We start from the raw sequence: 288358 nt of genomic DNA, 5'->3' as shown, positions 1-288358 counted from the left end.
TCGGATTAAGGAGTTCCTCAAAGTGCTCCTTCCACCGCCCAATTACCTCATCAGCTGAGGTCACCAGCGTCCCGTCCTAACTGTAAACAGCTTGGAAGCCGTTTCCCTCTCCTGAGGTGTCCAATGGTTTTCCAGAAGCACATGGTGCCGCCCGAAAGTCCTTCTCCACTTCTCTGAACTTCTTCCACACAGCAGAGGCTGCAGCCTTTCCGGCTCGTCGTAGTCTTCTGTGATAACATTTCCCGGAAAAAAGTAACTGTATTCTGAATACACCAATTTAAACTGTAACTATAACGGAATACAGTTACTCTTATTTCGTATTTTACATACGTAACGCCGTTAAAAGTAATCCGTTACAAGTAATCCGTTACAAGTAATTCGTTACTCCCCAACCCTGATGAGGTCTAAAAGTCGACTACATTGTAGCAGTCATATGCAATAACTGTTTTGTAACATGTGTTAGCAGATATGGAAATTTGATTCAAAGAATAAAATCATCAAAGCTGTGTTGACATCAGACTTAAGAACGGATCCCAAAAGGATGACAGAACTACTAATATGCAGACTTATAATCATGTTGTAAACCAAGCAAAAATTAAACAAGTCATGTTACCAAATATTATTGTTAATTTCAGAACATATGTTAACAGAAAAGAAGATGAATATAATGTGAAAATCCATCTTAAAATCTGCAACATCAAGGAAATCTTTTAATACCATCACAATTTATTTCAACTCTTCACTGAAAAACACTAATATATTAATTCACTCTGTTATTCATTGAATGATTAAAGACAGTCAAGAGCATTGGTAACCATCCCCAACAGTAAGCTGAATCCAAGCTCATTTCAAGCTTATGTTCTAAGAGGGTACTTTAAACACAGACATATGGGGATGGCTTTATATCATACTTAGTGATCCCAGTGGGAGGTCTAATCAATAAAGGACATGAGTCTTTGTTTTGCATGATATCCAAAAGTGAAGCTTTTTTCCTGGAAGAGTTGTCCCTGCTTTGATATGTGGGGAACAGCGCAAATTAGGCAACTGTAATAATGTCATATTTAATCATTTTGTTGAACAAAGACGAAACAATTTAAAAATATAAAGTATATTTTAAGTAATATGATAGAGGGAAAGACAGATGGTGATCTTTTGTTGTTTTGTCGGTTTTCTCAGAGATGCTCTCCACAGGACATGGTGTATGTTTGGTTTAGCTGGAGGTAGGGGTTGATTCAGAAAGGGAGATAAGCTCTGCTCTTCATAACTGGGCCATTTAGTCCCCTGTGACCCAGCCTCTCTGCCTTTGGCAAACACATCATTTTATTGTGACCCCAGCCGGCAGCCAAACAGTCAGCCTATAAGCCATCAGTAATGAAAAGCACTAATTCCAGCCTAGTGAACACAAACGGAGAGGCTCTATTCATATTCATGTGCTGTGCACTCTGTGTCAACCCATTCATCCATCCATTGCAGTCAGACCACCCTTGGCATATAGCATCCTCAATTTACTTTAAGCACAGCAGCCCCTCAAGGTTTGTCTCAACTAAAACAATTAAATGGCTACGACTGTAATGACAAAGGAGGATGAAATAATTACGGCTTTTTCTCTCTTGTGCAACAAAATAATTTCCTTTTTAAAATTATTTTGATGATAGCAATTTATGCTTCAGCGAATTGTACATACCAAACATGTCATTCACATAGAGTGAGTGAGAGTTTGATGATTTACTCTACACCTCATTCAACTGAGGCACTGTGTCCTATGTTTTTAGCTCAAAGCTGGAGATTAAAAAATGAGTCTACAATTCCCCTGTTTGCCCATCTCACACTTTTAAAGGTATTATGCACCCCCGGGAGACTTTGCATGTAATAAAGTGTGTATTCTCAGCCGGGTGCATTTGCGTAGGCTAGACATGCCAGCAGGGCTTCAAAGCCCACGTCTGGGTGATTCCAACAGCTGTTTCTATGAGCCTAGGGAGAGAGAGTGTCAAGTAGGATGCCTTCTGCTGTCACAAGCTCCTCAAGGTGTTTATTAAAAAAAATGTTAATGCCCATCAACATAACACACACGTCCGGATTTGGCCCTTTCAACAAGGATCTGGCAGTACCCAAATGTTTCCCCTTGTGGGATGGTCTAGAAGTGTTTACATTTTTTTCCCCGCCTACACAGCAGGAGGTGTTAGTGGGCAACATAGTTTACTGGAGGTCCCTGAGGCCACAAGGGATTTACTTTAGATGTCTTAGTAGCTTGGCGTCTCGGAAATATTGATTAGGCATTCTAAATTAAAGGGAGGGCAAATTGAATATTCACTTTGACATAAGAGGAGTGGTCGCACACATGCTGTCTACAAACACAGACTCCCTCTCTTCTTTCTCTATGTGTTTCTCCAGTGTCCAGTATATAATGTTTTAGTTATTTCAAAAACAATTATGTTTAATTCATGTTGTTGACCGTAAGAGTAAAAAAAACATCTATCCGGCTCCACTGGGTGAGAAGATGTCTGCGATGAAGGTGGAGGCCCCCATCATGTCCTGGATTGTGGCTTACCTGATGGGCAGACCACAGTATGTACGCCTACAAAACGTGTGTCTGACAGGTTTTTCAGCAACACTGGGGCCCCACAGGGGACTGTCCTCTCTCCCTCTCTCTTCACCCTCGTCACCTCAGACAACTATTGCACCTATTGTCCTGACACCTTCAGAAGTTTTCTGATGACTCTGCAATAGTTGACTGCATCGGAAAGGGGGATGAAAGTGAATATAGGACTGTTGTGGGCACCTTTGTCACTTGGAGTGAGCTGAATCATCTGCAGCTCAATGTGACTAAAACAAAGGAGCTTGTAGTTGATCTGAGGAGGGTGAAAACACCTGTAACCCCTGTCTCCATCCAGGGGTCCCTGTGGACACTGCAGAGGAGTATAAGTACCTGGGGGTGTACTTCAATAATAAGTTGAACTGGACTAGAAACGCAGAGGCTGTCTACAAAAAGGGCCAAAGTCAACTCTTCTTCCTGAGGAGGCTGAGGTCCTTTAACATCTGCCCGGCGATGCGGAGGATGTTTTATGCGTCCATTGAGGCCAGTGCGATCTTCTTCGCTGTTACATGCTGGGGCAGTGGGCTGAAGGACGCAGACACCGACAGACTGGACAAACTGATCAGGAGGGCCGGTGATGTCATGGGGGAGGAGCTGGACCCCTTGACGACCGTTGCAGAGAGGAGGATACTGTCCAGGCTCCGATTTATCCTGGACAATGTCTCCCACCCTCTCTACGACACACTGGCCCAGCAGAGGAGCACCTTCAGCAGAAGACTCCTCGCACCCAGATGCACCACAGAGCACCACAGGAAATCTTTCCTGCCTGTGGTCATTAAACTATACATTGCATCCATTGGAGAGTCTGTCACCTCCTCTCTGTAATACAGACTCAATAATATACAATCTGTTCTTTGCACATTTTAACGGTATTTTGTACATTATTACAGTACTTTTGATCTTTATATATTACTACTGTAAATTTGATATTTTTTATATAATATACATATATAGTTATATAGTTATTATGGCATGCCATTCAGGAAATTAATATATATTGAATGAACCTTGAATATATGGAATGAAACTCTGAATATATTGAATGAACCTTGACTGACGTCATCAAGGCACTGCCACCATCTTGTATTTTGACCCATGCAGATGTGGTCAGCGCGTGCTTTGGTTGCAGGTATGTTAAATAATAAAGAGGTCATAAACACACTTGCACGTGCTTGTGTAGGCCAAAATCCCGGACCCGAAACCTCTACAAACTTCAATTCTCCAGGCGAAGAAGTCCGGACACTTTATAATCAGGCAGAACTGCTGCAACAGAGCAGCTGCTCATAAGGCAAACTGTAGCATGGCTTCAAACTCGGCCCCGATGTACAATCTCAGCATATAAGACATATAAGACAGGGCTCAAGACAGAGGAGGGAAGAATGGTAAGCTTAGGTGATTTAATAAAGGGTCTCCTGGGGGCATCACAAGTAGCTTTACCCCGGGTGCAGGACCACCTAGCTGGCCGTCTGGGGAGCCTGCCCCGGAGCGACATCCTCGCTATCGCGACTGCTGCTGTGGAGCCGAGCTGGACCCGGCCTGGAGCTCCAGTCGGACCGTGGAAGTCTGTGACATTTCTCCACAGACAAACATGAACCGGGTGTATTATTATTGGTGGGCAGGGGGGAGTGAGAGACGTGGATCAGTTTCCTTTCGTGTGGGATCCGCTGTCGGAGGAGACCGCTCTGAGCCGCCTGTTCAGCGGGGCGGAGGAGCAGCATGACCGCGGGACTCTGGGGACAAGAGCCGTCTGGCACAAGTTTGCAAAGCCGTTACCATGGCATTATGAAGATATACTTTCAAAAAATTACAAAATAAGCCCAAGGTGAAAACGTGTGGTTTACGCAATTTTCAATAGAACTCTATTTTTCTGATACTGCTTATTGTTATTGGCCTATTATAATTATTGTTATTATTTATTTAAGGTATTGCAGCTGCTCTCCCTTGTCATACAACCATGAAGGATTGGGTGTGATGTGAATGAATAACATTCATTTCCTATAAATTCCGAACAATAAAAGTCCCCTGTTATTTTGTTATTGTAAACCCATTTATTGCGAGGCGGCAAAATCAAGAAATGTTGGGTTTCCATCAGCAGTAACTTAACCCGAGTCGTATTCAACTGAAAGAATATGAAACGGTTTAATTAAAGAATATATCTGAACGTACTAATAGAGAAAGTAAACTTCAGACCACAGAGTTTCATTAGAAGCTACAGTCGCTGTCACTCAGCTCGCCAGGAGCTGCTGCGCACAAACAGGCAGAGGCGCTCACGTCTTACATCTGGTGACGATTACCCGTTACCTTAGGGGAGGCTCACATGACCTGCTGCCAAGTTTAATGTTGTTTACTAACACTTACCCACATCATTCAAGTGCAGTGAAGCTTAGCTTGGAGTGAAGTTAGTTTAATGTTGGATATCCCATGGAGATTCACTCCTGTCCCAGCAACTTAAAACTAACTTCACCCCAGTTCTGAACCCTGTAACGTCCGTTTCGGATACCAGAGAGCAGCGCAGGAATTTAAGCGGCACCGAAAACTGCATTGTCATTTGGTCCGGTAGATACCGTTTGTTTAGGAACCGGTGCCATGTAGGCATTAGGTGTGTTTACACTATGGCAGACTACCCTGAATGAGGCGGGTCTATCTCGCCAAAACGCCCCTAATATGCATGTGGGTCGCTCAGGAGGCTGTTTGACCAACTATCGGAGAGCATGGCCTCTTTTCTCCCCTGAGATATACCCGTTTGCTGATTGGATGTAGCTCTCAGCGGGATGTGACGTGTGGTCGTACAGACGCCACCAGAACACAGCGAAGTAGAGTAGACACTTTTATCCAGTGGTGTAGAAGAACACAGCCCAGAAAATTATCTCTGAGTTCTCTCTCTCTCTCTCCAATTTACACACAAATGCGCACACACACATCCCGTACTGTCGCAGGGTGACAGCCTGTCTGTCAACAAACACTTTTACAGTATATTTAAGGTGGAGTGTTTTCTTTCATGTTACTTGTACATAAGTTTACGTGGTCAATCATACGGGCCATCTTAAATCAAACTGCAACTATTTTGTATTTCTCTGGAGGAAGAACTAGCAGCTGGCAGCTAGCAGCACCGGCGATTAAACCTATTTAAACCCATTCAGAGTGGTCAGTCACCTTTTTTTGTAATGGAAACACGGCAAGTGAAAGGCCATTTGAGAGGGCGTGGACTGAAACTTTCCTGGAGGCCACTCTACAGGGCTAATGGAAACATGCCTATTGTGTTTCAGTACCCAACCCTACTGAGATGTGCAATAACCAGAATCTATCCACTGCTCTTTATAAGGGAAAACACACATGCAGGGAAAAAGCAGCATTAGGCAGTTTAATCCAAAATTATACTGTTTGGTTAAATTAAATTTGAACACTGAAATTGTCTGTATTTTATCAAATTCACAAAAAAATAAATGCAACAATAATGAGGTTTTAATGTATGAGGTTTTCAATTTAATGTAAAACCTGCTGCTTGGCATCTGCAGATTAATTATGGTGCAAACATTAACAAGTGATTAATAGCTTTCCTAAAGCTCTCTTCCTTTTTGTTAAAATGTGCCTCTGATATGACAATAAATAAAACAAACACATTTACATACATATACTCTCATTCTAATGTCTCTGCACACGATTTTAGCTAGATTCAGAATTAAATATTATGCTGATGAACATGTGGCATAGCCACAAGCAAAGTCATATCATCTAAATTAAAGGGTAGGGTGACAAGGTACTTGACATGATGTTGTCCCTGTAGGCTCTGAAACAGCTTACCTGGGGGCAAGAAACCAGGCAGCCTGGCTAAACCAGTTGCCAACAAACCTAATTAAACTATTTCTCTTTGACTTGTATATTATTACAGTACAGAAATACTGCACCTATAGAGCCTTGTGGTGCCAATTCTTGATGCTTATGGAATCGTTTTGTGATAAGCTTTCACTATTCGCCAATGTCTCTATTCTTAAATCAAATTGATGTTGTCACTGCTATTAACAGAGAACAAATTATTAATACTTAATTTATTTTGAAATATCGTTATATTTACTGTTCAAAATTTGATAGAATATCAGCTGTGGCAATACCACTTGTTTTGACAAGTTTTTTTTAAATAACCAAGGCACAAACCTTTATTTTGTGAAAAAAGCAGTGAGCAAAATTAGAGAACACTTTTGGTTACCACCCAGTTATTGTTGCTAATATCACACCTGTTGACAATTAAATTATTGTTGGACACGTGGCGTGGTTAAAGTTTTAAATATTAAAATATCCCCATGCCCCATGCCCCAAGTCGCTCCCAATGTCCTACAGTCTCTCAAGTCTGACCTCCCACTCTCCAGGTGACGGGAGAGGCACTCTTCTTTACGATTCACTCACTGCTCCCCGGCACTCACTCCCCCCGCTGAAACGACCCACCAGCTCTCCAATGACCCACCAGCCGACGTACTGTACCAGTCACCTTCCCCTTCCGCCTGGCCCAGCAACTGGCCTCCTGCGTCTGCAGCTCCATGTTGACAAACTTGTTGAATGACTTCCTGTGGTCCACCAGGCTGGAGTCTCACCGGCCAGACGCAGGCCACTGTTCTTCAGGTGTGGGAAAGCCACTCTCTCTTTGTGTCCATGGTCTCATGGCTGAATGGCTGGCTCTGTTTCTGGGTGCTTCCTCTCCACAGCGAAGGTCCCCCAGCTATTTCCCGGCTGTCCGGCTGCTTGCTCGGGTCCCGGCATCCACCCTTGCTTCCTTACTGCTTTCCCGGTCATGGGTGCTCTGGGTGCTCTGGGTGCTCTTGGCGGTCCTGCGCTGTGTGCTCGGGTCTGCCTGGCCCACTCTGTCATTCACCAACAACAACTTCCTCACCGCTTTCATTGCTGTGGGCGCTGTGGAGGCCTGGTGGCTGTGTGCTAGTATCTGCCCGACCTGCTCTCTTCGCCGCCTGCTTGCCGTCTCCCTTTATCCTGAATTGCCTCTTGTACAGATACATGGCAGGATGAATGCAAATGTTTATGTGAACCTACTTCTGCAACATGCAACACCTTCACTGCAATTGTCTCCCCATAGAGAATCTCTGGAAAACTCTCAGTGACAAAGTAATAGCTAAGAAACCCTCTACAGTTACTGAACTGTGGACGAGACTGCAATAAGAATGGACCAAGATCAAACCAGAGCAGTGTGAGAAACTAGTGATGTCATTCAAAGCAAGGGGCTCTACACTATTAATTTTTTAATCCTATAGCCCTAAGAAAACATTGTTCAAATCAACTCTTCTGACACAGTGTTTACTATTCTCTCATTTTGGTTACTGTTTTCTTCGTGCCTTTGTTTTTTAAAAAACATGCTAGTACAGCAGTGGTATAGCCACAGCGGATATTCTATCAAAGTTTGAACGGTAAAAAGAAACAAAAGTATTGATATGTTGGTCTCTAATAAATAAATAAAACATGAATGAATGATATGAATAAAGATTATTCTAATTAACCTGATTGACTATCAATGACAAGAATGTATCCATAATGGCAAGGTGTTCTAGGGGTTAGTACAATATTACTGAGAAGAACAAAAAGCCCAACCACCCAACACACACAAGCTACAGATAGGCTCAGCACGGAAAATCTGCTGCTGTCACCTGCTTTAATAGTGTCATTACTGTGATGTGTAAATATGCAGCATTACCACTAATGAGAACAGAGAATAGGCTACCGGGTTGTCTGTCATGGTTGCCCTGATCAGCTCCATGCTGCATGGCATTTTCACAAAGGAGCAGACATTATGTCATGGGTAACATGGATGCTTCATTCAACACTGACTATCAGTGCAGAGTTGAGAGCTATATTCATCAGCCTGGCATTAATTAATGCCTGCATGATTGAATGCGAGAAGGGGCGCACGTGGGAGAGATAATGCACACCTACAGATACAGCACTGGCTCCACTCAAAGATATTATGATTAATTAATTCTTGTCTTCCGCTGTTGAAATTAAAATCCGATAGTATTTTTTTGTGTCAAATGCTTGATGAACAAACCAAGTATTATCTTAAAAGTAATTAGAAAGAAGCATGTTGCGGAAAGGCATCACATTTACATCAATTAGACAGCTCCAGGATGCAACTTCCTGCACAGTGAATTAGGGTTGCACAATTGATAAAAAGCATTTTACCGATTACTCTATCAATAAATCGAGTAATCCGGAAAGAAATAATTTTAGCTTGATTTAAGAGCAATAGCAAATATAGAAAAGACAAATTCAAAAGAAAAAGCAAGATAAAAAATCTCTGTTGCCTTTTTTTTTAAATTCTACATTTGTATTGCTTAAAATGCTCACAACACCATCTGCAATGGCCACTTCTTTACTTCCTACTTCCCTACCTGGCACCCTTGCTTGAACCACCATCTTTGAACTTTGCCTTCATTTTGATCTCAACTACACACCTGTGAAATTTTGGGACTGCATCTTGCACAGTTTCGATCTGCATGTGCTGCCCGGCAGCAGTGAGGCGGAGCCGGTTAATAGTCGCCCAAGTGTTATTACCTTATAATGTAATTTATGTTACCTTGTCTCATGTTGCTCCTTGGAGTCTGGATACTTTCTGCTGAGATGCTGAAGCAGTGATGTTGTGCTATTGTGGTAAGATGGTTGGTGTTGAAATGATCCAACGCTTTTGACACTTTTCTCTCGCCCGTCTCTTCTCTTCACCTTCCCCTTGTATTTTCTCTCTCTTCCTCCGCTTTGTAATCTGTGCCAACACGTCTTCTATACAACATGTGTGCACCATGGATTTGGTGTCCAGAGTCAACATCATAAGCTGTCCATTGTGCGAAAACAGTACAGCACAGTACACTGTATATTTACTAGGGCTTCATTGGCCGACCATAATCTCATTAGCCAATTGGTCTTAGGGAAGAAAAAAAACATTTGTAGCCGTGTCTTGTCAAAATTAATTAAAAATCTATGTGAATGGGGGCTGGCCTAAAAGGCTGGAGGACGACAGAGTATATATACAGTGTTTGTATATATATGCGTCGATTAGTCGACTAATCGCTATAAATGACGGGGGGGGGGGGCAGCCCTAATATTTACATTAATTTATTAATTAAACGAAATTTTGATGAAAATAATTTGCATCATTGATTATAAGAAATTAGTTCAGAATAGTTTCAGCCGTATAGTTGATAGACAAACGTATGTTGTCCCTGACTTGGGGCTCTTTGATTGTAACAGATTGGCAAGGAAGGGGGCTATTTGAAACTGGGTCTCTGGAACACCAGCTTTAAGGTTAGGGTTAAATGGGATTGCTCCCTTTGAATCATTTTGATGACCCACTGCAGCTGAGTCTGCAGGTTGTCCTGTTTGCTTTGAAGCGTATTATGTGCCTGAGATTGAGCAGGGCTTATCACACACGCGCACACATACACACACAGAGGCTGCATCTTAGACACAGGCTGGAAGGTGGGTGACAGTTTAGGCAACTCTTGAGAGGAAGGAGGTAATACTTTAACCAAATGAAATCACTGAGGGATGAAAGTTACTGGGAAAGTGTGACATTGTTTTTTATAGAAAAGACAAAAAAATAGACAAGAGTCAGTGACTAGGATTTCTTCAATCTATTACCTTTGCAGTATACAATTTGTAGCCTTCAATCTCCTTTTTCATCTGTCCTGAGCATCTATCTAAATTTCTCTAACAGTAATAACGCACAATTACGATTTCATTGCTCAAATACGATTTTTGTGTGGCTGTTCACATTACATCTTTAAATGTGGCCTGTCTACAGATTGCAGTGTGAACAAAGCCTAATGTACAAAATGAGCATTGTCTATTGTGTACTTACTTCTTCTTTTATGAAATCTATCTATCAGGACTGTAAAACAAATGTGTATGGATTATTCAAACATGAACATATAACTAAGGTTGTGCACGAGTAATAGTAATAGCTCAACAGTGTGGTTCTCGAAGTGAACAAGATCAAGGAATCGATGACTCATGCTTATCCCTAATACAAACAGCATGATTTTTTTCAGCCTAACACTGTTAAAACAGAGGAGCCATTATGGTAGCGACAGAATGCTCTATACTATGTGAAATATGTCCTTATAATACAGTTAAGAGTATAGTCCTAGCTGCCATGCAGTTGCCATAGTGTTTTACCACTTCTAGGCTTTTATATTGAAATTTGAAAAAAACAAACTAATATACGGTTACACTCAATACTTCAAATAATATTGTGATATAAATTTTAGGCCATACTGCTCTTTAGAATACACTGGATCTCTGATGCACATCAATGTCAAACATCCAAAATGTCTAGATAAATATTCAGACATTCAAGGTTCTTTCTATTGAATCTTGGAGCAGGTTTTGACCAGATTGGTTTTGTAGTAGAATAAAACAGAATAAAACAGACTGATGGCACCCTGGTACTTGACAGGAGACAGAAATTCATGAACTGAGGTTATCAAAAGTGCAGGTAAGAAGTTTTTATCAATAGCTTTTGAATTTTGTCCTTTTGGCTTCCACAATCGCGTTTTAAAAAAGGTTTCTCGCTTTACGTCATAAACAATTCAATCAATCCATCCATCAACTACCAATCACGGTTGTTTTTCAGAACAACATTCATTGATCAATTCTCCAGTTCATGTCTGAAAATTCTAAATAACTAGCTATTGTGTTAAACACAATCAAAGACAAGTAGATGTTAATAGCCCACCAGACACACGCACACACACCAGCACTGGTTTAGCTGTTTAGCACCACATGAGCTCCATCTGTACTCAAAGCCTTAATTGGGGACATGTGTCCTGTCCATTATTGCTCTATTAAAAGCTCTGCGCATGTCAATGGGTCTCACCCTGTTCCACTTGCAAATATGCATCTTGTATTCTGGCAGAGAGATAAACAAAATCAAACACAGTGGCTTCTTTGAATGTCAGTCTCCCTTTGATACTTGGCACTTCCATTTGAGGCATGATTGATCAGATTTTACACAAAGTGTAAGAAGACACTGTATAAAGAGGGTGATGTCCCTGACATTTGAAAGAGCTTCTTTTACTGCATTGGTGTAATAATTATTTATAAAGAAATTTTGTTAAGTTTGAATTCACTGCATGGTCTTCATTTATTATTTCTACTACCTGGACGTCAACAACTGCCACTGTTTTTTTTTAAACATTCAGTTTTAGCTTTTTCTCTTCTCCACCTGACCATGACCTTTGTGTTATGCTCAACAACTCATCTACCTACCTGCATTTACTTGTGGTTTCAAAAACACAGACAAAGGCATGCAGTCTGACACATACTGACACACTCGTACATACACAGACTCATAGGAATACCGACATGCAGCACCTTTATTTTCTCTCTCTGTTTCATCTCCCCCCGGGTTGTCCGTCTATTTTTGCCCTAGCCTGCTGCTACCTGAGCGGCGGCTGAAAGGTGGTAATGGAGAGCTGACTGAGGCCTGTCACTTCATGCTCTTTCACCCCGGGGACTGTGAGTGGGAAAGTAATGGCCAAGCCTGCCAGATGTAGCAGTCACTTTTAATCAAGTGCATGGCTGTCACTCCGCCTGTATTGATCCCTGTGAAGTCCCAAGGCAGCCTGCAATCGGACCGGTTTCTACACCACAACAACTTTCCACTCGCCTTTCTGGAGACTCCCCGTGTGGTGGCACCTTGGTCAAGTTAATCATAATCCAGCTCTGCCGTAAAAAACAGCAACCCCAGAAAACACGATCGGACAGGGTCATTGCCCTTGCCATTTACTGTGTGTGTCACTCACATACCATCTCCAAGTGTGTGTTGTGATTTCATGCAAGACATATATATTTGCATGAAAGTCATGGGTCTGTGCATCTTTGTGTCCATGGCTCTCACTACATTAGTGCATTCATGCATTGATTTGTGTATCTAAGGACAGCATGCCTATTAGTGTTACACGCGTAACACATCAGGGTGCTTGGGATAATCCTTCCGTCTTCATATTGTTGTGATTCAAGGTTTGTATAAAATCTCGCCAAGGTTAAGTAGCGACTGTGAAGCTACATTTGTCTTGTCTTCATCTCACTCAACAGGAATGCATGCTATTGTGAGACTGGGTGAAAGTCAGGATTTGGCACCTGACTCCCTTTTATTCCAGAGATCTGTTGCAAGGCTCTGGTTTTATTGTTCATTTGCTGAGGCCACAGGGGCTGACTATTACTGGGTCATAACTCGGCAGGATGATGAGGGATGAATTCTAATGTGGATCCATCACCAATAGGGATGGGAGGGAGGTGGCAGGAACGAGAGTTGGAGGACTCACGGGAAAGACGGGAATAAAGTATGTCACACGCACACATGCATTCACGCACTCACTCACACACACCTTTCTACTGAAAATGTAAGCTGTGTTTGTGCATGATAACCCCTCAAATTTATATTATGGTCACATTTTTTTCAGTTTTCTTTACGATATTGAATTGCCTCTAACTTATGTACTTTTACACAAGTAGGGCACAGACTACAGAGGCTGTTTTTTTTTTTTCTTTCCTGTGCAACACTGCTGTTTTTCACTCAAAAACTCCATTTGTGTGCAAGGATCATGGCTGGCTGGAAAAGAGGGAGAGTAGTTGCAGAATAATCTGCTCCACCACCCAGACACATGGTTGACTCCATGTGGTAAACCTCACTGACAGATGCTTAGAGTAAGAGTAAAAGGAAAGGTGTTAGGCAATGACATGTGAAATAGAGGGCAGACTGTCGAGCCCCCTGCATTGCAGATGTACTCCACTGCGCCATAGTGGACAACACTGAGCAAGGCAGCAATGTGAAGACACAGAGAATTTAGTAGAATTTTTTTTCTTGTGAATTTTAATTTGGAGTCATTTTATGTGAATGGATAATGTGCTAAAGATGTTAAATAACACGAAAAGACAAATAGGAATTTATAACTATGCTGCAGTCAAACAAATCGGACAACTAGTTGCTAAAAAACATATCTTATACCGCATGTATATTTTCTTTGCTGCTGCCAAAGAGGTTATCACAACAAAATGATGATTAATTTATGCCTGTCATAATATGTTACTACACCAGTTACTTATAGGAGCAGAATAATTTCAAGTAGTAGATCTGTGGTTCATTTTTTAGATTTAACTTTAATGATACCTGGGTTGTTGCAGCTGAGGAGAATAAGAAATATACTAATGCTAATAATAATACTACTACTAAAAGTAATAATAATAATAATAATAATAATAATAATAATAATAACAAAACAGAGAGTACTGGGGATAATTCAAGAAGTCACTACCAGCGTAACATGCTGATTATAATGCACTAAATTGATAAAATCATAGATTGTCTTCAGTGACAGGTGCACAGGGTGAAGTGGATGTTAAAGTGTGTGCTTGCTCTTTTTGTGGGATGAGAAATGCACCAAGGTACAATATGTCCAGCGTACAAATATGCATATGAAAATATTCTTTAAATTGCTGTCATTACATTTGAGATAGAGCTGACGGATAAGAGATCTTATTTTTTCCCCATCTATAAAGTTTCTATCCAATGGTTTCAGCCATCTGATTCTTTTTTTCCCCTTTTTCCTTTATCAGACCATCTTGTTATGGAAAGCACATCACAGGAAATTTCTATCGTCTGCACAGCTCCAGCATAATGCAAGCCATCAAGGGTGACTTGGGGAGAATGCCGGGGGAGTGGTGTCTGTCTTTGGAATTTGCAACCTAAGTATCAACCCTTGCTTTTTTACAACACAGAATGGTGCAGAATCCGTCTCAATCCCCTTCATTGTGGAACAAAGATTTTGCACTGCAGCTCACATTAAGTCAGGAGGGGGAAAAAAACGACAAAAAGATAGACTCCTCTAGTTCCTTCTGTCTTTTCTGCAGGAAACAGACCATTGGCTTTATTAAAACAGAGGCACTATACAGTACACCCTGGGTAAAATAGCTGTCAGATTTGTCACTTTCAAATGACATACCTATTAGAAGCTAATAAAACCCCTGAGCTAAGTTGAGCCAGCCGGCACATATCAAGGCTTCAATTCAGCACAAGGATGAGATGTTGAGGTGAATGAGAGAAGGATATTTCTTTTCCTTTTTGTTTGCCTGTTCAGCCCCTGTCAAGTTAGACAATGCAGTTCCCTGAGAGTCTAATCGATGCTGCAAATGTCAAAGACTAGTGGCTATGGTTGCATGAGGCCAAAAAATGACTCTCGGTGTGGTGTTGCTATCTGCTGGACAAAGGCTTTGACAGCTGATGCCAAATCCTGGAGTAAGAGCCAACATCTACAGAGGATTTATCTTATATTATCTTCTCATCCACTCGATGCCAATGATCCACCCTAATCTAAGAGGTGTTATTAATCAGGAAAATCTCACTGTGAGAAATGTATGTATGATAAGAGGCCAGTGTTTGCTAACAAGTAGTTAGCATGTTGTTTGGCAAGTAACATATTCACAGTTTTGGGGCTTGTAATTACTGCTCAGACACAATTATTTTCATTTCAGTGATTATTATGTTTGCTCTTTAAGCCCTCATCACATTGATTTGTCTATATGTGTTTGAACACACACACGCACGCACACACACACACACACACACACACACACACACACACACACACACACTCTCTCTCTCTCTTCAGGGAGCATCTACAGTGGAGATTGCAGTGTTGTGTCATTAAGACACCCCCCTCCCCAAGGGTAACATTAATGTACAGATACAGAGTAAAATACTCAGCCACATACCCACATACACACAGCTAGGCTACCTTAATTGGCCTTACTTGCAAGAGAGTTGTTTTTTTTAAATGCATTGTATATTGAAGACTAAAACTGAACTCCCAAGACTTAACTGATGTGACGTAGTTTCCAATATATCAAGGCAGATTTTATCACTGCAATAAAAGTAGATTAGTCACAGTTCTCTGTCTTTCCCAAAGCACATAAAATTCCAGCAGTCTTGAAATTATAATAGGGCTATATAAATTTTATCAATCAATACATTGATTAGCAATTATATAATGGCGGCAGACCTGGGCATAAAATGTTTAATGTGCAAAAGAATGAGGGCATGACTGAACTATACCATGCCTATGTCATGCAGTTTCTTTTTGAAATATCTAATTTACCGATTTCCCCCCATTTTTCCCAACTTACACTGCAGTGTCACTACAAAATCAGACAAGTTTCACAGAGAGAGTGTTAGACCCATCCTGCACCCCAATCTAGCTTTCCATTACCTTGCAATTGCCGGGAAAATCTGTCCTACAAACCTCTCGGGTCGTAATGCCGAATGAAAATAATTCCTTCTAAGCTGCATGCTTCACTGCAGCAAAAGTGTTAAAATTATATTAGCCAACAATAGGTTGTGGCTATGCTCCTATTTGTTTTCAGATAGATTTTACTCAAAACACGTAGTGGCTTTTATGTGAGTGTTTAATATCTTGCACACTTCTACATGGAGGTGCTGGGGATCTAACCAATCTTCCAAATATATATATTTAAAATCTTCCAGGACAACAGAAAGCGTGACCCCATTCTGTTGACACCTCAACCAGCCATAAGGACTCATCACTAATCACACATGCATAACAAAGATAAGAACCCACAAACACAGCCAGCATTTGTAGGTTGCACAAACAACTTCTTTCAATGCTGCTTTGGCCAAGTCAAGTGGATATAATTGATGATTTATAGTCCAAAATCACAATTTTTCCTCAGAGGTCATACAACACCGTGTATTTATAGGCCCTCTGTCTCTTAATTATAAAGAGTTTACTCATTGCTATACACTGCAGCAGCTCAAAGCAAAATACATAGTGAAAACAGTAAAGTAATATATAACACTAAACTCATTAAGTGACCATTATTATGTTCACAAAGACACATTGGGCTATTTTTGGGTTATCACCCACTGCTAAAACAGTTTCTTTGTTTTGCATTTGTTCAAAATGTCCAACTATTACCATTAATATCAGTGAACAGAACAATATGATTTCACTTATTACACAAGAATTATTATTTTGGTTTTTATATTTTCCTGTAAGAATTTGAATGTAAAATAGACTTCCAAGTAGCGTCCAACAACCTGCCTCAGGATCACCCAATACAAGGAAACAACATCCATTCTCTTCTATCTATCCCAGACTTTCGGTGCTGAGGAGAGAAACTACCAGCCTCTTGCTATCCATCTCTTCCTGTACTGGAGGGGTTCTAGGTGATAAATTCGACTCTTACCAAAGCCCATTGGAAAGACACAAAGCACATGTTGTCCCAGAACAAATGCTTCTAAATTGTATATTGTTCAGTTTTTAGTGCTGTGTTCAGTTTCTGATACCTGCTTCAATCACTTGAGAGTCGCATTATCATCTGTCATTGATTCCTCTAGACTTCAGGCTGCCTGATAACCTCATCACCCTGCTCGACTTTGCCCACCAACTGTAATCTATCCAAGATCTTAAATCATCCAACACCTCAAAGACCCCAGCGATCCCATTGCAACGTGTCGTCTTTACAGTGGGATGTATTGATCAAATCAACATGATGAACTTCAGAGGTGCTCATACAAGGATATAATTACACACACACAGAGGATAAAAATTAGAGAACAAATTATTAATACTGGTTATACTAAAGTTGTCCTAGCATGTTTTTTTTTTTTAAATAACCAAGGCACTTTAACAAAAACATTTATTTTGTGAAAAAAACAATGAGCAAATTTAGAGGGCACATGTCCACTTTACTGAATACTGAGTCTAATTGGATTAAATATTCATAAGAAGAATCACTGTCAACATCTGTATTGGTGTTAATCTGGCACTTGGTGACAATTTACCTAATTGTTGAAAACAACCTATTTATCTAGAAGCTCTCCTGGTTACTTTGCAAGATGCCAATCTGCTCGAAGGTGACTGAAACCCTGCGACAGCAGGTTGTCCAGATGAAGGCCAAAGGGATAACTCTTGCTGCCATTGGTTGGGCGTTCAAAGTCAGGGCAAGGATCTGTCTCGACACACAGTGTCTCGCAGTTTAAGACGTTTGGACTAAAAGCCCACTCTGCAGCGACCAAACCTCTCATCAGCAGAAAGAATAAAAAGGCTAGACTTGCCTTCTCTGAGGAGCAGTTTGTGTGGACAGAGGAGAACCGGTCCAGAGTGCACTTCAGTGATGAGAGTACCTTCAATTTATTTGGGTTGATGGGAAACATAATGTTCAGTGTAGGACTGGGGAAAGACTGAACCCAAAGTATGTAAAGAAGTCAGTTAAATTTGGCAGAGTAGATGTCATGGTTTGGGGGATGTTTTCTGCAGCAGGAGTTGGTTCTCTTGTACAGCTACATGGCAGGGTGAATGCAAGTTTATGTGAACCTCCTTCAACAACATGCAATACACTCACTGCCAATTTTCATTCCATTTCCAGCCCAGGGTCCAGATATAAACCTCATAGAGAATATCTGAAAAATCCTCAATGACAAAGTAATGGTTAAGAAAACCCTCTACAGTTACTGAACTGTGGAAGAGACTGCAAGACGAATGGACCAAGATCAAACCAGAGCAGTTTGAGAAACTAGTGATGTCTTTTGGGCACAGACGTGCTTAAGTCATTCAAAGCAAGGGCCTTCACACTTCCTTTATATTTTTTAATCCTATAGCCAGAAGAAAACATTGTTTAAACCTTCTCTACTGACACGTTGGCTACTGTTCTCACAGTTTTGGGGATTTTTTAAAGAAAAAGGTTTTTGTCGAAGTGCCTTGGTTATTTAAAAAAAACATGCTAGTACAGCAGTGGTAAAGCCACAGCGGATATTCGATCAAATTCTGAAAAGTAAAAAATATCAATATTTCGTAATAGCTCAGTATTAATAATTTGTTCTCTCATTTTGAGCTCCAGTGTGTGTGTGTGTGTGTCTGCGTTTATATATTATATATATATTATACACACACACACACACACCCACACACACACACACACAGGGCCTGAAGTTAACTTTTTTGGCCACTAGCCACTGGGGGATTTCAAAATCCACCTGCCACAGTTTTTTTGTACCAGCCAATTGTGCCTAAAATAAAAGGAGATCAACTCAAAAATGCATAAGAGAACTTGTACAGAATACACATTAAAGCGCTGTTGAGTTATGAACCAACTTAATCTCATTTATGACTAGACGTACATAATGACTTACAACTGTATCTGACCTGATGTGGCAGGCATTTAGAATAGTAAATAAAATAAATACAAACAGCCAATCATCTCACTGTCTGATTTATTTAGTTAACACCCAAATGTGATCCGTTAGTCACTGTTTCTTTGTCACTGTAATGTAAACATTACATTTATAACAACTGACTGAACAACATTTAGATAAACAACAACAATTACAATCATAATAATTAACAGAAACCAAACTACATTACACTGTAATATCAAGGTCAGACACGGATTAAAAAACTTAAATATACCATAGACTGAGGGCTCTTAGTCCTCAAAAGAGGAGGAGGAGCAGACACTCCCCTCTGCTTCCTCCACTTGCCATACATACCGCAATCCCGGCGTCGTACACAAGCCAGTCACTTTTTTTTAAATCGTCCTCCTCAACCTCTTTTTGTTATGTTGCAGCCAGCGGCCTCTTCACGCCAGCAATATGCCGCCACATTTTTAATTTTTTCTCCTTCTTCTGTTTTTTTATTTTGAAAGTCCAAGTAACCGACGGGGCTTGGCTAGCAACAATAGGCTACCTGATTGGTCAACAACACACAACACTCACACACTTGCTCAGTGTTGTGTTGTCTTATTGGCTACACGGCAAAGTGGCAGGTAGATTGACAGTTTCACCCGCCAATCACAAAAGTTACCCACGTTCGGTGTGTGGGCGGGTGCCAATGTCATGCCCTGCACGTACATATATAAACATAAGAAAACGTTGAGTTGCCATGAGTAAAAACAGTCACATCTCAATTTTAAAAGTTTGTTTTCTATTCATTTATACATCACATTTACTTTCATTGGCCAACTACATCTAACTAGGACTTTAAGCAGTAGCTAAAGCTTTAGTATGTGCAACCATCCAGAAGCTTTTACACAAGCGTGTCTAGCTGTGGATGCACTAAATGCACCCAGCATCTGCCTTATGTCTTGGTGAACAGACAATCTCCCTTATCCATACTGCATCCACATCCCAGGAGACCCCTTCCACCTGTGAGAGTCTCTCCCTCACTCTACCCCCCTCCCCCTCCCCTCCATGAATAATGTATCATCAGACTGTTGGCAGTGAGCTAATGAGTCAATTGCTTTGAGAGCCTGTAGAGACACCCATGCGCTGTGATGGTTATACCTAGCCGTCCCCTAGTTCTGGTTGTATGCACAACCAGATGTCCAAGGTGCGGGGTGATGAATTATGGGTCATCCCTCATCCCTCCCCTCTTCTGCAGTATCACCACATTAGGAGGCAAGAGCATGTGCTTTTGCCCAAGTGGTTATGTATATGTGTGAGTGTATTTCCGTTTTTGCTCAAGGATGGAGAACCATTCATACGCACATTCTACCGAGGCTGGGATCATTTAACTTTGATGCTTTCTCTCTGCAGAGGGGAGATTTCCCTTTGCAACCACAGCTTATGCTCTGTAGGCATTTGTACTGCAGTACGTCTGAGGAAAATACAGTTGTGCTGGTGATATAATAAGGACTGAAGTTCAATCTGTCTCAAAGCATGCAAAGGAGGGGGGATACATGTATGAAACATGCTTATGAAAGCAGATTTAAATGATTGTTTATGCATGCATGTGTGAACAAATGCTTGAGTGTGAATATTTGATCATCTTAATGTTGTGTTTTGGTGCAATGCATTTTTCTCTCATTGTTGAATATCTCTTCATTGTGCATACATTATTAGCAGTTTTTCACATCATGCTCATGTTTGAAAGCACATATTTGACCTTCTAATTATTGGGCCTGTGATACTTCCTGCTACACCGTGACTCATTCACACTTCAACCACAATTTGAAAAGCAATATCAACCATCTATGATCTCATGATGAGCATGCCAAGAAACAATGTGCAGTGCAAAGTACAGTGAGGGGATTTAAAGTGTGACCAAAGCTTCCCAAGGCAGCGCTATTGAAGTCACAAGCTCTAGTGACAATTACAGTCAATTCCCTCCACTCAGTCCACTCAGCCACTTTAACAGTCCCTCAGAGTAGAAAGAACTTCTTCCAATGTCACAGTGAAACACTGTGTAAAGAGCAAGATTTCATTAATAATCCTTTTAAAGTGAAATGTCTGCCTTTGCAGTTTTAGTGTGATCCTACTGACAGTCAGGGCAGACTGTCAGGCCAAGTTGTAATTGGGGTTCCTTGAGCCATCACATAATGCTGCAAGAAACTGTTTAACATGTTTAAATTTAGTCAAGTACTGTTGGCATTCTGTGGAGAGATTTTATAGCAATACAATACACGGTTCATTGGCCAGCTAGAGTGGGTTTCCATCAGGATTCAGTTTCTTTTTTCTCACTGTGTGCTTTTGTGATTTTTTTCCACAATTACTATAGCTGCATGTACAACCAGGAAGCAGAAGCAGCTGTAATATTAAAAGGCAAAGTGAGTCCATTATTTGCAGGTGTTTTTATTAATTGTAATATAAACATTTTTAAATTGTAAATTGTTCAGAAAGCACAAGCAATACACATAATTACATTGTAAAAACATCAGTGCATGACATTGACGTGGCTTTGAAATTAAGCAAAAACAGTATGTCTAATGGGAATACCACAATAACAATTAGTGGAGAATATTGCCTGTAAATATGCTTTGTGCCAAACTGTCTGGCTCCTGACAGATCTCTATTAGCTTAAGAAGTGCCAGGAAGATCTGCATTTATGAGCCCTAACAAATTTTAAATATTTCATGATTGACAAGGACAACACAATTATCATTACTACCAATATAATCAAGCATGGGACTTGGTTATCTGTGAGTTAAATAAAAGAGCGAATTTAACGTTAACGTTAATCTCCTCTATATCCTCTACAGTACAATTTGAAGGTATAGTTCTTCGTCAATAGAGATTTACCATCGCTCATGAATTCATTATGCATGCAACAGCCATTCAAAACTCTCAAAATCAACATGGCCTTTCTCTGTCTGTTTACCTAGATTTTTGTCAATGGGGTTCTTGATGCTCCACCTCCCTTCATCTGATCCAAATCAATGGTAGTTAATGTCATGTGATTCATGGCTGCACTGTAGAATTTTATCACAGAGGTACTTAATTACTTGGAACTTTCCATTTGTACTCAAACAACAAACAAGCAGAGGATTTGTCAGATGTCTCACATTTGTCAGTAAGTAATTAATTAACATTTATTTTCACTGCTGCGCCTCATAAAAACAATATCCTAATGCAGGTTTACAATTATTTTTTTACATAAACTGTGTTTGTTATCAGATATTAATAAGATGCTATTACTGGAAAATACAGGCTGGTAGAAAATTACAATTACAATCTACAATTTAAAATGTCCCTACCTTTGTCTTGTCATTGAATATCAAATTTCAAATTCTTAAGGAGTAAATCTCTTCATTTTCAGTAAGCCAGTTTGTATATAGTAGTGATAGACCGATACATCGGCCAGTCGACATTTGTATTTTTTAGGTGTATCGGCATCGGCCAATGCAGGCTACTGCGTTCCCCTATACTTTTTTCCCGGTATTATTTACAGACAGGCGTCCACAGGCAGCTCTGTGTTGCTGGAGATGCCTTTTTTAAGTTCAATAAATGTTTTTTGTTTTTTAATTGAGACTCATAACATTGGTAAACATCATTGTGTAATTTTATGATGTAAGTTGAGGGAGCAGAAGTAGTATCGGCTCCAAATGTCGGCTCAAGAAAATCAGCAGTCCGCATCGATCATCGGCTAAGGCTGATGGAAAAAAAAATCGGTATCTGCCCCAAAAAATCCATATCGTAGCATGCTTGTACCAAGATTTCATAACACTAGTGATTGGCTATTGTCACACATCGTAGAGTCATGCAGGAAAAAAACATTACGTTATGCACAGAGATGGGGCTCACCTCTGTGTGTGTGTTTGTTTGTTTATCTCATGTTGGCCACATTACTTCTACCATAGTCTCAACTCTGTCAGCGCTGTAACCACTAGTATTTCCAAGGTTGACAGCCTTTGGGCAGGGGTGAGTTCACACACACACACACACACACACAAAAAGTTGAAACAGCACCAGCGTCACAGCCGGTAAACATGTTTACAGTCTGGTTCACAACAACTGTACGGTGGATGAATTTTTATAGAACTCATCATTACTCAATATATTTAGGCTTAAAAGTAATGCACAATAAAATGCATGGCCGCTTTGAGTGGCTTGTGGCTAGGAGGCTGTAGGTTTCATTGAGCATGCCTCAGCTCCTTCAACGCTCCACCTCTTTGCCCATTTTTGTATTAGTTGAGAGTTATATCAGGCCCTGCCAATGTAGCCAGAGCAGCCAACTCTAAGCTTAATTTTAGCTCGTCAGAAACCTGTTGGTGACGTCACAGAGACTATGACCACCATGTTTGAGACCAATAAAACCTTCCATAGTGAACTGCAGGGCTATTTAATTAATTTGGAATTGGGGCCGGTTGACAAAAATGATCCAAAATTAGGGGCCGGGAAAAATACAAGCATCACATTAATGGATATTGTAAAACAATGCAGCGACATAGGAGTACATATATTGTCAATGTTAATAGTAGTCATAGGCCTCAAAGATCAACAAGCTTGTCAAAAAACAATCCTTGTTAAATTAGCATGCCTGTTAACAAGAGGTTTTCACTCATTATCGGACTAAAGGCTCTTGTCCTTTACTTGAGTATTTTATTTTCATGCTACTTTATACTTCTACTTCACTACAAATCAGTGGAAATATTCTACATTTTACTCCACTGCATTTATCTGATTACTTCAGTTACTAGTTACTTTACCAGGCTTACAAGTACATATGAAACATTAGTTTATTCATCAAAAACTGGACCGACAAAAATTACCGTAACATAAAGGCAGAGTAGGATGATTTTTCTGAAAATGCCTTATCAACTTATCCTCTTTACACACCGATATGGCTGCAGAGTAAACACAGGCTTCACAGTGACAGAAACAAAAACTTCTTTGTCCATTCTCTGGAGAACTGGCGGTTTTCTGTGACAACATTTCTTTTTTTCAGAGTAGAAAGAGACATTGCGTTGATGATTTAACAACAGATTTAACCAGACTGAAACGATTGAGAACAACAACAGAGCGAAGCTTAGCAAGCTGCTTCCAAGAGGATTCAGAAATCCACGAAGAAGAGCGTAGCGGGAGCATGCATAGAGTTGTAACCGCACGCCTACAGGGAGCGCATGGAGCAGGCGTCCCAGCGCGCCGGTATTGGACGCGCTGAGACGGTAGCGCTGAGATGGATACGAGAAAGGACAGCGGTCATGAATTACTTTTTCACACAAGCTTCACCTCAAAGGGCCAGTAAATATTCCCTTGCAGGCTCGAACCACCAATTGAATAGCCCTTGTGTACTGTAACCATCTCCTTCCTAAACTGTACCTGGTGGCTTTTATGAAGTCTATACAATGCTGTAAAAAGGCACCACAGCAATCCAAACTGATGCTTTCATGCATAAGCTTCTAAGGAAAATGACGGTGGTCTTGTTTGTGTGATATAGACTACAGTACTACATTGAATAATTACTTATTAAACCCTTAATACTAAATAATATCAAGCGATGATAGCACGATGACATTCAACTACCTGTTGCATTTACTTATTGGGAAAATTGCTTATGTGTGACGTAGCGGGACAGGTGTGTTCTAGGTAGTGTAAACAAACGTGTAGTGTGGTAATCGGTGTGAGTCTACGGTGGGAATGTGATGGTAACAAAGTCCATACTCCAGCAGAATGCTAGCAAAACAAAGAGTCTTTTATGCCTGTGAATGCACCGTAGAGTAATAAAGCCAGAGTTCATTGCTGGAACCACCGCCTTGCTGTTTAGTTCTTCGGCTCTGTAAACCCTGACCACTAGAAGCAAGTTACCTGCCACGAACTGTAAAGGTAACATGCCACTGTTGGGACGCATTGCACAATTCAAAGGCATATTTTTCGGAGGCATACTAGATTTAGATTTACATTAAAAAAAACAAAAAACATTTTAAATGCATTCTGCAGAGAAGAGAGACTGGCGTGGGTCACGGTTGGGAATGAAAGGGAGAAAACAGGACAGACTAACACGGCGAATGTCGCTCAAATATTATTCTTTTTTGAAAGACGTTTGTTAAGGCGGCAGGCGTGTGTTTCTTAGGCAGCTGCCTAGGCTGTAAAGTGCTGCAGGAAATCCTGATTGCGGTAACTATCATGATGCTACTGGGACCACAGTAATGGAATAAAAAGGCTATTTAAATGAGGGGCTCATAAATGTTAACAAGTAAAACTATCCTTCAGTCAGTAAATGTTTAATTCAAGTCTCTATTTCTTTGATGTGCCCACATGCGGTGGAAGCCTGCTGAATCATTAATCATTAAATATATATTGTAAATAAGTGCACATTTCATTGTCAATTCATTTGTTCTTTTCATCAGTCACAATTAATTGTTAGCATATTCCATGATTGTTGCAGTGTTTTGTATTGTCGCTACCCAACATTCAGGCCTGCACTTTGATGTGGCTTGCCACATTCCTTAAAAAAACAAAAAACAATATAGGCTTCTTGTCTGAGACCATTAAACCAACTGAAAAATATTTAAGTCCCCCTCTACTCAAAAAATGTGTTTTTCTTCCGTTTATGGCCTCTGAAATGTACTGTACTGACGTGTATCTGAGCAAAGTATGTCCGTAGACAGGTATTTTTGAAGGAGGAAAAGTCTGTGCACTTCTGAGATCTGAGATGCAAAAGTATCCAGGGCAAACTTTAGTTTGTATGTCACTTATCCATAAACCAATTGCTGTCTAATATGTGAAACATAATTCAACGGAGGAACAACTTCGACACAACACCAGTAAAAACTGAAACCTTCACCACAGAGCGGACTGTCAGTACAGAAAACACAATGCCATCAAAGCTGTCCGCCACTAACAGTTACAAGCTAACAAGCTAACAAACAGAAACATTTAAAAGATGCTAACTACACTTAGACTAGTTGCAGATTTTAGTGACAGCAGAATCCTGAGTTGTTACAAGCAGCCCAGGCTCTGTGTCAGTTCATCCACCTTCCACCTTCATATCTACATCATAATTATACATCAAACATGTTTTATGAAATTATGCAATGACAGATACATTATCAATGACTAGTCAAAACCAAACACATGAGACACAAACTGTGAAATGAACCCTTTCATGTACTTCACAAATCCAGTTTAACACCTGTTGTACTACACTCACATATGTTTTGGATTTAAATCTTTAAATCTGTTTTTCATTTTAGATGTTTCCCATGGTATTATACTCAAAGCCTGTCTTGTTTTCCACTTGTAACAAAATGTATGTGTAATTCTGTCGAAATATTCAAACAGACAAATCTTTAAAACAGTGCTTCCTTTGTACTGATGTGTCACTATATTATCCAGGACAAATTCAAAATATGTTGATCAAAGGAGAAATCTTTAAGATGTGTTTTAAGTAAACCATGACACACAGTAAATTATGTTTTGTAAGTTTATACATATGCTCAGAGCAACATTTAAATAAACTGTTTATTTATGAGTGAAAAGATGTTCACTTTTCCAACGGATCAAAATAATTTCCTTTCAGTTCTCAGCACCTGACTGTTTGATCAAGTTGTCAGTTGCCACAGCCATCATGCATAAATGATGACAGAGACGGTGGCTCTGTGGTTTCAGAGGCAACGTGTTGAAAAAGTTGGGTAATGTTTAAGTGACCCTGTTATAGCTTAATCATTTCTTTCTGGTTTTCCTTAAAAGAACAATGTAATTTAAATGGAAATAGATTGTACACATGATAGGTGTTTTTAAGAGAGATTGCAAAGCTGTGAAGACTAGAGACTACAGTTTTAGAGGAATATTGATAAAATGTTTATGACCAGTAAAACCAATGATCCATAAAATTGCCCTGAAAGACAAATTTGACATTTCTGCATGTTAAGCTGACCTGCTGACTAATATATTAAGCAGAAATTACTTTAAGTGCAAATATTAATTTAAGGTGCACCGTTTTAACACTGTGTTTTATCCAACAACTAACAGAATACAGTCATTTCCAGAAATCTTCCTAAGAAATTAGTCACATCAGGATTACATCTAACTTCATACTGTTTCCGACCAGTAAGAGGACAGTTGAGGAAGCTCCGACCCAGGAAAGCAGCAGGCCCGGATAAAGTGTGTCCCCGACTAATGAAGACCTGCACCTGGGAGAACCACTACAACGGATCTTCAACCTAAGCCTGCAGCTAGGGAGCGTTCCTACCCTCTGGAAGACATCCTGCATCGTTCCCAAGAAGCACAGGCCCAGCGAGCTGAATGACTTCCGACCGGTGGCACTCACTTCACACCTGATGAAGACGTTGGAGCGGCTCTTCTTCAGCCTCCTCAGACCCCAGGTGCAACACGCCCAGGACCGCCTGCAGTTTGTGTACCAGCCAGATGTTGGTGTGGAGGATTCCACCCTCTACATGCTGGATTCTCTTCTTGGACTTCTCCAGTGCCTTTAATACCATCCAGCCCCCTATACTTCAGGACAAATTGAACAGGATGGGAGTGGACCCCTATCTGCCTCACAGTACGTCAGGCTGAAGGGCACTACGTCTGACACTGTGGTCAGCAGCACTGGAGCCCCTCAGGGCACAGTGCTGTCCCCTCTTCTCTTCACCCTGTATATCCTGGACTTCTGTTAAAACTTGGAGCTGTGTCACATACAGAAGTACGCCGATGACACAGCCTTTGTGGGATGTATCAGGGGTGACAGAGAGGAGGCGTATCCAGTCTGGTGGGGGACTTTGCTCTCTGGTGCCACACTAACCACCTACAGCTCAACCTCCCAAGACGAAGGAGCTGGTCATTGATTTTGAGAGGTCCAGACCAAGACCGCGACCAGTCCTGCTAGAGGGAGCTGAGGTGGAGGCTGTGGACTAATACCTCAGGCTGTGGCTGGACAATAAACTGGACTGGACAACACACACAAGCCACCTGTACAGGAAGACACAAAGCAGGCTGTACTTCCTGAGGAGACTGCGGCCCTTCAACATGTGCAGCAAACTGCTGTGGATGTTTTAACAGTCTGTGGTCACCAGTGTCCTTTTCTACACAGTGGTGTGCTTGGGGGGCAGCATATCCAAGAAGGACACCACCAGACTGGATAAACTGATCAGGCGGGCGGGCTCTGTGGTCAGCATGAAACTGGACTTACTATTGACGGTGGCAGAGAGGAGGTAGTTGGACAAATTATTGACATTATGGACAATGCCAGCCACCCCCTGCACACCGTCATCAGCAACCAGAGCAGCATTTTATTTTACCTGTATTCTTATCTCTACTTCATACATATTTAATTAAGAGTTTATTGTTTACTGTTTATTGTTTTTTTTATACTTTCTGTATTTATTTAGCTAAGTGTTTATTGGTTATTTTATACTGTATGTTTTTATACCTGCCTTGTGTTTTTGTAAGCTGCTGGAAATTCAATATCCTTGCGGGAGTAATCCCAAAGGGATCAAAAATAGAAGTCTAAGTCTAAGTCCTCATCTCCAGACTCAGTCTCATACATGCAATTGTTATACTACCGCATATTCCTTTTCTTATTTGTTTGCTGTTTAATGCAGAAGAAAGAACTGGGGTTACACATTTAAACACGTGTCTGCTTTCTCATTGCTTCTACAGAGACACTAGAACTAAGTGCGAAAGTAGTCCTCTGTGAAATTTCTTTAGCAATTTCATATGAATGCATTTCCTATGTGCTACTCCGGGTTGCTGAGATAATACAGTTGCAATCTAGCCTATGTAAAAGCTTTTAGTAACTTGTTTCTTTCTAAATTGGGTAATGAGTAAGTTGCATTCACACATTGCTCTGTATGTCACAGAACGTTAAAATGGATTTGGTTTTTGCTTTAGGTAAAATATAACAACCTCCAACTGCATGCCTTGTTTGATTATGACGTGTATCTGTAATAAAAGATAGTTTTTTATACACAGTGACACGTCTTAGTTGTTATGACATTCCGTAAGAAAACCCTTAGTGAATACACAAATCTATTCTTAACTTTTACCCAGAAGAGGCTTTCATGCATTTTACTGACATCTGACCTTTACCCACCTGAGAGAGCTACACGTGCAGATTTATTCTATATCAATTGCAGTTTGTTAATAGTACCCATGAAATGCCAGACCAAACCACAGAGCAGTAATCCGGGTGTGAAAAAACAGAGCCTGAATTACTTCTTTAACTATTTGTGGTGTTAAGTTTTTTCTAGTTTTGGTTTGGAACATAAAGAATAGTTAGTTCCAGCCACAAAACTAGTTGTTATAGATAATCTTAAAGTAAGTTTGTTACTACTGATCCAGTCTACTACTGACTGTAACTCTCTCTGTAATTTGGTATTTAAATCACCAACATTTGTTTCTGCTAAATATATAGGGAAGATCCTTAGTAAAGACTGTGTGGAGGAGCATCCCAAGACAACTTCCTTGAGGCACTCAGTGTTCCACAAGCCTTACCTTTGAAAAACTTCCATTAAAGTAAAAGTCTGTCAGTTAAATAACTTTTCATCTATAATAATGCTGTTTGAGAAAAAAACATAAAATATACATTTTTTTAACAATAAGTCATGATCAATTATATCAAATGCTGCAGAGACATAAAGCATAACGACACCTATTTTCCTCTCCTCCATATCCCTCATCAACCATTTGAGTCAGGACAGTAGCTGTAGAGAATTTTTCTCTATATACATGCTGAAAAATTTGTAAAAATATAATTGCCTGATTTATTTTAATTGGCAAGAGGGAGCTCGCATCTTTTCAGTCCTTCCAAAATGGGTTGAACAGTTAAGTCTGATATTCCAAACTAAAAGATGAGCACAGAACAACACCTTTAATTTGAACTGAAAAAAGGTTTGTGTCCTACCTATTGATGCAATAGCACAGTTTAATAATTATTGAGATATAATGAATCGTGTTGATTTTGGCCAAGATAATCGAACATGAGATTTTAAATCAGTCAATGCCTAGTGCAGTAGCAGTGTGACCAGAAATTACAGCAAAACGTATCTCAGCATAGTTTTCCTCTCTCTCACATGACAAACATATACACACTGAGTTCTCCTTTTGTTTAACAGATTTTGCATTAAAAAATCATGTTCAAAAGACATTAAAAAACAATTTAGATGCTTGATTCTAGTGGGTGATTCAACTATGGCCCTGTTGGAAATGCTGCTTTGGATTCATGATTACTGGCTATGGAGTCCTCAAAGTGGTCAACTGCATGTTTGGCTGCATGTGGAGCAAATGTACCCAGCGTTGGTAGAGCCAATCATTTAAAGCCTTTGTCATCGTGGATGGTTTTATACTCCTCCACAAGTATCTGTTGGTCATTGCTGGCAGAGCTGTGTCCTGGTAACCTGCAGGTCCCTTGATGGAAGCAGCACACCCATCAGCACAGCCCAAGACATGGAGACATGGACACAAAACTGAGCATGGGTACAGTTTATGCCTGTACTGTACACCTCAGCAGTCTATGCCTCATCTGTACAGTCAATTTGCAGAGTCTCTGTTTGGATGGGGTGTGATCCGTGGACCAAACAGACTCAGACTGGCAAAACACAGTCTTTTCCTCCATATATGGAGCCAGGCCACACTGGGTGAAGCTGTTTTGATATCTCATCCTCACATTGTTGGTTAGCGAGGTCATATGCTGCCAACTCACTGGCCTGATTGGCACGGAAGGCAGACAGTCTTTTGGGGAGGAATGAGGAGTTCCTGCACATGCATACTTGGCTCATGAACAAGGTGTGGAGCTTACCCACATTCTTTGCTGAGGCTTTAACGAGAAGAAAGGCCATTTTGGCAGACGGCCCCTTTGACTAAGGCTTCCCATAGGGTTCAAAAGGGAGCATACAAAGCACTTCTAGCACTCAAAACTTGGCTTCAGTACAAATCCCTCAGAGGAACTTATAAGGCTTCTAACACCAAGTCCCTTTAGAAAACAGATAAGAAGTCTGTGAGACCTTACAGTTTGGTTTCACACTCTACCATGCGGGTCCTGATGGTGGCCACATGTACCTTCAAGGTAGAGGCTGATCTATTGCCGTCCAGCAGAGAGTGCAGAAACTGCAATATGATTATCAAACTCTCAGTAGCAGATCCAGCTATTTAGAGGCCAAAGGCACAGCCGTAGAGAGTCTGGGTCTAGATAAATGGCGGCCGCCTTTGTGTGAGTGCAGGTTTATCCTCATGGTGATGTACAACAGTTCTAGAGCAACAAGCATGCATAATATAAGAAATCATCCCTGGCCAGAAACACTGTCACTTTTTCAGTCACCCATTTATCTGGTTAGCAGGAAATACCATTTCTATAAACTAAGCTGTAAACTGCATCTCCACAATGTGTCACTCTTTTTTTCAAATTGTAAAGAGTAGCTGAGTGGTTGTTAATTATTCGTAGGGCATACATTTAATCTATGTCACCACTATTTTTACAATGCCTCTAGAAATGTATCTCTTATTTAGATTCCAGTGTTTCGAAGATAGCTCTGACTACAAGAATCACGGACTTGAGGCCCTTTACTCCAGCAGCAAACAAAAGCCAACAAATACAGACTGAACACACAAATTCAACTAGCTCTTCGAGATGTCATCAGATAATGTTCAAAGCAACAGTGGTTTCACAAAGAAGATAGAAAGTTCAGCATGAAGGGAGCTTGCAACCCCTGGAGGGTTTTATTGCATGTCGTCATCTCTGGTCTAACACGATCATTATAAACTCTTGACCCGAGTGAGGACAGTAGACAGATAGTCCCCAGTATGTATCATTACGTACTGACTCTGGTGGTCAAGAAGAAATAGCCCTCAAGTAAGAATGATATGGTCATAGCATGCATATGAATCGAATTCCAAGATCGACAGTTTCTGTAACAACCAACTTAGATTGTTTGTGTGTGTGTGTGTGTGTGTGTGTGTGTGTGTGTGCGTGTGTGTGTGTGTGTGTGTGTGTTAATCTTCATTAAATTGCCTGAAAATGACACCAAGCTACTAAAGTATAACCACACAGACCTCTACACACATTAGACTGCTGGGTTATAACGCTACTCAGAGTGAGACATTTCTCTGTTCCTGGCTGACATGGATAGCGCAGTGCTGCAGTGTTTCAGTGTTTACAATGTATAAATTAACCTAGCGGCTAGCGGCCTTCCCCTGCTCAAAAAAACACAATGAATTTCGGCTAGCATGTATAATTTTTAAGTTGAAACACAGCATCTAATATTGGTTGAGAGAGCATCGTTCCTGCATCTCCCTGCTGCACACCCAACCCCAGGGTGATGAGAGGAGATAAACATGATGACAGCAACTCTCTGAAAGACATGCCTTTCAGTTTAAACAAAGTCATTATTTTTTTAAGGATTATGTTATTCTACAGTTTTTGAAACTCAAATGAATACAACTAAAATTGAAAACTGAATACCCAACCCAAGTAACAAAAAGACCAACCGTCACATCCTACATGTACAAGTGCTGAACAACTACTGCTGGACTATATGTATCTGTCCCCTCTCCCTATGGGCTTCAGCTTTCCCTCAATCCAGAGGAAGGTAGAGACCTTGTGTAGTCATTTTTAAGGTATCAGCTGGAAAAAAAATCGTTGCGCCTAAAAGTGCTTTGGCACTCCTTGCTAGGCCCTTTTTAGAAGAGCGACAAGCATTTTCAGCTGGAATAAAAATGCTTTATTATTAGACACATGGCCTTATGAAAAAAACACCACATATCGAGTGACCAATCGACCAACCAACCAGAAGGCATTAGCCTCTGTTTGGACAAAGCCAAGCAATACAATGAAACGCTGACATGACAAAATTGTGTATCTTCTCATGGATTGTTTTGTTTTTTTCATTTTGTTACAAAACTGCTAAAATTTACAGGCTGGGCTGTATAGATCTGTGTTTATTTAAAAGTTCATTGTTTATTGATGGTCATTTGCCAATTCAGGTGTTGCAGAGGTCTAGCTCTTTTATGATGTCATTAAATGATTCATGCACTGCACAGGACACCCCCATTGGCAGGACAACATAATTTGTCTGTACTTTCATAAACCACAGGGGTGAGTTGTACCAAAATGACCACTCAAATGAGGTTGGGAACATTTGTCATTGTGGTTACAATAATAAACAGGTGGTTAAAAAAAAACATTGACTGTCAGTTGTTGATGGGAAACAAACAGCATTGCCCTGTGTTAAAAGTCCAATGTTTTGTGGATCCAGCCATCCATACCCACCTCAGCCCACTTTTCCACTCACACAAACTTTAATATCCCTGACTTCCTTCTTTGCTCAAACCTTAACTACTATTACTACTATTATGTCATGTTGGGGCAACACAGTTTCAACATGGGGGTTAGCTATGAGATGTTATGTCGATATACAGTATATTGTGAAAATATGCTGTGCTGTCTTCAGTTTTATATTTTTGTGATGCACAGTAGCAGGTGGAAATTATCTTTCCTGATGTCTAATGGGGCTGTCACAATCAGATTTTCACTACACAATTAATGTGGCCAAAAGTACAATAAAATAACGGTACCAGTCAAAATCATCTTTAACTTTGTTTATTGTATGTTTTTGGTACATGAATTAAATTCAAGATACAAGTGTAGGCAGATGGTACTAGGATGGCATGAATGTCAAGTTATCCATGTGACATCAGTTTTACGCACAAATTCCCAGTCACAAACACAGCCTCTGATTTGTCAACAGACAGACAACTCCTTTCAAAATGGATGGATGACTAAACACAAAAGACATTCATTGTTGGATTCATTAGTTTCATAAAGTCTCTTAAAACACTGCTGTCCAAGGCTGGATTACAAAGTTTCTGAAAGGAATAAGATCCACTAGAGCATTGGAAAGCTACAACAGTAAGAAAGCGGAGGAAATTTAAAGTAAGTCTGTACACCAGTGTTCTGGAAATGTGATAAAAATAGTAAATAGAGTACTTTGATGTCATATACAACATTGTTGGTAGTTCAAAGGCAAACACATAATCCAATGTGTTGGGCGTTAAAGGAAGGAGACAAAGTGACCAAGGAAATGATTTAATAGATGCTGGGTTATCTACAAGATATTATCACATGTGTATTATTAAAACAATATCAATATTAAATTTGTTATCCTTAATACCGTTATATTGCAACGCCCCTAATGGATGAGTTGTAGCTCTGCATATAATGTGTTACGTCTTAGTGAAGTAGGATTATTAAATTATTGCCTTCAAAATACATGTACATGAAAAAGCAATTACTCTAAGTAATAAATAGTTTTCATTAGTTATTGCCACCTCAGGTTGATTCAACAGGCCACCAGATTTTATGTTAAGGAGCAGAGCAGACAATATGTATTATACTTTACATGCCCTACCAACCAACATGTATAAAAAGCATTAAATGTGCATGCAAGCATATGCAGCATGCACAGATTGTAGTCGGAGAGGGGAGTGCTGTAATGCAATGGAATAATATACCATTAAATAGTAATGTTGAGTACTGTAATGGAAATGCTCGCAGGCAAAAGTGCCACAGTATAAAGGTTTGGGCAGACACTGAAGTAGTGTAGGAATGTGTAACAACCCTGAGAAATAATAAATCAAGTAGAATACACACAATCAGAAGAACACTTTCTATTCTCTTTTTAAAGAATTATTCTTGTTCTTTTCAAGCTCTGCCTTATTTTCCTAGTTTTCACCATTATGATTGCTTTCGTTTCAGTGTATAGCAGTTCTCAGCCACAGGAAGTGCTGCTTTCCAATACACACCCACAGGGCCAAAGCAAACTCTCAACAGATGAACCTAAAAAGCTATTAAAACAAACCCTTTAAACACCATAAGATTCACACAGCAGTGGTACAGACTGCTAGATACATATAGTTCGTATTTCCGGCACCGCCCTTTAACACAGGTTGCTCTTTTTTTCCTGTCATACACAGATAGTTCATATTTTTAATTTGTGATAGTTTTATCTATCCATCTATATATATATATATTCATTCTACTTCATCACAGCTACTTATTTGTTGTTGTTGTTGTTGTTAATAAGCTATCATTCTCTCGTCTTTCACACTGATTTGATGATTTGACCTAGTAGTACACTTATTTATTACAACTACAATATGGGTATTGTCATCAACATCTTGTCAAACAACTACAACTATCTGTAAAAAGATCTATTGTCACATGATCTAATTTCAGAGGAACATTATGTACACAACATGTAATATGAAATTCGGTGTGTGCTCATTTTATGTTACCATTACTGTAAAATGTGACTGCTTGCATTTCCTACCAGCAGAGGAAATTTTATAGATATCTTCCTCGCTATGAGGCTATTGGTGTTTCAAAGCAAACTGGAAAGTAATCACAACTTAGGTAACGACCATGATGATGGTTCTGTCATAATCATTTGCAGTGCTGTATGGCTAAATTATGTTAATTGGCTCACACTCATTTACAGATTTTGGTTTCAAATTTACAATACTATACTCTAAACCTCTTTAATGCATTCTTTTCACACAGCTAAAATTTAACAAATCTATTATGTTCCTGGTACGTTATTGTTTTCATATCACTTTTATTAAATGTGTCATTCAATAGTGAAAGGAATCCATAACATTACTTTGAACCACATGCTGATACAACCTCCCCTACACTGGAAGGCATCCAGTATGATTGACTCTTTGGCTGAGCCATGCTGGAGTGATGCTCTGATATGTGCGCCAGGATTTTATAACTAAACTATGACCAAAATATACCCTTTACTCTCCAAGTCATTTCGGGAGATAGTCTGAGTACGGTTCGCCGTCCGCTTAACCCGTGCATTGTAAACACAAAGTGCTCCAGATTCACTTGCCCTTGTATTTCAGCACTCTAGGCTTGCCTGAAAAACAAGTAGATAGAACCAGCCGCTTGTATCACCAGCAAGACTAGTGGAGGAGGAGTAGTTTGGTCCGAGGAAGGAACTATACACAGGGGTTTTACAATGTTCATATCCTGCAGAAGCAGAACATAATATCGCCAATGACAACGAATCATCTACCACTCATTCTGTTAGAATATTTGCTGGCCACTGGTTTACGAATGCTTGATGATAAGCAGCGATGAAACGATATTCATCACATTACTGGCGTGCCAAATAGCTACGTAGTTAACAAATAAAAGTTCACAATGACTGTCGCATGTGTTATAAATGTTAATTTTCTATACACTGTGAAACCACAACATGAGTGTTGTCACAGCAGCTCGTCTAGTTTACTGTAGCACAGATATCACCTTTATCATAAACATCGTTTGTGTTTTATCCTGCATATATTTGCTATAGTAAAAATATATGAATAAAAAAGTTATTAACTTATTTTTGGCCAAAAATAGTTACATAGAGAAGTTGTATAAAATTGCAAAGTACTGTTCACTTTCCCACATACATTGTGTTCATCTAACAAGGGAGAACATGTTTTACTGAGTCATGTACCATGAAGCTGCATAAGTTTAAAAACTACAGCAACTACTTGGGTAGAGGGGTCGTCATAAGATATTAGTTCTTGTGTCCAACTCCTCCACTTCTCTTAACATTTCTCTCCAGGGACTAAATCCTTTTGGCTTGGTCTAATTTATTACTGCACTAACTCTGCCCCAATACATCACTGAGATGAGTATTTTTTTTTAATTTTCCATGCATACCAAAAAGGGGACTGTGATGCAGTGTGGCAGAACCTTTTATGAAACCAGCAGAGGTGACATGTTCTTCCTGGAGCAGAGAGGGAGATTTCTCAAGTTGGCTGGAAGCATTCGCCACATTATAACTCTATAATGTATGCTAAGCTGTGTCTTTATGAAGGCGGTATTAATGGGTGGGGTCGGTGTAACTGCCTTAAACAAGGGATTACCCTGTCGCTGATGAGTCGGGGCCCTGTGATGGGATTATTTACATTGCTCTGGTGGCAGGGCGCAGGTGTCATTAGAAATACAAATCCCCTAATAAATTTCTGAAATGGGGGGAGTTTCTGAAGCAAGGGGCAGATTGCGGAGAGCGCTGCCTGGAACAATGCTTGTGTCATCTGCAGTCTCACAGAATTTGCAATGTTAATCTGGCTATATTGTGAAGTTCAGAGTTAAAAAGTTTTGCTTTACTTTGTCACAGGAGTGATTCTTGATTGGTTGAAAGAGTGAATTAACAACGTTCTAATCAGAGGAAATAATAACCTCGGCTTCAGACGCTGTTAGTGCTGAGGCACCTGAGTTACAAACACTTGCTGGGTAAATACAGTAATCCGATCAAAGGACCCCAAGTTCTTTTCCTGTTTGCCTAATTCCCTGTTTTTAGCCCTGCACTGGCTTAGCATCACCTCCCTTGGTAAATGCATATATTAACATCCCATTAATCCTCAACAGAGGGTTGATGATAACACATGGACACTTTACACATTGCACTCATCCTTTTCTCAAGATTGAAACATCATTGCATTGACTAATTATTTCCTGTCCATCCAGTAATTAGATATAATTGAGCAACCTTTATGGGATAAGCATATTTATTGGTTGCACTCATATTACAACAATTAATTAATCTGTTTGCACTGCTCTCAGCTGCTGGATTCATTACTCTGTTACTATCAATATCACTCTTGAAACAGAAAAAAAAGGGGATTTAATTTGTTTAATGTGCATTATCAAGAATGCACTGTGTTTATTAATAAGAAATACTCTATGACCAATATTTGATAACTAATATAGGTCTGAACTTAGAAAATGTTTGACACTTTTGCTGAATAAAATAATTTAGAGAAAAATCGATACATTTTCTATTGAACAACCACAGTATTAATCAACGAATCCTTTCGGTTCTTAAGACACAGCAATAAAGTTTCTGAACTGCTACTCCTATCATGACGCAACTTTATAAACAATGACTAATGGCTTAGTATCAGTAAAGACTATTAATAATATTAAGGCACTAAAGTACTAGTATAAAAAAATCATTATATTTAAAAAAGACCATTGCTGTAATGTAATCATTATACATTCTTAATACACCAATTTGTTGTTGTTTTCATTTGTACATATACAGTATTTAACAAGTTTTAATGTGAGCTACTTAAAGCCAGCACGGGATTTCACAGAGAAGGACATGATGGTGACTTTGGTGCTCCCCCCTTATGTTTAAAATGCAGCAGTTTCATGTTGACATTAAGTGCTCTTAGTTTGCTCTGAAGGAAATCATGGCTTATTAAACCCTGAGCAACTAAATGGCTATGGGAGAGAAAACGTTTATTCTAAAAAAGTATATGCAGGATTCAGAGAGAGAATCCAATTTTCCTTGTTGTCTTCCAGCTCGAGGTTATGCTGCATTTCTTCAATGATCTCAGACGGAAGGGGGCTCATAACTCAGAAAGGCACAGTGGGAAAATAAATACACTTTGCAGGGGTGAACAGTAGCTCATGTACTGGGGAAAATATAAGGTGGGAAATCAGGGTGTTTGGCAGGTAATTTAGCACTTTGTATACAGTGTCAAACTTCACTGTGAGAATAGCTCAGATGTCAGTGTTGTGAGGGTTTTCCCCTCTGTAGCTCAGGTGTTATTAACTTCAACTCTGCAGTTTTGGGACATTTTTGTCATTTGCAACAGTTGATTTAGATCAAGCCCTTGCTGATCAGAGCAACAAAATGTAGTCACTAGAGTACTGATGATCAGACTGTGCTGCAAATCCTGCAGACTCGGCTCAAAGATCATTCAGAATTTCAGATTCATGTTTCACAGTAAAGGTGTAATTTTTCCCTTTTTGTGGTTCATATCAACTTCATTATCCACAAAAACTTGAATTAATCAAAGGTCCACTAAGCGCTAATGCAAATGGGGAGTTTAATTAAGCTCTACCTTGATAAGTGGGACAACCTGCTACTTAATCAAAACTCACAGGGACTTATACGGCCCATGGAAATAATGGATGGTACAAGTTGACATGTATTGTTGAATTCTCCGTTAATATATTACGTTTCCTGGTTTACTGTGATTATATCTAGCTCCATAAGGCAATTAAAATACGATTTTATTTTTAAATCATTAAAAAGGTATTCTTTTAAAACCTGCAAAGCCATTTTATGGATTGTATAATTGTAGAGATAACACATCTCACATCATCAGTAATAATCACAAAGTATCTCTGCACAAATAAGCATTAAATCTAACCATTCCGAAATTAAAGGCAGTGAAATAATTTACGACCAAGAAATTTACCACCTCGCCATACTGTCAAATCAAGAGATGTTTTACTTCCCATATAACTGAAAAATGCCCAAATGTGTGAGCAGGGAATGCAGCAATAAAATGAAATACAACACATCATCTTCGAAGTGTCCACGTTGTTTCCACATTATAACCTACAGCTCATGAACACACCAAAGTCTGAAGAACGACTTTCCAACGTGGGAAACCAGACCATCAGAGGAGCATGTGAATGCCCCATTTCACACATGCGTAAAGACTCTTGGAGATAATTTCCAAATCTCTGTGGTCATCTATTCATCTATTACAGTAAGAGTAGCAAAGGAAAATCGTTTAGTGCAGTCAGATTATTGGAAGGATGGTTAAATAAAATCAAGTGTGCGAAAGATACACCACAACTGGAAAATCAGCCATGCAGCACTCAAAATCAACAAAGTCTATATTCAGCAGTCACAACAAACATGTTCTTCAGTTCAGCAGCAGCTGAAAAACGGTTTTTGTGGAAGTAAGTTGTAATTGTATTTTTCTAATCAGGCAGTCTTTCTCCAGCGTTCAGTTTTTCATCATTATCCTCAGCTTTTGATTTGCCTTCAGCCTCCATTCGTAATCTACAGTAAAATATTCTTGGAAGAATTCATGATATTGTGCGACATGTCTTAGCTCAACCCAGTCTTCTACAGTGCAATAGTATTTTGATTTTTTTCAATCAAGTAGTAGCTGTAATGTGTGTTTTCTTACTTTGGGTATAATGAGAAGACAATATGACAAGCAGTTTTGTCACAGAGCACTTATCATGCAGACTAGTTTTATTTTGTAGATTTATTGAAATCTAAGTTGCAGAAAAATAAACACTTGTTTGAGATAATAGTAAATAAAAAAATATTTACAGTAACTTCAGATTTCCCCAAGAAATGTTGTTAGGCGCGCACACGCACGCACGCACGCACGCACGCACGCACGCACGCACGCACGCACGCACGCACGCACGCACGCACGCACGCACGCACGCACGCACACACACACACACACACACACACACACACACACACACACACACACACACACACACACACACACACACACACACACACACACACACACACACACACACACACACACACACACACACACACACACACACACACACACACACACACACACACACACACACACACACACACACACACACACACACACACACACACACACACACACACACACACACACACACACACACACACGCACACAAACACAATAGAATAGTTGGATTCCCAGTCAAGGACATAAGGTCATAGATGACATCTGTGTGAATGGTTAAACATTCCTGCTGTGCCTTCCATTTGCAAAATGTTCAAAAGGCATTTTAATGTGTTTTCAAATCTCAAATTTTACGGTAATAGACCAGATGTTGTTACTGACAACAATAGACAGGTGTTTGTTTTGGAAGCGATCTGTATTTCTGACTACAGTTTGGTAGAAGCGCTCTTTCACTGAGATTAAGTATCAGCCTTTAGCTGATGTCTTGTTATAATTATATCTGCAGGCTATTTGTGTGTCTGTACATTTATCAGTCAGGGCAATGTCCATATGTTGGTTGTGAGGGATGTTCAACAAAAAATGAAAAGATATTGGCAAGGTGATACCTTTTCACCTTTTTGCAGCCCTATGTGAGGCCGTATACTATCATTCATTCATTCATTCATTCATCTTCAACCGCTTATCCCGGGGTCGGGGTCGCGGGGGGGAGCCGATCCCAGCTGACATCGGCCGTGAGGCGGGGTAAACCCTGGACAGGACTCCAGTTTATCGCAGGGCACACAGAGACGAACAGAGACAGACAACCATTCACACCTACGGGCAATTCTTAGAGTAATCAATTCACCTATGGTTAAAAAAAAAAAAGGCCCAGACAGTTTGTCTTGTTGATTATTTATTATGGAGTTTCAATATGACCATAAATAAAAATATTAAAATCATTTGTCTGTGTGCCACCAATTACTAGGGCTTCCCCCTTTTGGTTGACCAATCTGTAGTCGAGAAAGGTCATTGGTCAAACCAGATCTCACTGGTTGCATGGCTGAAAAAAAAAATACCCAATACATTTTTTGGGGAACTGCGTCTTGTCAAAATAAATCAAATTCTAGAAGGTTCGACCATGTGGAAATTTATTTTGAAAGGACCTTAGTTTGCTTTCTCTTGCTTTTGTTTGTAAGTGAGAGAAGCTGTAGCCTTGGCACTTTTCTTGAATTGTCTTACAAGACGCTAGGCAGCAGTAATGGCTCGACAGAGTGGATCTTCTTTCAGAGCACAACTGCAATTATTTTATTTTGTCTGCTTTCGGACCAGAGAAAAAGTTCTTAGTTTAGTTTAAGACAAATATGGCGAGGCAGTAAATGTGCATATGTTGGTCTGTTTATTTCATTTTTGCACTAATATCTTATATCTAAGTGATTAAGTTTGCTGTGTGTCAATTTATTTGTTTGTTTAAATTGTTCATTATAAATGAAAGTTTACAAGCTGTTTACAAGCTGCTTTTTTACCGTTTGTTATCGTGTTGTGTTACACGTTAAGCAAGATAAGTTTTGCTGTGTTAGTTTTGCTGGTATTTTAATACATTTTCCATCAGTCCCCAGCATGTAAGGCCTAAAAGAAATTGTTAAAAAAAAATAAATAAATATGCTGTTGGATACACTGAAATGTCAGAGAAGGATTTTCATTACAATGTGGCCATTACGGTTTCTCGAGACAATGGGAATGGAAAAATAATCAAATAAAAATATATATGGTATATTACCCTGAAGTAAACTTTGTATTTAGTGAGTATACTTTTTATATACATCCAATAAGCTAGCCTGGAAACCATACAAATCTGCCAAACCCATGTTCCATTTGTTCTGGCAGATAGGTCTGGCCCCTCTGGTCTACGGACTAATCACAACTGTTTATCTCATGTGGGGCAGGTTTAAGAGGATGACTAACAGCGTCACCGTCTAGTCTGCAGGTCTATTCAGTAGATTTTTTCAGCCTCACTAAACTCAGATCGCTGTAAACTATGACTTGGTATTCTGTTTTTGTATTACCTATTTTAGTGTACCATTTAGCTGTGATTTGAGAAAGTTTGTTACCTAGATATTTTTCCCCCACCCCTAGAGTACACACAATTTCCAGTCCACGTTTGTTTCTGGCCAGAATTTGGGCTGAGGCGGGCGGGGGAGCGAAAAATTTGCGCATGCTCGTCAAGAAACACATGCAGCCACTAAATACTGAACTAACGTTATGTGCACAAAACCACGTCCACCTGACCTTTCTCATTCATACAACTCTGTCACCCACAGCCCAAGGACCAAAACAGTTCCCTACAAAATATCACTCACTGTTTACATTATTATTTTTATTTCCACCCTTATTATTTGTGAGCAGCAAGTGTGCTAGGGCTGACGTAAAAACCCGGAGGTTAAGCATCGCACTGGTTCGCATAATCCAAAACTGATTATGTCAGAAAATAAGATCTGTGACTCCCATTTATGATATTCACACGTTTTGTTCAGTCAATCCTCACATACAGCAGGGCCACTGGAAGTAATTTTGAGCAGGGGCTGCTGTGAAAAAATTGTTTGTTTGTTTTTTTGGATAAAAAAAGTCTATAGGCCTATTTAAATATATTTTAAAGAATAAATAGATTGAGATTCACTACTTTACTGTAATATACACTTCAGTGCACACAGCCAGGGTCTGTAACACATAGATGTCATCAGTTCTCAGATGAATATACGCTATTAATTAAACTTGAACATGAACTTGAGTCACTTCACTATCTACGTTTATGTCACACACGACTCTATTAGCTCCAAAATCCTCACAAGGAATCACAAAGAAATAATATCTGACTAATTAAGCACGTTATTGAACAGTTCTCCACATCCATTACAAAGAACACACGCACAAAATAACACTTTGTCTCCATCTCCAACCTTTTAACACAAACTACAAGGAAATAATCTCTGACTATTTAAGCACGTCATTGGACAGTTCCCCACATCCATTACGCAAGGAAGAACACAGGATCAAAATAACACTCTCCATCTCCATCCCACAACCTTGCAAAAATACTAAAGTGTGACGTTAAACTGCATGAATAGATCCAGGACGAAAATGCGCAGCTTCACCATGCACTTACTTTAAGCTACAGTCAGGGCGCCATGGTTACAGGTGAACACATGACGAGGTCAATCTGCTTTGTCACTTTGTCAAATTGGCTTCAAACGGTGAAATTACAACTTTCCCGTCGGTCACATGATGCTATGGGGCCCAAAACTCGTTTTTCACCATTGACTTATACGTCAAAAGAGGCGCCTGTACATTTGTGGATGCGTTTTTTGAAACATCACAACCCCCGCCATGTTAAAAATCAGAATTTGATCCATTTGGTCATCATTGTGAAAGTCAAGAAGAGCGGCATAGTTAAATCACTGATTCTCATTCAAGTTAGCTGGGGCTCTAAACCAAAACTAGCCGACTCCGACGGGAGAAGTCTCTCCTGTGCCTGCTCTATGGGCTCAACAGTGTGAAAGTATAGTATGACAGAAGGAGTGTCAATCATCCGGGTCTTTTTAGAAGCAGTAGTTGAACGTTTTTGGCTTCATGCACCACTGACCAGCTTTCATAGTAATTAACGAGACTCCGCCTTGACCGCTGAATCCATTTCTCTTAAAACCTCCATGGAGGCAACTGGCTGACAGTCAAAAGGCCTCAGGTTTGGAGTGGAAAATTTAGGTGGCTTCATCTGTGCAGAGAGACAGCATATGTGCTAAGTAGACCTTTAAGTCTGAGATTACGCACTATGTAACTGTACAAGATGGCCATATTTAGAGAGGGAGGACAGGCACATTGCAAGTCATGAATTTTTCCATTCCCTCCTATTCACTCTCTTGATAGTGTATCTATGTCGGCAGTTGCCATGGAAACATAACTTTATTATCCAACTACCCTTTACAACCTTGTGGGAAATATCTTTGTCCACTTACAATCTAATTATGTTTGTATGAATATTAAGCTGGCTCTTGAATAACTACAAGGTGTCTGACAGTAATATCACAACTTCTCATAAAACTACAAATAAAAAACAGTGAGTAATGTGTATGTATGTGTGTGTGTGTGTGTGTGTGTGTGTGTGTATAATATATGGAAAGATGTGTGTGTTTTCATCTCCGAGTCCCTACCGTGTTTCATCTCCTATTCCCTTGGGATTTTATGACTTGGATTTTACACTATTGAACTTATTTTTGAAATTTGATCGAGATCATTTTTCTCCACACAGAAGAGACTGGTTGGAGGTGGTGGTGTTTTAGTTCTTCAGCTGCCTACATAAACACTGCAACCATTTCTCACCTGTAGCAACAAATAAGTGTGAATAAACAACAATGAGATAACAACACAAACTGTACTGCTGTGAATTTGTTATATCTTTCTCATAATCCAACTGTCTAACTCAATAGCTACACAGAGATTTATCTATCCAGTACCATGGCCACAAAGGACAAAACATACAGTAACAAGAATGCATTCCAATCCAAAAATGCTGCAAATAATCAAGAAACAAACAGCAGAAGTGTGCAAGGGGAAAACACACGATGAATTGGAGTGATGGACATATTAAATTCACCTACAACAGTGCAGCAGCAGAAATGTTTCCTGTTAAGGTGCATTGACAGCAGTGACAAGTAAGAAGACCAGGAGAGGGAGTCAGATGTACATGGGTGTCCCAAGAGGGCAGCTGAAGGTTTCTGACATTTGAAAATTCAACTTCTATAGCCTTGTTCTCTCTAGGCAGCAGTGCTCTCTGCACTGCTCAACTATTTTCCAATATTCTTAGCACAATGATGTGAATGTGATGATAACATTTCATTCCTACAGACCACAGAAGAATATTCTACGAGTGTACCATCTCAGAGTGTTGTGCAAGGGAATATTAGGAAGATCCCTGTGCTTCATTCATGGCAGGTGAGTGTTGAAGTCCAAATACTTTCATTGGAAATTGATGGCTCAGCGAGAGACAGGCTAGGTTTTGATCAAAGAGCAGCAACTGACATCTCAACATATGCTGGATGAATTATTAAAAGTACAAGTGACCCCTTGTGAAGAAATAAATTGCTGCTCCTCCTGCATCGGTATATGCAATATGTCAGCTCTGGAGGCAAAGTGGAGGTTATTTTTTATTAGCTTAAATCAGAATGGCAGCCCGTCACTCCGAGCGGATGTGCCACGGAAGGCTGAAGCTTGGCTCTACATCTGTAAAGATGTGCATCGCTCACTTACTGAGGGTAGGGAAGCGTCTCAGCAGAGATTGTTAGTGTTGGATAGATGATAAAACACATTTGTATTAGAGATGGAAAAACAGGTGATTAAGTGATGGTTAACTTGATAAAATGTGAACCAAATAACAAGGCTGATGAAAAAAACTATTTATTCTTAGGTGTGTTTTTAATAAAGACAACAAAATTAACTGCTATAAGCAGACGTGAATTGATGAAGCAAAAATAAAAACGGACTTGATTTGATAAACCTTCTTATTATTCATCACAACTCAAGACTATCAGCTTTTAATGATGAATCTCTCTTTTTGCACTTATAGTGAGCTTCAGTTCAGTATCACAAAAACATGCACGCTAGCAGTGGTCAAAAAAAGTTATGGGAAGCAATAACTGCAAGATAGGACTATAACACACTGCTGAGGGATTATAGGTATGGGCTATATATATTACATATTGGTCAGTGCAGGTGTTGAATGATAAATGCTGTGGAGAGTTACCAAAATGTCTCAAATTAACAGAACAAGCCAATTGTCTTGTTTATATACATTTAAAACACCTTTTTAATGATGTAAGAGCTTAACAATAGGGATGGATGTGAGTAATCAATTCCTCAATTACTCACCGGATTGAGGAAATTTGAGGGATTAACAAGGGAACTCAATCTTCAATTTTCTTCAGGAGCATATTTTACAGCTTTTTTCCCCACATTCGGTGCATATTTAACAGATTCAATAGGGTCAGAGCGTTGATGTGATGGGATGGTCAGACCCTTGCTTGCTGTTTGGACATGTAAGATCCGCTCTAAAAATAGATTTCCCTCTCTGAGGAATAAATAACAATAATTAAGTAATTAATGCGATTACTCGATTTTGGGGAAAACATTAACTAGCATGTGCCCATCCCTATTTAACAACTGTCTTTACCATTAACTTTCTGAGTTACACCCCTCAAACAGTCAGGGCACCAATAATAAATATATAACAAGTGCACTGAGCTGTGCGCTGGTTTAAACACCAGGATATATATTTAGAAAACTTGTTTATCACACCTGCCCATTAAATTTGTGTAGCCACTGTTCAGTCTTTTGTTGTCTTAAAACAATTACCATAAGATTAGCCTCATTTACACATTCTGCACGCTTTGAAATACTAAATAAATGCACCGTAACATTTGTACAGTAGCAGCCAAGCTGCGGTTTAAAAGAATACACATGCTGAGTTCTTGATTCCTGCTGAGGTGCATGCACCTAGCAGAAGTGTGCACAATAAAAGTGGAACCTAGCAAACATTTTCCCGTCCTAATTATTCAGGAGCAGTGGGCAGTCACAGCTCAACATCAGGGGACCAACTTCAGTTCTCAGGACAGTTTCTTGGCAGGAGTACTCCCGAATACTCAACTTGCACATCTTTTGGAGTAGGACACAGTTTTGATGGAGCACACAAAGTCCCCACACAAAAACTCAAGATCTTCTTGCTGTGAGATGACACTGAGACCCAGTGCCACCCCTACCAGGTCTATTTATTTGTTCCCTCGCCATGCGAGTGGGACTTCATGTGGAGTGACACTGAAGTAAAGTTCAATAAGGGGAGGGCTGGTTTGGAAGAGGGCCAGAGACAGAAACAGAGAAGACAGAAAGAGTTGGAAATTTCACAGTGATCCCTTAAACATCCAGCCCATCAGAGCTTTAATTCTGGGAACAAGGAAGTGTGTAAGGGCTATTCACACCTGAGAGTATGATCATACCTGAGAGTATGATCATACAATTATAGTAATTAGCCAGTGGGAAGGTCCGACAGAATACTTTGGCTGCGGCTGCTGTGGTAGGGTTGAGTATCTACTAGTATTTCTCTTGTAGAATTTTCTCAGCATTTGTGAGAAAATACTGATTGACAACCTTCTAGTTACACTCCACTTCAACTAAATGCTCCAGTATCTACTTAATACTGCAGGAAGTGAATACAGAAAAAGAGCTGTCTCTCCTGCTTTTTAAAGGATTGATTTTATCTGAGCACTAATGCAGGTCAAGGCTGATTACTAAGGTTGATCAAGACTAAAAATGGAAATGGCACCTTTGCCATTTCTCTGAGTTGCTCAGTAAATAAATGTCGGAAACCTGATGTTGAGCATTAATGCAGTGTGGCAACACTAGTAGGAGACCTCCAGCTCACAGAAGTGTACTAGACTATAATTTATGCTAAGTGAAAAAATTACCATATGTCTGCCATAAGAGCAATGGTGAATCCTTTGCTTGCTCACAGAGGGAATTGATTGGCCTTCTGTTGTTAATCAGCAGTTGTTTTAGAGGTTGTGTCAGATGGCACAGATCCTGGCTTCCTGCTGGATAAAATATGTGTGTGTGCATATAAAGATGGCTTCATAATCCAGACCAAGTGAACCTAGCAAGTAGATCAAAGCAGGCTCCCTGTCTCTAGCTGCTTTTGATAAAGAAGATACTGCTAAAAGATGCCTGACAATACTTCAGAGAGAGCTGCCAGGAGCACACCTGTCTCTGCGGAGTCAGGCAGACTCCTCTTAGGCTCAGACAGTAGGCTTACCGAGATATGGGTGTAAGTGGGTGCAATTTGTAGCCTTGACTGCCATTAGTCTAGAATGCATCTGAAGCCTCCATCACAAATGATCCGGCTCGACTCATCAAATCAGTTTCACAGGTTGTGAAACTGGTGTGAGAATTGTTCAGGTCTGTAGCTTTTCTCATGGCCTCTGTGGGAGGGAAGGCACTTCAACAAATAGACGTGCCATAAATTGCAAGGAAAAAAGGTCTGACAGATGAACAGATGGGTTCAGTATATTACTCTCTGCCTGTCCACCTTCAGCTGATGAAGTGAGGTGAGGAGCTAGAGAAGAGGTGGAGGGAAATGATCTGTGTCAATGCATTAGACCAAATTGCTCCTTCACCTGAACATACAAATGAGGCCCAATGGCTTGAGCAATGTCAGAGCAATTAGAAATCCTGTGTTTAGAGGTTAGATCTCTTTTTGCATCTGACCCCTCCTGAGTGCACAGCCCCAGCAGCAGAGGCACAGACACAAGGCAATCTTTAGTGTAATTGATATTAGCAGCTTTATTAAACCAAAGGACTGAAAACAAACAAATAACTTTGCACGGTCCAGAATACAAATATTTTTGGAGACAGAGATGCAAATAGCTCTCTGTTTCACAGAATGCTAATTATTTAGGGGTAAATAGCAGCTGTCTGTAATTTAATTGTATCATTACCTCACTTTCCAGCCTGTGCTAGCTTGCCTTTTCAGTAGAATAAAAAACTTTTATAATACAGCATGAAAGTAATGTTTTTGTGCATGTAGTTTATTTATTTTAGGTCAATTGAGGAATTCATATAAGCACTGGCTCTTAAGAAACCTGCTCATGCACAGTATCGAGACTTATGGTAAAGCCACTTTCCCCGTCACTAAGCATTTCTTAAAACAAATGACAATAAACCGGCATATATACTTATCCATAAAAGCAACAACACCTGTGGGGCAGTGAAAGAGAAAAAATGTTTAAGATACACCAAGGCCAAATAATGCTTTCATCCCCAATAGCAGTGGTAGTATTCAGATGGTCACCCTAAATAAAAGGAGCAATATCACAATGTAGAAATACTTAAGCATTCTTAAATACTCATGTAAAAGTACCTAAGTGTTAACCAAAATATGTACTTGACTTGTTATTAAGCAGAACAGATTCTATGATCATTATCACATTGCAGCATAATCAGAATAATAATGTTGTAGCTAGTCGAGATTGATTGGCTCAGTTTATCTCCACCCAATACATGCAGAAGTCTTACTTTCCAGGTAAAAGCCTTGCTGAATATGCACAACCTTTTTCACACCCAGCCTGCTTCACAACTATGTAATGACATACATCTAGATCTGGGAGATGCCACACACAAAGAACGCCTTCTGAAATCAGTCACTAAGCCATTTCACTATAGCACATGAAAGTTAACTGCCTTGCTTAAGGGCACCTTATCATTAGCTGGTTAGAAAGGCAGAGCACTACTTGCCAATTCTCCCCTTCAAGGTGCCAGGGGTGTTAGGGGTTTAATCCACTAACCTTCCAATCATGGACTTATTTCTATATGCTGTAGGCTACTACTGGCACCAAAAATCTTTGCAATTATTGGGACATGAGGATGTGTCTCACAGAATTTTGAGCAAAGAAAATATGCTTAATTTCTCTATTTTGTCGGATCATTCAATGAGTCTTTCAGGCGGTGAATTTAATCTGCCTTCACAGAGAACCGTTTTGCTGATAGCTTTTGACAAGGGGAATGTCTTATCTGTAACTGACGAAAAGGGTCATCATCAGTCTTAATGGATTGTAACAAACAGGATGCAGCTTTATTTTGCAACAGGTTAAAGATGTTTTACATGTTTGAAGTTACTAAACTACCTCTGGGGGATATTAGGGTGAAACAAACAGTGTGGAATACAGAATTTGCCTGTGGACTGAGACATAAATGATGAACAGTTATGTAAGCTTGCAAATGTTTGCTGTCATATTTGCCTTATGTGGTTTTCATAATACATATTTAGGGCATATTTGAGAGTGTTAGAAGGTGGTTTAATTAACCAAAATGATTAACCATTTAGGAGACAGAGGTCCTAAAGTGAACCCATATTGGATCATCGCCCCACCTAAAGACACGTATTTGCTTCAAAATGGATTAGCTGTTTAAAAAATAGGTGATTTTTTAATCCTTAAACTCTTTTTTATATATATTTTGGGTTACAGACTTTACATCTGCTGAAGTATTTATGTTGCCCGCTGACGATTGAGCAGCAGACTTCTGAGAACATGGTGGGTAGGTCAGTCTAACATGAATCCTTATGATCCTTAGGATTTTGTTTCACCTCATTTTTACTTCAGTTGTCTGTATCTTGTGTTGTATCATCACATGATTGAAAAACTAAAAATTTAAATTAAATCACATTATAAGGAATAAGGCTATGGCCAAAATGATAATCTTGATAATTTTAATAAAAACTGAGATCACGATTATTCATTGATTTTAGGAGCAAAATATTTATATTGCAAGTATATATATATATATTTATGAACAGCACTGCTTTCACCATACACCGCACTAAAAAGCACGTTTAAGAAGTGGCAAATACGCACTGCCTAACTCTGACTGTCATACAAACATGCTGAGAATATGAAGTTACTAAGTTAGCAATAACATTTTGAATGTAGTAGCGCAGTATGTGTACAGTTTATTGTAGTGTATTGTGAATAATTTATGAGTTTATGTTGCCCCCTACTGGTCAGTGTCGGGTTTATGTGTGTTTCCACTGGGACCCTGTTTAACGTGACACTAGTAAAGTACGGCAGTCTCATGGCACAAGTCGATCTCCGTCTGATTATTATATCCACCTCAAGATATTACATTTATGTCGGTGAATAAATGCTTCTCAACTCCACAAGAACCAACACACACATCCCTTTGTCTTTGCTGCTATCTAGAGATTAATGTAAAGGGAGTTAACTCCAAAGCTAACAACATCTTCAGCTCAGGCTCACTTCACCAACCTTTAAGATGGACTGGCTAGCCTCAATTTAGAGACAAGCCACTGTTTTTTTTGTTGTTGTTGTTGCTTAAAAAACATTCCTTTCTCAGTCCCTCAAGTAGTTAAGTTAAGGTGGACAGTGGGACCAGCCACTCACTCAAATTTGTACCCACAAGGGATTAGCTCCTTGCAGAGGCGCCGCTTGCAAGGATGCAAGGCAGACAACTGCTTGGGGCCCTGGAATAGTAGGGGGCCCGTGAGAGCTGACAAACTTTAAACTAAAGCAGCGACAAGGTGCAAAATTTGCAACGACAGTAGGAGACCTAACCTTGCTAAGGGGGAACCACCTGACTCCACACACTCCTGTTGAAAGTTTGTTTTTTGTTTTTTGTTTGTTTTTTTACTCCCATTGCAGGTGACGTGCATGATTCAGTTTTTTAAAAAACTATTATGGTGATGAATGCTGGTTCGAGGGGCCCCCGGAACATTTATGCCTAGGGCCCCAACAGACTGTAGCACCGCCTCTGGCTCTTGACATTTGATTTTTGTTTTGACTGTTTACTCTCAGTTGTGGGCTATATAACTCTTCTACTCTGTACTGCAAACGCAACATTGAGGAAAGTTTTTTTACAGGCTGCCACTGCAGGGTGCATGCAGCAGTATGACCGATTAATTTAGGAAGTGCTCGATTTGATAAGCAGCTGAGTTCTTTATCGGTGTAGCACGCATGTTTAATGTCAATATCACAGTTGATCATTATCATTTAATTGTAGGAAGCCAAAAATATTATCGAGTTTAATATGGAAATAATTGTGCAGTCCTAATAAGGAAACACAATTCAGCAAATGTGTAAGCAAAGTCATATGAAGGTGTCAAGATAGACTGTATGTTCTGCCTGTTGCTGCGTAGGAGTCCGCTTATGTGAGCACATCATGTTATAAAATGGAGGATGTAGCAAAAAATGTAGTTTCTGACAGAATGCTCCACATATTTCTCTATAAACTCAATTTGGCGAAGAATCCAACAGAGCCTATAGCTTGTGGTAAATAGCTCTACACATCATGTCACGAAAAATAAAGTGGAAAAAGCCATGATTTCAGTCACTTGAAAAAAGGAGCATGCAGTCTATTCTTAAAAAAATCTATTCAGTCATGTGAAACTGTGTGTGTGAGTGATGTAGGTAGTTAAGTGAAAATGAAACAGTGAGTGCAAATGTCAAGTGTAAACAAAGAATGGTAAATATATGAAGGTGTCCAGAACAACACTTTTTGCCTCAGCAGTTGGTTATGACTGATAAATAGCGAAGTGATAAGGGGAATCAAGAGCGGCGGTGCAGAATCCCACATACAGCATGCTTTGTGTTTTCCACTTATCAGCAAACATGTCAGTTCTCCTCAGAACTTATCAGAGCACCTTGACAGTGAATTAAAAGCTTGTTTATACAATATATCTTTCAATAGGGGAGACTACCATAGCATTTTATATTTTCTACACTTGTTGTCACTTTCACTATCAAGGTCAACAACTATGATAACATTCAGTATTAAGTAACAAGTCAGTGAAAGAAATCTGTGGGCTGCTATGTCGCTGAGTGTCTCGATGTTACAGCCAAAGTCCCTGTACTCACTACTGAATATTTAATTTGAATAATCTTCGCCTCTTGTATAATTATACCATAAGATCCTTCCTAACATTAAGTACACACGTGATCTACCCGTTGAGCCTTTGCAAGTTCTGAATTATTTCTTTCTCATTACCACGTCAGACTGATATAATCACATGCTCTTAATATTCAGTTTACTGCCGTATCTGCATGTCATTGGCTAATGTAATAAGAGTCCTTGGATTCACTTAGCTGAGAGGATAACTCAATTTTGTAGCTTAATATTGTCTCTGTGCCCACGCACAACCGGGTCTAAAAGATCCCTACTTTTACAACATTAAAAGCGCACACTTTCCTTAAGCACACGCATAATGAGCCCATTATTAAATTTCTTGGTTTTAATGGCTGAACCAGGCAATGACGTAGTATTTTCAAATTCAAATGTGGCATGCATAATGGTAATTGCTAAATTACATCCCGTATTTCCATCATTTAACACAAGATTCCCAGTGGCAAAGATCATTTATTGCCATTTTTGTGGCTTTGTTAAGTTAAAATATATTGTCTGATCTAATTGCATTGCATGTCAGTCAGCACTAATGAATAATGGTCTATGGATGCGAAAACTCCAATGTTGTTTATTCCATGGGTGACATTTACCTAAATGCCACATATCTGCACTGCTCCTTCTATTAGATGTGTGGTATGTAAATGTATTTTCTGTATCACTGAACAATTGTCTGAAAAATATCACTAAACAGGACAATTTCTGAATTGGGAGGTTTTTCACTTGCCATTGTGGAATTGACCATAAGTAGTCATTGTGTTTATACAGTAGCAGCCATGACAACCTTCATTAGTGTATGTAATACAACAATGTAAATGTCCAGTTTCCAAACTTTACTAGAACTCTCCTTGTTTAGCATTTATAAGAACATAATAAACATTTAATAAACAATTTCTAACACTGCCAATCCCGGAGTGTGAGTGAGTAACACTATGATGTAGTTGTAAGCAGTTTCAAGGACATTTTAAGTGTTTATCAATGTACATTGATTGTCGACAATTAGAACTTGTCGACATTAGTCTCCTATGAAGATGTTTGTTATTGTCACTCATTATCTATTGTCCATTTAACACTCAGGAGGCCTTATAGTTGTCAAAAAAATACATGAATAAATACTTATTTCCTTACCTTACGTGTTAAAAACAAAACTAAACTACTACTTTCCCTTTCAGATTGTTTTGTGAATATCTTTTAGAGAACTAAAGAGGAAAAACTATAAAGAGAAAGGAACAATAAGAGTATTTTCTTTTTTGCCCATTAATCCCATGACCCTTTATGAGTAACCACTGGACTAATTCATATTTTCTTTCATCGAATAAGAAATCATCATCAAAAGACACGGAAATTATGAAAACAGCTGTATGCTGTGCATTGTTTTAAAGATTGATCGCCTAACATAAACATGCAATGACATGTGTTGTCCTAAGACTTCATTGACTGAATTATTTTAATAAAATAAGTCATATTTGAGGCAATCACAGAAACACTCCAAAGGCTCAGCTGATGTGCTGTGCTTCACTACCCGACGGCCCAACACATTTTTATTTTGCCCCAACCCCCAGCCAACCGAATAATGCATGGTTAAATGAAGTAATCATTTTTACTGGAGACATCACTCACAGGAAGATAGCAGGTAGGTATATCACTTCCCACCATATGGTCATGGCTGTCAAGCGTGGGCCAATCAGAAAGCAACAATTTGCCACAGAGTTCCATGTTGTGATTAAATAGTTCCAAGGACAGCTCCGGCACACAGGGAGGCTCTTTGACCAGCCTGATACTCATCTCCGGCTACAGATTGGAAGTGGTGGTGGCACAGTTATGTGGCTCTCTCTGTCTGGATTTGTTATGTTATTCTTTCCCATTTCCCCCCACAGGCTCACTGTGCAATAGACTTATTTTGGTCTCATGAATATAGAAAAGTTCAACTTGACTCTAGACTCTGTTCAAATCATAAAAAGTACAAAAAGGAGCGAGGTATGAATACATTTCCAAGATGGAAAATCACAGAGAAGTGGGCTGTGAACAGTCGCTGAAAATTTAGGCTATTATACAAGCGCAAGATTGAGGTCTTTGATGTTATAATAGATCAAAGGTTATTACATGTCTTACAGTTTTTACTTGTTGTGTATAATTCTAGCTTTGCTGTATTGCATGCATGTTGTTATAACATGTAGTGTCACTATTGGAATAAGCTGCATCCTCTATTCTGTCAATGCAAGCATCTACACTAATTTTTTTTTCTTGTTTTCTTGTTGAAATACTAATAAAGTAGGTACAGAAGGGATACAGCCCCCCCCCCCCCTACCCAAACAATCCATAAAGCCAATTAAAATACATTCATATTGCAAGGTCAGAGTTTAGTTATTAAGGCAGTGATATTGGAAAAAAAGCTCTTTTGAAAAGAAATTGCATCTAGACATTTACCTTTGCAACTGCACATAATGTTTTGGATAAAGAATACGGTTTGGCATTTTCTATTAATATCTAATAACACCTATTCTGCATTATTTTGTATCTCATAGACACAGAATATGGCAGAATAGGGCTCTACAAATTGTAAAGCTCTCACTCCTGATTATATCCTTCACCCCAGGGCTGGGGTCATTAACCTCAGTCATTGGTACTTGTTCATCTATAGAGTAATTCTGGGTTAACTCCCATCATACATCTGTACTATGATTGCACAGATATAGGACTATAATGTAATGTCTAAGATCACAAGATGGGGTCTTGTTGTCTCTTCCCAAATAGGGATGTCGTGATTAACCGATTTTGCTATAGTGTCATGGTTCGGAACTGTGAGAATTGTGGAAGCTACGTTGTATGGTTTCTATGGTTTCCATGGTTTCCAGGTTCCTTCATTGTTTCCCTTTGAAAACAAATCGTGCGAGTCACGTTTTTGGATGTGTGGTGAAATCCTCTCTTGCAAGTAACGTAACAAGTGTGTGTGTGTGTGTGTGTGTGTGTGTGTGTGTGTGTGTGTGTGTGTGTGTGTGTGTGTGTGTGTGTGTTTGTGTGTGTGTGTGTGTGTGTGTGTGTTTGTGCGTGTGTGTGTGTGTGTGTGTGTGTGTGTGTGTGTGTGCGTGTGTGTGTGGGTGTGTTAGGGCCATGCCACTCACCTGAAGGATTGAGACGAGGAGCTGTAAAAATGTCAGACGAAAATAACATTTAGCCTTATATCTGCCAAAAAAAAGCGCCTTAAATCAGCAGGGTGGCAGCATTTTATATATCTACAATATGACCAGGGAGTTGTAAGAGATGGATATTCAGTTTGCAAAGTGTGCCATCAATAAGTGACTGCATAGGGTTCAACACTTCCAATATGTGACAACATCTTCATTGTCATCATTCACCCCTTTATGACAAAGTCAAGTAAAGTCTTGTAAAAGACACAATTGATCTTAAAATGTCTTATCTGGTTAAATTGGAGTTAATTAAAACAAAAAAGTAATAATGACAATTATTAGTTGAAGTCTTAGTAGCTTCTTAGCAAACACAATTTACTTTCAAGCAGATATACTTTATATGTATATTTGAAGATAGTACTGCAAAGCAATAACCTGTTGCCAGTACATCAGAATATATTTTATAATGAAAATATTTATTTAAAAGTATATCAAGAATACCAATGCATGTATCAAATTCATGACTTACACATTTTTGTCCACAGTATATGCTCGGCACACACCACAGCCTTCAAGGCCTGTATTAGAGACTAAACGATTGCCAGTTATTCATTATACAACACAGCATAAAAGCAAAATAAAGAAACTCTCACAAGCAACTAGCAAATGTGTTAGACAGGCTTATTGAAAACCATGGCAGGTCATGCCCCCAAGTCTTCATGAAACAGCTTCAGTGTCAAACAAAGTTCACAGTATATTATATTATCAACAACCACATATCAACGAGAAGCACACACAGCCACAGGGAGAGTTTCAACCAGAAAACAAACCAGCTAACTTAGCAAAGACACACAGGGGACTCACCTTATTTTTGAACTTTTATGAATACGGAGGTGAAGTGGTCAACGTTTGACCACAGCCGTTAACACCAAACTCGTTTGACCTCAACACCGAAATACGAACATATTGAAATGGTATAGAAACCAGTGAAAGGTGTTTTATTAAAATTGCCGTAATAAACTAGCCAATTTTGGATTATGAATTAATCCTGGCTTTCCTGAGAGAACACGCCGCTACATTTAAGGGCAAGAGGGTCCAGGCTTGTTGCCATAGAAACACACTTGGATACCTTCAGCGGTGTATTAATCAGCAGAAATCCTAGAAAGAGAGTAGAACGGACATCTAATTGTTTTTCCATTGCCATGTCATTAGTTCAAAGGAAGATGGCACACTGTATATTAACCTTATAAAAAATAAATAATTGGCCCACTACAACGGTCATGTCCATTATGCTCTCATTCCCTTTCTAAGGTTGAAATACTGTTACTGTTAAGGTTGGAAAAGCAAAACTACAAATGTGTTAGCATCAAGTACCAAAACATAAAAGTAGGCTACTCACCATGCAGAATGATCATTTTCACATAAAATATATATTATCATTGGATGTTAATTATTTATGCATCATTATGCGAGCAGTGAGGATGATAAAGCTAATTTAGACTAGGTGTATGTACTGCCGGCTAACTCAATCAATAATAATAATATGCCATGTTTATTATATTTTGTATCAATAATGCCTTTCGGAAAAGTAACGTGAGACTAAAGCTGTTAATGTAGTTGACTAAAACGTATTATATGTTATATATTTATTTGTTTCTTTATTGTATTAATTAGTGTATTTGTAAGGAGAGACAAGTATAGAGAAACACTGACAGTTTCAGACACGTATATAAAGTTAAAGCTAATTTCTAACACCAGTCCCTTGATGGGCATTAATAGTTCATATAGCCATTAAAATTACATGTCAGAATGTAACATCTTAAAGTCAGTACAAGTTAAAATCCAAAACAAGAGAAACCATCCATGGCATACAACAAACAGACGGCCAAACCTTTATAGCATTAACTTATGTACACAAATAATGAATAGTTGGTGTCATGATTACAGTTTCACTGAAATTCAGTGAGTAAACCTATAGTGAAAAAAAGAAATATTTGAGTACAAAGTCCTTTAAAACTGTACACACCAGTACAATCTTGTAATAAATATACATACTTATCACCACTGGAGGATGAAGACTCCCACCCACCAGAACCCCTACAGGGTTTAAAGTATTTGTCTCAGATTTATTATAAATAACAGATTTATTTCCTTGTTTCAGGTGCTAGTTTATGATTGGTTGTTATATGCAAATGTTTTCTTGCATTTTCCATTATTTTAAATTGATGCACTGTGTGTGTCAGTGTTATTTAAGTGGCATCAGCACAGCATAGTTGTGACACCGGTGAATGCTAGACAGCCAACAGATCTAGTTCCTGCCATCATTCTTTTTTACCACCCACAGTTGATAATCTTCTTTATGTATGCTTTCATGTTATAACATCTATAAAGTCCACACTGAAATGTCAGAGTCATGAAGCAGATCTACACTGTACGCTGGAGGAGGTTACTGCAGTCAGTCACCATAAAATTTCTTAAAATACCCCTCCGCCTGAATATAATATTAACAGTTTGGAGTAAATGTTTTCCTAACAATTTTAAGAAAAACATGTGTATTAAAACTTAGAGTTTTATAAGACTCCACTAGTGCCTTGAGAGACATCAAAAGTTTTCAAAACATCAGCTTGGATTTAATGACCTAGACGCCTGAGACTATTTAATGCTTGGATTGTGATTTTATGTTCAAGCTTTAACAATAAAGAAACTCTGAGTAGCATGCTGTACAAAGTGGCCTTATAGGTGCTTCATCTTGAAACTTCATTTGAAATTCTAAAAATGTAAAATACATCCCCATTTTCCAGCAGCTGGTGTCTTTATGTCAACATATAAACGATGTGAGGTCAGTCACAAGAATGATTTAGTGCAATGGTACGCACAGTAAATGATAATCACTGAGTTAGTGGCGGCTTCACAGTATAGGAGCACATAAAATATGACAGAATGAAAAACAGTGACTGGTAGTACCATTCTGTGAAATCCAGGGATGAGATAAGTGATGTGTACTAAACTGTACCCAAAATGTGCACATGTGTCACCCCTCCAAATCCATCTAGATGGATTCTGAAGATAAATGGGGAAACCGCATCTGACACTCGAATGATTAAAGCTTTTATTGGGCTACTCGGTGTGATTTTAACATCTAAAAAAGACCTTGCTTAATGTTTTAGACCAGATAAGTAGTATTAGCCTGACAGCTTAAGAGTTCAGACCCATGCATGCTATTGGAAATCAGTTTCAAGATGATAGGGGCCGAGAGGGAATATAGGGATACTGTATATCTTATCTATGAACCTCGGGTGTTTAATGGGCTGCCTATAGGATTATCGCTAGCCTCAGCAGATGTTCATTTCCAAAACATATGTCAAGGCTTAAGCCTGGTGTAAACACTACCACTGGACAGAGTTTATCAGTTTTGGAACAGGCTCCATATTTACAGCCCTAAGCAGTTAAGCTGAACATGTCAGTGTCTCCAATAACTGCCCCATCACTTTGACAGGGTGAGGGCACGTTTCATGAACACTAATGTCTGTATGTTTGGAAACAAACCTGGCTTATAATATGCATTTCAAATTAACTGATTCAAGACTATGAAAACAAATCTATATTGTTAGGATTTTCGCAGCCCAAATCATTTTTTGTTTGTGTACGTGCCTGTCTAGGTTGAGCTACCATACAGACTCACATCCAGTTGCACTCTAGTGAAAGGCTAAAAATGCCTCACACAACTGCCACCTGCATTTTAGTGATTGCTTAAGCTCAGTTTTCACATTTTTCACCACGAGAGCCACCTCAGTCTCATTAAAAAAACAAAAGCTGATGTGGCCTGTTCCTTGAAAACCCATTTGTGATTCCACAAATAGAATCCCCTTTCATAAAATACAGACTTGCTGCTTCCACCCAGAAAAGCTAAATGTTATGGGGGGAACCTTTAACAACCTTTCAGATAAATGGGCTGACTTTTCAAAGCAATGCTAGCATAGCTCCCAGCTAACCAAAAATATCTCCACGTTTTCTTAAGGGTCTATAAGATATACTAGTGTAGAAGCTGTAATGATATACTGAATGAAATTAAGAAAGTTTACAGCTAAACAGTTCATTAAAATATGTTTCTAAAAAAATACAATACAATAAGGCAAGGCAAGGCAAGGCAGCTTTATTTGTATAGCACTTTTCATACACAAGGCAGACTCAAAGTGCTTCACAGCACAACATGTCATGAATTCAAATGCATTACAGGAAGACAAAGAGAATAAAAACATAGACAATAATAAAAACAGTGCGGACGTTAAAAGTGCGAAGATTTAGCAGAAAGCTAAGGTGAACATAAAAGTTTTCAGTCTAGTTTTAAAAGTGGTCAGAGTGGGTGAAAGTCTCAAATCTTCAGGAAGTTTATTCCAGCTGTTTGTTGCATAATGACTGAAAGATGCTTTCCCTTGATTTGAGTTTACTCTGCGAACCACTAACAGATTGGCCTCAGAGGATCTTAGTGATCTAGAAGGCTTATGTAGTGGGAGCATATCAGTGATATACCTCGGCCCTAGACCATGAAGTGATTTATATGTGAGCAGGAGGATTTTGAAATCAATTCTCTGACGTACAGGAAGCCAGTGTAATGATTTAAGAATTGGTGTAATGTGCTCACATTTTTTGGTCTTTGTTAGAACTCTAGCAGCAGCGTTCTGAACAAGCTGTAGCTGCCTGACAGTTTTTTTGGGAAGACCTGCAAGGAGACCGTTACAGTAGTCTAGCCTACTGGTTATAAAGGCATGGACAAGTTTTTCTAAGTCTTGAGCTGACATGAGCCCTCTAAGTCTTGTTACATTTTTAAGGTGATAGTAGGCCGATTTTGTTACTGATTTGATGTGACTGTCGAAATGTAAATCAGAATCCATAATAACCCCAAGATTTCTGGCTTTATTTGAGGTTTTCAGGGACAGTGATTGAAGGTGTTGGATGACTTTAGACCTTTCTTTCTTAGCACCAAAAACAATTATCTCAGTTTTATCCTCATTTAGTTGAAGGAAAACATAATAACATAATAACATAATCTTGATTCTGCCTTGTTTCATGGTTTGATTGGAGATCAAGTGCAGTTATCGACACTGCGTCAAATACTCCTTTGCTTCTACAGGTTGTCTCATGCCAAGTTCCCAGGCTGTTCTCAGAAAGCATTCGTACATATAACAACGAATAAGTAATGCTCAGTAGTTTGTGTATATTCCACGTATTTATTGTGTGTTCCCTACAGTGAAAGCATGTGATGTAGTTTAAGACGAGGAGTCACCATGTAGTGTGGCAGGTCAGGGAGCAGGGCAGGGGAGCAGGGTTCAATCCTAACGGGTAGTGTTTATTCATACATACTAGTTTGTACAGATTTTTGTGCATACATTTTCATGAGAACACGTTGAAGTTACCAATAAGATTTTAACCCAGATTTCCACTAGCCGGCAGCTTTTAGATCTCCACCAACAAAAGCCCCAGATATGAGACAAATCAGGCTTACCACGGTACTCGCCAATGCTCGCTAGTGCATCGCAGACAAATTCCATCTAGCAGGTTAAATATCTGGAATCATTGGGGATACCGAGAGCTATAAGAGCTCAGGACACGGGCTGAGGGAAGACCATGCAGCGGGTGCCTGTAACAACGGGAACTTTACTGTATGTGCAGTCGCTGACCCCCACTAACATGGGGACCGTCGAAAAAGCAAGGCGAGTCAAGGCTTCTGGCCAGAGAAAAAGCCGTTTCTTCCAGCCGCGTTTGGGGTTCAGACACACACATCAGGGATTCCTCCTGGTGAGAGATCTTGTAGTTGGTGACTCCTTGTTGCCATCAGTGCTGGTAGTAAACCAACTTCAATTCCCCCGGAACAAGACAGCAAGTTGGGTAGCATGAACAGTACAGCAAACTGTCGAATTTAAAAGTCTTGTAGTGGGAATCTGGCATTATAGGTCGGGCACAGAGGAATCTTTCAGATGCCATGAGGAGCAGATAGGGTGGCAGGTGGAGACAAAGGTACATGATTTTTTCACAGATCGCCTGTCTCATGGTGCCGTCAAGATATAGTGACAATTTCAGCAAATATGAAGAAAATTCATAGAAAGTTTTGTTTCTTCAGTGGCACAAGGTTCATTGACTTTGCCAATGGTGTGAGACTAAGCAACAATTCGGACACAATTTGGGCAAACAAACAGGCTAACACTAAACAAACTAGTAACATGCGGTCTACAATTAATCTTAAAGCACTAGGTGGAGGAACTGATCAGCCTATTTTTCACCTTTGCCATTTGCTTTTTACTGTTGTTGATTTAGCTTTAGATTATTATTATATTATTAAGATACCAATATTATAACATTCACTCTGGGGACTGCAACAGCATTCTCTTATTTCATATGTTTTCATTCTGTATCTGTCAGACTTAGAACTCTATTTCATCCTATTTGTCTCTGTTTTTATGGCATTCTACCCCTGTTTTTCAGTCCAGATGATATGTGCCCAATATGAGGTGATATGTTCACTTTTTCATAAAATCAGAAATTTCTCAAAAGTCACAAAAAACGCCTCGTGGCAGCCATGACTATGGCCATACTTTCCGCCATAACCAGATTATATATTTTGCATATTACCTTCTGAGCCGAACATGATAACACAGAATAGGTGATTTATATCCCTATGTTTTGATGGTAAATAATTACGATTATATTTCATGCAACATCATATACTGTTCAGTTGCATAATTAAAGATGAATTCAGTGACATTTTGTGATGCATTTGTTGTATTAAAGGTGGGATACAAATAAGGTTTATCATTATTATTGTTATTGTTATTGTTATTATTGTCATCCATCCATCCATCATCTCCAACCACTTATCCCTGACGGAGTGGCGGGGGACTGGAGCTGATCCCTTCTGACATTGGGCGTAAGGCATTATTATTATTATTATTATTATTATATTGCATGGCTCTGACGTAACCGCTTCATCATAATAAGAAGGCCTACAGACACACATTATACATATACAATTATACATAAACATACATACATTGTGGCCATTAAAAGGCTACTGCTTCTATTAATGGTATTATTCCAATGCACATACTGTATATGAGTGCCTGCAGCAAAAGCCTAATATTTCATTGCAAAGTAAAAGTGCTATTTGACCAACTGAGAGACAAACTGATCTTACATTGTCTCCTGATGAGCACATCTTGTGCTGTGGGAAAACTTTCTTCTTTACACAAGTGTCTTCCAGCTCCACTTTGCATCATGATAATTTTTGTTGTTTGTTTTTTTGCCACTGAGGTAAGTAAGTAAGTAACTATGGTACTCAATGGACTGTCTAAGTCAACAAGGTGGGCTTCCGCTAAAGGAACAAAAAGCATGCAATAAATCAAGCTCATCTATAAATGCGGTGTTAGGGAGAGGTTAAAGGATCAGCATCAGTGAGCCACACAGTTTTACTTTGTGACATGTTCCTTCAAGGCCATTGTTTATTATGAGTCATTCATGGCTGCCAAAAATACTCACAAGCACCAACTTTGTAATTATTTGTGACTGAAATCTACTGTAAAAGAAAAGTGAATTCTATATTTGTGGGCAGTTTTTAAAGATTTGCATCTTCAGTAGGAATCAAAGGGCTGTGAGACACTGATGGCTGGAGGGGCCTACTGAAAGATGGACTATTGCATTGTTGCCAACATCATCCATTCATATTAATTGGATTATTGTTTCTGTTAAGACACATTACACTGAAAGGAAAAAGTTGATTATCCATGAGTAAATTTTAATTTAAAAAAAGTGAGTGAACTACATCTCCTTGATTATTTTCTTATATTTTCTTCAATCAACCTCAGTCTCAGTGTTGTCTACTGCTCAGCCATATAATTGTGTAGTCATTTTACATAGCCATAATATATCTGAAGTACTGCATTGTCCTGTTTGAAAAGTTAAATAATTTAAAAACTACCGATCATAAAGAAATCTATTTCCAAGTATGTCAAGGAACTAACAGCTTGGCTGCAGACTGATATTCTGATATTGTAGAGGGATTCAGGTGGCCATTGGTAAGTGAGTCAGGTCACTTTCAATTCAGAGATTCTAAGACGCAAGCTGAAGGACCTGCAGTTGTCAGGTAAAATGTACTGTAAAATGATCCATGTAGACATTGAGAAGATTCTTTTTAACTAATAAACAGCACAATTATCATGCAAGAGATTGTTTGTCCAATGCAGTGGACAACATCAGATCACTACTCCAACAAAAGCACAGTGGATATATTTCAGTCACTCACCTCCTTGATGGTGTTATTATTACAGCTTGATCTTGCAGTTTTTCCTGTTTCAGTCAGTCCGTCACTAGACTGTGTCCCTGTCAGATTCTCACACATAAGACAGTTATTTGTTATCACTTTTAAACTCATACACTTTTAAAGCTACTCATAGCACCACTGAGGCCTATAAGGATGCAGGTTTTCATTTCATTTCACTAATTAAAAATCCATATTGTGACAGAAGGTGTGCAGTCTTGGGCTTGACTGTTAATGAATATTGTTGGAGATTGGTTTCTACCTCACCAGCACATCTGTTTTATTTTCTATTACCTTTTATGTCTGACTTTTCATTTAAAATATATACAGCTAAAACAGATAGAGAGAGACTGGAAAAGCATATGGTAGAAGGAGGCAATCAGCTCAATACAGGTCAGGGTCTATCATACCAGACAGGACAACAGGTGCAGGTTTTGAAAAGATGCCCCTGAGACAGTCCAGCACATAACAGCGGGATGTAAGATGCAGGCAGGTACATACATGCAATGCCATCACCAAGTGGCTGGCATAGTGTACAGGAACATCTGTATCAAGTATGGGCTGGAAGTCCCAAGGTCGACGTGGGAGGCCCTTCAAAAAGTGGCTGAGAATGACAGAGCTAAGATCCTGTGGGACTTCAAGATCGTGACTGATAAAATGGTGATGGCTAACCAACCTGACATCCTGATGACCGACAAACAGCAGAAGAAGGCAGTCGTGATAGATGTAGCTTTTATAAGTCATAGTTGCATCAAAAAGAAGGAAAAAAAAGGACAGTGGCTCCAGCAAATTCTATGAACGACATCTAAAGTCTCTGTCCAGAAGAGCACAGTCCTAGTAACAGTTAAGATACTGTGCAGAACCGTCAGATTCCCAGGTCACCCAGGTGACCTGGAGGAAAAAGACTGCCCAGTATGAGGTGAGAGGTTAATTTATATATAACAACAAAAATATATACAACAGAGATAAGGTCAATATTGTTTAGAATGTGCAAATATTGAATATAGTGCAGATTAAATATAGGTATTTATACTATCAGATAAATACAATTAATACAATTAATACTTCCCCTGCACCCCAAGTGTGTCGAAACAATAAATGTTTATGTATGCAGATGATATACTGTTTTTCCTTAGTAATGGTTTTACCAGCAGTATTACAGCTAGTTAGCAACTTTGGCGAAATACCTTATAGAGCTAAGATAAATTGGAGTCAGTTTTTCAGGCCTTTTTTTGCTTTGTTTTTGGGAACCGATTTTTCTTTGTATTTGTGCATCAACATATCCACCCTTGTTTTTTTTCTTCCAATTATTAGTTTTTTTGGCCCAGAAGTTATTACAACCATCAAAGGTGAGACATATAAATCGTTGATCCTCTGCCCTCTTTATTAAATTCCTGTGATATGATTATTATTAAGAATCATAGTAGTGATGCCGCCTCTGTCTTTTTGACAGAACATGAGGCAGAGTCCTCTATACTGTATAGGCAAAGTACTTGTGAGGTGCATAATGACCTTCACTCCCTGGTTTGAATAGAAACAGGATTTAAATACCATTTCTGAATAGAGAAATCAGTACTAAGCCACTATGTTGATTGAGGCTGTCAAAAATACATACACGCAAATTTCTCTCACAGCCACACATTTTTTTGACGCATAGAGAAATGAGCCGCAGCCTGAATCCTGAACGAGAAAGCCAGCCCTCTCCCAGCTCCCTGTGTAATAACGCGCTGACGTAGATGGTGTTTATCTTCATTCAATTGCTTGAAAACAACATCAGTCTTCTCCAGTTAAAGCACACAGCCCTCTACACACACACACACACACACACACACACACATACACACACACACACACACACACACACACACACCTGATGGCTCGGTTATAACGTTACTCCTTGTCTCCATGTCTCCGACAGGCTAATTAGCTGCTAATTACTGGCAATTGCTCCGACCGCTGCGGTTAATTTCACCCTGCACACATATATTTTAAGCCTACATTGTTGAAACAGACCAGCTAACGTTGGTAGCAGAGCAACAAGTTAGTGACCGTCCTGCGTGAGGAGCAGTAAAAGGGTCCATAAATGACAGCAAAACACAGCGTGTCTCCAACTCAGCTGAATTGTAAACACTGTGTGGAACATGTGTTTTTCGGTTTAATTAATGGCATTTTTTAACAAATGTATGAAAAAACAACAACGAAAATCCGGATATTAAATATTCGGGTCCAGCCTTACTAAGTTATCTTACGTTCAGGTCAAAGTGCCCTATGTTATTCTGAAGAATATTTTTTTGGTTTGTTGCAATAATAGTAAAATAATATTTGCATGAAGCAAGCAAATTTGTACTTGTTCAAAAGAGTAATACAAAGTTGAAGATAAGATACATTTAGAAAAGATACAAAAATGAGCTATTAAATTTCCATTAATTGCAAGTTATTTACGTACAATCTGGCGATTCATCATTTTAATGTAACAAACTAGTTGGGCATGTGCCACACCCTAGTTATGGCCCAACTAAAACTTTTCATACGAAATACTATTGTTTATTCTGATCATACTAATTGTTTACTAAAAAGCCTGCCCTACCAATGCTGCTCCAATTGGTGAAGGGCAGAACCCACCTCCCCCTCCCTGCTTCTCCACTCTTAGGACCCTTCGACCCTTTTAGACGAACTCAAACTCATTGAGTGAGGGCTTTCTGAACCAGGTAGTAAACAAAATGATGTCATGGTCATTAAATGAAGAACCATGTAAGACTCATTTATGTTAGACCAACATAGACTGTCAAAAAGTGAAATTTATCTGTCAACTTATTGAGAAAAGACTTTTGGGACACGTCTGGAAACTGCTTTGGAGCAGAGACGTCTCCTTTCCTCTTTGATCTTCCCTCTTCAAGGCTGAGTTTGGTGAGATGACGTTGTTGGTACTTTAGTGAGCAAATCTGGTGATTATTGGCTATTTGATATTAAACTTTTTTTTTCAATAAAGGTATTATTAGAAATTACATTCCTATATCATAGCCTTAACCATGCCAAACCATTTTCTGTTACTCTCATGTGTGTCATTTTATGTTATAATCTATCATGTATATTATGTATACACATTTATACACATTTCTGTAGTAAACCAGCCAAAAGCCTAGCTGTTGTCTGTGAGCTTTCATTCTGTTTTGCAAAGTTTTGAGATCACTGTTTTACCAAAACAAACGTTTTCAGATTGAGATTGACAGAAATGAATTGATGTTATTAATTAATAAATTTGATTGATAAGAGAAACTTATAGAAAAGTATTCTTTTAATTCTTGCAGGTGACCAGGTTTCCATCAGGCTTAGTCTATATTACCTGTCTATATGGTGGTGGTGGCCCTTTTTTAACGAATGAGGAATAATTAATTAACTTTAATAATACTTAATAAGGTGATTAATTCATTTATTATAATACGTGTAGATGTCCTACACCTCCAACTCCACCGTGTTGAATGATTAATCTAGACCTTTTATTAGTAAAGCACTTATCATTGAGAAAGCAATCCCAAAGTGCTACAGAGTAAAACAAGAATAAAAACAAGTGCACACAGACACAACATTTAAGAGAGGGCTTTTGCAAAACTTATTTAAATATGAAACTGAGTATTTATAAAAATCCACATACTCTTTTATCATGCCTGCATAAACACACACAGTAGTAAATGAAAAAGTGAGGCTTTAATCAATTCAGTTACATTTTATTTATAGTGCCAAATCCTAACATAAGTTATCTCAAGACACGTACATATGTAGTGAAAGCCTAGACACACAATGACCTATTCATGATTTACAGAGACCCAACAATTCCTCCATAAACAGCAACATGCTGCAATATCTATAATAATAATAATAATAATAATAATATACAGTGTTTACATTTTATATTAAAAAAAATACAAACTCTAATAGTATATATATTAAATTATATATTACAACAATGATAAACATTTAACTACTATTCACAATGATGGCCGTGGAGGTCTGCATAAGAAGAAATACACATGGTTGTACACACAAATGTTCTGACAGAGGCAGAGCTAATGAGCAGGTAAACAGTATAAGACCAAGTCCAGACCACAGCAACTTCCTCGTTGATCCGATGCGAAAGTGCCAAAAACTGCAGTTCTCAGACTGGCCACTAGCATTTTGCATAATAGAACAATTAATTATGGACCCTGAAGCTTGATAATGAGCAAATCATTGGACTCAGGTAAATAGGTTAGAATGAAATAGATTAAAAGGTGTGTTGGAGCAGAGAGAAACTTAGAATATGCAGGACAGTAGCTCACCAGGAGCAGGGTTGGACACCTCTGGTCTATCATAAACTACTAAGGCCTTTTTTACTACTACTACTACTACTACTAGTAGGTACTACTACTAAGTATTAGAATGGGTAAAAGTTAAGCCCACAGTCAAAATATCTTGCAAAATTTTCTAGTTCAGAAATTAATCTCACTTCTCAGCCAAATTTAATTCTGAGAATGTCATCTAGGTAGTTGTACAACCTGCTAACGTAATAAACAACAATTAAAGCTAACACTAAACAAACTACCGTTACTCACTAAACTAAAATCATCTGCCATGTTATCTTACACACTTTACAGTAGGTAACGTGACAGTGATTACCTGACCATATGAATTAACATTTTAAGACACACTGCATCACAATGTACATTACACTCATGTTAGCTTAGTTACGAACCACCAAAGCTAACAGTTAGCACATAAAGGTTGAGTAAGTAAAGTAACGTTGTATCTTAACTTTATCTATGGTTCGATACTCACATGATCAACCTCCGTGTTCGGGACATCAGTGATGCATATGGTCTTTGTGGAGAGGGGACACCTCCAGGTAATAAACGGGGCAAATCCTGATAATAGACTGATCCTTTAAGCTGAAACTGTTGAACTGGTCTTCAACAAAGTCAAGCTTGGAATCAGCTATATTATATAACTACAAGTAATACAACAAGACTCTCACATTATTGTCTCTAGACCTTCTTTTAGTCCATATTATTGAGGTAAAACTATGTAACCACTGTTACTGTCTTGTGTGGACATAGGTTATATGCAGAGCAGAACAATGGTACACTTGCACAATCACAGACAGCTGCAAATCCACGTAATAACAACAATGTTGGCCGCTTAAAAGGGTCAAAATTATTTGCATTGATATATATATGAGGATAAAGGCAAGAAGATATGATTCAATAAAATCTGACATTCAACATGTATGTGTCAATTGCAGTGTAATGGCCTGAGTACCAGTTTGCTGAACTATGCTGTGAAAGAGTTAATTATGTGTTGGATAAATAATTCAGATTTTAAAGAGCAGTTTATACATGGATAGGTATTCATGCAAAAATATACAAAATACACAACATATACTGCTGGTTGCCAAGCAATACCACTGTCATGCCCTGCAGTTGTTACTGCACACAGAGTTATATTGATGTGTTCCCAGCCACAATAATGAGAATAGGACTTTCATGTTTTCTATTCCCAGTTCTAATTATAATATTTTCTTCTGCAGAGACGACATATTTGCATCATCTTAAAATTAATGTTGTACAGGTAATGGGACTTTGCTTTTCACCTGTGGGTTTTTTTTTTTTTTCAAACCACAGCCATCAATTTATTTTTTCTTTTCAATCATTCATTTTTTCAGCATTTGAGCCCTTATACACCCAGCATCCTCAAAGGGAACACAATCATATCTAAGCATTGACTGGAATTTCTATAGAGTGATATTATATTTGTCTTCTCTGCTTGGCCAGTATATTACTAAAGCATGTCTCCCAGAAGTCCACTACGGCCACAAGGTTTCTATGGTAACCACTATTGTTCGACTACCTTTTATGAGTTCTGTGGACATCACCCCCTAATTACTTTCACTGAACAAATCCTCATTTCAAATATATCCAGCTTCATCTCTATTCATTATAAAGGAGGTAAAAAGGTCAGCAGTCAGAGGTGTAACTATCACAAAACACTGTATGCCTGGTTGTGCTCAAAATGAGAACAGGGGTGATGCAACTAGAAAGAAACTTCTCAAGATAACAAGTGTTGAGCTTTAAACTACCCCTCAGATAGTCAATATTACATGAAGGATCATAGCAATGATGCAGGAGAAATGATGTGTGTACTGTGCGACAATATGAAGGAGAGGACAACGTGTGCTCCAGTTCACTTTTTAGAGCTTCTCTTCCCTATAAAACTCAGCTGCACCGAGGGGGAAATATTTCCTCATCCTTGTCACACCCAGCATGACCCAGAAAAACCAAAATGGGTGGTCATGATTGATTCCAATGGCACCTGCTCCATTTCCAAACAGAACCCTCATTATTTTGACACCTCAACAGATAATTGGGACGTTCCATTTATACTTTACATTTCTCATAGCAAATTACAACGTGCATTTTTTATTTATCATTATGAGTGCTGAATGCCTGGTGGTTGAAAGATTAAGGTTTAAAAAAATGTACACAAAAAGGTCTGGTATCATCATATTTTTCTTATTGGCAACAAATCCCATAAAAGTGCAAAACAATAAAATAATAATAAATACACATAAGTATTGCTTGTGAAATCTGCTAAATGTTCTGTGCCATAGTGTTTTTATGTTGAGTCAATCTCACACACACGCACACACACACACACACACATATATGTGCACACACAGACACACACACGCACACCAGAGCGTTGTAAATACTTAAACACACAAAATCTGTAGTTGAAAAAAAAAAACAATAACAAATTCCCAATTTAGTCCCAGTTGGTAAAAACTACAGTGCACACCAGCTTAAAATGTTTGATTCTTTTAAGATTGCAAGACAGCACCTCTCTTTTCTCAGGAAGCTGAGGAGATTTAACACAGACCGGCACACCTTGTTCACGGTCTACAAGTCACAGACGAAGAGAAAAACAAACTTACAGGTAGTGAATCAGGCCAGAAAGATGATTGGAGACAAACAACTCCAGGACTTCCAAAGAAATCCACAATGAAAAAAGGCAATCCAGATCTAAAATTACTCCTCTCAACTCAGCATTTCAGTTGCCATCACGCCAGGAAGAACAACTACAGAAATCCTTCACTCCATCAGCTGTGAGTATTCTCAGTAAGTATCTGTCTTAAAAAGCCTCTTGAACTCATCTGCCCTTCATCTTTTTCAGGACATTCTGTAACCCACAACATTGCTCATTTAAATACACATTCATTTATTCATTGTTAAAATCTGATGATGGACTTGCATGCCTTTGTAAGAACAACCCAAGCATCATTTTCATTACTGCCAATTGGTAATTTGGGGTATATTTTCAATATATCTTCAGTAGGGTCAAGATTTGCTGGGATGTGCTGACAACCTAATCAATAGCCAAATCCCTAAATGTTTTAGATTTTTGTTGCATGTCATACATCCCTACGTCTACCCCCAACCCTTAATTTCAGTTTCAATTTGCTTTATGCCGTGACAAAAATTTAACATTTGTGTTGCCAAAGCTTAAAACAAATCAAAAGAACAAGGAAATAAGAATGAATACATCTGATTCCCTGTCGGTTTATCTACTGTCACTATCCAAGTAAGGCAAGATCAAAATGGTGTGACATAGAACTTATGGAAGAAAAGCGTAAAAGAAATTAAAATTATGGGTGCGAAAAACAAAATATAGACATCATTTCATTAAAATCCCATCTAGAAACAGACAAAAAGATATTGTCAGCTAAGTGTTTCCAGAACCTAAAGGCCCCAAAGGATAAAAATGAATCAACCTCAGCTGTGACAGGAACAAACTGTATTTCTAGTAATTTCCTATACAAGATGATGTTATATCCAGAACAGCAGAGGTCACAACTCTCACATTTTTATGTTAGTAATGGAAGCCAGTGGTTAACCTCTGCCGAGTACCGAGTTGGCTGCGAGATACAAAGTTCTGCTGAATTCTGCTGACTGTGCTGAACTCTGTAATGAATATTTTGTAGAGCTTTCAAGTGTGAGGGATGTTCGCTGGCTTGTCCCACTGGAAGAAGTCTCTGACTGGATCTCAACTGTGCACAGAAATTGCCTCATGGACCCACAGTCTGCCCTGCTGTAATACTGGTGTCACGACACATAAACAGAGCTGCCAATCTCACCAACAGAACATATTTCCAATTATAATTTTCACAACGGTGTAGCAGTTGTTCCTCATGGAATTAAACCGTGCGTTTGTCAATGCCTCCAAAATGTGAGAAAATCAGCAAAGAGCATCTTTTAATTAACAGACTCCAAATTGGTCTGAACTGTTGAAATTTGCAGGTGTTTTCATGTTTATTTACTGTGATACTCGTGAAGTTTGTTTCGAAGCTGAGATCAAGCTGGGATCGAGCCTGATGACTGATATATCCTGTCCCTCCTCTGGCAGGTGTTGATGTACGCTGCAGCTGTCTCGGCAGCTGGGTCTTGGTGGTTGTAATGAGAGAAGACAACACTCTCTGGGTTCTCCAATGTTCTCATCACGCACAAAGTCAATCACAAACCATCATTGCCACTCAGACTTCATAAATACATTTACAACATGTAAATCCCGACACAGGATATTAAAGTGGAATGCATGCACATTAAATGGCTGCAAGAATAGCATGATTATTCAAGGTGGTTTTTTTGTGTGTACATAAAAGAGCAGCTAATGCTGAGTGTGTCAGACACACTTTCATCATCGTTTTTTCAAAGCCATTAAGTTGCCTTTAAGTATAGTCCATTCAAATATACATTTATATATTTAGAACCATATAGTTCATTAGCACGTCACTGACTTCCCAGTCCATCTATTACAGCAGTAACTACTATCCATGTCTGTACTAAGTTAATATACGTTAAAATAGAGAATCACTGTCACTTCATATGAAATATGCCGTATTGAGCTACAATCATAATTTGATGCAATCAAAGTCAGCTTTTTGAAGGCTCATTTACTTTTATATTCGATTTATTAATCTATTTTCAGAAGAGCCATTTTTTTCTATTGCATATCATGGCGCACAATGTAGAAATGTTTATGCACTTTGACATTACTCCTCATGTAATGTGTTCATGTGCACACCAGAGAAAATCGAAACTAACTAAAAGGTAGGTCAAGTAACAAAGCCTGCCTGTTTTTGTCATTTCATAAACTAAATGTCAACCAATTAAATGTGTCTTTATTAGCAATTTAACAATTGAAAAAATTAATAAACGAGTGTTTAATGCAGAATCATCCACACAGGACATCACTGAAAATAAAAGTTGTCATTATTTACAGTTTTTCTCTGTGTGATTGGTGGAAAGGGCTGGGTGAGCTGAAAACAAAAGTAATGAGAAATATTTGAACCTATTATTACACTGTGAGGGCTACCCCCTTAGGGAATGATAAATAGTCTGTGCAGATAGGTTAAACCTGCTACCTGGATTTTTAAAGAGCCCAGCCCATCTGCATGCGCAAGTGGACACTTATAACTGGCATATAATTATGGACCAAGGATATGGCAACCTTGCCTGGGAGTGTGTATGCTTGGATGATGTGAGACTTGTGAAAGTCAAACAGCTACTTATGAGTTGAAGGTGCATGCCAGCTGACATGAAAAATCTGGTTTGTTGGCCTAAGGGCAGCAAAGAATGTTGATGGGGGAAGCTGGAGGCTTGTGATTACTCCCTGAAGCATGCAGCGCTCTGCATGACGAGCTACCTCCATATGACTCGGACATCCACAATGACCTCTAGACAATGGTCCTGCATTAAGACAGCCCCTGTGAAGCTGAGAGACAGAAAGAGGGAGGAGGGAGAAGTGCTATAACAAGGAGATCAGTCAGACATGCGGACGGCTCTATGCTCCATCCACCTCTGTGCATCCAATCAATTACTGTAATTCGCTCCGGCAGTACCACCAGAGAGTAAACACTGAGCAAGGAGTATAGCGGCTAATGATGGTACCTCTAGGAATATGAATATTTGTCCATTGCTCAATATTCTTCTATATTTTCATCATTATTTTGTTTGCCTGGACATTAACACATGACCCGAGCCAAATGCATACGTTTCTTCAGAGCAAAACTGTCGGCTTGTGTAAAGTTAAAATTCAATTTTGCAAAGTAAATCAGCAGCCTGTTGAAATTTCAAATGCTTAATGAAGCTTATCTGCATGCACTGCATATCATTTTACTCACTTTCCATGTATTTCCATTTCTTACTCAGAAAGCAAAAATCTCTGCCAGTGAACATATCGTTAAATGGTTAAGTTGTTCATGTCTCTTGGTTCACAAATGTCAATACATTTTTTCAAAAGTGTATCAAAAACACCCTCAAGACTCTTTGTAGTTTGTGTCTGTGTGGGTGTTTTGTCATTGTAAGACGTTATGTCTTCAGTATTGTCCAGCATGATGGCTTACTTGTGCTCGCAGAGGATATAACTCAGATGAGGTGGAAGTGCAGGGATACAGGTAGAAAATTAGGTCCCATGAGAGTATTTTAGATGTGTTGTGGATTCGGAGTCCAAAGTTTCTGAAAAGGAATGAACCAATAAAGACATCACTAGCCACTCTAAAGGGAGCTTCGCTAACACTTTGTCTAGGTTAAAGCTTTCGAGACCTTCCATGATACCTTCGCTTGAATAATTCAGAAAAAATTGTCTGTTATAAGCAAACAAATAATCCAACTGACAGCTGTTGAGTATTGACAAGAAAACAGTAAGAAAACAGAAAACAGGTTGAGGTATAATTGGCTTGGATTGTGATGGTAAAACTCTTTGGGCGTTCTGTTATGCTTGCTTTGCACAGTGGAAAAAAAAAACTATCTGAAAATTGTTGGGAAAAAAGAAGAGCTCCAAAAATGTTGCCAATGTCGTGCTAATCATGGTCTAATTATATCACAAAGTAATTACACAGCAATTATAGCTCCTATTATTTCTGAATGAGCACATTTAAAAGAGAGAATACATAAGGGTTGATTAAAATTATACATTAGGTGACTCAATGTGGAAATGTTATAAAGTAAATTACTTTGTCCTGTTGCATGAAATATAGTTTAATCAGTTTAGTTCCATTTGATTAAATTCACAGATAAATTGCTTGCGTGTTCTTTGTCCCATGTCCCCACTCTGTCCCACTCTGAATTAACCGCCTAACAGCAATGCACTGCTATTACAGCACAAGGGGTCTTCAGATGCCCATGGGTACTAATTCTAGGCATACAAGCAACACCTTGACCTGAAATAGGCTTTTCAGTGATTTCTGATGTGTGATGTTTGGGGTCTATACAATCTGCTGCAGGCATGGTCAGCAGTCGACTCGCTCTCACAGAAGTCATAGCAACAACTACAACGAAGGAGAGAAATAAATCAACATCAGAGCTCCTCATACAGCATAAGAGACCTCGTTCAAAAACATCAGCATAAGTGTTTTCTTTTTGTCAGAGTGTGCTTCACTCATCCAAGTTGACGCAGCCTCGGGCCACATCCTTCGTCAAACTTGACCAAATGAGGAGGAGGAGAGCAAGACTAACAATACACTTTCTGCCTCAAGGCAGAAATCAGCGTATTATAGCTGTAAGACATTCAACAAGCTTTCACAGTTGAATTTTTGATTTCCTTATAATGAGAGCCTTTATTTTGGGGTGTGTTTAATAAACATTGGGTAACCCTTCATTCTAACCCGATTTTTTTTATTATTTGTACAATTGAAACTCATTCCATGATTAACTGGTTTGTAAAAAGTAATGTCTATCAAAACAAAAATAAAAAAGGCAATCACAGTTTCACAGAGATCTCGCTGATCTCTTCAAATTACTTTTTTTTTCCAAAACATGACCGTATACAGGGAAATAAAATACAGAACAGGACAAAAACAGAAAGCAAATTCTCAAATTAAAGAAGAGGGATTCAGAGAATAATTGAGCGTACATTGTTTGCTTAAAATCGATTAATCAATAATCAAGTAATGAATCTCTATAAACAGATATCTGTATTTGAATGTAGTCCTTGCAGTGGACAAGATTTTGGTAACAGAGGCATTCATGATTGCGTTCGTAGTCGGAGTAGTATTGACCAATCACGTTTGAGCAGGCTTTGGTTGCATGCAGGTAAACAGTCCATGTTGAGATCAAACAAGGTTGAACATAAATGCAGTCTTGGAAGCCTCAGCACTCTGTTGACAAGGCTTATGCAATAGAAACGGCCAATCATTTGAAAATAAATAAATAAATGGAATATCAAAGTAAATGAGCCTTCAAAAAGCTGACTGATTGCATCAAATTTTGATTGTAGCTCATTATTGCGTACATCATCTGAAGTGACAGTAATTCTCAATTGTAATGTATATTAACTTAGTACTGACAGGTATTTATGGATAGTAGATAACGCTTAAACCTATAATGTATTTGACGTCCTTAAGTGTTTATTGATGTATTAATGTATCTGTCAAAAACTATCACTAATGAGGATTGACAATATACAGTTGCAATCATGTAAAATAAATGTTATTTAGTTTTAAACCTGTGAATTATTTCTTTATATGTTTAAACAGTTAATAAATGACGTACATCATTATATATAATTACAGCTAAAACGTCCCTTTACTCACAACCACAATATAGGTTATGGTGTTATAAAAAATGAAATACTGTTCTGATCCACCCTTTTGGCCTGGCTTTCAGCAGAAAATGATCATTTTAACTCTGTTTCTATAACAGTGATGTTTTGATATCTTGTTCTTTTTGCTCGAGTGTTGCATCAGATACAATATTGGGGAAATATTGAACTTTCTGTGGCTGTTTCGTCTCTAAAGTGTACAATTGCTGCACCACTGCCATTACAGACACGTCTGCACTTTATTGCCTTCTCGTAATAGCTCTACGAAATTCATTTTGATCAAATATTCATAACTAATGTCCATTAAAAGTTCAGGTAAGACTTGAGTCTAATACTGATACTAGGGTAATGCCATAGAGTATTAAGTATTAAAGACTATGTAACTGTCTTAACTTCTAGGTGCCTAATTATTACTGCTTTTGTTGGAGTTATGGTTGAATACTACAGAAGAAAATAAAGAAAAATGTAATGAATGACTATAGATGAGGTTTCTTTTTTTACTCTTTTCTAGTGTCACCCTCCAGTGAGCTCCCTGGCGTTGGGCAGGAGCTGAACATAGATACAGTTTAAAATTGAATTTTAAACTGTGTGCGTAATTCAAAGTGACTAGGTGAATTATTCCTCTCTAGCTTAAATTAAAATATAGTTGTGTGCTGTTCATGGCTTCTACTGATGAAAGGAAGAGAAAAATGACTGCATTAAAATAATTTAGAGCCCTTCCTTGAATTAGGGTTTTCAGAAAGTGAAGGTCCATTTGAATAGCCCGTGGCCTCCAAAATACCTCGTCTGTTGAGGCAAATGATGATAATTAATATGTGATGAATAGGTCTATTTTGTACCACTGCTCATAAGCACAATGATAACGAAGGCTTGTCGTCTATTTGTCTTGTGCTGCATCCAAATTATTTCCACAGGGTTTATAAGAAGCATGGCCTACATTAAACTAACTCACATAAGACGTTTATCAGTGCCATTTTACAAACATTTCCACAACCTAATAGTTCAAATAAAATATGGTTACTTATTTAGATCAAACTGGGGCTGAAGACAGTCCTCGCTAGCTCAAGATGTCTGCGGGGTATGCCAGTGAAATATTGCCTGTAGTACTGATCTGGGAAGAAACTGGCAGCTCTGCTTGGTGTGTAAGCTCTTTGCTGGACAAATCAGAGTTCCTACAGATGCTTCCAATCACAGTTGCAGGGATCTTTCAACAGATGCTCTCATAAACCATCACAGGAAAAGGTTGCTGCCAAAGCAGTGGCACAGTCAAGCAGCACAAATCTAAAGTACAAAAGTGCAGCAGTCTACTTAGACCAAACTTTAAAAAAGCAAAGAAATTCTGAACAACTCAAAGATTTTAGAGAGTTTTTCTCACTATTAGTAAGTAAGGAATCTCTGTCTGTCCATCTATCCTCCTGTATGTGTGTCTGGCCATCTAATGTCTCGGGAACCATTCATCTGATCTATTGCACACTTGGCGGCTGGATTGCCAGGGACCCAAAGATGCGCTGCAGCGAATGTGATGCATATTTGAAGCGTAAGTCTCAGAAACTAAATTCTGTGTCCTGACAAATAGATACATATAATCCATTAGCATCTTGATCAAGTTTCAGCCATTGTGGGGCTCCCAGTAGCTCACCTGGTAGAGCGGGCTCCCCATATAAAGAGGCTAAGGGCGCACTCACACTTTCCGCCCGTACCGTGCCCCGTGCTTTAGGGAACTTGTCCCCCCCTCCCTCTACCCCTGCGCCCCAGGCCCGTTTGTACTCACACTACCTGGGCCTCGGAGGAATGCTTCTTGCTGCCTATACGTCATCACGCCGTAACACGTCACACGCATTGATTGACTTCATCGCGATGCGTCGCTTTGTTTACAAATCTTTCCATAGACCTCAGAGTTTTTGTGCGTCTTGTCGACTGTTTTTGAATATTTTCATCCGACCAAATCTGCAGTAAACACTCCACCTCCGCATCACACCAACGAGAACCTTTTGCCGCCATTGTTTTAAATGTCCGCACATAGTCCATCCTTCTTTTTTCTATGTCCAAACAGGCGCACATAAAATTACATCAGAACCGCCGTAGGCCTCGTGTTCGTGCTCGTACTGCTCCTAGGCCCGGTACAGTTGCACTCACACTGGTCAAACAAACTAGACTTTAGCCGTGAAACGTGCTTGGGCATGGTACGGATGGGACAGTGTGAGTGCGCCCTAAGTCCTCGCTTCTTTTTTTTTTTTTTTTTTACAAATTCCACTATTTTGAATGGTGTCTAAATCTATTTTGTCGTTACTTTTTGGATTTTTAATGTTCCATACAGTTTTGCGAAAGCTCACCCTTAAAGTTTGCTCAATTCCTGTAGGCAGGGCTTTTATTTGAAAAATTTCATTTCTTATGAACGCTTTGTGCTATTGCAACAACATTTGGTGGACGTGTAAATATCCCACTTAGTAATACTATGCACCTTAAATGATAAATGTTAATATAATGTATATTAAGTTTTGTAACACAGTGTTAAACTGTCTTGTTGGGATGTTTTGTCATGACAGGACGTATTTACTACTGCCCAATTTTGTAATAAAAACTTTAAAATTGTATTGAGTATAGTAATGTAAAGTTACTCTTTACGTTAAGAATCTTTGATCTAATCTAAAACACAACAAACTATTGGGTGCTCTCTCCGTGCCGATAGATGAAAAGGTCAAATAAGGTATGCTGTAAGTGTAGTTGTTTGTTCCCCTCATGTGTTTACCCTTGAATTCTGCAGAAGCAGAAGACACCGCTTCATCAACAGAGCCAACATCGTTAATCCATCTCTGCCACTGTTGTTTACCATTCTGCCTTGTCTCGCTTGCATCACTCTACCTCAAGAGACCTAATTCAGCATCCTACTTTAACTTTACTTGTTAAAGACAGACCCATTATAAGGGCTCCAACAATAGCATTCATCCTATTCCTTTCAACTGACTTTTCATTTGAAAGCTGCAGTTTTCCTGTAGCATGTGCTTGGTTTTTCAGGCCAGCAACAAAGGTGCTATTTTGAGGTGCACACCCTGTGGTGACTGGAAATTTTATTTATTGAAGAATGAAATAAATAAGAACTTTACGTCCAGTACCTGCTTCATTCTACATAGAGCGATTCAGGCGCCTAGCTTGTTAACATATACTTACTGCAACACAGAAAGCCTTTTTGACATGCCAGGGATTGATTATTATAATAGTCCGGTTTTGAAAACGTACAGTTCCCCACAGCGATTCAGCAATAGTTGCTTGGGAACTACATATTATTCCACATCAAACCTTCCCATGGAGCCCCTTCACAGGAGTTGTCTGCACAGCCTCTACTTATTCTGCTTCCTAAACCCAGGAGGGTTTAATGCACTGTGCTATTATACTATACTTATACTATTTTAACTTTTGTTTCCAGGAGATTATTAGCATTTTTTGCTTCCATCACCGGAGATCCAGCTGTACCCTCTGTAGGGAATAAAGATTACAGCAAGTGATGTTATAATCTAGTTTGTGTATAGTATAAGATAATTTGCATACACAATGGAGGTGTATTCTTTTCATCAAAATGTAGGTAACAGATTGACAAATTCACTAAATTGTCTGTATTATCATGTCAGATTTCCTATAAATCACATTATCCAGCTATTATTGGATTGCCTGAATACAAAATGTAAAATCACAGTTTGAGAGCTGCTGTGCATCACAGCCCAACAGGTGTAATGGTGATATCACAGCAGACGATGTTTTCACAGATCATTTAATCCCCGTTCACTTCAGTAGCTCTGCGTTCCCTCTTACACATAGGGCCAGCTGTGACACGTTGCTTTATTCTTGAAAAAGATGAGTCCAACCAAACGTCACACATTATAACGTGTGAGAATTTAAATGGATACAAACTGTTGCTATTGCAATGACTGTGTGTGGTCTTTAAAGTTGATGACTTGGCAGGCAGAATTGTTTTCTTTAGGTGTAATTCAAGACTATTAATTAAGTTTTAGCCATTAGATAAACACGCAACTATTGTGATTGGCTGCAAGGCTGAGTGACAGCACCGTATTCAGTTCTTATAATAAATCCATAACAGCCTACTGAGCCAACTAGAAGGTGCAGTAGGGCCATGCCATCTCATATCAATGGTAGTGATAAGCAACTGAAAACATGCATTCAATCTTCTAAAAAAAAACGTCAAATAGGCTGAATCCTCTGACTTCAGCTTCTAAGAGACCTGAGAGTATTTTCCTCATCTGTGACAGCAAACTGAACATCTTTGAGTTGTGGATAAAACAAGATTTTGAGGACGTCATTGTACGCTTTGAAAAGTGATCGACGTTTTTTACCATTTTCTGACATTTTATGGTAGAAACAACTAATCGATAATCAAGAAAATGATCAACAAATTAACTGATAATGAAAATAATCGTCAGTTGCAGCCCTGCTTAGCAGTTGTACAAGTAGTAGTACAGTGGCACATCTACTGTAGTTATATAAGTACATTTCAACTTTTCAGCAGAGAAGGGAAAAAACATATTTCTGGTTGTTCAAAGTGGCAATAACCATTTTTTGGCCACTCAGGGGCAGAGGAAACAAGCTGTAAACACAACACTGACATGTTATCACATTATTCAAACATCTGCTAGTTACAGAGCAACATGATCATTTATTTGGAGTTGTGTTTGTCCAACGTTCACTCTCACTTTAGCTCTGATTTTGATCTTCACCGGCTCCTGAGGGAAATATCTAAGTCTTTAGCTGCTTAAAGCTCCACTATTTTCAGCAGCTAGACGCTACCTTTGTGTGTCTGCTGTGCTGAGCAGGAAGAATGCAGTTGTTTTTAGAGCTATTTTGTTGCAAACTGAATAATCGGAAAAACTAGCATAAAAATGCTTCAAAGGGGGCATATTATGTTTTTTTCCAGTTGAATACTTGTATGTTGGGTTTCCACTAGAACCTGTTAACATCCTTTAATAAAAAAAAAAACATTATTTATCTCACACTGTTTGTGCCTGTATTCACCCACTGTTTGAAACATTCAAATACGGCTCACCTTTGCAAAGGTACTGTAGTTCTCGAGCCGTGGGTGAAGAGTCAAATGACAGACGTTATAAACTAATGGGCCTGCATATGAAATATATAGGGGAGTCGAATCTGAACAGCTTGTTGAGTCCCATGTTTTCTGATCTAGGCAGCCCAAAAAAAGCTGGCTGGGTTGTCTTATTTCACAGTTTGCGGGTTGGTAGGTACTCCAGATACCCAAATGTATGTGCACAGACATTGAAAAAGAGAGTTTGTCCACAATGTTTTGTCTTTAAAGCTCCTTAAAGTTGAGAGGAACCGTAGAGTCTGATCAAAGTTCTTACATTTAAAAAAAAAAAAAAAAAAAAAAAAATTCCCGTGCGGGATAAATAAAGTAATTCTTCTTCTTCTTCTTCTTCTCATTATGATTGACGCTATGATCTACATCATTTGATCTTCTGTTATTATAAAGACACAGTTTATAGATGCTTTAAGTATGTGTTATGCTGGAATCCACGAAAATAAAGCTTGTTACTGTGTTTTTGTTTTTCAGGATGGATTCAGTTGAGTCAGCATAATTCATAATTAAGTGAACCTCACAATCTTATTCATATCTAATGAGTGACAAGAAAACAATATCAGGAGGTTTTAAGCATGGAAAAGGATGAAAATTTAAGAACCAGAACTTAAACAGAAGCAAAGAAGGTCAAATTTATAACTTTTTGGATCTATTACTACTTTGTTTCCAATCTCACATAAGTTGCAAACTATTAATGATTTATAAATAAATGTATAATCAACATTCCCCAAAGAAATTAGTTTATGTAGTATTCCATTACAGGCGAGATCATTTGTACATAATTTAATCGGTTTTGCCTTTTTTCTGAATTAACACTTGGTGGTTGTAATTAGTCTGTTGTCCCTTTCCCAAGAGAAAAAATAAGTGTTTGTTTTGACAAAACTAAATTTCCATGGTCAGTTTGATTAAATGAGGGTGTATGGTGAAAGTTTATCTTTAATATTGTTCGTGAGAATAATTCAGGATTTTACTGCTCTCTCCCCTTTCTTTTGTTTTTACCTGCCGCAGTCTGATAAACTATATTTGCATTTGCTGCAGAGTACCATCAGTCACTGGTTGTTTATCATATCCCTGGGTGCACAAGAAATATCCTAAATCTGCCCTTTACATCAGCAAAAACAATAGCTGTCTAACCCTCATTAATTGTGAATGACTACTTGACTTACTAATGATGAACTATGAGCCCAGAAAACAAATATGATGGTATGTAATTCAATATCCGAAAATTAAAGGTATTCTATTAAATAATAAATACATCATCGGGTAATAGTTCAGGATGCTACAACTGTAACAAACAACTCAAACAATTTGATTTCTGGATGTACTTGACTGTATGTGCACTACCAGCCACCCGTGACAAGCAAAGTTTCCAGTACTGAGCAGAATTGTACCCATAATAAGTCCACAGAATAATAAGAGGGAAATAAGTGAAGCATATCTTCTGCCCTATATAGAGAATTTCCTCTCCCTCTGCATCAAACAAAGCTTCTGAGGCCTGCGGCTAATCACTGCCCTTTACCTGTTGTCATTCATCTCGAGGAGTCAATTGGTCTGCTTCTGCGGGGTGCAGAGGTAATTACGATTTGGCTATGACTTGCATTTGGCTCTATTGTCTGACTCTGTTACACACATGCTGGGATATTGGGAACGTGAAGCTCAAAGCTCATTCAGGAGAGTTCCACTTTGACTACACCACTCAATGTTCCCCCAGAGAGCTCCTCTACAAACTAAACAAAGCTCAGCCAAGATGAGTCAGAATCACCGCAGTGAAAAATACCTGCACCTATTTTTATCTTCCAATGGTGCTTTATTTGTTAAAATACCATTTGCATCCCAAGGAATACTTTCTATTTCACTGCTTCTGTTCTGTTTATGGGTGATTGAAAAAGTTGCACAGGAAGAAGAAATATTTCTGTCTAGATAATTTTCTCAGATCTGCCTCTCTTCAAACTCAGAATTGTATTAATATTTAATCGCATTATGAATTGGATGAGGAATACAATTATGTAAGTAAATACACCTGTCCCATCAAGCAAGAAATTGAGAAAATCCCCCAGCAAGTAGCTTTGCTCTCAAGGTGAGATTTGGGAAATTAATGTATAAACTTGGGAAGATTTGCAGTGCTATAATCCCCATTCCTATTCATCTCGTTCCTCAGTATGTCAGAGGAACTACGCAGTGATGGTGCATAGTGTTCCCCCAAACTCCTATTTACAGTCCTTTAATGTCAGAAGGACAGTAGGAAGAGGACAGATACATTGAATCTCAACAATTATTCAAACTTGCTCATCTGGTACATTCTGCCATTAAGGTGATGGGGAGGACTGAAGACATCTCCCTTCAGCCAAACCATGGTCAGTCTGCACTCAGACGAGAAAAGAGAGTTTTTTCCGGGGCTGTTGCAAAGCTCCGAGTGTGAGCTCTGACCATCACCACCAGACGATCAGTCCCCAAATGCAGACTGAACCGTTTTAAACACTAATTTGTGCCTGCATAAATCAAAATTTAAAATAATAATGCTTCTTGAACCCGTATGGGATGTGCAGTAGTCTCTGTGTTCTGTTCATGTAATGTGCAATTTATGTGGCCTGTGGCCATCATTGATTTGCACTTTTTTTTACATGTGGATTGTTGTTGCTTTTATTTTCTCTACTTATTGACTTCTGTTTTTATTGTTTTTATTTATTGATCTGTATTGTAAGTGCAGCTAAAGTAAGTGTGTCAGAGTCCAAGTCACTATTTTACGCTTCACAGTCGCAGTTTTAAACATGTGGTTTAATTGTGAATTCAAACCAAAACTGTTCACGTAACTTTGGTCTAAGCATCAAACTGCTCAGTTAGGTTTAGGAAAAGGTAATCATGCGTTTAGTAATCAAATTTCCGATGTGTGTTTGACCTGACCATCCACCCATTCACACAATATTTAAATTTGGTACTTTCTGAAAATGTAACAAAATGAACAAGACACACACACACATGGGATTTTACTCAAAACCATACATTTTTGCCATTGTTAAATTGATTACATTTATAAAGCTCAGAAATAATTTTCATTTTTTTATATCAATAATTTGTGACAAGTCACTGTTCTAAAACCTTTGCATTTCGCCACGTGAATAGATAATAATGGCCTTCTGATCTCACTGGTAGGAGTGCCCCTTATATCTCATTACTATGAGGCTGATATCTATGGATTACAGCGTAGTAATACAGCATATTACGTTCAGTGGCGTGATAACATTTGAAACGGGTGATATTTTACTCCTTTACTGTGCCTCACTAACTGTGCACTTTGCAGTAGTATGTCAGTACGATGTGTCTGCCATTACCAAAAAAATTATAACACAAGTTAAAGCTGCATTCTGCAAGTCTGGCAGATTAAGTTAACTCAGTCAAATTTCGAATGTTTACAACTGTCCCACCCCTTCCCCTCTACCACTGAGCTCCTCCGCACTCTACAATCCAGTGCTCGTCTATGCGCGTGCACCAGATTTCAGTGAACACGGTGTCTTCTCTCATCGACAAACAGCATGAGGTACACGCTACATGGAGGTAGGCTGGCTAACTCATAGATAGCAACTGCTAACGTCATTTAGCGTATGCCTAGCTTGAGGCGTGCCTGTGATATTGTAACATGCGCGAGCGAGGAGGGGGGATCTGTGGCGTGTGCACAAAGAGGCACGTAGAGGCACATTTTTTTTCTAAAACCAGACGATTTATATTGTTCTATTGGATCATAGTGTCGGCTTCAGTGAATATGATCAAACAAATGTTTCCAACTGCGACTTTAATCTTATTAAGTACTGGATTAAGTACATTTCCCTATTAAGTATACTAATATACTATATCAATGTAAACTGATATCAATGCTTGGGATTAAATTAGCCCACTTTTTATTTTACACTTTCTACTTTTTAAAAGCACACAACTAGTTTATATATAACTTTTATTTTTTATTGCAACTAAACTACAAGTGAACTTGAGGTATACTTTTAGTTTACCAACTCTATACTGTACTTCTATCTCACCTTTTGGAGAATACTACGAGTAAACATGTCTGTGTTATTTGTTAGTATAAGTATACTTAAGCATACTTTTGTTAGGTATATATCTGATAAGTACATAAACTATAAGAAGTAAGTATACTGTCTTAGTTTAAAAGAAGCATCCTAATAGCACACTTGAATAAACTTCTTTTGGGTAAGGGAGACTGTCACTACAGTCTGTTGAAGTGACCCCTGGGAAAGAGAGCACTGTGTAAACTTCCTTTGCAGAGGAGGTACACTTCCTTCCTACCGTCAATGAAGCATGAGGAGGATCCTGAAAGACGACATATGGAAGCTCTCTCATCTTTCGTCAATGCAGATCAGGTCAGGATCCGCGGCTGCCTCTTCATTATGAGCCCATTCCTGTCCCACCTCTCCTTCCCCTGTAATCAAAGACGAAGAGGTGGTGTAGCTGCAACAAGTCAGGAGGCAGATGATCAAATCACACAGGATGATGTGTCACATTTGACCTGTATGGACCCAGTTTCTGTACTAATAAGTGTGATTCAATCCACGCAGGAGTTCTTTTCTGTCAGTGTGGGAGAGGAAGAGAAAGAGAGAGCAAGAGGGAGAAGAATAAATTCTCAGTCCTGCTCAATTTTCCTTTTTTTCCCCCTACCGTACACATACAGTATTCTTTCCACATCTTTTTCTCTTTCTTTAGCTGTGACAGTCTCCCTTCATGTGGGAAGGGACTGTTAATGAATGTGGATGAGCACGTGAGAAATGTGTGGGTTTCATCCACAGCTTTCTCTCTGAGTGACAGAAGCTCGACAAGGCTTTAGAAGCCGGCTTAAGAGTTAAGGAAAGCAAACAAGGAACAGCTTTTTTCCAGATGGCCACTGCAAAATAGAGCAGAATATACCCAGCAAGTTTGTGGAGGCAGCATCTGCCTGAAGTGAGACAAGTAAGTTTGAGCAAAACTACTGTTGTCTGATGGAAAACGATGTATTTATATAGTTTTTTAAAAACTCATAGGATTCAACTTGGTCTGGTAGATTTGTAATGGGCTTCGCTATTGGCCACAGCACTCAGTGTGTGTTTGCAAAAGTGACAAATGACAAAAGAGAAAAAATGCTATCAAAGCTATCAGGCCTGAAGCATGAAGAGGATAAAATAAATGTTTATTTTGAGATTCTTCCTGGTTTGCTAAGGTTGCTCCCATCAACCTCTGCTCTAATCTGTGAGTATCTGGTATGCACTCCAAACTAAATTGCTGTTTATTCTATTCTGTGGGTGTGAAAGCCTCAGCCTACCGCTGAATGCTATCGGGGGAATGAGGGTCCCAGGATGCTCAACTCTGCTGCTGACACAACACAATTCCTGAAAGACCCGACGCTTGATTTAGCCAAGCAAAATGTCACAGTAATTGTGAAGATTTATATCAATAGGAAAGAGCTGACAAGGTCCCACAGCTATCAGATCTGACAGACTTAATATGTGCTCAAATGTTGCCTGCCACACTAAAGGCTTGCAGGTTGACCAATTTTACCTGGAATGCTCCACCTCTGGCAGTATTGACCGAGCCGCCGTTTTTCCACTTCTGTAAATCGAGTGTGAAGTGGAACTTTTAGGTGGTGAAATTGCGTTTTTAATAAACTGGCATCACTGTAACACATTTTTATCAGGTTTTGCTTTGTGTGCCATCTGAGATGATATGAAAAAAAAGACAGGTGGTTTGTTAAAATAGGCTGAACACAGGTGTGCTTTGATTCCGTGTCTTCGCTTGTCTCATGATATGTTAAGATACAATTAAATGGGTATTGTTTAAAGTCATGCCTTGAAAAAAGGGAACAGGTGGCACGCTGTAAAGATACTGTCAGCTATGCCGTGCAGTTCAGTATGTCAGAAAAGTGCTGTGGTTGATTATGATTGTGGTATAAAATTAGGCAGCACTCAAGGTACATGAAATAAACAGCTTCCAGCAGGTTCCACAGAGGTTAAAAAGTAGCTCCAGAACAGACTCATGGGTAGATTATGAGACAAGGGGCCTCTGGTTACAGACATGTAAGAGGCCCCCTACTCTGTCTACATAGGAACAAACACGCAAACTCAAAGAGTCTACTTTAAATCATTCTGCGTCCCTTTTTTGTCATTTTTGCATCTATTTCTTGTCATTTTGAGTCTGCATGTGGTCATTGTACATTTATTTCTAATCATTTTGCAACTATGTGTAGTCATTTAGAATCTTTTTTTAGTAGTTTTTATGTTACTGAGTCATTTTGAGTTGTTTTGAGTTGTTTTGTTTATGTTTGTAATCATTCAGAGTCTCTTTGTGAGTATTTGTATGGGTTTTTTTCAGCTACATTTTTGAGTCAGGGTCCCTGAAGCCTTGGACCCATGGGGCAGTGTTCAGACGGCCTGTTCAGTAATACATCCATGAATAGACTGTATAGATTACTTGAGAAGAGACTTTGAGAAAAGGTGTCAATGAAAAAAACGGTGACGATGAGGCCACAGAAACATGTAAATCAACAACATAGCACTTTCTTAATGAGTTAACTGTGAATCAGCTGATGAGCGCCACAAATAAAAATAGCTACTTAGACATTAGTTGCCATTTTTGAGTGCCATTCATTTATTCAACCTTTATTTATACAGATTTATACATGTACAAAAAGAGCAGTTCGTTGTACCATATTGTGTGTTATGATTAAACTGAATTTCAAAGTTTCATTTCATTTCATCATTCATCATATAAATATCTTATTTATTTATTAATTTGTTTTTAGTTTGATTCATGTGTGGGCACCAAACATCTACAATTGCATGTTTTAGTCCCAGGAGTGAGACTGAAATGAGTAAATAACAACAAAATGTAAAGGTTCTGGTTGTTGACATCACCTATATCCAGCAGAGACTCACAGATGAAAAAAACTGCATAATAGGAAAAATACAATGGCACAATCAATCTGCAATAGCTGACACACACACACACACACACACACACACACACACACACACACACACACGCACACCCACACACACACACATACACACACAAACACACACACAAACACACTCTTTCAGCCTCCAAGGGCATAAACTGTGAACTGATTGACCGACCAACAGAGCTGAAAATTAGGTCCATATTAGAAGTTTCTGCACCTCATGATTTGCGTCCAGTGCCAATAATCAGTGCTGATGCAGGTAATGTGCCCTATATGTAGAGAGGCAGAATGTCACAATACATGAGGGAGACTTGACAGGCCTCAAATTATGAAACGTGATGACGATCATCCCCTAACCAAGTGGTAACGAGTTGCCTAACTCTAACCATACTATAACCATTGATTAAAATGAATCAACTAGAGTGCAAAAATATATATTTGGAAAATTATGTTATAAATGTTTCCTGCTTTTTATAAAACATGTGCAACTGTAGGGAGAGGAAGGGCAATAAACTTGAAATTTGACTTGTTAGCAATAGGGGGGAGGGATGACTGCTGTGTTACGAGTGAACACCTGAGAAGGTGATTTTCAGAACAGCACGACATCCTGAGTGTGAATCCCAGGGGTGTGAAATCTGATTGGCCACTTCAGGTGCCACCCCAGTAAAAGTGTCTTTAAGAGGTTGTAGAAGGCTCTAGCTTGAGGATGGAGTGAAGGCGTCATAAGAAAAGAAACTAGACGAACTAAGGGATCCACTGGTGCCAACCATGTCATGCTAGCTTACCGTCAAAGGGGCTCATAAATGATCCAAAATTGTGCTAAATTTTGGCGAGGAAAAACTGGCATGACCATTTTTAAAGGTGTCGCTTGACCTCCGACCTCAATATATCTGAATATAAATGGTTTATATGTCTACCCACAAGTCTCCACTTTACAAACATTGATATTCCTATGCAGTTTGGGGCAAAACCCATGCAGTTTTTGTGATGCAGTATAAATAGGTTATCTTCACCTATTCTAATGTCATTCTAATGGTGTTTTTGAATATTTCTGCACACTTGAATTCCATAAATGTTTTCTGACTGGAAAGCTGAGACTCTTGCAGATTCAATGAACCCAATTGTATTCATGTCCCCATAGCAGCCACTTCATTGTAGTGACAGCGTTTTTTTAAACTTAGCTTCATTAATCTTTACAACCACAAAATAGATACCTATATGGCTTTCAACAAACCTCTTCAGTCTTGCTTCACAACTGAGCCCACTGAAGCCTCTGAAAGACAAATTAGTCAGCTTGCCCTCCGGCGACCTGTCAGAATGTAAAGAGGTTAATGATATTCTGACGTGTTTGTATCTGAGCAAGCACATACTTCATGCCAACACTGCATGAGTCAGTGCCCCATTTGGACCACCCCCATTAAAAAAAAGTCTGGATACACCGGTGCTGAATCCTGCCCATGAACTTCAACATATGTCACTCTCCCACTCCCACCCAGTCTGGCTGTAGTTACTTCCTGTGCAGATGAATCATAGCACAGAGTGAAGAGTAGTGAATCATATTGTACTGCACAGGGGCTGAAAACAAACTTCGACTTATAGAATGACATGTTACTAGAAAGCGTTTTGTTTGTAAGTCATGGCTCACCTAAATCTGAATAATATGAACTGAAACAAACAAAAACAAAAAATATGCTTTCGGTATCTTGTAGATTTAGGCACCAAAACTATGTCACATCACGTGACTGGATTTAGCCTTCAAAAAGTGACAGGGGCAAGAGCTCCTCACATGACCAGATGCTTCTCAATAAAGTCCTCCTGCACTCCAAAATGTGTTGTCACTTCACTTGGATGTTTTAGCTTCACTGTGCAGAATGATGTATGTGCACTTTGACACTATAAGACATTCAAAGGTAGGTGTACCCTAGGTTATGTGCACTCTGAACCAACAAGCGTAAGGAATCACAGTGCTCTTCATTTTTGGCAAAACAAATGTCACTCAAGTCTCTTTTCTCAGGAGGTAACCCTCTAAATTATGCACTTATCTTGTAATGTAACAAGTTACTTTTTAAAAAAAAAAATAACCAACGCTGGATACAAATATGCAACTTCCACTAGTGTGAAATGTAAACTTGAAGCCTCAAGTGCACATACACACATACAGTAGGAGATATCTTGCATCCCAAAAACTGAATCGCATAGATTGTTTTTGTTTTGTTTTTGTTTTTAATGAGGGAGAAGGAAGAGATGTAATTTTAAGAATTGTTTTATTAGGTAGTTAACTTTTTTGCGGGGAAAAAGAAACGCTGATTATTTCAAGTCGTTTTTTTTCTCTTAAAACATGCCTAAAGGGTATCTTTAAACTTCTGTCCTCAGATTAAAGACTTTGCTCATTCCTCTGTGCAAAGTGCAAATTATTTTCATTTTATAAAGGTTGAATCTTTGGCTATGCTGCTATTCAGTAATCTTGTTTACTGTACTTGTTGCCTCAGAAAATATCCCTGAAAATATCAGCATCTGGGTACAATTTACTTTTAACTTCACATGAAAACTTTCTTTCCTCACACAAGGAATCTCTTGAAAGTAATGAATAACTGCAGTATTTTCATCCTAGTATGTAATTTATTCAGCAGAGGGTCTGTCTTTCAGTCTGAATCCATTCGTGGCTTCCCACCTTTGAAATGAGAGCAGGCAGGCGGCTGGGAGAGACATCTGCCTTGCTTTTAATGGGTATCACAAATGTTTCAGTAATTCCACTCCACCTGAAACTTCCCTCCCCTTCAGCACACTCCAAAATTACAGCACTGGAATGAAGCTGGGACTCAAAGCCTTGCAGTAGTATTTTCCCCAGCTAAGAGGATCGGAAAGATTCCTTGTGGGCTTGCATCATGGAGGTGAGCAGGCAATCCAGTAGTCAACAGATTCTCTGGAAAGATGTGAGTCCATTTTTTTTTCATGTTTGATTTATTGCACTATTATTAATTGCAAAAAAAACTATTTAAAAATAAATCCCACATTTAGTTTCTTTAAGAATACTGTGAAGAACATTAAGGCACTATAGTGTCGAGAAAATGGTAGCACCCTTAAAATTTTAAAGCTCAATAAATGAAGTGTAGGTGGTTTAAAAGTGGGTGTGTGATTTTGAGTTTGAGCTTAAAATAAAATGTCAGAAGTTTGATTCATAATAATCAAAAAGGAGCTGCTGCTTGATCTCTTGCTCAGTGATCTGAGCTTTCTCAGAATAGTAATTGTTCCATCTAATTCCCTTCGGCTTTTCACCTTGACTTACTTTCTCATTTCCACTCTTATATTCAGCCTCACCTGAACCATTGTATTTGCTTTATTTCTAGAATATCTTTCTCATATGCAGGCAGCGTACACCAAGAATTGTCTGCATTTGAGACGGTATTATTGAGGAAGGGAGGAGGAAGGATTTTTGGCTCTGAAGTCCTTCCACTTGTTGCAGCACTTGTGAACAATAGAGCAAACCTGCACAGCACAGTGTTATCTTTTTATATGTAGATGAAAAAGCTATACTCATAATAACAGCACTGGAGGTGATGGAGAATGATGATGATTACGAAACAATCTGTGACTTCATAGCTCATAATAGTTTTCACAGAAACTGAATGAGTGTAGCCCAGTGTGATAAACCACTGCCTCTTCTTGTTGTTTATGTGGGTTACTTTGTGTGGGTTTTTTTTGTTGTTTTCTTAAGGAATTGCTCCCTCTCTGCATGATAACAGCAGGGGGCTCCAGGCACTCTTCCTCACAAAGCTCAAGAGAAATTGCTTGGCTGATTCTGAACTCCTAAGCCCTTAAACACTAGTTGGCTGAGTGCTCCACACTCAGACTGCTCACTGTCTCCATCGCTGCCTTTATTTCTGTCTGTCTGTCTGTCTGTCTCTCCAGTCCTCCTCCTTCCTCTGAGTATTCGATATTCAAAGCACAGGCAGACGGAAAGAGAGGTCTGTCCTCTGGTTAAGTTTCCACTGCTTATGCAACCTGCCACAGGAGAGCAGAGGATTTCAGCCACTATTTTTTTCCCTTCACTCTGAAAAATTCAAAATGAAAGGAATTTCTGGCTCTCGGATTGTAGCACTGTTTTCATCATGCCTTATAGAAATTAACTTTGACGTGCCCCGCACTTTTGTTGCTACTACTGTGCCTAAAATGTCAAAAAGGCTGGTAACAATGTGGAGTTCCTTAAATCTGAAAGTCAGGAACTTTCTTTAAAAATGTGTTTTTTTTTTCACTATTTGCTGAAATTGTCACGGACGGCACAATGAGACAGACGATCTGTGTCAAAGTCACATACCTCTGCGTCTCACTGTCTGATCCAAAAGACATCTGCAAATTCTGTTGCTGTATTGCTCAATTTTTTACATTAAGTGTGTTCAGAAACATTTTATTGTAACGTTTAGCTATAAAATGAGAAAGTTTGTGTCCAAGTCGAGCCAAAACCAAGTCTCGCCCACCAAAAATAAATGTGCAAATGTAACATGATCTGATGCTAACTTTTTGTGAATTGTGGAGAAAACTACAGACTCAAATAAATAGGGTGTAGAACAATAAATCAAACATCTAACTGTGATTTGGGATGTTTTCTTTCCACTGAACAAATACATTATATGAAAGCAAAATAGCCAAAAATCTCAACATTGACCAGTGCATGAAAAACCACACTATTGTTGCCTGTAGTGTCTCCGCTTCACAGTCCAAATGTAAGAAAAACCACAGAACAATTATTCAAAAAATAATTATTTTAAGAAGTCAGCATGTTAAAGTGCTGCCCAATCTACTGCAGCTTAACTTCTGTAAGAGCCTCGACCACAATAGAAAACCAAAGCTGCTTTATCATCATTTTAAATGAAGAGATAAGCAACACCAATTTCACTAATTGAAGTTGGTTCCGTTTTTTATTTTACATATCTGCTTTTCTGTTGTCCTCTGAGACTTTTAGAAGTGGTCCACTGTGAATGAGGAGCTTTTATTTTCTCCCTACTGAAGCTCTGGTGGAACAAAAGCTTGTCTTTATTAATTTGTGGCCTTGAGCCTGGGGAATGGACTACAGCTGGCAGAGTTTTCATTTGTGGAAAAGTTTAATAAACGTCACCTTTCTCCTGCACTTGTAGCTGTCCGTTCTCCCTTGCACTTGGCATGGTGATGGTTATATTTGTGCCATTAGTAGCCTCATTGATGTCTACATTTGACAGAAGAGAGACAAAATAAAATGGACTGTCTTTGGACATAATTCAAAACTGACTAGGAAAAAAAAGAAAACTGTAAACAAGGAAATAGATCAGATGATTTGTGAAGTTAGGGGTAATATTTCAGCCGTCCCTTGTTACCAATTTATTTTCCCCATAGACAATAATACAAGACTGAGGTTACAGCACTTGGATGAACATGAAACTTGCATCACAACTGCATTAGAAAATGTCTGGTTATTTGATTAAAAAAAATCAAAAGTTAAAGAACTTAAAAACTTGGTTTTGTCTTGATCAGTTTTGGATGAATTCAGCAAGCTGGTGACTATAACATCAACATATGCTACAGAAGCTACAGCCAGTTAATTAACTAAGCTTAGCAGCTCTTACTGGGGTGGCACATCAGATGTCAGCCTCCCCTTGGAAAAGCCTCTTTAAGCAACAAATCTACTTGGTTAGGTTTAGGAAAAGATCATGAAAAAAAACAAAAGAACAACAACTATAAAGTCAAAGTACACCACAAATAATTTTTTTCCAAAGTTTCTGTGTCAGTAGTTTAATCATGCTGATGTTTGTCTAGGTGTTCATTTTTATGATCAGTTTGGTTTTGATTAGTTATTTTATGCTCAAAAAAACTAGTGAAATGACGTGATTGACTCGCGATTGGTGGTATGGACGTGATGACGTGATTTTCCAACCTGATTCTTACAGTTCATTCATTCAAAATTACATCATGGCAGCACCCATATCAGAGATATTTTGGTTTACTATTGTTCAGCGGAAGAAAGTGGAGCTGTGTCATCCATCTTTATACTCTATGGTTTCACATGGGACATGAACAAAGTCCTGTGTTTGACCCATCCATCCACCCTGACCTCTTTCCTACGCTGACATTGTCACTCTTCATACTGCCTCACCTGACTTTGTTCCTGTTCCAGGCACGCGCACGCACACACACAATATTGAACCTATATTGTTTGCAGGTTGAGGTGGGACAAGAGAAGAAGGCCAAGTACCACACCTACCAACGAGTGGCTCTAGTTCTGGTTCTGGTCTTCCTCGTTCTGGCTCTCTGTGTTTTCAGCCTGAGGTATCTGTGGAGTCCCAGTCTTGGAAAGGTAAGACTCAATACCACTTCATGGTTTGCCAGCCATCAGCTTTAATGCCACTGTCTGTGGTAAGTGTAGTCTTTCAGATGAAAGAAAAATCATGCAGGTTCCCTCAAGGGGGAAAATATGCAAGTGAGAAAAATGGACAGTCACACATAGAGCCAAAGGCAGCGTCTGCAGTGTGTGTTGTATTCTGCTAGATTAAAAGATGTGTGGGCTATGCAAAAGACAGCTGTGTTTTGCTCTGCTCATGTTTTGGCTGTCAGAAACCACAAACCGCTTTTTACTGTGTCAGTCTTTTGCATTTATTTACTTTCTTCTCACATTGTAAACGTCGTCTCACAATGATAACTCAAAGCTGGCCCTAATTGCTGTTGCCCTGAGTGGCTGCAGCAGGACTTAAACCTCTTGGCAATGTAATTGGGATGAACTCTTGTCCTGGCAATTCATCTTGTAAAATCCAATTCAATCACACTTGATGGAGAACATTTCCACTGTGTTCCTTTCCCCTGATTTTCCCAAGGGGCCGAAAAAAGCTAATTTACCCGAGCTAGGAAGAAAACATCAATAATTTCACATCCAGAAAGTGGAAGCTTTATACATTCTGAGTCTTTATGAATGAGAGAAAATGATTCAAATGAAAAGATGGATAGAGCACAAAACCTGAATGCATAAGGCTGTGTACTGTAAATGCCAAGAGGTGAGCAGAGGGAAATGCACCATGCAGGATGTCATTTGCTGTTATTATTAAATCTTTGTTATGCCTTATAAACATTAATCAGAACATCATCTGCTACCATTTTTCTCTTTCTGCTTCCATTAAGATACAAATTTCAAGTGCTGACAGTCTTTACTGAGCTCAGTTTAGCAAAGGCTCATCTATACTTTCTGTGGTATTGTCTGCATTCTCTTCTTTCAACATAGATATGAATCACCTTTGAGCCATCTCCTTTGTCCTTGTTAAATATTTAATGCAGGAGGTAGAGCAGTCATTATTTCCAGTTTAATAAGCTCTGATCATTCTCACGTGGCACAAAATGTGTTGATGGCAGAGGTTGCACAGGCGATGAATATCAAACCTGCGTACCCTGGGTTTTGCTTTAATGGGGTCTTGAGGGGGAGGCTCGTTCTCTGGCCTCCCCATCAGTAAGTGAGATGGAGACACTTCAAAGGAGAATCAGCTGTCTGTCAGATGGAAAGGAAGCTCCCTCAGACACAGCAGGATAGTAAAACTCAGGTATGTATCCTCAGTAAAGCTTTCTGGAGACTACTGTTTTTTTTTTTATTTGAGCACAGAGATGAGCATTCTGGTGACAACAAATTCAATAAAATTCAACTAAAGTAGGCCTTTAAAGCTTTCCTTTCAGTCCTTGAGCATATGGAATATATTATGCTCGGATACAACAAAGTCATACAGAGCTATACATACGTCACCAGGGTTATAATGGATTTAATTTTTTCCCCAGCTCCAGGTTGGCCTGGAAACATGCTCAGCTGTAAATTCATCTGTGGCTTTATTTGATGCTCAGAGCAAGTGGTCCAGAAGTAAGAGCGACAAAGTCCGTGTAGGGAGGAGGTCAGGGTGGTGAGGGGTCAAACAAACAACAAACTTTCTTCACAATCATACTTATTTTAACCACATGCACCCCGTATTTAAAACATTAATATAGCAGCAAACAACTTTTTTCCATATGACGTCCTCAGCAGAGAATGAAGTGATGCTCCTCCGTGTGAGTTGTAATCCGAGTTTCTCTGTTTGTTATGATAGACAGTCCGACAAAGCGTGCACTTGGCTGTGAAAAACGTAGTTATATCAAACGTTGGGGTCATATAGAAGCAAAAACCATCACTGGGCTACCCAGTGCGTCGACAAATGAAGCAGAGGGGTTCTGACAAAGCGCCCGTATGTGCAGGAAAACAAAACAAAAACGTCTTCATTGTCTCTTAGCTCCTTATTTTTGTTTTTCAGTTGTAACAGGCAGCTGTTTCAGTAAGAAGCTCTCACTGTACACATCCTGCCCATCACTAAGAAGCTGACAGACAAAGTAAGCTGGTAAACATAGTGGAACATTTAGTAGCTAAAGAGCCAGGTATTTCCCTCAGGAGATGATGGAGACTGAAACAAGAGATAAAAAGGAGAGTGGATATTACAAACAAGGTGGACAAAAACGCATTCCCAAATGAATGTTACCATAACAACCTTATAATATGGAACAGATTGCCGTTGATTTTACAGCCTTTTGTGTCAAAACATCGATGAATGCAGGTTCAAGACACATATGGATTATGTTATGTGGAGAGGTTGTGTTTTCACTCTAACGACGATGGTTACACATGTGACATTTGTTATCATGCTGTCACTGTTATAGTACAAAAAAATATATGTCAGTCCGTTGGTAAAAGCTTGTATTCTTTTCTAAACTCTCGGTAAGAAAACAAGTGCAGCAAACAACATTTGATTGCAAATTGGTCTCAAAAACGACCAGATTATTAACGACCCCACTGTAGAGTGAGCACACAACAGTGATAATCATGAAGTGATAATTATGGAAAAAGAGAAGCTTTGCAGTGTGCAGTGACAGATTCACAAGCGCATAACAAGTTCCCGGTGTGGTCCCTTCTCAGTTTTAATTCTGATTTTCATCCAGCTGTTTCGACAGACACCCAAGACTGTAAAAGATGAAACTACAAAAGTTGTTAGAGTCGCATCGTTTTCACGGTTTAAAAAAAAGAATGCGCTTGAGAACACTGGGAAGTTCTTGAGATGTGTTGAACAGTATGGAGCTTTACTTGCAGGTGATAGTCTTCTCTCAGTTGGACTTTTTTCATGCGAAGAATAAAACTGACTAATCTGAGAATCAACAGCTTTGAAGATAACAAGCCAAAGATAGCATGATGCTGCGTCAGAACCAATTACTAAAACAGTGATTTCAAAATGAGTCCTGCTTCTAAAAATCGGTTCTCGCTCGCTCTCAAAACGCGACAATTACTTTTGTGTTCAGTCAAGTTTAACTGATGTGGGCTACTTGTACTAAAAACAATTACTACTAGTTATCACTCAAACAAAACACACATATTACATACTTTATATCACATATTACATAGCGTTTTAAACAAAAAAATCTTTTAATGAAAAACAACAGTACAAGCACTTCTCGTCTATTCACGAGGTTTATCGACGCAAAGTGACCTCCTGCACCTGGCTGTGTATAAATAACCAAAGAACAGTAATTTGCTCTGTGCATTGTATTTCAATATGACATGATAGCCGCTCGGGATCTTCTTTTAATTACCTGAAAACACATGTTGTTACAGAGGCCTGGGGAAGATACTTTGCCATCATTTTCTCTCCGCGTGCGTGCATGTGTGTAAGGGCGTGGTTGTGCTTGTAAATATGAGATTGTGTACACATCAGTGTGCATTGTGTGTTTCCGTGTGTAGATTAGGTGCCTCTGCATTCTCTTTTGGCTTAAGGCAAATTTCTGTTTACTGTGTGCTCATTATTGTTCTGGGCCGCAAGTCTCACAGGGGGATTTTGCCTCCTTGTAAATTAATCCTCTGTTATTAAGAGTTTACATCAGCAACTCCGTGAAAATGGAATCTGGCTGGTGAATCCAGCAGGAAAGTGAGAATAATTTGCCTCGCTGAAAGGTTGGGTTTTCTTTTAAATTGTGAAAAAGAAAAATCCAGATGTTGATGTCTGCTCTGTGTAATGTCTGTCGTGCCCTGCATCCAAAATCTAATTTTCATATCATTAGATTCGATATATTTGATGCTATTTTTAATTCATGAACCACTTTGAGCGAGATTATCTGCAGCCAGGCACGGTGTTATTGTGAATCACTGTACACCGGGTTTTTTTCCCTTAAACATCGAAGAGCTCACAGGTGGTGGTCTGTATGGCAAACTGCCTGAGAAATACATGAATGTCAGACCTGAAGAAAATGCTCCATTATTCAAGCTGAAATTGCATTGCTCACCTTGATGCCTTCCCCTCTCCGGTCCCAAGGTAGCCGCTGAGTTGTCGCTCCTGATGGTCTCTTAAATGCCTCACTGTCAGGACCTGCTTCCTTAATGAACACTGCTGCGCCTGCTGCTTTTCCTCTGGTCACAGGTGTATGGCTTTTCAAGGCTTGGCGCCCCTTTGTTTATTTATTGCTCATAGCCTGTGTATACCCAACAGCCCCTCAGTGTCCAGATGTCAACATGCAACAGGGGAGGGAGACACAAGATTAGATCATGATATGATTCTAGAGGTTGGATTTTATCGTCCTTTTTTATCTTGGTTTGTCTGCAGGAACAAAACAAGACAGTGTTAACTTCTCCTTACACTGTTTGTTTACTTGTGTGGGGGAATTATTATTCTGGGGAGGCAACAGAGCTTATCTGAACAGCTGGTTTGGCAGGACCTTTTCGGGGGGCCTGCCCCTCATTCTGTAATCTTCTTTTCTGATTTTACACATCAGGTTCATTCATTCATTAGCAGGCCTGTGTCCACTGGTGTTCTCTCCCTGGCTGTTAAATCAGGCCACTACGGACTCCCTCGTAAAATGATGCATTATGCCTTCTTCTCTGTGAGCAGTCAGGAGGAGGAGGGGATGCAGACCGGGAAGAACAGAAGAGAGTTGTTTTAAATTGTTGCCAGTGAAGTGCCTGAGGTAGGAAGGCTTCATGGAGGTTGTGGCGCATTGCCTTCTTCTGGGACGGTGACTGCTACAGAGAGCGTGACAGCACTACAAAGCCCACCGGGAGTTATTTATTGTGCCATACAGCACTTTAGTGCATCTGTGATTTTCCTTTTTAGAAGCTGGAATGATATGGGTGTAGAAAAGATCAGCATCTTAATTTCCAGTATTTCATTTTGCCAATGCTCCAGCAGCTCATGTGCAGCATGTTGTATGTACAGAGTGGTGGGTAAACACACACAAATGCTTCCCTTTTCTTTTTTCTTTTCCCAGTGTCTCTCTCCTCTCTGTCTCACCAGTGTGACTGCCAAGAAGACTCTGCTGCTCTGTTGTACAATTTAGAATGTGATTGAGCTTTCACATCCACTTTTACTCTCGCACTAAGTCGGCACTGCTTATAGCTTCTATTCGCAGCCACAATGCCAAGGCAGAGAAGTGAATAGCAAACTGCTCATTTGTCCTTCCTCAACATATATGAAATTGCAGATCAGAAATGTTGCTATTATGTTGCTTTTCACTTTGATGACACATGATTGCAGAAAATAAGTAAATCTCTCTTCTGAAAAATGGGTAGAGTGCCCGGCTATATATCTGTCAGCAATTAAAAGGTTGCATTGAGTTTTTTTGTGAGTTTGCCCCATTAGTCATCTTGCTCAATATGTGAGGACTGAGGAAAGAAGCTCCATCTAAATCATCCCTTCAGGTCTGTCTCAGTCTTACACTTCATGTTAAATAACCTTAGCCTTTTTTGTGAGAAAATGAGAACTTGTACCAGCTCCAAAAGTTGGAATGTTAGCTAATTTTAATGACAGACATCCAGACCCACCAGGCTTATTAAGGCTTTTTTTGATTGGTGAAATAAACATGAAAAATCATCAAAAAAAACTATTAGGGGGATATCTTTCATCCAGTGAAACTTCAAGTGTTTACTCAGGAAGTGAGCAAAGTAATCCAGACAGTTTAGTTTTCAGAGCTGTAATGAAGCTCATTAATGATGAGGTATTCACTCCAAATGCATACTAAATGATTCACTAACATACTGGATAATGCCGTGGGCTGACCTACTGTGACATGATGCAGGCATCACTTCATTTCACATGTCGGTGTGAAAACAAAAAGCAAAGGCTGTGTCATTAAAAGAGGGTAGACAAAATAGCTTAAACATTACAAAAGGAACTCCATATTTACAGTACTCTATGGTGTCAGTGTAAACAAACCAACATATTCTCATCAACAGGTTTGACATCTTACGAAAAGTTATGCACAGTAATTCGTATGATATCTTACGAAATATGACATTCTATTAAATCAAACTTGCATCAAGGAGTCCCAAACGAGGGAAAGAAAAGGTCCAAAGCATGGCGTTATACTACACTCAACAAAAAATGTAATAGGGGTTTCTTAGCACTTATAAGGCCTTCATTTTCTTCTATGTACCACTGCAAAAAAGCGACCCAATATGGATTGCAGCGGTTAACTTTAGGGTACAAAAGGTGACGGTTAGAATTAGAAAAAATGTTATGATTTGGCTTAGTACTTCCAGCATATGAACACCACCTGGACACAATCACAGAGCTCAGTGGTCTTATACTATGTGACCTGGTTTCCTTTCTACAGTAATAAATACGTGGATTACACACAAATGACATGCATGATGTGCATTACTTTTCGTAGGTATATGTACGAATTGTGAACGAGATCAGTCTGAAACAAACACAGTATACATGAATGTGGCACACACCATCCTTGCATGCATACATTTATGTCATTGTGTTCATGGAACACAAGATACAAACAAAACCAAAACATTACTCTATCGCACCACTTGTGGTCAAAAACTCCACAGGGTTCCTTTAAGTAACTAATTCTTATTTGCCAACAATATCGTCGCTGTCGGGCGGAAACCTCATATCTCCATTTTTTGACTTTTTTTTTTTTTTCATAAATATGTGGTATTGGTCACGGTTCACGTCTTTGTGTGGGTTTTATAAAGTTTTAACCCATTTAAAGTATTAAAAAGAGGTTGTGAATAAATCTCTTAACTCCATTGGATCCTCAAACTGACGGAAAGGCCTCGTAGCTCCACTTGGAATGAAGAAAAACAACCGAGCTCGATCGGACAGTTCGCATACTGTACTGTACGAACGAGTTGGTCGATCAGGTCAGTGGAGCTCTTTATAAAATGTTTTGAAATTAGCCAGTTAGTAACAAACTCACAACCCGTAAGATTCTGACCCACAACCAGCCCGCTGATGATGAGGTCACTGTACTGACACAAATCACAGAATTCAGGTGGCTTCCGTGTGACACAACATGAACCCTTGACCCCCGGACAGCTGCAGAGATTCAAATTAAACTGTTTCTGTCTGAGACACGCAAGTAAAAACACATCTGACATGCTCACTGTTTAGACAGGGATTTAGACATGCAGTGCGTTTACATGCACATCAGTAACCCAAAAATGGCCTTACCCTGGTTTAGGGAATGGTTGAATGGGAAAATGACGGAGTAACTTGACCTCCATACAGTAGGTGGTGCTCCGCCAACATACAGCTGTACTGAATACGACGTTTTCTCCGGTTAACCTTTGTCAAAATCACAAACAGGTGACTTTTGGACAAAATTACGACCGAAACGGGTATTCTTGGTCGTGATGTTACTTGCCGTTGCAAAGTCCTCCCTCGGTTTAAAGGTTACGCTCTATTATTTCTTGTTTTTTTCACGTTGTTTTCGGTGCTGTTGCTTCATGGTTTATTCTAGTTCCGGGTCAAAAGCCACCGCCGTGGAGTAGGGAGCATGCGCAGGCGAGAAACCCGACAATAACCCAAGAATGCTGTTTACATTCATGAATAATTGGGGAACTGAAGGAGTTATCTAGGTCTGTTTACCGAGGTATGAAAACTCTGATTTTACCCGGGGTATGGTGTTTACATGGTGTTTAAGAGACCGGGGTATGTCCTTAACCCGTAATATTATCAGGATTTTAAAATGCATGTAAACACACTGATTGTCAGGCTTATAAAGTCAGTGATGATCACTCTGTGTAAACAAGCAAAAATTTAAACTACAGTGCGCTCTCTCTTCCTCTGACCGCCCGCAACTATATAGAAACCACCCACTGTAATGGAACTGTAGGTCCCGCGGGCATGTTGCAAAATACAAACCTCTTCTTTGGAGTGCACACATAGCTACACTAAACTTTGTAAGCTGTAAATTGCTGATAATGTAACACTCTCAGCCTCAATGCAGCCGTTACAGTCACTGACGGAAAACACACGTATCTCCATATTCGCTGGTCAAAAACCTCATAAGTCTATTTGAGTTTGATTGTGGTTAAATATTTATAATATAACAATATCTACCAATATATGACCATGTATAAAGACACAATATCAACTTTGACAACGCAGAGTTCATTTGTTTTAAAAATAGAGTTTTCTGAAAAATGACTTTTGGACATACGAGGTTTCCGCCCGACAGCGACGATTTACTATTTACTACCGGGGTCTGCATTCCAAGGAGCATTAGATGAAAATAACTCAGGACACAATTGAATTAACCTACAAATAATGACAGATACATAATTTGATGTATAGCATGAGTGACGGTTAAATGTAAACAGACTACAGCATGCAGAGATGGGCTGTGATAGTGCAGCATTAATATGTCTGTGACAGAGTGTTGCCATTTTTGATAGGAATTCAAAAATAGTACTTCAAAAGAAAACTCCACATCAGCTGCAGCCATCATCAAGTTGTCAGTCATTGTACCACACTTGCCTGATATGAGATAATCGGTTGTGAATTGTACGGCCAGGATCTGGTCGACTGGAAATCTGTCTGAACAGGAGGGGACCAGACATATCTGCCAGAGCAAATAAAACATGAGCTTGCAGATTTGTCTGGTCCTCCGGCTTATTAGTTGCACCTGTGCTTTTCCTGCTGTGACAAGTCAAAATGTCTAATGTACAAAAGGTCTATGAATGTCATTCATTTGGGGAACAATGAAAAAACAGACGGTTTGATGTTTGCAAGGTTATAAAGATTCAGGTTTGCTAGATTTATTCAGAACCCAAAACATGTTAAGTATGAGTTTGACAGAAATGTGATGGTGAAGCTAATTAAGCAGACATGTCAGTCAAATCCAAAGGATGGAGAAGCCTATCTTACTCAGTGTTGTCATGACCAGCTTTGCATGGGCCATGGCAATTGGGGGGGGGGACATGTAAAATGCACTTAATTTAACTGTTTTATTTACAAAACCATACATTAAATTGCAACAGAGACAAAATGTTGATGTCATTAAAGTTACTCGTGTGGGTGAAATGCTACAGAAACCAAACAAAGCTCATAGAGTGAGTCTCCCAGAGACGCCTGAGGTTGCAGCTTTTATGGTGAATGGGAGCATTGGGCCAGGTGCTCCCAGTTAGCTCAAGTGGACGACAGCGCCTATTAATTACCGAACTGGACAGAGGGCTGTCATAGTAGAACAGTGGTGTCTAGAAAATGGCACTTTGGGAAATGTTTAACTTGCATTTTTCATTTGTAAAACAGAAGCTAGTAACAAAAATGCATGAAAAGAAACCGTTCAACTGGTTGATAAATCTTTGATTTACACATCAGGAGGCTAGAATATCGTATCTGCTTCCAAAGGGGGGAATGACAGAAACACTTGGTAATATTGATGCAAATTAGGAGTATTGGTCAACCCTCTTACACCCATTGTGTCCATGTTGTAGTTCAACTTGTTCCTTTGTGTCTCTGTGTTTGACATACAGTGTGTGGTTATGATTTTTCAATGCTGAAGCATTGCCCAAAGAGCCACTTATTTTTAAAATGCATCATATTTTGAAGCATATGAATTATTTTTTCATACTGTGTGGTGGATTTGTAGTTATCCAGCACTCATCGCCACAAGTATGATGGATGACAGCTGCTGCTCAGCTGCTGTGTCTCATTTGCCCAGAAATTGTACTTTACTTTGTCAGTTGATGGTGATAAAGCTTGTCAGATCATTTTCCTGGTATTCATGGACGCAGAGGGACTGACCTCCTGACCTGAGCAGCTACAATGTGGTTGGATGGATGGAATGGAACTATCCAATTCATGTTAAATGTAGGAGGAGGATGGTTGTGATTTTTCTGCTCCTCTTCCCAGTGTGAGTGCTGGAGCATCATTTTTGAACACAGCTTTCTTCTAAATCTAGTGATTCCTAACCAGGGGTGCTTGTATGCATCCCAGGGGTACATCTGCAGTTGACATAGGGTACATCGATAGATTGAATATAGCTCAACTAATTTGAAAAACTAGAAATTGTGAGTTGATTAAAAGAATACATCCACATACTGTAAGTCAATTCAAATATAACACCTGCATGTGGCAGTTGTTATAAGACTCTGTGAAAACTAGTTAGCAACAGAGGTTTAACAGATGGCTAAAAGTAATATTTAAAAAGTGAAAAGTACTGACTGAACAGTTCAAATAGAGAATCTATTAAAATGGATGGCTAAAAGTGTTATTCGATGGAGTGGAAGTGATTGCTTAAAAGTTGAGGATGTGCGTTAAATGTTTACATTTAAAGTTATCTCTTGAAGATCTGTTTCGTCCGCTTTGGCGTCACAATGGTGATAGGCGGTAATTGCAAGTGTGATTTTGGATCTCATTTTCACTTGTTTGATCAAATGTAGTGTCGCTCTTTTCTTTTCTTTGTTAATTGTCAGGCCATCGTAATTGTTTTCTTGCAGCACTAGCAAAGTACAGTAAAAAGACAGTATGCTGCTTAGCTCCCTCTAACCTCTGACGGACCAAACACTGCTGGGTCATAGAAAACCCATCACTGACTGTGCACCGCTTGACTTTTTTCAACCAGAACAGACACCCAGTTCCTAATTCTGTAAATGCAAAGGCTTTTATCGTGGGCCATGGGCACCATCACTGTGTTCATTTATTCAAACAAAAATCTTGAGATTACTACTTTTAACCAAAGCAACCTGGTTTATGCTGTCCAATGCAACGAGGAATGCAAAGATCTTTACATTGGAGAAACAAAACAACCACTGCATAAACGCATGGCCCAACACAGGAGAGCAAACTCCTCAGGTCTGGACTCGGCTGTCCACTTACACCTCAAGGAGAAAGCCCACTCCTTTGATGACAGGAATGTCCAAATCTTGGACAGAGAGGACAGATGGTTTGAAAGAGGAGTAAAAGAAGCCATCTATGTAAAAGTGGAGAAACCATCGCTAAACAGAGGAGGGGGTCTGAGACACCACTTATCTCCAATTTACAATGCCGCCCTTTCATCCCTTCCCAGGAGATTCAACAATCTAACCTCTAAGGACAACTGTTCACACATCGCCCGGGTGACCCCAACGACTGTCGTTCAGACTCAATAGAGCACTAACAAAGTCGAAACCAACTGCCCACCAACGACTGTCACTCTAACGACGGGCGTGGGCACTTGGAGCACAAAGGGTGTCAGTGACATCATCGGCCTTGTGAGAGGTTAAATACCTGGATCTCCACACCAGTTAGTTGGACCAGTCCCAGCCTGGTCAGATGCGTACATGAACTGACGAAGCCTCTTGGATGAGAGGTGAAACGTCTTCCTAGACAAACAACCAGTCCAGTTGTTTTTGACTGAAATTGCTTTGAGGATAACGATGACCTGGACGAATGAGAAAATTCAAAGGCCTAACTAAAGTAACATTTTGACCCGACACGTCAGAGAAAATCTCATTTACCTGAGTAATTCCTTAAAAAATCTTATTGGCTGATTTTATCTTCCACTCCCAAACAGTGGCAAAAAATACTGAAAAGCATTAATTTTCTCCTTCAAAGTGCTTCATTTGCAAGTCTTTCATTAATGTCTGACTGTGATGGACCATGCAGTTTTAATAATAACCGACAAACAATGATGAATATTTGTTTTTTTTCATAGCATGAGACGATGTTAAGCTGTAAAGAGAGAGCCAGACCATTGGGAACATAATGTGTTGTGTTCTCCCATTGGGTTTTCAAAGTATTTTTCAGTGTTATTAAAAAGAAGGGCAGAGGAGCACTGACATGCAACCCACACTGGGGCCATAGCAACAGACCAAGAGCTTCTCATCAGTACCAACAGTCCCAGTGTGATAGCCCAGTGTGACAGCCCACTGTGACAGCCCTGTGTCTGCACATCGGACTATTACTCCCTCTTTTATTGTGTCTTCAAGGCAGAAGCATAGTGTAAACAATGTTTGATGAGCCTGCATATCTCCCAGAAGCTCCGTTAGGAATTGTTCTAACAGTCTACCTTGTTACAGGCATTGCTGGCTTGTTCTATAAGTTATAAGGCACAGATGAAGTAGTGGTGGTGATATCAGCTGTGCTATGGTAATGAAGGAATCTTGCTCTTGTTTTATCAATTCTGACTTTGATCATCCCGACAGATATCCGCCAAAGCTTCTGTTAATAGTATTTGGTGCAGAAACAGTATCTTAGTGTTTTTGCAGTGATCTGATGTTGTCTGAATTTTATTGTTTTTTCATTTTTTAATGCACAAGTGGGCCCATATGCAGATAAATGCAGCACACGGACCGCTGATAAAAAGCAAGGAGACTATCTTTTGTCATCTGTTGGTAAATTGCCAGTGAATTTTAAACGTGCCACATCCCCAATATTGAGTGAACCTGAGCAAATGGTTACCATTAATACCCTTCTGAACTCCAAGAAGTTCAGTCTTCATTGACTTTTAACAAAATGCTACTTGGACTTCTTTTTCTTAAGTGGCTTCAAAACTTTCCAGTGGCTGTTAATGCCGTTCATCTGGCCAAATTATCACCTTGCCTCTCAATGATCCAAATTGCAGCCTTACAGCTCTCACAAGCTGTTTCTTAAATGTCACTTAGCTGCTGGATCCCAGAATGTTCTCTTGTTGATTTATAAGGAGGTAGAATGGCTGAAAACCAGCAAAGCGACAAGAAGACGTATCCACTTTTAGAGGTCATTCACCTTGTGACTGTCTGCCTCATACTTCAGAAGCTTGCAGTCACTGCTGGCAGTCTTTTGTCCGTTGAAGTCGGTTTCAGATTGTTAGATAACAATAAAGCAACAGGATTCATTCAGCGTTCCTGACAAGCAGCAGATTGTTCTTCAGGTCAGCACAGTGGTTGTTTGGCAGGAAAAGGAACAAAAGGAAGATGCAACAATGACAAGGTGAAAAATGGCACAGTCAAAGGCCAGGCCTTTGTGCAGTTTAACTTCAATTAATTTCTCGCTACTTCTGATTGTTGATACTGTGGAAGTTGTATCTATCTCATGCTAGCTTGTGGTATTTCAGGGATGTTACATCATTTGTCATGTCCAAAAAAGGTGGTTTAACACCATCTTTAAAGGTCTTGTGAAGTCCCTCTGTTCTCTCTTACAGTTAGCAGGTGAAGAGATTCTTAGCTTCAAGGAACTGCTTAACCAGTTTTGCAGTGTTACAGGGGGCATTATCTTGCAAGGAAATTGTGGGCTGATTGGGAGACAATTGCAGTGGAGGAATTGCATGTTGCCGAAGGAGGTTCACATAAACACTTGCATCCCCCTGCCATATAGCTGTACAAGAGGCCCAGTCCTGCTGCAGAAAACATCTCCCAAACCATGACATGACATTGTTAAAGTTCAATTTATTTCAGTCTGATGGGAGAAATTATGTTCGGCGTCTGAACCCTAAGTGTCAGAGTCCAGTCCTAAACCCCATAGAGAATCTCTGGAAAATCCTTGGCAACAAAGTAATGTCTATGAAACCCACTACAGCTACTGAACTGTGAAAGACACTGAATGAAGAATGGACCAAGATCAAACCATAGCAGTGTGAGGAACTAGTGCCGTCCTGTGGGCGCTGATGTGCTGAAGTCATTCAAAGTGACTGTGGCCTCTACACTTCCTGATCATGTTTTAAATCCTATAGCACGAAGAAAACATTGTTTAAATCTTCTCTTCTGGCACAGTGGTTACTGTTCTCTAATTTTGCTCACTTTTTTCACAAAATAAAGGCTTTCGTTGAAGTGCCTTGGTTATTTAATAAAACATGCTAGGAGAGCAGTGGTATAGCCAGAGCGGATATTTTATCAAATTATGAACATTGAAAATAACAGTTTTTCAGAATAAATCAAGTATTTATAATTTGTTCTAAGATGTTCATCTCCAGCGTATGCCATTTTGAAGGAACTTCCTTTTTCACTGAGGAGAAGAAAATAGGCACCATTTCCTCTTTCTAGTTTATTTGCGGTTTGGCTAAAACTTTTAAGAGACATTTGAAAGCTGATCAAACATTGGTTAAATGTATGTTAGCAACATTTCATTTTCAGCCCAGGTCAGTGTCATATTTGCTTGAGCACAAAACTTTTGTTTTGACAAACCTCTGTGGCATATTTATAGCACTAAGAGTGTGTGTTATGGATTTTGTTCAAGATATAACTGCAAAAGAGAAAGATAAAAAGAAGGAAAATATGTACTTTTTAGGCAAAAGGTCCAGGGAAACATCATATTCCCTGAGCTGTTGTTTAAAGAAAATACAACCCTTTGTTGTTTTCACTTTGATTTCTATTGAGATCATAGGAACAAACAACACATTGAAATACAATATGTCCCAGTCCCTGAGTGTGTTTTACAATAGTGTGTTGACCAAAAGTACTGAATAGCTCCCAAAGTTCCCCCTGCACCCCCCCCTCCCTGCTCTTTTATGGGTACAGTAGCACGTATCAAGGTGATTTATTGCCAGAGTGAGCTCAAGTTGTTTAAAATGACTGGTGTGATTAGTCATATATGCTTCAGAGCTGGAAAAGGGGTGCACAGGGCTCCTGTAAATTAACAGCAGCTGCAGACTGTAGTCGACCACAGCAAGGTGGTCAAACGTGGTAAGCGAGAGAGTCGCCGGGGGACAAGGAGGGAAAGTGGGTCATTACATCCCTTTCAGGTATAAGTAGGGTGACAGAAGATAAAGGTAGGCTACGTTATAGATTCAGAGGCTCTGTGATTTATTGATTACAGAAATGGAAATAAAAACAGAAGAAGTACGATAGTCTGTGTTCTGCCCAAATTCCACTTGAATTACTGCACAAATATGCTTCATATATTCCCACAAGCCCTCACACTCCATAATTCCTGACAGAAAAGGTGCTCCTGGAAGAATCTTTTTATTTAGTAACTACTCTGTTTTTTGTCTGTTTATTATTTCTTCTTTCCTCACCTTTTTTTTATCCCATTAAAAAAGTATCTACGATATCTATAAAACTGAATCTGTACCTGGCTTCACATAGACTGGGTATCCCCACCCTATTCTGCTGGTGATTTGAATTTGCTCTGCACAAGGGTCTGGAAGAGAACAGGGCTATTCCTCCTGTTTCTTATCCCTTTTTTCTGAGTCCAATCACCAAGCTGGCTTTTTTCACCTATTTGTTGATTAAACCCGATGAAAGAGAAGCATCGCAAGCAGCTTTGTGTTTACAATTTACATTCAACATGACGGCCACCGAAGCGCAGCAACCGCTACCCATTGATGCAGCTGTAGCTGCAGTTTTAAATGATTTCAGTGGCAAGTTGACTTTGTCTGAGCAGAAACTTGCCCTGGAGCAATTCCTCCAAAGAAAGGATGTATTTGCTTTACTGCCGACTGGTTTTGGTAAAAGTTTAATCTACCAGTTATCCCTGCTGGTGGCCAAATGAATGGACCAAGTCATCCGGATCGTTGGTCTGAATGGTTGGAGGATTGTCCAATTGTGTACAGCCATTTGAACTACGCCCGCCTCTTGTGTGGAAGAAAATGACAGCAGCCTTCCAAGACCAATGTGTAATTGTAGATTGAACTTGGTCTGGAGATAGCCAGGCTAGGCTTCACATTGAACCAACAGAGAATTGCAGGATCACCCATCACATAAAAATCCTTGTTAGCCATCTTGTCAGGCTCCAAATAATGTGTTTCTGTTTTGAGCCACAGTGATCCAGCCGACTGTGTCCTGTGAGGAGCTACTGGCAGTTTATGGAGAAGGGGGGAGGGTGACAATAATGGTGGTTCCTGAAGAGGTTAGCGTAGATGCTGCAGGAGCATCAGTTATATCCGAACGGGAAGTTGTTCTTCATTGAAAGAAAAACAAAGGAGGGCACTGAAGGCTATTTTCGATAAAAAGCGTTTTTATTCCTCTCCTGACTGAAAGGCAGCTGTTATAAACAGAGGGTTCATTATTCATTATGTTTTGAAAGTTTCAAAACTTTCAGATGGGTCTGTGTCCTGGCGTGTCAGGATCATTTATCCGAGGTTCTTTAAAGAAATAGTTCTAGATTTGAGCTTGGAGAAGATTAGCTTATCTTAACACAGTCTTGAAACCGATGGAGACAGCAAGCCCGGCTCACAGCAGAACTTGAAGATACATCTACAAGCACCTATATCGAGTTCAAATAGGGGGGCAAAAGGGCTCTGGCTTGTTTGTATTTCTTTAAACCAATCACAATGGTCTTTCCCTGTAAGTCCCACATGGCTGAACGAATAGAAAACTTTTAGACTTTTTAGTAAATGCACTTTCTTTTAACTTATGGCTGCATTACCTTCTGGTCAATTGAGATTTCTATCCATGTGGCTGTTTTTCTTCTTCCACAGTGGACCGTGATTATTGAACATTGTTGAGAAAGAAGCTTTTGCTCTTTGCCCCTGTAAGGCTAACTCCAAAATCTGACCTTTATAACTTTAGCTCTGTTAGACATACCATATCTAAGTGTGTTTGCAGAGTCATCTGCTAAAATAAAAATAAGATACACCTTTATTGATCCCCAGCGGGGAAATTTCTTGCAACAGTTCAACAGAAACAACAGCAACAACAAAATGAGAAAAATACACTATCAAGCAAGAAAATTGGCTCAGAATGGAGGTACATGCAAGGTACATTGCCAGTAGCTGTTTGTTTTACCCGCATTAATGTGCTTTAGGAAGATGGCTACATTAAGCTTTTACAACTTGACACATTCTAGCTTATTCTTTCAAAGGCTAATGACCTTAGCATTTTCCTTAACTGGCTTTTGGCAGTGGAAGCTGTAAAACATTTTAACATCAAATTGATGCTTAAAGTAATTGCTTGGGTGAATTCCCAAAAGCACTTTAACCCCCATGCCAACCTAGTTTTAGCCTTCCATTTAATGCTACATACTATACACCACATACTCAAGACTGTGATTTTTGTATGGCTTCCAAAAACATTTAGTTACCACAAAAATACAGCTCAAGCTAAAGCATGCAATATCATAAATTTCAACAAGATCAAAATGAGTTGTTTTTTTTTTATGTCAGCGTAGTGAGTAGTAGGCCTAAATATTCAAGGCTCTGTGGATTTTTAAGTTAAATCATCCATTGGTGTTTGTCGGTGCTATTGATAGAAATGTCCTGCAGATATAAAAAAGGGCAAAGTTTCGTAATTGCTTGCATGCACATGCACACATGCATTTACCTCCACAAATAACAAAACCACAGAAAAGACTGGTGCTGATTACAATGCAGAAATGTTCAAGTGCCTCACAAATGTTTGCATCCTCTCATTACACACTTACTGGGCTCATATACTGTATAGAGCTTCCAGGCAACAAAAAAATGACTACAGGCTTTGACTTTATATTTGGAATATTCCTCTGAATTTGCTTCCAAGACAGCCGGCCTGGTTGTTAATCTAAGTGTTTAGATTATTTAGAGAAATAAAAAAGGAAAAAAGGAAGGAGAATTACATGACATTAACACTTTTTTTTTAAACTCCCAGCATAGGTTTTTTTTTTTTCATTGTGACATTCAGGTTTTGCACTGAACAGTAAACTGTTCTGTAACCAGCAGTTGCTAATAGCAACCACGGCTGACACAGTTCAATGGCAGTTGAAGTTTACGTGGCATTGTGCAATTTGCAACATCCACCATTTTGTCACTTCTGTGGCAAATCTTTAAAGCACAAATGTGTGTTCCTTTGGTGCTTTCTGCCATGATCACAAAAAGCACAATATAGTTGTTTTATTGGGTTTTTTTTTTACAATAACTTCTGGGTAGAATACCTCTGATTCTCATACATATAATTCAATGGTACTACATAAACAGGGGCAAGGAAAAACGTGATATACTCTCATCTCTTTCATCTAAATTACATATTTGATGCTTTCATATCAAAACACCCAGCACCACCAGTCAGTCCTACCAGCGGTGAGATGTCGGTGTTTGTAACACTACATTTGGTTTATCCCAGAGGCTGGTAAAACAGCACAAAACATAAAATAAGCACACATGTCAGATAGGTCGGACAGCTGGAACTACATACTGTATCTTTTAACACTATAGATATGGCTGAAAATGACAAAAGAAATCAACAAGTTTGCATATTTGACATAAATCAACTGCCAGTTGTCTGTCCTGAAGTAATTTCTTTCTAGCGCATTTGATCGATACTATAGGTTGAGTAAACACTGCAGCTCCTCACTACCCACGAAGTTCACGTCTTCCCCACTGCTGAGCAAAAGTGAGGTGACAATGAAGATAAATACATTTATTCGGTGCCTTCTTACGATTTGATTCCTTCATCTACCTCGGGTTTACACACACATTGCCAAAAAGGGCTTGAAGCGTAAATAAACGCTTGAGGTTGCGTTCATACCCGTGAGACGCTGCTGCTCGGAGCTGCACAGATTGAAATCAGAGCATATCTGTTGCGTGAGACGTGCAAGTGAAAAATGTGTCTGATACTGTATATTTCACTATTTCTAATACTTGACCAAGACCAGAATCTTTTCCTAACCATAACCAAGTGCTGTGAGTACCTAAACATAACACTAAAAAGGCATCAGTTGTATTGCAAGAGTGGAGAAGGCAGGTAAAACAAGTTTGGAGGCATTTTTGCAGAACCGTTCAGTATCTTAATGGCAATTATGTTTATTAACATCATTATTAAATTCCTTTTTACAATTGAAGATTATGGCGTAAAGGTTTTTACATAATAGAAAACATGAGAATGTATCAGTTAGTTGCAGTTAGCTGCAATTGTGTTGCACACTTTGTAATTTTGAAAAATATCTATAAATCACAAAACATTGTGCATTTGTGCATTGTAAAACCTGTAGCCGCAATGGACTGCAGCTTTAGCCAACCATTTTTCTGCTTTGTTGGAAGAAAATTGCCTTTTCCGTAGTTTCTTCTATCCAGAAGTGTTTGCGTTGTAGTTTCCAGACTTTATCACTGTCATTTTTAATATAAATGTATGTAAATGTACTCACTGACAAGGATTGTCTTAATTAAATGTGTGATGTGCAGCCACATACTGTATTTCCACACTTTGCAACATGTTGCATTGTGTTGTATTCTGCCGGCTGTCAGGTTGTCTTTAGTGAGATTGATGTCGTACACGGCCAGTGTGCTCATTTTACCCTGTACCAACTAAGTTGATGACGCATTAGTGACTGACCAGTATTTTCTAAATTGAATTTTCTGAGCTGGCGGCTGTCCAAAACCAGCTGCCTGTATTCAGGAGGCATCACCAAACAGCAGCCTGCACGTGTTTGGCAGCCAGAGAGCATTCCTACTTCATTTATCCAAATTCTCCAGGCCTTGAGAGTTGACAGGCTTGGTAATCAGTGTCCACAAGCATAATCCTCACCGTCCCAAGACACCACGCAATCAGATCCCTCCCTTTCTCTGCATATCCCTACCTCTTCCCTGCTTACTCTCAGAAATATATAGACAGTATATAAAATCTGTTAAAAATCACCTTCAAAAGAAAACACAGCCACAAAAATGCACCACATCGTGTCAGAGGGATATAGAGAGCATGTGTTCATACTGTATGTGTGAAGGCCATCTGCACTACTGCTCCTGGGTGGGAAATCTATACCAGCTGTAATTATTTCCCTCTGCGGATCCTCATTTTCAAATAATGTCTCCATAGGAACTGGCTCCTGCTCTTCCCTCAGCTTAATTTGTTAGGTTTCCAAGAATCCTCCTCCCAGATTTGTTTTCCTACTGTGATTTTTTAATGTTCCCAGTGTAACCTCAGATGAAATGTGTGTGTGCATTTGAGTCTCTTTAATTGTTGTTATTCTAGGAGAGCATTAATTACAGTAGCTGTAACTTCTTTATAAAAGGTTACACCTCTGCAGTGGCAATTTCCAATGTGTTGAACAGAGATGTCCCATTTTTACTCCTGAGAAAATAAAAAACTGTAATAAAAATAACATTGCCAACCAGAATACTTGGGAGACATTAGTTGTTCTCATGTGACTGCCCATGTGAAGAGACTTGAGCTCTGAATAATAAGTCTGGTGCAGGCTGTGTTGAGGACGAGAAGCCTGCAATAGAGACAAGGGAAACGCAGAGAGTAAGAAAGCTTCCTCTGCAACACTGGACAAGAAAGCTGAGGTGGTCAACTGACTCTGTTTCTCCCAAACTCAGCTTTTGGGTTTTTGATAATTTATAAAACGGATGGCTCGAATCGAGCAATCTGAATGGTGGTATAAGTCGTCCATTTCCTTCTCACAATTCGGTACCACTCCGCTTACATCTTTGTATACGCTACAACGAAGAGGATCAAGAGACATCAAATGCAGTTTCATTGTCAGTGCAACTCAGGAACCTGCGTAAAAGGATACACTTTAGGAAATGTCAGTGTCTTCCAATCAAATATGACTCATTGTTCGGTAACACTTTCTATGAAGGCCACATCTATAATGCATTATGGAGGCATTGATAGTGAATTCTAATGCATTCATAATGCTCAAACAATAATTTTCCTAATTAAAATAGAAGAAGAGGCTTCATTTCTGCTACGCTGGCCTGTTCAGCTCAGATGCTGTGTGCGGGGGCTGTTGACCCTCCCTTTCTCACTCTTCTCACAAGCCTTGACCTGAAAAATGTGTTCCTGTTCTCTGGCTGAGTTAACACTGAATGAGACCTCTGTGATTCTATCGGTCTTGATCGCATGAATTCATTATGAATTTTTGCAGGTTAAGGTCCAGGGGAGCGACCAAATTTCTCTTTTGAGTCTCGGGCTGAAAGGGTTTGGGAATATTATACTGTAGATGCTAGAGGATATATTTGAAATAAACTATCACACTGTAGATAAATATGGTATAATACGCATCTTATTTTTGACACATTTGGTCAAACAGAATGTGAAAGTCTCAAGGTGCTTTAAAACCAGGAAAAAAAGGAATAGAACGAAAAGGTCACAATGTTGGCCAGCGTGATTGTCTAAGCTGCTGCCCACCGCGATCCATCACAGGGATGCCTATGGCTCCCAGGAGGCCTGTACATTGTGCAGCCCCTACGCACGCCCACTCCTTCAACCCTTCCGCCTCCACCGCCATCACCACCCCGCCGTGAGTGACAGGCATCCAGTTCCGCCTGACTGGAGCCTCTATCTCCTAACCCTCAAGGACAACTACGAGGACATATTGTCATCAAGTCATCTCTGTCATTCCCACGGCCGCCTCCTCCATAGATGCACATATGCACACTAACACACAGCGCACACTGCGACCCATTCACCTGAAACAACATCTACGTGACCTTTGCTTAATGTCCTCAGGTGGCACACCAGAACCTGTGCTCACAAACAACCCAGGCTTTGCCTGCTGCCTCTCATTCACGCTCTTCATCTGTGTTTGAAACCATAGGTGGAGGTTGTTAAGAACCACTTCAAACCGAAACCTTGAACAGAAGAAATAAACAAGGTATTGTCTGCGGAGGCCTTCACACAGATCGCCTCACACGCCGCAGCTTGAATACTCTCCTAGCTGTGGAGATCTGAATTCTTTATATCAGTTTGAGGCATCTTGTGATGTGAGAAAGGACCAGCTGTTCCAGAGGGATATTGGACTAGGCTTGATTTGTAGTCATGTTTCTTGGCAATCAATGTGCATTTCATAACAGTGCCAGTGTGTTTGCCATGTGACTTTTTGTTACAATCTAAGTGATTGAATACAATGTTCCATTTTGTAAAACAACAATAACATCCAAAGACATCATTGTGTTGTTGTTGCTGCTTTGCTGTCTTACACACAGCTGTTTTTAACAACTGCTCTTAAGGCCGGAGAGTTGTTTTTGCACTTCAACGTACTCTTAGAAGTTGCTGCTCTGATGGGACAAGAGGGAGTCAATGCTGAACTTCAGATTAGAGTCTGTTGCTTATATTGTAGGACACTTCACATGTTGACAGGAAACTCTTGAATGTCAAATCCCAGAAATCATTAAGTGTTATTTCAGAGAGCTGTCCAGATTCATTAACTCTAGTTTCTTCTAAAATAGTGTTGTTTCTTTTAGAAGACAAGCTAATAAAAGAGATGTTATACTGAAGAATACTTTTAATAAAGTTGTCAAGTAAATATAACATTAGCCATATTCACATATATGTTTAAGTGCATTAATATATATATATATATATATATATATATATATATATATATATATATATATATATGTTTGAAATAAGGATGTAGTCAATTTCTGAAGAGCCAAAAAAAAAGTTTCTTGCTAATCCAAAAATGGGCAAAGAGGTAGAGTGTGGGTGGGGCTGAGGTGGGTCAAATTAAATTTGCTATAGAGACTTTTTTTTTTGTACTAGCCTATAAACATGTTAATTTCTGCTATAAAGTTGGGCAGATATTAACATTGGGGTCTCTGGGGATTGACTTGCTTTTTGGTGCCAGCCTCATATGGCCATTTGATGAACTGTAGTTTTCCACATTGGCCTCATCTTTTAAGTCTCAGAGGCTGGTGCTTGTAATTTTCACATCAGCAGCAGTGATATAATGGAGAAACCGCAGACTGACTCTGCTGTTCCCCTCAGCTCTGTGTAGTGTTTTAGCACCTTCCAGCCCATTGTTTTGGTTTTACAAGCCTCCAGCTTTACAGTTTTGATTCACCCTCTGCTACCATCAGCACCGTTTTCCTGTGGCAGGAGGCAGCTGTTTCCTTTTGTAGCAAAACAGCTCTAAAACCCCTCAGTACACTACCCACTCACACAGCAGATACAGTTGCAGATACAGTTGCAGTAGCGACATTTAGCAGCTTAAGAGTCAAAAAAAAATTTCAGGATAGTAAATAGACTGCATTTATCTAGCACTTTCCTTTTCTACCGACCACTTAAAGTGCTTTACAACCAATAACAGCATTCACCCTTTGACAGACACATTCATACCCTGATGGCTGAGGCTGCCATGTGAGAAGAATAAATATTGGACTTCCTTGCATCTGACACAACACGATTCCAAATAAATGTATATCCATATCTGCCAAATGTATAAATAACAATTTTATGAGGTGATAATATGATAATGTTGCGTTTATAGTGAGTTGCAATGCCAACAAGAGGCCATAAAATCAAATGATGGAGGTTTAAACCTGTTTGTATGTTGTTTGCTGTATTTGTTGGTATACTTCTCTCTTGTAACCCTAATAAAATAAGTAGCACACACCGAGTACATCTAATATGATCTATACAATTGATCACTGATATTTTGGGGAAATGGAGCAAATCTTCAGCAGATACAATGCTCTTGTAGCTTTTAAACCTTTATGACTGTTTAGGCATGAAAAACCTAAACTCGAGGACCACTTACTATTTTCTTTGGTGCTTTCCACAGCATGTCAAGGTCTTCCTCTGTGAGTTTGCTCTGTTGTCATGGAAATTAAAGGAACAATTTTATTCTTTGATCACCATGGAGGCGTGTGAGAAAACCACATATTTACGCACATGGGGTCAGTAACTGATATACAAAAAAATCCTTTTGAGGGCGAAATATTCATTTAAGAAGACCATGAGATGCGGTAGAAAGATTCGGAAAATGAAGCAAAGCATAGTGTTGGTTCAGGCAGAGAACTGAAGATGTTTGTATTAGCTGAATGGCATCAGATGGTTCAGTCATGTCTCAAATATGTATCAGTGGACGAGCAACGTCCAGTTGTATTCATAAGCAGGTGTGCAGTGGTGCCATTATAACGAACACTTCTCACAATTACGTTGTTGTTCATGCAGATGCCATTTGCTGCTGCAGATTTCTGTGTGTCGCTGATTGAGCCAGTAAGTGGACTTTCTGAATCACTGCAGCTTTAATGTCACAGCAGTGCCATGAGTATTAATAGTGTGACCAAAGCAGTCACATAACAGCCTTTGTTCCGAGTGTGTAACATAAATTGGAGCTTCTCCTATGTGCTGGCCTTTTATCTGCCTGTTAGGTGTCATATGGGAAGCTAAAAAACTTTTTTGAAAGGTTTTTCAGCCAAATGACTGTGACAGACGTGGTACAAGATAAGCAAATTATGCACAAAATATCTCTCTTTAAGTCTCTCATTGCGTATTTTCAAACCTAAGCGTACAATGTAAATAATGAGTCAGCTCAAAAACAAACAACTATAATCTTCATTACAGTGAGGCAAAATATTGTGTTTTCAAATCCGACTCTTATTGCAGCATAAATCAAACTGCAAGTTCCCTAATGTACTGAAGCATCTATGCTATAAGTATCAAAAGAAGCCATACAGAGGCTATTCTTTTCTATTTTCAGAATGCCAATTATGCTGCACAGCAGCGGCTTTGGATATTGAACTAGTTGAAGTCAAACTGTTGTAATACATTATTATCTATTTCAACCAAGTGCAGTGGGGAGATTCTCACTGCTGGATTTTCATCAAAAGTGATAGCCTGCTGAAAATGTAATTCACTGTTTTAGTATAAATCAATAAGCCTGGAGAATCTATTCCCCCAATCCACCTTTATGTTAATATAAAAGAAATGCTCAAATAGAACTTTAATTCACCACACAGACTTTCAGACTGTTTAATAGCCCCAATTTTATCCATAACTGCTCGATTGACACTTAAAATTTCAAGCCCATCTTAATTTGGCTTCTCCTGACGATTTTAAGTTCTACTCCTCTTTGGAGCCAAGGCTACTGTGACCCATGTTAATGGAGATTTATCTGCAAGTGCCATTCCAACAGTGATCTTCTATTAAGAATTATGTCCCATTTGACCATTATTACTCCGTCCTCCCACCAGAAAAAGTTGCTGCTGTATGTGAAGCACTGTATTTAAATGTCCTTCTGCGTTAAAGAAAGCAGACATGTTAAATACTGAACATGTGAGAGAGTGTAAAGTGAAAGCTAATTTTGCGTTAGTGCGTTAGAGGACATTCAGATGTTTCTGATGAGGGGTATAAATCCTGATGGACTCCCATCCGAGTGTATTCATTAATCATGCGTCTCATTGGCGAGGCTCTGATTTGCCACTGAGACAGATGAAGATGAACTCTGCAATATATTTCTCATCATAACACAACCCTCACATAAATATTAATAGCATATTTTCAGCTGGTGGGCATGAATCATTTTTCAGACAGGGAATTTTAAGAGCCATCCATGCATGTCCAAGAACAGTACATAAACAAGCAGTTGTGATAAACAACGCTGCTTCAAGGCAACAGTGAAGAGAAGGCTTTAACTGTACCAGAGATTCAAAAGGGTTTTATTTTACTGAGTTCTGACTTCTATCAAGAAAATTCTTATTTAACGTTACAGCTTGTCAAAACAAATGTTTTAAATGGACAAGCGATTGTTATCACTGATGTTAATTTATGAATATAACAGTATAGATGTCAGATGTTGAGACAGACATTGTTTTAAAGATGCTGTAGCTGCTGCGTCAGATCATGGACGTTGTAAGTGAAGAATATGGAGGTTAAAACGCATTTGGAAGTATTGCATTATAAAAGCTAAATGGAAACGGCAAAGTTCAATAAAACATACTCATTTGCACAAAAGGGTTTTTACGCTTCACTTGAGGTGGATTTCACCTTTGTCGTAAAAGATGATGCGCTTAACTAGATGTGGAAACGCCTTTGTCGGAAAAGTTCTGACGTAGCAAACTTTTGACTCGCGAGTGATCGCTGTCGGTATCTTCATCAAACATTCCAATAATGTGTCAACGTTTCCCGAAAGCATAAAACATGGCAGCTTTTTGTTGACATGAAAGAACAACTTGAACCGTATTCGGAAAATCCGGACCGGCACAACCAACCTGATTACAACACACGGAGGGAGTGACTTCATTCTCCGCTAAGACGCCATTACTCCACTAGATCTTTACATAGAAAATAATTGTTTGCTGCTATATTAATGTTTTAAATACTGGGAGCATGTAGTTGAAATTGTGAACTCAAGTTAGGTTAGGGTTAGGAAAAGATTGTGAGTGCATATAGAAAATATGAGTTTGCTGCTGTATTAATGCTCTGAGTATCGACTACAACCCCTAGAAACAGTTGTGACTTGATTTGGGTGGCCCCTATAAAAAAATCAATCTTCTTGGGGTTTTTTTACTGACATTTTACTACTCTTTGGTACAAAACGATGTTCTACACAGGATAAATATGCCTCACAGATTCTCTCTGTCCTTGCAGGTGTATGACCACCAGTTTAAGGCTGTGTTGGATGGTGTGGAGAGAGACGGTGTGATGGAGATTGATCCAGGTCAGCGCATTGAGATTTTCAGAATGGGAAACGGCAGCGAGGAGGTCCTTGAGGTGCACGACTTCAAAAATGTAAGTGAAAGGATAAACAAGGCTGTTGAAAACTTGATGCTGTAATTGTGTTTTCTCTTAAGAGGAGGAAGGAATATGATGTTCACATCCTGCCCTTTTCAAAGAGGCGGTTGACATCATTTATCCTTTGTTGGAATCATATTTTCTTCAACAATATTTTACTCCTCTTGTCACTCTCAGTGAAAACAGGTGTGACAAACCTTTGAAACATCTGAGAAACAGGAAATTATACTCAGTAACGGTGCTGCTTGAGATTATGCGGCAGTAAAATCAGCCCAGTAAGACAGTCTTTCACTAAAGACTGTTTTTTCTTCCTGCTAATTTTATACAGGAGTTTCTTCGCACTGCAGAAACAAACATCATTAGAAAGCCTGTCTCTATTTGTTTCTCACACCTCTCTCAACTGAAATTTTGTCTCCAGCAAACCTCATTAACTTCACTTTCATTCCTAAATCCTTTCTCGAGCGTGCAGGAGGTTACACCTGCTGCACCTCGGCGAAGGGAGCGGGCTGTTTGACTGGTAAATGGATGCTCTTATTCTCACACAATTATTAACTGTGAAATGTTGGGGTTGCAAGGCTGAATGGTACAGGATGCTCCTCATCCAAAACAAAAACCTACATTGAGTTATTGCATTTGTTACAACGGGCTATGTGAAGCTAAAATGGCTCAATATGATGGAAAGCCAGCACAGTGCCGGGAAACTTTAACCTCTGCAATCAATCTCTCCATTTCTTTCTGTCTCTGAGTGTGTGTGTGTGTCCCACTTACCCACACAGACGCGCACACACACAGACACGCACACACACACACATGCATAAACACATGTGCCTGTTGCTTGTTCCACTTTCTGTGAGTAAAGCACAGCCCCCGAGGAGATTTGTTTGATTCAGTGCTCCACCACGGAAGACTGAGAAACAAGCGAGTGAGCAGAGTAATTCAAACCTCATTGTGATGTTTTTTTTTTTTTTTTAAGGGAAGGAAAACTACACAAAAACAATAGGTTGTACTAAGTAGTAGCTTTTGTGCTGATGCTAGAATAGATTTTTTTAATACTCTCCATCAAGCCCGAGGGCTGTGTGAGAAATGGAAAATGAGGGGATTATGCCACCAGGACTGGACCACAGGCGAAATCCACTCACTATTTTTTCAGACCGATACTACACTCATTTCAATGGGGGGGAAATGGAGAAAGAGACAATCTGAGAGAATCACCAGGCTAATTTTTAAATTAGCATAAATCCATGATAAATATTCTTGACAAAAGCACAGTCGGCCTAAAACTTGTTCTGGAACTTCTGTTTGATAAAATGACAAATATACTTGTGTGTGTGTGTGTGCGTGCGTGCGTGCGTGCGTGCGTGCGTGTGTGTGTGTGCCTCTGCGTGCGTGTATATAAACATCACTCCAATATCTACCTAGTTATTCTGCTTATCTCAGGGCTAAAACAAATAGACATATAGGATAACACAGTCACACTCACAGTTGCATTCTTGCTGTAAGGCTGTAATGTACTAGTGAGCAACCGTGTTTCTAGGATGGTAAACAAAACATTTTGTATTCCACACTGCAAGTGTTGCTGCCATATCTCCTTTTTTTTCCTTTCACTTGCCACAAGGCCTACTAGATCAGCTGTCTGCTTCAACACACACATAACAGCCATCCGCCTCTCAGCACAGATACTGTCGGATTCACCAGATTCTGGTGAAGCCACACAGCAGCAATTGTCATCTTGTTTTAGTTGCTTACCTTCAGATGGTGTCTTGCCTGCAGCTCTAGCCGACATCCATAAATCACCAAAGATGTTGGAAGAAACAGATGGTGACTGCAGCCAATCTGTAATAAGTAATATTAATGTCAATGTAACAGGCTTTGTTTCTCAATGGATTTAGTTAACTTTTTTGGTTAATTTCTCACTTTCTCAGTTTTCCAACTTTGTTGTGTTCAAAAAATCTCTGTAACCAACTTATGAGCAAACAACATCATGCACCATGTAACTTAAACAATTTGTCATTGCGAATTACTCATTTTACTGTAGAGCTTAATTACTTAAATATGGTTTACCTGGATGAAATGCAACAACCTGCATGGGTCAAATATGTTTTTGTCTGTAGAGTCAAACATACATTTTAAAACCATGAACCTTATCAACAGTTCACTATATAGGAAGGAGAATCCGTACACACACAAACAGAAGAGTGGGTGGTAACAGGCTGATATAGGCTGCACATTGAGACTAATGAGGGAAATTAGGAAAAGGTGAACAGGTGGGAGGGGAAGGTCAGGTGATGGGAATGCAGGAAAGGGGTTACTACAGGTCAAGAAGGGTGAGGAGAAGTGACGGCGCCATATTGCGTCATATCATTGGAGTACAACACACACTTGCTAAAATCTGGTCTGCATTTGCCAAAAGGCTCAACAGCAGGAACAATCATAGAAAATAGGGATGATATACTGAGGCGTCTGCAGTCAGCCTTGGGTCGGATTATATTGTATATGTAAAATAAAGATATGTTTTGTAGCCACCATCAATTTGAGAGTTGCCAAAAAATTCTGTCAGGCTAAGTGCAACCACAGAGCACCTGAGCAGAAACCATCTCGTTATTACTAGCGCTATCTGCTGTAACCCTCCAACATCGCAGCTCCACTTACATTGCATTGCATGTACCATACCCAAAAGTTCAGACACGTCTCTCAGCCTCTTTCAGTAAGCCTTGCTACAGGGCAGCAGGAAGTGGCTAGAAGTGAGAGTCAGGTGACTGCAGGTGGGAAAGTGGGAGGGCATCTGGTGGACAGGCAGAGGAACGGCAACGAAGGGGTCTGAGGAAGTGAAAATGTGGCTGAAAGGTGGCACAGAGAGAATTAACACAACAGCAACATCTCTAAGTTATCTGTGAAGTGAAAAAACAACGATTTAACTGAAGCTCTTATATCATTTTAACAAATCTTTTTTATTAATTAAACCAATGAGGTTTTACTCTATCAATTCAAGTTAACACAAAACCAACAAACATAAATAAGAAATAATTATTAAAGGCTAGATAATATAATTAAACTGTTGGCAAACTAAATTAGCAAGCGTATATCAGTCAGTGCTAGCCAAAATGTAGTTATTTATATAAATGTGCTTTTGTGTCAGTCACAACTGTATATGAAATACTTCTGTAGGTGTAAACTTGTTTGTGTTGCTCATGTAGTCAGTGCTGTTTCTCGTTCAAAGCGCCTTTAGCCATGAAGACGTGGTGTTCAGAGGGGAATAAAAAAAATAACACTTTCTTTCTTCAGCTGTACACTGCAATGCATCCTTTTCTCAGAGCAAAGTATATGGAAGCAACAAAACTCCCCTCAAGCGTTTCATCCGGCCAAAATTTCTTTGTAACTTTTTGAAAAATCCACTGATGATGTGGAGGATAGCCTACGGTGATCATACATCCTGCTTTTCATTTTGGTGCTCCACTGTGTAGTCCACATATTGTGGAAAGGACAACATACAGTGATTGAGCAAAGATTTATGAAATTTAAAAGAAGATTTATTATATAAACGATTACAAGCAGACAAAGGCATGCCGAGTTACATTTGCTTTATTTATGTTTTTAAAAATGTGTCACATTTTTTATCAAACCATGTTTATTCTGTGGTTTAAAGTACAAATATTTTGATTGTTAGATAGGGATTTAAAGAGTAAGAAATGTCCCTTAAATGCATAAAATGATGTTGATAATATCAAGACATCACACAAACTAATTCCGGCTGACATGACTTTATACTTCTTTGTTCACAGGAGCTGAATGATGCATGCAGTTACATGTTCTCTCTCCTCTTGAATAGATGAGCATCTTGCACATGAATGCGCCAAGAGGATATTTCATCATTGTGTGTTTAAATGACATTGCTTTTCCATTTCTCATCCCTTAATGTGTCTGTCTCTATTTTCTGAATGACCAACCCCAGTAATTATTGTATCTCATCACAACATTGCCCTCTCCTCTCCTGCTGCAGCTCACCAATACAGAAGACCCAAATTAAACAGAGACTCATCACAATAAAGCCTGGCATAAACATTATGCTTTTGTGCTTGAGACCATTATTACCCCATCCTTTTTCCACACAGATGAAATTACACACGGTAGATTATGACAGGCATCACTTTGTATCACGTCATGTGCGGCTGGTATCTGGTTTCCAGAGTGACAGCACCACAGAGAATGTAGAAAAAGCACCCACATGGTCAAGTTAACCAATTCAAAGGAGATGTCATAGCAATCACTGTGTTACTGTAATTAAATTTAGATTGAATCAAGTCCATTTTCATGGTGCTGCTCATACAATTTTCAGTTGATACAATTCGAAAGCAGCCGTGGCAGATGTAGATCCTGCCGTCTCTTCTAATACGGTGTGCTGAATGAGCAGCTCTTCTCTGCAGAAAATAAATTGGATACAATCTGAGATACTGAGAGTCTTTCAGACGTATTCCAGCTGAATATCTTAGATTAACACAGAATGGCAGCAAGAGAGAATTAACAGATCTTTCTTGCCTATTGAGGCTCTATGTGTCAGGCTGAATAGAGCTACCGTCCACACGGTGGAGGATCATCAGTGGAGCTCAAGAGAGTGACTCCACACTTGACTGCGCAGATTAAGAGAGTGACAGGGACCTATGACTGCCTAATTCAATGGGGGCTCTTTCTGTAGAAAACACTTCATTCTCAACAATGTCACTTTGCTCTCCTGTGCAATATATACTGTTATCTGCTATGAAGTAGTACTGCATACATCCACAGAGGAACACCCACGCCTTTTTATATCTATTCAGCCTGAGAGCAAGATCTGTGTTGCGAGGGCCAGGCAGTCATAAAATTTCATACCATGCTGAAAGAAAAAAAAGATCAAAACACACCTCTTCTCACTCATTAGGTTTTAACTTCTTTGACTTTTTTAAGAGCTTTGATTATCAGCAAAAAGCTGAGCATTTTTAAATGATCGCCCCAGTGCTTTTGGGATATCCACATCACAGAAAGCTAATGAATGATACATATGTCTGAATTCCTGAGTATTCCTTCCTTTCTTTTTCTTTTTTCAAAGGGAATCACTGGGATCCGATTCGCCGAACATCAGAGGTGCTACATCAGGACTCAAACTAGGAAACTACCCACAGTGGCAGAGGTGGAGGCCGAGGACACAGAGTTACTGGTACAGTACACCTCCTACTTCGTCTGTCTGTACCTCAGACTCTCTGTAGTCCTTTGGAGGCTGTCATGCATATTGTAGAGAGATAACCAGAGTAGAGCTCTGTGAGCACCACACAAATCCTCCGTCTGTCCATCTTATCCTATCTCCCCCACCCCCCTCACTGAAAAGTAAACTGTGGTTTGTGGTGCCTGTGAAACCGTCAGAAAGCTGCCTACAAACCAAGAGCATCTTTGTGGCTCACATCAAATATTGTTTTCTGTCAATCTTGAGCCAATATAAATTTTTAATCATCTCCTCCAAAGGCTCTACTCAAATAGCCTTAAGGGGAAAGGGTGCAGGAGAGGTCTGAGTGAGAGGTAAGGCATTAAAATGGTATTTTTTTTAAAGATTATTTTTCTTTGGTCAAATTCACAGGCTCCTGCTTTAAGTTCAGAGTGATTCTCTAGGTTCTTATAGTTGTATATGAACTTCACCAAAAGGGATGGAGGAAATTCAATCAATCAAAATTCCCATTTTTTTAATGTCACAGTGCAATTCACTGAGTGGGCCGTATGTTCAAAGAGAAAATCCCACTCTCGAATGTTTCTACTGCTTCCCTGCTTTCATTTGCATTTCACATTGTAGCTTGGAAGAAGTAGCTGGCAAATCTCTGGTGCTCCTTGCTCAAGAAAAACAGAATTAGCCAGTTGTTAGTCCAAGCAAAACCTGGTCTGAGTTTCAACTTTAAGAACACAAGCTGTTACACCCAAAAACCAAACGCTGTGTTGTTATCTTTTTCCTCTCATCTTCATAATGTCTGATCCATGTTTACAGATACTAATTGCCCAGGCAGTACCATATGTCCATGGCATTTCTGTCTTATTTTTGTGCACTGTGAAGCCTAATTGGCTTAATGTGAATTATCTAAAGCCAGGAACGTGAGTGGGGCTTGTATTAGTTAGGGATACCCTTATTATGATTCTACACCATGTTTAATAAAATAAAAAGGGAGTTCATGTTGTGGTTTACATTAGGGTTGTTATAATCAATCACTATGAATAGTCATATACAGCCTTGCCTTATGAGATACATTGAAGTACACTTATTAAGGATCCTTGAATCAACAGCCAGGCTAAGAAGTGATAACGAGGCTGCCAAATGTAGGTAATTAACAGTGACCTTGGCCTGACCTCACCATGGTCGGTTATCACATTAGAAAGAGGCCCCTGATCCATCCAGGTGTGACCCTGGAGAAGATCAGCACGAGTTCCTCCTCAGGTAGTGAAACGTGTGAAGCTCACAGGGGTTAAAGCCAAGCACTAATGGTTCCTAGCTTAACCCAGCCGCAGGCTTTTAGGAAGGATGGCTCAGAGCAGCAGAGGCAGGCTTTAGAGACGAGGTGAAAAACAATAGAAAAAATTGCGAAAAAACTGCAAGCGGCTGATAAGGAAATGCAGCCCCTGCGAGGGAGAACCAGGTGACAAACATGAATTGTTTGCCAGGATTTTTTTTCTCCCTTTTCAATTTGCCTCCTCTATGAAACGTCGGAGGAAGTAATCCCTGAGCTTCATTCCAGTTCCCCCAGTCCGACACGAAAATCGCCATCCACCTCCCTCGCACCCCTTAACATTGTCAATTGATGCTGCTTGCTCCATTAAACAGCCACTTAATATGGATGACCAAAGCTCACCCAGCAACCCAAAACCTCCCACTCAGACAACAACTGCACAGAGAAAATTAGTCCAGCAAGCACACAGTAGAGTTTGTTTGTCAAATATTTGTCTGCATAAAGATATGAGCTCAATTCATGACAGGATGACCAGTGGCTCTACTACTACTAATAATAATAATATTAATTTACATTGGTAAATTAGTGAAGCTGGTGAGCTAACCGCTAACATGTTAGCCAGTTACTAAAATGCTAGCATGGATAACGATAACCATCGGGACTGCTTTTGATCTACTCTATCCAAGCTTGCTAGCACGGTAGCTAAGAAGACACAGTTTATTCAGAAGTTTAGACCTCTTTTTCCATTCTTCCTTGAGGAAAGGTTGAATAATGCTGGACAGTGCAACACAGCTAATAAACTACAATTATTTCCTCTATTTTGTCCTCTCACTCTGTCTGTTCCCTCAAAGGTCAGCACAGTCAAGACAACTGTGCAAATGTTCATGTCAAAGTTCACCAAAGATGAACAAAAACATTTGCTTGACCGCAAAATTTCACTGTTTTAAATGTAGGTGTGATTTGGACCCTCAGGGTAAGAGTCAGCACTCTCATTGTAAATTCCTTGTATATGGATTTCAAGTAGAATTCACCATCTGGTACGCTGCATATTGAAACCCCCTTTCTGTGTTATGTACAGCAAAACATTTTCTCATATGAACTCTGGACAATGTTAGATGAATCAGGTACAAATAAAGTATATATATGGATATATATAGTATAGATAATAGGAGATTGTCTGTCTCAGATGTGCTCTCACTTACTGTAAGTATTTTGCATGGTTTAGGCAAGGGCGGTCCCCAGCAGGGGTGTAGGGCTGCTTCTCCAAGTGAGCAAAACAGAATAGTTGCAGTTTGAATAATCTGGGGGACATCCACACACTTTTTTGTGAGAACTTGTCTGTATTCGTGGTGCGAAAACCCTGCATAATCGACCTTGATCAAAAAAAATAATGTAACTTTTTTTCTGTGTAATATTCACGTTCTGTGTGAAAGTACTCATGAGAAACACAGTTAAAATATATTAAAGTGCAAATTAATCACAGTGTGTAAAAGGCTTTATACGGTCTCAAATCATACAGACTCGTATCAGGTCCATGTAGACTTGTCACAGTAGGTTACACAACCTGAGAAAAGGTGTAACATTTTAATTATGTGCATGCGTCATAAGTGCGCTCTGGTAGTAAGAAATATAGCACTACACCCCTGGTCCCCAGGTAGAGCGTGTAGGAGGCAGGACATGACACTGATTACATTTCTGTCATGTAGCATGTTCGCAATTTGGTCATAATCAACTGAGTCCTCCTGCCGATCCTTTAAATGTCTGATGATTTCAGGATCTGCCGTTAATGATAGAAGTTTCAGAATCTCATCGTCTCTCCATATATCATAGAATTTTTTTTAACATCTTCCTGACTGTTCTCCTTCACCCTTGGATAGAAACGTCATCAACATGCTCACTCCTTCACTCTGTACCCCATTCTGTGCACCCTTTTTGTATTTTGTAGCAGAGGTAAACTCATTTAATGTCCAATCCGATTTATTCAAACACTTGCATTCTCACATACAGCTCCGCCAGATAACGTCAGGTAGATCATTTCCGGTTTGCAGTGGACTTGTGAAAGGGTCTTATGTGAAAGCTCTTCATGAGAGCACTTTTGTTAATCTCCGGCAAACATAGCACCACTTTAAACAACGTGTCATGTAAACAGTGTTTCCTCCCCTTGGGTCACAGTCGCAGGAGAGGGTAAATTCATTTGCTGCAGCACAACTGGTGTATAATTACGTTGGGGAGGAAAGCATACATAGACCAGGAGCAGGCTGCAATAAACAGATTACCATCATTCACATTTCATCAGTCAAATACTTGATAAAGTTTCTTGTGTCCTAATAATGCACCATTTGTCAAAAGCAACATGGAAAACCTTTGAAAAGTGCATAAACTAGAAGACTGTGATGATGTTGTCTTTGTGCTTGTCAACTGGCATTTAGAAATCCTGCTCCACGCTGACCTTTACCATTCCCCCCCAGGACCTCTGCTGCAAGTTATTGCCGTCGTTTCTCAACTGTGAAGTCAAAGTCATGTTGTGAGCCCCGTGTCGTGACCTCCATTTACTTTCCAAAGAAGACTCACTTGGCTTCAGTGGTTAAGAGGTCCAATTAGAGAGTGTGCTGTTTGTGTTCGAGTTTTATTTTAATTTCTGCAGCCACAGGAACGATGAGCACACCAGCTCATTGCCAGAGCACCCCCCTCCACTGCACCACCACAACCCTGCCACACCCGTCCTCCGAGTCATCATTAGTCTGCTGGCCGCTGTCTAAAAGTGGGAGAAAGTGTGTCAAAAGCTTGGCCCAAACATAATCTTTGATGTGAATGTGCTTTAGTCTTTTTTATTCCTCTCTGCAGGTCACAACTGTGTAGCTCAGTGACAAACAAGAAGCAGCCTGGAAAGTGAAACTGTAATTCAAGGGAGAGTGACAGGGGTGAACATGAGGGAGGAGGCACAAACCAATATAAATGATTCTTGCTCCGACTATAGCCCCAGGATTCTACGTCAAGCTTAACTAATGTGCAATTAAGCTTTAGACTGGGAGAAAATCACCTTGTAAAAACATTTGTCAAGTGAACTGTTTTTCTGTTCTGGGTTGCTAATTAACAAGGGAATGGGAAGAGGGGTTTGTTTGTGTGTGTATTTACATATACATGAAGAAAACAAATATCTGCACTGTTAGGGGAGAGCATTACCAAATCCCCTTCATACGTCTCTATTAGACAGCACTGACGTGTTGTCCCTATCATTAAGCAATAATAGTTTACTTTACAGCTCATGAACTACAGTATCAACAAATTAAGCCCACTGATAGTGGTGGGTGCCAAGCGAAGCATTGTGGCGCACGGGGGGGTGGTGGGAGGCAAGGGGGTAGGAGGGAGGAGAATTCAAGGCTTTATTGTGTCTGTCACATTAAACGATATTGCAGTCACACTCAGAGTAATGAAGACCACTTCTAAAGTCATTTAAAAGTCAAATCATCACTGTCTGTGAATTTCAATGATGTATAATAGAAAGAGCATGCCGGAGGCTTGAGAGGAGGGTGAGAGAGAGAAGGAGGAGGGAGTCAGGGCAGTGGGAGTCAGGAGTCAGGAAGTTGCCGCCCTCTCAGCAGACAGAAAGGTGATAGATGAAAATGATGAGGCCAGAGCTGCGGCGTGGCATAAATGCAGCACTATACTTTACTTTGTGTGGGGCCTGTTGCAGGCTCTGACATGCTATATTGTGTGTGTGTGTGTGTGTGTGTGTGTGTGTGTGTCTGTGTCTGTGTCTGTGTCTGTGTCTGTGTCTGTGTCTGTGTGTGTGTGTGTGTGTGTGTGTGTGTGTGTTTTGGCTGCAGGTGGATGAGACTGAGCCCATGGATATGAAGGTGGAAGACTCCCAAGTGTGGGTTCCTGCCGAGGAGCCCATCATTAACCCAGCCTTCCTCTTCGACTCCAAGATCTGGGAGATTTGCCAGGAGCTGCCCATCCACTGGATCCACCCCTCCCCTCTGAGTGGTGAGAGCAGGGGGTATCTCTGCGTCTAAATGCAGACTATTAACATCCTCGCTGGAGGGCATCACCACAGGCCATATGCAGGTCCATGGGGACTGCCTGTTTTCCCGACCACATGAGCATCCAGCCCAGGCTGCTGTCTGTGTGTTTGGAAAGATTAAAGACTGGTGGTCAGTGGTGGAGTTATTCGGTGTTCTCACACCTAGTTTTCAGGCTTTAGAAAGTTGTAAGTTGTTTATAAGAGAGAGAGTTTTCCTATTCCGCGTTCTAAAAATGCAGATGCTCGTACTCGTCCCTTCAGATGGTAAAAGTCTGATTCAGAGGAAAATCCAGCAGAAAACAACTGTCTACACTGCAAAGCAACCCAAAAAAGATAAGAACGACTTCTCATAAATGAATCTGAAAGAGAGTCTGGCAATAGACTGAATCACTGTGACATTTCACTAGCAACAATTCACGTGCAGGTAGACAACTGTCAGTTGAATTACATTGCAGTAAGAGATATTATAGGCAAACTTGTGCATTGCTGTTGTCATTGTCAGCGGTCACTGTAATGTTTAAAGATCCCAGCTGGACATCAGTTTAACATCAGTAGGACGTTGGACAGACACTACAGTACAATTTGGTTGGAAATGAAAATGGTTAACATTTTGACATTTAGCCGATGTTGGACAGATGTTGGGTTTTTGGTCAAATGAACGTTGGTTGTCTACGTTGAAATGGCGTTGGATTTTGGTTACTGACAACACAAGTTAGCTGGTCAAGGTGGATCTGATTTGAATTGGTTTGATAACAATATTGTGTTTTTTGAAAAAGTATAAATGAGGTATTTATGTGAGTCCTTAAAGTATTTTGTCTTAGAATAAGTCAAAGCAATCTGCCAGTCCAGTTAGATTATTCCTACCTGTTCTGATAGAAATCGACTTTTTAGAAGTTAGTATAAAAACTCATTTATTTTATAGAATGTTTTTGAAAATCAAAATAATTAGGTGGAAATCACAGCAACAACAGGTTAAGGTTCAGTGTAATTAAAGACCATACACTCTCTTGGAAACCTCACATAGCTTATATGAAGACGAAACTATCTAAAAGTATTATAATTCAAAATAAACAGCCTACAGGATATTCAGCCCTGTATCCTAAAAAAAACGTTCCCATACAAAACTATTTGTTAATAAGAAAAAGATGATGGTTTGAATGTTTGTTACGTAAATTAAGTTAAGAATGTTACTGTACATCCTCCATACAGGGACTTTTACAGACTTTAATTCTAAACGTATTGGTGATACTTCAAAGACGAACATTATCTGGGACTCATTTAGGAGACAGGGTTGGTATTTTGATATATCGGACCATATTTCAGTTACTGTTTAGAAGTGTGGGGCACAATAACACTGCTACTCTATTATTCGATTTAAGCAAATATAAAGAGTCCAAATAAGTGAACGACATGATGCATTATAGTCTGTGCGTGTTTTGATGTACGCATGGTCTTATAAAAGGTTGAAATATATTGGCAGACCATCTACGGTAGATCACTCTGTTCCTTGTGAAGGGAAGGAGCAGAACCATTCAAAGTTATTCTTTATATGATTTTTCTTTTCCCTGCTACTTTTGGATCATTGAAGGTCCATTAATGTTACATATTTAATGTTACTTTGTATTGGAAAAATAAGTAAATAATTAGTGAATATCAAAAGAAGGCAAAATAAGGAATTACTAATAAAAACATTATTCACAAAACTTACCATAAATCTGGTTGAATTGAGATTTCCACAATGGCAAAGCTTCCCAAACACTTTAAAAAAGTAAAAGTTTTAGGACTCCGTAAAACAACATTAAATCCACAAGGTAACTCCTGCAAAAAGAAGAATGTAATAAAAAAAGTAAATATTTCCCTCTAAAATGTAGAAGAGAAAGAAGCAGAAAATGTAAATACTAGTAGGCAACCTCTAAACCCGGGGTGCCCAATCCTGCTCCTGGAGAGCTACTGCCCTGCATGTTTTAGGTTTCTCCCTGCTCCAACACACCTGACTCTAATGATTATCAAACCTGTGACAAGCTTCAGCTGCTTGATAACGAGCACATCATTAGAGACTTAGGTGTGTTAGAGCAGGGAGAAACCTAAAACATGCAGGGCGGTAGCTCTCCAGGAGCAGGATTGGGCACCTCTGCTCTAAACTCTAGAGTGACAATATGTAAAATATTTTTAAAATTATGTTATATATTGTGTTGAGTTGTGTTCTCACATTATTTCAAAAATGTTTCCAACAATGTTCAAATCAGAGAAATCTGGGAATGTATTCATAGTAACTGCATTTGGTCACATCCTCTCTCAGTGTTGCGGTTGTCGGCCATCGTCTGGATCTTTTGTTATAAGAGAAACAATTTGAGCTCGGTGCACAGTCCCGGTAGAAACCTCCAGAATTATAAACACTGAAGGAATCCTCACCAGGAGGAGGTGAACTCCAATGACCCCACGCAATGTGTTCTCTTTCACTGTTCGTATATATATACTAACGAAAAGTGAGTATTTATTAATGTCGGAATCACATCTGGAGCAAAAAAGGAAAGCAGGTGATGTAGCATAAGACCGCTAAAGTCAACGTATAGACTTTCAACCAGGGGACAACTGTTCATGCTCTGGAAGTACTAAACCAAACCACAATCTCTTTTCTAATCCTAACCAAGTCCCTTTGATGTCTAACCATAACTGCCACCTTTTCAATTCAATTCAATTTTTTTTTACAAATCATAACAAAACTTCTCTCAAGACACTTAACATATAGAGTAGGTAAAGACCACACTCTGTGACTTGTTTATGATTTACAGAGACCCAAGAATTCCCCCATGAACAGCAACAAGTCGCACTGGTAAAAGTAGTCATAATTGTTATAGTTATTATAGTTAATCTTGTGCACACAGTGGCAAGGAAAACCTTCCCTTTAACATGCAGGAACGTCGCACAGACCCAGCTCTATGGAGGACGGCCATCTGTGAGAGAGAGGGAGAGAGATGGAGAGAAGAGACAGACGGATGGAAAGAAAGAGACAAATTCAATTGTATTGCCTAAACTTAACCATTGTGGTCCATGCGTAACATAGAATGTCATACAAATTGTTGTGCTTAACTTTTTGTAAGATATCATACAAACCTGTTGATGAGAATAGATTGTATACACCAAACTCAATACAAAACGCTTGATTGTGAGAGCCCTAGCTCTAGAGTTATTGTACGTTAAAGGAAATCATCTGGGGAATTGCTCTTTAGGGATTCTCCTCAAAAAGATATGTATGCTTTACTAATTAGGATCAGTGGAAAGTGACTTGTGTGTTAGTATCACATCAGCAACAACACTATTTTTTGACTGAAGCTTGAAAAATCTTGGAATGAATTCCAGCATATTTCTCTTGACTGTCAGTAATTAACGCCGAGCCACTGTGGAAATAGAGTGCACAAGCCAAAATTCAATCTGAGAGCTTCACCTCAAACAATTGAGCAAACTGTTGCAAGCATTTAAACGTATTCTCTTTTTAATTCTCTCTCAGATGCTGAGTTGGGAAATGAGGACACACCCGACGCAGAGGTCACAGGTCATCGTTTCACCCGTGACGTCCTGGACCACCCTGCGGTAAACGACTATGTAAGTGGGCCAACCTGGGACCACACCACCAGATACAGTAGAGCCTCTTCAATCAGCTCCGGCTGTGCCTCGACTCTTTCTGCATATAAATCGCTCACTAATTGATGTTAAAACTGACTTTGTGCACCAGAGGGCATAGCAATTGCTCTATATATCTGTTTAAGTAAGGCCAGTTCATTGAAGACTCCCTTAATGTCTCTCCATTAATTGAGAGGAATATCCAGCCTTTCAAAGGCAGAAACTTGTGCCTTACAGCACCCGTTAGTTCCTCTTCTCACTTCCTTTTTTTCTGAGGCACTACAAAGGAAGACTCTCAAGGTCACTCGTTGCTTCACGGATAAGTTCGTCTTATTAATTATGCTTTAATTATCAAAGCGTATAAAATTACTTGAAAGGCCAAATGGCACATTTTGGTGTACTGAATGTAAACCGCTCAATACTGTACAGTTATTCATCCCTCAGTCTGAGACGAAATAATATAAAGCAGTATATTACACAGGAATTATGCACTCATACGACACAAAAAAGTTGCAGTTGACCACGAAAGATATCAGGAACATACAGAGGTGCAAATATATCCAGCACACACACACACACACACACACACACACACACACACACACACACACACACACACACTTACAGGTGAATAGCCACTAAAGTTAAATTCAAGGATAATGAGTCAGGCTCGGCTGTGAGAAATGGTGAGAGACACAGAGAAATGAGACATCCTATAATGTTGACATTTATCAGACCTGTCCCAGAAACACCTCCCGCTCAACGACTCAACGCCCCCACCACCCACCGTCCCCCACCCTCCCCGGGCCTCCGCTGTCTTCTCCCTCATCTTGCGGCAGGAGATGCAGTGCTATGCAATTAAAACATACCAGCGGATGAAAAACTCGGCTCCCCTTTGGAAACGTTCTGGCACTATCAGCTGAGTAATGCATACCTCTGCAATCCATTCCAGCAGCACATGCTGGCTCTGTTTGTGGGTCCGCTGATAACAAAGGCCTTTGTGACCAAGCAGAGGACAGGCAGCGGTCTGTAATTGGTAGTCTGAACTCTCGCTCATTCCAGTTGGATGCCACATGTCTTAGCCAATCCTTTTTTCTTTTTTTTCAGACCTCATGTTAATGTGCAGTCAGAAATCTGCTGCTCACATAATCAAGCTCTGTACCTACATCCTTTCATCTATCACACTTCCTGGACACATAATAACGTGCATTCGCTTCATCTGCGTTTCATAACTCTGGATTTCAGAGCCGCCCACCATTCACGTCTGTAAAGCAGAATAATCGTTTGAGCCCTTGTGACAGAGGCTGACAGATATATGAAAGTGACCTTTGCCACGGCTGTCACAATGCAGTGTGTATCACAGGTGGCCCTGGAAATTTTAAACTGAATAACTACCATCTGACAAGGCTGAGGAGATGGTACCACTGTCCTTGACCCATAAAGCAAGGAGTGGCTTTCATATATGAATTGACCTTACACATACATGTGTAAACATGTCCGATGTGTTTCTGCCTGCGTCAAAGTGTTTGTATTGTGTGTAAAACAGGGTGTTCATGCATAACGGAGGTGCAAAAAGCTGAAGGAATTCAAATCTGTGAAAGCAGGAGCTGTTTGTGCCTCCAGAGAAATCTTTACACTGAAGCTAAAGCCCCTTATCACTCCGGTGAACCGACAGTGTTTACTGAAATACATGACTATCTCCTCATTCAATTACATCCAATTTCATTGTCATTCCAACTCACTGTAGAGCACAGTGAGATGATAATCTGAGATCAGGGACAAGCGCTGAGGCATTTTTATATGTTGTGACTGTCCTGTACCTCTTCATAAAAAAAACCTTTTGGAATACAAAGCAGGGTATGAAACAGAAATGTTATCTCTGCTGTTTTGATCCCAGAATGAATGTGACGAGCTTTGCTATGAGATTTGATACCACATCCAGGCGTGTGCTTCAAGCTCATGAAGAGCGGTGATCAGCGCGTGTGAAATAACACCAACAAGTGTGGAGATTAGAGCAGTCTGGCTTTGATTCATTACATCTTATTGAATGACTGACGCAGTTTTCTACTCTGCAGACTCATTCATATCCAGCGCCTCATATAATTCCCAAAGGTTCCCCTGTGCGTGCGTACGCGTGTGTGTGTTTGTGTGTGTGTGTGTGTGTGTGTGTGTGTGTGTGTGTGTGTGTGTGTGTGTGTGTGTGTGTGTGTGTGTGTGTGTGGTGTGTGTGTGTACGTGAGCCGGAGTGTGTGATGAAATCAGATGCAGCAAGGGGGTAATGGCTTTTACTCTTCATTAATGCTGCTTGTTTTTGAGTGACTGCCTCAGATTTCCCAAGGTGAACCATTCTTATCACCGCAGCATCCCACTGGAGACGTCAACTCGCAGCCAGAGTGATTAATATATACCCTCCGTTTTAAAAGGATAGCTCTGATTAATTGTCTTTAAGGTACAATGCTGCCTATTGGCTGTTTGTGTTGATAAACGCTGCATCATCTGAATAAAAAAAATCTTCATTTTCCGAGCCGGAGCGCCAGATTTCGTAACATCAGTTTGGGTTGTGAGGAACAGATAAGATTAACATTGGTCCATTGACAGCTTTCGTGTTGTTTCCATAACAGATTGTTGCCTGGAAGCTGATGACCTGAAACTTGACTGAAACAATAAATCATTAAAAGCCTACCTGTGCTTGTCATAGTAATAAATCAAACCCAGTTCTCCTCCATATCATCTGTCGTGCCCTGTCTATGTGTTTTAAGTATGTCTCACGAGTGTGTCATTTTATTCAATTCATCATCTCTCACATCAAATGTGTCATGCTTAAGATGAATTTATTGTTACGTGATTATACAGGGATTGCGCAGGTACTTATATATAAGTGATGTGAGGTACTTATATATAGTCAGTGTAATACCTACAGTGGATGGAGGTTGTCACGCCCCCATTTTCTAGACAGAAAGACAGACATGGAAGCTGAGCAATGTACGGCTGTGGACGTGAGGCAGCAGCTAAACATATTGTAGTCAACTAAAAAACTGAATATCAGTTATAATGTACGCTTTATTTAAAATATTTTCACAGATTTATTGTGCAGTCAGACATTCCCGTATTACATTTACTGAGGGGAAACTTTTATGCTATGCTATCATCAAAGCCACCAAGCTCCGTTGACGAAAACAGTAATTTTACCTTGCAGAACCAGGGATGAATTTTCTGGTCTACCGCTGCCTCCATCAGTTAGTTAGTTTTGTTAGTGTCTAACCTTTTAAAACACCAGTATCACACAATAACAACGTAGGAGTCTGGTGGCTTTAAAGAGAGCATATAACGGGCTCAGTTACTCTCACTTTAACGTAAACAGGGCTGTCGAAGGTCAAGGCAAGGTTAAGTTGTAAAAATACTCTCAAGCAAGTCTACACTTAAACTGTTTTTTTAGGTGGTTCTTTTTTAGTTAGCTAAAACATATTTAGCTGCTGCCCCCATCCACAGAGCTTCCATGCCTGTCTTTCTCCCTGCTTCTCCAAACTGGGGCCATGCCGACCTTCATCTACTATAGGTAATTCACTGACTGTGGTTTAGTACCTCATATAACTCCACTTAAAAAGTTCCAAACTATCTCTTTAAGAAAACAAATAAAATGTGTGTAAAACCACTGTGATTGACTGTCCACTGACTTATAGAGTAGATGTAAGAAAACCCCTAATTCCCACACTTAATGTAGCAGGGGACTGAAGGCACTCAGCCATGTGCTCCTGCGGGTCCTTTCCTCTTAAACAATTCCCACACATTTTCTATTCCCGACAGTGGATGTGTTTTGTTCTGCCCTGTTGCATGTAGCTGAGTCACTGTAAGTGCTTGCGGAGAATAATGCCAGTTTGTTCTGAATGTGAAGTCATCGACTCCTGAATCCGAGCAGTTGAACGAGACAGCATTGGATTGTCTCTGAGGATTAATTTCCTAAAAGAGATTGAAATGTGTTCAAATGCGTACTGAGGGCAGTTGCTGCCTCAACTTGTGCCGTGAGTTAAGTGGCACTTCTCCGAACCCCATTTGGTGTTGCTCCTGATCAAAGGCATGGCACTCAGCCCCCACAAGTCTACGGGGGCATGAACCAACCAGCACAATGGAAAAATCCAAGGGTCATTAATTCTACCCAATTTACCTTTTCGTTTGGGTTTCATTTGGCCCCTCTATAAATTCAGAGGCAGCCAGCAAGAGCAAATGAAAGAATCCTTGTTAGGCGATCATTACTCTGCTAATTGCTTTAGGAATGTGCCATGCACTTAAAGTCAAGGTCAGGGGGAGGGCGCCAAGATGTGGGGAGCTCTAATTTTTGCTCTATTGAAGGAGGGGCTGCCATTTTGGTGCAGAGTGTGGGCTTTGGTCGGGGGAGTTAAGAGGTCAGAGATGAAAGAAATGGTGTAATTATGCTGGTGACCAATAACCGACATCCCTTTGATTGAAAACAGCTCTGGCAGAGAGGATGTGAATGCTGGATTCAGAGATGGGGTATTGTCAAGGCACGCTACCTCTGGTATAATAGAAAGGTCAAAGGTATTATATCACGCTTTATGCTCCCGCAGCTTACATGAAGCTCGCTCACTCTCCCTGCTATCTTGATCTCTTTGTCACAGTCGTCAAGCATGGCACAACTGTGCATTTTTCACAGACATCAATTCTCTTCACTCTTGTTTGGGTTTTACATATATTCTGCTGACCTACAAGCAAAGCAGGCTCATCAATTCACACCATGCCCCCCTCCTCCTCTTCTCCTCCTCCTCCTCCTCTTCTCCTGCCCCTCCTCCTCCTCTTCTCCTGCCCTTGCCTTGGGAGGACTGGCATTTGTCATGTGTGTGATTGTAACCCTGCCCACTGCTGTGTCCTTTGCAGAGAGAGGTTGGAATTGAGCTGGATAACCGTCTGGATGACCACGGCTACTGCTGCCAGCACTGTCGTCGTGGATACCGCTACTGCCGCCGCTACCACGAGCCTTTGGGCGGCTTCAACCCGTGGCCATACTACTACCAAGGAGGCCGGGTCATCTGTCAGATCGTCATGCCATGCAACTGGTGGATCGCCCGCATGCTGGGGAGGATCTGAGGACAGTGTGTGCTATCTGGGATTTAAACGGTTCATGTCGTTCTGATAAATATCCCAGACCACCTGTGAGACCAAAGCAGTCCATTGCACACAGTTATTATCCAATCTAAAAGTTGTCCCTCTGAGTATTACTCAGTTAAACAGTCTAAATGGAATTTGAAGCATTTTGATTCTTTCTTAAAAGGAATTGCTCGCTTACAGCTGTGTAATTCTCTTTGCTTATCTACACATATAATATTCTTGCTATTGGATTCTGTTGAATGGGTGCAATTTAGTTTAAAAGATATCACCTGAAACTTCTGTTCTGACTTTGTCGTGCATTCATTTCTTACTTTATAGGTAAAAAAGACTGGTTCTACTAATACTGTAATGTATGATAATATACACGCAGTATAACAATAGATGCAACAGCCTGTGGTGCTATCACATTAATCATTTAGCTAAATGTTTTCTCTCAGTTGTTTGAAATCAGCTTGTTTTATCACTTAAGCTGATTAAAACAGTTAGAATATTATGGAAGATATTCAAATTAAGACAAAATGAGAGAAAGTAAAACAAATAAGCAAAAGAAATTAGAGGATGCTTTCCTTTCTGGCTTTATGTATTACAACCATAATTTCACCTGTTTTATGTTAAACTTAGGAGGTACAGTATAAATGAAGACGCACAGACCTCATTTGTCTTTTGTGATGTAGTTGCTGTTGCCTAATACTCAACTGTTTTCCCTCTTGTTGCAATCCACAAAATGCTTTAAATAGTGCTATTGTTCAAAAACTTCCTTCTTTGCTGAGGCGATTGTAATCTGCAACACCACATCTCAATGTGTCGAGCTGAAATAACTCTCATCTGCAAGTAACAGATAAGCAAGCGTGATAGGCATTTACAATTGATGTTCTGTCATCGGAATAACAAGGTGCATAAATGCCCAAGAGTATTCAAGTGAAGGGAGATATTCGAAAGTTAAACAGAGAGACAAAAATGGAGCACTCATGTTGTCATAGTTTGCTTTGAAGTCTTCTGTATTTTTTTAATCTCTTAACAGATTTTTTTCCCCCAATTAAAAATTCACTGTATGAATAATGTGAGTTGTGAGTCTTATCTTATGCAACAATATGATTTGAAAGCTGATGAAGTGTGGGTTTGAATCAGTCTTGCGATCCATAGTTGACAGACCTCCTCTCTCTTCTTCATAAGTCACATTGCTCATTAGCAGAAAAAATTAGCATCAAGTTGACAAGTAAAAATAGACATGCATGCTTGTATCATTTCTGTTTAATAACCTGAGTGTCTCTTGTGTATCTAATGCATAATAATGCATTGTTTACAGTAATATAAAAGCACCTCGCCTTCTAAGTGAAGCTGGATGTTGACTCATGTTGGCTCACTGATAATAATGTCAGTGATATCAATAATATTTGGCAGCCAAATGCATTTTGTGGAGAAGACGGCAAAACATATTACTGTATGTAAATGTTTTATGGATAGGCTCAATAATGGAGCTCAGACTGCAACCATATTGTTATTTTTAAATCAATAATGTCAATAGCCCAAAGCAGCATGTCAAGTAAAAACAGTGCCATGAGTTAACAAATGCAATAATTGCAAACATCCTTCAAATAAACTGACAAGTGTACAGCAAAGCCCCCAAGGCATTTCTGAAAAGTTCATAATTTATATAATTCATTTCTCACTATGTCCCTCTTATCACATCAAATAGTTGAGTGTTTATTAAAATGGACTCATACAGCATGCTGGCTGCTTCTGCTGCTGTAGAGGAGCTTTTGCTTTCACAATATTAGGAAATAGTATAGAGTGTTATTTTTCTTAAGATGCCGTTGTCTGTCTGCAGAGGTCTCTGAGGACTTTAAGGACTCTTTTGTGTAGTCGTGAGAATAAATTGCCATGGAAGCCCTGAGAGTCCATCTGAAAGGGATGGCTCACCCTGACTGGAGAGGCTGATACAGATATTACAGCTGGTTTCCTGAGAGCCGCTCATGCCTGATGGGACAAAAGTCCAACATAAACCATGAAAGTCAAACTTTAAAGTACATCACCGACGTCTCACAATTAAAAACATCATGGAGGAGAAGCAGAAAAGACACTGTATGGTGTAGCAATGCGATTGCACTTGAGAGAATAAAAAATAAATCACAATCCAGTTGTTGCATGCTCAAAAGCACATCCCCATCTTGGTATGCAATGCACAAATCTCCAGAGGTCAGTGTACGTAGCTAAGAAGTATCTAGATGAATCTCATCTGCAGCAAAAATCTATAGCTTTTGAATCTGTTTGCATTCAGTGTGCATGGCTTCCTTTTCAAATAAAATGTAAATAATGTAAGTAAAGCATGTAGCGTAGTTAACACGATATATAGCGACTGCCTTCAAAGACTACTTCAAATATGTAGAGAGGAAAAGAAAACAAGGCAGAGTCTGCAGCTTGAAGAGAGATGTTTTCCCCTGAAAATGTGAATACTTGAACCACTCAAAATCAAATGATCTTTAATTATCAGTACAGGGATTTTTAATACCCCTGTGCCTGTATAATGCTGTGTTTTCTACTGCAGCACGGCTCACTACTCAACTCACTTTTGAAAATTTCCATTAGCAAAAGATGTGCACAATACCTGGTACTTTCTTTTTTTAGTAACCATCTTGGTTGAGGTTCCAAGAAAATACAATCATTGATTGGTTAGAGTGAATCATCATTAAGAGTTCCTGCACGGACACAAGATTGTTAAAAGTTACTGTCAACAGCAACCAGAATTATTCTTTTTTTCACTCACCTCAGATTTTAAAAGATGGCAGCAAAACTACGCTGTTTTTATTGACAAAGTGCAGATGTTCCCCTGTTTGGTTGCTGCTGAAAGGATTCAGTTAGAGTTAAGGACATGACATCAAGGTAGTTTCACATGGTGGCACTATGGCGATCAGCTGAGAATGTTGCAAGTACTATCCGCAGTGGAAAACTAGACGAAAGTGAGTCGAGCAAAGCCATATCACGACTAAATAAAAATAAAATAGGTTGAGGATGATTTGCATTCCTATCATGTATGGTGCGGTTCAATACTGTCTACGTTAGATACGAGGCAAATCTGTGAAAGTGAACACCTCCCTTGTAGAGCAGAATGAAAGAATATATAATTTCAAATGAAGCCCTGCAGTTTTTCTCAAGCATTTGATACACTGTCTAGGAAAAGAAACCCTCAAGCACTTGTTTATCGCTGTTTTGAAGGGGAGAAGACACCAGATCGACTACTCTGCAGGAAAAGCAGAGATACCGTGCGTCTGCCAGGTTGGCACAGTTCAAAGGATTTTGCCTACATGACCTGAGGAATGGCAACTATCATTGAGGCTCACAAGTGAATTAATTCCCTTTGTTACTCATAAAAAAATGCAATGAAACTTAACTCCCAGCTGCTTATTTTCATTTCAAATAATCTCTTGTTCATTTACATCAGTGAGTTGCTATTCTGGGGTGGAGGAGAGTGAAAACCAATGTATGAGGAGTGTCTGTATTTAGATTAGTAACCTGAAGGAATAGCTCTCCCATCCAGACTGAGGCTCAGGCTCTGCTAAGGTCACGCGTATTACCAGTGCCATCTTGTGTACAGAGAGGTGTACTGCTGCACTATCAAACCAGACGCTGATGTTTTCTTACATTTTCTTGATATTTTAAAACAATGCAACATCTGCTATCCTTAAATACATCTACTCTTTCTTCTGTGAGAAAACCCCAAACATTTTAAAAGAGGTCTATTTAAGAGTAACCTTGGCAACATGTTTGACAAGTGAACAGACTGCATGTGGCTGCAATGTGCATCAGACTGAAGTCATCAACTCCTTTCTCTGTAATGCTGCAGTCAGTCGGGTGACCTGATGGTTAAATAAGCTCTCCCCTGTACTGTTCCTGCTACAGGCTGGAGGCACAATAATGTCAGCCGTCATCCTTCAACTGCTCCCACTGTGAGAGGCAGCATGGCACAGCAGTAAACACTCGCGCTGTGTCAGTTGCTCCAGGCGACACAGAAATAGTCCTCCTCTCCCAGGACCTGGCTCTCGTTCCATCTTCAGGGTCTCTGACTCACTAACCAAAGGGATAGACATAGCAGCTGCTAGTAGCCTTTTATTACTTTAGTAATCCATAACAACCTTTGCTTACCATATGACAGGCGATCGATGAAGCGCTGTAAAGAAAAGCAAAGTGACTGTTTAGATGTAATCGAGGGTTGTTGGTTGCTGATTTCAGACTAATTTCAAACTATAATCCCACCTGCAAAAGGCTCAGGAAGAGGTTTCTGGCCTTGTGTGTGCGCGTGTGTGTGTGTTAACCCTATGGTAAAATTGGATTTGGTAGCTGCATGGGGGGAAGGCAGCTAGGCACAGTGTGCAAGCCCTGCTGCTAGACAGCATCCTCAATATCCCCCCCCCCAAAAAAAACAAACACACAGTCAATTCAAGCCACACACACACACACCCCATTCTGTGATCTTTAGTTCTGGGAATGTTTCACAAGAAAATGTCTCCATCCACCCACAGCAATTGGAAAGGAAGCGCTCTAAAGTACAGTCCAATCAGTCTCTGGCCTGCTGATGGCTCCCTACTGTAGCTTTTTCCTTTCTCTTCAAATGCCATGTGGTCGAATGCCCCTCAAAGCTGCAACAATACAACTTTGAGGCTGAAATGCTTCATTTCCATTATCTCGACAGTGGAAATTAATTGACAGAGTAAGCCCTTGGTGACCTACTTGTTTCGAAGTTTAATTTTCTGTTTCATTGTTCCAAAATACGACTTGTGTGACATTTTATCTGCACCTCACACAAAATTCAAAACCACTTTGTCTGCCACAAAAACAACAAATAAAGAGTATACAGTGACGAAGTTTTCGTTTTTAATTAGTACATTGACTTTTTCTTAAAAATCTACACTATATTCAGCATGAAGGAAGCAAGTGACAACCCCAAGACAATAGTAGCAACAAAACATAAGCAGTGGACATACCTCAACATCTCACAGACAACAGTGCTTTAGGGAAAAAGGCAGAGCAGATACAGGAATATATACAACGCAAAAAAAAATATTAAAGAAGCAGCAAATCCCCACTCAAAGACAGATTTCTATGCAAATGTAACCCAGTGTAATTGTTGATTGTCAAAATTTCCATGTACTTAAACAATAAGTATACATTCAGAGTGTCTTTGCAGACCCAGAGCCCTTTGGCTGATGTGGGGTTGTAAAGCAGCGTTTAACTCCTGTCCTAAGGTGCCAGTGCGGATGGAGGTCAGCATGTCTGAATGTCCTCAATCTGCAGCTACAGTCCGGCAGGAAAATACAACCAATTTAGCTGTAACCACTCAGGATCAATATGGCTTCATCCCCAGCAGGACCAAGGGGCCAATCGGATGACTGGCCTGAGAGGTCCTTAACAAAGAGGGACAGCAAATTAAAAAAAGGAACAAACTGGTCTGACCATAGAGGAGAAGAAAGAGAGGAGAGGAGAGAAAAGAGAGGAGAGGAGAGGAGAGGAGAGGAGAGGAGAGAGAGGAAAGGAGGCGAGAGGAGACGAGAGGAGAGGAGAGGAGAGGAGAGGAGAGGAGAGGAGAGGAGAGGAGAGGAGAGGAGAGGAGAAAAAAAACAGTACTGGCATGTCTTTGTACCAAATAACTGAAGGAACTTGAGATATGATTTCAAAAGCCTACTGGTTGATACATTTGGTACTTTATGCAGTACATCATTTTTTTTTAAAAGCATAGTCCCTACTGCTTGTTGAAAAAAGGTCAAGAGGTATGTCTGTTGAAAAGAAGGAACACATTCAGTACGTGTTTAAATCAGACACACAACAGAGGATATCTACAGTGAGAGAATATAACAGTGGAATAATGAGGCTGCACAGAGCACTCGAGTCCACAACGCAAGAAAATACCAAAGCTGATTATATGGAATGCTATACAACTTAAAAATGTTGGTCTTGAAAAAAAATACCAAATAAGCTTCCTGGTATTATCAACGTTCATATTCTTTGTATTATCCCTCATGTTTACACATGACACAGATAAATGTGCCTTCTTTTATACAGAATTTAGAAATTCACAAAATAAATAAATTCACTATAGCCTTAAAATTGAATCTCAATTGTATATTATATGTATATATATTTTTTATATATATATATAGATCCATATACGTATATTCCATTTCATTTAAGCAGGATTTAAACCTCGGAGCCTCTGAAGGTGATAAACTCCTGCACATTCTTTCTCTCTGTGTCACTATCCGTCTGTGCCTCCAGTCTGCAGCTCCATACAAACAGTTTTGATGTTGGACTGTCCGTAGTGGATAGAAAATGCCCATTTCCACATTAACACAGTGTTTTAAGGCCAGGGGCAAAAGAGAGTGAATATATATTTGTGTATATGAAAATAGATGAGTAATAAGTTCTTAGAAGTCTGAAAAGCCATTTGGTCCACTTTTCATCTTTTCCCCAAACGTTTCCACGAAAGAGTCTTGAGCCGTTTGAACTTCCTGTAAGGCACTCTTCAATTAAACTCTGAGTTGTGTGTTTTCTTTCCCACCGGACTGGACACCCTGACACAGCATCCAAATTTGTTTGTGTTTTTTTTAAAAACACACATATGTTCTCTGTACCTTCTCAGGCGTCTGATTTCATTGCACCGTTTGGCATTCTGTATTCGTTGGTTTGTTGCGTTCTCCTCTTTGAAGATACAAGTCCAATGAAGGTAAGAAAATGATTAACTGGCACATTTGGTAGACAGGGATCCCTGGATTATCCAATGGCTGTTCTCCTAGAGCGGCAGGTTGTCTTATGTGTATGTGTGCGCGCGTGTGTGTGTGTGTGTGTGTGTGTGTGTGTGTTGGGGTTCATGTCTATGGTAAATAATCCTAAAAATCTGTAAGTAACATCTTAGAAAAACTAAACACTCCCTTGATTTTTAATTTTAGGCACATGGTCACAAAATATGTGAGTAAACAATAAATCCTGAGGCTGAACTGACCAACCTTTAAGAACAACATGCTTCAAGATCCCTCGCTCTGATCTTTCACTGATCAGATCACTGTGGTACGTAAAGAAAACAGTAAGTCTGTGGTCAAAATGGATTTAAATGTGGTTTTTGGTTCAACTTGTGTCCTGCAGCTCTAAGCCTCTGTAGGCTCTGTCTTTATCTGGATAAAGTTTGCAGGCAGTTGCACAGACAGTGGCAGTTCCTGCAGGCTTTTGATTCCCTGCTCAGGCTGCAGGGACATCTCCCCACGCACTTCCAGCTCCTCTACGGGGGTCAGGCCCTCACTGGGGCTGCTGCTCTGGGAGAAATGTCCATTAATTATAGTTTCACTCAAAGCATCCTGGCCCAGGCTTTGACTGGTATCAATGATCACAGTCCTATACTGCAGCTCTGCTTCCCCTATCGCAATCTCTTCTTTCTCAAACGTATGTGCCGCCAGTGATGGATCACCGTTCACCATTGACTGGAAGTAGCTGGGGTCCAGCATCTCCTCTTTGACCTGCAGACCTGAGAGGTCGCTGGATTTGAGCACGGTGGCAATTACGGTGCCGGGCTGCTGTGCAACCATGGTCTGCCCACAGGTTGTATTGATGGTGACCAGGCGAGGGAGACCGTTGAGGCTGGAAGCAGAGGAACTAATGACTCCTGGAGGGGAAGTGCAACAGGAAGAGGTGGAAGTGCCCAGACTGGTGACCAGGAGGTGCTGAGGGAGGCTATCCTGCAGGCTGCTGGCTCCACCTGCTAGAGAGGCTGTCTGGATGGTGAGCACATCTTTACCACCTGCTGTGGTGGAGGGCATGGTGTGGAGAATAACCCGCTGGGGGGAAGAGTGGCAGGAGTCCCCGTTGGCCACTACAGTTGTGAGGGGAAGAGACTGAAGAGAGCCAGGAGATGTCAGGACCATAGGAACTGAAGAAGGAGCAGTCATGGCCCTGAAAAGACAAAAGGAACTGAATAGGTACTTGTGTTTCTTCATCTGTTCTGACGGAGCTGTTGTAATATTCAGTTTGTAGCTTTGCAAATATAGACATGGATTATTTTTTAATGGAACCCTATTGAGAAAGTTACCCAGAGCACAGCTATGATCCCAAACAGCAGAACTAATGCCCTTATTAATATAACAAACAGCATTGTCAGCTGTACTGCAGAAGTCATTATTCTTCTTGCAGACAACGTTTTAACAGCTTTAAAAGCCATATGACTAATAATACACTGTTTATACAGGCAGTGTGAAAACAAACAATACCAAAGAGCTGACATCCACAACAAATGAACATTAGAAGCTTTAGTTTACCAAGGTAGGATGAACTGCTGGACAACTGGATTAGATTTGATTACACATGTTTTGCAGTTACTGTGTCCACCCCTTCACATCAAACAGTTTATCCAAATACTACAAGGTTTCAAGTCTGAATTAAATTCCATTTCAAGTTGCAGCCATTGATAAAAGGTTGACATGGACTAAGTCAGTCATATTATGCGAAAACGACAAGTGCATTTTTGTGCCTGTGTGTTTGTGGATGACCAACATATTCAAGTAATTTTGTGTGTCAGGGGTGAATTTCCAGGACCACCGAATGAATAAGCTTTACACCTCAAACACTCCTCTGAAAAGATTCTTGCTCACGAAGCATCCTGTGGGTTTGGAACAGATGTTGTCTGGTGCTGGATTTTTGAGGTCGGCACTGATATTGATATTTGACAGTTACAACAATCTGATAACAATATATCCACGGATTTTAATTTTTTATCTTTTATTAAGCATCCGTTTGATATTTTGGATTTGGAATATATGCTTATTTACCTCCTTAGATTCTCTATGGGGTTAAGATCTGGAGTCTGGGCTGGCCATTTCATTGTTTCAATATTCTTACCTTCAAGGAACTGCTTAACCTGCTTTGCAGTGTGACAGGGGGCATTGTCGTTCAGGAGGTTCACATAAACAATTGCATTCACCCTGCCATGTAATGTGCAAGAGGCCCAACTCCTGCTGCAGAAAACATCCCCCAAACCATGACCTGACCTTGCTAAAGTTCAATTTTTTCTGGGTCTGATGGGAAACATTAGGTGTCGGACTGGAAACGACTGAACCCTAAGTGTCTAAAGAAGTCAGTTAAATTTGGAGCAGGAAGTGTCAGAGTGCAGATATAACACCATTAGATAATCTCTGGAAAGCCGCAGAGCAGTTTGAGAAACTAGTGATGTCTTGTTAGCGCAGATGTGCTGAAGTCATTCAAAGCAAGGGCCTTCACACTTCCTGTTCATTTTTTAATCCTATAGCCCGAAGAAAACATTGTTTAAATCTTCTCTTCTGACACAGTGGTTACTGTAAAAATAAAGGTTTTTGTTGAAGTGCCTTGATTATTTAAAAAACATGGTAGTACGGCAGTGGTATATCCACAGTGGATATTCTTTCAAATTTTGAACACTAAAAAAAACAGTATTTCAGAATAAATCAAGTTTCAATCCTTTGTTCTCTAATGTTGCTCTCCAGTGTATGTAAGGGGTAATGCCCAGCAGGAATTAATGGAGGATGGGAAGGAAGGCCACAATGGGAGGACAGTTGCCTCTGCAGTGCCCATTAATTCCTGACACATGTTAACAAGCCAACATCTTATTCACATCTTATTTTCCTAAGATATTGTTACAAAAAAAACATAAGATGTTGATTGCAAAATGAATGACAATAAAAATTAATGGTGGTATTTTCTTTTCTTTGGCAAGTGACCATGGAATAAGTGTGATAATGCCCTTGAGGTGTCCATAATCTGGAATTAATGGACTCTGTGGAGGCAGCCGTCGTCCCGTCCTGGCCTTCCCGCCGTCCATTAATTCCTGGTAATAGACATCTCGAAGGACATTATCCCTTTCAGTACTTAATGGACACCCTGCAGCCAATCAGAACTTAGTACCAGACAATAATGTGTGTTCAATCTATTTAAGTGTACAGACACAAGTTCTGCAAGTTATGTGCTGGATCTATTTCTTGACTGGGGACAGTGAGAGGTTGGCAATTTCCTACCTCATAGCGTGATCTTGGGCAGGTGACCCTTGGTTGGCCTGCAACATATGGAGAGAGTGAAGGAGGTGCTCAGTCTGTCCGCCATTAGTTTCATGGTACAGATATTCATCAGTAGGCTCCTTCTTCATGTGCTTCACTGAGACTTGGTGTTGACTGTGAGCCCTGCCATGCCCTTTGGACCCTCCACGGACCAGAGACCGCCCGTTGGTAGATCTCTGATTCCCGTAGCCGATGTTGCCATCAGAGCCTCCTTCTTCATCCTCAATCACCACCAGATCGGTTGGCATCTCCTTAAACTGATAGACAAGTCGCTGCCCCTCCACTTTAGCCAGGATCCCTCTCTGATAGTAGTACCTAGAGGAGAAAGTAGATAAGATGCTGTTTATCACATTATAGATATTATCATCCTTCAGTTTAAAAGCCTTATAAAATAATTCCATTGTGCTATTATGAACATATCTAAGGAGTTACGACAGAGCTTTAGAAAATGGTGTCCATTTGTATGTTTCCCTCACCTGAGAGCTCTTCCCATCGTCTCATAGTTCATGTCAGGCTTGTTCTTGTGTTTGCCCCACAGCTTTGAAACAGCCTTGGAGTCCACCAGCTTAAAGATGCCTTTCTCCCGCTGTGTCCACTTGATGTATTTGGGACAGGTGTTCTTATCCTGCAGTAAAGCCAGAAGGAATTCCCACAGGTAGATTGTGTTGCCTGCAAATTGTGAGGGGGGGGTGTGTTAAGGTATGTTTTTAACATTCAAGCACATCAGATACTCAAGGTGGTGATTTAGAACTGTGCTATAAGCATCTACAATAAATGTATAGCATTCAGTAATTTAGGGTCTTGTTCAATATTTCTATATGGCAACTAAAGGGTTGCAGGGAAAACTTCTCTTTTCTAAAAGTCATTGTCTTGTCAGTTGTAAGTGTGCATGTGTGCCTTGGAAGATAATTGATTATACCAAGCCTGGGACTAGATTACTCTAATTTGTGAGATGCTTGGCCAGAAGTGGTTAAAAACAGCAATGCTCCCAGTCGTCACTTGAATCCCAGACACCATGACAGGTTGATGCATTTGTGTGCAGCTAAACCTGCGGTCCCCAGCCCCTTCCTCTTTGTGTCACGCTGTATGGTGCAATGAGGGTTCACACAGAGCAGCATCTATCGGCAGAGCATCAATGTGCCCTCCAGCCTGCAATCACTTCTGTTTCCCTGCGAAACACAGCACTCTGAGATCCCCTCATCCATTAACTTGGCCAGACTCAACCCCACTGGACTGCAGGGGTTGAGGACTGCTGTTTGCACACTCCACAGGAGGAAACAGAGCATACACAAGAGGAGGGGAGACCTTGATTTTTATTGGCTCATTACAGAGAAGCGGACAAGTTAGTCAGACTTACCTTTGCCCTCTTTGCTCTTCTTCCTGAGTGGCAGGTTAGGGGTTGAGATAGGGGAGCAGGGGCGCACTGCCCGCGGTTTCCTCACTATAATTCAAAGTGAGGGGTTGTGTGTTAAGAGGTGAGAGGCCACAATGAAATCATCCAATTACCGAAAAGACTGAAATTTTAGTACAAGAGATAATTCCTGTGTTCTAAGAAGACAAAGGAGGAGGAGGGGAGGATAAGGACTGTAGTGTTACCTTTGTTTTTTTTCTGAGGTTTTAAAGGGCACTTTTGGGGTATCTCATCCATGGATGAAGTATCCTCATCTAGGGACATGTCAAGTGCACCATTATCCATCTGGTCAGGCCTTAGCGGGGCATATGTCAAGTCTGACTCCAACAGAGTGCCATAGGTGTGAACTAGACATGAACAAGAGACACAGAAACACAGACAAACCATGAATGCACCATAAATAATGTATCTCATGCTCAAAATATGAACAATGTTAGATCAAAGTTGAAATGTAGAATATCTAAAATAACATACTCATACGCTTTTCGTCCAAAATGTTGTTTGGAGACTCCATGTTGAGAAGAGCTGCTGCAGCTTCGTTCGTCTCCATGCTGTCCTCTGGGCCAGAGACTGTCGTTTCTGTCCACCAGACGACACACGTTCATCAATATGAAATCCATTTGAGTAACTACTCTGTATAGTGGTATTTGACTCTTTGTTTGATGCAACTGGATGGCTAGCAACACTGTCAGGCCCCTTTTTTATGTCTGCTGAGTTTAAAGGTAACATCAAGTTTCACTTGTGCCGGGGGACGTTTGCACCAACAACATTTTTAAAACGTGCACGTTTGCATACTTTATTGTTCAAAAAAAACATTCTTTCGTCTGTCTGAATAAACAGTAGTTGTGACATCACAACCATACAGAAGTCCTGACGGCTCATTTAAATGTTTCTGAATACGTGCTGTGTACATTTCCCTAGGGATTGATCATTTTGATACTTTCACAGTATTTATATAGCACATCAATCTGCTTTATAGTCGACAAGACATGGAAATCTTGTTGTTTTTACAATTTGGGACCTTTAAGGAAAAAATAGGAATAAGGGCTCTTGAGCAAGTTCAGGCTAAGAAACTGTGCAAATAGATGATGGTTTCCCTTTATTCTACAGCTCTGTAGTTGATAAATAATTGACTTATAGTTTCCTGAAAAGTACCTTTTAATGAAAGCAAAGTAAAATATCTTTACCTGAGAGGTCGACCCCTCCCACCAAGATGGAAGGCTCCTCCACAACATGGAGAGTGGTGTCCACCATGATGCCATTGGTCACGTCGTCGGACTCCAGGCCTGAGTAGACCTGCAGCAGATCGGCTGCAGGCACCTGCTCAACAATCACCGCTGGGAATACTGACGGGTCATCCAGCTGAACAGAGAGAGGACACACACATAGAGAGAAGGGTATGAGATGCTGTAACACAGGTGCTACCACAGGGAGGCGGGGTACTGGTGGGCTGTGCACATACGTATATATATGCAATAAAAACACCATTAATTCCTCCACTGCACATCATAAATGCAATATAAAACCCCCAGATGACATCAGATTAATGTTATCACCAGATTTGGTCCCTTATCTTTATTGCCTTGTAAAATATTGTAGATTCATACTCAATTTCAGCTAATGTGAAGGCACACAGCATGGAGGAGAGCTCATTTCTGTGGTGTTGCAGCAGTCCACAGGGACCCCCTGAAGAAGACAGGAACCAGCTGTTTGATTTGGCCTACTTCTCCTGAAAAGTTAATCTTATGCTCAGAAATTTTATGAGCCCAATTGAATGTTAATAGATCAATCGTGAGTTGCAGGCGAGCACCCCCTTCATCATGTCCTAAATGTGCTTTGGGAATTCCAACCTTGCCGTCTCATTTCAGGCACGGCTCAGCTGGGGGAGAGAGGGAATTACTGGAGCTCGGGCCAAACCATTGAAACAGCTGAGAAGCCCAACATACTTGAGAGCTCCTCAAACCGACTGGGTCGAGAGTGCTTACTAGGCGCTTGGTTTGTGTCAATGGGGGAGACGTGGGGAATAATTCAGCCCTTGATTCTCTAAAAGTCTTGTTTGTATGTTTTTATGCTTCTAGTAGCTTTAAATGACAGATGTTAATTTATTTCAAAGAGTATGATAAACATACAACATGAGAGGCAGATCTGATTTATAAAGCATCAAAGGCGACAGAGAGGAACATTTCTGCGCCATAATTGTGACTTTTGTTTAAAATGAAGAGGTCACAACAAGTTCTTTGATGCCAAACAAGTCAGAGTCACGGCCAGCAGATGGCACCAGACTACACTTCAAAAAGATATTAAAATAATTATTTGACCATGTCAGTGCCAAGAAGTCAATGCAACTGCTTTGGCTTATAGCTTTATTACATGTCCAAACGAAACCGAAATAGATCAATTTTTGATAAACCTTAGCAGAACTGTTTTGGCCCAACAGCGATAACAGAAGTGCATCCTTTCTAAAGAAATATAGGTCAAAATATGCCCAAACGACAGATGAACGCATACAAAACCGGATAAACATCTTCTTGATGCCACACTGTCGCCTGTAATCAGGGTGTAACTTACATGCTGCCCTACAAATAACACGCTGCACCAACTAGAACATTTGCACTGTTAAGGGTGACTGAAATGTAACAGAGCAGTTAATAAAAAAAGAAAATATTAACTAGTGGTGTATTATGTAGTCATTTTAACCAGATCAATTGAGCACACATTTTTACAGTTATGACCTTATTAAAGGGGGGACAGGATAGAGAAAATGTGCAGTAGAAGGAACATGAAGAAAGGCTTATCTGTCTCTTTGCACAAGTGTCCATTGTTGGTTTGGACCTCTGGGGCATACCAGGTGTCTGGGCTTTGAGCCGTGGGGGTGGGCAGAGGAGTGGATGGATACCATTTTGGCTACACTTTAACCAGGAAACTAACAGGTCGTCTCATTATTTGGACATGGTGTTAAAAGGTTGAGTTTCTCAGGCAGGACCAGCAACAACTACCCAAGGTAGTTTGATACACTAGGTAATGTAGGTGTCTGTGAATCTAGAGCAAGATGGCTCCACAAGACGTCTATCATGACTTTAAAGATCAACAACAAACCGCTAATGACATCGAAGCAGCAAAACCTCGAGGGGCTAATAAAACTCAGAGTCTTGCTTTGACTACGATCAATGTCTCACTGACGTACACTGGATGTCTCTCATTAATCTGAGTCTTTGGTAGACATATTATCAGATAGCTAGACAGTGAGGCTACCACATCTCCTCGCCTGGGCTTAAATGATGTTTGCTGTCCTTGAGTGAGAGTCAAGCATGTGTGTGCAGACTAAGGCATTTTGACGATTGGTCTGCTGGGCTCCTGTAACAGCAGCAGCTCCCAACCCCCACCCTCTCCCGTCAAACGCAAAAAGTCTAAGTCCCACATAGTTTGCTGACAGAGCATCAGACATCTGAAGCTGCTGTCTCTGCTGTTGTTTTGATGTTAACTGGGTTATTTTTTTGCCAGGAACACCTTCAGACTAGCCTTGTGTTGTCATGTAAACCAAATGTTGATTTGAAAAAGGTTGCAATGTGAAAGATAATCACTATGGGAAAGAGAGATTGTTGTTAAAAGGTTTAAAATAGCGATAAGGTGGGGCTTTTCAGGAGAACCGGGGCCCAACATGCAACACAGTGTGACAAATAATACTGATCATCATAAAGGTTTTAACTGATTCTTCCTCTTTGCTGACTTGAATAGTATTTCTAGAAGGGAAACAGGACCGATAAGAATCGGTCCAATTTGCATTTCTGAGTTCCCCATTCTGCCTTTAAAAGCAACAGCATCTGTGCAAGCTGTTCCCTCAACACCCCACTCTCTTCTGCTTTACCTGCCCAGCCACAATGAGTCCAACTGTCTGTACACTTTCAATATCCTCATTATCACGATATTTGAGAGTGCAGCAGTCTGTAGTATTAAAGACACTATCATGTTGTTTACCAAGGAGCCAAATGCCTTTGTTTCTGTAGCTTGAAAATGTAGAAACCTTTACTTTAATTTAATTTCAAATTAAGTTTTTTATGGCTAGCCGCTAAGTATCATCCTGTAGTCAATACATGATCCACCTTTGCGAGCTACTTATTGACTTATAAACCAATATAGCATGGATAATCATTACAGAATGCACTCTATGATTTCACACAGCTCCAACAGCTTTATTGTGGCCAAAATTAATCTTTACAACAGCCAACAGACACAAAATGGCCACTGTGTAGTATGTTATGTGTTGTTCCTTTTGGGGGTATTTCCAGGACTTGGTAAATAGGGGCATAATGCTTACATAACAGGTTGAGTGGGTGCAGCAAGGAACAAAACTGTAGCACTGGAACAATGCAAGACCTTTGAGTGGAATTATCCCATCCCTTCCAAACAGCCTTGTAACTGGTCCGTCAGGTTAGGCCTGAACCGGTGCTATTCAGGGATCCAGTGACAACTTGTCACTCTAGATACACACATACAGATACCAGTACACATAAACACACATACATCCACACTTACAATCAATCCTGCTCCACAGGATTCAGACACGGTTGTGGGGATGAGATAACTGCAAACCTAACCGGGCAATGAAAAGACACATAGGCACACAGGTTCACATAGTATGCACACACAGTAACCTTTGTGCCATAAACACATTCATGGCCAAGCCCCACCCTTTTCCCTCCCACGCACCCTAACCTCGCTGCAGGTTTTTAAATCTTTCCATTTCTGTGCTCCCAGCAGCCCACACTCCTCTTCCCAGACCTCCTCTCTGCTCCATCCTCCCTCTCAGCCTGCCTCATTCCCTGACATGTTGAAACAGTTAAAGATCACAGGCTCTGAGCCACAGCTAATCCTACCCCGGTGACCACGCTGTTTACACGAGTTTTGTTTGTCCTGCTATGAAAATTCTAACATTTATCAACAAGATGTGGTTGAAAAGGATGGATGGTCAAACACTAGCCTTTTAAACAAATACAAATATACAAGCCCAGTAATGCAGAAAACAAACAACTGGATTAAAAAAAAGTTTTAAATGTGGTTGCTCCAGTGTGATACGTACCTGATTGATTTCGTCCATGCCGTTGCTGGCGAATTCAAACACCAGTTCGCTGGGCTGCACCGCAGTCGTCATGTTCAGTTCAGAGGGCAGGCAGCAGCTAAAATATCCTGGCTCCTGAGACTCAGTTTCACCCCGCAAAAATGGCTTCCCTGTTGTCGTCGTTGCCGTCGTCCTGTTCTCTAATCTGGGTGGTTAGCGCTCCAAGAGAGAGACCACGAGCCGTGTTTCAGAGAAGCAGTGTGGCCCAGGTGGAAGCAGCCTCGTCCCTCTCTGACACAGAGGCTGGGTCCCGCTGCGCCTGGAGCATCTACACCTGGCCAAGAGAGAGAGAGAAAGAGATAGGGGCTAAGGTCAGGAGACATATTAGATCAGTTTAATTTCACTGAGAGACAAGAGAGGCGATGAGGAGTGGGGACAGTAGTGTAAGAGTGCTAGTGTGAGAGGATGAACAAACAGAGGATTTCGGAGGCAGAAAAACTCACCATTCAACTAATAATAGACCAACATAGTTTCAGGCAGGATGTACATATCTAAGCTATGTCTAGTTCTGAAGCTGAAAAAGCCGCAAGTCTCAGCAGAGAAATCAGATCACTGTCTAATTCCTGTCTCCCTGCCTGACAAAACCTCTAATAAACTCATAAAGCGAGTCAAGACCAAGCAAAAAGGTTGTCTGTGCTCGCCCCTAAAGATAGTTTGCAACAGGTCTAGGTCTTAATGACAATGTAATTGCATTCCAGCAATTGTATTCCTGTTACCTTTACCCATCTTAATCCAAATATCAGAGATGTGATATCAAAATATTTGAAAGGTCGACCTTGTTCCTCCATTCATTTTAAAAGTTGAAACTATTTTTGATATTACTAAAGCGATCTTCTAAAAAAGCTAGGGTTGAAACAAACTATCAATTAATGAGTCTATTGTTTTCTTGATACGTTGAATAATTATGGGTCTACAAACATCAGACATTAAAAGTGACAATCACAACATCCCTGAGCACAAGGTTTTCCAGACCAACAATCGAAAACCGAAAAATGCAAGACTCATTCTGACTTCATCACTAACGCCTTTCATTACCATCCGCAACAGCGACGCTGGTATTTCACATTATGATTCAATAGGTTTTGTTTTCAAGTTATTGTCCGTGGGCTAATTGTATACAAAATGAACTGTCAATGGAGTCCTGGCGCTAACCAGTGTCACACAATGGAGAGAGAGCTGGCCAAGTAATGGCATCCAAGGAGGCTAATGACGCAACATGAGCCCAGATATTTTACCCATTAGCCTGGCAGCCCAGCATTTTCTCTATCTGAAACTTATATGCACAGGCAGCCACCTACTGTTGCAGAAACTAACAAAGATGAGGTTTTGAGAGTTTTGCCAGGTGTTGATATGTCTCAGCGATAGCATCCTAACTCTGCAAGACACAGTCAAACTTTACAGGTGTGTAGCTGAGACCAAAAGGAAGTCAAACTTTGAAGATGGGTGTGGTCCTAGCAAGGCATCAGAAATATGGGGGTAGGAAGTAGAGAAGGGGAAATTGCCCCCCACCACTTTACACCGCTGGCCCAAAATGGCATTGTTGTGATCCCATGGCTCCCATCCCAAGATGGTCTCTAGTTTCATAGCTGTGTCCATCATGAAGACACCCCTCCACCACACCACCCTAGATCATAAGACTCAGGGGGGCTGACATGATCACATGAGAGGGGCTGAACAAATCCTCCCTCTCCATACACACACAAACACACACACACACGAGTGATCTCTCGTGTGATGATGCTCTGGATGCCCCTCTGTGCTGACCCTCGGGGAGTTACTGTGATCAGACGCAGCGGGGGATGGGACACTGGTGGTCGTATTGCTTGTTAGTGTGTGTGTCTGTTTAGGTGTGTCCCAACAACCCAAAGGCAGGTTTCAGTGCTGAAGGACGGAAGGGACTGAAAAATAAATGGACACCCCAGGGCCACAAACCCCCACCCTCCTTTTTCCCAGAGACCAAAGAGCTGGCAGCAGTAGAGAAGTAAGAGATGAGACACACACACACACACACACACACACACACACACACACACACACACACACACACACACACACACACACACACACACACACACACACACACACACACACACACACACACACACACACACACACACACACACACACACACACACACACACACACACACACACACACACACACACACACACACACACACACACACACACACACACACACACACACACACACACACACACACACACACACACACACACACACACACACACACACACACACACACACACACACACACACACACACACACACACACACACACACACACACACACACACACACACACACACACACACACACACACACACACACACACACACACACACACACACACACACACACACACACACTTTTTCCACTGCTGCAGGGTGGAGCTCATTTGCTTTGAAATGCCTGTGTGACTGACAAAGTTGCATACCAGGCCCAATTGTGTTTTGAAGTTTTGTAGGGGGGGTAACAGGAGAGGAGGTGAGAGGGGAGGACTGAACTTCTGTGCAGCTGGAGGGGCACAGGGGCCAAACACATTTTATGATTTAGTTTATCTTCCTGCTAAGCGTCCAGACAGAATAGTAACATGTGGCCGTGGTCTGGAAAGCATCGCTTTGGGAGATAGAAGAGAGAAAGACGGGGAAACTAAATCTTTTTGAAGGCTGGTGTTTCATTCCAGTCAGTCCCTCTTGCTGTCTCTGCTGGGCCGTGTCCATGCCCACCTCTGCCAAAGCTGGACGCTGCTGCCATCTGTCTGGCGCTCTTCAGTGCCCTGGTCTTTTTGGCATGTTTGCACTGGGGGAGCGTGACAAGCCATTACCCGACTCACACAGAAAAAGAGGGGATGTATTGCATAAGGCTTCAATCCAAATGGGGAAGGATGTATAAATCATGTAAATAACAAACAAACAAAAACAAAACCAGCCAGGCCATCAGACCAGAAGCCTAAGGGAGGGTGGTCTCTTGCTTGGACCACACCCATCTTTGACCTTCATTTTGTATCTCAAAAACACACCTGTAAAGTTTTGTGACTGTATCTTGCAATGTTGGGATGCTCTTGTGGTCACACACACACACACACACACACACACACACACACACACACACACACACACACACACACACACACACACACACACACACACACACACACACACACACACACACACACACACACACACACACACACACACACACACACACACACACACACACACACACACACACACACACACACACACACACACACACACACACACACACACACACACACACACACACACACACACACACACACACACACACACACAAGCTTCGCAGTCAAGGCTGGTAAAAACATTGGTGTAAACATGTCTGCCTGATAAGTAACTCTCCATTTATAATTTCACATGGACCACACACACATTCACAGCAGATGCCCTCTGTGAAGACCAAGACACCCCATGTGGGATGAGGTAGAAGTGCAGCGGTCTGTATCATATGGGATCACTCTGAAACTGCCCTGCCCAGCTTCGCTGCCTTCTCCCACATCTGAGGAGCTAAAACACCAGGCATCCTCTGTAACAGAGCAGCTTTGTTCGTCTTTTTTTCATTCTCATACTTCGTGTTAGTTTTATATACGTTTAAGGAGCTGTGTGAAGCCGTGTGAAGATTTTATTTTATGAGCCTCCTGGCTGGAATGGGTGTAAATGAACAAATCATTAGAATCCAGTCATTAACGAGTAATTATGGGAATCAAGATCGACGTAAACAGTCAATCTTCTATTCTCCTTTCCCATGTTTTGTGATTCTGCGTCTTATTGGCTTTATGTGTCTGCTGTATTCATTTTCTAACGTAAAAGACTGTCAGTGTTTGCATGAGTGTATGTTCTATATCCCTTGTCAGTGCTGCATGGAACTGAATGGCCCAATTGGCATTGTGTTAACAGCAGACAGGGATACAAGAGAGCCAGCCATTAGTCTAAGTCTAGTCAGACGCAGCCTGCACATTATCCCTGAGCACATGACAACAGCTGCCTTGTCCCGGCTCAGGGGCAGGGTTGTAAGTGAACTTACTACGTCATGAAGAGAAGAAGAGTAGGAGAACAGTCAGGGGAGGGATTTTACTGGGATGTTACTCAATGCATAATAGTCCACTGAGCAAATAGACTGACTGTGAGTCATTATGGGTGGGGCCTTCTTTTGACAGAGTATTTCAGTGTGGTTACCAGGCATGGTATCCTGAGTTCTACTGCATGAAATGTGTAACAGTGGTGTCCAACCAAACATGTGCTTCATGTCATCCCCCTCTCTCTTTCCTTCTAACTCCTATTGCTTTCCGCTGTTAAACACTTAATTAAGGTAAAAATGCTATTTAAATTATTATCTGTGACAATGAGTGGATAGGGAATGCCTTCACTGTCTAAAAAACGAGGCATTTACAAACTTTAAACCCTAAATTAAATTTTCAGGAGTATTCTGAGATTTCTTGAGGCATTTCTGCCCTCTGCCCTCCCTAATTTCTGACACTATGACTATGACAACTATTTTAAAGCATTATTATTGATTTTTGGCAGCAGAAGAAGCTGTAAACACAATATTGACGTAGTATTACCTTGTTGACTATTTCCACATCAAGCAGACACGGAGTAACATTCACTTGAAGTCATGTTTTAGTCCACCTGACGAATAAATGTAATATTTACTCTCATTTTAGATCTGTTTTGGTCTCCACCAACCCTTTAGGGAAATATCTGGCTGTTCACCAGCTAGTTGATAACTGTTACTGTCTTTTTAGAGTAGTTTTTTTTTTTTTATTGCTGGAAACAGAGTACACCCGAAAAGTAAAGTTGTGAGTCGTAAAAACAAAACAATGGAGCTGAAAAATGCTACAAAACTTTCCATAAAGCTGAGCTGCTGAGGAACTGCATAGTTGGTAATAAACGTCTGTGGTTTCGAGGGGCATATAGTGGCGTCTGTAATGTTTCGTGACTGCATCTTGCACGTTGTGAAGCTATCACTGTGACAAAATCTGTCCACAGATAGAGACAAACATCTAGCAATATACTCAAAACCACCTCTGGCGTTGTTCACGCCGAAGTGGGTGTCTCCAGGACCACATTATGCTATTACCACACACACACACAAGGTGAAATCCATACCAGAACAGTCAACTCCTTGAGGTCTTGCTGACATTTTGCAGACTTGAGTACAGCAACTAATTATTTTCATTATTACTGAAACTAATTGTTATTATTTTCTCGATTAAACGAGCCCCAAAGGTAATCACTTCTATGGAGAGCTGACAGTATGACTCCACATGACCTTTCTCTGTGACCATGGTGATGTGATTCTCTTTATCAGTCTCCACTCCTCTATCGATTACAACTGTCTGTCATATATGGCAGGCTGTTGTGCAGCAGACTGAGGAGGAGGATGAAGCAAACACTGGCCTACTCCACCCCTGCAGCATGGTGACTGCCAGTCGCAATAACAACCAATTAGAGTCAGGATTCATGAACAAATGGAGCATTCCCAGAAGGCCCTACTTCCCCCCGCTTTAGTCTCTTCAGCTGAGCTCATTGTTGACCATGAAAGGAGGTAATTTAAGCCAATTGAATGACTATGCAATGACTCACCCTGCATGTGGTGAGTGCAAACATTGTGAGATGCGAGAAAAGGACCAGGGTAAACTTTACTTATCAGCCATTTTCAGCTCATGTTACAAATATGCAGATTTGCTCAGGTGACATGTTCAGCAGTGTGCTGGGGTGGCTTGACATGACTTAAAGATGTCAGACAGCGGGTGGCATTCCTGGTGTTTGAAAGAATTTTCCCACGGAGGTATACTGTATGTGCTCCCCTAACACCTGCAAAGATTTTAAAACTGACACAGGCAGTGATTTCGCCTTTCATCCTGCAGTGCGTAGCGACACATTTCAGTACTAACACAAAAAAAAACCTTGAATGTGTCCTGCAGAAAGTTTAGTTTTCTCAACTCAGCTGTGCAGAGACACACCGGTGTGCAAGATGGCAGAAAATGTGTGGGCTTACCACTACCATGTTATTGAATGGTTGTCAGCACAGACATGCTGTTTTTGCAGGATCCTCTGGGTTCCTGTAAAGGAAATGACTCAGTGATATGAGGTTTCAAGCTCATTCCTGGAGCCCTGTGATATAGCCCATATGGGCATCAGAGGATCCTGGTCATCATTTCTGGACAGCAGTTCCCTTCTGGGTATGTTTTGATACACACGTCATTAAACTACACACCAGCATTTAACAATAGCACTTTCAACGCCACGGAAAATTGCTCAAACACAACTCTAGCGAGGTAAAAACAAGGCTCCGTTCAGTGAAAGTAATGACAATGTACGTGTCGACTACATTTCAAGAAAGCAGGCAAAATGTTGGTTGAGAAGGCGTTGAAAGGTGAAAGGAAAGGGAAAGAAAGGAAGGTGGGAAAAAAAGTTAACTCAAAAAGTTTTGAGTAAGAAGACAGTAATTAAGGAGTTGCATCAATGGCAGACACCACTTCTACTAGAACTATGTCAGCACCATAAAAACTGTTTTGTATACTGTATTTTTTGTGCATTCTACATTTTACTCACCACCCAGCATTGCACAATACAGCATGTCTCACCATGTTTCAAACTCCACTATATTGAGCCGAATGAAGGAGTGTTTTCACTACAATCCTGAGGCCACATCATGCGTGTGGTGATAAAATATGGCAGAAACGGGCACAGAGGCAGGCACAGACACTGGCTAATAGCATGCAGCTACAAAACACAAGGCATGAGAGACACAAAAGAGAGGGCACACCGCCAGAGCCAGCACTCACTGTCTGTCTTAAAGTAGGAGGCATTTTGCTCTGCCCGTGCCAGGGCCAAATGAAGGCTGAAATAAAAACGTCACCTCGAGCCCAGGCTTTCAGAAGGAGAACGGAATTTAATCTCATCTCCTGCGAACCACTGTACTTTTCCACTGAGGCCCAAGGCTATAAGAGAAGAACCCATGCCTTTCTGTGACAACGGTTGTTTGTGCCAACTAACACACTATTAGTTATCACCTTTCGTGTTTTCTGAAAGATCCGATTTAAACATTAGTAGGATAGTATTGTCTGGAGAACAGTGATGAAAGCTCAATAATGTTCCCAGTGACCAAAGTTCAGAAAAGTCTCCAAAGACCAGATTCCACTTCTTTTTTTGGTAAATTTTCCTTCAAGTATGAAAGAGGCATGTTTTCTTGCTGAGATATTACAGGCTGCTCTCTGTCCTATATATACACATTATAATGACATGTCCTTAATCATAATACAGCGTACTGGACTTTCTTGTTTCAGGGCAAAGCAGTGACATATTTTAAAACCTGGTAGAAAAAAACCCACAAACTGACCTGTGAATCGTGCACTCACAGGAACAGCATCACTGAGCAGTGGCTTTCTGCTGCTTCCTGTCTGTTAAACCACACTCAGAAGAAAATGTCTTCCTCTGTGTAAGAACGGAAAGTTCTCAACTCCCCCTCCTTCCTTCTCAAACACCATGCTATTACTTTTGTAGATATGAGACTTGTGATACAGGTAGCATTTCATGAAGCAAATATCTCCACGAGGGATGTGAGAGATAAAAATAATTCTGTGTTAACCTTAACACAGAATTTTATCGTGCTTTATTGGAAAACATGTTTGGCATGCAAGAGTCAAAATACTACTAGTATTGTATCGAATTGTAATATTCTGGTAGCCTTACATAAAATATATGAGAACGTAGGCTGAGAATCAATTTCTAAAACAAAGATCTGCAAATGACACACTATAGGATGTTCTCTCACCATTTCCAAGCCCGCTTTACTCAGGCTGTTTAAAGACGGTGATGGTGAATTAAAAGGATCACAATAGGGCTCTAAAAGCCACACCTGCCATTTACAGACATCACTTCCCCACAATGCTGACACAAGGCGTGCAAACACAGACAGCATTACACACACACACACACACACACACACACACACACACACCTCTTACGGGCCCCATGAGTCGGTTTTACAGAAATTCTCAGAACAAACTACGAAGTTCCTGTCGCACAGTTTTCACTTGTAGGTCAGAAGACAAGTATAGTCTATAAGTATATCCGTACACAAACTGCAGTGTGTGCAACTAGAGCACCCCACAAACTTTTTATGAGCCGCAGAGAATAACCACCCTAAAGCACGTACAACGCTGTTCATTAACAATGTATAAAAAATCCATCTGCTACTCCAAGTCAATATGAACAAACAAAGAATGCACTCAAACAAATCCTTCAAAACTTCATGTGTCATTAATTTCAATCTTGACTTTATCACTGCTGTCTTACCAGATGCATCCAAAACAAGATTTTACAACAGACAAGTTTTAACTTAACAGATGCAGCCCATTTGTCAGAAACCACCATCAGCGGCCTATTGCTACTATGTGGCAACAGGCCACATGTCACAGATAGGAAGAACCATTGTGAAGTTGTGAAAACAGGACAGGAAGTTGCAGCAAAGTTTAAGAAAAGACATCTGCAAGGCTGTAACATTTTATCAGATCATCTGGATATTGTTAGTAAGATGTGGAGTAAGACAAGAGGTATCAATGGTGGGGACAGTGCCATCTTTTAAATGGTTGCCACTCGAGGCAGAAATTTTAAAGTCTGAAGACAGATCTTCCAACTAATATAATCTACCACAGTGATGTTTTACATTATAACCAGTGACAGCAGTAGCTAGGACAGGCTAAACATGAAAGAAAAAGAGACTGAAGGTTTGATAAGAGATTTGTTAGTGTTATGGCATGGTAAATCTGGGTATTTTGCCAACCAGAACAGGATCAAGACTGGCCATCAGAACCCTATCCACTGCAGGGTTTACTGCTGTCTAGCCAAGGTCATATTGAGTATCTAAAAATGAGGGTTGTCCTCGACTAATGAAATTCCTGGTTAACTAAATCTCAAATGGTTGTGTCAAATAACTGATTCGTTCATTTGTAATGTTTCTCTGCAAAGAATCAAAATAACCACTACAAATATTTTGTTTACCAGAGATGTGCTTCTTGGAAATAAGTCACTCAGCATGAAAAAAAGCATTTAAAAAAATCTGTTACAGAAATCTAAGTTGATTAAGAGCAAAACAACCAATTAGTCGACTAATCGACTAAAGCATTGGTTACACTCCGATATGAGAGTCTGTGTACAGTCAATGCGGTCGCTCTTCTTGGGCTGCACACAGGTGGTCCACTCAGACCTTCACTGAACCAGAATCATTTTGGCTTAAGAGGGGGCAGACCTACTAAAAATCCCAAAGTAAGATGTGAAAATGCTCTGTGAATCAGTATTCTTTCGATTTTAGTCCATGCAGGCAGCAGTCAGAGCTGGTACATAATACACATGTGGAGAGCAGTCTTAACACTGATCATCCTTCGTTTTTTAAAGATTATTTATTTTATATTAGGTCATATTACAACTTCTTGTCACGCACCATATGATCAAGCAGTAACTTGACACTGTTCATGTGTCTCATTTACTAAATCATTATGATTAATAATTATAAATATTTATTTAAAAAAAATAAGAGGGGGGTAGGACAAGAAAAAAAACTTCTTCCTATCCCTTTTGAACATGAACTATATTATTTGAGACATGTATTTATCGCTTAGGATTCTGAGGATCCCATTTGCTTGTTTTTCTTCTTTTGCTTTCCTTTTCACTGCTCATTTGCTTTATTCTGTTTGTATTCTTTTTTTTAACATGTTCAATAAAGATTCTGAAAAAAAAAAAAAAATATATATATATAGCATCCAATGTACCTGGCTCAAGCTCAAGGTTCGAAATTATATGTGCAGCTAATATTACGCCCTACAAATGCTCTTGTGTCTCAGCTCAATCCCATAATTTCAAAATCCATCCAATCCATCCATCCAATGATTCCAAGTAAAATACACAAAAGGCAAGGATAAAAAACATGCATGTCTGTGCGTGTGTCTGTTGCCTCACACTGCCCTGCTGATTCCTTTCTTGCAGACATATTTGAAATGCTTCATCCTGACTCGGCTGTTGTTTTGGCTGCTGTAATTGTTTTGGCAACTTGATGAATTGTAAACAAACTCTTCAAAAACATAATTAGCAACTTTAAAATCAAATCCTGAAGTGTTTCTTGCAACAGTGCTACTGTGCTGCGTGATGTACCTGTTGCTTTTTTGTTCACACGCCCATCCTTGATGTGTTTTCATTCATACCAATACAAACATGTCACAGCACAGGTATACTGGCAGCAGCAAGAGCAAGAGAGGACATCATACAAGAAAAATACCAGCAGCGACTCTCATCCTGAATAGAAACAAGGACGACATTCATGCTTCTTTCTTAAACTATAAACCACAGTGCCAATTAACCCCTATAGCAGCCATCCGATTATGTAACTTCCCACAACAGCTAATTTTCTCGAGGGAGACGTTCCAGTTGGAGCTTATATGCTGTATGAACTTTGCAAAGATACTTTCAACATGCAGCGTACTACTAGGTGCACGTTCAGATGGAGCATTGAAATCTCAGGCCTCTAAGTCTGAGTCAAGGGTGGGAACGGGACCCGGGTGTTGCAGAGGAGGCTGCATACCAAACAGGTCTGGACACCCATAGTCAGGCATGCAGCAATACGCCTAGAGAGGGAAGAAAATCAAACAGAGATGAAATAATCTAATTTTGTGTGTCTGTTTTGTCATACCCAATGAGGTCAAGCTCTTCTTTAAAAGGTATAGTTCAACATTTTGGGGATTTATTTGCTTTTTGCCAAGAGTTGGATGAGGAAATCTGTAAAGAAAAGTTAGTTTATCATTAGGACTGTAAACACGGGTCAACAGCTAAGCTGGCTCTGTATAAAGATAACGAAATTTGCCAACAAGCAGACAGTTAACCCTAACATGTCGAATGTAACTAGTCGATTTTACATTTCAGTTTTTGTACAAAGTAAACAACAAAATATAACATTATCTAGTGAGCTTTAAGAGGTGCTGGTAGGCTCATTTTGTTCTAGTCAGGCTAGATGTTTCCCCCTCTTTTCAGTCTTTATGCTAAGCTAAGCTGTACGTAGCTTTGAGAGCGGTACGAATGTACTACTTTACCTCTGCAAAAATGTTGAATTATTCCTTTAAATCCACTTTCCATTTTGTCAGCCCCTAGTATACTATATTTATATCTCTTCTGTATGATAATGTGTCCTTTGTGGGAAAGGTTAAAACACTATGAAGGATGACAATTTGCAGCTTTAGCAAAACCATTTCAAAGATTCCCGCAGATAAAGCTTCAGTTTAGCAGCTAATAAACGACTAAATCAGCTCTTCTCGTCTGATCCCCCGGTAAAGCCTCGCAGGGACCACTCACACTGAGACAGCTTAGCCCCTTCAAGAGAGCTTATCTGATTTCACACAATTGGACCAGACTAGGTCAGCGTGGTATTCGGTATCACTGGCCAATGTTTCTCATCAAAAAGCCAGTAAACGTGTGCCCTGTTCCTGGATCTCAGGGCAGAAGTGCTGAGTCATTGCATTTCATGATGTCAAGTGCATACTTTGAATAGGGACAAAAAATGTTAAGCCGTGTGACTGAACTGACAAGCCTAAACTACAACTCATGATGTCATGACGAATGGTTGGACTGCATGCTTTAGGTATTACGTAACTAACTGCACCTCAGTCATTTTAGCTTGACAGGTTTTCTGTAAATGTCTGAGCTGTACTTCACTACTAATAAATGAAATTAGGATTACCGTACTAATGCTGCAAACATCAATCAAAGGTTAATTTCACCTCTTTGGAGAAGTATTGGAGCCTGCGCAGGAGGCTGAAGACAGGTTTGGTCAATATTTGAGAAGGCTTTATGAAATACACTCGTTTATGATAGTCAGGCAAAGAGGAAGGTGCAGCATTGGTGCAGGAGATGAGGACAATAAACTACCAGGCTAAAGCAACACGACATGCTCAATATAAATATAAATGGTGTTGGTATTGTTTAACTATATTAGGGATCTGAAATAATTATATGTGGGAAGTTTAATGCCTCTACATACATGCATTAATGACGTGTGCATGGTAACCTTTGCTTCAGTGCCACTTTGAATGAAAGAGGCCTGACAATCAGTCTCTCGAGGGGGGCTAGGGTTATGTTGTTCTGATGTGAATCACAATGCAAAAACGTAAAGGTAAACAAGGAGTGGCTGTTGCTTAGAAACAAGCAGAGGGAGAGGGCTTGTAAAGGAGGCTCTGTGGTACAAGGAAAAGGGAGAAAGTGGGCCTCTCTGAGCTAGGCAAAGGCTCGGTGTGTTTGCAAGGACGCATGAAGACAAAAGCCCGGCAAGCATAAACACACGACTGAATGGATTTTCAAACTGCTTCCGTCTGTGTAGTAAACTGCTCTTACTGTACGAATCAAAGATATTATTGGAAACAAAATGACAAGCATTTTTGAATGAGCAAAGACATCTTGACTAACTGAGAAACTGGAAGATTGTTGTTTTATGACCACTAGTGCTACTGCAAAGTCACAGATATGGTTATGAGGTTGTCCCAGAGACGTGATGTCAGATACTTTTAGTAATAGAGATGGAGCTGCACTAACGACCAGCACTCTTCACGGTCATGAAAGGATAGTTTGAAATCTTGGGAAACATGCCTTCAAGCTGGGAACTGGATTGCAAAATCAATACCACTCACATGTCTCTATGGTAGATATGAAGCTAGAGCCAGGAAACAGTTAGCTTAGCTTAGCATAAAGACTGGAAACAGGGGGAAACAGCTAGCCTGATTCTGTCCATAGGAACGGTTTTTGTATGAATTAACCAAATATGAAATATGTTATTTAATTAATGTTTAGATACTGGTGTGTTGTTGTTTTTCCTTGGGGCAGAGCCAGCGGCTAGCGGATTCCCCCTGTTTCCAGTCTTTTTGCTAAGCTAAGCTAAACTATGCTAATGTAAGGTAAGTGAAGCCTGACGCCTGTAGCTTGATAATTAACAGATATAAATGAAAGGGGAATCAATCTTCTTGTCCATCTTTTAGCAAGAAAGTAAATAAGTATATTTCTCCAAAACAAAGACATTGAAAAAACATAAAGTGAGAGTAAAGTGAAAGGTATGCTTTGATGAGAATGGGGTCGCACTACTGAGCAGCACTCTTGTCGGCCATTAAGACATTAAGTCATTTTTGCATGTAGCTCTTTCTGTGCGTGCACTGATGTGTTTTGTGAAGTGTAAACCTGTGGTTCAACACCTTGTTTTTCACACATTGTGTCCACCACACCAACCACATATCATGACAAATTTCCCCAGAAAGGCCACCTTCATGCTTGTAAATGTGGCTCTTTGAGGCTCAATATAAGCTAAATTAAACATCCAAGCTTCTGCCACAGTCCTTTCATTTCAGGTCATTGAGCATTTCATGAACTCGCAGGAGAAGGTGATGAAAGTGGGGAAAGTGGCATTTAAATAGGCAAAAACAAGGTTTCTGGACAAACATAATTAAATTAAGAAAAAAAAATTAACTCTGGCCTCCATAACTAAAGACCTTTCAGAGGAGTTCAACAGATAATTTGAGTGCTGGAGTCATTGTGGGAATGGACAGTTTTCCATACAACAGCCTGCTGCTGAGGCATCCAGACACAGACACAACTGCAGCTGGGTGTCTGGGACCAAAGCCTCCGAAAAGCATGTGGGAAATCAATTTCCCTCTGTGCCTGGGTCAGAATGCCTCTTTGTACCAAGTGATACTGCATTAAAGCCAACATAATGTTTAAATTAGCATGAGGGGGTGTGAGGGAGTTGACAACAGACACCATCTGAAACGTATTTCATTGGAGATGTCCGTTTTATGTTACAATGCATCTCTCAGCCTTTTTTTTTAGCCATGTTACCTTAAGCAGGGTGTAACCCACATAATTGGAGAGAAAAACATTGCAATGTGAATGTGTTTTCAGGCCACTGCATCATATAGTACTAGTGCAAGCAATTTATAGCAGCCAGCTAGCTGTATCATATTCCTGTATTTACTAATTAAATAACCCTTCTTCAAACAAACAGCCACCAGAAAGCAGTAAAGGGAGTTTTTATGAGGCTCTGCACACTGCTTTTATCTGGCACGAAATAAACTTGCACCTCAAATCTGCATCCACCCACACAAGAACTACGACAGACAAACTTTAATCAAAATACATCGTCACGATTTTCACGGTAAAGCAGTTCACTAAAGCAAACAGATGAGTTTATTCATAACCTTTAAAGTTGGAAACAAACTGCAGTCTTTTGTTTTTTTTTAAATACAATCTCAGTAGGTATTACAAACAGTATGAGCCTTCATAAGTCATGACTAATGTTCTTATTTTTCACAGTTTCTTACTGTGTGTTCGTCTCATCTTTACCTGAGCTTTACGCTAGCAAGCAAAGAAAGTTAACTTTTTATTTAGAAATGTGTGAGAAGCACTTTGCATCCATTTTTTAAATACATCTTAAATAAATCCAGCATGATCGATGTTGAAAGAAGTGCTTGTATCCTTTACATGAGTATTAAATCCACAATGTAAAAATGTATAACAAATATAAGCCCTGCAATCAAAAAAGTACTCATTGGGCTGCAGAATAACATCATTATTAGTATTATTTGTATGTAAAATAGTAACTACAGCTTAAAAGGATATGAACATGCAACATTCCCTCTGAAATGTAGCACCATTTAGAAATACTCAGGTAAAGTAGAAGTACCTAAAAATGGTACTTAAGTACAGTAGTTGAGTTAAAATACTCTCCACCACTGAGCATGACACACTGTGTTAAACTCAGCAGCAAGCAGTTGTATATGCAGCCAAGGAGACTCTTGCTTTTACTAGCACAGAATCTGCGCCCTGACCGGCCTAGCATGTTGCATAATCAGGAGTGTTATTAAAAGGTGTGACCTGATATTCCACATATCATATCACACACACACACACACACACACACACACATTCTCTGTTTCTTTCCTTCTCTGTCTGAAAACACAACGCTTTTATTTTTTCCCCCATTCCTGCCAAGTGGGTGTTATGAGTGTCACATAAGCAGGGGGTGGGAGCTCACGTCTTTCAGGGTTTCTAGTGGATTTAAGGTGGTTTTAATAAGATAAATAAGAGTGATAATATGCAAAAGACACTCTGCCAAAGGGTATAGGATGTGTGGCACTGTAAGTACGTGTCATGAGTGCAAAGTCTTGTCACTTCCCATCAAATCAATCTCTGAAAGTCCTCTCAGTCCACCCATGAATATTTGGGATCATTAAGAGGTTTGAAATCACTGACAAGCCCAGCGTTACGTCACATCCTTTTTCAGTTGTCCGGGAAAAGTCTGAAGAGAAATCTGTCAGGGCAGAGAAAGACAATTTTGTGTCTTGTGTTCAGGTTTGATGACTACAGCTCTGGCTGGGCTGCCAGTCCCGGCACGCACAGAGTATGAGACAGTTGCAACATGGGGATACAGTTGCTCAATCGATTTCGCTTTATTTATCAAAGGAGGGTTTCCTGAGTGTACCTACAACATGAATGCAGATACAACAAGTGGCTTTGACCTGCTGAGGGCAGCTGTGTCTGAAGCACCTGGGGACACAATATGTGCCTTGCTCAGTGGCTCTTTGACAGGAGCCATTAGGGCAGAAGAGGGTGTTACACATTAACTTTCCCCACCCATTTTTTTTTTCCAGCTGGTCACAGGAGTTCAAACTTCCCGTCACAAGCCCACTTTTTCAACCCGTAAGGCTCCATCCACTCCAGAAAGAGAGTGCTATGGAAGTTTAAATGGAGAAACTGGCATTGAAACACGATGCAAATCCATCCTTGAGCAATATAAAAACAGCTAAACAAACCATCAACACAGGATAGGAGCTCTGACTCTGCTTTCTCATATTAACATTTTCCAAACAGATTTATTAAAAAGATAATGACGTGTATCAACTAGTTTCACTATGAGTCCACTGTTTTTCTGCATCTCTCAATGAATGGGGGATGATCATGAGACTATTTTAAATATTTCTTTAAAGATGACCATGAAATTCTGGTCTCCTTTTGGTCAACAACATTTTATCCATTTTACCTTCTAAAATATATAAGAATTTGTTGTTATCCACAAAAACTTGTTTTTGCCACTGGTATTCAATCAGTATAATATCTAGCCTTTGCAAATGAATCATATTTTCATTATTGCTGCCAACAGATATAATAAGCATATAAATAAAGAAACACTTTCAATTCTTTTTGTGATAAAGAACAGTTTGTATCTGGCCACATGAAACTGGAGCTGGTTCCGTGTTTATTCAAATCAAGGCATAAAAAACAGTTTGTACCTGACCATACAAAGTTGGCACTAAGTATGCGCCTGTAACATGAAACTGAATAAATCTTCCATTTTTATATATCTCTGCATGATGGGACTGTAGTGATGAACTCCACCCCACCTCCTCCTCTTGTCGTGCTCTTCTCTTGCAACGCCTCCATCATCTTGCCCATGCCTAATGATCTAATTACAGGCTAAGACTTGTTGACTTTGTATTGAAAGAGGAGCCTATCTAATAGTACTGTCCACCCCCCTCTCTGCTTCTCTTTATCAGCCTCTATGTCCTTTGAATGAGGCACACAAAGCCTCTGTAAACAGCGTCTACAGTATGAGTTCATCCTCTGAGGCACGAGGACTTCATTTACAATCCAAATCAGGGTGGGCACAGGGTATAATGAAAGTTAAGTCAAATGCAAACTCATACCTACTCAAAACAACAGAGCTATTCACTCACTTGGTCGTGTGCTGATGTTGCAGCAGGTGTTAAATACAAATGTGTGCGCAAGGCCAATTGATCCAAACGTAATAACAGTTCAGTAACTGAAGTAGATATTTATTTTCCATCTCTAAAGTGATCTGTTCTCAGCTGCTTGCCTTGGGCCCCAAACTACAAGTTACATCAGACATTACATCAACAAAATCAATTCTAAATGCCCAACTGATGAAACAATAACAAGCTTGGGCCTTTTGTGACTTCAGAAAATCTGCACTGGTTCAGGGCTTTTCTGGGATAGCTACAGTGCTCTGTGTAGTATAGTGCAGCAGCATTTAAGGACAGCGGGTGTGAATTCTACATGTTGCTCAGCCGTGTTTATACAGTGGTATAGTTCTGTATGTGCACAATAAACTTCTGTGGTTCAAAAGAAGTGCAGAGTAGATTAGATTTCTGGTGAAACAGGAAGTGTGCTTTTATCTCTGCATCACTGAGCAACTTTGAGAAAGTCTCACTGCAAAGAATAATTTAACTTGTTGATGAGTGAAAAAAGGACTTTCGGGAAGGTCAACTTTTATGGGTGTAAAAGAGGAAGCAAAGTACTGTGGGTTTAAACTTCCCTGTGAATTGAAATGAAGACCTTGTGGGCCTCTTATTACGAGATGAGCAACATTTTGCACTGATGAACTGAAGATGTTGTTGCTTGAAGCACTGCATGACTGACTACAGGCACAAGACTGTGGAAAACAACAACAACAGCAAAACCACAGCAGTTTTCAGCCAAGTGATGCAGCATTTGAGATTGTATATAAGCACTGTATAAAAATTTGGAAAGCAATCACGGATCAAAATCTTCACGATGTGTAATAACTGATTACTACACCATGAAAAATACATGAAGGCTTGGTCAAGGGACTTGCAAAACACTGTTCCCGCCCTTGCTTCAGCACACCATATAAGGCAACAATTCATAAAAGTAATGCAACAATCAGACACATCAGCAAAACATTATTCGTATAAGTTTTTTAAATAAACACAGAAATTCAGGCCTATTACTTAATCTCACACTGTCGAAAGTGTCAGTTGAGTTCAAGGGAACTAGTTGGATGGGTGCAATCCAACATAAAAGCTTAATATAAGTGGGTGAATTCTGTTTCGCTGTTTCCTTGAACGAATATTTGATACAGAAGTTGGCTTTCACATTAGATGGGGAACAAACATGTGCCAAAATATAGATTGAACTTGCATGAATTGGTAAAGCTCCCTTAACAAAACCTCAATATGTCAAGCGTGCCAATCAAAATGCTACGGTTAAACGCCAAAAGTTTATTAACATTATGGCGACATAACTACCAAGCTGTCTGTCCACTAACAAATACAACTAAACATACATAGACGGCATGTTAACCCCTTAATACTTAATACAGAAATATTGATTTAAACTTCTTAACCATTTCAGAAACCCATTTTAAGCCATTTGTTTGTACTAACAAGAATCAGCAAAACAGGTAAAGTGGGAAGAGGAGGAGAACCATTCATCACTAACCTCAAAGACTCAGGATTCGGGTGACAACGTCCATAATAGCAACCGAACAAGTGTCGATCACAGTAACCAATGAAAATCAAGAAAAAATAGACAACAAAAAGGTGAAAAGGGGGAATAATCCAAGGTGTGTTCAGAGGGGGACAAAGCTGTCTGAAGGTGTGGACCTCTGGTCAACCTCACACCTCTTTCTCACAGCGACAAAACAAAACTGGAGAGGAGGGAGAGAAAAAAAGACAATGCAATGGCTGCTGTTTGAAGCAGAAAAGGAGAAGTGTAGTGAAGCAACTTGTCCTCTCCCTATGAGTCACGCAGCACTGTCGCCATTGGTAGGGGAGGCCTGAGGCAGGGTGCTTACACCTGGCCAATCAGCGGCGAGTATCGGCCCTAAATGCAAATCCTTTCAGGTGAGTTCTACGTGTGGCAGGGATTGGACGGTGCCGAAGCGGGGGAGGGGAGAGCAGAGAGGTCCAACCAGAGAGCCACACCTCAAACAGCATGAAAGACGATAGACAGGTTTCTCCTGCAAAGGCGGAGGAGTGCTGGAGGTGCAGGTAAACAGTTGGACAGGTATGCACTTACTTTAGACTTTGACCACACAATAAGGGCCAGGCACGGTGATTAAAATCTGTATGGCTGCTCAAAAGTAAAGTTCACATCTCTTTGTGCCCCATTAAAACATTTACAATGAATTGTGAGTCTATTAGCCGTGTCAGTGAGCCAGTTTAGCTGCTGACTTGTGGGGGAGTTGTTCTCCCTGCAGTAGAAAGCCCCATAAAACATCTTCTACCAGTGGGAGGTGCGAAGAAATAAAACCGTAAAGTCAACTGCGTTTAGGTATGAGCAAGTGCTTCACCTCAGAGGCCCACAATTACCTTCCTCCCCCTCCTCCGACTCTTCAAAATCCACTGATCTTGATTGCAGCAAAGCTCCTGTTCTGAACAATCATCACTTGCAAGTTTAACTCAAGCAACTTGGTATTTGTGTCCCAAATTACTTTTAACCCTCATCCTAGAGGTATGGGTATTTGTCATATCACAGGCGCTTTGTTTTATCATTTGTTTCTAACGAATGCATATCATTGGTTTCTGTTTTTATTAGAGCTTTTTTATCTTAAATTACCAATGTACTGTTGTCCTAAGGCAGTGTCTCACAAATGGGGGCAGGTGTAATACCCTAAGGGGTATTTTGGAGTACCGCAGGGGGTACCTGAGCTCTTTTTTAAAAATGTCAACATAAAAAATATCAATCATGCATGATTTCTAAAATAATTCTAGGATCATTATAATGGTCAAATGTCAGAACCAACAGTCACTCTCAATTGTGTTTGTTCACTGTGAGAGGAAAAACACTTTCAACATCGAATGACAGACGAAAATCAAGAAAATTGATTTGTCACTGAAACGAAGCAGCGGTACAACGGAAAACACTGAGAATGACAGAGACCCTCAGTGAAGCACAAACACATGTTCCTCATTAAGTGAAACTTATCAGAAAAACCTACAACAATGCTGTGTTAGTGTTGTTGCGTGATGACAAATAATTGATTTACCATAAAACTAGTGATGGATTTGAAACATTTGAATGGTAGCATTTAAGTGTCTTTCACTTACACAGCTGTTTAGTAAATCTGACACTGATGGTGCCGCGCTGTATTGAACCTCTTTATATAGGCATTTTGTTTCTACCAAAAATTACTTTTCATGGTCAGGGGCTACTTTGCAGAAAAAAACATTTCAAATAAGAGTTGTAGAGGCGCAACAGCCCCACAACGAAAAGGCAGTGTGAAAGGGGCTACTGACACCCTCATGTGCTCTGTTTTTATTTCACACAATAGGGAAATGAATGTTTCTAAAACAATAACAATCTGTTTTTTTTCTTCAGATGACAATAATTACATAACTAATAATATCTGCGAAGAAATTAGTTAATATTTCACTATGATGGCTGTTTCTGACAGTTTATTCTTGAGGACCCCAGTCAGTAGTCCTTGTATGAATATGTAGGTCGGACAAGGGTTAAGATGTCACAGATTAGCTGCAGTAGGTAACAGATTATTTTTACTGACTCATATCTTGTTAAGTTCAGTCAAGCCAAATAAAACTGAGACTTGATAAGAATCTTTAACAGAAATGACACAAACAGGAAGTGGTGGTCTGTGATGACGGCTGAGGATTCTGTCCTCATGCTCTTGTGTGTCTGTGCGTCAGTTTAGACATGTTTGCACTGAAAAGCCACATGTGGCATTTCACCAGAAGCAAAAGTCAAATATTCAAACAAAACCTGACTCAAATTGGGATTGATGGGAAACTAAAACATAAACATAGACACAACCCGGGACTTGGAGATTGATATTTAAAAAACTGAACCCATTAAACTCAAATGCAACTGCAACAGCGTCTGTTTGTCACAGACGCCCAAATCACCCTCTCAGTCTCCACTGAGTGCTCTCATCATCACATTAATTCTTCCTGGCCTCCATTCAATATAGTTCAGCTCAGAGTAGAAAGCAGCTGTTTGCCTTAGAGCAAATTGATAGCCTTGCTGTGAGGGAAAGTTACACCAAACAAGCTCAATTTATCACCGCCTTTGGAAATACAGTCCGCAACCCCGAAGACTTGGAGGAAAGTGTTCCCTTCTTGTGATATAAACTCTTCAGGCCAATGCACTGCAGCGCTGCTAAAATCCAGCACAACTATGTAAACACACATGCATGTACACAAGCAAGTTTAATTCCTATGTGACTCTCCTTATGTAAGCCTGTACAAACACCAACACCAGTGTTAGAACAGCATCTAAGGCCTAAAGGGGACCTGCATACATTTGGCACATTCCTGTCAGTATGGATGTAATGGATTAACTGTGTGCAAGTGGTGGCACACAGTTAATCCATTACATCCATTATCAACAGGATACTTTGTTATCTTTATGATTTGGGGTTGAAACGGTTAACTATTTAATGATAAATCACAGTAAAATTCAAAGATGTTTGTTTTTACAGTTCACAAATACGAATCATCATTAAAACAGTGTTTGATCAGCGTATTTTCAAGGGTTTGATGGTGATAACCCCGTCTGCATAAACATTAAAATTACAGCCGTTCACAGCGATTTTCCTTCTGCAAACATTTTTTAGTTGTTTTCAATATAAAACTTGTGTTTTAGTACGTTTTGAGCACATTTTAACAGTTCACGTTGCGGTAGTACGGATAACAGTGATGATTTTGGATATCACGTTTTCGTACCATTTCATTTCAGTCTGGGTTTTTAGTTTACCTTTATTCTAGATATACAAGTAGAAGATTGAAATCCCATTTATACAGTGGGTACGGAAAGTATTCAGACCCCCTTAAATGTTTTACTCTTTGTTAAATTGCAGCCATGTGCTAAAATCATTTAAGTTCATTTTTTTCCTCATTAATGTACACACAGCACCCCATATTGACAGAAAAACACAGAATTGTAGACATTTTTACAGATTTATTAAAAAAGAAAAACTGAAATATCACATGGACATAAGTATTCAGACCCTTTGCTCAGTATTGAGTGGAAGCACCCTTTTGAGCTAATACAGCCGTGAGTCTTCTTGGGAATGATGCAACTAGTTTTTCACACCTGGATTTGGGGATCCTCTGCCATTCCTCCTTGCAGATCCTCTCCAGTTCTGTCAGGTTGGATGGTGAACGTTGGTGGACAGCCATTTTGAGGTCTCTCCAGAGATGCTCAATTGGGTTCAAGTCAGGGCTCTGGCTGGGCCATTCAAGAACAGTCACAGAGTTGTTCCGAAGCCACTCCTTCGTCATTTTAGCTGTGTGCTTAGGGTCATTGTCTTGTTGGAAGGTGAACCGTCGGCCCAGTCTGAGGTCCATAGCACTCTGGAAAAGGTTTTCGTCCAGGATATCTCTGTACTTGGCCGCATTCATCTTTCCTTCAATTGCAACCAGTCGTCCTGTCCCTGCAGCTGCAAAACACCCCCACAGCATGATGCTCCCACCACCACACTTGACTGTAGGGATGGTGTTGGGCAGGTGATGAGCGGTGCCTGGTTTTCTCCACACATACCGCTTAGAATTAAGGCCAAAAAGTTCTATCTTTGTCTCATCAGACCAGAGAATCTTATTTATCATAGTCTGGGAGTCCTTCATGTGTTTTTTGGCAAATTCTATGCGGGCTTTCATGTGTCTTACTCTGAGGAGAGGCTTCCGTCGGGCCACTCTGCCATAAAGCCCTGACTGGTGGAGGGCTGCAGTGATGGTTGACTTTCTTGAACTTTCTCCCATCTCCTCACTGCATCTCTGGAGTTCAGCCACTGTGATCTTTAGGTTCTTCTTTACCTCTCTCACCAAGGCTCTTCTCCCCCGATTGCTCAGTTTGGTTGGACGGCCAGCTCTTGGAAGAGTTCTTGTCATCCCATACGTCTTCCATTTAAGGATTATGGAGGCCACTGTGCTCTTGGGAACTTTAAGTGCAGCAGAAATTTTTTTGTATCCATGGCCAGATCTGTGCCTTGCCACAATTCTGTCTCTGAGCTCTTCAGGCAGTTCCTTCGACCTCATGATTCTCATCTGCTCTGACATGCACTGTGAGCTGTAAGGTCTTATATAGACAGGTGTGTGGCTTCCTTAATCAAGTCCAATCATTAGAATTAAACACAGCTGGACTCCAATGAAGGTGTAGAACCATCTCATGGATGATCAGAAGAAATGGACAGTACCTGAGGTAAATATACAAGTGTCACAGCAAAGGGTCTGAATACTTATGTCCATGTGATATTTCAGTTTTTCTTTTTTAATAAATCTGTAAAAATGTCTACAATTCTGTGTTTTTCTGTCAATATGGGGTGCTGTGTGTACATTAAAAGGAAAAAAAATGAACTTAAATGATTTTAGCACATGGCTGCAATTTAACAAAGAGTAAAACATTTAAGGGGGTCTGAATACTTTCCGTACCCACTGTATATATTCACACAGTTTATCTACTTTGAAAGAGAGAAATCCATCATGAAAGAAACCATTATCAATAAACTGAGGGAGACGTTTGACAGCAGTGACGGTAAGCTTTTAGATTCCTGAAGGACAAATTCTGCATTTACTTTTTCAAAATCTGAAAAGAAAAGAAAACTGTAAAGAGACTGTGATCTGTTAAGTGTGGGCAATCATTGGAAAAAGAATTCCCTGACATAAAAAAATCTCTTAAGAGATGCAAACAAATAGATGCATCAAAAGCACTTCATGGCTCGCCTTCAATAAATACTAAAGAGCCTTTTTATTCCTCTGTGTGTGCCAGTGTCTTCTGAGCTTTAGTTTTTTGTTAGAGGAACTACAGTAACGGCAATGAACTAAAAGTCAATACATGTCCTCACTGAGGGAAAATCTCTACCTGCATGATATAGAATTACATATTATACACATATGTATGTATATTTTATCTTTCAAAATGAATTTCACATATCAAACAAGCTTGCAACCATTAAAAAATACCAGCTAAAGCTATTTCTGCTGAATATATTTTAATGGAAAGGATGCATAGCAAAGCCTGAAACATCACAACACTTAAAGGACTAGTCTGTTAACATTAGAGCTGTCTTTTAGCAAGAAACTGGTGACACAATAGGCATCATGATACAGGGGATATGATTCAATATGATTTCATCTAATTTTAGGAAAACTGTCATAGTAAACAGTGACAAAAAGCTTTTAAAAATGGTGGCAACTCTGGGGACTAACATCATCGCACATGAATAAAGTTGGGCTCATTAGATCCACAAGACTCTCAGCTTTCACGTCAGACTCAATTTATGCAATTTGAGGCTTTTTAGGGACCCCAGTATGCAGGAATATTAAAAAACTGCATGGGGTTAGCACAAAGTGGGTATGTCTGTAAAGGGGAGACTTGTGGATACCCATAGAACTCACTTTCATTCCTGATAATGATTATTTGATGAAGCCTATTAAAAGAAGTAGAAAGTGAAAGTTTAAAAGTTTGGATTAGAAAAGGGATAGAAAGAAAGTTACGTTGTAACTAACTCTTTGGTGTTACAGTGTTGTAGTGTTTGGAGAGGCACACTCACAGCCTCAAATCTCAACTAAACAGTAAAGCCTCATGAATGTGAATAATGTGTTATTGTGTATTTTTATTGAACACAGCAAGAATTTACAATCCTTCCAATTATCTTCTGTAATACTGAATGCAAACTCACTCACATTCGCACAACAAATTACATCCACACTCTGGGGAAAAAGCAATAACAGTGAAGATGTTTAAATTGCTGCTTCATGACATGTCAGGCAGATACAATTAAAATCTGCCGACAGTGTGAAAACACAAAAAGCCTGTCTCACACAGTGCATTGTGCTCTTGCTTTATTTCTACAATGGTGGTGTATTAACTCAAACAACAAAAAGAAGCCTTGATGTGTGATCAGTGCAGAGCCACGTGACTCTGTGGACTCACTGCAGAGACACACCTTTCCTCTGCTGCCGAAGAATGAAGAAACTCTGTACCCTTTTGTGCTGCTTCTGCATACAGAGGCCAATCATAACAGAAGCAGGACTAAAAAGGCCCCGTTTTCTGCGGTATGTACCCGTTAAAGGGCAGAGCACAGCAATCCTGTGCACCACAAAGCTGGTGTGGTCAAGGCCTGTGTCAGTGGAGTCCCTTAAACCCAAAGGAGGGACATGAGATCACTAATTGCATGCTGTTAATCTTCCTACTTTTTTTATCCACACGCCAATGTCACAGCTGCTAGATTCACATTATCTAGGTCTTTTCATGACTCTCTCAACAACCTTTTATCCTTGACTATCTTGACTTCACACTTGACAGGTGTATGGTGAAGTGCAGTGTCGACACTCTTGAGATCTACAGGACATATTAGCGGTACATTATGTACACATTATGTTTAACAACGATAACTGTTACACTGCCAAACAGCATGCTGGGTATGACTCACTCTCTGTCACTCGTTACATTACATTCAAGAACAGATGAAGAAAGAGAGACCGGAGATGTCACACTGTAGCAAACACGAACATTTGAAGTATACAAACAGGGCTGTCCTCTCTTACTTGATTAATGGACTGAGATTTGTTTAGTTGATACGTCATTTTATTATGCTTTCTTCATTCTGAATTATTTATTTCCAGGAAACTTATGAGCACATCTCTGGTAAAGACAAGATTTATAGTGGTTCTTTTGCACTATTCTTTGTGGACTAACTGGGTTTTACAACTCAGTCGATTCTTTGAGCCAGGACAACCTTATATCCAAGTAGGTCTGTCTGTGGGGCCACAGCACTACAAGACACACCCTTGATTCGGTTACAGTTTGGATAGGCACCAACACTGCATGGTCAGGTTAAGTCCAACTAGTATTACCGCCTTGGTTGTGTATGCCTCTGCCAACCACTCAAGTTGCAGTTTACATCCAAACTGTCCAGATTTACATAATATATGAAGACTTCAAAGTAATTTAAAAGAAAGGTATTAAATACATTTTTGGGGAAACATGGATGCTTCACACACATCAGTACAGTTTCAAGATTATTGTCACCAATTCAGTATTTGACCAAATGTGCCCCCTTCTGTTCCTGTGTTATGATGTTGAATAATGGACAGTCACAGTGAAGTTGACCTTTTGGATGTAAAATGTCATCACTTCATCAGTTTGTATTATGTGTGTGTAATGTTGTCAGAATTACTGTAGGAATTCTTGAGTTATGGACAAAATTTTATTTTGTGAGTGACTTTGACCTCTGACCTTGTAAATCTAATGACTTCATGCTTGAGTCCAAGTGGACATTTGAAAAAAATCCCTCCAGGGTGTCCTAAGATATCGTGTTCACAAGAATAGGACGAACGTACGGACAGACCCGAAAACACAAAGCCTCGGGCCATGGTTTAGGAAAAGATCATTTGTCTGACTAAAATAAGAACTTAAATTCCAGTGAGTGGTCTCGGGGCGTGTTGTGGACTAAAGTGGGTGTGTCTTGTAGTCATGGGGGCGTGTCATGCTGCCTACAAAATCAGTTAGACCCTTCTCCAAACATCAGCCATGTAACTTTCAGAATGAATGCCTTTGTTCCATGAAATAGCGATGAAATACACAAATATCATAATGCTAATACGACAGCATTTCACTTAGTAATTCAGGCTACTGCAGACATGTACAGACAATAAATGATATATAAGCCTGAATGCTTATTTTCAAGGTCAAAGTTTAGTTGATGGAGCCCTCAAATAAAGCATGACTAGTCACTAATCACTTCATTTCATATTTTTGCTCCATAACTTGATTTATAGGACACACTTTAAGCATGCCCTAATAATTTGTACTTGACAAACCACTCCACTAAGAACTGCACTAAGAAAATCCACATCACTCAGTAGAGAGTTATTTTGGAGTACTGTGAACTCATAAAACCTGACAAACATGTTGGAACAATCCTTGACAGGATGAGATATGGGATCCTTTGGAGGACACACAGAATTATTTGTGGAGCTCGGAGGTCATCTGATGGCGGCTGTAGCTGCTCAAATACAGTAAAGGGAGGCCGAGGCTGTGAGGCGCCAGCTACCAGGATAGAAGTGCACCCCACAAGAGACGCAAAAAGAGGTGAACAAGAGGGCAGCAAGGTTTTATAATTGACGCCACTAAGATGGACAAAGAAAGAAAACACTCAAAAAGCATCTGTTGCATGTGGATCGTAGTGAAAGATTGAAGGCATTCGAGGTGCTACACAAATATCACAGTTATTATGATTTAAAGCGTGCCAGCTGGTTGAGGTCAGACTCTAGCGACAGCTCATATGGCTATGAAAACTTCATCATTCTCGGACAGTGACCATCCGGAGCTGAGCCAGGATTGAAGCTGATTCACTGTGCTGAATATGACGACAGACATGTTAACAAAGGGCTGCGTAGGTGTACAGCTATAAACATAATGCATTCAGTGTGCAACAGCTCATCCAACTGTAAGTTAGGGATTCAGTACCTCAGAGCACAGGTACTGAAAACGACCACAGGCCTTGGGCAGATAATATTCAATTCAAGCCATATAATGAAAGCATCATTTTATTGAACACATTGAACTGAAAATAAAAGGCACTATTAAAAAAGAATGATAGTTACATTTCAAGTAACATTTGTATTTCTGTTGATACTCTCTCAACTAACTCAAATCCCTCTGAGTGTCTTTTGGGATGCGTTTACTGCGCATGTTGATATTGCGCTGATGATAAAAAAAAATTCCCTGGCACTCTGCTTTACATGTTTAGTAATGCAGTTTGAGATTGTATTGTTCAGAATATGAGCTTTCCCCCTAAATATAAGAACAGGAAGAAGTCACATTAATCAAAAAGAGTATTAATTTCACCGCTCTTGTGCTGTTTCAGTGTTTATGTTGCCAATTACTCCAATATAAAAATACTGGAGGGGGGAACCCAAACTGGGAAGAAATAAAATCATCAGTGGACCAGATTTAAAGCAGTATTATTAATGTGGAGTGGGTTTTTAGAGCTTCTTGCTAAATTCAGCGTCCTGCTGCGTCTGTAAACAGTGCTGATGAGAGCACTGAAACTGAACCAACACAGTAAATCTATCTTTCTATGACATGAAACGCTCTAAAACCCTCTGTAGAGCTGAGGAGAACTGCAGCAGTCACGTGATAATATTCTGTGTTTCTTAAGCACATAGTCATTTGATCCATTGTTTGCATAAAATATTGATTAAAGCAGCTTTTACAGCACATGCTTAACACATAGGGGACATAATCAAATTATTTCATGCATTAAATCAGGTGTCTGAGCCGTATCTCCTGGGTGTGTTTGCCAATAAACCAAACTGTTGGCAAAAAAGAAATTGTTTTAATGCAACATGCGGTAGCTGTAGAACAGATAAGCAGCAGCTAGCTGTTGTCGTAACATTAGGTCTACTGCTGCTGAATGAATCCACATACACACGTACAGACTGCAGCCCATTAATTATTAAATACAGAGAGCAGGCCAACAATCCAGATCATCCACATTGCACCTCTGTGGGCTGTAACAGCTACCTGCATCCACATACGGGCAGAAAGCATTCATTGTTACACCACGTCACTGAACCACATAACTGCTGTTTCTCTTAAGGACATCTTATCATAAACAATCAGAGGTTTTAAAAGTTCATCTGTATCACACCAGCAAATTAAGGGCTACGAACATGCCAGCTCCAGTGAGCACCAACAGCCAGCAGCTTTTAACCTGAGAGCTCTAGTTTATCTCAAGCTCATTATTAATAAAAATGCCACGAGGCCCTAAGAGCATATTGCGTTGTCACTCACGGCCTAGATTATAATACCCATTGGCTGCATGCAGTTAAATAATTCAACAAGCCTGAGGACTGCCTGTCATTCTGAAATTAACCCAAAAGGGAAAAAAAAACAAAAAATTTACTGACGGTGAAGACAGACAACTGCCTCTGAGCAGATGTGATGGGCTGCCAGAGCTCACTGCAAATTCTGTCAACTCTGTCTTATAATAGTCACATTTGCTGAAAGACTTTGTTGAAAGTTGAATGAGGAGGGATCCTTTGGCTCCTTCGAGCAAAGTTCACTCTTTTAATCCAAGCACCACTGGCTGAGCTGACTCAAGGAAGGCCTCTGTGAAGTGAACCACTCGTTGCTACCTCATTAGCTCCAGGAGACATGAAAAATGACAGGGTGCAATATCATTATGTGCCAAAGTTGCAGGCTACACCAGTTTCTATTTTTGCAAAGAGCTACTTTGTGCGGTCAAACTACAGTAAGCTAGAACATAACCCAAGCCATCACTCCTTAATGTAATTACACATACATCAGTGATAGAGCTTGCTACAGTGTGTGCTTACATGGACCTCAGCAGGCACCATAAAAATACCAAAGTAATGTGGTTATCTAATCTCATGATGTCTACATGATGCCAGAGTGGACACCGTAAACTATACTGACTCATCCTACAGTAATTCTCCCAGCAGAAAACGTCATATTCAGGCTAAGGGTTTCTTACTTTCCCTGGTATCTGAAAGTAATCAAATTAATTGAATGTGATGAATTTTCATTTAGAGCAATAGCTTTTGGGAACGATTTGGGAATTGCTATCAATCCAAGGATCAGATGAGAAGATCGATGCTACGCTTATCTGTTCAATATGAAGCTAAAGTCAGCAGCTTGTTAGCTTAGCATAGCATAAAGACTAGGGAAACAGCTATTCTAGCTCTGTCAAAATTCAGTTTATTAGCACCTAAAGCTCAATAACTAACATGTTATATCTTGTTTGTTTAATCTGTAGGGTTACCCTCTGAAAATTGACTTAACCAAAGGCTAAAAGTCTGGGCTAAAGTCAACAATGGAATTCTAGAAATACATAAGTTACGTGTTACGATGGACATTAAAAAAAAAACAGGGTTTGTACAAGTGCAGGGTGAATCGTATCTAGCTTAGGTTAACCCTCGCTAAGATAATGTAGGGTGTAATGCCTTAAAGCTAACGGGCAGTTATAGCTTCATATTTACTGTACAGGCATGAGTGTAAGTCTTCTTATCGAACCCTCAAATAAGAGTATTTTCCAAAATGATGAGCTCTTCATAAAACTGTGATACTTTTACTTGAATACAGTCTACTCTCACTTGATCAACACCGCAAAGACTTTATTATTGCCTCAATTTGTAATTTTATGAGTACTAAATAAATAAAAATCCTTCTACATCATGGAAGACAGTATAGCTTTTATCAGTTTATTTTCCACCAACTGAATGAGTCCCAAAACTAACCTTTACTACTCTATTTATACTCCATATCTAAAACACAAAGTCCTTATTAAAAGCTAAAAATAGATTGACTGTAATCCCACATTACATCATGACAATGCACAGATTCATGGACAAACTCAGACACGATGACTCGTCCGAGTCACATGCTTGTGAGACAACAAGCAGAACGAGGTTACAGGTGGAATTTCCCGTGTCTCTCCTTTCTCTCTGACGTCATGTCCAGCGGCAGCGGTTTACTGCTGCTGCCTAGCAATCAAACATGTCCGACAAGGTGATATTCAGGTGTCCAAAAGCCTGGGGTGGTGAAACAGCAGCGTACAATTAAGGAACTTTGCAAACAACAGTTCCCCTGCAAGCCCTCAGAACAGAAAGCAGGCCAACACATGTAAAAAAAAAAAAAAAAAAAAAAAAACAGAGAAGTTAGACAGTTTTATTTCTCTTTTCACAAGTCAGTTCCTGCATTTCTGCAAGTCATTTGAGGTGTCAGCCATCTCATATGATTGTTTGTTTAGTCAAAGCATATAAACATTGCCATCTTGTGGTTATTTCTAAGGCACCAATTACACATGTTACACCTACGAAGGTGTTATTGTGTAAAGATGGTAGCCTCAGAAAGTGTTTCAGAAGTAAACTATGTCCCTGGTTTAAAAAAATATCATATACGTTTCTGGTTAGAAATCTCTGAACAATGTTGCAGGGAGACCAACCTGTTTATATGCAAACTTTCCAAAGATTCCTTTCTCTTGCAAGGCCACTCTGAAAGCTTTTGTGAAACTGGAGTGCAGCTTTCTAAATAGGATAAAAGCTCAGATCTTCTTTTTGTGTAGCTAAATCAATATCCAGCAGCCCATTAAGGCCGGCGGGCACGACTTGGGCAAGAAGAAGAAGAAGTGTCTTGTGTCTGAGAAGCTTCTCGTCACTGAAGGGAGAACAAAACAGGACAGCTCTCCACTTACTGCCTAGGTCATCATCGCACTCGTCGGACTGCTGATGGTGACATCACTGTCACAGGACAAGAAGGCTACCGGGAAATGCTTTAGCATCAACAACCACACAGTCTTCTGTCTGCAGTGTGTGGACAAACACACACGCCAGATCACTCACAGCCTGTGCGGCATTAAAGCGATCCACGCAGAGGAGACAAAAGGGATAGGAGAGGCTGAATGTGCGTGCAGGAGCATGGTAGGATGCTCTAAAACTAAGACTGAAACTCACACAGGAGTATATTTGGAAAGTCTTGCTCTGGATAATTGCCTTCAGTGGGTTGAAGTTTCCAATTATCCACAAGCCTCTGCCAGTGTCCCCACCATAGGAAGACTGTAGGGGAGGGGAGAGGGGGTTGGTGGGTCCAGCTGGTCCTGTCTCTAGTGGGACTGACAAGCTCAGAGCTCGTAACTCTCCCCCTCCCTCTGCGTCACAACCGCCTCCTTGGAGGGAGCATCTTAACTGAAAAATGTAAACATCTGGCAAACATTTGGACTTGCCACAAAATAGCGTTGATCAACTACACTATAAAAAAATATTTTCTGTCAGGCATTGCTGACATATTTAAAGTTGGGGAAAGAAGCACACGATATTTTATCTGACCTCAGAGGAAGTTCTCGCTCTTAAAGCAAGAATATTCAGTCTGAGGCTTCTTCAGTGGAACGAGTGACACATGATGCAGTCACATTATGAATGGAAATCGTTTTAACCATCAATAACCATCACAGTTTCCCAGAGCCCAAGATGACGTGTTTAAACGGATTATTTTAAAAGAAAAAGATAATCCTTTCTCTTTAGTTGAAGTAGAGCCAGATTGTCATTATCAGCAGATAAAGGCGATAAAATAACCTTGTTTTAAAGAAAACGCCTTAATTAATAAAATGGTGCAGCTATTTATTTTATTTTTGCATATTTATTCAAATGATCAGCAATTGACTGATACTGAACATACGGTATTATTTAGCTTTATTTTTATTTATCCTTTAATTTCTCAGTGTTCATTTCTAGAGTTGGATGTGTGTAATGAATAATAATTTTAGATATTCTTTAATAAAGTGATTTGTGAAGGAAAGCAGCATCCTGAGTGCCTTTGCCGAGTCATGTCGGTGCAAAAATCAGTGCACAATCCACGTAGAAGAGGTCTACTTTCACTATATCAGCCGCCATATCTGTAATCAGTGAATATTGTCCCTCGAAAATCAGTATCAGACTCAAGAATGTCACATATGGGGTCCTAAATTGAAGACTACAAAAACAAATCCACATTTTAGAAGCTTGGATGAGTGACATTTTTTGCATTCTTGCTTAAAAAAACAGTTTGAATGATTGATTTCCTGTCAATCAACTAACAGATTATCATTTCAGATCTAATTCCAATTAAGTCTAATCAGAGGCAGAATATGCGCACATGTTCAGATTGTTATGAGGGGTCAGGTATAAATGCAGTATATTAACATGTTCCAATGAGTCTAGACAAGGCCACACCTGGCATCAGGGTCAAGACCTACTTCTGACTATGGAGGACAACATGAGTGTCCATATTAAGAGCTCTAAATGCAAGTCCTAAAAACTGCACCGGCATCCCGCATATACTAACTGTGATTGCTATCTCATATATGGATGAATTGAGTGGATAATTATTACAGTTAAAGCTGTGGCGCTGTCAAGGGGAGCATCTCTCTGAAGCACTTAATTATCAAGATTTTCAGCGCACACACACACACACACACACACACACACACACACACACACACACACACACACACACACACACACACACACACACACACACACACACACACACACACACACACACACACACACACACACACACACACACACACACACACACACACACACACACTGCAGTCACATGCTGGCTGACTGACACAAAGGGGAGTCACAGAAATCTATGGAGTAGTAGGCTTGGCTGCAGGTCATGTATCCCAGAGGCTACTACCATCATATGAGTTCAGTCATGCTTCTGTAGCTGCAGTATGATAACTTTCTGTGTATTGAGTTTACCCTAAGTGCATTAAAAAGGCCTAAACTGCTATCATATTCTACAATTATAGCCATTATCTGATAAAAGCCTTAATATTTCACATTAAAAGCATCAATGAGAGGAAATAAACATAACTTCAGTATCATCAGGGAACTCACATTACCCACGGATAGTTATATTGTTACTTACAAGAAGTATAACAAGTATAAAACATGCTTGACAGTGTGGACTCACCCTGGGAGAAGTTGTCCTCAGCACAGCATGTCCCCCCTTGGCTTTATGCAGGCAAGTGAGTGGCTGTCCTCTTGAAAACACGGAGGTTGACGTTATAGAAACATTATCCCTCGGTGTGAGTTGGAGACAAACTGGACTATAGCTCCATCATCATCATCATCACCACATAGTCACCGGTCAGCTTAACCCTCCTGCTGTTTTCGTGTGTTTCTTCCTGACGACACAGGGTTGCAGTTTTCCCCGACAGAGAGGCTGATGCGTGGGGAATTCCTAGCAGTCACATTTTCCTGGGAAATGATTGGCCCGGTACCAAAGTTTGGCCGCAGCCTTGGTAGTAGTACGACCAGAGGAATAAGAGCTGCTCTCACAATTGAGCAATGAGTAAAGACGTTATGAAAAAAAAGGTTATAAATGTCCGCGACATGTCCTATTGCTTACATTTTTTTATTCTTAATCGATATTAGTATTATTTACGTGTTATCCAGCGCCAATGAACACCTTGCACTGTGACTTACCGTTAAAGCAAGCGACAGTTGTGTTGACGTTAATGTTTAACTGGTTAACCAGTCACAGGTGTCACTTTACGGGCAATTTAGAAAACAGCCAAAACACGATTTTGTTTTTTAAAGTTGTGGACGTCAAAAAAAAGTCGGTTGTTTGGTTTGAGTCGAGTTTAATTTCCTGTACGCAACTAACGATACGTTAGGCTACGATTAGTGTTAGCACGGGGAGATTTTTAAGTGAAATGGGCATCTTCCGGGAAGGTCCAAGCCCTTGAGAGATGAGAGCAACTGAGGATAACGGGCGGGGTCTAGTCGGTTCTCGGGAAATGATGATAGCTGTGTCAAATGACCTACATATATGAAACATTGCCCAGTTTGTCAGTTATTATGCGTTCCCTACGGGGATTATGTGTTATATATTGTTTTTATATGGTCAAATGTAAATTACACGGTGACGTTTTCTAATTTAATAATAACGAAAACAAAAACTCTGTTCCCATACCGGGAGTCGAACCCGGGCCGCCTGGGTGAAAACCAGGAATCCTAACCGCTAGACCATATGGGAAAGATGTTTGTGATGAAGGGAGTATACGTATTTGATGGCTCAGACGTATACACTGGTGGTTGCTGATGGATTTTCATTTTCATCACGGTGGTTTGTAAACATTACATTTGAGGCATCATGGTTATTACTCTGGTTCTGGGTCGTTGATGTGCCGCATACAACAGTTGGTGGCTGGGTGACCATACCGAGACAGGTAAGAGCATCTTTGGTACAGTCGCACCATCTAGTGGCATTTCACTGTTACTGTAAACTGAATACAGGATGTTAGAAACAAATTGTAAGTTACAGTCACTGGTTATACCCAGTTATGCATTAAATGTGGATTCAATTAATCATTGTATTTGTTTTTTTGAATTAACAAAAGGAAAACCGTTAAAAATATGAACTTTTTTATGTACAAAATACAATGTATACAATAAACAGCACATTTGTGACGTAAGTCATGAATCAGTCAAAGAGAGTACAAAAAAAGTATTTTTTATATATACTGTAACTCTTTTTAAAACTTTTTTACAAGTTGAATAAACATATATATATATATATATATATATATATATATATATATATATATATTTAACTTTATTTATCATCAAATAGTAGGAACAATTGAAAAAGGAACAAAAAACAAAAACAAAGCGACAGACATGACATGACAAAGGCACACATCGAAATAAGGGCAAGTTAAAGTGGCAGACAAGGTCACTGAATCTAATTTGAATAAAATTCAATAGTTGATAAACATTTTTTGTTGGATTCAACATGTGAGAGACTCAAAATATATTTTTAATTCAATTAAAAAATATGTGAATAAAGGGGTTGCCTTGGACATTTTGACTTTATGTATATGGAATTTACAGAGTAACATGAAGAGATTAATTATGTTAAATTTATTATTGTGAGAGAAGGAGCCAAAAGTAATATTTTTCTCATTAAAGTGATACCTAACTGTATTTATACTGTATATACATTATATCAGAATCAGACATACTTTAATAATCCCACGGGGAAATTATTTAAATGTATTTAATATATATATATATATACATTTAATTATACATATATATTTAATTATATATATATATTATTTTCTAGTAACCATGTTTAGTTATTATATATAATAATAATAATAACTAGATATGGTTGCTAAACATATGACGTAATCTTCTGTGGAATTAACCAAGTGTAGAGACGGCGGGGGGTCACAACTATATAAAACATACTCTAACTATATTTCGTGAGTTTAAAATGATTTACACAAGTACACGCCACGTTCAGTGACACTGTTAGCTTGTGTTAATGAGACTTATACAGCTCATTTATTTAAACTCAGTTGACGTAAGTATCCCCTTTCCAGTGTGGATCAATGGTATCGTCCTTTGGCAGAGGCACACAGCCAAATATTTGACAAACTAGCAATCGTTGGCTAGCGAGCTAGGAGTTAAAATAATAAACCGGTAAAGTAAAAATACACTTCCACACACGTGATCCGGTTACGTTTATGCCAAGGGTTTAGGGTACCGCGTAAACAGGATGTCAACTCCAGCAAGACGACGTTTAATGAGAGATTTTAAACGGTAAGCGAAAAGAAAAACAACACAGAAGAAGCTACAGAGCTAGCGTTAGCCACCTAATGCTAGCGTGCTAGCGTTAGCCTACATGGCATTCTCTAAACTAACTTAGAACACGATCAAATGATAATACAAACGGAAACATGAACATAGGCGGGTTATAGTTGTGTTTTTGTCTTCGGTGAACAGTTCATTTTGGGTAGTGTTAGCAAGTTAATGACTGGTTAGACACTGACAGGTAAATTTAATTGTTACTGGTAACCATTGTTGGCAGTTGATGTTGTGTAACGTATGAACCACTGCTGTTTTATATCCTATGAAGTATAATGACAATCAGTTATCGAGCCTTCCCAGACAGTGTTAAGGTATATTTAATAGTTAGACTGGATATGTACTGCAGATATATGTAATTCAATTCTTCCTTGTCAATAAGAACATTTCCTATATCCACAATGACATTTTAGACATCTAGAATAAACATTTTAGATTTAAATTTCTTTATTTAAAAGCGACGACAGACATTAATTAGTAAGAGCAACAAAGTCACACATGTAAATGTGCCAGATTTTGCCATGCAGGCTAATTTTCATCGGCAGCCCCTGGAAAGTCAATGACATTTAAGAAAGCATTTAAAAAAACTTACAGGAAAATGCAGCACAAAAACTTAGACACAAGCATAACAAATAAAACAACACAAGTGTTAGTTAAAACATAACGCATACACATGGGAACCAATTGATTAAACAGCAAACAGATATAAAATAAACATGTGTAACAGAACATTAAAGTACATGAGCATTTAAAGACAGACAAAAGCCCCATGCGCAGACTAGGAGCATAAATTAAACTGCGTAGTAGTAGGACATTCTGGATATCCGTAATGTCATTCTTACTAGGAAAAACTTCCATTTCAGATATCTACAGTCCAATTGTTACTAGTCACAATTTTAATTTCAGATACCCCAAATCCCAAATTCAGATATCTATAATGTAACTTTGACAATCCAAAAAACATTCTGACTAGTAAAAATGTAATTAGGGTTCGTACAACTGCAGTTTTCCTAGTAAGAATTACATTAAAGATATTTTCATTCTAGATATCTGAACTTTAACAGTGGATATTTAGAATTGAAAGCTCAATAAACATGAATGGCAAAAGTGGCATCATTAGTACTAGTACGAATGTCATTGTGGATATCTGAAATCATCATTCTGACAAGTAAACGTTCAATTTTGACTATGACAAATGTTATTATGTATATCTGAAATGTAATGACAGATATGATTGTGATTCTATGAAATGTAAAAAAAGGCTTGCCATTGTTAATGTGTTTAATGTACTGTATGATATCTACTGTATGGGCTTTAATTACCACTGGTTGTTGAAGATGCAGCCAGATGGCTCTTCACATGCAGAAAAAAACGATTGGGTGGATGTTCACTGTTCAAACACACACTAATCGAGGGGGGCTCCTATTCCGGGACCCTCATAGATCACCATCTAAGCCTGAGGATAAACAAGCATCTGCCATGCAGTCACTAAAAACCTGCAGACACTTAGCACAGTCTGCTACGGCACATAGTTTCTTATCTCTGATCTACAGTATGTTCAGACTAAACCGCACTGATGGTCACAGAGCTCACTCTCTAAATCAGACACCATAGGTTTTTGACAATGTGACTAATGATATAAAACACTATAGACCACGTTAACATATTTTACCACTTTACAGTATTACTACAGTATGATTGATGCCACTATATTACAAAAATAAGCATTATAATAAGGTTTCTTTGGCCACCCAGCGTGAATCCTGGTCGAGTGTTTGCCATTGGGAAATCTGCAAACTCGGCCCTCCTTCAGCACACAATTGCCCACCCAGGTTTAGAGACACAACTTGGGGCTTGTAGTCCTATTTTCATACTCAACAGAGCCTTGCTGCCTGCTGATTTTGAGCCTTCACTGCCACTATTTCATACTATTAATTCACTTATAATAATATAATACTGTATGTCTACTAGTAATGACTGACCTCCATGCGTTATGCTCTTTCTAATATCACCTGTATTTTACCACTGATGATTTTACTGCATCTGTTAGGCTGCAAGAGGATCCTCCAGCTGGAGTTAGTGGGGCCCCATCAGAAAACAATATCATGGTATGGAACGCTGTCATTTTTGGGTAAGTAAAGTTCAATTCAATTTTATTTATAGTGCCAAATAATAACAAAAGTTATGTCAGAACACTTTACATAGTAGGTACAGAACACACTCTATGACTTATTTATGATTTACATAGACCCAACAATTCCCCCGTAGAGTACGGTGGCAACGAAAACCTTCCCTTTAACAGGCAGGAACGTGGAACAGACCCAGCTCTATGCAGGATTTGTTAAAGACTATACGAGGGGTTTTAGACATTTTAGTAATCAAATGCTTTGTTGAAGTGGTCACTGCTTGTTCTTGGACATCAAATAAATGATAAATCTGTACTCTATGTCATCCATGTATTACAGTATGAAAAGTTAATTTGAGCTTTTGTAAGTGATGATTTACAACCTGTCTGTGACCTCTCTTTTAGACCAGAGGGAACACCTTTTGAAGATGGTAAGTCCTCTTTTAAAGATCTTTACACACAAATAATGTGTCTTTCCAACCCTGTTTTAAAATGAATCCAGCAAGTATTCATGACGACCATAAGCATTGGATGTTAGATTATATTGATTAAATTTAAATGGTGCTTTGAACCTTTGTGGTGAGTTTGTTTTTCCAGTTAAATACCGATCAGGTCTAAATGAATCAGATGACATATTTTTCAATATGTTTAAACCAATAACTTGCTGCACTATCAACTTGTCCTACAAAACCAAGGGATGTCGCACGGTCCTTGAACAGTCATGGAAAAGTTTTGTTCATGTAAACGAGCCCTGGTTAATGTTTCTTAATTCATACTATGCAACTACTTATTTCTTTCAGGAACATTCAAACTTACCATTGAATTCACAGAGGAATATCCAAATAAACCTCCAACAGTGCGATTTGTCTCCAAAATGTTTCATCCAAATGGTACGTTCCTAATTCATCGCACTAACACATTTAATTTGCAGCAATTACAAGTTGTTACATTTATACTTTACTTATCCCAGAAAAAGCTTTATGTGGTGTATGCTCTTTTGCAGTGTACGCAGATGGCAGCATATGCTTAGATATACTTCAGAATCGCTGGAGTCCAACCTATGATGTGTCTTCAATCTTAACTTCAATACAGGTAACACTTCTTCATGCAGGGGAACATATTGGGCCCCATGTTTTCTAAGTTTTCTCTTATTTGTTCTTGCACAAAGCAATAAGAGGAAAATGGGATTCATGAAATATCCAGAGCCAGTCTTTTCTTATCCACCCGATTATGTTGATGAATCGCATTTGATATTCGTGGTTTTATTTAATTTTTTTAATTATTTTATCTGCTTGTTTTAATTCTTTGTATATATCTCAATGTAATTTTATGTGTGTCTTTCCAATGCTTTTAATGTACAGCACCTTGAATTGCCTTGTTGTTGAAAAGTGCCATACAAATAAACCTGCCTTACATTTGATCTTAAATTGGATGTGTGTGCCAGCTAATTTGGAGTTAGCATAGGGAAACGCCTCAGTACGCTCATATAAGTGCAGCGGACTTTAGGGCTGTGTACAAACCAACAAGCCACTGACATTTGTCAGGTCACGTTGAACTCAGACAACAGAAGAAAGAAAAAGGATTGGAAATATACCTAATAAACACCTAATAAAAAATACAAACGGCCTACCCAAGTCATAACATCCACTTTACTTAGTGAAGTTTCGTTAAGAGGAGACTCACGTGTAAACATGTCCAAACATAAACCAGTTTAAAAAATATATAAGGAGATGATTTTTACAAGGTACAGGAATGAGGAGGGTCGATGATTATTACTGTGTATATATTGTTTATTTACTTTTTCATTTATGTATCTATGTGTTATCTTCAGTATGTGTGTGTATGTCGTACTGTATGTATGTGTATATGTGTGTGTGTCTGTGTGTATGTATGTTTATATAGGAAGCTTTATTGTACTCTGTCATCTTCAGTATGTGAGTGTATGTTATATATTATAATAATATAAAGAATAATATATTTTATTAAGATAAATCTTTGTAATAGAATTATGCTTTGTTAGATATAAAACAAGGATAATTGAAGAATGACAAATGGAAGTTATTATTGTTATTATTACTATATAGATAGAAGGCAAAATATTTCAGTAATATTTATTAAAAAGGGTTGGAATAAAATAAGTTTATACTTCTTCCCACTCCTTTTCGGATATGTAAACAGAATTTATATTTTTTCAGTTTACTCTGTTATACTTTGTTATTGTACATTTATTTTCCCTTTTCTTTATGACTGCCCATTAATGTATGATCATTTTGTTTTTTCACAAATTCAAAATAAACTATCTAAACTAAAACTAAAAAACAAATTAATGACATTCAAAACAAATGAATTAAACTTTTAAAAACAAGAAAAGGCATGTTGGCTCACGTGTGGTCCCGCGCACTCTTAAATTTTGATCTTACCTAAGAATAAGTGGAAAGTACGCAGGTAAATTGTTCTTACATACAATTAACGATCAGATCTGTGTAAGAATGTTTCATACATGAGGCCCGAAGTGTAAATTAGGATTAGTTGCAGCAACAAGAAAAATAATAAACAATTTTTGTAAACGAGTACAAGTCATTTTTCATATTTCTGTTATGTCATAAAGTTGTATTTTATTCCTAACCTACTGAGTTTCTGTGTTGTGTATTTAAAGTCTTTACTGGATGAGCCAAACCCAAACAGTCCAGCCAACAGCCAAGCCGCCCAGCTGTACCAGGAAAACAAGCGGGAGTACGAGAAGAGGGTTTCTGCTATTGTTGAACAGAGCTGGCGTGACTGTTGACCCCCGTTACCGTCTGAGCATGAACAGTTGCCGGCCCAGGATCAAGAAACCACAGGTCAAGAAAAACAACTGATCTCACAGAAATAAAATGACACATCTTAAAATTCTTCTTAGTATATTTGTCCCATAACTGTCGCTAAGTTCGTATGCTGTTGTGTTGTGGCATTCACTCGAGCCGAATGCTAATGTTGGGCAATAGCGTATGTTTGTTAAAAGTTAATGTACCTTGTTATATCTGGGTTACTTGCTACACGCCCCGACTCTTTTCTTTTTAAGACAGGCAATAGCCAGTCTCTGTTGTCCCTTTTCTGCCTGTTTATTTAGACATGAAGTAAACTTGGTTGGATGACAGCGATGGTTAATTAGATGTGCTTGCTGTGTGGTTTGCAGTGTATATACCGAGAGTTCATATATTCCAACAACAAAAAACGAGCCGTTTATGGATGTTTCTTTTTTGTTTGTTTCAGTGGCCTCGCTCCTTTTGTTTGTTTCTTTCTTTTGAAAGCCTTTTCAGAGGGATAGAAAATATACCCGGCATTGGATTTCCATCCCTTTCTAACAAGTTTTCGATTCAACAGATGCCTTTGGGGGTCATTTTCCTCTCAACTGTTCTTGTCAAACCATGCCTTTTGATTTTAAAAACCTTCTAGCTATTGGTTAATATATATATGTCCCTCTTAAACAAAAGAAACAACACATTCAGTGCCCTTTCTGGGCACTAAACTTTGTTTCGTGCACAGTTTCATAATGCTGATGTTTAAAGGCTGTGTGAGAACATTTCTATGCTATTTTACAATCTTACAAATCAGCTGACATAACAGGCTGATAATACTGTTTAAATCACGATGGTGTCCGTTTTCAGATTATAAAACTTTGCACTGGTAACCCATGTAACAAACTGTACATTTTCTTGTAAATAAAATAAATATACATCTGTTGTCTTTGTTGCCTTTTAACTCAGTACAAAAATATCCATCTGATGGTTTCAGTTAAAATTTATTCAGTCATTACAGCTGTGAAAACAAGCAGACAACTGTACTCACATGAAACCAACACAGTGGACATTTAACAAAGATCACAGCTTACAGTTTCCATGTGAACATTTTCTGATAACAGACGCAGCTTGTAATTGTAGAATGACCTCCGGGAGTTAAAAGGGCAGACAGCATTGCTGGTAGAGAGATTGAGATGTATTACTACAGTGAGACTGATATGGGCACCGAGCTACAGTTCGATGTTGATGCCTCTCACGAGTCAACAATGTTCACAAACAAGCAGTGAAAAGCTGCATATTCTGCCAAGTTCCTGAAGTAGCCACAAAACAAAAAGTGGATTTTAATGAAAAACAATTTTTTTTATTATGATTATTATTCAGAAAATAACCGGAACATCATCCGGGCATGATGCCACAACGAAGTACTGAACGCAAGCTCGTTCTGCAAAAGTGAGAAAAAAAAAAGACGCGGAATGGCAGAAGACAAAAAAAGACAAATCGCTTATCCTCGAGTTCCTGCTAAAGGGAATGCAGAAACCACAGGTGATCCCTGAAGGACTGTCTGTTATTAATGTATGTTGTAAGTTTGTCACAAGTAAAAACACAGCAGTTACACTTGAGTGTGATTTGTACTGAAGTCCAAGCAGATGTGATGTGCAGTCGTTTTGTTTTTTTTTGCAATGCATGCAAATCAGTGAGAGGCCTGAGGTTTCACAAGCTCATATCGTCCCACCTGTCCCTCCTGTAGAAGCTGACCAATGAGCTGGTCTTTGTGTACTTTGCGACTGACAATAAGGAACCGTAGCCGTCCCTGTCCGTACGACTTGCTTCGTAGGCCGTATTTCTGAGATATCTGGTGGATCTGCTTGCGTTCATCATTGGTGAGGTCAGTGGAGAAGCGAAGATCATCCTGGCGGTCTGAACTGGCATAGTTACGAATGATGTCCTCAATATCGCGCTTGCTGAGCTGGTTTCCAGATTTGTCCGTGTCCATACCCAACCCTTCTCTGGAGAACTGCTCCTTCACTCGGATTGGTTCTGCGATGCCTTCCCCATCTCGGCCCAGACCACCTCCCTTCCAACCCATCTTGCGGAGCAGCTGGTTTCCGATGTTGTCTTCTTTAATCTCCTGCCTTGTGGCCTCCTCACCAGAGCGAGCCAGGATCTGGGATCGGGATATGGCGTCGTTGTGACCCTCCTTTCTTAGGTTGGATTTGACCACCGCCTGCGTCTGTCTCAAGGTTGCCAAGGCTTCATTTGCTGCAATGTGCTTCACTATTTTCTTGGGCCCAATTCCAGCTGCTACATACTGTCCTTCCAAGTAAACTTCACACCTCCAGCGATGATTAGGCAGAACCATGAACTTGTAATCAGCAGAGACTTTATTGAACTGAGCTGTGTCATTAATGATACAGATTGAATTGTCAGAGTTTTCCAGGATGACCAGCTCGCTCAGATGTTTCTTTTTGCCAACCTGTTGACCAAAGCGTCCACCGGAATCTGATTGATTATTCCCTCTGGAATATTGTGATAGTTGTTGTTGTGGTTGATGTTGTTGTTGTTGTTGCTGCTGCTGCTCCTGTTGTTGCTGTTGTTGTTGTGCCTGGTTCATGCGAAGTTTCCTCACTGCGTCTTCAGCCGCTGAATGCTTTGAGCTCTTTTTGGTACCCGTTGCCTGCGCCACCAGCTCATCCTGCAGGTAAACGCTGCACAGCCAAGCGCTGCTGTTGGGGAGCAGGTCGAACTTATAGTCGACCTTCATGCGATTGAAAGCTGCAGAATTGTTGAGTATGCAGATGGCGTCGTGAGCATTGTCCATAACCACAAACTCTGTCCAGTGCTTCCGTTTGTCAGGCTCGTATTGGCCCTTGGAGCTCGGTGTCGGTTTATCCTCTGGGTTTCGGAGTGCAGGTAAAAAGCCTGGGGTTGGGCAGTGCATCTGGCAAACGACTATGTCATTGACTACCGAGTGCCTGTATTTGCGCTGCACCACACGAACCTCGACTGTTTTCAGGAAGAGTTTTACAGCCTGCTCAGAAGCCCGGTCCCTCGCTCCATTTTTACTACCAGAATATCCGGTAGCAAGATACACACCCTGACATCTCAGTTCACAGGCGTAACCGTCAGTTGGCACTTTCCTGTTCTTTGGTAGGTCAGACTGAGGAATGTCCTTCAGGTTGACATAAATATACTCAGGATTGGTCTTGCAGGCCTGAATGCTGCGGCTCAACATGAAATTATAGTTTGGCGACTCACTTCCAGTCATGAACATCGGGTCCCTAAAAGCAACAGCCAGTGCGGACGCTACACTGGAAATCAGCCTTTGCTTCTCATCTAATGTTGGTTGAGATATAGGAAGAGGCTGCGACGAAGAGCTCGACTGAGAAGTGGTGGGACTGCTGCTGCCTGGACTGTTGTAGACTCTGCTGAACGGCCTGCTCGATGATGGTCGGTCCTGGTGACTGTACCCCAAACCCTGACGTCCTGAATCCCAGCCTCCTGATCTGCTCCCTCCCCCGTATCCATTGTATCTGTTGGGCTGAGAATAGGAATCCGGAGTTCGAGCCGAGTGGGCTTCATACTTGGCTGAGTAGTCCTGCTGTGTTTTTGACATGAAGTTTGTAGAGGACCCACGCCCCCCATACCCCAACCCACTTGTGCTACCTGAACAAACCTCTCTGTCTCGGTCTCTATTGGGACCCCAAGAGTCAGAACTGTATGATGCCGGCCGGAGGGAGGAAGAGCCCTGCGCTCTGCTGGTGCCACTGTAAGAAGAGTGTTCAGAGTCCCACTGTCTCGCACCGTACGACTCGCCCCTCTTGCGCTCCTTATCATTCTCCTTCTCATCAGCACCAGTTCCTCCGCTGCTCCCACCACTGACAAAGTGCACAGGCTCGAATCGAGGTCTGGAACCGAATTTTGACACAGGCATTTTCCTCATGGGCTCGTCTCCTGCAATAACGTGACACAGGTAAACGGTTAGAGAACCGGAAAGGATGTCTAGTTTGACTTGAATTAAATTATCGCATGAGATGGGCACAGCAGGTTTGAACGTCAAGTGGAACTAGTTTGAAAGTGTGATTTTATTCATTTCTTTAAGTAGGATGCTGGGGCAGGACTTAATGGTTAAGTTTTAGTAGTAGGCAGATCAAAGACTGTAAAATGGGCACTGACAGTAATGTGTACACAGCACTGACCTCCACAACCGTCCCCACTTACAGAGTTAGTAGAAGCGCATGCTATAAGTGCCAGACTATACAGATTTTTCTTATTATCCACCCCATGAAAAAGTAAATGATATAAATATATTAATACTCTGTAGTGAACCACATCTGCAGCTGAAAATAGTCCCAAAGTTTTTTTTTATTTTACTCCAGTTTGAGTAATGTTTGCCTACAACAGAAAAGCTCATTTTTAAAGATTTATGTCTTCAGTCGGAACGAATGGGTTTGACCTGAGAGTCAGGGACAGGCTGGAGAAGTTGAAAAGTACGGAGAAACAAACAAACGCATTAGAAGTTTTGGTCTTCACGGATATTTGTTGACAATAATAAAATATAGAATATTATTAGGGGTGTATATCACAAGTTCTATCGTGGTACCATATTATATATAATCTTTGGACAACGATAAACAGAGTCTGCCGCAATATGATTTTGATTCAATTTAGGGACCTGAGATCCATATGAAATAATCAATGACATTTATATCAACCCACAAAAGCAAGTAAAATATGATTTGATACTTTTATTAATGTCTTCCGGATATTTAAATAAAAAACAGTTTTCTTTTTAATAAAAATAATATAAAGTGTGATTTTTTAAAAAGCACATCTTAAAGATAACAATATGTCCTGATATTTCCACTTTGCATCACAGAATCATTGATTACTGTGTCGATATATCATCGATGTATCATTAACCCTAAATATTATACGCCTTGTTCTGCAACACTGGAGCGAGCTGCAATATTGCTGCAACCTTAAACGCCCTGAAACACACATCTGACGCATGTTTCTGCCGCTCATGAGCGTGGCAAACATTTGCAATTGCATTATACTCTAGTGAACTGTTATATTGTTGAACTGTACTATATATTATATCTTCTATAGTATATTTTCCCTCTCTTTATTGTAATGTACCATATTACACACATTATAATTAACTTGATGTTGCATTGACTCTTGATCCGTATTCTATTACAATAATAAAGACAAACACTGAGTACCATTGCTAATAATATCATATAATCTGCTGTACACTGTTTCCATAGACCTGTTGACTCTGCTGCAGTGTCACTTATCAGCACCACTCACTCTACTATGTCATATTTGTGTCCATATACTCTTTTATTGTACATATGTCTTGTTTCTATTTTATCCTATTCTCTTTTTGTTCATCTCTTATTGTTAATTTGTTACTTTCTACAGCGAACAAATGACTTGTTTTAAAATCAGCCTTTTGTTCGAGTACTGAAGTTGTCATTATGTCTACGAGCAGTTATAAAAGTGTGATTTAGAACATGTTTGGGCACATTTGTAAGACAAGATGAAAATGGAAACTTTTAGACGACACATCCTAGATCCACACTCACTGCCATCAGAAGAAGTAGGTCTCTTTTTTGCTTCAGAACTTGGACTTGGGTCAAAGGAGGGCATTTCGCCAGTGTCAGCCCCTTCTGCCATCACCACCAGCACCGTCCAAATCACATCCAGGCCATACCTGTTAGATTAAAGGCCAAATGTGAGTTAAAACATGACCTGAATGGATGAAATACACAAAACAAAACAAGTTAATACACCATGCTGCCTATAGAGGCTCATCAAAACATCCCCTGGAAAACAAGCAGCAGCATGCAGTGACTCAAACACAAATGTGCCTGCACTAAACATTATATTGCACAGATAGAAATTTACTATATGAGGATAAAGGGGATATAAAAACAGCTGCATTTCATACCAACACAAGGCCGTGACACAGTGACGCAGTAGGCCGACAGTGCATCCCTCACAAGCAAACATTAAAAATAAGAAAAATACATTTATTTACATTTAAATGCGCAACTAGTTACCTGTGTCATATCCCTACCTTCAGGTGTAGCCTTTGGTCCGGTTTATACGTCAGTCCTTCAGCAGAGAAACACACAGTGCGTTTATTTTTATGCTGCTAGCCTCTTTGAGCTAACCCAGCTCCACTTCACAGCAACACAGAGCTCGTTTTAGTCGTTTTTAAAACACTCAGCTCGACTTTAACGTAAACTAAAATGTAAGTGTGTGTCCCTTAAATGTTATATCCCAAACTGGGGGTTCAAAATTAAGCGAAAACACCTCCCGGGAGCTACAGACACCCATTCAACTCAGCTAGCAAGAAGCATCCATTTTCTTGAGCAGCTACAGTGAAAATGATGGCGTCTGTCACCGCACTTACCCACAATGCTTTGCGAGTTCACGCACAGTGGGCCATGCATGTTTTTTTTGTTTAATATAAACATTTATTTTCCAACATGTTCCTAAATATGACTTATGTCTCGATGAATAAATGAATACAGGATTTAATGAATAAATGGATAAATAAATACATAATTAAATAAATGGATAAATACATGCTGAAATAAATAAATGAATGAATAAATAAATAAATACATAATTAAATAAATGAATGAATAAATAAATAAATACATAATTAAATAAATGAATGAATAAATAAATAAATACATAATTAAATAACTGGATAAATACATGCTGAAATAAATTAAATAAATAAATAAATACATAATTAAATAACTGGATAAATACATTCTGAAATAAATGATTGAATAAATAAATACATAATTAAATAAATGGATAAATAAATAAATAACAACATATTTAAATACATGGATAAATACATGCTGAAATAAATGAATGAATAAATAAATAAATAACAACATATTTAAATACATGGATAAATACATGCTGAAATAAATGAATGAATAAATAAATAAATAACAACATAATTAAATAAATGGATAAATACATGCTGAAATAAATGAATGAATAAATAAATAACAACATAATTAAATAAATGAATGAATAAATAAATACATAATTAAATAAATGGATAAATACATGCTGAAATAAATGAATGAATAAATAAATAAATAATTAAATAAATGGATAAATACATGCTGAAATAACTTCATAAATAAATAAATAGATAATTAAATAAATAGATAAATACATGCTGAAATAAATGAATGAATAAATATATAGACAGAAATACGGAAAGAAAGAAATGTAGGTGAATGTAGATTTAAAGCATGTATTTATTCTTCTTTTTATTTTTAATTATGTGTATTTATACACTTATTTATGCATTTATTTATTTCTGTATTTATTTATTTATGCATTTATTAATGTATTTATTGAGACTTAAATAATGTTTAGTCCTCCACATATTTATACACAATACCAAAAATGTATTTCTAAATGCAGCAATATTGAAAAATTAAAATGTAGAAAGACAGTAAAATGCAAAAAAAAAAGAATAACAAAAACAAAAAACATATGGGATCTTCTAAACTAAGGGTGTACATTTTTAAATGGCTAAAAAATCTAAATAGTTTTTGCAAATTCATTATCTTTGAGTTTTAAGTTTTGCAAAGTGGTCAAATATGTAATATATATTTAAAATCCAAATATAAAAGGAGGCGATAGTTTAATGTATCCATGCTCTGGGCTGCTGTCTTATTATGTTTTGTATTTTATGATCTTTCAAATATTGCAATACATGTACATGGACAAATTTCAGGCGATCATATTGAAAAAAAAGACTATAAATAAAATAATAGAATACTTTGAATACAACTAGAATACAAAAATACATTCAACAGAAAAGTGTAAGAGATGAATGTTAACTTAAACATCTATTATACAACTCATTTATATTTTTACTACAGCGTACAAATTATGTGAGATCTGTCTTAATAGCTTTTCTTTGGGTTGCGATCATAGACTGTATAATGGTTTTACAACTTATAACGGCTACCTCATAAACAGAGTCAATGATATCATGGTTTATTATTGTAGCTGGCTGCTGACTGGATATAAAAACACAGCTTACAGCAGAAATATGCTAAAAGTTATCCGTCTTTCTTCTTTAATATCAGGCATTCAAAAATGTTTTACATGGACTGTAGTTTCTCTGCTTCCTCTTCTTCTGCCCCTCAGGTCCAATTGTACTCTGCTATAGGTGAATGCTCCAGATATATATGTGTATACAGTATACCTGTGTTTACATGGGCAGGTTTCTGTTGTAAAAGTTATATTATAATGCAACACTTTCTGGTTAAATTAAGTTTAAATCCATAAATAAAATAAATGCTTCACACTGTCACTGCTTAATAGGATGTCTCAGTTTTTATACTTACATACAGTAGAAGAAGAAGAATTACTTTATTTATCCCGCAACGGGGAAATTTAATTTTTTCACTTTTATTATTAATCATGTAACACACACAGGCCCGAAACACACACACATGCATAGACAGGACCTATGCATGCAATTAAGGAGAGATGTTACAGCGAGGGGGCTGCCACAGTTGGTGTTTCGGTGCCTTGCCAGGAGATGAACTGGCTCCTCTCCAGCCACCAGTCCACACTCCATACATGGTCCACACAGGGACTTAGACCAGCGACCCTACGGTTCCCAGCCAAGTCACCTATGGACTGAGCTACTGCCGCCCCAAAGTGCTTAGTAAGTGCTTATTACATGTAATCAACAGAGTTTCACAGCCCATTAAAAACGATATAGTGCAACTGTCCAAACTGAGTAATCGACCTTATTTGGGTCACATGAGCTTCCAGACAAAAGACAAAAGCTCAATACATTTGGATCTTTTTTTTTTATTGAAAATGTACATCAATGGAATCAAACTAAAGTAAGATATTTAATTATTTGTAGTGTGGGAGAGTTTTTAACTATAAGAGGTGATGACTGATACTAGAAAAATGTATGGCAATTTCTGACAACAAAATGTTACTTTACACTCAGAGTCACGTCCAAAGGTCATAGGTAATAAACAACAAGTCTCCACTTCAATACACAAAATATATCCTTATAAATTAGGCTATACAAATGCATGAGTATCTTTTTAAATACTCCTATGTGGGATTCAGTTCATCTCCATCTTATTCTAATATTTGGCAAAAAGGGAGCTGAAATCATAGGGCAGAGCAAATATACATTAATAATATGCACCATTTGAAGAAAACAGCAATGGAGTTGAAATAGACGGTAAAACTGAATTATTAGAGGGGGAAAACAAGCAGGTCAAAGATCAAAGATCACAGCGGTAATGGAATAAAAATAAGCATGCAAAAAAATATAGAATAGGCTGGTGAATATTAAAGCACAATGTGTAATTAAAGGCCATTACATGTGACCTCCATGGTATTCAACAGTGGCATGTAAACATGGGCACCATCAAATGAAGTGCTAAGTAGAAATATTGCTTTGGCTTTTGCACGAGTATGACTCTTAGTTGAATTGCAATGTTCAGAAAAACCTGGAAGCAGGAGATTTTAACTTTAAACTGAACTAGATTCAAGAAAACAACATGACTACTCATATTCATAACACAACAAACAGTGCATTAATTGCTTCTTCACCTCGATGAGTTTGCTTTTAATGTTGATGTTTCAGTAGCGTTTTATCTTAATGTGCACTTTGTATTAAGAGTCCTATTGAAGAGATGAGTGCATAGTGCAGGTCATTGAAGTTTTGTTTCAAGTAAAGATCAAATAATGATTTTACCTTTGAGACCTGTAAATGTGTGAACCCTAACTGATGACTTCTATCAACTACAAGAGTCTCTTTATTTACATTAAGACATAATAGCAGATTTAAACTGTGCCCTGTTCCCAACCTGCATGGGTTTAGAGCTTCAGGTGGTCAGAAATACCATGCGAGTCCACAGAAGGCCAAATTCAACAAAAGGAGATGCGATGGGGAGAATAAAAAAGGATTGATACAGCGAGAAAAACGAGAAGAGGTAAAGGGTGCTTAGTTCTTGCTGAAGCTGCAATCCCCTCTTCAGGTGGTCAAGACAGATTAAAAGAAGCTAAAGAGACAAAGAGAGAGAAAGCCAGCAGTTAGAGGGGCGGTAAAGCAGAGACACTTCCAAAAGGTCAAGCTCGAGATTTAATCGGCTAGAAAGTAGATTAAGGTTTGATTATCATAGATCCCTGGGATCATAGTTGTTCAAACACATGAAGCATAAAATCATGAGGATTCTTGTGTCCACTTATGCGGCTGCATGATTTAAAACTGAATTTACATGATTGTCTTATTGTCTGTGTGCCATTTATATAAGAAACAAATGTAAAAAACTATTCAAACATGACAATAAGTGAACAAGTGAACATATAATCTTCATCAAGTGGAAAAAGGTGTTAGTCACAGCAAAAACAGAGTGCACATATAATGATAAACAAGGGCACAAAAAAGCAAGAATTAGCTGCTGAGGGTGAGGTTAGAGCTGCAGTGAAACACAGATACACATTAATCAATATTATAGCAGAGCAGGTAATGATTAAGAAACCCTGAAGGATGGGGTCCACAAAGCCTCTGGTCGCATTTGAGGTACTCAGTACCCACAAAGGCTGGTCCCTTAGCAAAGCTTGAGGGCTGAGGACCTACTCAGTGCAGAGCCAGGGATTACTGCAAAGGAAAGTGAAACCACAGACCAGTGAGCGGAGGATTAGGAGGAGAGAATGGCTCTTTCTCTTGCTGTATTTTGACCCCTGGTATCAAGTGGAAAGTGTTTTAATGCAGCAATGCCTTGAATCCATGAACACTTTCTCGTTCATAAGACAATGCAAGCACCTTGAACCTTGAAATGGTGAAAAAACAAGGTAATCAACCTAACGCTTATTGGCATCAACATGAATTCACTGTCTTCTAGAGCTTGGCAACTCTAAAATCTCCAACTAACAACCAACTGCAATGCTTCATCATGCAAATCAGGCATACCCACCTTCCCCACTTGGAGTTATTAAACTGTCATCTAAACTCCTATTTTACAGCAATATTTGTCATACACAATGATTATGGCCGCAGTTGTAATATTTGGTGAAAAATTGGCCTTTATTTTCTTTTGGGATAATATTTCTTGTATGTGTAACACTGATACAAAACAACACTGGTCCCTACAGGTCAATAAACATCATGATGAATGACTTTCAAATGTGCCTTCATAGTAAGTAAAATAATAGGAAAGTTACAATTGCACTGACAACATTAATATATATAGATATATATCTGTATAGATATAGATATATATCTATCTATATATATATACTTGTTAAAAAAAACATCACATTTGTGTATAAAAAAGTGCAAATGTGGAAGCCAATACAAGTATGCACATAAAACATGACAATGAATGAGGTATGGGAGAAGTGGCAAAGAGATTAGGCTCAAAACTACTCATGCATCTGTCTAAAGTGAAACAGCATCAGCAAAGAGACATGAATACCAAAAGAAAGTTAAGTCTTGGATTCAATTATTATGTAAGTATATATGGTTGAGGTTATAATTAGTGGAACCTTTAAAGTTATATTTGAGATTTTCCTAAAATCCAATCTCCTTTGTGATACCATTGCAGTTTTCTGAAACAGTTACTGAATGTAGTCACATTCTGTAATTACAGTCTTTATTGTTAGTGGCGGGGTCCACCATTCCCAAAGTGGATTCATTTTGTCCACACATGTGGGAGGGATTAACAGGAAAATATGCATGTGTGTAATCCAATTTAACTGTAATTTGTCATTGATATGAGCCTCATTGTTAACTGTTCACTCTCCTACAGTCGGATCTGAGCTGCATTAAGTCAACGCTACTTCTACGCGTTACAAATGGCGAAACACAGGGTGGCTTTTATTGTGAAGCCGTCATAGGAAATGCGTTTGTCACCACGATTAGCGCCAACAGCGATCAAAAATACGTCTTTACTAAGACAATGTTTGTAGGACTGTAAACATATTAAGCAGCTCAACGTATGTTTGCTGAAGTATTAATCTGCACTTGCTGTTACCAGGGCAACCAGACAGATAATGGCTAAATACGAAAATGTTGGTAATAGTTGTCTACAAAGTCACGGTAAGTATTTCTAAGACCGCTGTTACATTAAGTTTGAAAAATGTATAACCACTCATACGACTGCTGTCCTTTAATCTGAAGATCAATCCATGCTCAACTGTTTTAATTATTTATCAACTGCAGAGATTTGACCACACATACTGTACATACTCAGGTCCGTCTGTCTGATGCATGTTTCACTTTACGCACAACACATTTCTGCCCATCACAACAGTAGTCATGTATGTTAATATTCCGAAAAGCTCACTCCATCATGCAATTAATCACGCTATATAAAACAAACATGGAATGCATTATTTTGTAAATTTGTATAAAAAGACAAGGCGAATAATTGCTTGTAAAAAACATATAACATACAAGCATCATTCAACAAACAAAAACAAAAGGTGATGTCAAACTGATAGCAATGCCCAGCGTCTTCCAGAGAGCAGAGGGGCATGTGGAAGGGTGGATTATGGGGGTTGGGTGAGGGTGAGGGTGGGGAAGGGGTACTGTAAAAAGGATGATGGGGTGGAAACTCATTCACAGCAGGATGGCCACAAGGGAGCACTTTTTCTACAGGAATCCTAAGCTGGAAATGAGAGAGAAGGGCTGTTATTGCTTTCTTTGAGTTAAAACATCATCACGACACACATTGTTTCACATGGGTGACATCACATCAACATTAGTGACCAGATGTTATTGAGGAGATCATGCTTTAAGACAACTCCAAAAGGTTTAAGCGTACAGTGGTTAGGATGCAAGAACAGACGTCCATTTCTTGGCATCAGAAAAATAAGTTTTTTGTCTCGCCCCTGAGCTTTAAACAATGTGTCTGATTGTCTTTCTCATCAAACAACAGCTTGTTTTCATGTATTTTAACAGTCCTGAGCTGCTTGAGGAGTCTACAGATTGCGAGACAGATGTCTTCGTACACTTCTACCCTCCCCAGCGGTTGAATCACAACTCACATCTCTTTGTGGATTTGGCATTTGTATCCACTCAAGAGGGAGGGGAGGCGGAGGGGGTCGTCATATGGCTGTGAGATCAACAAAACATGTCATCTCCACAAACAGAGATGGGCCCTGAGGCTGTTTGCTGCTCTGGTGTGACCTGTTAGTCTCAGCTAAGCCTTGAATGGCTCTTTGTGCGATTCTAGGGCCGGGTGGGGAAGTGACTTTGGAGAGCCACAAAAAAGAGACTGTTGTGGATTTAGAGAGGCAGATGGGGCAGTATATCGAATGGGTGTGTGGGGAGCTAATAAACCAGTTGATTTAGAGGCTGGCACAAGGACGGTAAACACTGTGAGCTCAAGGGTATGATCGACACAGATGTTACCAATAATATACTGTGGGCCTGCAACACTGAAATACATGCAATACTGTGCTACTTTATCACATTTAAAGTAACTTTGAAGAGCAAATAAAATGCATGCGAATCTAGATAATAGTTTTGACAGATTTCAAAGATCCATTGATTGTGGTTAAATTCTAATGTGGAGATGCGGAAAGGCAGTTGTGTGCACAGCCTGTTGTATATCTAGGTCAGGTATGTGCTGTCAGAGTCAATGAAGAAAAAAACAGAGTAGGAGGAGGGAATGGCTCTTTCTCTTGATGTATTCTGACCCCACAGTATCCACAGATTAAATGTACAAACACTCAGTGGTGTAAAACCGCTGCCATGTTAGCACATTTAATCCAGTGTGAAGATTCTCTCCATTCTAATTTGGGTAATTATTTTTTTTTTTTCAACTTAGTAAGTCTTAAAACTGCACCTTATGAGTTAAAGCTTTGATACCTCATTTATAATTTCAAATCACCAGTAATGTCTTACCAGAAAAGATGCCCAATGCAGCATGCAGCAAGTGTGGGAGGAATTAACTGGAAAACATTATGGATGCAACATAGGTGACACATGCACTCACAGGACAGATTCACATCTACACAACAAGCACTAATCAATTACTGTCATCTGTAAACAGAAGAAAACACTGACAGATAAGCATAAATATCATTGTTAACTCTTCCAGTGCAAGACCTCACTTATCAGTTTTAAACAGTGACCCACAGACAAAGCTCAAGTTGCACAGCAGCCCCCTTTTGGCAGAGAAACTTTCCAGGCAGAGTTTGTAAAAAGAAGAAGTGGCTGTGAAGGAAATACATTAACAGGGAGGAAAAATAAAACAACAAGAACCTTCTCAGTGCAAGTGTCTTCTTCCTTTTTTAACAGGCACGGCGTCACATCAGCTTCAACACAAAACCAGGAGTTGATTACCAACATGGAGGGACCAACAATGTCAACAGCACACTGCGGCCATACGTGAACACATCTGGCTTAAAGAACTGCCTCTAGGCACGAAACGTGTTGTGGGAAACGGTCCCATGCTCACTATATAATCAAACTATTGACAAACTGTTTGGAAAGTAAAACAGAGTTAACGTCAGATATACCAGGAAAACCCAATATGGAAAAGTTCATACTGTAGTGGCCACTGCGAGGAAAATTGGCAAATAGTTTCCAATGAAACAATTGAGAGCTGTGATCTTAATTAAAAAAAGTACTTCACTCATCAGCTCCCTTTCAAGTTAATGGAACTGTCTAGTAATTGCTGACAGATTTGCAATTAAGTTATTTTCACAAATTTGCTCAGACGAGTATTTCATTCACGATAATGATTTCTAACTGTTGGCAACTTTTCAACTATTTGGATGAAGACAGCGAGTCACTGTCACCAGTCAGACACTCCCCCCTCTCTGCTCCTCTTAATTTTCCGCATCAGTGATGAATTATAAATGCTGGTCAGCTCTCTTAGCGTGGAATTTAGTGCTGAACATATTCTCGGTTGTAAAATGGAGAGCTGACAGCAGAAATGAAGAGCAGAGTGAGAGTCTGAAAGAAGTCTTAGCCTTAGCCAGAGCTCTTTAACTACTCTACGCATAAAATTATACAGATATCAGGCAGATTATTGAGGAGTGGTGACACAGAAACCATTAAGCACTTGATGTTATTGGATGAAAATCAAGATAAAACCCCTATTTGCTTTAGCACAAACAACTCCTCACAAATTGGCAATGATATCCACATACTGATAGGGCAAATGTTCAATGTCAGTGTAACAATATGTGGCCTTGTTTCTCCCAGCTTCATAGTATCCAGGTAATCCCAATCCTTATGAAACTGTAGGTGGACTCCTGCACCTAAGATGTAAGGATAGACGAAAAGAAAGGGACAGGAGGAAGAGAACAATACTTACTTTTTCCTCTCTTTGTCCCTCTTGAGTGTGGTGGAGCCCCCTGCCTGCTGGGCTTGGTTCTGCAAGAGCTCTGCAGCAGTCTTTTTCTGTTTAAACATGTTGAGCTCGTCGTCCAGGGACTTCTTCTTGTCCTCCAGTTTCTTTTTCTCGTCCTGGTGGAGCTTTTTCAGACGGTCAAACTTCTCGTGCAGCTATGTGGGGATGACAAAACAAATGATGCTTTGTTTTAGTCAAGAAGAAAGCAGAAACATCCTCAAACAAGTGATGCATTTGATGGCGTAGCATCCACGTTTAATGACGGTACCTCCTTTTCTGCTTCTTTGAGCTCGGCCTCCTTCTCTTTGACTCTTTGGACAAACATTTGTCTCATTTCTTCTTCCTTCTTCTGCAGCTCACCCATGAACTCGTTCCTCTTAGCTTCATATGTCTCCTGAAGACTGGTACAGGAGAGAGGGGATACAAATGAATAACAGAAACATGACAGTGGACTCTAACCATGCACTTTAAAACACACCAGACGCAGACACAAACTGGTGCAATTCAGCAAAACAATAAAAGCTTTCAAAAAATAAATGGATGCAGACAACAAGCAGATGTAGCAGGAGAACAAGAAAATAAAAGAAAATCACAAGTCCAGCTGTCTGCGAGTGGTCTTTTACCTGAAGGGCTTGCTGTCAGGGTCTGTGTCTTTGAAGCCCATCTCCTCCAGTTTGCAGCGACGGTAGAGCTCATAGTGACGCGTGTGAGTCTGCTCTCTCAGGTCCTCCATGTTCACTCTGATCAGCATTTCTCGCAGCTTGACGAAGTCACAGTGATTCTCATTTTCCACTGTTAGAGACACACATCATGGTGACAAATTTTACTTAACACGTCAGATGGCATCCTATTCATTGTGGATCATGTCATTTGCAATGAGGATCAGAAACAGATAACACTAGGGTCATTAACTAATAGCAAAAAATATTAATGTAGTATAGCTTGAGAGCGTATTTCACAGACCCAGTCAGAAAAGAATAGTGTTCATGTCCTGAGGCTTATCTATTGATGTGGTTACTGGAGTGAGCACCATACTCCCACAGACTGTGGTACATCATGTGAGTACACACGCACGCACACACAGTCAATCTGTGGCAAACAGACCCAATGTCAGATACAGCCTGACAAATATTATACAGAACAGTTTCTAAGCATTAGGAGTGATGTTTTTACTGTATTGACTTTAGTCCAGAATACCGCATTTCAAATTAAATAATGACGAGGTTATAGTGCTGACTTTCAGCTTTAGGGAGGTTTGAAGCTGTTCATATTCATATTGGGTAAACAGTGGAGAAATTGTAGCCCTATTTACTCTCAGGGATGCAGGATTCAACACTAACTTTTAAAAATGGTTATCAGGCTGACACCAGGCATCTTTTGGTTGTGTCAATGTGACATAAAATGTCCTTTTTTTAATAAATTTCAGGTTTATCTGGCTCTAAAATTGTTTAATTTGAGTAAACCGATTACATACAAAGTCAAAGTTGTGACGGGCAAGGCAAACAATGCAAAATTTGCGTCATTCTTGTATCTGCGCAAGTTTAAATATGCACGCTATGCTGTTTGTTGTCCCTATATTTATAATGTTAAAAAGTGCTTGCCAATTTCTCAAAAGGTTGCCAATAGCAACCTGGCAACTGTTGATGTCGAGCTCTGCAAGGGGAAACGTATAAAAAGAGCACAAATTTCCACACACTGTATGCAGTAAATGTGAACACCCTAAAATTACTGCTAAAGGAAATTAACCTCATAGGCAACAATACATTTTAAAACTATTTTGAATAAGTTAGGCGTTGGAAGGTGGATCATAAAAAAGACGCTTTAAGATGTCACATTGAGCTCTGGAAAATTTCACTGAGCATTCTTTTACAACTTTGTGGGTTTTAATAGCCCAAATGATTAATCAAGGAAATTAAACAATGATGAAACGAATTGTAAGTTGCAGCCCGCATAGAAGCCCAACCTAATACTGTCAACATGCTTATGGTCTGCACTACATTTAAGCTGTGTGCTGAATTGGCCTAGTCCTGACAAACCACCCAAACACATCCTATTTAAAATCAATTACACCTAATTCGTCATGGATCGATCAAGTCAATAACAAATCAATTTAAACACTGACAGTGACATAAAATCTGTATGCGCTAAGAGCCGCTGTGGCTCTAACACATAGTGTATTGGCTGCTGCAGCTAAATGAGCTTATATAAGAGGTTATCAACTAGTTTGCAGCAGCTGTTGGGAGTCGAGGAGGAACATGAAGGGAGGGAGTAGCTGCAGCAGCTCTGACGAGAGGGAGCACACTAATTTCCTGTGCAGGATGTGACCTCAGCTTACCCTGCACCGTCCCCCAGGGGTACTGCCGGGCCTTCACCATCTTGTTCCCAATCTTTACTTCCTCCGTGCTCCCCACCACGGCGAATGGCAAATGGCTCTGTGGAGCAGAGGGAAAAATCAATGTTGGTATACTGAAAAACACACCAGGGAGCTCTCCCCGCAAACCACTACTCAAAATGATATTTATCTGAGCATCTAGATAATTCATACATGCTAAAGAAACATCCAGCAGCTTCAACGTCACTAAAAAACTAGATTGATTACACAACCTGACAATTAAAAGTCAAATTTCACAGACACCTAGAACCAGCTTTGACAGAAAGATGTATGACCTTTAATCAGACCAGAGTGGTGGGCAGACAGTACAACGACAGCCGAGAGGCAGCCGTCTAACACAATCAGTTGAGTAGAGTTAAGGCATTTCCACAGATCAGACCTTATAAACAGCTGAGTGAGCCTTGGTTCATCTGTCAGTGAACCTTTCCCACACTGCAGGCTTCCTGCAGTCTGAGCTGGCTGATTGTGCTGCTCTGAGCACACTCCTCGCTGCATGAGGCGGCTTCCTGGCAGCCTGAGCAGCCACAGACTATGCCTGTCCTGATCCTACACGTTGTTTATGCCAGTAACGCATAATGCAAGATCTGTTTCTGTTGAAACTTACAAACAGCAAAAAATTGTGTTTTGTAACTTCAAGCACTTTTCAAAGCTTGAAAACAACGTTAAAATTCAGGCATTTTCAAGGATTCAAGCACCCGTACAAACCCTGTATCATATTACAGTATCGTGTGTAAAACATGTGATGTAGATAGAAGCTAGTTGTGAGCCTTACGTTCATGGTCGAGTTGATCTCTGCCACAGACTCGTCATCAGTTGGGAACTGATAGATCTGCACTCCGTTGCTGACCAGCTCACTGGTGATTTTGATTTTGAACTTGGCCAGCTCGCTCTTGGAGATGGCGTCCGACTTGGCAACGATTGGGATAATGTTGACCTGAGGAATGAGGAGAGGAAGAGATAGAGATTCAATGTAGGCTGACAGAACAACAAGGTGCACACAATGCTTTCAGATATGCAGCTAAATACGAGCTGTCTGTCAGTGGCAACTTTTTCTCCACATCCATGTATGCAGTCTAAATTTGGAAATGGTTGATGTATTTTTTCAAAAGGATCAAAAGTTTAAACACTGCAAATTAATTCTGGTCTATCCAAAGTTGTAGCTCCAACTGAACAACATTCAGGTTTAGTAATAGAATAAAATACAGCTATAATAATTTATTTAATGGCATTTTCAAATGCTGGTAACCCAGGATTGTAGTAGAAATTCAATATACAGTACAATTTAATAAAAGGAAAGGGAAAGCTTACTGAATAGTCAGTCATTTTAACACATCACAGGGGCTCTCTGTAGCTCCAGGCCTTTGTGTATCGCAAACAATTACACATTCTTAAGCACAGAGATAAAAATAGCACATGCAGTAAAGGGAGCAGCAGGCCTTCATCTCCGGCTCCAGATCACTTAAAAGCTCTCCAAACATGGTGTTAACAGTCAAACTCAAATAATTTCAACGACATTTTTGCTATCCAAACAGGGGGGGAAAAACAGACCGTGTCATTCTTATACATGCACTTACAACTGGCTGGTGAAAAATGAGTCTTTCCCTCCCACACAACTATTTTCTACGGGCCCTTTCGCCTACACAATCCAAATAATTTGCTCTCCAACTTGGGGCCCCTTTAACTGACAGCAAGGGACGCTGAGGGTCATGGGAACAAGTAGTACTTCACTGCACTCCTGAGTTAGGTGAGGATTCAACATCTTGCTCATGGACACTTCAGCAGAGTATTGTTTGAATGCCCCCCTCCAGGTGAATGTGTAAACAGAGGAGGCTCTGCTCTGGATCACGCTGTTGTGACCGCTTGCCAGAGGGCACAGCTGCTCTGGCAAACACTGAGCTGACTCTTTGTACAAAAGCCAGGAGATCCATGCAAATAAGCTTCTGTGGAAAGACCCTCAAAAAAAAAAAAAACGAGGCTGCAGTCACTGAGCCGACTGCATTTCACAGCTGACCTACACCGACGCAGTAACAACACCAGAGCCAATTTGTATGCAGGCAGATGGCCTAGAAGAGGTTTATGGCCCGTGACTAGAGCATATATATTGAATGCAAAACAGCAGTGTAGTGCCAAAGGATTTACCTACAGTATATCTGTGACGCGCTAGTCTATCCACCCAAGCATTATAATAGTTATTCTAAACAGCATTCTGCTGCATTGCAACTGTTCCTCCAGTCACTTAACGCTAAAAAATAAATAAATAACAATACAGACAACCATGGCTATTTCGTCTGAGAATCTTGCACAATTGGAAATAAACTGTAAAAAAAAAAAGCCATTGTTAAACACCAATCTCTGAACCCATCAGCGATCACTCTTTGACAATTTAGCCTCTGGGGCAACAGCTAACATTACGTGCTTTCAGGTGAAGCCTGGATATCCAGTCCTACACTTCCTCTTCCGAGCGGCGGCCATTGTTTACGGCCCAATAAGCAACTTGAGACCATATGATTGATATAAAGGCAGATAAATAATAACAAAAAGCTAATGGAAAGCTAAATCATCTTCACATGAGTGCCATTATTGCATGACAGCCGATGAACATTGGCTGGAATTGATACTGATGGAAAACACCCAGAGTTAAAAGCAGGTCTCATAATAATAATAATAATAATAATAATAATAATAATAATCATCCATCAGCTTCGAAAAATAACAAATTCTGAAGATGATTTAGTTTGATGACGTGAAGTGAAGCTCACCTTGCTATCGAGTTTCTTCATGGTCACCAAGTCCAGGGATTTGAGCGAGTGTCCCGTGGGTGCAATGAAATAGAGGCATGCATGGATGCGGGTGTCGTGGTAGCTGTGTAGCGTGCGCTTGATCTTCAGCTCCTCTTGTAGATATGCTTCGAACTGGGCATCAATGAACTCCACGATAGACTTGTAGCTGTCAGAAAAGAGAGAAACGGGGAAGACATTTGAGGATGTCTTTTTCATTTTTGAATACAATGCATCTGTCATGTTACTTAACAATACATCCTGTTTCATCCTTATAGAATATAAGAAAGATGAACATTGGTTGGAAATAAACACACAGACCCCTTTCGTAAGGCTCAAATTTGGAGGAAAAAGAAAAGAGTGTGTTGTATAAGCATTCAGGCGACCCTGGTCAACTGCTAAGTTTTTTTTACCAGGTGTTTGTGTAACGTTGGTCAGTCACCAGTAAGTTTTAGTAGGCAGGTATATATTATTTGTTCTTAATAGCAGCTTACATATGTTGTTATTAAAGGTTTTCACAATACTAGAATTTTAAAAGAAAAAAGAAAAAAAACTATTTCGATACTAGGCAAACAGAAAAAAAACATCCAAACAACCTGCAGACAGTGCTGGTACAGAGTCACTGATCACATCGCAAAACACACAGTTGATTTCCTTCCGCATTGTTTCATCTGTTCAGTCTTGAGTTAAAAATCTGATTTCAGTTCTGCTTTTTTTTTAATGGCTTCAGTATTGATGTATGTAACATAAGTATCAATGCTTTTTACAATCTTAGTTGTTATTGATTATGTTTAATATATTAACATGCTTGTTTTCCAGTTATCAGGTAAAATATCACAGCTCGTACTGTAAACTCAGATATCATGCAGGTTCTCCCTGTTCACGCCTTGTATTTACACTTCAGTCAGTTATTTATGAGCAACTTCCTGGTAAACATTACATTTTTAACTTGTTTAACAAGTTGATGGAACTCATCCCCAGTTTTAGTCTCTGTGAGGTCAGACTGTCTCATCTGGGGAGAAGATGCTCAGTCTGGCCTTAAAGTCTTCTGGAAGACCCAGCTTTAAGGATTGTATCCATTTGAGAAGGCCTAACTACCAAACATTTAGTGTTTTACTCTAAAAAAAAAACTAAAAAAACTTTTAATTGTCATTAATTTCAATCAAAAGACTAATACAATAATTATTCAAACATTACCTGCAAACCAAAAAAATGATACATACTCGTTAAATGGACACAGATGTTCGTCCACATGCACTGAGGACCAGAGGAAGGTTCACCCTTCCCCGCACACACATGACCAGACACAAGCACAGAGAAACACACTGTAGGGTATTCTGCCAGCGGACGTTCACATGACTCTGAGGATGTGCTTGTGTAAAATGCAGTAAGTCCATGTTGTCTTTTCTATGACTGGCAATCTGATACTGAACAAATGTGAAACATGAGAGTTGGAGCTCACATGACATCTCAACCGAAACTGAACTCAGGAGCTGATTTAGCAATTATGTTGTGGATGACAAGCTTGGTAGCAAAATATTAAGCCACTAAAATTTAGTTTAACACCACCAAAGGAGGGGGAAAAAGGATCAACGTCTGATTTCTGTTTGTAAAAGTTGAAACTATGAAACTGCTGAGGTGGATCTTTGAGATGGAGACTCGATTCCACATCCTGTGGGGTCAGTTTCCTTCAGGATCAGGATGAATGAAACCTGAGCTCCCAAAGGGCTCGGAGCAATCACAGTCATTGTATGCAAGGAATGTCGTCTGCACGATCAAGTGTGAATTTCTGCTATTGCTCACAAAGAAAGAGCCTGCCAGCAGAAGAAAAAAAAAAACTCTCAGCTTCGTGACAATGGTCCAGACTGTTTTACCTGTCTTCTTTGTTGATCTGGTCTCCGAAGCCCACGGTGTTGACGACAGTGAGTTTGAGGCGCACGTTACTCTCCTGGAGCTCATAGGTGTTAGACTTAAGCGTGACTCCCGGCTGGTTATGCTGGGTGGGCTCGCCCTCAAACTTGGTGTTGAACAACGTGTCCATGAGGGTGGACTTCCCCAGACCCGTCTCACCTGGACAACAGAGAAAATTGATCATGTTACTGGGATCCTACATACATTGATCATAGTTTCCTTCACACTAAAATGTCCTTTTATCATCCACTTATATGGCAATGTCTATGATTTTACCCTGCTTACTGCCAAACCAGCAGAAGTTTCATTATACTGACCCTTTTTATTTTGTCAGCTCCAAAGCTTCAAGTTCAGACACTTTTATTGACCATCTATTTAACTGATGCCTAGAAAGGTAAAGTGAGAGTAGATCCAAATTGACATTTCGAAGATGCTTCAAACTAAATATATAATTTTCAAATGCTTAGTCACAAAAACAACAGAAGTAGCTGCTTATCTGCTGATGTATTTCTGACATCCATTTACTGTTAGATGCTGTGATGACTCAGATACAGAGCTCCCCTCCGTAAGAAATTCTATTTTTATTCATCACAGCCTGACCTAGAGTCTTAACGTGTTAGCCCATTTTTGTAGGATATCTCTGCACAGGGCTGGGCGATGTGGCCACAATGTTCTGTCCTGGTTGGTATAGAGTCATATGGGCCAGCCATGTCTATGTTCTTAATTTCTAATCCTTTCCTCAGAAGCAAAAGATTTGTCGAGGGTGCTTTTATCTGTTTCTCAGCTCTCTTTAAGTCACTTTACATAAGTTTCTCATGCAGAAGGCAATTTGGCATCTTGTCTGAAGAAACAGAGGGACAATCCGGAAAGGCTAACAAACCTCCTGAAATTATAAATAGAGTAAAAGCAATCACATTTATAAAAATAAAAACACTGTGCAGAAATGTTGTTCATCTTTTTGCCCAGTGAAAATCATTTCCACATTTCTGATTCCCTCTTAGGAATTTTAGACCACAACTAAATGATAAAAAACAAAGATCACATGTCTTTGCCTCAAGCAATGTGTGTACGACTGTGAAATGCTGCACTTGGGAGTCACACAACAGCATTTACAGTTTGCAACAGAACCAGTCTCCTGCATCATCTTTGCTTCCATAGTCTTGAATTGATTGTACTAATGTTGGTTAAGAGTTCAGAAAAAAATGTAGGTGTAATAGCACCAATAAAGTATTAGTTTTAAAAGGAAAGTGACGATGACATTAGTTTTGTCGTTGACTTTTTACTTCTATTTAAATGTTATTACTTATGCAAAAACCATGCCACTAAAGATGGCCACCAGTTATTTCCTTATAAACATCACACAAAGTCACAGATTGTGGTAATGTAGCCAGACCTCTAAATACCAACATATCACAAACAGATAGCATATGAAGTCTTATAGAAATAGAGTAGAAACTACTCACTACTGCTCTGTCACCAGGAGTAAAGAGCAGATTATTTTTGTGTGTGTGTGTGTGTGTGTGTGACAGGCAGTAATGCAATGTTGCCAAGAACAGAAAAATCTGAAGCTCTAGGAAGCACTCATTGATACAAATGGAGTGGAAAACTATTAGAGACTCTTCTCGGTATAACACAATACAACAGCAACACAAACTACAACCTACAAAATGACCATAACGTTCAATCACTGCCTCTCTAAAACAGCTTCAATACAAACTGAACTTCATCTCCTCGGCTTTATTGCGGTACTGTTGGACTACATTTCATTAGTTTTAGCTGAGTGCATCTAATAAACTGGCGACTGAGTGTATGCGAGTGGATTATTTCCAGACTTAATGAAGCTGAAGTGACTTATTTGTCAATATAAAAATCGGATATACAGGCAAATAGTTCTCACAGATCCTGCAGAAGGCTTGTATCCTGTGTACTGATGAATAATGTCATACTAAAATGAAATAACTACCCACAGACATTTCTGAATTTTCTGTCTGAACCCAGAGCATCTTACTCATCACAGCAGCCAGTGCTGACTGTCCCGAAGACATCTTAGCGGGTCGAATACTGAGCAATGTGCTTTGCATCTTAACCCTGCCTTTCAATGAAGCAAAGAAATCAGCTTTTAGCCTAAGGGAAAGAGCGAGTACTCACCAACACAGAGGATGTTAAAGCAGAATCCATGGTTGACAGACTTGTTGACCAGCTGGTCAGGCATGCTATCAAAGCCGACATGGCCTGCCAGAGGAACAGCACGAGCACCTTCACCCTAAAAACAGAAGAAAACAACATAAAACACCAGGCAGCTTATGCAATGATATGCCTTAAAACACTTTGCTCTTACGTCTGTAAACATGCACAGGCTTCTCTGTAACTCCATAATAAACATCTGCATCTCAATGACTGTTATTCTATGGAGAAATAACATTATATTTCTAAATAAACCTTCTAAATAAAACACTTTCCGCCATATTTGATCATGTTAGTCTTTGCCTTCAGGTGCAGTGTTGCTCACTTCCTGTTTCCTGAGCTGTAACTTTCTTCCCACAGACGAAACGGTTACAAACCACAATGTACATATATGGAAACGTATTGCCGTTCACTTCACATTGTAAAAGAAATAAAGTGCTTTGACAATAAATATATAATTTCAAAGCTCATTGGTTTTGAATGACAAATATGACTTAATAAGAGCCAGGGAGTCCATTTAATAAAGCTCTGTGTGTTTCTGTGGTGTCACTTTGAATTGAACCCTCACACTCCCTTTTTCTGGCCGATTGCACTTCCTTAACTCTACTTTTACTCTGTCTGTACACAGTCTCTCTCTGTGACACAAAACACCACAGTGTAAAAGCACTGTTGGTACATGCATGTGTGTGGGCGTATGGCTGCTGGTTTAGTATCTCCATCTCTGCGAATATCATTTCTGCAGCCCACGTCTACATTATGAGGTGCAGGAAAGCAAAGAATTTAGATTATATGGCAAAGCAAGAGCTCTCAACCAGCTAAACCTCAGCCAACCTGCCATTTATGTGGCTTAACATAACAGTTCTGCTTTCCAATGTGGCTTAGAGAGGAAAACATTCCGTTTGAGGGTACAAGTTGAAATAAGTGGTCAAAGATGATGTGACTGGACAGTTGTGGATTATTTGGATAGTTGAAATCGGGTTTAAACAGCTGAGGGAGTATTTGGGAAAACTGGGTGGGTAATAATGTGACTGGACAAACAGTCTTTCCTCTTGTGCTGCAAGTGCAACATTCCTGAAACCATTTTTAAGACACTCTCAGCCAAGTTACACATTCATTGAGCCGCAAAAGGGATATCAAACTGCAAAAACAGGGCTATTCTGAGACACTCTTTCTGGGTGTAGTGGCTGCCTTTTTTACACCAAATAAAAAAAAACACAAGCAGACTTTACACATATTTTTCAAACTGCAAGGTCTAAATGCCTTTAACCAGCTAGGATCCATATTCTTTCTGAACACCAGACAACGCCCGACTGAAAGTTAACGGGACTTGCGTGAAACAACATAACGGAAACGAGCACCGGAGCTGTGCAGAAATGGGGGCGTTGAGAATGAATGGCCTAGCGGTGGCTCTATAATAGATTATCGGTTTACCGCGAGCTAATACTAGAGTCTACTACACTGTATTTTAGAGATTTACTTACTTACTTTATAATTAGGTGTTCAAAAACGATTAGGAAATGCAGTAAATCAGATGAATAACAGTTAACCGTTACTGACGTTTTTCCTTTAGCGACGTTACAATGAAAAGCGGGTGCTAGGTAACCTAAACCGAAAGCCAAATTACGCCCCTTTACGTAACGCTAATATCATATATTTGACACAACGGAGGTATGTGTGTTTGGTGTCAAAAGCATCCCGAGTAAAATAGTCTACTCACCGCTTGCCTCGCTATCTCAGTTGACGCCATGGTTGTAGCAGTTAGCTGGAGGACCAAACCTCTGCTGCCCTGACTATCAAAGGAAGCTGCAACTGTTGGAGTGACGTCGAAACATGGGCCTAGTAGTGGGAGTGTACCACTGTTTCAACGGGGTTATTTTTAAGTTTTGTACGATCATAAAATCATAAATGTGCTCCAATGTGGGTGTCGTTTAGTTAAGATAGTTATAACACTCTAACACGCTCCAGCTTGTTCTTTTTTAAAATGTCTTCTGAATAATTATGATAAAAAAATGAACGCTATACCATTGAACTCCCCCGCGCTATGTATTAATGGTCTCGTCCATTGCGAACGGACGTGAACCACAGTCAATGGAAATCACAAACGGAGATGATTTATTATTTTCATGTTACTGTAAAAACAAAGACGGATTGATAACTAAATCTTAACAATCCCAAAAATTCTGCAGATGAAATTTACATAATTAATATATTCATTATCTTAGTGAAATACTATATCCATAAACTGATAAGGCTTAACAAACTACACTCCTTTTATATTTTTAAAGATTCATATTTAAAATCATATTTGACCACCGTGGAAAACTCAAAAATAATAAACAGGCAAATACTATTATATTATTTAGGCATTTCAAATGTACTCCCTTAGTTTCTGTTTTATGTTATTCTTTATTCCTTTTTGTATGTTTTAATTGTTAATATTATTATTATTATTATTATTATTATTATTATTATTATTATTATTATTATACATTTAGAAACACATTTCGGCATAGTGTATAGCTCTGGAACATGTAAGAAAAGTAATGTTTGTATTGAATAATTTCAATTAAAATAAAAACAAAATTATTGCAAAAAAACAGGAAGCCACATATCGATTGCATCCTATGACACGTTTTTTGTCATGAACACACAGATAAGGTGTGTAGAATATAGACTGTTATTTATTCTTTCATAATTCCCTTTTTTCATTCTATTTTATTTACTATTTTATGCTATTTCTATTTATTTAGCTTTATATTCTAAATTAATCTATATTTTGATACTAAAATATATGAATACATTTATAATTTTGTATTAAATAAAATAAATATGCAGTCAATTATAATGTATATTTGAAATGCATATATCGGAATTAATAGTATTTGTAAGATACTTGTTTGATACAGTTAAATATGTGGTTGAGTTTAACAATAATAATAATAATAATAATAAACATGTCAAAAGAGAAAAAAACATCTTTGCTTTCTAGATGTATATTATTATTATCAATCAAACATATTAGGAAATAAGGTTGATATTGCCGTAACAGTTTTTTTTATCGTAACGTTAGATAAACCACAGGGACTAACATTATATTCCTTAACACTTATACTTATATCATTATATTTATTTGCCTATATTTCATCCATATGCAGTGCAGATGTGTAGGGAAACGCCCATTCAAGAGAGCTATGCTACAGTGACCAATAGGAAGAAGGCAGCGAGGTACAACAACCAATAGGAAAAAGGCAGCGAGGTACAACGACCAATAGGAAGAAGGCAGTGAGGATTTAAAAAGGAGCCGCGGTCTTTCAGATCATAACAACTTCCCGGTCAGAGAGCACAGGAACAACCAACTGACAGAGGTAATGTTAACGTTACACAGGTGTGTCGACGTTTCTGTCGCCCTTATCAACCTTCATAGCTAATATATATTTATTATATATACATAGCTACCTGTATTGTTAACGTTTTATAAACTAACGAAGACGTGACTAACGTAAAATTTGACGTTAGCAGTTCGAAGAGTGACGAACGTTTCCGAACGTTGGCTTTGTAACCGTTACACAGGGTTTGTGTAACGGTTATTTAACTCCACGACAAACAAAAACCTAACGAAAGTTAATTAAATTGTGCTAAAGACGGAAGCTAAGCCGGAAGGCAACGCTCTCGATCTACCGGTCAATCTTCGTTCCTACCCTCACCTATGGTCATGAAAGCTGGGTCATGACCGCAAGAACGAGGTCGCGGGTACAAGCGGCCGAAATGGGTTTTCTCAGGAGGGTGGCTGGAGTCTCCCTTAGAGAGAGGGGGAGAAGTTCAGCCATCCGTGAGGAACTCGGAGTAGAGCCGCTGCTCCTTTGCGTTGAAAGGAGCCAGTTGAGGTGGTTCGGGCATCTAGTAAGGATGCCCCCTGGGCGCCTCCCTAGGGAGGTGTTCCAGGCACGTCCAGCTGGGAGGAGGCCTCAGGGAAGACCCAGGACTAGGTGGAGAGATTATATCTCCACACTGGCCTGGCAACGCCTCGGGATCCCCCAGTTAGAGCTGGTTAATGTGGCCCGGGAAAGGGAAGTTTGGGATCCCCTGCTAAAGCTGCTGCCCCCGCGACCCGACCCCGGATAAGTGGATGAAGATGAGATAAAGACGGAAGATTTAACAAGACGACACAGCGGAGTATAGGTGCTATTGTTTAACCTAAGACAGGATAAAGACCAGGGGCGAGTCTAGGATCTTTAGGGTGGCACAGCCCCGAATGAATTAATTGGGATATTCACCATAATTATTTTTCATTTTCAATGGTATTTATTGTGCCAAATTATAACATAAGTTATCTCAAGACACTTTACATATAGAATATAGACCATACACTGACTTTTTTATGATTTAGAGACTCAATCATTCCTCCATGAGCAGTAGCAAGATGCAGTATCTATATATTCATCCACCAATCTTGCACAAAGTGGCAACGAAAACCTTCCTGACAGGGAGAAGTTTTGAGATTTGGAGATTTCTGTAAGAATTGCATGTTTTGTAGTTTGTGAGCTTGTTGGTTGTGGAAACGGCTCTGAACCCTCAGTACTGTCAGTATATCTATAGGTCTCAGGTTTGTGGTTGAAGTTTCATGAGGCTGTGATTTTCCTAGAGGTCACAACAGCTCATTTTAGACAGTGACGTCAAATTTGGCTCATTGAATCAACAAGAGTTTAAGCTTCTGAGTCATACCTAATTTATGCACTTCAAAGACCGTTCAGGAAACCCAGTATGCACCAATATTAAAATACACCCTTTTTAAAAAAGCCAAAATAATGTTAACATTGAAATTGCATGGTTATTGCACAAAAAGTTATCATAAAGCGGGCACGTCTGCAAAGGGGAGAGTGGTGGGTACCCATACAACCATATTCATTCCCTCTGGAATAGGCCATGCCAGTTTTTACCTCACCAAAACTTTGAGTGTTATTAATCCCCCTTTCTGGTAAGTTTAGGTCACCTAGTTTCATGTGATGCCAACAAGCTACACTAGCTTTAAAACTGAGCGCACTACAGTTTCTTAAAGACATAAAAAGTTGGCTGGCCGGCCTTTCAGAACGTTAAGAATGAGATGAAATTTAGGTCTGCCTATGACTAAAAAAAGCCAGTTTGTGGTCGAGCAGAGCATCATTATCACTTAACAACAATATTAAGTAATGTCCTACATTGACTTGGACCTGTGTGCTAGTTTGGATTTCAAATGAGCTGATCCACTGAAAAAGACACTTTTCCAGTAAAATTACCAGAGCTCTGTTAGTTTTTGATTATTTTTGGAATCTAATATCAAGTTCACACTTTGCTCTTAACATAATGATTTGACAAAATATCATCTTAACCTGAAGTCCATTTTAAGAGGCTTTTAAGACTGGACCATGTGTTGATGAAGACCATGAGATGCGGTTGAACAGGCCATATTGACTTCCTTCTGCTGATTAAATGATGCGTAACTGTTCCCCTCTAAAAGCAATAATTATGTATTGGTTCCTCCAAGTGTCCTATGAGCCGCATGCACGATCGCAGGGCCCTGTGAATGCAGCGTTGCACATATGCTCTTCTTGCTATAACGTGGCAAAATGTCTGCCATAAAGGTCTCTTCCACGGTGATGGTCTGTACTTTATTCCAGCAGCTAATGTTACTATCTGCTTGTGTTTTCAGATAAAATGGCCAACATCATCTTTGCCGAGCGAGAAAATGCACTTCTTCATCCTCCTAGTCTGAAGATGCGACAGCGGCTTCAGTCTGCTCCAGGTATAGAAAAGCCAACCTCTGTTTTTATTTTCTTCAAACAGTACTATTTGTCCGTGTGTAAATATGTGTTTAACTTAATTTTTTATCCCTCACACCAGAGAAACTCTTCACTCCCATGAACGCAAAAACCTTGCGCACTCCTCTGTCATCCGGTCGTACGGCTTTTGGTGCCGTCAACAAAAACTCCACTCCTGCTGTCAACACACAAGCGAGGAAACTTTTAAAGCCACAGGTTGGTATAAAACCACTATAGTTACAATCTTTCAGGCTATAATGTGACTAATTTGCTCTACATCTTAAATTATAGATGTAATATTGTGTTGTGTAATATTGCAGTGTTTTGTTCCCCATAGGAAACCAAAGTCAGACATGCTTCAGACCAAAAGACCAAAGTGGAGGAGTACCCAGAAATTGAGAAGTTCATCCCTTATGACCCACTAGGTACCTCTGACCGTTCCCACAGTTAAACTTTACCAAAGAAGTTTAGTATTTTATATTTTCACAGTATTATATTGTATTTTAGTTTATAGAACAGTCCATATTTGTACCTGTTTGACTACTCATTCATTTGTTGGAGGTAGTCAGTTTTCACTTTAATATTTGTTTTTTATTTTCAAAACATGTAGAATAACAGAATCCATAACGCCTTTTTTATATCAATTCAACTGAAAGACATTTGGTGCAGCACAGTGCTTCCATTTTTAGCTCAGTGAGAGTCTCCAGTGTTTAGCTGTCATTTATGTAATTATATATATCCAAATATTGTCTGTTGATTGGTTCAGAAGCTCAAAAATGGTATTTGGGACAGCCCTACATGACACTCATCAGCTGTGCGATCACATTTCAGGTGTATTAGAGACACATTACCCACATTAGCGCATGCTGCTTAAGCAGAACTGCCCCTCCTGTGTAAAACCCACTGCAGTGTCACTTATCTTCCTTAGGTCCATTTACACAGAGGAAGCATTTCTGATGAAGCAGCATGCTCTTAAAATCACATTAACTTATCATCTTTAGGGTCCATTTAATGGTTTATTTCATCAGTACTCAACCCATTGGGACTCCTGTATATTTAGAGAACATGTCGAATATGTTAATGACTCAACACACAATAGTCCTTCACCTGCGACGTGGATGCTGTTTAAAAACATTTTTTGTTTTGTTTTTTCCCCCCAGAGTTTGAGAAGTACAGCATACCCGAGGACTTGGTTCCTCTCAGTCGCTTTGCTCTTCCTGGACTGGCCTGTTTCCCACAAACCCCACGTCTGTGTGAGGACGACCTGGACATGATTGAGCCTCTAACTCAGTCACCTGTCAAGATGCCAACACGCTCTGGTATGAACGTCTGTTAGTGCTGCATCCACACTTACTGTTTGGGATAGAAAAATATTTTCATTAAGTATTTGTCTGTTTAATACACTGAAGACAGCTGAAAATCTCACTACAGTGTGTTGTTTCATGTCAATCGTAAGTATCAGTAACCAGATGGGATTGTCTGAAATTAAATTGGATACTTGACAAATCAATATGCTACACCAACCGATGCATTAAAGCTATCTTCAAAAATATTTTTCACATGAAGGGTTATTTTAAAGAAGTTTGTATTTTAATTATACGATTGAATGTGTGCTTAAAGGGCTGAATGACTTTTAAACTTATTTTTTCATGATGTCTTTAACATGAGTAAAAAATAATAATGTAGCTTCTGGATCTGAAAGTGTCTTCAACCTTCATTCTCTAATGTTCAGCAGGAGGCGACTCCACTGGATCAGAAGTCAGATTCTATGGGAGTCAGTGGGGGAAAATGAGCCCATTTCTCCCTTTTTATTAATTACCTCAGTAAACGCGTTAATGAGTTAATGGTCCCAATCACTAGTTTCAAGTCTTAGAGATATATAAGAAAGAACCATAACTTACTATCTCAAAAATGGACAAAGCAGTGAACTTGTTTTGAACTTTGACCCTCAGTTTGTTTTTCACACCATCAAAGTTGATTGTAATGTTTTGGTCGCCTTAAATCTCCTGATCACCGTTCGGGGGCTGCACTTTGTTAAACCAAGATCAAAAAACGTTCCAGCCATCGGTCAAATTGATGTTTCAGGTATTGGCCCTGAATGTCACAATCTGTGCAGTTAGTTTACCTGATTTTATCACTTCTCGTACATTTTGGGTTTTCATTTGCCTCAGTTTGTGATAAAAGTGTTACTGCATTAAAAATGTGTATACAGCTTGAAATACCAGAAACGATGCTGTGGTTACGGTGAATAATCCGGCTTCTGAAGCCACTTAGTTGCAAACTAACTAACCTATGTGTTAGAGCCATATGCTAACTGAAATTCAGTGAACTAGATGTTTTACTGAAAATGACCAAATGTAGATTTCCAAAGCAACATGCAGCCCTGAATAAGTGCAGCTGTAGCCATAAGTCTGGGGCACGGGTTTGAAACTACGGGTATCATTAACTACAGGTATCATTAACTTCACTGTATCTCCGCCAACAGATTCTTGCTCGGAGCTGGACGCCTTCCTTCAAACACTTGACGAGCTGACTGTTGAACTTCCTCCAGAACCTTTTACTGAATGAATGTTGATGCATGTTCTTATGACTAGCTTTTTTATTTTTTTTATTTTTTACTGAAATAAAGTTTGTTTGTATCCGTCTGTGCTGTCTCTTGTTGGCTTTGATATGTGTGTGTCAGGCTGGGAGAGAGGGGGAAGTGTGCACTGTACTTACTTCCTGCTTCTGAAGTCCATCAGTGGTCACATGTGAAGGATTCTCGCCATTGGTTTTGCTTGAGATTAGAATGAACTTTGTCTCATTTCCTCTTGTAGAGGAAAGCAAACTCTGGCACAACTGTAGCTCCAGTATTTGGGAGAAAACCTTAAAATAATCCACATCAATTTGCTCAAACGTAACCTGGTCGGGTGCTTATTAATATTCCAGTTGGAGGGTCGGTGTGCGCTTTGACACGGAGCAGGTGAGTAGACTCTTATTGGTGTGGCTGCCGCAGGATACAGACTACTGAAGAAAACTAGGTGTTTGTATTAGTATAGAGTATCTGAGGTTTTCTGGGATGAGGTATTCAATTTGAACGTCTCAACTTTGTTTGTAAAATGAGGAACTTGGTCTATTTGCACTTAAGACGCTTAGAACTGCATAGTTGTACATTTCCCAATTGTTTTAGATTTGTTTATATATTAAAGAAACTGTTTCCTCCATGACACAGGGAATGAGTCCAGCGGAGGGAAACCGTTTCTAGTTTGACACTTATCTTCGGGGTGTTGTCTAAATAAGGGAAGTAGCCTTGGACTGAGCCGAGCAGCATGCACGAGAGCGGATCCGATGATGCTGGATGTGACTCAAGTGGATCTGAACCAGCTGTCCGTAATGTCAACGCCCACGGCAGCAGGAGGTCCAGACAGGGCACCGTTGTGGAGCGACTCTCGAGGTATGGCGTGCAGGTCATGCCCAGCGCTTTCCAGCGTAGGTCGAGGCTGCAGAGGCAGCTGGAGGTCACCGACAGCTCCGCACCGGGAGGACTCCAGAGTGACGCTCCGGAGAGAAGCTCGCTCACACCCGCTATGCGTAAAAAATACTTGAAGGATTTACTTCTGAGCAACCCGTCACACAGCGGGTTCAGCAGCGTGCTGTCACAGACTCCCAGCGTGTCCTCCGAGCAGGACGCAGGCTGGGCTCTGTACCCGATGGAGCACGCGTGGATGCTGTCTGCGGTGGAGGGGAACTATGAAACCATCCTGGACTTCATCTCCGAGGACCCTTACCTGTTGACCAGGAAGGACTTCATCAGCGGGTACTCGGTCCTGCACTGGCTGGCCAAGAGAGGACAGGACGAGACTCTGCTCAAACTTTTGCGGTACGCCGAAAGTGCAGGGATCCCAGTGAACGTGAACGTGCGGGGCAGCGGCGGACTCACCCCGCTGCACGTCGCCAGCATGCACAGACAGTACACGGTCATCAAGCTGCTGGTCGGGGCTTTCAGCGCCAACGTCGACGCCATGGACTACAACGGGAAGAGAGCCTGGCAGTATCTGGGGGGAGACGCCCCGCTGGAGATGAAGGAGCTGCTGGGGACCTGGGATGATGAGCACAGCTGCGGGGGCGCGCAGACTGCAAACCAAAACGTCAACAATAACAGCGCTGCAGCAATCCACCTGACCGCAGAGGATGAGGTGGATCATGGAGAGGCAGATGAAGTGAACTCCTTTGATCGGACTAAGAGGGCTGGCAGCTGGGGCTTTGGGTCTTTAAAGAAGCTGCTGCCCGCGTTTTTTGGAAATAAGCGTTGAGGTGTTTGTAACAAGCCTTCAAATATGTGCATTATGTCGTTCAAAGCTTCTTACCAAGACATATCTGCCTAGTACTTACAACCAGTGTGAGGACATTTGTCAAACTAGAATCAGTTTTTCATTCTAGAGAAACAACCTAGACACAAATAAACACGTGGACCTGCAGATTTCCTATGTGTTTTAAGAAAATTAGAATATAGGCAGAAATACTGGAATATGATTAGCAGTGCTGCTCAAAAGGGTAAACTTCCAAAATGATGCTTTTCTTGTCTACCATCTTGAGCTTTAACTATATTGCTACATTGTAAGTCCTGGAAAGTCATCTGGTTTAAGTGATTTTTGAACTAACTTTCAAATGAACTCTGCTTTTTAATAAACACTTACTGCATAGACTGAGCTTTTTCTAAACACTCCTTGCTGTTGACGGCTGCTTGTGTAAACTCAAATGTTTGCCATTACTGAAGTGGAAACCTTTTTCCCTCAGTTTCAGCACTGAAAGTAAACATTTCATAGTTTGTCTTGCTCCTAGAGGAGACCTCTTGAATTGCTGTCTTTGGCACAGGTAACACACCCAGGAACTTGAAATAACCACATTCTTCCATGAAACAGTGGTTCAAGTGTTTGCTGTGTGGTCAACGTTGAAACCCCTTCAGAGCAGAGCTGTGTCAGCATTCTTGTGTCATGTTTGGTTTGCTCTGGAAAAACACGCAGCCTGTTAACGGACTGCACAGATAGACTTTGAGACAGAGAGAGAGGAAAAACAGGCCGTTCAGCCTCATATCAAGTTTGATCACAGATCTTTTATTGTCAAACATGAGCATAACCAGAGTATCTGTACAAAACGACTGCTGATCCAGATAACATGGCTCCCTCTCCGCGGCCAGGCCCAGCAGCTGGAGGTCCTGGCAGATGTTGGGATGGAGGGATGCTGGGATCCAGAGACCCTCATGTTTACAGGCCCAGCTTGGTCCTCCTCCAGTGTCTCCTCTTGGAGTTGTACCTGAAAATCAAAAGTAAACATGTCAGTACATTTAGACTTCAGTAGAAATGTATACACATTAAAGAGAAACAAAGTAAGCGTTCAACTTAGTCTGACATTAAAGCTACTACTCTCATAACTGTTGAACTGAGTCTACGGTTGAATAAAAGCTTAATGACTAAGTGAAAACGGCACCATGAGCTGTAGCGTTTTTATACTGGGTTCCATGCCTATGTCTGACAGCGGCTGTGTTTCCATAAACATTTTAATGGGCATTTTGAAGACTTGAATTAGATAAGCTGAAAGGAAATGGCACGGAGAAAAAACTTGCCGAGTTGAAACAAAATCCTGCAAATCTCTCTGCAGTTTTCTCTTGCATATGCGGTTAGATGCCTGAGGAGACTTGTTTTTCTGTCCATTTAGCTCTGTTTACTGACATTACAGCCCTGCGTAACCTATAGGGCCAACTTCTGATGAAACTACAGGCTTAGTTTATTCAAAAGTTGAATGGAAACATGCATCTTACAGCGATCACCTAAAACCTGTTTGTTGTTAAACTATTGGGTACAAATTACATGGTGTTTAAGAACCCACATTTAAGTCCTGTATTCATGGGGCTCTTTTATTTCCTTAACATTGAGACAAACTGGCTTGTACTAAACTACCTAGCACAGATGGTACCAGTCTACTCATTCAAATAACATTAAAATCAAGGGGCAGGTTCAAGGGTTCAGGTGAAACTGCCAATTCTATTGATGCTGCTCATGTTTCAGAGGCCACAAAGGCACACGCCCTGAGCCTCTGTGATATACAGTCAATCACCACAATAATGAGATTCTTTGTTTTTGGATATCTACTTGTGAATGCCCCTTCTGAAGAAACAATTACATGTCATCTTTCCCCTGGCGCTAGATCACTGTGGCCATTATGGGACCAGACCACAGTCATTTCAGAAATGACAAATACCATGGAAATCCTCCAGGAAAGCAGCTCAGTGGGCAGATCGGCCATTTTGGGCTAACAGTGAAATGTTAAGCTACAGTGCCTCCTCGTCTCCACAGTGAGCAGGAGACGGAGCTCTGCAGCAGAAAGATGCTCTCAGCAGGGTTAATGACAGCACTCTACTGCAATGAGTGCTGCAATTGCAGACCTGCTTTACATGACATGAAGTTGCTGTTTTTTCCATGCATTAGTCAGCCAGAGACATCTTTGCACTTATGATAGCATAGAGAGCAGAGACACAAGCTCAACAATTAAACACCAGAGTGAGTGAAAATCATTAAAACTCTCAGGAGATTTATCCATCCTCTACACCTTTGGAAGATAAGTATATTCAGCATAACCCTTAGTCATTTAATAAATATTAGCCTGGAAACCAGACAAATCAGCAGAGCTCACGTTTCATTTGCTCTGGCAGATCTGTCTGGTAGTCTGCAGTTCACTGTCTCATGTGGAGCGGGTTTAAGATGACGACAGACAGGAGCGTCATGCTAAAACGTAGTTACCAGACTCATGAAACTCAGACCAAACTGTCAAACTAGGCAGCGCAGATCAAATATGAAACTAGATTCTGTTACCGTGTTTATTTCTCACATTAAATGTTTTCAGAAACGTATTTTAGTGTTCTGCTAAGCTGCAATTTCAGAAAGTTTGACTTTGCTGCAATTTCTGGATGACTTGTATTTTATTATACTGTAGAGTTTCTAACAATCAGTCTACTCTTTGATATAACGTATGACAGCACATTTCAACAAACTGCAGCCTCTAAAATTACCACATAGTTAAACAGAAAATAACAACCGTCATGAAGGTGAACCTAATTCGGCATGAGTCTGGGTAGCTTAAACATTGTCTTTGGTGTCATGGGTGTCTTCCTAATCCAAAACACACTTTTTCCTACAGGCACATGTTTGGGTGGCTGTCACCCAGCAAAAGTGATAGAAGGTAAAGTAGGTTTTAGTAAAATCTACCTGGGGAAAGTGTTTGAGTGCGAAGGACACTGAACCTTCACCACAAACAAGTTTCCATATTTTTTTTGTGTTCCCAAATTCCTAATTTTCTAATAATTCGAGCATTTTTATGATGCTTCTCTTTCATTTTGTTAGGCATGAAACTTTAAAATAAAAGAACATGTCTCAAAATTGTATTGATATGTTTTGATGACAAGTACTTTTTACAGGGTGTATTATCTCTTATAATAATCACCCAGCATTAGTGATGGTGTTTTCAATGAGCCATAGTGTTCTAGGGTTACAAGCATGACTTGTTGTTGCTACCTTTTCATACCCAACTACTTTCAAGTTTTGTATTTAACCAGTTTGTTTTATTATTTTGTGAGAATAGCTAATAAACCGCCAAATGTGTATATAGAAGTAACTTACTGGGACTCAATGTTGACATAGTCCGAACACTTGCATGCTTTCCCTGCGTGCATCTACACCTTAGATATGATGCAGAGTACACAGACACGCATGATGAACACTCACCTGATCTTGTTGCCAGTTTTCATCCTGATCCACTGAGGAATGGGCCTGTTCTGTTTCTGCTTCTTGGCGAGGAAGCGCTTGATCCTGAAAGTCTTGTGGGACGACTGAAAAACAACAAAAGAGCGCCATTTATACACCACGTCCACACAGACAATATTTCCATGTAGTGTTGTCTACTCGCGACGGTAAAAAAATATTTATTGAAAGCATTTATTTAGTGAAAGAAAACGTGCAGGCAGCTAGCATCAGTGAAGGAAGTTAGAAGCTAACATGCGCAGCTCTACCGAGTGTACCGGTTAGCATCTTTGAGCATCTTTAAACTGCTCATATTTCCTGTTTTTACACAACAAACACATTTGTGAGGCACCACTGAGATATGTATTAACCACACAGAGTATCAGTGCAGGTTAACGGGTGCTCCTGACGTGGATGTTTAAAGATTTTGTATTTACCATTTTGTCCACAGTCCTTTCCCGACTATGGCGGAGTCAGAAGAGGAAGAAGGAAGTGACGTCGGCTCTTTTAACCAATAAGCGTCCGCCGAACGACCCAACGTTCTACTCACAGCGACACCGTGTGGAGGCAAATAGACACGACTCAGGTCTCAATAAACAGATAACTCCATTAAGTACATTTATACATGAATACAGGAATAAATAAATAAATGCTAAGATAAATTAATACATAAACAAATAACTCCATTAAGTACATTTATACATGAATACAGGAATAAATAAATTAATGCTAAGATAAATTAATACATAAACAAATAACTCCATTAAATACATTTATACATGAATACAGGAATAAATAAATAAATGCTAAGATAAATTAATACATAAACAAATAACTCCATTAAGTACATTTATACATGAATACAGGAATAAATAAATAAATGCTAAGATAAATTAATACATAAACAAATAACTCCATTAAGTACATTTATACATGAATACAGGAATAAATAAATAAATGCTAAGATAAATTAATACATAAACAAATAACTCCATTAAGTACATTTATACATGAATACAGGAATAAATAAATTAATGCTAAGATAAATTAATACATAAACAAATAACTCCATTAAATACATTTATACATGAATACAGGAATAAATAAATAAATGCTAAGATAAATTAATACATAAACAAATAACTCCATTAAGTACATTTATACATGAATACAGGAATAAATAAATACAGGAATAAATATATTAATTCTAAGATAAAATTATTACATAAACAAATAACTCCATTAAGTACATTTATACATGAATACAGGAATAAATAAATACAGGAATAAATATATTAATTCTAAGATAAAATTAATACATAAACAAATAACCCCATTTAGTACATTTATACATGAATACAGGAATAAATAAATGAATGCTAAGATAAATTTATACATAAACAAATAACTCCATTAAGTACATTTATACATGAATACAGGAATAAATAAATACAGGAATAAATATATTAATGCTAAGAAAAATTAATACATAGATAAATGACTCCATTCAATAAATGTATAAATAAATAAAGGGAAAAAAAAATAAATTCTAAGATAAATTAATACATACACAAATAACTAAAGTAAAGAAATACAGGGATAAATAAATGAATGCATTAATAAATGTGTAAATAAATACAGGAATAAATAAATAAATACAGTAATGAATAAAAAAATAAATGCATACATAAATATATAAATAAATAAATGCCAAGATAAATTAATACATGAATAAATAACTCCTATTTAAAAATATAGGATGCCTTAAATGTGTAAATAAATACAGGAATAATTAAGTACAAGAATAAATACAAATAAATGCATACATAAATAAATAAATGCTAATATAAATGAATAAATAAATACATTAAATAGATGTATAAATAACTACAGGAATAAATAAAAAATAAATGCATACATAAAAACATAAATACATGGTAATGTATGGCTCTTTACAGGCATTACCTGTGTACTTTAATACAATTCTGAAGTATTTTTTTAGTTTTAACTACACTTCACTTACACTACACTTATTTGATGCTATATTATACTTCTTACTCCGCGACATTTATCTGACACACAGAGAAAATCATACAAACACACGAAAAGCTCATAAAAAAACTACCTTGCTAATAGATGGGACTACAACCAATACTAATTAAAGTAGTAAAACTGTCTCCATCTTCTCTTGCTGCAATAATAAAACTAAAACACTTTGAAACAGTAATGTTGTATAGTGAGTGCTTTTACTTTTGATACTTAAAGGACATGATGATAAATACATTTAGTGTGTTCTTGTGTATATTTCTGGATTTATCAGCATCTGCAATACACAAAACAAACAGGTCACAGGTCAACAACCTGTTATGTAATTTAATGACATACTTGGCAATAAAGTCTACTCAGACTATAAAACTATATTTTAGTTTGTCCGTGCTTTTCAGGGATTAAAGAAACCACTGAGGCTGAAAAATTGTCCAGGAGGAAAAGTGTATTGAATTACGTATTATATTGGTTTCTGATCTATGCCTGAAAACATACACTGTGCCTGAAAACATTTACTTTTAAAGATTACAACTTTTAATCTGAGTACTTCTTCCACTACTGCCAGTGGCCCATCCCGATTTACTAAAATCTGTAATGTGTACAGTATGTTTACCTGTACAGACCAACATGTTTTGGACTAAAAGATCACTGACCAAGTAAAGCGGGCAGCTGCCACAGACCTCGAGAGGCCCCAAAAGCCTGAGGTTTACTTCATGTCCATTATTAATTGTGAATTTGTTTGGGAATATGCACTTCTGAAGCAGGGTCTGCATTATAGGGTACATTTATGGGCATAAGAGAGCCTGTGACACATCTAGAGCTCAAATGATACATATTAGTATATAGTATACATATGTTTGGTCAGTAGCTTTGTCTCAGTCCCAGCCATTCTGGGACAAAGATTAAAGTCTCGTCTGAGCAGTTAATTAGGCTTAACCATCCAGGAGGAAGAGGTCGGCACAATCCAACTGTTGCTGTTACGAACTAGCTCAATTTAATTCATTTCAATTCAATTTTATTTATAGTGCCAAATCATAACAAAAGTTATCTCAGGACACTTTACAGAGAAGGCCAAGCTCTATGACTCATTTATGATTTACATAGACCCAACAATTCCTCCATAGAGTCACAGTGGAGACGTAAACCTTCCCTTTAACAGGCAGGAACAAACAGACTCAGTTCTGTGGAGGACGGACATCTGTCTAGACTGGTTGGGGAGGAAGAAACGAGAGAAAGAGAGAAAATACAGAGAGAGGCAAAGACAGACACGAAGACAGAGAGACAGACACACTTCCATAGATGCATGCAACTAAAAAGTAAAAAAGGCCCCTGACTTCATATATATATATATATATATATATATATATATATATATACCTATAAAAAACCATCAGTGATTTATTTTATTTTATTTCAGGACTCACAAAAGAGAAAAAACATGATAAGCAAAGACCTCTTTTATTTCCAGTCAAAAGTGGCTCCTGTAAGTTCGCATCACCAGCAGTGCTGTGTTCTCATGCTGTATCAGTTCAGTGCATCACACGTTAATGTTTAAGGGGCGCTTAGATTAGAAAAAAGGGGGGAAGGCCACAGGTTGATGCCTCTGATTGAAGTCTGCCTGCTGGCGTGGTTCTCACGTGGCAGTCCAGTCAGAAATGGCTATTTCTCCTGAGTCACTGTGTGAATGTAAGAACAGAACACATGACACCAGCATATTGTGTGCCTGTAAGACTATTTTACAGTTACAGACCATTAAAGTTCTGCACAAACATTTGGATTGTCTAGCTCCCCGGGCAGAGGAAGATTTCTGTGTGTACACTTCAAACTGAAAATGTCAATGCTATAACATACATCTCTTTTAAGACAGTGTAGAAACAATATTAATGAGCTTGGCAATGTTGACACTGTGAGTACTTTGGATTTTAACAACTGTGATATGGATGAGCATGTTGAAAGCCAATGTTTGCAGTGTGTACAATACTACACATCAGAGAAACACAACTGAAATAAGGTCACTTTGAGTTCACATGGTCCAAGAACGCTTTGGCTTCACCTAATGATCTCTACAGCCAAAAGCTTTCCAAAGGTTACTGATACCTTTCCTAACAAATAAAACTAAAGAGGTTCGCATTCAGGCGCTAAGAGGCTCCACAATCACATCTCTGCCTCTGAGACTGGGAGAGCCAGATGCAGCCCTGCTTGAACTGCAGTGCATGTCATCCTGAGGCGCCACATTGCTGCTCTGAGCCTCACAGGCCTGTCTGCCCTCTCTCCACCAAACTTAAAATGCCAAAAAGAGGAATTCTGCTCAATCTTCTCCTTTGTCAGCCACTTTCTCGGTCTCGGTATCTGGCATTCTGTTGGCGGAGTTGGACTCAGCTCCTCCTCCTCGGGTGCGGTTTCTGGCCCCTGGCTGGTACAGCTGAATCGCAGGCCGGTCCTGATGCAGAGAAATAAACTCTTAAAAAAACTGAAATGGTTAAAAAAAAGGTCTTGATTTGAGAGGCTACTGTAATTACCTTATTTCGAAGCCGCTCTCTTTTACCACTGTCATCCTTCTTGTGGTCTTTGGCAGGTCGCTCTGGCCTTTCAGAGTAGGTGGCGTCACCAGTGTTTTCACTCTTTTTCTTCTCCAATGCACGCTCTTTATCTTTTTTGACCTCCTCCTCCCTCTTCCTGCAGGAGTTCTCTCCATCCTGACGCTCTCTCCTTCTACGCCGATCTTCGTCCTGTCGCCTGACGCGCTCCTTCTCTTTCTGCCGCCGCTCCTTCTCACGCTCTCGATCGCGCTCTCTGTCTCGATCTGGGTCACGCTCCCTGAACTCCTTCCTCCTGTCTTCGTCCACTCTGCACAAAACACAAATCCAGTGTGAACATTCTGTTTAAAAGCAAGAACTGTCTTTTCCAAACAATGACTAAAGCCACTAACCTCCTTCCTCGGTCCTCCTTATTTTCGATGTGCTGACGCCTCTTATGATCAACACTCCCCATGGATCTGTCCTCTTTATTTGGCCTCTCTGGTTTCTTGGCCTTTTCCTTGGGCTTCTCAGAATCAGCATCATCACTTCGGTCTGGCTTCTTCAGGAGCTACACAGTTGGAAATAGAGACAAAACTATAATGGGATGATGTCAGAGATTACACGCTGTTTAAACTGCTCAATGCACTGCAGCACACACCTTAATCTTTGGTTCTTCTTTAACTTGGTCCTTGTCTTTCTCCAGTCTCTTCATCTTCTCTGCATCTTTGCGCTTCCTTCTCTCCTCCTCCCTCCACTTACGACGCTCCTCATCACGCAGACGCTTGCGTTCAAGCTCCCTCCTTCTTCTCTCTTCTTTCTTTTCCTCCCTGATTCTCTGAACAGCATTAAAACAGGACATGAGGTCAGCTTTAATCATACAACGTATCAGTGTTAACTAGAACAACACACTGTTGTGCCACAGTGTTGGATTTACCTGTTTATTCTTCAGGAAGTCCAGCAGAGGAGTAGTTTTCTTAGCTAGATTGGAGAAAGAAATGTTTGAATTTATCCAACAATGGTGTTTAATGTTTGCTTTTTTTTCATTTAAAGGACTCTTCACCGACCTACAAGTTCCTTTGATTTTGCCTCAATCTCTTCCAACAGGGTCTCAGGTGTTGATGCCAACTTGTCGTCATCACCGTTGTAAAGTTCAAGAAACTTATTGTAATCAGGATCTGAAAGAAAATATACAACATATAAATAAAGAAATGTTGTTGCTTCTGATATGATTGCTCGTCTGTATTTTAATGTTGTGCCAAGTACTTTTAAACTGTACACATTGACGTCTTTTCATGTCGGACAAAAACATCACTTGTCCTTTAACACAATATTAAAACAAACCACTGGCTATTCTATGCAACACATGGCATATACATAAATGTTGGCAGCATGTTGGTAGGCACTGTAAAAAGATACTATTAAACTAAACCATCAACAAATTCTCCCTTTTCTATTATAACATTACCTATACCAGTTAAATGTCTTTACCTTCAGCAATTGTTCCACATTTTGCGTCCTTCTTCTTACTTCTTTTCTTGGCCGTCTTTTGAAAAGGTGCAAACTCCACGATGGCAGGATACTCCTGTCCTGTTTAAAAACAAAAATGTGCATGCAGCTTCAATTCATGTCTGAGAAAAATCCTTAAAATGTGTCTATTTAACTGTAGACGTATGCTCTTCCTACCTCTGCTGTCGATGAACACATATCCATCAAATCGATCTCTGAAGAGAACTATATCCTCTTGATTTTTGAAATTGATGTAAGCTCTTGCGAAGAGGTGAGGGTAAAGACTGAAAGGACACAATACTCATGTTAGGTTAAACTGGTATTGTTTTTAAACACATGAAACTTTACATTAGATACAAACTTTATATAAATTCACCTGGTGTCGTTGGAGAAAAACTCTAGGTAGTCCACCTCTGGGAGAGGTTGTAACTGCTCCTCCAGCTCCTCCTTAGTCAGACTTGGTGGTAAGCGTCTGATCACGATCTATACACAAGATGATGGACAGCTTAGACAACAATACAACAAAAGTAGGAACAATTAATGTTTTATTTGTCAATCTTATCTGACCACTGGAAACTTAAAATATTTAGGCATTTCAAATAAAGTCCTTTGGTTTAGGAGATTTTTTTGTTTTTCGTAATTCCTTTTTGCTATTTTTTACTGTATTTGTACATTTAAATGCATGTTATTATTGTTACATTTCATTAAGAAATACATTGTTGGCGTTGTGTGTACCCTACAAAGTGCGATAAGTACGAACACATTTAAGGTAAAAAAAAAAAAAATGTCTTTAAAGTTTGTTTATTGTCCCAACAAATTAATATTTGGCCCACTGATGATCGATTCTGTTTTACTTGTTTGCCATTTAATTTTTATTATCAAATGAATCCTAACATCCATACTTTTAGGCCACAAATTATGCAGAAATCACGTTATTAGTAATTTCGTAGTTACTGCACTTAGGTTTTTTAGGGCAGTATAAATCTCAAATAAAAAATAAATAATAATGCATGTAAAAAGTGTAATTTGTCAATGTGTCTAACTCACTATATAAATTACAAAGTAGCGTAGCAATGCATGCCGTTAAAAACATGACACCATGATGTTATTATCATAACTGACGGCTCACAGCAACTGTAGCTAACGCAGCTAGCGAGTTTTACCTTTGTCATGGCCTCTTTCTTTTCCTTCGACCTTTCCGTCTTTTCTCCATCTTCACACCTTATTTCCAATTTCCTGTCCTTAGGTCGGGCGTTTTCCTTGTCTTCCTTCATGGCTGAAAAGTTACTTCGTGCCGCGGTTGTATTTCATCTCATTCCGCAGACTTGTTTACTTTTTTAGCAGCTAGCAGAGTAGCAACCGAACTAACCGTAACTTCCTCTCTGAGTGACGGTTGGGCCTGCAGTCAGACGGAGGGGGCGCTGTGAGTGGGTGGGAACCATGGAAACAAGCGTAAAGCGTAAATTAAAAAAAATATAATAACGTTTATTTTTTTGTCCATTTGTGTTTTGTCAGTCACTTTGCGACTGAAATGTTAGTTTTCTTCATCTTGTTACATTAAAAAAAATAATAAAAAAGAATGACCTTTAAGTCAGCAAACACAGCGTCCTGCTTCTGTATGCACTTCAAAATAAAAGCTTGCAAGTTTAAGTTAATATATAATAAAGAATGTGGCAAATAATTGTCACACCAGAGTAAGCACGTGTTCATTTAGAATATTATACTACTACTACTACTACTAATAATAATAATAATAATGTTAAATAGCGATTACAAGTTATATTTGCTGCTGAGTAAACGTTTCTCTAAATATTTAACAAGTAGTCTTAAATGTCATTCCTCTTTCAAACTGTGTAAGTAATCTTGAATTGTTAATTACAAATATTACAACATAAAGTATTTCTCAGAATGCATACTAACATTTGACTAGTTGTTTGCACAACAATGACAGTAAAGGACTGAATATAGGCCGATCCTACATATCTGTCTGTGATTTTCTTATGTATATTCAATGAAGCCACTTTTCTTGCTTTCTTTTTATCATTTGCATACTTTTGTGGATTAGATGACTTTTTATTTTATTTTCTTGCATTTAACGACACTTGAGGTGAGATTTCCTTAACATGCCCCTCTTAATCTCACTGGCACGATTTTTTTTTTTTTTTTTTTTTTTTTTAATCCTTTGTATGCATTTGTTAGTTATGTTGCCTATGTGTTTTTGATTGTTTTTATTGTCCAATTTAATACATTTATTTAGAAAATTCTCGGGCTTACGCTTTTCCTAAAAAAAACATTTGTATGTATTTGTTATTTATATTGCCTATGTGTTTTCTTTTATTGTCCAATATATATATATATATATATATGTATATGTGTGTATATGTTATTTATGTTTTTTATTGTGCACATTATTTAAAAAAAAAACAATGTATCATCTTTTTCGAGCTTGCGCTTTTCTTTTGAAAGAATTCGGCGGAAGTAAGATTCTTGTTCCGGTCGCCGAACACAGGTCGTCAGGAGAGTCGACATTTTGTTAGCTCCTTAGCAAAATAAACGGTCGAAGCTGGTCTCTAGGGCAACTTAGCCGTCACCAAAGTCGCTCTCTGTCGGTCGGTTACCACAGTTGCCACCATGTGGTATGAAATCCTGCCCGGCCTCGCCATCATGACGGTGTGTCTGATCATTCCGGGCGTCGCCACCGCACAGATCCACAAGTTCACCCACGGAGGAAAGGTAGCTGTCACCGGGCTAACACAGGCGCTAGCACGGCTAATGAAGCCACACACTGCTGTCTGTCCGCGTTTTCACTTCAAATGCTGTTCTAACTATAAGACTGTTTTAACCATAAGACTGTTTTTACTTTAAGACTGTTTTAACTACAAGACTGTGTTTCCCCTGTAGGAGAAGAAGGTCGCTCGGTTTCCATGGCACTGGTATCTGATGGAGAGAGACATCCGTGTGTCCGGATCAGGAAAGTCATACGAGTCCAAGGTTAGTGTCTGTAACACATGTGTTGTTGTTTGTTTTTTAACTTTATTTGCAAATATAATGCAAACATTGTAGAATAATTCGTCATCGTACTTGACAAAGAAAATAATTTATATATAAAGCAGGCATTTCCCCTTCCAATGATCATTACAATTTCACATTATGACACAACATTAATAAACTTGAATAGAGAGAGTATTTAAATACACAATAAAATAAAGTTAGACTTCTCTTTATTGACCCTTTGGGATGAACTCCCGCAAGGAAATTGAGTTTCCAGCAGCTTACAAAAACACAAGGAAGGTATAAACAAATACACTATTGGATACAATAATAAACTCTTAAGTCTAACTCTTAATAAATACAGAAAGTATAAAAAAACAGTAAACAATAAACTAAGTTAAATATATATGTAGTAGATGTAAGAATACATGTAAAATAAAATTCACGGAAAATGAAATCAGATAAGTTAAATGAAGAGTAAGCGTTTAAGATAAAATATGTATGACTGTATATTGCGATTAAGTGGTGGATAAAGTTATTGCTCAAAAAAGAAGATAAATGCGGAAATTAAAACAAATGGATACATAGATGTAATTTAAATTAAAAGGTGGGCTATATTATTACATTTTCCTTAAGAAATATTGTAATATATCAGCAGTATAAAACATTTCTTCTTAGTAATAAATTGGATAGACTCAAAATAATTTAAATGAAGTAAGATTTGGCAGAGATTTGGATAATTTAATTTTATGGATATGTAATTTTCCTTGTAGAGTTAGTAAATTGACAACCCCCTGTATAGTTTTGTTTTCATAGGTAGTGACGTCTTTTGCTTCAGATTTAATGAGTTGACTGTACTGAATGTTAAAAAAGCAGAGCTCCAAAGTTACACTGACACTCTCAGAATAAATGCATAATAGTTTCTTCTTCAATCTTACAAAACTCACATTTATTAGTGGGATAAATATTGTGTATGACATGTGTCGATATAATAATATAATCTTAACACTGTTGAGACTTAACATGTGTAAATAACACCATATTTATCCAAGCAATAAGTGGTAAACACGCCTAAATCCATTTTATGTGTCACTGCTGAACATTGTTGAACTCTGAGCTATTAAAAAATTAAACTTTAGGCTGGTATTTGAAAAACCAAGTAAAATTACTTATTAATACTTTGAAACAACTAACAGCTTATTAAACAACCAGGTTAGTGATTCAATTGGAGTAACTGTAGATAACATTCAAACCACGTTCTGGGAAAGTTCAGTAAATACTTAAAATAAAGATTTTCATACTGAGCTTAAAACGTAAAGCAGGAGAAATGCAACCAACAAACTGGAGCGATCTGTTTAATCATTAACAGACTGAAGACGTAATAATCTTCTTTTTTCCTCAACAGGGACTTGAGAACATCCACTGATGACCAGGAACATGGACGCCCTGAGGAGAAGAAAGTTGTACATTGAAAAATTATATTTAACATCCTGCTGTTTGTTTTCAGTCCCTGTTATCGATTAAACTGATCCACACTTTCAATCTTCTGACGCGTTTGTTCAGTTTCAAAAGCAACAGACGAGAGATCGGTGCTCAAATACATCCGTGTTTGACACCTGACGTTCTGTCGTCTGTACGGGTGATTTTCCAGCGTTTTACTGAAGGAAGATTTAAAATCTCTCTTAAGAGTCAACTGAAGAAAAAACTCCACCCTAATTTAATTATCCAGTGAATAAAAACTGAGTCCTTCTGCTGGGAATTAACTGCAAAACATTTAGATAATTATTCATAATTGCTCCTCTAATGTGAGAAATTGCTGCTTTTCTGTTTTCCATTATCCGTAGAATGTCATCAGGTTTGTTGTCACCTAAAGGCGTCACCTTGAGTTTGTGCATTTTTCATAATTTTATGATATTTAATCTACAATTACTGATTAATTCAGGGGGAAATGTTTAGCAGATTACTCAACAATGAGCCAGTCTTGTTGGCCACCATGTCCACATGTTAAAATACAGTAAAACCCAAGTTATAACGACGTGTTTTAACAGGAAATCTACTTTATTTCACCAGTATCTACCGGCTGTCATTCAACACAGTAGTAGCTCAGGTGAACGTGGAACCTGGAAACCGCTTTCAGTGTGTTGTTGAAACGTCCAGAGCAATAAAATCCAGTGCATCTTCTTTGTAGCATCCTAGTACAGTCCTTTGAAGCCAAAATAGGGGTCAACGTTGAACAAATTGCAACAGAAGCAGACTTATTTTGTATCAAAAAAATCATTAATATGTCCTGAGTAAGGGAGAAAACCCAGAAGAATTCCAATAGGGGAAAGTTTAAGAAAAGACCTAAATATATCCTTTTATTCTCACGCAAATAGGGGAAAAAAGAAATAACCTTTAGATATCACCATGAAAATTACTGAGTTGATTACTTAGACCAAGACAAACAATGTTTTACAAGTTCTTTGCAATAGTGTGTTGTGTTCACATGGGCAAGCTGGACATGATCTAATTATGTATGTGCTAATTTTCATAAATACCACAACAGATCTAAACACTGGGTATGAACAGCTGAAAATGTCTTGAATCTTGTTGACATAGAACATTAAAAGACTTAATGTTAATGTCTGAATGAACCCATTTAGTCTACATGAGCATTAATAAATGAAGCAGGAGGAAGGATTTTAAACCAGCCTTCATTAATTAGTATAGCAGAGATGGGGTTTGGGATGAGTCTGAGATAAGGACAGGAAACAAAAGATAAACACACTCACCGGCCACTTTATTAGGCATAATAAAGTGTCAGTGTGGTCTTCTGCTGCTGTTCCCTCTCTGACAGAAAGTAGGTGGTGGTGTGTGTTCACAGATGCTCTCCTGCATTCCTCTGTTGGAACCAGTGGATATTTGAGTTCCTGTTGCCTTTATATAAGCTCCAACCAGTCTGCCCATTCTCCTCTGACCTCTGGCATCAACATTTGCACCCACAGGACTGCTGCTCACTGGATATTTTCTCTTTTTGGGATTATTCCCTATAAACCCTAGAGATGGTTGTGAGCAGCTCGTCTGGCACCAACAACCACGCCACATTCAAAGTCACCTTTAATCATCACTCTTCAATCATCTTCCCCGTTCTGATGCTCGGTTTGAACTGCAGCAGATCATCTTCACCATGTCTACGTGCCTAAGCATGTGGTTGCTGCCATGTGATTGGCTGATCAGAAATTTGCGTTAACGAGCAGTTGGACAGGTGCACCTAATGAAGTTTCTATGTTTCATGTTCATAGATCTGAGTCATCTACAGGAGTGAAATTCAGTCAGCAGTGACCCAAGTCCTTCTTCCGGCTCCATTTATGAATGCTCATGTAGATTAAAAGCTGGGTCATGATCGAAAGAACGAGGTCGCGGGTACAAGCGGCCGAAATGGGTTCTCTCAGGAGGCTGGAGTCTCCCTTAGAGAGAGGGTGAGAAGTTCAGCATCCGTGAGGATCTCGGAGTAGAGCAGCTGCTCCTTTGCATTGAAAGGAGCCAGTTGAGGTGGTTCGGGCATCTAGTAAGGATGCCCCCTGGGCGCCTTCCTAGGGAGGTGTTCCAGGCACGTCCAGCTGGGAGGAGGCCTCGGGGAAGACCCAGGACTAGGTGGAGAGATTGTATCTCCACACTGGCCTGGGAACGCCTCGGGATGCCCCAGTTAGAGCTGGTTAATGTGGCCCAGGTAAGGGAAGTTGGGGGTCCCCTGCTAAAGCTGCTGCCCCCGCGACCCGACCCCGGATAAGAGGCTGAAGATGAGTGAAGCTGGAGATGTAGACTAAAGGGGTTCATTCAGACCTTAACATTAAGTCTTTTACTGTTTACATTTTCACCTGCTTTACCCAGTGTTTAGATCTGTTATGCATTTATGAAATTAGCACATACGTAATTAGATCGTGCGCCATTTGCCCATGTTAAAATACAATAAAACAAATTTGTGATACATGTTTTGTTTGTCTTGATGTAAGTAATCAACGCAGTCATTAATACTAAACATAAATTAATGCATAGGGTAAATTTGGGTCTTTTAAGAAACTTTCCCCTATTTGGATTCTTTTTTGCTTCTCTCTCCCTTACTCAGGACATATTAAGGATATGAAAGTTTGCTTCTGTTGCAATTTGTTCGACCTTTTTTCATAAAATGATTGGACTGTTGTTTCCACGTGACGACTTTAAGCTCATGAACACACACACGGGACCATCTGAGGAGCACACGAATGCAGCTTTCTTCCACTTTGCTTGTTTTTTATTTTCTTATGTGAAAGCACGTTAAACAAAATAGAGTATTTTTACACACTTTAAACAAAATAAGAAAATAACATGTCTCCAATCTCAGCTTTTTCACTTACAAATTACTTGTTTAAAAGAAGAAAAATGTGAAAAACACAACTTGATAATGAAAATTTATTTAACGTTCTGATCGGGGCACTTAAAACATTTACAGGAGAAAATTAAGCTCAAACAACTGGAAGAGGAAACTGGATAGAGAACGTAATACAGGAGTCTCAAACATGTCTTTACAGTTAAAATCCTGCATCACCACTGTGCATGCAACTAAAACTGAATGTGCTTCTCCTCCTGAAGACCGAAAGTAAAGCTGTCTTTTAATGATACAGGTGTGATGTTCACTTCTCCTCCTTGCCTTTGGTTTTCCTGTACACCATCTCCCTGAAGCTCGACAGGATCTTGCTCTCTCTCTTCCTCCTCTCCTCCTGGTTGAAGGACGCCAGAGCTCGCTTCTCGTCCGCGCTGTAGATCTGGTTTTCCTTTCTCAGACGCACAGCCTCCATACGACGATGTCTGCAGGGTTACGTTTAAAATGCGTCAATATCACAGGGATGAAACCATTATTTAATCTCTGCAGTACAAATCACGTCACGGCCATGGTGACTGTTGATAGTCCTACATCTGCGGGCGTCAGACACTTAAATTTGATGCCTTACAAGACGTTTTCATGATCATTTTTAACCAAATTTTCATTTAAAGACTGATTTTTTTGGACCAAATTCTTTTCTTATTCAAGCTTTTCAGTCTTAAGTCAAATGGTATATATGCGGCCCCGTGCAGAGGTTGGTTTTATGTAGGAGCATGGTATTCAGAGTGAGTTCATCTACATTTTGCAAACAGGTAAAGTGCAAGTGTAGTTTCATGCAGAGGAGCTCAACTCATTTAGACAGAAATGAATTAAACGATAGATACATTAAATAAGATCAAATGTGACTTTTAATGCCTAATAAATAATACAAATAAAACATAATGTTAGACATTTTAAATTCCTGTAAACAACTTTAACATACCTGCTGCCGCTCATCACGTAGCCAGACTTCTCGAAGTTTGCGATCTCGTCACTGGTGAGACCGATCTCACCTCTTCTCGGGATACGTTTGCCTGCTTTCACGTACTCCGCCATCGCAGCACCTTCACCTGGCAACAGCGCGTGGCCAAAACTGGAGGAAGAGAAAAGCCCACTTATTAAACTTGAAGAGCCATAAATTAAGAAAAAGCGTCAATCTATCTCCCTTTTTTAGAGTTGCATTCAAGCACTTTCAAGGTTTTTCAAAAGAAAAGTTTCCAGACTCCCAAACCACATCTAAGTTGTTACTGGAGGACGCAGGGCAAAGCCGAAGAAATGTAAGTCCACCTAGCTCTGGTTAGCTGCAGCTCTGGTGTTTGACGCCACCAGACAACGAACAAACATGACGACGGGATCGTATCATTTCAAAAACTGACAGATTTTTAGTTTATGTGAGAGATTGTGCAGTGGAAACACCATATTGTGTTAAAAATCAAGGATTTTTTTCAGGTTTGTATTCGAATCCGAGCATCTTCTGGTTAAAGTTAGGCATTTTCCAACCTTTGAAGACTTTGTACAAACCAATCATCTCTATTTCAGGAGCTGGAACTACTGAATTTACAAGATTTAATATAAACATTATTGATCAGTTGTCACATAAAAGTCGCAGAGAGCTGCTGAAAAGCGCCAGGGGAGAAACTGTCAGGTCCAGTGTCTTCCACTTTCACATGTGTAGATGTTCACGTCAACCTGCTGCAGAGCTTTTATTGTGAAAACTCTGGTCTGTAAAGCGCATCAGTAACGTAACAAAGTGCAACAGAGAGACAGACTCACTCCAAAGGTCTGTCGTCCTGGGACAGGTGTGTGAGCGGCGCTTCGGGCCCGACCACGTGTTCGTCCATGCAGGTTTTCTCCACCCACATCACGCTGTTGGGATCCTCCTCCTCCTCCTCCTCGTCCTCTTCCTCCTCTGATGCTTCACTGCTGGAGTGGCTGGACTCCTTACGGCTCTTCTTCACCTTCTTCTTCTTGGATTTCTTCGACCTGTCGAGGAAACACGTGATGCTCGGTTAATCCAAATCTCCTTTTTCTGTGAGAATGAAGCTGGCATACATCTGCATGTCGGCACATACTTCTTGCTTTTCTTCTTCTTTTTCTTCTTCTTTATTTCTTCCTCTGAAAGATGAAGACATGATCGTTCAGCGGATAAATCTCATGAGAAAGACATTCTTAGATTAATGTAGAGATGGCATTAATAATATCGTCTTACCGTCTGAATCGGACTCCATCTCGCTGTCCTCCGAGTGTTTCTTGTTCTTCTTTTTCTTTGATTTCTTCTTCTTCTTTTTCTTCTTCTTTTCCTCTGTGAATGAACGGAGATTTTTCAAAACATTTCAAATGCAACACAGCATCCCTGTATTTCATGTATTTTATTATTATTATTTATAGAAACACCCGGTGTGCTGCACCTTCTGAGCTTGACTCTGAGCTGCTGTTTTTCTCGTCTTCTTCGACTGGTGTGAATTCATCAGAGCTGCAGGAGAACAAAGAAAGAAATTCATGCCGTCGTCCTCTGTAAGTACACGGCTAGATCTATTAAGTTTTTGTGTGTGCGGTGCTTCTAAAAAAAGGAGGAGAGATACTCGACTTACTCTGGCTCTTTCACTCTTGGTGAATACCCCCAAACTTCAGGACATCCTAACTCTCCGATCCGCTCCCTCTCTTGCAGACGCCTGAAACAGAAAAACAGACAAATAACTGATTATTATATATATCAGTTCCTCTGTTTGCTTTAAACCTGAAGGATTACATCTTTTGTGTCCGCTGTAGAGCTGTGCAACAATCTATACTCACACAAAACAGGACATTTACCCCCATTTTTATATTAAGCTGCACAAGCTGCTGGTACAGAAAAAGTCACTGAACACAGTTGATTTTGAAATCTGATCGTAAATTTGCTTTATGTTATTTTTTCGGCAGGACTTAATTGAAATGTGTATTGAGAAGTATTGCTGTTTCAATCCTTTAGACAACCTTAATGGATTTTCTACTTTGGTTTCTATTCTTGATGCTTTTCGCTGTTATCAAGCTGAGGTGTTTGAAAAAAATGATCAGAGAAATCAGTAACAAAAACAAAAGAAAGAAACATAAGAAATAATGAGAATATACCTGCATTACATTGAAGCTATGGACTGTTTAAAGGACATGAAGGCAGTGTGTCCAACAGGGGGGAATTTAATATAAAAACACTCTTAAAAGTGTCCGAGGCTCGGTTTGGAGAGTTCAAATATTTAACCATGTTTTCATTCTGTTGTCTTTTGAATGCTCAAATTAATTAAATAAATAAATAAATACAAACCTACTGAAATAATAGAAATAATAAATAAATTAATAAATATTTGTTCAACAACTGCTGTAGTCTTTTTCATTCTCTCATTAAATTAAAAACATAAATAAATAAATACAAATACAGCATACTCAGGTCAGGATTTCTCGGCTTCTGCTGCTTGAGTTTAATTTATAATCTGTCTTTCAAGGGTTATTTACCTTCACAGAAGCAGATCAAACTGAAAGTGTTTGTTATTTACATTTACAGAAGCAGATCAAACTGAATGTGTTTGTTATTTACCTTCACAGAAGCAGATCAAACTGAATGTGTTTGTTATTTACATTCACAGAAGCAGATCAAACTGAATGTGTTTGTTATTTACCTTCACAGAAGCAGATCATACTTAATGTGTTTGTTATTTACATTCACAGAAGCAGATCATACCTAATGTGTTTGTTATTTACCTGGCGATAAAAGCCTCTTGTCTCTGTCGCTGCGCGTCGTCTCTCTGCTGCTCGTAGTAATAATCATCTTTGAAGCTGCCGTGTTTCCCAGGAGCGTCCCGCTGCTCGGACCAGTGGTTGTGACTGTTGTTGGTGTTGCTGTTGTTGTGACGATCCCTGGATCTGGACCTGGACCGAGAACGGCTCCCGATGCGGATCCGCCTGATGGTCCTCGCCTCTCGGAACCGGCGGTCCCGCTCCTCGTGCTCCTTTTCCCGGTTGCGCGGCTTCGGGAGTTTGGGTCCGAAGCTGTACGGAGACAGGCTCCGTTCGCGGCTGCCGCTGCGGTGGCGGCTGCGGGAGCGAGTGCGAGGTCTCCGGGCCCGAGGGCTCCGGGGCTCCCCGCCGCCGTCAGAGCTCGAGCGATCCGACATGGGCATAGTGAGACTCGCACCGAAACCACGAGACACAATTAAGATTAAAAAAACACGGTATTTTGAAGGAGATTGGGAGAGAAATTAACTTTAGCTCATGTTTAAAGTACGCAGCTAAAGCGTCTAATAACAGGAAGTGATGCTACTTCCGCCCCAAACACGAACCGTCCTCCACAAACATGTACATGGTTCCGCCTGTACTTTTTATTTTTAATTAAAGCCACTGGAAACAAAGATAGCTCTCTAAATATGCAATTGTGGATCTAATGTTTGTTCAGTTAGCATCTTAAAAGTATTAACAATTAGCTTAAACCATTTGAACAATTTTTTTAGGGCTATAGGATTAAAAAATGTGACGGCTAACGGTAAATATAGTGTCTAGGTCACTGGTTCTCAAACTGGGGTACTCAAAATCCTCCTCTTGGTACTTGAAGGAATCTCCAAAATTAAAAAAGGGAAACATTGTGTACTAAATTAATACAATAGTAAGAAAAGACTGAAACTTTTAGGAATCCTTGAAATTTAATTTTAGCATTTCCTGTCATATTTTTGTTCCTGGAAAGTTTCCTGCAATTAACCAAAAATTATTTATATACAAAACATGCTAGGACAGCAGTGGTATATAATGATGAATGATTAAAAAAAAAAACAGTATTTCAGAATAAATCAAGAATTAAAGGCTGAATATGGAGAATGAGCAGAACACCGCCATCTAGTGTCTCAAGATCGTAGTCGCAACAACAAATAATAATGGCAGGACTTGCGTTGCCAGGTTTGTTGCTAAGTAATTTCCCTCTGGGATTATTAAAGTATTTCAGATTCTGTTTCTGAAGTGTGTCCTAGGCCTGAGTCTGTTTGAGCCATAAAAACAAGTATGGCAGAGGAGTTTAACTGACAGTTACCGTTAGCTGTTAACGTTAGCCGTTACAGCTAAGTAAACATGAAAGTTATCTTACCGATCAATGAGAAATGTAGTCATTTCGGTGTGCGTGAGAGAAAGTCATTGTCAAACCACACTGTTAATACTTTGTTCTCTAAAAGTATATATATTTAAAGTACACCGACTGCCCTCTGCTGGTTGTTGAACCGCCGCTATTGCAATGTAATGTCGCTATTGGCTGATCTGTGCCAGGTGACGTATTTGGCGGTTGAAAATAACGTGTTTTCATTGGCTGTGTGTGTGTGTCTGTGTCGTGGGGCGGCCACAACACGGAAGTTCCAAATCAAGTGTGCCGTGTGCTGGTAACCGAGCAACCACACGGAATAAGTCAGCCCTGGATACGACACTGAAAAACAGGTAATTTTATAGAGTACACCGTGTGTTTTGTAACAACAGAGACGAACACCAGCTCAGTGAAGCACCGAAATGCCTTCTCATGATTTCCAAATGGAAATGAACGCAGTGAACATGAAGGTTGAGGCGCTCGCGGCGGAGTACTTTTTCACGGAGTTGAATTCAACCGCAACGTGTCTCATCTGCAGGACGAAAGTTTTATTCAGGGAGTTTATTATGAAGAAGCATTACAACGATAAACACGCGTGGAAGTATGATCAATACAAGGGACTATGCAGGAAGTCCGTCCGTGATGAGCTCCATGCAGGCTTCAACAACTCCACTGGGACTCCAGCGGAGCCCGAGAAGAGAAGAGGAGATGATGTTGGACCCAAACAAACCCCCACAGGTAAATTAAACTACTTAATTTAACTGTATTTAATAACCGCTACAGTCTCCGTGCTTTTATTTTGAAAGGAATTCACCGGAAGCTATCTCGACGCTACATCCGGAGTGCAAAAATTAAATGTAAACATTACTTTTCTTACATGTTATAGTTATACACAATACCAACATACATTTAGATAATATAATAACATAAATCAAAAATAAATTAAAACGTACAAAGGCAGTTAAACATAAAAAAACCCGAATGAAGAATAACAAAAACTTTAATGGGGTCTGCTAAACTAAGGGAGTACATTTTAAAATGCATCAATAATTAAATCGTTTTTGACAATTTTTTTTTTTAATTTTAAGTTTTCCATAGTGGTCAAGTATTATTTAAATTCTTATCTTTTCAATAAAAAAAATAATAAAGAGAAATAAACATTTTTCTATTTTAATAACGTTCAGGCACGATTTCCTCTTTATTATTAAACTTTATTTACACAAACAGATTTACAACAGTGACTTCTGTTCAATCTGCAAACAATATATCCACAGTAACACACAATATCGCTCGAGGTAGTGTATATATCATAAATAAAACAAAACATTGACGTACATAAATCATTACAGATCAAATTAATTACAAATGGCTTTGGTTTTCACAGCTTTGCAGTTGGTGCAACACTTTAATAGGAGTTAAAGTAAGAAATGAAAACAATACAATTAGGTTTCCGGTTTACAAATTTGGTGGTGTATATATATATAATTTAGCCAATAACAAGAAAATATTAAATACGTATATTTTCCTTAAAAATACAAATAAATAAAGTCATTTATTTAGTTTTAATTGTGTTACGTTGTAGTTAATAAACACAGCAGCGGCTCCTGGTGGCTGTTGAATCAATGAGGCTGCAGTCTGCAGGGAGGCTGCTGTCTGTTGTTAGCCTTTGTCTTTAGCCGCCACAGTGAGGTCGCTGCAGCTGGTCAGTCTTGGCAGAAAACATCAAGGTTGCAGGTAAACAAAAAACATTTCACGTACAGTAATTTAAAGGAAGCGCGACTCCATGTGGTCTTGTTGTATCTTGAGCTAACGTGCTAACAGGATGCTAACGTAGGCCGCTGTCCATTAAAGAGGAAGCACAGCTACCTTTGTTAGCTAGCTGCATTTGAATATTACTTTAAACACACGGAGAGCAACAACTGTAGCTTCATTAAAGTATGTGATGTTAAAGTTGCGTTAACGTAGCGGGTCTGTGTCACCAGCCGGACAGTTTTAGTCTTAATTCTGTCAAAGTTTCTGTTTAACCTACGAATATAAATGATGGTGTAATGTTTAGAGTTAATTTAATGGTGTTAAACTAAAGCCTAACCTCTTATCTTTGTAACCAAATATCGTTTTAACGGGCTAAATTATCCTTGTGTTTACAAAAGCAGTCAAACGGATGCTAACACCGGTGATTTAGCCGTGTGCTCCCTGTCGGACCCTGATCTCCTCTCCGTAAACACTAGGAGCTGCTGGTCGTCCACATTAACATCAATGCTGTCAAAACATCCAGGACCAAACTTCAGTCCTTCACAATCAAATGACACGCTTTAACAACTCCAAAATATACCGTAAAATCTTCTTAATTTCTATTTTTAACGTAAACCACCACCTGAGCCGCCCAGGCTGAGCATCGCCCAAACGTTCTTCCTGCTTTCTCTCATCAACGTCACTTTATTTTACTAATCTTTCATGTAAATGTTCATGTACAATTATAAAACTGCACTTGTAGATTCTTAGAAGTGTGTAAATTCATTCTACTTGCACTTCGGTGGCGATCACACAGTAAAAGCAACACGAAAAGACCGGAAACTGCGGCAGACCTGATCTGTCCGGACAGGGATAACACCAGCGAACGGCGTCCGGCTGGTGACACAGTTCCCTAAGCAAGACTAATATTTAAGGAAACAACCACAACTTTCATTAAACGTGTAGCTTTGGCTGACTCTGCTCAGATATAGTTGTTGTTTTTTTGCCTGACTAACATGTAATGGCAAACATGATGTTCACATTCATGCTCTTTATGTTCCTGTTTGTATCTGAGATCAAAACACGGCCTCTAAGAGAATTAAAAAATATATTTATGCTCGAAATTCGTTTGTAATTGCACCTAAACAGTTTCTGGTTTACAAGGCACATTCATGTTAAACTAACGGGCCTAACATCAACCATTAATTATGCCTTCATGTTGTTTTAGATTAAACTGTTTTGATTCAACTTCATGCTCATTTTGGAGCCAGTAGTTTGTGTTTTGATCTAAAGAAACACTCCTTTTATGTAATTACTAAACTATTACTATAACTTACATTAATCACTTCAATTCAACATCATCTCAAACTAAATTAATGACCTTGAATCAACATCTCTCTAAGACAGTGTCCACAAAAAACGAACATTATCAGTTCATTCATTCATTCATTCTTTCATCTTCAAACGCTTAGGGGTCAGGGTCGTGGGGGGGCTGGAGCCGATCCCAGCTGATATTGGGCGTGAGGCGGGGTACACCCTGGATAGGACGCCAGTCTATCACAGGGCACATAGAGACGAACAGAGACAGACAACCATTCACACCTAAGGGCAATTTTAGAGTCATCAATTAACCTAACACGTGCATGTTTTTGGATTGTGGGAGGAAACCCACGCAGACACAGGGAGAACATGCAAACTCCACACAGAAAGGCATGAAGGTATATGAATGATTCAGGTCATACAGCTAATTAAAACCAGTAACACCCAGTACTAATGCTTAACCTCGGGAGTGTAGGATTTATAGCTTGATAACACACTGGGAGCTGGTCGTAATATTGCACTAACAAAAGAAAACAAAGTCAGACGAGGTTAAAGTTCTGTGAACAAACTTTATGGATTGTTCTCATATTTACTGCTTAGGTGTCGATAACTGGCTGATAGAAATGGAAATGACCCAAACTGAAGGTTGGAGCCATTTAGTGTAACTTTGTTTTGAGTCATGGTTAAAATTATACTTAATTATTATACCCACTATGTGTCTGTAGGGATTTTCTTACCTTTGTTTCACCTGGTTGTCGGTCCACGCCCCGCTCTGTCCTCGTTAAGTCCCTTATAAGGGAGGCAGTCATTTTGCACAGTTTATCTGTAATTTTGTTAACATTACAGCGTCATCTTGTTCGCCTAAATAGTGACATTTTTGGTTTATGTTTTGTTTTAATTTTTTTCCTGGAAAGTCAACTGAAGATTATAGTTTTAAAATAAATATCAAACATCAAGACAAAACTGTCTGTGTGTGCCTTAATGAAATGTTTGTCAGACAAACTGTGACTTATATGGAATAACACATATCAAAGGATTTGCTGTTTCACTGAATCTGACCCAAAACCTTTAACTTGTTTCCTTGAAGGTTGTGTTCTTAGTCACTGTGATGTAATAAACGTTTTTTCGTGTGCGTTCAGAAATGTCTCATTTCCTCTCTCTGGTTTTTCTCTCTGCAGCCATGCCAAGTCTAAAGCTGATATCTGCGACCGACACACAGTATTCGACGGCCGTGCTGAAGTCAATGAACGAGCAGCGAAACCATGGATTATTTTGTGATGTCACCATTATCATTCAGGACAAGAAATTCAGAGCTCACAAAACGATCCTGTCTGCCTCGAGTACATATTTCCACCAGCTCTTCAGTGTAGCTGGACAAGTGATCGAGTTAAACTTTATCAAAGCAGAAATCTTTGAGGAGATCCTCAATTACATTTACAGCTCCAAGATCACCCGTGTCCGCTCCGACATGCTGGAGGAGCTCATCAACGCTGGACAGATACTGGGGGTCAAGTTCATTGCAAACTTGGGGTCGCCGTTGTCACATGTTAAGGGTCTGCCAGGTTTGTCTAAGGACACGGAGAGCAAAAGTGACACAGCCGCAGAGGCGATGCCCATTATCTCAGAGTCTTTCTCAATATCTGCAGAGGAATTCAATCAGACAACTGGGTCTGCAGGTAACGACTCGGACTCGGACAGTGATGTAATGTTTGTCTCAGAGACAGATGCTCAAACCAGAGCAGCCAATCAGAAGGCAAAACCTGGTAATGTCATTGACTTGGAAACGGATGGTTCAGAAAAAACAACTGGTTCAGAAAAAAAGGCTGGTTCAGAAAAAACGGCTGGTTCAGAAAAAAAGGCTGGTTCAGAAAATACCGCATCAGAGCCAAATGAAGACTCAAATCACACCGTCTCAAAACCGAAAGAGAAAGAGAAACCAAAACTCTTGAAAACATATGCTTTGAAGCCTCCCGGCGTCTCTTGTCCAGCCTCCAGTTTGCCCAACAGCAGCCCCCTGCGCAGTCCAGACAGCAGCTCGTCTTCCCCTGCCAGAGTTTCCACAGGAAGTGCTCCTGCAACACCAGTCACGTCAAGAAGTTTCACCCCTGAGCCCTCGAGTGCCTCTCAGTCCTCTGAGAACAGCGATATAACGGGAGTCCACAAGAAGCAAGTGTCTGCTTCCTCTCAGCCGGGGGATTTCAAAGTGCGGCTCTCAGATGTGTCTGAAGGCCAAGCAAATCAAACCAACACTCCCAAAACAGCTCACGCGGCAAAAAAGACAGTGACGCTCAATACAGCCACGGAGATTGATTCAATTTCATCAGGCTGTAAAGTGTACGCAAATATTGGAGAAAATACATACGACATTGTCCCAGTGAAGGAAGATCCAGGCGAAGGCGGTTCTAAAGCCAATAAAGGGAAGAGACCAACAATGGCCTTGTCACCGAAGACCAGCCCAAAAAAGAAGAAGACCAAAACAGAGCTTGAGGACCACTACGAGCTGATCATGGATGGGAAGACTTTCTATGTGTGTATCGTCTGCAAGCGTCCCTACGTGTGTCTGACGAGCCTCCGTCGTCACTTCAACACCCACTCGTGGGAAAAGAAGTACCCCTGTCGCTACTGTAACAAGGTGTTTGCACTGGCCGAGTACAGAACTAAGCATGAAATCCACCACACAGGAGAGAGGAGATACCAGTGCTTGATGTGCAATGAAATGTTCATAAACTACCAGTTACTGTCCACCCACTGCAAACAAGCCCACAATCAGGACCCCAGCGGGAGGAAGGAGAAAGATGACGCAGAAAACAACTTATACCGACTCCTGCCGTGTAAGACGGTGCAGATGAAGCCGTACTCGTGGAGCACCGACGCGCAGGGAGTCCCCGTCATATCCGAGGATGGCAGCGTGCATCACATAACCAGCGTCAGCGAAGACGTCCACTCCTCCACCCAGAGCAGGATGTTGAACTGGGACGACATCTTTATCGAGCCCGATGCTCACATGCCGCCCGACGCTCGCGCCAGACCAGGATCAGCCATCGACTCTCCTTCACCAGGAGCCACAGAGTTTGACTTTGTTATACCAGAGACCTACTGAGCAACACTCGCGGCTCCTTTTGCCTGTGCCTTTCAGGTGCCTCCCACCCTTTTTTCCCCTCTTTGGTTTCTTGTCAACAACATTCTTCTGTAATTCTCAATAGTGTCAGCGTAAAGTATGGTCACATTAGCCTTTATGAAATTTATTGTGTAATATTGTACTAAACATGGTGAATATGCGCACGAGAATAATGTGCACACTGAACTGTGAGTCCACCGAAAGGGCAGCGGAGTGAATAGTCCCTAGCCTCGCAACAACATCCTGATCTCTGAGCGCTGTTGTATTTTACTCGCAGATCAGTCTGGTAACTTGCGGTAGAGAAAATTTGGAGAAGGTTGCCCAAGTGATCGAACCAATCAGTGTTGGTTTCCAGGTGGCTCGAAGTGTCACGCAACGAGAAGTGCAGATGAGATGAGCGCAGCTACAGAGCAAGCCGCTCGCTAACACCTTCTGCTCTTGGATCCTTCTGTTGGATTATGGACCGGGCACCTGAGATTGTGCCTTTTATCCGTAAATTCACGTTACACAAACGGCAAATGTCCTTTACCGACATGTTTTATTTGTAAGTATCTGTATCTGATTGGGTGATTTGGCCTGTCGGTGATAGACAGGTTGTTTATCCAATCAGCAACCGGTATTTCCGCCTCTTCCGAAAAGATCTCCAACCGAGAGTTTCAAGCAAACGCGAATTAATCCATCCGGTGGACTCATCTTAAATAGTCGCAGGACGGAAGTGTAATGTGACCATACTTTTACTCATGTTACTCTGCTTGTGTAATAGCCTCAATATTTTGTATCATTGGAATAATTGGTAGAAAATATTAAAGAAAGTAATAAGTTTATACAGATGATAAAGGTTCCATGCAACAATCATAAACTCAAGGCCAGAAATTTTAAACATAGTTCGCTGTAAGAAAAAGGCATCACGTGTGCGCTTCATTTTTTACTCTTAAGCAAGTTCAAGCTCGATCTCTGAAGCACAAATCATTGCAATTTGTTTCAGCAGCTGATTTTAACCTTTAGATCATGTTTCCTACAGTAAGCAGCGCACTAAGCTCCATTTCATGAAATATAAAGTGGGTTCACCCTCTATTTGAGAAACCAGGGGCCCTTTCTTTCGCATGGTCAAACTGATCCCGTAAAGGGCCGCGTGGCTGCAGGTTTTCACTCCAACCAAGCAAGAACACACCTGACTCGACTTACTCAACCACCTGAACTGTCTTCACACAGTTGATTTGTTGGACTAGGAGTGTTTTTGATTGGTTGGAATGAAAACCAGCAGCCATGCGGCCCTTTACTGGATCAGTTTGACACCCTTGCATTAATGCATTAATACATTTTGTGGTTCCAGCAGATGTGTGTCAAATACAGGATGTGACCTGTAGTTATAAACTGAAACCGCGCTGCTCAGATTTTAAATGCATCAATCATGAATCTCAGCCTGTTTGTGAGGATCACATGATCAGTTTCTGTACCGGTCATCCTTTGTTCCCGTTTGAGAGATGAATTATGATCGAAAATATATTTTTTCATTGTGTGAATGTTGGCGATCACATGTGGTTACTGTGGCAGGGAAGAAATACAATGATTATTTAATTTTTCAGTGGTTGGGAAAAAACAGTTATGGCTTCTTTTTTTTTGGTCCATTAAACACCTTCTGTTTTATTTTCATACATCTGTACATTTCCTTTTGCTTTCCATTTTGTTTCCTAAATGTTATTTTGATGCCAAAATCACAGTAGAGAGAATTTGCATACAAATGTAATAATAGGATTGATATAAATTGCAAACAGTACATATAGCACTTAGGGTTGCATCGGGCAGACTTTCTTTTTTCTAATACTTTTACTTTTTCACTTGTTTTTCCATGGTGTCAAGATGTAGTGATTGGTCAGTTTGAGTACAAAGTAGTGCTAACAAGGAAATAACAATTTTACTTCATCACATTCAATAAAATCATACAGGATCTGTTTTTCTAATTAACAATGGTGTGTGATGTACAATTTATTTGTGCTAACCCCCTTTTTCCTTGACTGTTTCAGATTTATTAGGATTGTTTAACTGCAGATAAAATTAAATAGTTATTAAATACTCCATTCTGTTAGAATTGTACAAAATGTCCCTTTTTTGACAATTAGCGACAGGGGTTCCTTAAGGTAAACAAATTATTCTTTTACTATTTTAACTTAATCGTCTTGCATTACCAGCATAAAAGTTTTGAAAGTGCTTCATTTTAACTGTCATAATTTCAAGGTAATGAATATGCATGAATTTGAATATACTCGAATTTCAATCACTCATGTAAACCAAATATATTTGAACTGAAATGACAAAAGCCCCAGCTGTGATGATAAAGGCTTCAAATGTCTGGAAATGTGGGGTTTTACAGTACCGTGAAAGTTCTGTAAAAGTGCTTGAATTGAACCCTTAAAAAGCCATAAGCACCCTGGTATTAACAGACTTTTTTGTTGTCATTGTGACGCAAATCTGAGAGGAAAATCCGTGGTTTAATGTTGACCAACTTCCCTATTAACCACAGTCCCTGGTGCAAAAGTATGGTCATGCTGGTGGCTCTGGTCTAAATGCTTCCATGCTGATGTTTAGCAGGCATAATATTCACCATCTTAATTTAGCATGCTTACATTTGCTATTTAAGACTAAACATAAAACTGAGCTGCTGAGCTGAGTTTTCAGGAATTTGGTCGTAAACCAAAGTTTTGGAAATGTAGTCTGTCCTGATGATGGCGCCATTATCTTGAAAGGGAGGCATGAACGTCTGCACCACATTTCATGACAGTTCATTGTTGAAACACACAATTTGAATTACACAAAACATTCTTTTTAATGGCAAGACAAAAAGGAACTGAAGATCAGCCCCTGAGTGTGTTGTTTAAATTATAAAAAGCAGTGAGGAAAGCTGACAGAGACCCGTCACTTGGATTAAGTTTACGCCTCAGTGAACAGTTCTTTGACTTATCACGATGTCCCGTCTCATGTCAGTGAATCCAGCACCGACTGTTCACACTCGGCCTCACTAGTGTTTATTCCTGACAAAGACAGCACATTCAACACAGATGTGATATTGTGAATACTTACAAAGGGCGCTTTGCAGCTTTTAGTGAACATACAATAAATAGGGTTTGGAGTGTAACTGTTAACCGGCCCTCCTTAAACAACTACTGCAGAATTATCTTTTTTCTTCAAACACATTGCTCGGCAAAGTTCACCACACATTGATGAAGATATTTTTAACATAAACTGAAGATTTGATAAATACCATGATCTGTTTGTACACCTTAACTGCTAAAGGAGCATCTGTATATCATACTGCTGTACATACATGATGAGTATGTAATACCTCCATTGCTGCTTACTTGGCCTAATTGCCGCTAAAGAAATGACTGCTTGGGCTACAATTACACTTTTTAGTTCTAGCTGATCAGATTCGGGGGAGACACCAAAGCTTTCATGTAACTGCCGTTCTATTTCACAGGAGGGTCGTAGCTGCGTCAGGACGTTATCAGCTGTGCCACTTGAGGCAGGAAGCATTTACAGTATGTACTAAAGAGAGCTGAACGTTAAGCATGAGCTGGAGGAGAGTTTTCGACCTTATGTGGTAAGTCCAGCTAACCGAGCTGCAGCGCTGGAAGCCCGTTTGCATTAAGGCAGATAGATGTGTAAACTGGTTTTGAACTGGTTGTCTCTCTCCCTGTGTATATACACACGCACACACACCTACAGTGCAGGGATCAGTGTGAGTGGTGCACAAGGAGACAAACACTCCTTGTGCCGGGCTGAACTCAAATTGAGTGTGCTCTGTGGCCGTCGTCCTCTTCCTCACCACCTTTCCTTCAACACAGTTTTCAAAGATTGTGAGGAAAAGCTCAGAGGACCTGTGCATTCAAACCAGCCGATCAGCACCCGACAATGCTTTAGGTGCCGTCCTCGCACGAAGCTGCCTTACGGGCTGTACGGTGGGGGCTTCTCATCAGGATGGTTGTGAGGAGGAGAGTAGCGTGGAGGGACCATGGTCGGCCACAGGTGGCTGGCTCCAGACTGGGAGTCATCAGACAGGCCTGAGGAGTCGGGGAAAGTGTAGGAGCCCTAGAGGGAAAAAACATTTATTAAAAGGGCCTTGCCTGAAGAGTTTGTTTTCAGGGTAATCAAACAATCACTGTAATTATCCGCAAAGGGTAAAGATAGAAACAAAAAGCACATCAATAGAAATAATATATATATATATATAAAAATATCTGAATGTTAACTTCCTCGAAGAGTTTGGAGAGGCCGAGGTTGTGACAGAGTCTTTGTAAATGTTGGCAAATATGAGTCAGAAGGATTTTTTATCAAGACATTCACATCCATATTTAAAAAAAACGCTATGTTGACAGTGAAAGAACACTACCAGACGATTAACAGAAAGTTTAAGAAAAACTAAGAAGACCATTGAATAAAGTGTAACGAGAGTTAGATGTCATTTAATGCCATAACATTTCCTTCTTCAAAAACAATTTTGAATGAAACCTTTCATCTGAACTAGACGTCACTGATTAAAACAATAATAAATCAATAACTGTTCTGATGCAGGCCGAGCACTGCGAGTTTAAAGGGGCACTATTCATACACATTATTCCTATTGTCCAAAAAGTGTTACAACTCAGGTTTGTGATATCATCAAGTGTGCACTGCTGCATAGACGATGAATGGTTAGTGATGTTACAGATGACACTGAGAGCACCCGGGTTCTGGGTAAACACTCAATCACAATGTTTGTTCACAATAACTTCTGCGTAGAAACTTCTGCGTCCCGTACGTACAATTCAACCGCGCTGAGCAAATGAGGGTGTGGAACAAGTGGAAATACTCTCATCTCAACACTTTCACTAATGTGAGGTTCGATACCGGATTTAGAGTTGGACCACAGACTAAAGAAAATGACACCACACAGCACAAGCAGTCAGTCTGACCGGCGGTGAGATGTCGCTGCTTGTAACGTTAGAATTTGTTTATCAAAGACAGTAGAAATAAACACAGCGGAACGTCAGATAGGTCAGACCACCGTGTTTAACCATATATCTTCAAACGTCGACAACAGAACTCAACAAGTTGTGTGTAAGTTCGATGTAGATCAACTGCCGGTTGTTAACCTGGAGGAGTGTCACGATGATACGGTCAATCTGCATATGCATGGATGCAAACAGAATAAAGCACATTTGGGTATAAAAGAAGAAAAGAAACCAAATCTCCCATTAATCGTCTCTGGAGCAGCTCCTGACTAGACTAACTGACTAACAGCATCACTAATTTGAGACTTACTTCTCACTCAGGTTTCTGGTTTTGAAAGAGAGGTGCTCCTGTTCATAAATACTGATTGAGCCGTGGAAATAACATACATGAATTCTTAATTCAGGTGGAGGCTCTGTACCTGCAGGTCGCAGGCAGAGTAGGGTGGCAGGCAGGGGGCAGTGTTGTAATACGAGTTGTGGGAGGTGGTGGGTGGACGAGGCTGGGAGGGGGCTGGAGCTGTGATGGCCTCTGGCTCAGATGAACTCTCTGAGGCAGCAGAGGGAGTCTGACAAGGACACAAAGATCATTGATCAGTTTCTGTCAATTCGAACATAATTATAAAACAAAAACCTTCACATCAGCTCCTTCTGACCAAACCAACAATATTTCAGCAGAATTTAAGCCCAGTTCTCCAATAGTGTCTTCTCTTCTTTGTTGGTTAATAGATGTACCCACCATGTCTTTGAAGCCTCCCAGCACTGCAGCAGTAATGATGCCCAGAAAGAGGGCCACGATGTTGAGGATTGTAGCGGACCACAACAGGTGATAGAGGTGCACCACGTCCTGGCAGCTCTTCACGTCTGTGTATTCATGGTAGCCTCCGATCACCTCTACACGGCTAGCCCAGTGGGTGGGACAGAGAGGGAAATGTCAAGCCACACACATCACAAATAACGTTTTTCCATCTTGTGTTCAGGACACAATGAAAGACAAACAGGTTTTGATTTCTAGAGACAAATGAGTCTATGACAGCTAGAATCATAGAGGACATGGAGGGGTGTTTGGTCAGACACAGAAAGCACATGCAGTCATTTCCAGTGATCTTTAATGGCCAATATGGTTCTAGAAAAGAAGGAACCTACTTCCAAATCATGGATGATTTCCTAAACTTTTTCAAAACATCTTTATTCTGAAGTCCCATAAGAGGATGTTCTCTGAAACAAAGGTTAAAAGAAAAGAAACATTCTTGTGCTATTACGATCAACGTTGCAGTGCAAAGAAATCCCCCACAAAAATGGCACAACGGTACACATCAAACATCCAAACAATCCAAGCAACACAGCAAAGTGAGAAGCCACAGAGTCAGGGGGTTGTCAGGTGCACGGCCGCTCAGCGTACTCACTTGCCGCAGTTGTAGAGGTCGCAGCAGTAACAGGTGTTGCCCTTCACGCGCAGGTTACAAGATGCGCGTGAAGATGTCTGACAGGGCACCTGAAGGTCAATCATTATTTTAAAATGATTAGTTTTTTCACTCTGAGTCGACTTCTGGTTCTTGGCTAAAACCGTCAGAATGAATTCATCGTATTTCCCTGAACTGAAAGTGAAATGTGTTTCTTACATCACGTTCAGATGAAGTCTCACTGGAGTGATACTCACAGCGGCCAGCGTACAGAGGCCTGAGGTCCTGCAGTGAGAGAAACAAACAACAAATACACAATGCATTGGAAATGACAAAAATAAAGAAACAATAACTTATATTTGATTAGTGCTGCAGGATAAATGACTGCAATGTTATCAGTCATGATTATAGGGGTGAAATCAAACTTAATCAATCAAAACCTCTTAGAAAGGAAGTAAGCAAAGCTGGATTATTAAAAGGGTAAAGCAGGAGTTTCATTATATCAGTTAGTTTGTGGTCATTGCATAAACTACAGATCTGTTTGATAATGCTGCACACTACCAAGTTACAAAAACATTGTGCATTTTTTCTTTAGCTCTTAGATGCTTATTTTGCTCAACATTAAAAATATTCATTAACGTTTAGAAGAAAATTACATTCATTCTCATACAATCTATAAATAAACTCCATAAAATCTTGAAAATGTTGTCTGTGTGTATTATATTGCTCTCGTCTGAAGCAGGGTTCTGTTTTTCTCTGGCTGCCCCAAACAAACACGCGTGAAGGTTGAACTTTACCTGTGAACGGGACACGTCTGACTGGATGAAAGCACTTTAGATGCAAATCATCAATACTTCAGACAACGACGGTTAATCAACTATAAGAATTATGAATGTGTTTATTAAGCATTAAGCAATTTGATGCATAGTCTAAGCAAAGCAATAAGGAGCCGGACTGATATATCGGTCAATGACCTGTGCATGTTTTCTGAAATGCATTGAAATGATTTTTTTACAGAACATATATAATGCAGAAAACAAATGTTGGAGAGTGTCCTATAGCTATGTATTTTATTTTTAATCTATATTAACTGGTCAACAATTGACTGATACTGAACATTTAGTAATGCTTTTTTTTTTTTCAGTCATTTCTAGAATTGATGTTTTCAGCCCTTCGCCTGATCTCAGGAAAAGAACCGTTCTTAAAATGAATTTAACTCCTAATTCAATAAATTGTTCACATTTCCTCCTCAACAACTTTTTAGGACAAGTGCAAATTACTGCTTGGATAAAATACAAAAACACAGAAAACATCAAAACAAAAACATCTTGGACAGTAAAACCACAGGCAAAAACACCAAAACATAGACAATGTGCAAAAGATCAACTCATGGACCACTGCTTCTTAAACTACACACAAATTCCTCAAAAGCGCAAACGCACTGCTCAGGCATACATGGATCACTGCTAAGGTGCTAACCATATTCAGATGCTTGTACAGATATGCTACTCAATTATAAGAGCATAAATATAAACGTTTCTGGCTTTAACCTCTGACTGTAATTTGAGTGTCTGTAAAATAATGTTGAATATTCTTTAATAAAGTTATTTGTTTAGGACGCAGCCTTCTGACTAACTTTGCAGAGTCATATCGGTGCACAATCCACATAGAAAAGGTCCATTTTCCTTCCAGTTCGAATATTCACTATATCGGCTGCCAGTGTGGTGATCATTCATTATTGGTTGTCTTTTAATTTCTCTCTAAAATCGGTATTGGCCAAAAATGTGACTTAGTTTAAAAAGTGAAGTTCTGAAAAACAAATATGTCAATAAATGTAACAGTCATAAAAAATGACAATGTATAACTGTCTGAAAGCATCACATCATCTCTATGACTGCATCATATTGTTACTTCTTTCAACAGTGTGTCTCTCTGTAGGTCAGTGTACAAGAGACCTGTCTGAAAAGAAACTTTCCATTTCACTGACGCCACTGGCAAATGAAAACCCTAATGGTGCTGATCTTCCTTTTCACGCAACCATAACCTATTTTAGCATAATTGTTTTAAGAGTGCATGAGTGGTAATTTATGGTTTTAAGTACTTTGCATCATGGAGAATAATCTACCTCTAGCGCAAAATAGATTTGTCTCGCTGAGGAGGGTGCAGCAGCTGCTAGAGCCGGCCATATGTGAGTGATGCCCTTGCGGAAGGGCATACGTTTTACTGTATGTCTAATGCAGACAGAGTATATTAAGCTTTAATGGGGTTGGCATTGATTAATAAGCTTGTGATAAGTCAGGGCATAAGTGTTATCCATATTCATAATTTATCAGTTTGGTTAAATAAGTAGAAGCTTCAGTGATACTTACAATGTGCCTCGCAGCAAACACTCCATCAACGATAGCGCAGCAGAAAGCAGCCACCACTCCGAAACTGATGAAGACAATAGATGCCACCAACTGTGAAGGAAAACAGCAGCTTCATCACTCTTCATCATACTATAATGATATCCTTTTACAGAAGACTATTTAGACTTTTTTATTGCTTCCTCTCACCATTTTTGTATTGGGTTACATTCCCAACCCTGATCAGTATCATCCTGCACATATGCCTCTCTCTGGGTATGAATACCTCTAATGGGTTGAGCGTGGAGGGGGCTGTGTGGTCGGATTAAAGGACAACAGTGACAGAGCGCTGTGGCTGCCACCTAGCTCCGGTGGTGATCATGGCTGGAACAGTGCCCGGCTCTTTATAGGTGCTGCAACCCTTAACCCCCGCCATTCACCTAACTGTCCTCGTTTCACTCCTCATGAGGCAGCATGTATTCAGTTACACATCACTCCACCCTGTCTGCAGCCAGCCAAGCTCACAGGAGGGAGGCGGTGTAAGAGACACGAGGTCCAACAGCTCAAGGTAACAGGAATTTATGCCTGCGCCAAGACCTCTACGATGCTAACATAAACGCATCCGGCAAATGACTGAAACACGTGTAAGATTTGACCAACATGTTTATTGTTCGCCAGGCTGGTCTTTCTTAAATGTCTAGTTTCTTACTCGAGCAACATGGTCCTCCATCAACACACTATTTTCTGTCAAACTATTAACAGTTGTTGTTATTATTTTTATTGAATATTTGTGTTTTTTTTATTTATTTAATGCCACGTCAATGAGGCACTCTGGATTTAGCAACATTTAAATTAGTCTGATGACCTGAAACCAGGTTTTCAGGGGCTTTAAAAATGTTCTAATAAGTCAATATAAACAATAATTTGCTACTATTGTTTGTCTTGTTTCAATGGACTTGTGTCGTGATGAAATCAAATATTGAGATATCGTTACACACAATGACATCATTTAAATTGATTATAACATTAATAATATTGTGATGCGAAATATTTTGAGTTTATATTTTGCATTAATGTTCTTAATAAAATGACAAAACACTAAATTCTTTCCTTTGTAACTTATTAATGTCACACAGGAGTAAATAAAAATAGGCTTTACCATGTGGTAGTTGTACGTAGACTGTTTATTTACTGGATCACCAGAAAACATGCTATATTGTGATATATATCCGTATCATATGAAATTACCTATATCGAGAATCGTCCAATCATTTATCATATAACCATTTCAGCTCTACTGTAAATATAACAATATAAAAGTCATGTGCTCCTCTTATTCCCACAACCATAAAATATGTCAACACATTTCAGTCTGTGCCACAACATTTTATTGGAAACAACATATCAGGGGCAGTGAGGCGTCACTCGGTCAGTTGTGGGACTCTAGGCATCTAAACTCTGCTGTGTGTGGAAAAGTGTCCCGGTGCAAACTCATTCTTCATTTCAGCCCTGACAGTCGCCCGCCCGGCCGTCCCACCTGCTCCTCTCATCTGCAGTTTCCCTCCCCACATTCCACTGTGGACATCTGTCCTCCTCCCCTTACACCCTACTTCTATTTCTGGCTGCATCTCTCTTGAAGCCCAGGATACTTGCTCCACTACGCAAACCTCCTCAGACCAAGTGGGACTCACAGTCTGGGTTGGGTCTGCTCTGTCTATTGTCACATTAACGACATAATTGGGTCTGTAGGCTGTCGTAAGGTAATTGGGACTCATTGCGCTGATTAATGACAGTTTTCTGTGACTGTAGAGACAATGAAAGTGATCTCAATTCACAGAGGACATATAAATCATCTTACCATCTGCCTCTTGTTTTCTATCAAATGAGCACCGATAATTCCCAGAAAAGAGCCAAAGCCCAGCTGAAAGAGAGAAAATATCTGTTATGGTGAGCTTTGATTTCATATCACAGTGGGAGAAATCAAGAGTTGAAGTGTTTCTGTTATGCCATGGAGAAGCATTTCAGGATATTTACAATATTATAAAACTATTCGCTTTTATAGATAGACAAAAAAATCTCTGTACATTACATCATATTTTAATGATTTAAACTATGACTCTGATGAATTTGTGGTTGAAGGCAGAAGAAGCATCTTTGGAAATGAAGCCGACATAAAGTGGCTGCTTTCTTGGGGCTCTTTACTAAAGGCAGAATGCTAAAAGCCGAGTACTGTGAAGAAAATGCATTTATGGACTGAGATACTTTACCTCACTCAACCCATAATGAGAGTAATGCTGAATAATGAATGTGGGGAAAATTCACCCCTCCAGAGACTCAGTAATAAAGTTCGTGAGGAGCAGGAAGAGCTGGCTGAAAACGCTCTCCCTACACTCACATCTCACTCATTGTGAACTCTGACAGTGGATTCTACAGGCCGATGCAAGCAGGTGTGAATGTGCACTCACTATGGCTCCTGGGTAGTAGCCGCCCACTGTGATGTTCTGCGTCCTGGTAGTCGCTGCCAGGCCAAAGATGAGGATGAGCACTGATACGATGAGCAGCAACACCGTCACTATGATGGATTTCCTCTTCCTCCTCTTAAATGAACCTACAAAGGCGACAAATGAGGCAACATTACTGCTGCGTCGTGAACAGCGGACTCCATTTTGCCGTCACTGTTGGCTGTGGGAGAGCAAAAGAGAGGCGAGGGACTGGGGAGCGCACGAAACGTCACATCCTTTGGAGTTTCCTGTAAAATCAGGCCCCAAACCTTTACACAGAAGTCAATCCACAGGTTGTTACAGGCAACTGAGAAAGTCAGGGAGGGACACAAATTTTTTTAAGTTAGATAACAATCTGTTCGCACAATGGGAATAAAAAAACGACTAATACATGTATAAAGTTACACATAGAACCGTTAAGCTACTGTGAGATATGGAGCAAATGACCAAATACCCTGATATAAATATTCCAATGATATTTTAGGGTTGAATATTGCTTTCACAAAATATTTACACAAGGAGATTTTGAAAAAATACGCATGAGTAATGTGGATAATAATGACTGAGTGGGTAAAAGCAAATGATACAACAGCTCGAAAACATCACAGAATAAAACACTTTAGTGTAATGCAGCCTTTAAAAAGCAGGAAAAAACAACACTTGTGTCATATTATAACATTCAGAATCTAAGATGATATCTAGTCTCATATATCCGTATAGTGCCCAACCGGGCCAACCACACCAAAATATGCCAAAATCATAAACATATTAACAATATTAATCAACAAAGACAGCCATAACCTATAAACAGCCATAACCTATAAACAAAGTGCCAAAAGGTTTTCCATACAAGGGTCGAATAGTTTCAGTGAATGTAGGTCTACTGAGATTTAAAACAGACTCGTCTGCAGGTCATTTATTCAAAGGGCTGCTGGCTGAAAATCATCTCTTACAATATTCAGAGCCTTCTGGTGAAGTCAAACCTTATAAACCGCAGGGAGTGGCGCGTCATTTTGGATGCAGTCTTAACTAATTTCTCTAATGTATGTTTCAGCGGTCGTCAGACTCATAGAGGAAGGTCCACTGCTCCCGGTTGATCTACTCCATCTTTCTTTTACCTCTTTCTGTTTTATTTACCCTGCGGTGTTCAGACAGCTCGTCACAACACCGTCAAAGACTAAGAGATCATCCACGTCACCTCTATGTTCTGTTTTATCAATTTTAGGGAAACAGGAAGTTGCCGAGCAATAGAAAGATGTAACTGCTCCAATCTAGAGATCAATGAGAACTCACTACACTAGCAGAGAAAGAACGGGGTTTTGGTTAAATCTTCTCATTGATGGCCTGAGGTTAATGATCTGGAAAATAAATGTACAGTTTTACAGAGCTGGGAGTTATATGGCATCAACAATTACATTGTGATGAGACTAAATTGCCTCCGGGATTGTGTTCATCGCAGTCCTGAATTGTTTTCATTTCCTGGTCTCAAATGTAAAATTGCAGTAAATTAAAAACGATGCATGTTGCTGCTTTGCATTAGTGAAATTAATAATGGATGTCTCTTGTTTTTCCATCATATCACATCCCTTCAGAGATAATTATCACCCAAAGCTAACTCTGAGGTCAAATATGTTCAATGCAATTTCACCACTTTACTGTGTCTGATTGTGAATTCAAGTTTTAAAACATTGTGGACATATTTGACTTAATGAATGTCCTCTGACTCAAACACTCATGCAGGCGAGATCTGTTTATTACTGTAAGACCAGGGGACTAGTATTAGAGTTGTTCCGATGCAAATACTTGTATCAATAATGCCTCCGCTACAATGCTGCTAACAATATTAGTGAGTTAGCAAGTCACCAATCCAATAACGAGTAATTTAACCCTGGAAAAAAATCTACTTTAAAAGTAATTTATTTATGTTGTTTTTCTGTAATGACTGACTGTCAAACGAGATAATAAAATAAAGTTATATTCTCTGTATGTATAACCTGTGCCAGGACACACACAGCAATCATATCAGATCCATGCGGAGTTAATAGTGTAAAGCTGTTAAATAAATAATTATATATATATGTTCTTTCTTAACCCTCCTGTTATCCTTGGGGTCAATTTGACTCCATTCAATGTTTAACACCTATAAATACATGGTTGACATAATTTTTTTGCTTTATATTTATAACTTTTCCTAATTTTATAAGGACCACTGGGAAAACCTAAAATTGGCATGATTTTATTTTTTCATTGTTATGTACACACTTGTCGCATCGGTGTTCCTTTGGGTCAACTTGATAATTTTAATGATTTAATCATTATTAATATTATTATCTATTTTACAGTTCAAATGTTTAAAAATGTTTGAAATGGTTTTTCCTGAGGTCAAATTGACCCTGTACGTAAAACACGCTACTGTCCTTGATAATGGAAATTACTTTCATTCCATTATAAATAACACAAATAATATACTTACTTTAAAACACACAAACAAATACCTTTCGATCCAATTTTAGATCCATCAGTAAGATATTTTATTTTGCTAAATAAATATACAGAGTACCTGAAATAAAAACTTGAGTAGCAACTTTGATTATGGTCATTTTATGAATGTTTCAATTGCTGGGGTTAGTAAAATCTGAGGGTAACAGGAGGGTTAAAGCACTGGTATTAGATTGGTATTCTGTATAGCCAATAAACAACTTCAAGTATTGTAATCGAATCAGGAAGGAACAAAATGTATTTGAACATCCTTAACTAGTATGGCTTATTTGAGTAGTGGTCCTGCTATTCGACTTATAGCAAATGCTACACATGTAGAGGTACAATTATTTTTGTGTAATATTACTTAAATACTATTAATACAGAAGTAGCTCATTGAATATTATTACATGTGACATAACAATAACATAATTACACTACCAACATGTGCCTCTCCAGTCCAGTTATGCTCTAATAAGTGTCCAAATTTTGAAATCTAGTAATATGTTATGATAATTACCTGTTATGGGCAGCACTTAAATGTACTATATTCACATATTTTCCTCTATACGAGTGGAAATTGTATTCCTTTGTGAGCATCCTGCCACAATGTGCCAGGCAAGTTAACCATCAGAGCCAAAACATCCATCCAGGCTCCTGTGGTTACTCAACGTGGCCGCACCTGCAGTGACGCGCTGCGGCCCGGATCAGAAAAAAAAAAACCCCACAGCGGTCTGGTGATGCAACGAGTGTTTTTGTCTGCTTTTGTCAAGAAAAAAACATGCATGTTATTGTTTTTAACCGACGAAAATAACAAATGTGAATGGTCTTAATGTTAACATCGGTGTAGGATCTAACAATGCAATACAATCTACGCAGGGTGGTAAAAACCAGTATACCCATATAGCTAAAATTGAATTGATTACACCTGCAGCAGACACACAATTGACCTTGCACGCACGCACACACACACACGCACACACATACATACATACCCATGCTTGTTTCAGAGAGGGTCAGTGCGCTGGATTGAAGGCTCTGAGTCGGAGGCATGCTGGCTGGCTGGATGTTTAACGCAGAAGACGATCCTCTTGTGAATAATTAAAAAAAAAAACAAAAAAAACAATAGTCACGACTCTGTGTTATTCGCTATATATTCTAGCTGTGAACCACCGTGAGCTGACGGCGTGTTCGCTTGCTGTGGCATTCTCTGACAACAGTCCTCCGTCTCCGTCCGAGCACCGAGCCTTTCTCATTCACATCCCCAGGCTGCAGAGGCGTCCGTCGGTCTCAGTCCTAACGGTGTGTCGGCGTCTAGACGGTGGGTCGCTGCTGCTGCTGCTGCTGCTGTGTGCGCATGTGTCACATTCACGTACTCAAAAAAACAGTTACTCGTTACTTGTGCTAATATCCTGTATTTCTTTGTGTGAATCCTGTTATTTCTTGTGTCAATTTGAATAAACATGTTTGTAAAAACGTTAATAAAAAAACAGAAGTGTATACTTATCCGTTTCACCCATAGGTGTCGGTTTCACCGGAGTAGCCGTTGACGTTACGTGACCGTTGACGTCAACGTTACACCGCCAACGTACGTTAAGTTTCCGTTACAAACCTGTCAGTAGGTCACAAGATCAAATTTATCGTCAGACTAATTAATAAAGTTGATATTCTCCTAATATTATCTCTGTCGACGTGTTTACATTCGCCGAAAAATAAATATTATACTATTTTAAAGATAATTAACGTTTGTTTGCAAACGTTAGTACAGTTACGTCACCTTAACGACTAACGTTCCAAAATACAGCGACGGCAAGCGGTGAGGTCATTGAAATAAATCGATTTTAAATAAATAATTAAATAAAGGCGGTTCACTTTCCGTATTTTAATTACTTTATAGCAGGAATACAAGTGAATTTTAGTCTCTTGCTTAATCCCATATTTTTAAGTGTACAAATATTTCTATTAATTATGTTTATTTTATTCATTTCAATTTTTAAATAAAGTTTTTTTTTTATTAAAAAAGTATAACAATATATTTTTTAATTTAAATCATGTGATGATATGTGAGCCATAGCCTATAAATCCTAAATCATGTTGTGCTGTTGTCGAGCAGAAAGTAAAAGCAGCAGCTGGCAGGTCAGGGCCATGTTCAGATGTTCAGGCCGAGCATCGAGCGCCATCTTCCGGCAGAAAGACAATGTTGCGTTCAAAGGCTCCAGGGAGCAGCACCCCCAACAAAGCACACATGCTGCGTTCAGGTACATATTTTGGTCTCTTCTTTTTTTCTTCTTTACAATTACAATTAAAAAGGGACCCAGTATGTTTTGGTTTGTTCTGTTTTTTTTTTAAATTAAAATTTTACCTATGACAAAATAAAAACTAATAAATTTAATGAATACGATTCAATGTGTTGACCCTGTTATTTATGTAACAATTTATCACATTTATTTACAGTGCCTAAACGACAATTTACCATGTCCAATCAGACTTATGGCTGTAATCAAAGTAAAAGGTGCTACCACAAAGTATTGAATCTGGGGACTCATCACCTTTCCAACCCTGCTATTCTAGTTTTTCATTTTTAATTAATTTTCAGAATACTTGAAAAAATAATTTTACTTGAATGTTGAATATATATATATATTTGTGTATTATCATTTCAGACTGTAAAACAAAAGAAGGATATCATGACTTTCTATAGGCACTGTTGTTTATTTAAAAATACATAATTTAGTTACCTGCACAAAGGTTTCATGCATCACTGATCTGATGGAAAAATGAAACAAACGAAACATGAGTTTGGCAGATACGTCTTTTTTCCATGCTAGCGCACACACACACACTCACACACACAGCAGCTTTTGCCTGATAATAACAGTAAAAAAACCTGTATTTTCAGGTTTACATCCTTATCAGTGTCCTGTTGTTTAAAAAAACCCGGCCCCTCTCATTCATGCAGGAACATTCCCCTTAAAACTGACATTAAAGAGGTGTGTAGTTCAATCAGTTCAATGAAACGAATGAAAAGTTTGCACAGAAGCAGCCACTGTGTTCTCTAACGCGCTGCAACATCTAGAGATGCAAGATCCACTTTTTTCCAATCAGATACCGATAACCTTGTTAAAAAAAAGTAACAAATTAACACAGATATAATATTATTTATTAACAAATAAAGTGTAAATTTACAGCAAAATAAATAAATAACACTACCATGTAAAGTGCACTGCAAACAGATATTTTAAAATGTAAAATAAAATATAGCAGATGCCTGAAACCCAACAAACAATGACTTAATTAACTTTTTGTGTATGATATTAATAAAAAAGAATTAACTGGATCGGAATCATTCATCCGATATCTGATCCAGCTAATTAGTCCGATCCGGGTCTCTCTAGTAACATCTACAGTGCTCTTGAGCAAGGCCCTAAAGCTTTTTTATTTAGTTGGTTATGCCGCGCCCTCTGCATGGAACAAGCTGCTGAATGAACTGAAACTGAAGGAGCTGGTTTCTCTAAACAGATTTAAATCCCTTCTTATCGAAGCAGACTCTTCTGTCTGTTCATGCTTTGTTTGATGATGTGACTCTATTTATAAGATCTCTGTTGTTTCTAACCATTCATTCATCCATCTTCAACCGCTTGTCCCTATCAGGGTCGCGGTGGGCTGGAGCCAATCCTGGCTGACATCGGGCGTGAGGCCGGGTACACCCTAGACAGGACGACAGTCTATCACAGGGCACATAGAGACAAATTCACACCTACTGGCAATTTAGAGTCATCAACTAACACGTGCATGTCTTTGGACTGTGGGAGGAAGCCGAAGAACCCGGAGAAAACCCACGAAGACACGGGGAAAACATGCAAACTCCACACAGAAGGGCCCCAGGATTCGAACCTCTTGCTGTGAGGCGACAGTGTTAACCACCAGACCACCGTGCCGCCCTGTTGTTTCTAACCTTTGTCTGTAACTGTTGAACTGTGTTTCTGCCTGTCTTGGCCAGGACTCTCTTGTAAAAGAGATGTTTAATCTCAATGAGACATTTCCCTGATTAAATAAAGGTTAAATAAATAAATAAATCAGATAGGACGGACAGGAAACGTGGTGACAGAGAGGGGGACACATGTAGCAAAGCGCAGCAGATCGGAGTGGAACCTGCGGCCGCTGCCTCGACGGCCTTCAACCTCTTTACATGGGGCAACTGCTCTAACCACTGTGGCACCGAATAAGACAAAATAAGGATTTTCAACCAAGCATCCCAAATCACTGTTTAATCAAATTACCACACAACTTGGTAGGTAGGGGCCCACAGCTCATCTGTGCCCGGGGCCCCCCAGCAGGTCAACCCGGCCATGGAGCGCCCTGCACAGATGCACATTTGTAGAAACAATATGTAGTTTACAGGTAAGAAGCAACACACTCCGCATGGACAAGTGCAGGCTTCTCCTGACACACGTAGAGATTTTTTGCTTCTCTGCAAAAAAAAGTCCTTATGTGGTAAGAAGAGTAAAATATGCACGCATAAAAACACGCGCGCACACACACATACATGCAAGAACACGTGCACGTTTTTACCGTGTAAATCTCAAAGAACAGAGATTTTCCATGACGCAATTTCCCTTTTCATGTAAAAGAAGAAAGAAAAAAAAAGCCCCCCTCTCCCACTTTTTACATGGGCGCTACGTGACCGGCCTGCAGATAGGACCAGGGATGAGGACAACTTGAACTCCTCCAGAGGGGAGCTTATGGTGAGCAGTTGCTGCAGGAGTCTATGGAGCTGCTGGTGTCGTGCAGAAACAATACATAATGATCGATATTTAACTCGTATTTATTTTGCATCATGTCAAATAAATGCGCAGTTAAATATTATTATTATAACAGCAAATAAATAAAGAAATACAGGTTTTGCTTTTGTCTTTAAACCCTTGACTGCAGGAGTGTTTTTGTGCACACAGCCTACAGTATGCACCCAGATTGACAGCAGTGTCTTGTGTTGGGATAAGCTATAAATATTGTATTCAGGCTTTGCTTCAGTTTAAGCCCCGCTTAGCAGACAATGGCTGATGGTGTGCGTGTACTGAATGCATTTCTGTAGTCCAGGCCGCTGCCAAAACGTCTCTGGGACCAAAAAAAAGCACTTTGTATCCCACCCCCAGTTCCTCTCTGTCCAGCGTTCATTCACTATGATGCGCGCTTAGTTGCAGGAGGTTCTCCACACCCGGTCCCCTTTCCATGCCTAAAACTTTCTAATGAAATCCCCAAACTCTTTTTGACAAACATTGTTTGTTTTTTCCTCTGGAGGTCAAGAGGGCTTTCGACGTATTAAGACGCGTTTCTATTGCAAAGAAAACTTCAGGTATGTCAGATTTTCAATTGAAATTCTATTTGTTTCATCTGTAATAATTATTTATTGTGTGTGTTTGTGTGTGTGAGTGCAGGTTGACTTATTCAGATAGCCTGGCATTGTTGTGAAAAAAAGTTTTGCAGATGTAAAGGTGTGTTGCTTTAAGTCAGTGGCATGGAAGATGTGATTGGTTTAACAAGTACCTTTTCCTTGTGTGAAGAATATGGAGCCCAGTTCCACAGAGGGAGGAGCTGAAGAGACGCTCCTTAAAAGTCATCCACCAAGTCTTGTTGTAAGTGCGGACATCAAATAGAAAACAAAACACTTTATAATCACTTTAATCACTGAAGCAGATGCAGCAGATGCAGCTTATTAGCACTGAAGTTGTTTTTAATTGACAACAGGTTTTATTAACTCAACAATCAAGTGATTGTAATGGCACAAGACTCAAAGCATAACAGCATTTAAACATTTAACAGCAGAATATTTTAAAAGCCAAACTCTCACATATGAAGTGACTTTTCGGGGACACTCTCAAGCGTCCTGTGGTTCCTCTGGGATCTGTGTGTCCTGTCCTGTGGACGCTGAGAGTCAGTGAGTAACATCTGGCTGTCAGAGTGACCCTCCAGCTCTGGCGTCTGCAGCTGCTGCTCCAAGCAGGAGGGTCTACTCAGAGGAGGTCAGCTCTCCCAACGAGTGCCAGAGAGGTCACCAGCGGGTTTATAATTTGCAGAAACAGGGGATAGGACCATCAGTGCGATGTTCATTAATATGCAGAGCACTCTGGCAGTTAATATCGTCGGTCATACTCGGATCAGAAGGCATGCCATTTTTTTCCTGCTGTGATTTGAAAAGAAAATAGATTGACTGCAGAACTTAGCAGTTGAGAATATGTGTGGTGAGGGCTTTTTCTCTCCTTCTTCTTTCCACCAGCCTCACAAAGTGATACTCAAACATGGCCAAGAGTTGGAGGAAGAGCAGGAGGAGTTGGCCGAGCACCGGCCTCTGGAGCAGGAAGACCTGAACTTTGAGAGATGGAAGCGCAGGCCTTTACCCCAGAGGACACTCCACCAGAAAATAGACGACATTAAGACATACCTGTGGAATGCAGAGACCAACGAATTCATGGGTCGCTCTGGGAAGAGCTGGAGTGAGTTGACTATAAAGACAAGTTCTGTGTTGTTGGGGTGTGAGGGGGGGACGTTTGGATTAATGCAAACTTATTTTTACTGCATGTGTCCAGAAGTTACAGATCTAATGTTGAATGCTTCACAGTTTGAATCGTCTTAAACAAGAGCACAATGTCCTTAAAAGTTGCACATAGTTTAGAAATGTCTCTCCAGTGCAGTGACTCTGTTCACTGTGCTGTAAGTGTGTGTGTGTCCTTATGCTCAATGTTTACATAGGTGCATGGACAATTCAGAGTGGCCCGACAAAAACAGACTGCCTGGGGACGTATCCCCAGCGGGAGCTCACTGTCCCGGGCCTCGCATTGGCCGGGAATCACATTCCTCTACATCTTACCATGCTCTCCACGGCCCGTTTCCCAAAGCCTTGGCGACCTCATCGCTGAACTTAACATGCGTATGGCCCCTCAGTTGCAGTCAAACACGTAGAGATGCTGTAGCCTTTTTTTTTTTCATCCACAGAGCTCACTGCCAAACTGAGCCTTGGTGCACGCAAACTTTATTTGGCAGAGGGGGCAGACTGGATGAGTTTGTTGAGTCAATGATGATGGAGCAACCTCTTGGTATTCCAGGGAGGGTAGCTGCCATGTGACGCTGTTGAGCCCCCCACCCCAGCTCCACTGTACACAATGGCAAACATGATCCAGCTGAGTATAGAGTGAATATCCAAGGAAAGTGTGTGTTCCTTGCATAATCTAAAATGCTGGATCCCAGGCAGAGCTAAGAGCTCAGCTACAAAACCAGTGTGTGCACACTTATGGAGGAGTGGGGCCCATGTGTCTGATGAAGAAAGGCCCTGAGTTGAAGTCTGTGCTGTGTGTCCTGTGAGACGAGTGTGTAACAGGGGACACAATACCAGAGTGGGGTGATTGGGGCTCCTTGGAGCTGGCCGGGCCTCTATGGCTGCAAAAAACCTTCACTACGATGGCAACCGGAGGTTCACTGTGTTCCTGAGTGAAAGGACAGCTGGGAGAATTCTCACTGAGCTCAAACAGAAAGGTCTTTGTGGCTCTGGGGACGCAAGGCTGGCTGCAGCTAGTCCCCTGTGAAATTGCCTGCACACCAAAAGCCATTTAATTTAGGGCACGTTTGGCTTGATTAGTTGCTAATGGACTGTTAATTGGAAATTGAAGAATAATAATGGTTCTTGGGGTTTCTTTGTTACAGGTTAGTTCTCACATTTGCTCAGTACAGTTGGATTTTATGCCAAAACCATTGTTATTTTTAGTCATTTATAAGCCCAGACATGAGGGGGGGACAGTGCTTTTGTATGAGTATACAAATTAGTGACCGCCCTGATCAAGGACAGTAACTGGAGTCCAGACAGGCCACACAATCCGAGCAAACAAGGACATTTTTAACGGTTGATTGCTCTTCTCCACTGGGATCAGAGGTATCATTTGTTACGTAAGCCACCGTTGTGCATCAGAAATACTCACTCCTCTTTTCACTCCTCTTTCAGGCCTCATCCTTCTCTTCTACGCTGCACTTTATTTGTTTCTCGCAGCCATGTTTGGCGGCTGTATGTTTTGCCTCATGTGGTCTATTAGTCCCTACTATCCAACCCACAATGATAGAGTGATGCCACCAGGTAAATATAACCCCAAACTCAAAGCACTCCACTGCACCCCTCCCCTGTCACTTTCCTTTCGCCTCACTGCTCGACCGTCCTGCAGTCTGTTGCGTCTACTTGAGTCTCAGCACAGTTGACTGTCTCTGGGTCTCCACTGGCAGGTATGACGATGGCCCCACACCTAGAGGGCCACGAGATTACCTTCAACGCCTCTGATCGCAAATCCTGGAAGAAGTACGCGAGGTCTATGGATGACTATCTAAAACGTGAGTCGGGCAGATGAGGTTGTTGAGTTTGTTTAAAATTAAGAGGGCATGCAACGTGTTAATCCTCGTCTTCACTACCTTTGTCCCTTTTTTCCATTTGGTTCTTGCAGGGCATGCTGGGAAGGGAAGCCTCTTTGTGGGCAGAGTGCAGCCATTCAATTTGTTTTTTTTTTCCTCACCCTGCTTTTGTCAACCTTCCTTAATCAGAGGCCTGAGTCTGGCAGGGCATTGCTGTAGCGAGAGTTTATTTATGCCCTCCTCTCTCTCTCTCTCTGCTTCTTTCTCCCTTCTCTGCCCTCTATTTTCAGCGTATAACGATGGCGCTCAGGACAGGAAGAATATGCGCTGCACACAGGACAGATATTTCATGCAGGACGACTTGGAGGAGAGCGCAGAGCGGAAAGCGTGTCAGTTTAAGAGGTCCTGGTTGGGCGACTGTTCGGGGCTGCAGGACCCCCACTATGGCTATTCTCAGGGAAGGCCATGTATCCTCCTTCGAATGAACCGGGTAAGAAGAGTGTGAGTCACCAAAGTCTGTAAAACAGTGCAATTTTAAAGAAGTACAAACAAAAGATGGAACATAAAGCAGCAGGAACACAGTGTGATACTGAACCGTTGAAGCTCAGTTTTCTCAGCGAGTGACATCTTGTGGTCACTTCACGGAGAGGACGAAGATACAAGAAGCCATTTGTGCACTACTCTCTGTCTTTATAACATTGTGAATGGGAACTTATGCAGGATCATATCTTTATTTACATTTTTCATACACGTTAGAATTAAACTTTCGCTTGTAATTTTTATTATTTATGGATAAAGACATCCTGCTGCTGTTTGAAGCAAAGAAGGTGGATCGTGTGTAAATCCAACAAAAAACATAAAATAGCACGCAAATGAAAATGAGAGGATGTGCAAACACTGGCATCTGCAGTCTGTGAATGTTACCATTTGTCCAGGTCATCGTTATCCTCAAAGCAATTTCAGTCAAAAGCAACTGGACTTGGTTATTTGTCTAGGAAGACGTTTCACCTCTCATCCAAGAGGCTTCATCAGTTCATGTACGCGTCTGACCAAACTGGGGCATCTGCAAACTACCAAAATTTTCATTTATGCAACGTTTCCACCTACATAGTCTTTTTCTGGCAAAAATCTGTTGGAGTTCAGCTGAAGGACGTGTCAAACTGAAATATAGAACCAAAACAGTGTAAATACTTTGTTTCTTACTATTCTTACTTCTAGATTCTTGGTTACTTACCTGGCCAGGGCAAACCAGTGAACGTGACTTGTGGAGTTAAGGTACAGTAACCATTAACACTCGTCATTTCATCTCAGCAACATGTCATAAAATGTCAAGGAAAATGAACTTCTTCCTCTTTCAGAAAGGACCTCCAGAAGCCTTGGGAGAAATCCAATTTTTTCCTAAAAGCATTTTTGACCTGAAGTACTATCCATACTATGGGAAGCTCAGACATGTGAGTGAGAGTTTCAGCATTTGGGTGAACACGTCGACAACTTTAATCCAGTCTGAGATAACACCTGTCGAACTCTGTGTCCCTTCTTCCTCAGGCGAACTACTCTGCACCGGTGGTGGCTGTGCGTTTTGCAGGAGTGCAGTACGACACTCATATCCAAGTAAAATGCAACCTGAACGGAAAGGGCATCATTAACGATTCACCCACTGACCGCTACCTGGGCAGCGTGACCTTCACCTTGGATGTCGGAGCGTAAGGAGAAAACATCACTGCCAGCAGGATGCTCCCGTGACAATGAGGCAGGAAAAATGTACAAGAAAAAAAATATTTTGAACCATTATTTTCCATGGAGTATGTAATTTCCCTCATCTTTTACTTAAATACCCATGTCTTCTGCTGTGAGACAAATTCCTCCAGAAGTAGATATTTACCATCTTTGTACCTTAAGCGTGCTTCTGGCACCTGCACTCACAACACACAGTGCTGAGCACAGGACAAGTGCGTAGAGTGAGTTACAATTCCTCATATTTTGTAATGATTAGCAAGATTAATCGAACTAAATGACACTCTGCCCAATAGTTAGCATTTCTGGCTATGCAAATCCAATTATGACTTAAAACATTACTAGGCGATTAGAAACATTGTTGTGTCAGGTTAGATTGTGTTTCTGTGTGCAGTTTTGTGTGACAAAGTGTACTAATTTGTTTTGAATTATATTTTTCAAACATGTATATTGTAAGAATTCAAAGAACTATCATGCAAACACTGAGAGCAGGACTTGTACTGTACTTACACAGTAAAAAAAGACATAATAAATGACTGCAAATACACTATTACTATATTTTTGTTGACTAGAGCAGTATTATACATTTATGATAAAGCATCACAAGCCACTTCTTGCCTTCTTTTGTAAAAACATTTGCTTTTGAAAATGAAATACTACACAACACTGATCAATAAAGAGACATGCTGTACTGTGAAATAGTTTGTGAAAGGACCATTTTAAAAAGTATTATAACTATTTTGTGATAGTATTAATCCTGTCTGAACTGTGCTACTAAACATGGTATAAATGTTGTATTTATTCCTATTATAGTTCTTATAATAAATACAATGTTCTGGTATGTACTGCAAGTTTTCTTCCACTGACACAACACACAGCTGAGGATGATAGGGAAGTCGTTAGTATCACATATATTTGATGATAAAAGCATCACTAAAGTTATTAGAAGTCATCTTGAGAGGGACATTAATGTATGAACCAAGTGTTATGGCAATCCATAAATAAAGTTTTGGAGATATTTCACTCAAAACCACAAATGTGAACATCAACCGCAAGAGGAAAAGTCAGGAGATAAGCAAATTAATCTGGACATATTAATATTTGCATTCAATTTAAATGGGTTTCTACATGGGGCTTGATGATGCCAGAAGAAATATGTAAAAATGTCAATGACAGTGGTGGAAGAAGTACTCAGAGCCGTTACTTCTCCATTCTTTAATACTGAAAATGTTACTTTACTAAGTAAAAGTACAAAAGTATTAGCATTAAAAGGTACTTAAAGTAGAAAAAGCAAAAGTACTCATTATGCAGGATGGCCTATTTCAGAACATTATATTAAAATTATTGATATATCACTTTAATATTGCATCTGTTAAAGGAAAGATGAATTATATCTTATATTATGTACTTTTTTAAACTGCTGTATGGCTTCATCTTTAAGAACATATGTTAATTCATTTGTTGATAATATTTTGTTTTAATAATCTGAATCTGTAAATAAAGTTATCAAATAAATGTAGTGGAGCAAAAGTAGAATATTTCCTCTGAAATGTAGTGGAGAAGAAGTAAAAAGTAGCATTAAATGGGATTAAAAAGTGAAGTACAAATACCTCAAACTTGTATTTTAAGTACAGTAGTTGAGTAAATGTACTTCGATTTTTACACCAACGTTCAAAGAAAATGATTTGTTAACTTTGCAAATATTGTTATGTTAACAAACACAAGTGTGAGGTCATAAACCCCAAACAATGAGGATGATAAAGCAAATAGAAGTTAAAAGTTCATCAAAGTAAACTCAGTAATAAGTCTCCATGACCTGGAGTGAGATTCCCGCCTCTGGTTATAAAAAAACTCACGTCGTTGAACAAAGTCGAGCAGACGTTTTGAGCAATCGCAGCAGTTTCCCTCCAAGTTTACAACCGTCAACCTTTGAGTTCACATTTCATCACAAGACACACACAAAGTTTCCTGCTCTGGAGCGTTGAAGAAGAATGACAGTGATACAAAACAAGAACGAAACTTTATTTAATTTGTTCCCCACTTGTGTTAAACAAGCTCATCACGTCACATTCTTCATCAGATGGAGTCAAGCTTCAAGCAAGCGACTCAGAGGTGCACAAGAGAAAGGCACGAAACTGTCGGAGGGGATGTACAGAACTCTGGGTCTACAGAAATGATCTGACCTCGTGACTTATTAATACTACAAATACTTGAACATGCTGTGGATGTTACTGCACTAGCGCATGGAGGGAGAAACGTACATTCAACCAGGTTTGAACCTGGTGACCAATGTACGTTTTAAATCTACACCATGTGCCCAAAACATCCATTTGTTATACGAACAGAGATTTAATCGATTCAGCAAATACTCAAACGTAAATATTTTAAGAGACATTTCAAGTAAATAAATTAGGGATGCACGATAATATCTGCAAGCTATCGGTATCGGCCGATATGCGATAATGCAATTCAATATCTTGACTTTAAAATGTATTATCGGATATTCGCTAACACAGCGATATAATAAACAGACGGCTGCCTCCTTGATTACAGATTAAATGCCCGACGGCAGGAGGATTACATGCACAGCAAAACCTGATACGTAGGATCTAGTTTATTAGAGAATAATTTCACTTCTCTAGACAGTTTGCGTAGTTACAAGTCTTTCTGTTAGATTACTGCTGGGGTCAGTTATCTGCCCTACTTTCTCTCTGAAGAGCACGCCAAGGCCATGGTCAATGTCGCTCTTTGGCAGGCTGCAGACACAGCTGTGGAGTTGGACGATAATGCTCACCATCACTGGGTAACACTTTGCGGAGTGGGAAAGAAACTATTGTTTATCTCGCATTTCCTAGCTGGTGTGAATCCTTATCTTCATGTTAAGCACTAAAGCCAATTGGATGTTAACACACGTCCCCTTTGCGGTCTTGCTCCACCTTTTTTAGTATAAGAATCTGAGCTTTTCTGTTTGACCCTGACGCACTTATTTGTGTTGACGACTTTTTCGTTCACCTTGACCAAGTATAAATAAACGCCTTCAGCATAAGAGAGGACTTCTTCTTCACCGGCATCATCACAAATTCCTCTCTAATGTAGCATCTTACTAGTTTTGTTTAAAATAAATTGTCGTAAATAAATATGGCGTGTTTTATAGAACACAAGTCTAAATGTTTATCTTATTTTGAACAACAGAGAACATTTCATAGTTTAAAAATTTGTATTTGTGTCTGCATTTGCCGGTGTGCCAACATAAGAGTCTGCATAATAATAGGTTAATTAAACTACAGAAGAGACTTGATGATCCCTACAGTTAGGCGTGGGGGGAAAAAAAGGATACACATCGGTATAGATATCGTTTTTTGCTCCAATGAGTTGTAAAATATCGTGCATCCCTAAAATAATCTTCCTAACATGAGTGACAGAAACATAAAAACATAAACTGGTCCCAATGCTGGTAAAGTGTCTTTGTTAGTGTCCCTTTCTTCAAACTTCAATTATAAGTGACTATTTGTGCAACAGGTAGTGTTTCATTTAGGTGTTAATTTATGTCACACAAAGATTAAAAAAACGTGGAA

At 39.7% G+C, this 288358-nt stretch overlaps 14 protein-coding genes across 24 annotated transcripts; 7 read left to right on the top strand and 7 right to left on the bottom strand.

Moving 5' to 3' along the window:
• The first annotated feature begins 91533 nt into the window (after positions 1 to 91533).
• On the top strand, positions 91534 to 141537 carry tnmd (tenomodulin). Its single transcript, XM_083915258.1, has 7 exons — positions 91534 to 91629; positions 94887 to 95021; positions 121125 to 121265; positions 126349 to 126456; positions 131551 to 131710; positions 135256 to 135350; positions 140259 to 141537. The coding sequence occupies exons 1-7, from the start codon at positions 91582 to 91584 to the stop codon at positions 140466 to 140468; spliced, it is 897 nt and encodes a 298-aa protein (XP_083771384.1). The 5' UTR covers positions 91534 to 91581; the 3' UTR covers positions 140469 to 141537.
• Positions 141538 to 145345: 3808 nt separating this feature from the next.
• elf1 (E74-like ETS transcription factor 1) lies at positions 145346 to 190615 on the bottom strand. 3 transcript variants are annotated; one of them, XM_083915514.1, is made up of 10 exons: positions 190428 to 190615; positions 157039 to 157351; positions 156495 to 156551; positions 153149 to 153323; positions 152436 to 152540; positions 152147 to 152308; positions 151908 to 151991; positions 151027 to 151219; positions 150512 to 150865; positions 145346 to 148421 (listed from the first exon to the last, which is right to left on the bottom strand). In XM_083915514.1, the coding sequence occupies exons 2-10, from the start codon at positions 157108 to 157110 to the stop codon at positions 147623 to 147625; spliced, it is 2001 nt and encodes a 666-aa protein (XP_083771640.1). In that variant the 5' UTR covers positions 157111 to 157351; positions 190428 to 190615; the 3' UTR covers positions 145346 to 147622. The 3 variants fall into 3 exon arrangements, with proteins under 3 accessions (XP_083771640.1, XP_083771639.1, XP_083771641.1); XM_083915513.1 differs by lacking the exon at positions 190428 to 190615 and adding an exon at positions 175422 to 175674; XM_083915515.1 differs by lacking the exons at positions 156495 to 156551; positions 190428 to 190615 and adding an exon at positions 175422 to 175674.
• A 2290-nt stretch (positions 190616 to 192905) lies between these two features.
• On the top strand, positions 192906 to 198922 carry ube2a (ubiquitin-conjugating enzyme E2A (RAD6 homolog)). Its single transcript, XM_083915112.1, has 6 exons — positions 192906 to 193069; positions 195165 to 195245; positions 195645 to 195670; positions 196040 to 196129; positions 196243 to 196331; positions 197896 to 198922. The coding sequence occupies exons 1-6, from the start codon at positions 193026 to 193028 to the stop codon at positions 198022 to 198024; spliced, it is 459 nt and encodes a 152-aa protein (XP_083771238.1). The 5' UTR covers positions 192906 to 193025; the 3' UTR covers positions 198025 to 198922.
• Positions 198923 to 199114: 192 nt separating this feature from the next.
• nkrf (NFKB repressing factor) lies at positions 199115 to 204386 on the bottom strand. Of its 2 annotated transcripts, none has more exons than XM_083915229.1 (3): positions 204088 to 204386; positions 203611 to 203738; positions 199115 to 201970 (listed from the first exon to the last, which is right to left on the bottom strand). In XM_083915229.1, exons 2-3 carry the CDS (start codon positions 203699 to 203701, stop codon positions 199710 to 199712), a joined length of 2352 nt encoding a protein of 783 aa, XP_083771355.1. In that variant the 5' UTR covers positions 203702 to 203738; positions 204088 to 204386; the 3' UTR covers positions 199115 to 199709. The 2 variants fall into 2 exon arrangements, with proteins under 2 accessions (XP_083771355.1, XP_083771354.1); XM_083915228.1 differs by having other exon boundaries at positions 204105 to 204386.
• A 2536-nt stretch (positions 204387 to 206922) lies between these two features.
• Positions 206923 to 224485, bottom strand: septin6 (septin 6). Of its 6 annotated transcripts, none has more exons than XM_083915642.1 (11): positions 224405 to 224485; positions 222652 to 222766; positions 220467 to 220662; positions 218575 to 218761; positions 216588 to 216749; positions 215759 to 215855; positions 214047 to 214215; positions 213692 to 213824; positions 213388 to 213578; positions 212328 to 212380; positions 206923 to 210726 (listed from the first exon to the last, which is right to left on the bottom strand). In XM_083915642.1, exons 1-10 carry the CDS (start codon positions 224432 to 224434, stop codon positions 212377 to 212379), a joined length of 1284 nt encoding a protein of 427 aa, XP_083771768.1. In that variant the 5' UTR covers positions 224435 to 224485; the 3' UTR covers positions 206923 to 210726; positions 212328 to 212376. The 6 variants fall into 6 exon arrangements, with proteins under 6 accessions (XP_083771768.1, XP_083771769.1, XP_083771767.1 ...); XM_083915643.1 differs by having other exon boundaries at positions 206923 to 210721; XM_083915641.1 differs by lacking the exon at positions 212328 to 212380 and adding an exon at positions 211968 to 212014.
• Positions 224486 to 226028: 1543 nt separating this feature from the next.
• pttg1 (PTTG1 regulator of sister chromatid separation, securin) lies at positions 226029 to 231095 on the top strand. Its single transcript, XM_083915082.1, has 6 exons — positions 226029 to 226052; positions 228374 to 228466; positions 228565 to 228698; positions 228820 to 228907; positions 229643 to 229801; positions 230968 to 231095. The coding sequence occupies exons 2-6, from the start codon at positions 228379 to 228381 to the stop codon at positions 231048 to 231050; spliced, it is 552 nt and encodes a 183-aa protein (XP_083771208.1). The 5' UTR covers positions 226029 to 226052; positions 228374 to 228378; the 3' UTR covers positions 231051 to 231095.
• A 695-nt stretch (positions 231096 to 231790) lies between these two features.
• Positions 231791 to 232840, top strand: sowahd (sosondowah ankyrin repeat domain family d; the record flags this gene model as incomplete). Its single annotated transcript, XM_083915079.1, has 1 exon — positions 231791 to 232840. One exon carries the CDS (start codon positions 231791 to 231793, stop codon positions 232772 to 232774), a length of 984 nt encoding a protein of 327 aa, XP_083771205.1. The 3' UTR covers positions 232775 to 232840.
• Positions 232841 to 233554: 714 nt separating this feature from the next.
• rpl39 (ribosomal protein L39) lies at positions 233555 to 236734 on the bottom strand. Its single transcript, XM_083915825.1, has 3 exons — positions 236692 to 236734; positions 236240 to 236343; positions 233555 to 233774 (listed from the first exon to the last, which is right to left on the bottom strand). Exons 1-3 carry the CDS (start codon positions 236692 to 236694, stop codon positions 233726 to 233728), a joined length of 156 nt encoding a protein of 51 aa, XP_083771951.1. The 5' UTR covers positions 236695 to 236734; the 3' UTR covers positions 233555 to 233725.
• A 3005-nt stretch (positions 236735 to 239739) lies between these two features.
• Positions 239740 to 243695, bottom strand: upf3b (UPF3B regulator of nonsense mediated mRNA decay). Its single transcript, XM_083915230.1, has 10 exons — positions 243489 to 243695; positions 242702 to 242808; positions 242503 to 242609; positions 242308 to 242406; positions 241884 to 241994; positions 241754 to 241797; positions 241478 to 241654; positions 241230 to 241387; positions 240820 to 241147; positions 239740 to 240740 (listed from the first exon to the last, which is right to left on the bottom strand). The coding sequence occupies exons 1-10, from the start codon at positions 243597 to 243599 to the stop codon at positions 240609 to 240611; spliced, it is 1374 nt and encodes a 457-aa protein (XP_083771356.1). The 5' UTR covers positions 243600 to 243695; the 3' UTR covers positions 239740 to 240608.
• Positions 243696 to 244829: 1134 nt separating this feature from the next.
• On the top strand, positions 244830 to 246858 carry ndufa1 (NADH:ubiquinone oxidoreductase subunit A1). Its single transcript, XM_083915607.1, has 3 exons — positions 244830 to 245058; positions 245227 to 245316; positions 246722 to 246858. Exons 1-3 carry the CDS (start codon positions 244957 to 244959, stop codon positions 246740 to 246742), a joined length of 213 nt encoding a protein of 70 aa, XP_083771733.1. The 5' UTR covers positions 244830 to 244956; the 3' UTR covers positions 246743 to 246858.
• Positions 246859 to 249577: 2719 nt separating this feature from the next.
• On the bottom strand, positions 249578 to 253983 carry nkap (NFKB activating protein). The gene is made up of 8 exons (XM_083915692.1): positions 253427 to 253983; positions 252286 to 252366; positions 252103 to 252167; positions 251904 to 251996; positions 251767 to 251809; positions 251468 to 251677; positions 250638 to 250787; positions 249578 to 250140 (listed from the first exon to the last, which is right to left on the bottom strand). Exons 1-8 carry the CDS (start codon positions 253843 to 253845, stop codon positions 249966 to 249968), a joined length of 1236 nt encoding a protein of 411 aa, XP_083771818.1. The 5' UTR covers positions 253846 to 253983; the 3' UTR covers positions 249578 to 249965.
• A 1426-nt stretch (positions 253984 to 255409) lies between these two features.
• Positions 255410 to 260951, top strand: zbtb33 (zinc finger and BTB domain containing 33). 2 transcript variants are annotated; one of them, XM_083915510.1, is made up of 2 exons: positions 255410 to 255521; positions 259013 to 260951. In XM_083915510.1, the coding sequence occupies exon 2, from the start codon at positions 259015 to 259017 to the stop codon at positions 260932 to 260934; it is 1920 nt and encodes a 639-aa protein (XP_083771636.1). In that variant the 5' UTR covers positions 255410 to 255521; positions 259013 to 259014; the 3' UTR covers positions 260935 to 260951. The 2 variants fall into 2 exon arrangements, with proteins under 2 accessions (XP_083771636.1, XP_083771635.1); XM_083915509.1 differs by lacking the exon at positions 255410 to 255521 and adding an exon at positions 256404 to 256517.
• A 41-nt stretch (positions 260952 to 260992) lies between these two features.
• On the bottom strand, positions 260993 to 276175 carry tmem255a (transmembrane protein 255A). 2 transcript variants are annotated; one of them, XM_083915511.1, is made up of 10 exons: positions 275660 to 276175; positions 272151 to 272293; positions 271544 to 271606; positions 269710 to 269799; positions 267560 to 267625; positions 267344 to 267432; positions 267084 to 267155; positions 266677 to 266839; positions 266360 to 266506; positions 260993 to 265038 (listed from the first exon to the last, which is right to left on the bottom strand). In XM_083915511.1, exons 1-10 carry the CDS (start codon positions 275715 to 275717, stop codon positions 264895 to 264897), a joined length of 1035 nt encoding a protein of 344 aa, XP_083771637.1. In that variant the 5' UTR covers positions 275718 to 276175; the 3' UTR covers positions 260993 to 264894. The 2 variants fall into 2 exon arrangements, with proteins under 2 accessions (XP_083771637.1, XP_083771638.1); XM_083915512.1 differs by lacking the exon at positions 267084 to 267155.
• Positions 276176 to 279876: 3701 nt separating this feature from the next.
• atp1b4 (ATPase Na+/K+ transporting subunit beta 4) lies at positions 279877 to 285599 on the top strand. Its single transcript, XM_083915605.1, has 9 exons — positions 279877 to 280017; positions 280226 to 280297; positions 280939 to 281155; positions 282655 to 282783; positions 282927 to 283031; positions 283340 to 283539; positions 284268 to 284324; positions 284408 to 284500; positions 284595 to 285599. The coding sequence occupies exons 2-9, from the start codon at positions 280229 to 280231 to the stop codon at positions 284754 to 284756; spliced, it is 1032 nt and encodes a 343-aa protein (XP_083771731.1). The 5' UTR covers positions 279877 to 280017; positions 280226 to 280228; the 3' UTR covers positions 284757 to 285599.
• The last annotated feature ends 2759 nt before the right edge of the window (positions 285600 to 288358 follow it).

This window comes from Echiichthys vipera (assembly GCF_963691815.1).
Source record: "Echiichthys vipera genome assembly, chromosome: 6".
NCBI classification, from domain to species: Eukaryota; Metazoa; Chordata; class Actinopteri; order Perciformes; family Trachinidae; genus Echiichthys; species Echiichthys vipera.
Note: the sequence above shows the minus strand (reverse complement) of the source record. Positions and strands in the feature narration are given on the sequence as shown.

What these genes read in the sequence shown, in the direction of transcription:
- tnmd (XM_083915258.1), top strand. Translation starts at nt 91,582, where the DNA reads ATGGAGGTGAGCAGGCAATCCAGTAGTCAACAGATTCTCTGGAAAGAT. An exon ending in CCGAGGACACAGAGTTACTG is followed by an intron (nt 126,457 to 131,550) that starts GTACAGTACACC and finishes TTTTGGCTGCAG; the next exon opens with GTGGATGAGACTGAGCCCAT. An exon ending in CCACCCCTCCCCTCTGAGTG is followed by an intron (nt 131,711 to 135,255) that starts GTGAGAGCAGGG and finishes ATTCTCTCTCAG; the next exon opens with ATGCTGAGTTGGGAAATGAG.
- elf1 (XM_083915514.1), bottom strand. Translation starts at nt 157,110, where the DNA reads ATGACGACTGCGGTGCAGCCCAGCGAACTGGTGTTTGAATTCGCCAGC. An exon ending in TTTGGACGAAAAGCGTATGA is followed by an intron (nt 152,309 to 152,435) that starts GTATGTTATTTT and finishes GTTCATGTCTAG; the next exon opens with TTCACACCTATGGCACTCTG. An exon ending in GCCCAAGATCACGCTATGAG is followed by an intron (nt 148,422 to 150,511) that starts GTAGGAAATTGC and finishes TTGTCTTTTCAG; the next exon opens with GGCCATGACTGCTCCTTCTT.
- ube2a (XM_083915112.1), top strand. Translation starts at nt 193,026, where the DNA reads ATGTCAACTCCAGCAAGACGACGTTTAATGAGAGATTTTAAACG. An exon ending in TTAATGAGAGATTTTAAACG is followed by an intron (nt 193,070 to 195,164) that starts GTAAGCGAAAAG and finishes TGCATCTGTTAG; the next exon opens with GCTGCAAGAGGATCCTCCAG. An exon ending in CAAAATGTTTCATCCAAATG is followed by an intron (nt 196,130 to 196,242) that starts GTACGTTCCTAA and finishes GCTCTTTTGCAG; the next exon opens with TGTACGCAGATGGCAGCATA.
- nkrf (XM_083915229.1), bottom strand. Translation starts at nt 203,701, where the DNA reads ATGGCAGAAGGGGCTGACACTGGCGAAATGCCCTCCTTTGACCCAAGT. An exon ending in ACCTACTTCTTCTGATGGCA is followed by an intron (nt 201,971 to 203,610) that starts GTGAGTGTGGAT and finishes ACGTTATTGCAG; the next exon opens with GAGACGAGCCCATGAGGAAA.
- septin6 (XM_083915638.1), bottom strand. Translation starts at nt 224,434, where the DNA reads ATGGCGTCAACTGAGATAGCGAGGCAAGCG. An exon ending in CCTGACAGCAAGCCCTTCAG is followed by an intron (nt 213,825 to 214,046) that starts GTAAAAGACCAC and finishes CTCCTGTACCAG; the next exon opens with TCTTCAGGAGACATATGAAG. An exon ending in TCAAAGAAGCAGAAAAGGAG is followed by an intron (nt 213,579 to 213,691) that starts GTACCGTCATTA and finishes ATCCCCACATAG; the next exon opens with CTGCACGAGAAGTTTGACCG.
- pttg1 (XM_083915082.1), top strand. Translation starts at nt 228,379, where the DNA reads ATGGCCAACATCATCTTTGCCGAGCGAGAAAATGCACTTCTTCATCCT. An exon ending in GCGGCTTCAGTCTGCTCCAG is followed by an intron (nt 228,467 to 228,564) that starts GTATAGAAAAGC and finishes CCCTCACACCAG; the next exon opens with AGAAACTCTTCACTCCCATG. An exon ending in CAAGATGCCAACACGCTCTG is followed by an intron (nt 229,802 to 230,967) that starts GTATGAACGTCT and finishes CTCCGCCAACAG; the next exon opens with ATTCTTGCTCGGAGCTGGAC.
- rpl39 (XM_083915825.1), bottom strand. An exon ending in AAAACTGGCAACAAGATCAG is followed by an intron (nt 233,775 to 236,239) that starts GTGAGTGTTCAT and finishes TTTGATTTTCAG; the next exon opens with GTACAACTCCAAGAGGAGAC.
- upf3b (XM_083915230.1), bottom strand. Translation starts at nt 243,599, where the DNA reads ATGAAGGAAGACAAGGAAAACGCCCGACCTAAGGACAGGAAATTGGAA. An exon ending in ATGTGGAACAATTGCTGAAG is followed by an intron (nt 241,995 to 242,307) that starts GTAAAGACATTT and finishes ATTTTCTTTCAG; the next exon opens with ATCCTGATTACAATAAGTTT. An exon ending in ACTTCCTGAAGAATAAACAG is followed by an intron (nt 241,655 to 241,753) that starts GTAAATCCAACA and finishes AATGCTGTTCAG; the next exon opens with AGAATCAGGGAGGAAAAGAA.
- ndufa1 (XM_083915607.1), top strand. Translation starts at nt 244,957, where the DNA reads ATGTGGTATGAAATCCTGCCCGGCCTCGCCATCATGACGGTGTGTCTG. An exon ending in AGTTCACCCACGGAGGAAAG is followed by an intron (nt 245,059 to 245,226) that starts GTAGCTGTCACC and finishes TTTCCCCTGTAG; the next exon opens with GAGAAGAAGGTCGCTCGGTT. An exon ending in GAAAGTCATACGAGTCCAAG is followed by an intron (nt 245,317 to 246,721) that starts GTTAGTGTCTGT and finishes TTTCCTCAACAG; the next exon opens with GGACTTGAGAACATCCACTG.
- nkap (XM_083915692.1), bottom strand. Translation starts at nt 253,845, where the DNA reads ATGCCCATGTCGGATCGCTCGAGCTCTGACGGCGGCGGGGAGCCCCGG. An exon ending in CTCAGAGTCAAGCTCAGAAG is followed by an intron (nt 251,997 to 252,102) that starts GTGCAGCACACC and finishes GTTCATTCACAG; the next exon opens with AGGAAAAGAAGAAGAAAAAG. An exon ending in TACGTGATGAGCGGCAGCAG is followed by an intron (nt 250,141 to 250,637) that starts GTATGTTAAAGT and finishes GTAACCCTGCAG; the next exon opens with ACATCGTCGTATGGAGGCTG.
- zbtb33 (XM_083915510.1), top strand. Translation starts at nt 259,015, where the DNA reads ATGCCAAGTCTAAAGCTGATATCTGCGACCGACACACAGTATTCGACG.
- tmem255a (XM_083915511.1), bottom strand. Translation starts at nt 275,717, where the DNA reads ATGCCTCCGACTCAGAGCCTTCAATCCAGCGCACTGACCCTCTCTGAA. An exon ending in TGTTTGCTGCGAGGCACATT is followed by an intron (nt 267,626 to 269,709) that starts GTAAGTATCACT and finishes CTCTCACTGCAG; the next exon opens with GACCTCAGGCCTCTGTACGC. An exon ending in AAATCATCCATGATTTGGAA is followed by an intron (nt 266,840 to 267,083) that starts GTAGGTTCCTTC and finishes CCACTGGGCTAG; the next exon opens with CCGTGTAGAGGTGATCGGAG.
- atp1b4 (XM_083915605.1), top strand. Translation starts at nt 280,229, where the DNA reads ATGGAGCCCAGTTCCACAGAGGGAGGAGCTGAAGAGACGCTCCTTAAA. An exon ending in TGATAGAGTGATGCCACCAG is followed by an intron (nt 282,784 to 282,926) that starts GTAAATATAACC and finishes CTCCACTGGCAG; the next exon opens with GTATGACGATGGCCCCACAC. An exon ending in TCCTCCTTCGAATGAACCGG is followed by an intron (nt 283,540 to 284,267) that starts GTAAGAAGAGTG and finishes TCTTACTTCTAG; the next exon opens with ATTCTTGGTTACTTACCTGG.